The sequence below is a fragment of the Onychomys torridus genome, chromosome 7, assembly GCF_903995425.1.
Source record: "Onychomys torridus chromosome 7, mOncTor1.1, whole genome shotgun sequence".
In the NCBI taxonomy this organism is placed as follows: Eukaryota; Metazoa; Chordata; class Mammalia; order Rodentia; family Cricetidae; genus Onychomys; species Onychomys torridus.
In genome coordinates, this window is record NC_050449.1 from 64,008,960 (window position 1) to 64,297,317 (window position 288,358).

A 288,358-nucleotide genomic window follows, 5' to 3' on the forward strand; every position below is an offset into this window, starting at 1 on the left:
GTCTATCCAGGGACTGTCTGGTAAAAGCAGATGCTCCTATTGGATTGATCTGGGTGCTCGCTGCCACTCACCCATGACCTTACAAAGTTTAAAGACCCTAAAAAGAATGCTTGTCAATGCCTATTCCCAATGTGTAGACCAACATGGATAAAGCTCTATCTGCTGCTTAGACCCACTCAGTATAGACTACACAGATATACACGGGATACCTTAAGAAAATCAATAGCTTTATTTTTTCCTCAATACAATGCACAGTTACAGTAAACCATTCTACATTTCTTCGGTTCAGACTACACAGATATACACGGGATACCTTAAGAAAATCAATAGCTTTATTTTTCTTCAATACACAATTAGAAAATTAGTCTGAGAAGAGGTTTTATGAAGTAAACTAGAGGAGTATGTACAAAATCAGATGTACACGATGGAAGCCCGGCTGCCTAAAGCCTGTCCAGGAGAGGGGAGGCAAGGTCTTTGATGGTTTTGGAGTTCAGCTGAGGGATCGTGCTGATCTTCAGGAGTCTGCTGCTGGCATATTTGTTCTTGATAGCCTGCAGAAGTCAGCTGTGGTTAAGTACCTTTCAGGACCTCCCAGCATACCTAGCCTAACCCACAAATGTGAAGGGCTACGGCTGCCATCTCCAGACAACCTGATGATGCACAATCCCCAGGCCTCTCCCTCAGAACACCCTGCACCAAGCTGTCTGCTCCAACCCTGCTGGTCACATAACAGCAGGGGAGAAGTTTCAAGATCTGAGGAACAGGCCCTCTGAGGTGTTATCTGAGAGGTGAGGGCTCTGTCATTGGTAAGTGCCACAGGGACTGACAGCAGAAACTGGAAAAAGGGGCTGGAGGGATACAGTTAAGAGCACTGGAGGCTCTTCAGGAGGACCCGGGTTCAATTCCCAGTGCCCACACCATCTATAAACTCCACTCCTAGGGGATTAGGCACACTTGGCATGTATGCATCCATACACGTCTTTTTAAAATGGAACTAAATGCTGAGCAGTGGTGTTGCACACCATTAATCCCAGCACGAGGGAGAAGGAGGCAGGTGGATCTCTGAGTTCGAGGCCAGCCTAATCTACAGATCAACCCTGTCTGGAAAACACAAGGGAATAAAGGTATGTGGTAACTAGAGCTTTGCAAATCCCAGCTACCGTCACACCCGAACTACATGTCAGCATGATCATGCGGTAACACTGGCCCCTTAGGGGTCTTCTGGTATTCTGTGTCCTACAGGCACAGCACACCCCACCCCATCCCCATGTTTCACCCTCATAGGCCCCTCTCCCTTCTCTATGTTTGTTTGCTAGGAGCCTTTTCAAAAGGCCTGGATAGAGGTCTGAGTAACAGCGGCTGAATGAGGCCACTAGAGGGCCTCTCTTCCCGGACCATGGCAAACAGCCTGCCTTCCTGGCTTGCCGTGTGCCTCCTGAGGATGCTGATACAAGGGTGGGAAACATGGGCTGGCTGACTAGTCATCAAGCTTGGCTAGCCAAGGTTAACCAGTCAGTATATTCCACTCCTTAGAGACTGACAATAAGACCACCATGCTTGCTAGCAACACACTTCCACGCACGGCCCAGAATGGAATGCTTTCCCAAGTTCAGGACGGCGGCACTTACGATGAACTTGGTGAGGTTTTCATTGACTTTCACCACGTTCTTGGCCATGTGCTGCATGACTTCCAGTACTTCACTCTCCATGTATCCTGTGTAATACTGCTGCTTTAAATTCTGAAACACGAGCAGAAGCCATGGAGGGTCAGCAAATGCTTGCTTCCCTTCAGGAGAACACACGCCACGCCTCCTGTGCAAGAGCTGTAAGGAGCTGGGCTGGTGATGCAGGCCTGTATCCCAGTGACTGTTCGGGGCTGACAGGGCAGCTTAGTGAACCCTGTATCAAAGTGAAAACAGCTGGAGATTCAGCTGTGACAGCATGTATGTATGAGGACTTGGGGTCAATCCCCAAATATGACTAAAATAAATTTAAAATTAAAAAAAGCAGTGGGGAAACTCTTACTGCAAAGCCCAGGCCAGCCTAACCACCTCCCCAGCACCAAGCCATGTAGCCTGGCTCTGTCCCCGAGGCAGGGCTAGCTTAGGGCAGTAAGAGGCGCTCAGCTCTGACGGGCCAAGCGCTCGTGGTATGCTTGAAAGCAGTTGTCCAGGTCGGGAGGGCACTCCAAGGGACAAGCATACTTCCACCCCTTGCTGGGAAAAGGCAGAGTGAGACACACACACAAGAGAGTGGCGGCCCTCTTGCCAGAGCCGCATCTGCCTCACAGCCCGGTCGGCAGGGCTGTTCTAAGCCGGAAGGCCCAGCCATGGCACAGTGAAAAATTCAGACTTGAGCAGTAGGCGCGCCAGTGAAGTACAGGCCTTGCAAACACAGGGCTCCAAATGCAGCCTTCTCTCTTCAACTCACCCATTTCCCCTGGCCCAGCACCTTCTGGGACAGGCAGGAAGCGGCAGCTGCGACCTGGGAGGGGTGGTAATGCACCATGTCGTAGTCGATGAGAGTCAGCTCCATCAGATACTTGGCTAACGTGTGCTGTTCGACATCAACCTAGGAAAGAGCAGCACACGAGCATCTTCCGCTCGGCCCACTTAACTCCCACCCTTCTTCGAGACCACCACGAGGGAAGCACCAGAAGCTCTCGAGAGAAGCTTCCTCTTCGATGTCTTAGGGGGAGACTGAGCACAAGCCAACTTTCCCCCAGAGACAGACAGTGGTACTCACCTCCCCGGCTTTTGAGGCTCGCCTTAAGAAGTGGAGTGGCAAAGGCCGGCCCAACTCGAATTTCAGCTCTTTCAAAATCAGAGTCTCCATTTCTCGGATTTGGGAACTGGTGTAAGCGTTGTCTGTGATATAAACGAAGTCTTCGATATTTGGGGAAAACATCTCCTCATATTTGGAAGCCAAGAGCAGAGCTGTGATCCCAACCAGCTGCAGCTTCTTCCGGCAGACTGGCTGAGCCTAAGGGAAAACAAACACATGCCGAGTCACCATTGACCAGACTTGACTAGGGCTCTGGTGGAGGGTGTGAAGAAAGCAAGCTCAGGCAGGACCCAGGAGACCTGAATGGTGGCAGAAGAGCCTTTATTGAGCACACCACTACTGAGCAGTAACTATTTTGGGCATAGTGATAAGACTCTAACACAGTATCTCATTGGGTCCTCCCAGATGACCCGACAGCAGAGATTTAGGGAATAGACCTGAATGTCTGCACAGCCTTGACCTGGTGTGGTCTGTACAGAGATAAACCACAGGAAAAAAGTGAGACCTCAATGGCGGGCTGAAATACTCCCTACTCTAAGTACACCCGTTAACCACCTTGAAAAACCTCTTGTTAAAACAAACTGCAACACACACACACACACACACACACACACACACACACACACACACACAATCTCTCATCAACACTTCAGAGTTGGGGGGAAAAGCTCAGTGAACTCCAGGGTGGGACTGCTGAGATGGCCAGCAGTAAAGGCTTGGCGACTGTCAAACCTGGACCTGAGCTCGTACTCCAGAACCCACAAGGTGGACGGAGAGCACCAACTCTCTCAGAGCTGTCCTCTCACCTCCACAGGGGCTGCACTAAGTAAGTTTCTTAAAACAAAAGGTGAGGAGGGGCAGCGTGGCAGCGGCACACGCCTTTAATCCCAGCACTCGGGAGGCAGAGGCAGGCGGATCTCTGAGTTCGAGGCCAGCCTGGTCTACAGAGTGAGTTCCAGGACAGCAGGGCTGCACAGAGAAGCCTGTCATTCCTCTCATTCTGAGATGAGGAATTATTGACACTGAAGAGAATCAGACATTGAAAATTGCGTGGGCGGGGCCTGACACCTTTGGCCTACTTCCCTATTTTAGTAACTGAAATTCTCTGGCATTTCAGCGAGGCTGCCAGTCTTTGCCTTCAGAGGAGCCCTGCTCAGCTTTCCATTTCAGAAGCCTCAATGCCATGTGCACGGGGCTACCCTACCAGCACCCCTGCAGCTGCACTCACCTGTAGGAACCGGTCCATGATGGCAATGCACATGTACAGGGTTTCCTGCAGAAGCCTAAACTTGGAATGGACTTGGACCAGCCAGTCCACCAGGATAGCACGCATGCGTCCATTTATATCTCTTCCCTCTAAGAAGTGTGGGTTGATGGACTGCAAAACCTGTTGGTGCAATTCAAAAGCTTAACAAGTTGAAGTCATTTCCTCCCTGCACCCCTGCTGAAGTCCACGTTGCCAGTGCAACCCACACATAAAGGCCCGCCCACCTCGAGCTGCCTGAGGTACTGGTAGATGTCCTTCACGTAGTCACTGCAGAGCTGAGGGTTTCCCCAGTCCTCGTTATCTATGTCCTCGATCTTGCAGAGCAAAGCATCAGAGAAAGCTTGGCACAGGTTCTCTTCCTTCATGGAGACATCCTCAGGGACGGGAGAAGGCTCCTACACCAATAAGTGGAAGACTTGAATTACTGCCTGCTGGAGAGCCTACCCCTGGCGCCCTACACTCTCTCTATACAGAGGTGGCTTCTGTGTTTTTAGCTAGCTTTGTTCACGCGTTAGCTCTCACACAGAAGGTGCTCAGTAACGAATGTGAGTGACCACTGAGTTCAGAGAACACTGGAACTGATGCCCCTGGCTGCAAGCTCGCCTGCAATTGTGTTTTCAATCCTCCACTACTTCTACATTTAGACCCCGGAGAGCAGACGGCCGAAGGGCTTATTCCAGACTGTGAATTAGCAGGAGATGACAAAGGCTTAGCAGGGATGCGGCCTGTATCTTATGTACTTATGCTGACAGGGTGGTGGTTATTTGTAAACACACACAAATTAAAAAGTCATGTGGCACAAACAAATATTCTTTTTCTCTTTCTTTTTTTTTTTTTGGTTTTTCAAGACACAGTTTCTCTGTATAGTCCTGGCTGTCTTGGAATTCACTCTGTAGACCAGGCTGGCCTTGAACTCACAGAGATCCGCCTGCCTCTGCCTCCCGAGTGCTGGGATTAAAGGTGTGTGCGCCGCTCCCCCTTGCTAAAGCTTCTCCACTTCAGTTGAACACTGACAATTCCTGGAACTAAAGCACTCTGGCTCCCAGAGCTAGAGCAACTTGTTTTCCTAGGCCCCTGCTCTCCCCACTGACCCAGCACTCTCCCTAGCTCCAGAGCTACCCTTAGCAATGGCCAACTGCAGACGAAAGCGAAGAATTCTAGTCCCCTTCCTGCCCTCCATCTTGTAAGCTGAAAGGGTTCTGAGTCTTGCAGCCGAGACCCTGCTATAGGTCTGTGCCCGAACACCGCCTGTGCTGTTAGTCTTTCCTTCAGAGCAACCTCACAGTGTGCTGCACACTTCTCCAGAGCTGAGGGGAAAGGCTCTGAACGTCTCAACGGTAAGAATGGTCCAGGAGACAAATGTTTAACCTTCATTTGTCTATTGTGTGTGTGTGTGTATTTCAAAAGGTCACATGCTACTCAGGAACAAATGTCATTTTTATGCATCAGTTAAAAAATTTTTAAAAATCATAAACATGAAAATTAAACATTAGTTAGGGTCAGTAACTCAAAATTGAATTATTAAAAGTTTTGATTTTTTTTTTTAAATGACAGAAGTAGTATGCAAATTAGAGCCTTCAAACTAGACTAATAAATAAGCCTCTTGGTTGTCATGGACAATGGAAAGTCCAGCCACAGAAGCTGAGGATGTGCCAGCTGACTTAACTCAGGAGCCTTTTCTTTGGAAGGATGGAGGGCTCGCTGGGGGCTGTCAGAAGGGGCGAGCGCAGGGAGCCCTCGGGTCTTGAGAGTGGTTCCCATGCTGCCTTGTTCCCTGCTTCTTTTTTCTGACACAGGGTCTTGCTGTGAAGCATCAGGCTGTGCTGGCCCTTACAGTCCTACTGCCTCAACTCAGTGGGGGACTCCAGGCCACAGCACCATGCCAGAGGAGAGCAGCAGGGAGGCCCACGAAGAACAGCTGTCACTGGTCGGAGTGAACAAGCACACTGGGTTCTCAGCAAGGAGGCGGTGGGGGCAGAACCTTAGCGTGACTATCTTTAGAACGCAGCACTTGACACCAGGGGGCAGCAACCCTGAGGCTCAGCTCCATGGACTCTTGACCACCCGTTCCCCTGTTGAGTAGATGTTCTTGTGAACTGGACTCCTTTCACTTAAAAGACTGAGAGACCATGCCTCTCTTCCGTTCACTTGCAAGTTATCTTAGGTTCCTCCTCCTCCTTTCTGAGACACATCTCACGTAGCCCAGGCTGACCTTGAACTCCATGACCTTAAACTGATCTTCTAGCCCTCCCTTCCCAGTGCTGGGCTACATGGCACCACACACTGTTTCTGTGATGCTGTGAATGGAGTGGACTTTCCAACCAGATTCTTGGCTTCCTGCTCTGCCTGGGCCCTATGAAACTTGCTTGCCCAGTGCAGCAAATACCCTTCTTCCTTAAACTATTCAGTGTTTACAGCTCAGAAAAAAACACTGCCTCTCTCCCCCCAAAATGCTGTGAGAGAATGGCTGTAAATGCTTGAATTAAGTCTCAGCCATCTTAGAAGCAGCTACCTCGTCCACACAGCAAGAAGCTCCCCACTCCAGGTTTGCATAGCTAGGATTCTGGGAGCATCTATTTTCATGGACACAGGGATCAACAGCTTTCTAGGGAAGTTACTAGAACCCCTATGCTCCGCTGGTGTTCACACAACTCCAGGAACTGTCTACAAAGTGGCAGTGAACAGGGCAGGTAAGTAACAGCCAGTGCCAGGCAGGAAGAAGGCTCTCCTGCCAAGGTGGGGCTCTTCTACCTGCGCTGTGGACTGGATGGTCCCCTTGCTACTGTGAGGTTGAAATCAGTGTGTCTGAGCAGAAGGAACGAGCTGCTCCTTAATCCCTGGTAACTTCTAAAGTCACAACATCCAGCACATCCCCATACAGTAGTATTTAAAGACAGTTTTGAAGTTTCGTGTATATGTGTGTGTGGCGGGGGAGGGCACTGTTTGAATCCCCTGAAGCAGAAGTTATGTGAGCCACTCAACACAAGTGCTGGGAACCAAGTCCTCCAGTCCTCTGTAAGAGTCACATGTGCTCTTAACCACGAAGTCATCTCTCTAGTCCCTAGAGGTGATTTTACATGGACAGAGCTCTTGGCCTACTTTTTATCTGAAATAGGTGGCCTCAATTGTTAGGAAACAGAGAAAAAGCAGTCAGCCATGGAATAACGGAAGCCAGAAGAAAGGGAGCACTGAAGGTCACAGGAAGAAACAACTTTTTCTTTCTTTTCAATGTGGAGGACTGAACCCTGGGCCTCTTACATGCTAAGCACAGCTCCCACATCTGAACTACTACCATCCTGACTGATATATTTCTTCTTTGCTTCAGTTTTGTGGGAAAGCCTGATTATTTATTTATTTATATATTTAAAGATAAAGCCAAATATCCTGGGCTGGCCTTGAACTCAGTAAGTAGCAAAGGAGGGCCTTGAACTTTGATCCTTCTACTAAGATTACAGATCACCACCACCATGACTAGTTCATGCAGTGTTGGGCATTGAACCTGGGGCTTCATGTATGCTAGGCAAACACTCTACCAACTGAGCTACATCCCCTGCCCCTGAAGCCTGAATATTAAAGTCAATATTCAAAAATAAAACTACCATTAATGTTTTACATAAATGCATGCTTTTAGGAACAAATCTGAGCTGGGTGGTGGTGGTACACATCTTTAATCCCAGCACTTGGGAGCAGAGGTAGGTAAATCTCTGAGTTTAAAGCCAGGTCTACAGAGTGAGTTCCAGGACAGCCAGGGCTACACAGAGAACCCTGTCTTGAAACACCCCACCTCCCCACAAAAGCAAATCTGATTTTATACAGTACATGGTGTTACAATCTGGTTTTGTCACTTAATGTGCCAAATATTTTGACATCTTTAAATGTTGTACTAATTCATATTTATGGCTACATAGTATCTCATTAAATCTATTGAATGGATGGATCTCCCAGTTAAGATCATTTCTGTCACAAAGATATTCATTGGCCTGGCATAGTGGTGACACATGCCTATATTTCCAGCACTTGGGAGGCAGATATTCTTGAGTTTGAGGTCAGCCTGAGCTACAGTGAAAGACCCTGAAAGAGAGGACGCGTGCACACACAATATGCAACATTTTGTTTGTTTGTTTTTTGTTTTGTTTTGTTTTGTTTTTTTCGAGACAGGGTTTCTCTGTGTAGCTTTGCACCTTTTCTGGATCTTGCTCTGTAGCCCAGGCTGGCCTCGAACTCACAGAGATCCACCTGGCTCTGCCTCCCGAGTGCTGGGATTAAAGGTGTGTGCCACCACCACCCGGCTAATATGCAACATTTTTAAAAGGGGGAGGGGGTGCCTAGAGATGTGGCTCCGTTCTTGCCTAGCATGCATGAGGTCCTAGGTTTGATCCTCAGCACCACAAAATGGATATGGTAGTACTCATTGTGATCCCAGGACTTGCCAAGGTAGAGGCAAGAGGATCAGAAGCTGAAGGTTGCCCTAGGATACAAAGAGTTTGAAGCCAGCCTAGGCTACACAACATCATGTATCAAAACAGACACTCAGACAGACAGAAGGAGACACACACACACACACACACACACACACACACAGAGAGAGAGAGAGAGAGAGAGAGAGAGAGAGAGAGAGAGAGAGAAGAGAGAAAATCCAGACTCTAAGGTCTACGAATCCAACTGCAACTTTCTTCTCAACTTTATCTCCTGCTTCCTCAGACAAGCCTCTGACTTAGTGCAGACCTGCATACTCCTTGACCAGAGGGTTATGTATGTATAAGCCTATTGCATCTTTGTGCCATGATGTTGTTGCTGCCCTTTATCACTAAAAAGGCACTGTCTTAGTTACTTCACTATTGCTGTGCCAAGACACCAAGACCAAGGCAACTTATAGAAAAACAAAAACAAAGGTCAGGTGGTGGTGGCGCACGCCATTAATCCCAGCACTCAGGAGGCAGAGGCAGGCCGATCTCTGTGAGTTTGAGGCCAGCCTGGTCTCCAAAGCGAGTTCCAGGAGAGGCGCAAAGCTACACAGAGAAACACTGTCTCGAAAAACCAAAAAAAGGAAGAAAGAAAGAAAGAAAAACAAAACCAAAACACTTAATTTGTATCTCCCAGTTGCAGAGGGTTAGAGTCTATGGCCATCATGTCATAGTCTATAACCATCAAGGAGCATGGCAACAGACAGGCAAGCATGGTGTTAGGGAAGTTTACATCTTGTTCCACAAGCGCAAGGCAGAGAGAGCTAAATGGGAATGGTGGGAACTTCTGCAAACTTAAAGCCAACCCCCGCCCACCAGAGGCACCTCCTTCGACAAGGTCACACCTCCTAATCCTCCCCAAACAGTTCTACCAACTGGGAAGCAAGTATTCAAATCTATGAGCTTATGGGGCAGTTCTCCTTCAACCCCCACAGGCACCTTTGCCTGTCAAGTTTCTTCAGAATCACCACTGAAGCTGGGAAGAAGGCGCAGTTGGTAAAGAGCTTGTCCAAGTTTGACCCCCAGAATCCAAATCAGTATAAAAGCTAACAGTGGTGGCATGTGCTAGGGAGTCTGAGACACATAATTTTTTTTGAGATGGGGTTTCTCTATGTAGCTTTGGAGCCTGTCCTGGAACTCACTCTGTAGACCAGGCTGGCCTCAAACTCATAGAGACCTGCTTCTGCCTCCTGAGTGCTGGGATTAAAGGCGTGTGCCACCAATGCCCAGTTTGAGAGACACAAATCTTAGGGGTCTCACTGCCCAGTCAGTATAGCCTACTGGGTGAGCTCCTAGCTAGAGAGAGACCCTGTAAGGGGGAAAAAAAGTCATGCCTAACACGATGGTACTCGCCTTTAATCCCAGCACTCAAAAGACAGAGGCAGGCAGATAGATCTATGAACTCCAATCCAGCTGGGGCTACATAGAGAGACCCTTTCTCAAAAAAAAAAAAAAAAAAAAAAAAGTCCATGCTGCCACCTGAGGAATAGCATCTAAGACCTGCACATGCGCGCACACGCGCGCACACACACACACACACACACACACACACACACACACCCCTCTGAGGACCAAGTAGCCCTGAACTACTGAATCCCTTAGAACTTCATCCTCCTAGAGGGGTCCTCCACAGACTGAGGCATTCCCCAGCCATCTGACACTGCAGTGCCTGATGCCATTAGTGACATCCTCTAAGACTGCTAACTTTGTTTCAGGGAACATAGGTCCCTCCTAGATATGCCTCCAGAGGCAAGACATCTCTACAACCTTAACACAACTACACAACTGGATGTGTACAGTAAGTACTCAACCTAGGTATTTCACTTTGAAGTTACAATCATACACCACCCACCATCCACCCCACCACACACAGAGAGACAGAGAGAGACAGAGAAAGACAGACACACACACACACACACACACAGAGAGAGAGAGAGAGAGAGAGAGAAGAATTTACTGCTATATCTTGGCACTCAGACAATGTCTATCTCATAGTAATTATATATGAGCATGCATACACTTGAACTTAGGGGAAATGGGTAAACCACCGGGTCCCTTAGCATTCTAAATCCAGCTGAGCGACTCTGTTATAGAGACCACCATTAATCAGTTAACCACATGTCGGCTCACAGCCTTCTGTAACTTCAGTTACAGGGGATCCTATGTCTTCTTTTTGCCTCTCAGAGCACCAGACTCAAAAGTGGTACACAGACCTACATGCAGGCAAAATACCCATACTCGTAACATGAAAATGAAAGACTATGACAGCATGCAGGTTAAGTTCAGGGTCTCCTACCTTCGGAGCCAGAGTCTCCATCTGCACCGGTTTCACAGAAGCGGTAGGTTTGGGCTGTTTGCTGACATTTGTCACTTTGGCAGGCTGAACTGGTACTTTGATGTTCTGAGGTTTCTATAAGGCAAAAGAACAGTGAGCAGGGCAAGACAACCAGCCAGTGCGGCCCCTGCACAGTGGCTCTCTGTACCAGCGCACAGTGGCTCTGCACACCAGTGAGGCCCTGCACAGTGGCTCTGCACACCAGTGCAGCCCCTGCACAGTGGCTCTCTACCCCAGTGAGGCCCTGCACAGCATGGCTCTGCACACCAGTGAGGCCCTGCACAGCATGGCTCTCCACACCAGTGAGGCCCTGCACAGCATGGCTCTGCACACCAGTGAGGCCCTGCACAGCATGGCTCTCCACACCAGTGAGGCCCTGCACAGCATGGCTCTGCACACCAGTGAGGCCCTGCACAGCATGGCTCTCCACACCAGTGAGGCCCTGCACAGCATGGCTCTCCGCACGTATCACCTCTCCCTCATTACCTTTGCCACTTGGGTTGCTCTGGTTCTAACTTTATTTCCAATTTCTTCTAAAACTGCCCGCCGGATAGTCACATGGCTCTTAGCTTTAGGATTAACTCCTGTGTCAATATTCTTCAAATCACTGGACACCTTAAAACAAAACAAAAACAAAAAACCACAACCGACAAATAAGCAAATAAACAAACAAAAAAGGTTAAACACAGAGAAAAAACACCCACCTACCTAATGTCAGATACTCCAATTTAGAACTGCCCTGGAAAATCTATTTATAGAGGGGCCGTGGGGCTGGAGATGGCTGTCAGCAGTTAAGAGCATTGGCTGCTCCTGTAGGGGACAATCCCAGCACCCACATGGTGGTTTACAAGTGCCTGCAACTCCAGTTCCAGGGATCTGACGCCCTCTTCTGGCTCCTGGGAGTACTGCACATACATGGTACACTGTATTCATGCATATAAAATAAAAGCTTCATTTTTTTTTTTTTTTTTTTAAGGAAAAAGGTACATTTTATGAAATCTAAAAAGGCTATTTGAAGTATCACTCTAAAATTAAGCAAATCACCTCCCTGGTTTACCTATAAAACAAAGATCTCCCTACTGATTTTATGAATTGCCGTCTTTAAGAGATGACAGATTCACACCTAAAAGATTATTTCTCATGAACACTTGTGTTTCTTGTTAAGCGATCCTTGTAGGTTAAGTCATTTAGTTAGAAACCCCCTTCACAGAGTATATCCATAATGATGAAGAGCTTTGATACCAATAGTTAATAATAGGTCAGGTGGTTTAAAATTCCATGCCTCAGACCTAGCGTAGCTTACAGTATAATGTCAATCAAACAGGAAATGGTACCAGCAGAGATGGACCTTCAGAGACACAGCTTATTATAGCAGACTCTCAAATTAAGGATATTTAGGGTGAAAACAGGATGTGTAAAATAATTTTACCTCTCAAGTTTTGGGAGAGTTAGAAGTGTATGAAAAAGACAAAAAACAAAACAAAACAAAAAAGTGTCAGTTGACCGTAATTGGCTTTTCCAGAACACAGTTAAAAAACAAGACCTGCAGGCTGGGGATTTAGCTCAGTGGTAGAGCGCTTGCCTAGCAAGCATAAGGCCCTGGGTTCGATCCTCAGCTCAAAAAAACAAAACAAAAAACAAGACTTGCTATTCATACCCCCAAGCTGAGTCTGTTGTCGAAGTAATAAATACTTCATGAGGAAAAACACTTAAGTGTCTGAGAGTTAGGGGTCCCTAATTCTAAAATACCTCCTAACGGGGGAGGGAGGTGTTTAGGCTGACTTTTAGGATAAGCCAAGCAAAACTGTAGCCCATCCCAACAGAGTTTAAGTATTAAGTAACTTTAAAGGATCAACTAGACAAAATTTGTGTGTGCGTGAATGTTTGGTTTTCCAAGATAAGGTTCTCTCTGGTTGACCTGGAACTCAGGCTGTAGCCCAGGCTGGCCTCGAACTCACAGAGATCTGCCTGCCTCTGCCTCCCGAGTGCTGGGATTAAGGGAGTGAGCCTCCAGCACCTGGCCAAAAATTTTACTTGTTAGTGGGAGTTAGATCTACAAGGCTCGAACCCTGACTGTATGTTCATTGTTGTTTAGGATTTTGATTCCCCAAGCCACGATGTTGAATCTTTCTTGCCAGCACCCGATGCTAATTTCAAAATGTGTTTGAAAGTTCAACGTCTTAGGAGTTAAAGCCTCGTGATGAAGACGACTTTTAAATTCACGTGGAAGAGGCATTGGCAGCTTTTAAGTAGCCAGGACAATGGCAGCCAGCTGGGTCAGGGCCTTCTAGTTTTCAACAAAGGGAAAACAGACCCAGGTACAATTCAAGCCCAAAAGCTAGTAGAACTTTCATTCTCAAAAAACGAATTTGGACTTTCCCTCCACCATCTGCAATGCTGGGATCCAAGTTTTGTACTTTGCCTATTACACCTGGGTGGGTTTTTTGTTTTTATTTTGTTATTTTTGTTTTGTTTTGTTTGCTTTTTAAGAGGACAAACACACACTTTAATGAACGTGGCCTGGAAGGCAGTGTGCAGACGCCAATGGGAAGTTCACATAAAGCAAACTGTGAAAAATGTGAAAAGCAGAGAAATGGTACTGGACGGCTTCCCGGTTCCTCCCGGTCCTCATCCCCAGTGCAGCGCAGCCCTGAGCAGTGAGTGACAGCGATGGGGATCCCAGGCCTTTGCCAGGGCCGCACCGGCAGCCTTCCGGGCCACCGGGCCGGGCAGGGCAGCACAGCCCGGGCGCACTCACCGTCGGGCGTCGGAGCAGCGCCATGAGGGCCGCGCTGGGAAGTGCGGACTCAGCGCAGCCACCGGGGTCCGCGGCGCCGTTGGGCGTCTCCGGGTCTCGCTGCTCCCCACTCTCGGCCCGGTCGGCGATTCAAATACCGCGCCGCTCGCGCCCCATTGGGCAGCCGCGCGCACGGCGCGCGCTCCCCCATTGGCTGGAACGGAAGGCCTTTCTGCACATTGATTGGCTGGCTTCTACTCGCTTGTCATAGCAACCAGCGAGGCCGCCGGGCTTTGTTGTTTCCTTGCCTACAGTTTTATTTTTAAACCCTAGTCCCTGAGATAAACAAAACAAGTTTTCCTCCCTCTGGAAAAGCTAATCTGAATATTGGCCCAAGGGGGAAAAAAAAGGCTCACCTACGGACAGATGTCTTTAGACGTTTGTTCCGGGTGGGCATTAGTGGGCTCTAGGGAACATCCTGGAAATGCTACTTCTGACCTTGCTTCCTCTTCCGGAAACCTCTACTTGGTAGTTAGGTTTGGGTTGGTCTGGGGATTAGAGTCATCAGCTCCAGGTCGCTCAGGGCTACAAGATGAGTGAGAATCGAACGTGTGCGCTACATTATGGTCTTCCGAAAACAACGGATCCCCAGCAGATGTACAAATCAAACTAAAAGTGTGTTCCAGCACGCCGATACCAGATGGACTCAGAAGTCAAATGACAGTGTATTGTGTACAAGGTTTCAACAAGAAAAACATGGTGTATCCCAAGTTGTGAACAGAGAAGAGGCCGAAGAACAGAATGTTACCCTGGAGAAAAGAAGGTGGTCAAGACAGAAAAAGAAGGCTGAGGTGGGGAAGTCGTTTCTTAGTGATATGATGCATGTGTAAAAAGCCCTGAAGATTTGTTCCCAGCACAGAGGAGAGAAAACCAAAACACAGAAAATGGTCCAGTGCCCAGGGGCAGCAGAACAAAATGAGGTCAGGCTCCCCATGACTCTGTTGTTTTGGTTCAAGTCTCTTCTGCTTGGAAAATACAAACACTGTGGTTGGAGAACCTTAAATAAGGCTGATCAGGATCTCCTGCTTTGCCCAAATCCCTAGATTGTAACATACTGACATTTCCAATCCTAGTCTAAAGGCAGAAAGAACCAGTGTCCCCCTCCCTCAACCTGGAAAACAGGCTGATGGAATTGTCCCTCACTCTAAATTACACAAGGATTTGGCAAAAATCAAAGGAGCAGAAATTGCTATTTATATTCCATTAATTTCTTTCTCTCAGATCCCTGCTTCAGGAAACGAAGTTTTGTGGCTGCTGACTCTGGCCATCATCCTTGACATCACACATGTCACAAATAGCCTTCTCTTTTGGTTTGGAGAAGAAAATGTGCTCAGCAGTTTGTACTATGGGGCCTTCTCCCCCCCCCCCCCCATAGCTAGCCTTGATCCTCTCTTGACCAACAAGAGGACAGAAAGGATGGCACATCAGCTCCAGGCTTGTGTCTGAGGAGGCCTGGCAGTTTCAGGATTCCTGACCCACTGTGTAAAGAAGTCTAGTTATCCCTTGCTGGAAAGATGACAGTGAAGACACAGTGAATCATCAGCTGTCCTCAACACCCCAATGAAAGCATCAGCTGTCTAAGCTGAGCTGGACCAGACAGTCCATTCCAGTAGCACTACCAAGCTGAATGCAGCCACAGGAAACCACAATGAAAAAGGAGCTAGACTCCATTAGCCCTACCCAAACTGAGCAAATAAGAGTGCCTGAAACCACATTCTGTAGTTGTTTGTCACAAAACACCTAACAGATATACCAAGGGTATTTCTGTGACCTACAATAAGCCTTTTGTTGTTGGCCATCTCTGTTCTTGTCTTCTCATAGAACCACGATTTTGCAAACATACATAGTGGTTGGGACATGGGATCGCTTTAAAATCTGAATTCTCAAATGTTGTCTTAGTATGTTTTGAATGGAAAAACAGTGCATTTGCCATTTCCAGATGTTTTACTATTTGAGTGAGTCTTGAGGATATGTTTGTCCATCTGGATGCAGCTGGGAACCCTCAGAAGTCCTGACACCAGCCAGAGAGAATGTTTACCTACAAAAGACAGTATGTCCAGAAGAGGGTCTTACCAAAAAAAAAACAAAAAAACAAAAAAAAACAAAAACAAAAACAAACAAACAAAAAAAACAAAAACAAAAACAAACAAAAAAAAACAAAAACAAAAAACAAAAAACCCCTACATTTAAAACACTAGATAGAATGGCATGACCCTGGCTAACAGGAAGCAACTGAATGGAGAGCAACCTCTCTATACACTCACACATACCACTGCTAGCACACACAAAATGTAATTTTATGGCAGAGGGCATCAATTCTTACCTTTGGCAATAGCTGAGTACAGCATAGTATTAAGCGGTGCCTCTTCATATTGCTGCTGTGATTATGAGGTTAGAAGCAGAAGGCACATAGCCCAGAATCTTCTGTGACTATAGGATCAAAGGAAGGTAACACCCTCTGAATGCCAAAGAGGACACTAATGCCCGTTTAGTGACTAGTTGCTTGGACATGGTGCAGGAGAAATGTTAGCAGCATCTCATGATACTGCATTAGCTTTGAAAGGCCAAACATTTTGGGATTAAAGCAATAATTTATATTATCTTTTTAAGATTTAATTTTTATTTTTAATCACTGTATATTTGTATCTCTGTGTGTGGTGTAGTGGAAAACTCTAGCATTTGAGAGGCAGAGAGCAGGTAGATCTCTGAGTTTGAGGCCTGCCTGGTCTGCATAATGAGTTCCAGGCCAGGGCTTACATAGTAAGACCCTGTCTCCAAAAACAAAGACACTAACAGCTTAGATGCAAGATTGTAAAACATCGGAAGTGAACTTATGCCCTCCGGGGTTCTCCCATTGTGCTGTAACCCTGTATTTAAGACCTCCTCCCTCCCTCAATAAATGGCACTCAGCATTAAAAAAAAAAAAAAAAGAAATTGAAGACAGCGATGTTCTAAAACAGTAAGTGGTGATAGGCCTATGAGGATGCTGGACTAAAGTCTATCAAACTGTGCAAACAGGGAAATTGTATACTATGTGAATTATCTGTCAAAGATCTTATAAAAAAAAAAAAAACCACACACACAAAAAAGGAAACATAAATGAATCAGTATCAATTATAAAATAAGTCAACAAGTATGTATTTATTTAAATCATATATAATGTATGTGAGAGAGGAATCTAAGCTTTTCTTATGTTCTGAAAAACACTAGAGGACCACATAGCATAGAATCCTCTCCATTTTAACTTTAAAAAAAAAAAAAAAGTGTGTGGCAGGGCAATGGTAGTGCATGTCTTTTAATTCTAGCACTTAGGAGGCAGAGGCAGGCAGATCTGAGTTGGAGGCCAGCCTGGTCTAGAGCGAGTTCCAGAATAGCCAGGGCTGCACAGAAAAACCAAATAAATAAATATGTATGTACATATGTACAGGTGTGTACACATGAGCACAGGTTCCTGCAGAGGTCAAAGGTGTCAGATCCCTCTGGAGCCTGCAAACTACCTGAGTGAGTGCTGGGAACCGAACTGTCCTCTGGAAGAACAGTCTGCGCTCTTAACCGCTGAGTCACCTGTCCACACACACCCCTTCTTTTTACTTCTAGGTTCTCAACTCTTTGCATAGACTCAAGCTCTCTAATGGCAGTCTTATATGCATCTGTCTACTTTTTGGCTTTTCCCCAGTGAGGTAGCAGACCTGGCTCTTTCCTGACCTTCTATAATGTAGACTGGTAACCAAATGTATTTCTTTTGTCCTCTTTTTCAGTGTCAGGGATGGAACTTGGGATGCCTGGAGTTTGGAAATGTTTCCACACCAGGCTTCACTCTGGCTCACAAGTATACTGTTAACTCTATCACCGTCCATGAGCATGCATACTCTGTAGACACAAGCTGATGATGAACTCCAAGATGGCCAGTGTAAACCATTTTATAAACACTAATTATGAAACACAAAGACAATAGAAATATAAGTTATTTATTAATCAATCCACTTACAAAGCAGGTGGCTTAATGCAAGCTTATTGACATCTTCACATATGATCCATGGGAACATGTCTTCCACATACAGACAGTGGTCGTACTGACTGGATGCATTTGCAATCTTGGGCATATTAAGCATATTTAAACAAATAAAATTAGGCTATCCTGTATATGAAAGTATCTTGATAATATGCATCCTGAAGTGGATTAAAACTTCCTCCAAAGGAGAAATGTTAGTATGTTAACTTGTACTCTATATTATGTTGTAAATCTTAACTATAGAAATTACAATTTGAAATCAGTGATCGACTCTTGGTAATGTCTGAAGTGGGCGTCTATAACCATAGCCAACAGTAGCCTGACAATATAATCTGTGCCTCACAGTATCTGCAGATTTATTGTTTTCAAGTTTAGAGAGAAATAAAACAAGAGACATGTAGATTCAGCTGACTTTATTTAAACTATAAAAAAAAAAATCCCTTAAAAGTGAACCTGGGACCCTTAGAAGTTCTACGAATGCATAGATACCTGCCAATGACTGAATCCTAAATCCTGACTGAATGACTTTATAAAATTAATGTAAGCAGATATCTTCATTATTCGTGCTTAGCAGACCTAACAAAATTCTACATGTCTTTTTCAATTTCCCTATCCTTTTTAAAATCTGCAAGTATATACAATCCAGCTAACTCAAATGAATATTTAGTGTTCGTCAACGCTGTTTCACAGCAGCAAAAACTGGATTAGGGAATAAAGTTCCAAATGGCATAGAGAAAGATAAATAGGGTCGAACAGCAGTCTAAACATACGGCATCAATAGCAACTCTATCTTGCACTGTGCTGGAAGAAAGGATACATCAAGAAAATTCCTATTGATCACGCTGGTCATGTGAGTACCACCTGCATCTGATTGACATGGGTTGCATTCTGTTCCCAATATTAAGGGTGGTACTTAACTCAGAACTCCATATTGTAAATATACAGCAGCCATTTTGTCCTAATTTAATTAAGGAATGTCTTAATACACAATATTATCATTTTCTAGAGGATCTTTATACATTAAACTAAAGTACATGATTGATTAAATTAAAGGTTAGTAATGGATAAAAAAATTCATAATTCTCAAGGTACTATGTAAAAAAACAAAAAGACCACAAAATACTACTTACTAAAGCAGCTAATCTTGCCTGCAAGTTTAGGGTCACAAGCCCATATATGTGCAAAGAAATGCAATACAAGGAATCATGCAAAAATACAGTAAAATGATACAGGAAGAAATGTCAAATCTAGAAAAAAAAAAAAAACACAAAAGCTTTTATAAATACATCAAATCAACTGTGTACATAAGTTGTAGGTCTAGCGGTAGCTGTACCATATAGCAGAGTCAGCACTCCAAGTTCAAGGCTTCCAGATCTGCGCAGGTAAGTCATGCCATCTTTGGTTGACTGCAGTACCAGGAAGGATGGGAATGAGGGACAGCAAGAGTTCTGAAACATGGTGTCAACTTTCACTTGGCAGCTGGGCCTCGATGTCCACTCTGCATATGGGGCACTTCTTATTGGTGATCAGCCATTGATCAACACACACTTGGTGGAAAAGGTGCATACATGGAAGGCGCCTATCATTGGGGATGAAAACAAACAGCAAAAATTAATTTCATGACAATTCTATGAGGCATTGATTTGCAAATGAATGATAAAGTATTTTGAAGTAACTAAGCATCTTTATGTTAACCACACAAAGACTGGAGCTGGCAGGATGGCTCAGTGGGCAAAATAATTACTATGCAAGCCTGACAAGCTGAGCTAAGATCCTTGGAACGCACATAAAAAGCAGCATGTGACGGCATGCCACATCTGTAATCCTGGAAATGGGATGCAAACAAATTTCCTAGAAGCTACACAGCCAACTAGCCTGATGCATACAACAGTGAGTGAACTTTAAAACTGGAGACCCTGTTTCAAAGGTTTCTGATTCAAAGGTTTTAAAATTCAAAAATTTTAGCTGGGCAGTGGCGGCACACACCTTTAATCCCAGCACTTGGGAGGCAGAGGCAGGCGGATCTCTGTGAGTTCCAGGCCAGCCTGGGCTATTGAGTGAGATCCAGAACAGGCTCCAAAGCTACACAGAGAAACCCTGTCTCGGAAAACAAAACAAAACAAAACAAAAAGGCATTTTAGACAATATGAGTTAACAAGATAGATAACTGGCACATCTATGGAGGCAACATATATAAAACTCTGAGAACTGTCAAATCAAGAATCACACTGGCAATTACTCTAGTTTTGCCTTTGATATGAGTGTCCAAGGCACTGGAGATGAAAATACCGTTATATGATGCAGCAAACACTTTAACATTGAATCATGATGCTTGTGAAGACTCTTTGAAATGCCTATTCGTTTAACTGTCTCCAAAGCTTTGGGGACTACTACAGCAAGCAGCAGCTCTGCTGTAGGAATAAAGAATGCCGAAGCATGCACCATTACCTCACGTGCCTGAGGTAAGGAATACTGTTTCATAGGATAATCAATCAGCACATCCACTTAGCAAAATGCTACTGCTTTATAGGTGGGCTAAAAGAAGATGTTCACTTCAGAATCACACCAAGTTGCCAAAAGAAACTGGGAAATAAAGGGAAACTCTAAATCTACAGTTAAGAGTAGGGTGAATGGTGCGACCTAAGTAATCTCCTCTTCTACTTACTATTGAGAGCTGCTCCTCATATCCCCATAGTGTCACATTTCCCACAGACAAAGCCCTCAAGTGCGCTTTCCTTCTTGGACACAAAGAGTAACACCAGAGAGACTGACTCAATAGCTACATGCCTTCACTGCAAACAGAATATCCAAAACAAAACAAACAAACAAAAAACCCACAGGGGCTGCAGAAGTAGAGTGCTGGCTGCTCTTCCAGAGGGCCACCATTAGATTCCCAGCACCCAGTTCCAGGGGATCCAATGCCCTCTCCTAGCCTCCTTGAACACCTGCATGTACATACTTATAGGCAGACAAAACACTCATACACATAAGAAAAGCAGTATTACATTTTTTAAGGACTTAAAAACCTTATCACTGTGAATTTGAGGCCAGCCTGGTCTACAGAGTGAGTTTCAAGACAACCAGAGCTGTTACACAGAGAAACCCTGTCTCGAAAAACCAACCAGCCAAACAACAACAAAAACCCCAAAAATGCAGTTTGGGGGAAAAAAAAAACCTTATAACATCATGTACTAGACAATAATGTATTTTTTTCCTCTCTCAGCTACTAGTTAAAGAGGTATGATGAGCCGAGGGGTCTACAGATGGAGTTCCAGGATGGCTAGGGCTATACATAGAAATTCTATCTTGAAGAAAAACAAAAAGGCTTGATGACATTATCCTTAGAAACAGAAAAATTATTACCCACAGCTGTTATGTTTGATATGACACTAAATTATTATTTTAAAAATCAAGATGGTAACAAAACAATTACCTTAGCAATTATACAAAGAAAATGTCTTCAAATAATACTAGGTTAGGATGATAATATTTGCTAAGTCACAAAAGTATGGTTATGCTGGGCATAGAGGCACATGCCTGTAATCCCAGCACTTGGGAAGCAAGGGCAATAGAGATCTGTGAGTCTAAGGCCAGCCAGGGCTATATAGCATGATCCTGTCTCAGACAACCCAACAGGGAATAAAGTCTTGTCAACAGAGTACACACAGATGACCCTGACCCTATGAAATCTAGATTCCAAAGCCCTCTCAAATTAATTCTCATTCCTGAAAGATTTACAGAAGACACATTTTCACTACAGACACTCCTCATACAACCTCTGGTAGAGTTCAGAATGGGAGTGGACTCCCTCCATGACTTTGATTCTTTTACTCTTTTGCTTACAGAGCTGGCAATGAGGTACAGAAGTAATATCTTTATTTGGCTTCCATTTTACTTTTAAATAAATGCCCTTTTGAGATCTAGTGTTCTATTTGTGAATCAATCATTTATTCGTGGAGCTGAGACACAAAGCCACGGCTGTGCAATTAGACTCTGCCACTGAGCCATGCTACAGTCCTTTCTATTTAAGACAGTGGACTTTACGTAAGAAGTATCTAGTTACCTCACATCTTCACCTTCCTCTAAAATAGACAGACAGATAGTACACTTTTCCTCTGTGTCTTCCTCAGTCCCTTCTTCCCCATCTTGTTTGCAGTGCAGTTTCCTCTGTGAGAACCAATCAGTTGTTACCTTATTAGCAGAGATGACATTATTGAACAACTGAGTAAAGTCTGTGTTTATTTAAAACAAAAAACAAGACAAGACCACATATTCATATGTAACTTATTTCCTATAAACACTGTAATGAATTAACAGATGAATTAAGTGACTATCAATTAATTATTGACTCTTAAAAGTCAGCATGAAAAGCAAAGCCAAAATGTAACAGATTCTCTAAGCTGAACTCTATTACTGTTAATTCATGACGATGATATTCTGCATAATTACTCTTTCAACACAGTTAAGTAAATTATGCTTCTAATGACTATTTCAAACATCTTTGTAAGTTAATTGCAATTACAGCATTTAGTTTAAAAGATATAGTTAGTGGTAAATGACTAATTGACAGTCTTAGAAAACATGAAAAATACCAACAGTAACTTCTGTGTTCAATGCTCTCTGTACAGCACTGAGCATTATCTGTTCACCGTGAGCAGCTCATTTTATGTCTAGTTTGGAATTTCCACATATAACACTACAAAAATATGAACTAAACATCGGTGAAAAGAACCACCTAGGTGTTATACTTGTTTTGGTTTTCCAAGACAGGGTTTCTCTGTGCAATAGCCCCAACTGTCCTGGAACTTGCTCTGTAGGCCAGCCTGTCCTGGCAACTAACAAAGATTTGCCAGCCCCTGCTTCCCGAGTGCTGGGATCAAAGGCGTGTGCCATCACTGCCCCACTTTGTTTTGTTTTGTTTTAAATCATTGTTTTTGTTATTGTTTGTTTTATTTTATAGCCTAAGCAGGACTTAAACTCACAGCAATCTCTTTGCCACAGGCTCTCTAGTGCTACTACAGGTGTGGCTACCACTTTAGGTGTACGAGGATAGCTTAAAGAAAACTGTAGTACTGCCAGGCAGTGGTGGCACATGCCTTTAATCTCAGCACTCAGGCGGCAGAGGCAGGCTGATCTTTGTGAGTTCGAGGCCAGACTGATCTAGAGAGTGAGATCCAGGACAGGCACCAAAACTACACAGAGAAACCCTGTCTCAAAAAACAAAAACAAACAAACAAACAAAAAAAAAACCCACCAAAAAATACATATATATAATAAAACTGAGTATTATAAAATGCACTAAAGTATCTTGAAGAACACTTAAGATATCTATGACTTCCCATCTGAACAGGGAAGACCAGAGTATGGGAAAAGATTTCAGAGTATATAGTTGAGATAATTTTCATTATGGGAATCACTTCAATAGTGGTAATATAGTAGTTATACTCTACAGAATCAAGGATCTATAACATTCCATTTTATAATCCCTCACCTTTTTATATTTATGTGGATATGTGCATCTTTCAATTGTTCCCTGGGATGCTCCACGATTGACATTTCCTAATCTTTCTTCCAGATGAATCAGCTCCTTAAAGTGAAGAATAACTAGCATTAAAACCACAATTCCTTTAAGAATATTGTCAATACTACAAATCAACAAATTTAAATATTCATAATCCTGCAATATAAATACTACAAATGCTGGCATTGCAGCACTACCCTGTAAATCAAGACATAACCACTGCTGAGTCTGGATGTGCACACGGGTACAGGAGCTGAACTCCTTCCACTACATCAAGGAAACAGGAGCAGTTCTAAGTCATACCAACCACACACGAGAAAATCTTCAGCTACACACAAATTGCATTTCCTTTCTCCAGACTGTTTTTCTACCAAGGAAGCTCGGTGGGAACAACTACGATTTTCCTCCCATATTCAGATGGCTCTTCATTAGCTGTTTATATGATAATTTGGTAGACTTTTAAAAATGTTTATGTGTATGTGTGTTTTGCCTGTAATATGTTTGTGTACTACATACATGCCTGGTGTCTGAGAAAGCCGGAAGAGGGTATTGAATCCCCTGGAATCAGAGTTACAGACAGTACTGGATGTGGGTACTGGAAACTGAACCTGGGTCCTCTAGAAGAGCAGTCAGTGATCTTAACCATTGAGCCCCCCTTTTATATGTTCTTACAAGACAGGGCCTTACTATGCAGTGCTACCTAGCCTGGAACTCATTAGGTAGACCAGGCTAGCATAAAACTCACAGGGTTATGCTGCTTTTGCCTCTCAAGTGCTTGGATTAACAGTGTGTCCCACCATACCCAGTTAAATAAACTTTATATGTTCTTTTAGGGTAGATATTCACATTCAATTTCTTTAAACAGTTAATTTTTGACTTAAGATACTGTTCTTAAATCTCTGTGTAAGTCCCAGAGGCAATACTAGAAAGTCAGACATTTGGCTGCTTTCTAACTCCCAGCCACAGTAGCTATCCTACTTAACCATGAACACACAATAAATGAACTCTTGCACTAAAAATATATTTTATTGCATACCTCAAAATTGCCCCTGAAAGGACCTCTGAATGATGTTCCATCCAGTCCTGAAGAAATGTAACGGATGTGAGGATAGCCTGCCATGTCAGGAACCTGTTTTTAATACAAGAGATGGATGAAGTCAGTAAGACTGTATTTTACTGCTAACATTGAAGATACTCAACCTCCATTCAACTCATGAAGTCAACTCAAAGACATACATGACTCCAACTACACACTCTACTAAGAGAGACAGTTAGGCTCCCCTTAAAATACAAGCTCTCATCTTGAAAATATGGGCGGAAGAAACAAGGGAAACAACTGTTTCATGAGATAACAAATTTCTTACACAAAGAACTCTGTATATAGTAGGATGTGGTAAGACATAGTGGGCCCTGGCTCCTCAGAAGACTGAGGTAGACTGAGGTGGTTTAAGGCTAGCTCTAGTTTTCAAGGTCAGCCTGGGCAACAGCAAAATACACTCTGCCTAGCCCCCCCCCCCCCCCCAAAAAAGCAAGGTGTGATTGTGCATGCCTTTAATTCCCAGCACTCAGGAAGCAGATCTCTGAGTTTGAGGCCCACTTGGTTTACATAGTGAGTTCCCAGGATGGCCAGGGCTATGTAGAGAAACCTTGTCTCAACAAGTAAATAAATAAATGAATTCATACATACATACATACATACATACAAAAATAAAGTATTATATTTATACTCAAACTTACTAAGCCTGATGGTTTCTTGGTGGCTGCAAACAAACTTAAGAAATTAAAGCTTTCATAAGATCATGTCAATCTTTCAATAATAAAAGCACGGAATATTTTTGATTCTGTCAGTGAAACTAATTTTAACAGGTTTTTAGAAAGAAATTTGTTCAGTATAGTGAACCTTGAATATTTCAGATTCCATTTTCTGTGAGCTGGCCACAGGTTAAATTTATTTGTTACCCTAGGGACACTTGTTCTTTATGGCCATTTATGGCCATGCAGTGTGTTAAGAAACTAGCACTGCAGGGTCTGCCTTCTCTTAGCTTTCCTGCATCTACTTAGTGGCATACTTCTCCCATGATGCTTTCACCATGGGCTTTCTTTCATGTAGAATGTGGCTCCAAGTACAGTTCTCAAGCACCATCTAGGGATGCTATCCAAGGAAGGCTATGTTTCACCTGGGGAGCAAACATCTGTCAGGTAAGCTTTACTCAGATGTGCACTGTAGTGCTAACTACTGCTGCATGCTCACTGTGAACAAATCATCAATATACATCAGACCAGTGATTAAACAGAAACACGAACAAACCAAGGTTCCAGACTAGGGGCTTACAACACTCCATCTCTCTTCAATGGTTGTGTTTCTAGCCACTAGCAAAGTTACTGCAGCAGACATCCAAGGCAACTGACTATATGAAGGAGACAGAGCACCATCCTCTTTATAAATAATCTCCAACAATTAAATTGTTTTTCTTCACTTTCTCCAACGTTATTATTTGTTTTTGTGCTTTGTTTTTCAAGACAGGGTTTCTGTGTAGCCCTGCTTGTCCTGAAACTCAAAAGTTCCGCCTGCCTCTGCCTCCTGAGTACTGGGATTAAAGGCCTGCACCATCACCACCTAGCTTTCCAGCATTATTTTTAATCAGCCTCTGCTGAATCAAAACATACTTCTAGCAGACTCTACCGATAACTCACATGTAAAAAATAATTCAAAATAAAATAACTATCTAAAAGCAGAAACTCTTAACCTTCAATGGCATATTATTACATTATCTGAAGCTTTTCTTATAACCAAGAGCACACAAAGCAACCTAGAAAACAATTTGCCTCCACATATTTTGAATCTGCCTTCTAAAACCCTTTCCCTGTCTCTTTCCTCTACCTTCTATGGATGATTCTTCTCCAACTCAAATTTAGTCTTCTGTCTTCCCCACCCTGGTCCACACTTAATTGACTACTCCTCACTTCTCTCTTTGAACAAGTTGTTTCTATTGGCTTTCTGTCAAGTCAGAACATTTTTTGTTCTCCCAAACCTCAATACTCCTTAATCCTGGAATTTCTACCAATTCTACCCTCCATAGGCAAGCTACAAGTTCTGTATATTTACTGTCTGCACCCCAAGAGCCAGCAGTGTGTCTCAGTGGTAGAGTGCTTACTTAGAGAGCACAGGTCCTAGAGTTCAATTTCACCATCTCAAAAAAGGAAGGGGATGGGAGGAGAGAGGAAGGAGAGAGGAAATGCAACCATCTCCATTTCTCACTGCTAAACGACTGCAAAACTCATTACAATGTCAACACTCTCAAGCTTTACTATTTGCATGACAAGACACTACTGACCATATGCATTTATGAAATACTCTAGCTTTGTTTCTCAGCATGAGCTAGTTCTTGTCATTTGATTGAGGTACACTGCCATTTGCATGCTGTTTCTTCTCTCCACTTACCTTCCTGCCACTTATACATTCTCTCGGAAAATCTACTCTTCCTTGGATTCCTTCGCACTGAAGGAATGATACCTTGTCAGGTAAAAAACGTATCTTTAACCCAGATATCTTTCTTATTAGACACAGCTATCCCAGATTCAGTAGGTCTAAAATCTCTCATCTAACCTCTTCTCAAGCCATCTAATATTGTCCAATACAGTGAAAGGCAGTACACTTTTCACCCACACTAGAAACCTGAGTCAGCCTAAGCATCACTCACTGTCTGGTGCTTTTCCTTCCGCCTGCCAGTGCATTTATCTCAGGAACTTACTAACCTTTATGTCTTCTACCACAACAATAAAGGAGTTTCCTTCTCCCACCTCTAAATCTTCTTTTCCCAAAATGGAGATGTGTCCTTTTCAAGGATCATCAGACTAAATCACTCAAATAGCATAAAGACAACCAAAATATCTCAGCTGGGAGGCAGAGGCAGGCATATCTGAGTTCGAGGCCAGCCTGATCAACATATGAGTTCAAGGCTACAAAAAGAGTCCCTGTCTCAAAACAAAACAGCAGCAACAACAGACTCTCCTTGGGTGGCTGCTAAGTCCTGTTTGCTGTCAGAGCAGCTCTGTGTTCTCGTTCTACCCCTGGTGCTGAGCACAAGCCTTGGAGTGATGGGCAAGCCCCGGGCACACACTGGTGCTGAGCTGCCCAGCGGGTGCACCAGGAGACAACATGAGCTTTGGTGGACTGCTAGTGCTGGTTGCTGTTTGACAGCTCTTGACCAGTATCAACCTCTGCATAATCAGTCCCCCAAACTCCAAAGCTGCCTAGGACAAGGGACATGAGGACTCTGCAGTGCCCCTCTAAGTGTAGCAGAGTACTTACTCTCTTCCCCTCACATCTACAGTTAGTATTACAGTGACCTTTTTGTTTTCATCACTGTAGCAACAACATCAGCAGTATGGTGCATCACAGCAGACCCCATGCACTGAGGGCAAATTCTCCGATGCCTGCATCTCAGTGACCACAGATCATGTGCACCTCGGTGTGCACTTCTCAGCATTTTGAACGTCAAGAGCATATTTTACAATTTAAATTGCAAACTCAGATTTCAATGTATCTAATATCTTTTCATAGTATATACAACATCTAACTAATTAGGGGAATTATTCCTAAATTCCTAAATATGTCCTGTACCAAAATACTTTAATACAACCTTTAGTTTAGAAAAGGAATGTTACTTTTAGAAGGCTAACGTGTCAGAATGTTAAGAATTCTCATTTTACCATTAAAGGAAGTGCTCCTAACTGTAGGTGATGAAGTCGAGGCGGGGCATGGTAATGGGCCAGGTGAGGGTGCAGCGCACCAGGCGTGTAGGTAGCTGCAGTCACTCCGGCTTCAATCCCCAGCTCCCTAGAAAGAGCGAGAATAGTTTAACTTTGTGTCTTCTTCACAGTCTCTGTACTGCCGACAGAAATGGAAGCAATTTCAAAAATTTTGTAATGTTTCTTAACTTATAAAGGTAAGGCAAATGTAACTTAGCCCCCACCCCAAATTTTATTAATAATTAATTCCAAGTGTATTTCAGAAATAAATGTTCAAAAAGCTTCATTTTGTGAGCATAAGCAGAAGAGCATTTCAACTCAGCTTCACTCAGTCAGAAAAGCAAGATAGACAACAAGTGAGTTCTCTTCCAACCAAGGACCTGCTCTCCTCAAGGAGCACACCAAATAGAGCTGACTGCTTTGTTGGTTCATCTGAATGTGACACATGCCCCCACCAGGCCTGTGCTTGCTGGCTTCTCAGTGTCAGTGACAACTAGAAGATCTTCTGCACCTGAATCCTTGAGGGGTGACCCCACACAAAGGACCAAAGTGGCATATAATGAGGCTCCACTCGCTTACTCCACTCTGTGCTCTGCTATAGTGACCACAGCGGATGAAAAAGAAAGTGTAATGCACACCCATTTAATGTCTTCAGAACAAACTAGACTTCTCTTTCCAATGGTGGACACTGTAGGTAGAGCACTGACCACGGAGGTGGATAAAGAAGCCAGGCAAACAGGGTCACATCAGGAGTCTGACCTTAGCGGCAGACACTCATGAAACAGAAAAGTACTCTAGTCCTTGCTGTGGAATAATCCTTCTGTACACTGTGAAGATGTGTTGCTCTCATTATTAGTAACAAGCTGATTGGCTGATGGCTCGGTAGGCTCTTTGGAGCAGAGAGAACACTAGGGAGAAGGATGGAGTCACAGGAGTCTGAGGAGATGCCATGAGACACAAAGCTAACAGGATGGAAAGTACATAGATAAGGTAACAAGCCTTGGGAAGTACACAGATGATAGAAATGAGTTAATTTAAGTTATTAGAGCTAGCTTAAATTAAGCCTAAGCTATTGGCTGAGGACTGATAATTAATATTAAGTCTCTGTGTGGTTATTTGGGAGCAGCTGGAAGGACAGAATTGATTCTGCCTGTAAGTCCTCTCCACTATATATGGAATTTGTCAAAGTCAAACTCAGTTGTAAAGAACTGAAGAGTGTGGCTAGGAAGGAGAGGCACATGGGGAACACAGGCTGTGGTCAACAGATGCAAACACTTCACAGGTCTAAGTACTGGATGGATTTTCACAGCATCTCCTCATGGCTGAGTGGGCAGCAATAGCTATACACTCAAAACTGCTCATAGGGAGATTTTAAATACCATCACAAAAAATAATAAACATTAAGGTATGGATACACTAATTAACCTGAGTTCTCATTCTACAATGTCCCCAGTCCACACAATTATCATCTGACATAAAACTAAAGGCAACTAACAGTTGTCTCCCTGCTTCAAGTGGCTCCTGCCCCAGAACTCAAGATTCTGCTCTTTCTTTCCATCACAGAGACGGCTCTTCCCAGCAGAACTGCTTCTCCACACAGCTGCTCTCTGTGGTATGCATTCCACTACAAGGGATTTCTCCCCAGTTTTCCCAGAAGCTGCTTAGTGCAGTTTGAAATACTTGAGGTACTGACCAGGCAGATCTCTCTGGAGCCTGGCGAGGATGTGAGGACATGGTTTGTGGCACATGAATGTGATGCCCATGGCCATAGTTTGGGTGCATCCTATGTGGATGGGGCGGGGGACGTTCATGTGCCCGCCTGGAAACACAGAACACAAAAAGACCACTGGAAATAATTGAATAATTGGTTACTTCTTAATGGAGAAAGAAATTCTGTTAATATTATGAAAATCTATAAAAATCATGATGAAATTAATTTATACTAAGAAAAGTATTATAAAATTATTAAATAAAACAATACATGAAATTCTCTACACAAACTCACCGCTCATTTATTCTACTATCTCTAGTTTAATATCATTCCAGAATCCAGGCATGGTGGTGAAAACATTTAATCTCAACATTTGGGAGCCAGAGGCAGCTGGGTCTCTGTAAATTCAAGCCTAGCCTAGTCTACAAAGTTCATGGCCAGCCAAAGCTACATAGTGAGATCCTGCCTCAAAAACAAAACAAAACAAAAAAAATTCTACAAAAAAAGGTAATTTTGGCATTCTCTTGAAAATTCTACAGTATATATTTTAAGAGAATAGCAAAATGTTAAAAAGTTAAAAACTTTTAAAAAATGGAATTTTTTATTTTGCTATAGTCATTAAAAAAAATCCAATCATTTTAATCGAGAAAAATATGAGGGCTTTTTTCCCCCTAGAGAAAGGTCAGAAGACAGTTTGTATGAACCTGTTTTCTTTCCTTTTTTAAAATTTATTTTAATTTCATGTGCATTCATGTTTTGCCTACCTGCATGGCTGTGAAAGCATCAGATCTACTGCCACTGGAACTGGAGTTACAGACAGTTATGAGCTGCCATGTAGATGCTGGGAATTGAATCTGAGTCCTCTGGAAAAGCAGCCAGGGTAATGGCTGAGCTATCTCCCCAGCCCCAGGAATCGATTTTCTTATTCCACCATGTATGGGGATCAAACTCAAGTCGTCAGGCTTGACAGCAAGTACCTTTATCCACTGAGCCATCCTGTTAGCTCCATAGACATTTTCTATAAAAGCTAACCATTAAAACATCAAGTCATATGATCTCTGAAAAAATGAACCAGCTAGGTCTTTTGTTATGCCAAAATATGAGATAATATGTGAATGAAAAAGCTAAGCTGTTTTCTAATAAAACTTTATTTACAGAAATTGACAGTGACAACCCGCTGTCTTGATAATTTATAAATCAGATGATTGTGAATTTCAAATCCTGAATTGTCAAAAGAAAAAGTTGTCTTGGTCTTATGAATTGGGGGTGGGGGGGGGCCGCCACACTATACCACTGGAAGGTTAGTAAGGCTTTGAGACCGGATCTCATGTGGCCCAGGCTGGTCTTGAACTGAATTGTGATCCTCCTCTACTTTCCACCTCCCAAGTACAGAACCATGCCTGCTCCTTATGCAATGCAGAGGATGAAATCCAGGATTTCATGCAAGCTAGGCAAGCACCCCACCAACTGAGTTATACCCCAACCCTCCGTGTCAGTTTCTGGAACTGTTTCTTCGTTTGTTTTTGGTTTTTTAAGACAAGGTTTCTCTGTATAGTCCTTGCTGTCCTAGAACTGGCTCTCTATACCAGACTGGCCTCAAACTCAGAGATCTGACTGCCTCTGCTGGAGTCAAGGCCTGTGCCACCACTGCTCGACCAGTTTTACAACTTCAATTACTACTCTTTCCTCTTGTTAATAGCATGATAAATCAAATCAGATCTTAGACATCTTTCAATCTTGTTCTTCAGGATCAATGTTCATATCAATCATAACAGAGAAACAGACTTATTTGCCTGAAGACACTCACACTGTCAACAGCTACAATGAAAGATAGGACATAATAAAGTTATTTTATGGTTGGTAATTCTCCAGCTGGGGATAAAGCTCATCCAGTGGTAGAACACTTCTCTATTAGGTGCAGGGTGCCATGGATTTAATGTCCAGCATCACCAACCAAATTAAATGAATGAATGAATGAATGAATGAATGAGATTTCCTAGTGTGCTGAAGATTTATTACAGTTACACTGTGCTTTATTTTACTGTGTCCATAATCCCTAGTAGGTGTGATGGTGTTCCTCTGCCACCTTACTATTGTGTGGCGAAGGAAAGAGGTTTATGAATTCAAGGCCAGTCTGGTCCCTACAGTGAAACCTAGTTTCAAACCATGAAAGATTTCATACATGAAAGACCAACAGAACATGAAGGAAAGCAAGCACAGCTTCCTTAAAACCACGAGACCTACGTTGGATGCTGCATCATCCTCCTCCTCTGAACTTCCATCCTCTGCATCACTTCATGAGGGTGCAGTCTCTGGGCAGGAGGTGCTGAGGCTGGAATATGGTGTGAAATTGGCTGGTGAGCAGGAGGAAGATGCTGAGGGATGGGTGCAGTTGTACTGCCTAAATGAGTTGGGGGTGGGGGCGCCACAGGGTGAGATGCTGCATGAGAAGATATCTGAGAATGGAAAGCATGTACAGGATGAGGAATAACATAATCCACTTGGGGAGGAGGCTGAGTCTGAGGCGGGGCACTTCCATGAGAGTGAGGGCAACCCGAGGCTTGATGGTGCAGTGGTCTTGTCAAGGAAGCATCTGCAAGAAAAAGTGTTTCCTGTCAATACATATTGATCAACTTCATTCACAGTGTTACAATTTACAACCACCTATTATGAGACTACCAAAATTTCTGGAAAAGTACCCCGATAAAAACTGGTAAATGCTGGGGTGACATCCTTTGTGCTGTTCCCCTACCCCAACATAAGTGCACACATGCACAGACCATTTCTACCATAAAATTTGTATGAGTTTTTGTGTCAGAAAAAAGTACCTTAAATACAGATAGCTGCTGACCAAACACCCTTTCTAAAGGTTACTATAATTAATATACACATCTATAAGACATAGGTATATATTATTAGCCTCGCACAATCAACCAAGCATTTAATAAGAGATTTGATTTTCATTAATTTTACTTATATGATAGTGTGTGTGTGTGTATGTGTCTTTGTGACTGCTACATGTTTAGGTGCCCATGGAGGCCTGAAAAGGGGCATTGGACCTCCTGGAGCTGGAATTACATTACAGGTGATTGTAGGTGCTGTGAACCAAATCTAGGTCCTCTGGAAGAACAGTATACATTTTTTTTTTCCCCAGAGCTGAGGACCGAATCCAGGGCCTTGCGCTTGCTAGGCAAGCGCTTTACCACTGAGCTAAATCCCCAACCCCCAGTATACATTCTTAACCACCATTCCAATCTCCCTAAATTTTTGTTAGTTTTGCAAGACAGAGTTTCTCTGTATGGGCCTGGCCATTGTAGAACTCGCTCTGTAGACCAGGCTGGCTTCTAATTGTGAGATCCGCCTGCCTTTGCCTCCTGAGTGCTGAGATTAAAGGTGTGTACCACTACCACCTGGCCCAAATTTTTTAAATAAATGACTGGCTGCTCTTGCAGAGGTCCTGGGTTCAATTCCCAGCACCCACATGGCAGCTCACAACTTTCTGTAACTCCAGTTCTAGGGGATCCAGCATTCTCACACAGACATTCATGCAGGCAAAACACAAATGCACTTTTTAAAAAAAAAAGGAAATATGAATCTAAGAGATTAATTTATTTTCTAATCACTAGTCTTTTTTTCCCCCTAGAATTGTTGACTTGTATTCTAAGACTGTTTTGTCATTTTCTTATTTAAAGTACTATTTGTCTATGTGGAAATTTTGTAAAAAAAAAGATAAACATTTTTCATGTTTTTGCTTTTCTGTAGTCAGACTGAACACTGGGAACATAGTTTAGTGGTATACTGTCCTGGGTCCAAGCCCAGAAACTGGAGGCGGGTGGAGGGGTAGTGGGAGGAGACGGGACAGGACAACACACATGACTAAATCCCAGAAATGAAAATTTTTTCATCAGTTATAACTTTTTGTTTGTTCTTTTGAGACAGTACCTTGCTACATAATCCAAACTGACTTCAAACTTACAACCTTCCCACCTCAGCCTCCTGTGTGCTGGAATTTCAAGCATACAGCTAGTTCCTAAATGTTTCACTTTCTTAACGATTTCTTGTCAGAAAGCTGTAGAGAGGAAAGGGACTCAGTCCCCTGGACACAGGTTCACACATACTGCTGCCCTTACCTTTCTCTGCCTCATGTCACATTCTGTACTACTACAGACAGAGAAGCATGCACGCCAGGAAAACGCCACAAAGTAAGCCCTTAACAAGATGCTTTCTCTCACATCTTCAATGAAAATCTTTACATTTCCTCACTGTTGAAATACTCATCTCTCTTATTGAGAAACCCGCATCTACTTGACAGTAAAAGTCAGTCAGTCTAGGAATAATGTGCCATCTATAGTCTCAGCTCCTGGAACGGTGAGTCTGAGGGAGGAGAGCTTAAGTTCAAAGCAAACTGAACAATGAAAAAAAAGAGAAAAATAAGAAACCCTGGATTTCATTTCCAAACTTCATTTCACTGGACAGTGTGTGTGTGTGTGTGTGTGTGTGTGTGTGTGTGTGTGTGTGTTTCAATACAGGGATTCTGTGCAGCCCTGGCTGTCCTTAAATTCAGAGATCCCCCTGCCTCTGCCTCCAGAGTACTGGGATTAAAGTTGTGCACCACTGCCATGCCAGAGAACAGAAAAATTCTTTAGCGTGTCTGTCTGCACATGTCTGTGCATGCTAGTGTACATATGGGAGCCAGAGTTTGACATTGAGTGTTGTTCTGACTAACTTCTGTGCTGGCTAGTTTTATGTCAACTTGACACAAACGTGGTAAATAGCTCACCAGAGAAGTCTCTAAGCTAACTTGCCAGAGCTCGGAAATCCACTCAGATCACCATCTCATGTAAAAAACCAGCGCTTTCTCAACCACTCTCCCCCAATACGATTTCAATGAAAAGAGGGTATTAGATCGTGGTGTACATAAAGTATACTAGAAATGTAAAAGGGAAGTGACAAATACACTCCATAGGGAAAGCAGCCTGGAGCAGGGTAATCAGTCAAAATGCCTCTCACATGGGACTACAACTCAAATCCCTACCTTCACTCACAGAGCTCCCCACTGACAAGCAGAAAACTAGTACAACCTCTTCGAGAGAAATTTAACGGTACTGACTTGAAAGTGCATCCTTCACTACAGAAAGACTCGAGCAAGGGCAAACAACTTAAACATTCATCAAGAGAGGGCAGGTTTAATAGGATGGAATGTTCTGAAGGGAGAGGGAGTGGAGAAAACACAAACACCACTGAGCTACAGTTTTTTGGTTTGGGTTTTGTTTTTCAAGATAGGGTTTCTCTGTGTAACCGCTCAATGTCCTGGAACTCGCTTTAGACCAGGCTGGCCTCAAAGTCACAGAGATCTGCCTGCCTCTGCCTCCCAGTGCTGAGACTGAAGTTGTGAACCAGCACTGCCTAGCTCTGAGCTCCAGTTTTATGAGTTAATCATGGTGAGGAAAAAGAGCAAAAACAAAAAAACTCCAATGTATTATTAAATCAAATAAAAATGCAGAACATTGTACAATGAAATGGCTCTTTCTATTATTTATTTTTATTTTATATTAATTATGTTTTACTTACATGTATGTCTGTGTCAAAGTGTCAGAAGCCCTGGAACTGGAGCTACAAAAAGGCGTGAGCTGCCATGTGGGTGCTTAGAATTGAACACAGGTCCTCTGAAAGAGCTGCCAGTGCTCTTACCTGCTAGCCATCTATCCAGCCCCATGGCTCATGTCCTTTGTTTTTAAGTTTTATTTATTTATTATGTATACAGTATTCTGCCTGCATGTATGCCTGCAAGTCAGAAGTGAGCCACTGGTTGCTAGAAATTGAACTCAGGACCTCCAGCCCTTGTTCATATTTTCTAAAGGGCAGATATGCATATTTACAAAGAAAACTTCTGACATTTATTTATTTATCTATCTATTTATTTATGAATGATTTTCGAGACAGGGTTTTGCTGTGTAGCTTTGGAGCCTGTCCTGGGACTCACTCTGTAGACCAGGCTGGCAAACTCAGAGATCCAGCTGCCTCTGCCTCCCAAATGCTGGGATTAAAGGTGTGCGCCACCACCACCCAGCTGAGATTTTTTTAATATATATAATAAACTCTAAAGAATTGCTACCTCTGAGGAACTAAGATTAGTGAGATGTGAGAAAGCTTTTAGTTTCTCATTTTACAATATTCTAGTTTAAACTTTATAGAATGTACATGATACATTTTTAAAAATTTTTATTTTATGTGCATTGGTGTTTTGTCTGCCTTGTATGTCTATATGAGGGAGTTGGGTCCCCAAGAACTGGAGTTACAGACAGTTGTGAGCTGCTATGTGGGTGCTGGGAATTGAACCTGGGTCCACTGGAAGAGTAGTCAGTGCTCTTAACTGCTAAGCCATCTCTCCAGCCCACATGATACATTTTTATGATCAAGATAAAACTATTTAAAGTCTAAAACATCCATCTTTATTGGACATTTTACAAGGAACTGCATTAGCTGTCTCACATATGAAAGGAACAGGAAACCACACACACTAAGGTCTGAGTAGGAAGAGGTGGACTGAGGACTACCATGAAGTGTTACACCTGCCCACCATCAACACCAATGCTCACGCTAACTGGTCCATCTTCACAAAACAAATTCTGGTTCTAAACGTGTTCTAACTCAAACTTTTTATTTCACACTGTAATAGTGAGAATCTAAACAATACATCACTAATTTCATTGTCCATAGTTAAGCCTGATTCCAGCTCTGTCTACAACAAGGGTAAGTTTTACTACTGAAATGAAGAAACTCCAGAGGATAAATAACTGAAATGCAGACAACCAAAACAAACGGCAATTTCCTTACTAACCCGCAGGCTTACTCTTAGCATAAGTTATTAGCAAAGGATCTGCTAAGCTTCCATTTTACAATTAGCTCAGACGCAATCTAGTACTATGTTACATGGCCCTGGAGAGTTATCAATTTCAAGCTATCTAGTGGACTCCAATTTCCTTAGAGCTGCCATGCCAGGTTCTGTTGTTGCCCATACCAAATGAATATTCAACTCTTTTTCCAAATGGCACTCATTCTGTCAAAACACTCTCTTATGCCTTTGTTAACTCAGAGTTTGAATAAAACTTTGAATATTCTTGAATAAAATTTCCTTTACCGTGCCTACAAATCCTAAAAAACTTTCACATTTAAGTTACTCCTAAAAACTAAACCAGCTGCCTTAAAATTTCCTTAAAAATATAGGTGCCACTCAATACATCTCAAATTCACAGACAGTTGTATGGAAAAAGTAAATCCCACTCTTAAGGAAATAAAACTTATAAACTACGATTACTCTAGCTCCATGCCCATTAAATTCATACTTACAAGGAGGTGGTGGCATATAATGCCGACATGATGAGAGAGAAGGCTGTGGAGGGGGCTGGGGCTGGGGCTGCGCAACCATGCTCGAGCCATAGCTATCTATTACTAATGGCTGAGTCGGGGCAGCAGCAGCCTGGTGGCCAAAGACCGCAGCTCGGGAAGAAGAGACAGGGCAGCAGGGGTCGAAGGCAGATGCACCATGGAAACCCCCACTTCCATGAGTCCTGAGAGCACTGCTGCTCAGATCAACTGGCAATGCCTGCTGGGTAAAGAACAATTAGAGTTTACCTTTCTAAACTTTCATGAAAACTTCATTTCTTGTCACACGACAAATTATCCCTAGTGATCTCTAGGAAAACAAGGTCTTCGAATGAATTTGGAAATGGTAATTCTTTATTTCTTGGGGCTGAAGAGATATCTCATTGGTTAAAAACATATGATCCTTTTGTGGAAAACCTAGGTTTGATTCCCAGCACCCACAATAGGTAGCTCCCAATTTCCTGAATCTAGTTGCAGAGCTTCTGATGCCCTTTTCTGGCCTCCCTGAACACCTGCATGAATGTGGTGCACAGAGACAAACAAAATTAAAAATTTATTTCTTCTTACATGATGTACAACTGAGTCTAGAAGAAAAGAGGGCTTGAAAGCAGTCCTGTGTTCCTCTGAAATCTAGACTTCAGGACTCCTCACACAGTATGCTATCACAGCACTGAAAACATTAGAATTCTAGTAACAACCTGTCTATCCAGACTTTCTATATTATTTTATAACATTCAACTAAAACTCAAACAGTACCAAAAAAAAAAAAAAAAAAAAAAAAAGTGGGGCATGGTGGTACACAGCTTCAAGCCCAGCATTGAGGAGGCAGAGGCAGGAAGATCTCTGTGAGTTAGAAATCAGCCTGATCTACATAGTGAGTTAGGAAAAATTAACATTTTCTTCCCTCAAAGCATGTGACTTGAAGAAAAGTCCAAAGTACACAGGAGAGTAACTATTGCCACCAACAATGAGTATGTCAGAATAGCCAGTCTTCATGTTCCCTACATAGAAATGATGACTGTGAAGGACATGAAGGATATTCTGTTGATCGCCATGCATTATATACATGTATCAAATTACTGTATAGAAAAATAGACACAACTATGTGCTAATTACTTAAAACTCTAAGTAAATGTTGGGTAGTGGTGGTGGACACCTTTAATCCCAGCACTCAAGAGGTAAAGGCAGGCAGATCTCTGAGATCAAGGCTAGTCTGGTCCACAGAGTGAGTTCCATGACAGCCAAAGCTACTCAGAGAAACCCTGTTTCAAAAAAACCAACCCTTCCCCACCAAAAAAACCCATATGTAAACCCTTGGATCTTACTCTAAAGCAGATTATAAAGCAAGAACTGCCTCTTTTGGGGGGAAGGGGAATTGTTAAGTAACTGAAACCCACTATCTACCAGTTAGGTTCAGTACACTTGTAGCTTCCAAAGAAAGTAAAAGCCAGGTGTGTCACTCTAGCCCTCAGGTAAGAGGAGCAAAGCCAACCTAGCTTACACACTGAAGATTTCATCTCCAGAGAGTCACATGTGGCTAGGAAGATGGTTCAACATGAGGACATGAGTTTGATTTCTCCAGAAACCACATGACAAGCTATAGTGCACACCTATAACCTCAGCCCTGGGGAGGCAGAGAGGGTGATTCCTGGGGCTTATTCCCATCAGCTCCAGTCTATTATACATAAGACAACTGTGAACTAAGTCAACCTTTCCTTTAAAACAGTGATTTTATCATCTTCCTAATGCTGCAACCCTTTCATACAGTTGTAGTGACCCCAGCCATAAAATTATTTTCATTGCTACTACATAACTATAATTTTGCTGTTAGGAATTGTAATGTAAATGTCTACGTTTTCTGATGGGTCCAACCCCCAACCCCCCCCCCCCCCACGTTAAGAACCATTGCTCTAAGGTAAACAGAATTGACAAAGACAGTCACATACTGACTCCAGCCAAAAGGAAACATTGTTTATATAACTGATCAAACTCCTACACACCTTTCTCTTTTCTTTTTTGAGTCAAGGTCTCATTATTTATTCCTAGCTATCTTGGAACTTGCTATGAGACCAGACTCGCATGGAACTTAATAAAGAGATTCACCTGCCTCTGCCTCTGAGTGCTGGGGTTCTCCCCATCCCCTATTCCCCCACCCCTCCACCTCCTTTTTTGAGACAGGGTTTCTCTATGTAGCCCTGGCTATCCTGGAACTCACTCTGTAGATCAGGCTGTCCTCAAACTCAGGGATCTGGCGGTCTCTGCCTGACTGAGGCTGTATTCTTTACCAACTCAACATGTAAAACTCTGTGACAAATGTATCTGTCAGCAGCTCGCTCTCATGAACAGGGAAGCTGTGGAGCTACCTCATCATTGCCTACAATTCTAGTTACGCCTACTGTTTTCAACTCCCATTGCTAGTAAGAGGAAGCTTTCCTTTATGGCAGGGCCTTCCACACCTCTCCTTCCCAAGAGACACAGTGGCTTCAGACAACCAGTTAATACCCTGAACTGTTACCAGAAGCAAAACAACATCTGAAATTTCGGTCGTATATTAAATAAACTCACTCTTCAAATCCTCTCCTGATGGCAGCAGCTAGCTTTATTTTTTAAACAGAAGACTTCTCCATTATTTTGAAGTGATTAGAACCCAAGAGAGACAGCCAACAAAATTTGAAAGGCAAAACTGAGTGCTTTAGAAGAAAAGGTCAGGAGGCACAGAAAGGTAGCCTCTCTCAACTTCTCTCTGCTTTGTCAGCCACATGACAAGCCAGTCACATGACTCCCCTGAACTAACATCTTTTGGGGTTCTGTTTCTAATTGCATTCAGTGTGTGTGTAAGTGCACAGGCATGTATAAGTCAAAGAACAACTTTAAGGGGTTGCCACTCTCTTTTCACTCCATGGGTTGCAGGGACTGAACTCCAACCTGGACTGGCAACAGGTGCCTTTATCATCACACCACCCCATGATCTCAAAAATGAATTTTACATGTTCACTTTTCCATACCATTGTTCTCCTTGTTTGCAATAATTTAAACCTTCTGGAAACCAAGATTTAATTAAAAAATTCACAGCTCATTAAATAAGGCTTGTTTTGCATTCAAGAATATGGCTTAGTTTATGGACACACTCACTTTGACAGCACCACATACACTAAAACACGTCACTGGGGTTTTCCACTGTTTCTGAAGGCAACACAGTTTGGTTTGTTTTGATTTTTAAAGGGGGAAGGAAAGTGGAAAAGAGGAAGAGGAAATTATCTGTGAAAAGCACACACCTGGTCGTGGTAGCTGGAACTAGAGCTGCTGTTTGCACCACAAGGAGCCTGGACTTGAGGAGGTCTTTCCACAGGACAAGCGGGATCGCTGAAGGAAGGAGAGACTGGGACCGCTGGGTGGGGAGTATGGTGGTGGTGGTGATGATGCTGGAAATGGTGACCATGCTGCTGAAAACAACTTGAGTGTGGATGTGCTAATGCATGGTGACTCTGGGATGTCCCTCCGCACGGTGAGTGCTGGGGACAGCAGGAAGGTAGCCGTGGCATTGCAGGAGGGCCCGTCTCTGGGACAGCACTAGATGTGGTTCTCCTTGAGTCATCTTGAAACAGAAACAAAGGCAAAGAATGATCAAACACCACTCGGCAAACCTAAGTACTGTGTATTAACCTGTAAATAAGAACTGAATGTGCTAGTGGGCTGGGGAGGGTCATCAGAAGTGACAGACTTGCTGCTGGAGACAGACCACCTTAGTTAGAACCCTGGGACCTACACAATGGAAAGAGAGAAATGACTACCTCAGTTGTGATCTGAACTGTGTACACACACACAAATCAATCAATGTAATCTTTAAAACAAATATGAATGTGATGGTGCCATACACTGAACACATACAGTATGCAATGTTCTGCAGTGTCTCCACACTATGACTTTTCTGAAAATACAAGTTCTTCAGGGGGTTCTTATGTGTCATGATGTACAAATCTGACAAGAGATTATCGTTTCTTGGTATTTGTTACTAGTAAAATTTCAGAAATATCAAGTGAATTCTTCCCTTTATGCTATGAAGAAAAAGATCTTCTGAATCCCTCAAGCAGTAATACCAATCACTTTCCCACACTGCAGACTGCTAGGAACATTCAACTGTACTTGCAGCCATAGCATCCACCTCAGTGACTATCAGGCTGGAGTACTATCTGCCAATCCTTTCATTTGCTTCCTTTTTTAAAAAAAAAAAAAAAAAGATTTATTTATTTATTATGTACACAGAAGAGGGTGCCAGATCTCATTACAGATGGTTGTGAGACACCATGTGGGTGCTGGGAATTGAACTCAGGACCTCTGAAAAAGCAGTTGGTGCTCTTAACCTCTGAGCCATCTCTCCAGCCCTGCTTATTTTTTTTTATAATTATTATTATTTATATTACTATTTTTTGTAGCTACAGTTTTTCTGGTCCTGCCTGTCCCATGGTCAGGACAAATCTCTCTCACCTGCCAGTTCCGCAGGCCGCTCAGACCCAACCAATTAAACACACAGAGACTTGTATTGCTTATGGTCGTAGCAGGCTTCTTGTTATCTATTTCTTCTATCTTTTTTTTTTTTTTTTTTTTTTTTGAGCTGAGGCTCGAACCCAGGGCCTTGCGCTTGCTAGGCAAGCACTCTACCACTGAGCTAAATCCCCAACCCAAGTTCTTCTATCTTAAATCAACCCATTTCTATTAGTCTATACTTTGCCACGTGGCTGGTGGCATCTCTCTGCCTCTGCCTTCCACTTCCCAGAATTCTCTTCTCTCCTTGTCCTGCCTATACTTCCTGCCTGGCTACTGGCCAATCAGTGTTTTATTTATTAGCCAATCAGTGCAACACATTTAACATATAGAACATCCCCACAACAATTTTTATCATGTGTTGTATGGCATCATATAAAATGTTAGAATGAAGAGGTATTTATCTCATCCGAGTGGGAGAAAAACACCTGGTAACACAGTATCACCTCATTGACTATTTGCTGAACATATATATATACAGCAGATGGGAAGCACAATTCAAGCATATGCACAGACTACAAAGGTGAGCTGTGCCGAGAATGGCAGGTTTGAAGGTGACTCCCAAATGCTCCAGGGGAGATGTCCAAGGATGGCTGGATATAAAGTTTAAAACACGTGGTGTAAAATCACAGAAGGAAAGTCATCAGCTTCCTGGTGATGGGTGAAAGCAATGTAATTATGAAATGGGAGGGCCAAGGAAAAGCCTGGGAAGAAGACAAGAAGATTGTCACCAGACATATGGTGTGTGTCTAGTCACTCTGAAAGAAGTCAGAAGCACATTAAAGAAGGAATGGGTCCGACAGTAGGTGAAAGCACTTGCCACTGAGTCTGAGGACCTGTGTTTAACTCCTGGACCCCATACTGTGGAGAGAACTGACTTCTCCAAGTTGTCCTATGACCTCAAAAGGAAACAACCCATATTAAGAACACATAGATAACTCAGTAGTACCTCTCCATGTACTAGGAAATGGAACTGGTGAGGATACTGAAGACAAAGAGAACACAAGTTATGGCTAGAAACAGAACATAGACTTGGGATTCTGAATAGACAGTGGATTAGTAGTTCATCAGGCATCTCGAAAGAATTGCAGGCATAAACACACAAAGGCTAACATCAGGTGCTGTAGAAGCACATGCCTGAGAATTTTATTCTTTCATTTCCTTCCCACGAGGGATGAAAACCCTGAGAAAAAGGAGGGAGTTTTAGAAAACCATGGCGGGGAAAGAGAGCCCACAGGACACTGAGGTGAATTACTAGCAAACACCCACTTTGAGGTACTCGCACTTGTGGAGACACGGGCCCTCATGGCACCTGGTCATTACCTGCACCATTTAGGAATTTGGGTATGAGTGTAGTTAACTGACTTAAATGATTCAAAAATGAACTTTGAGAGACGACAGTGAAGTTAACACCTAAGAAATGAAACATTTAGAAGCTACTAAAATAAACAGTCATACGTAATACATGAATGAAAGCTTTGTCCGGTCAGTGCTGACACATGCCTTTAATCCTAGCACTCAGGAGGCAAAGGCAAGTGGCTCTCTGTGAGTTTGAGGCCAGTCTGGTCTACAAAGTGAGTTCTAGGACAGCCAAAGTTGTTATACAGAGAAACCCTGCCTCAAAAATCCAAAATAAATGAATTAAATCTTTATGTGAAAAGGAAATGTAGGTAGGAATGTTACTACTAATGCTACCAGGAGAGAAGTGAAGGAAGACTTGAAATCCTTACCTCAAAGATGCTACTGACGCCAATCAAAATATTTAACTCTGGAGATTTCATATAAGATGGGAAATGCAATGTCAATACCAAGGCACTTTTAAGGAATAAATGATAATATAGAATCACATAAGAGAAAAGAAAAAAAAAAAATCACAGAAGAGGGGCTACAGCAATAGCTCAGAGATTAAGAGCTCTGTCTAGAGCTAGGTGGTGGTGGCTAAATCTTTTAATCCCAGCACTTGGAAGGCAAAGGCAGGTGGAGCTCTGTGAGTTCAGGCCAGCCTGGTCTCCAAAAGTAAATTCCAGAACAGCCAGGATTGTTACACAAAGAATTCCTGTCTAGAGGGGGAGGAAGGGGACTTGTGGGTGGTCTTCCAGAAGACCCAGGTGCGGTTCCCAGAATCCTTATGGTGGCTCACAACTGTCTCTATAACTCCAGTTCCAGGGGATCTAATAGCCTCCATGGGTACCAGGTAAACACATGGTGATAGGTATACATGCAGGCAAACATGCATGTTTCAATTCAAATATGGTTTCAAAAAAATTATATGTATGATACCAAGTAAATTGCCAAGAAAAAGTATGCACTCAATAAACCAAAGTCCATTTTGCTTCTGCCTAAATTTCTTTTTAGAGATCATGGTACTTGAAAGACATCCTTGGGATGCAAAGAAAGTCTCATTGAATCCAGCCATTAAATAATTTTCCACTTTGCTCAATGAAAGTCACAGAGATGTTAAACAAAATGTATTTTAGAACATAAAGTGCTCTCATTAAAAATGGTGACACAGGGGATTGGGGATTTAGCTCAGTGGTAGAGCGCTTACCTAGCAAGCACAAGGTCCTGGGTTCGATCCTCAGCTTAAAAAAAAAAAAAAAAAAAAAAAAAAAGATAACATTTTGGGGTTGGAGACTTAGCTCAGTGGTAGAGCACTTGCCTGGCAAGCACAAGGTTCCAGGTTCGATCCTCAGCTCCAAAAAAAAGAAAGGAAGACAAAAAATGGCGACACAGTCAATTTGGGAGCTCTAGCATCTATTGATATGTCCTTGTTAATAAGTTTCTGTCTACACCACTATCTGTGACAGACATCAAGCTGCCTTAACCTAGCAAGAGAGAGCCAGCAATATAACTGCTAAATGAAACACAAGAAATAATGTGATAAGAGCTGAAAATACAAAACGCTTTAGGCTGGGTATGTCGCTCGGTGACAGAAAAAACACTCAGCATGTATAAGGGCCTGGGCTCAAGCCAAACAGACAGACAGAAGAAATATCTTTCTGACTGGGTTAGGCAATGCTTTTTATCTATGATGCTAGAAGAAGAGGCAGCAAAAGTAGAATAAATGAGACCATCCAAACCTTTAAAACTCTATCCTACCAGCATGTCACCAGCACGCCAATTTCTCTGCCTATGACCAGGTCTGGTGACTCTGCTTCTGTTTGTTCTTTTTAAATTATGGGACACCCAATGTATCTCAACATTGGGTTTTAATCTCATTTCATTAATCAGCAGTGATGTTGAACATGGGATTCATTGTTCACTGGTCTTTGGAAAGTGTCTCTTCAAATCCTTCATTATTTTTAAATTAGGTGGTTGTGTGTTTTTGTTATTTCAGAGTTCTTTATGTATTCTGGGTACTAGAACCCTTATCAGACATGACTTACAAATAATTTTTCTTACATTCTATGGACTGCCTTTCACTTTCTTTACTTTGATACACAAAAGCTTTAACTCTTGACGAAATTCAACTTATCTACCTTCTGCTTTGCTACCCATGAATTCACTATCAGCCACCTGGTTTTCCTCAGTTCTCTTAGCTGAGCTAAAATACTCTGGTCACATACACCACATAAAATCCACATTAGCTAATAGTGTAATTACAATACTTTGTGCTTTGTTCACAGGCAGTAGCTCACAGCAGCACTGTGAAAGAAAGAGCCCCCAACATCTTACGTACCGCCCACAGAAGAACCAGCCGCACTATTGCTTGGAAGAGTAGCTGCAGCAGTGTCAGACACTGTGGAAGGCTGGCTACTGGCCACAGCTGAAGTGGCATCAGAGGCTTGCTCAGAGGTAGATGGATTTGAATTGCTAATGGAAGCGCTAGTAGTTTGTGATTCCATCCTAGCAGAAGTGGTTGGTACTACAGTAGGTTCTACAAAACACAAAACACCAAGTTAGCATCTCACAGCAATTAAAGAATGGGTTTTAATTAGCAACTTATTTTTCCTCTTTGAGATAGTCTCTTGCTATACATAGCTAGGTTGGTCTTAGAATTCCCCTATTATGGCCTGCCAAGTGTTGGTTATAGGCACATTCCCCACACCTGGACAAGTTAATGTCACTATGACAATGACTAGAATAAAGAAACAAGCATTAAGAACAAACTTTCTAGAAAGTATAACACATGGTAAAGAAAGCTTTCATGAAACTTCACTGCAACATCAAACCGAAATGTCACCGAAAGATAAGAACTATATTTAAAAATGCCAACATGTGCTTGTATAATCTAGTTAAACAGTTTTCAAAGTTTCCAGTAGTATGTTAGTGGTAAAGTGTTTGCCTGGCAGATGTGAGGCCCTAGGTTTGATCCCTAGAACCAAGAGAAAAAAGTTTCCAGTACCTACTAAGTTTTCTGGCCTATTTATTGCAAAGAAAAGGGTGAGAGCAAAGTCCAAGTTCTGCTGCTGGGCCACGTGGTCGGACTATCAAACCACAAACAGCACTCTCTGGCACAGCATAATTCCAAGACAGGCTGCCCAGCCAACACTTCTGATTTTACCACAGTATGACTATGCTGTTATTAACCACGCTCCATGTCCTCACCAGGAAAACTAAGAAGGCAACAGGTGTTTCTGCAAAGAACTATTAGAACAAAATACATTTATAATGAACCTCATTATCACCCTTTATACACAGCAACCATTTCATAACATTAGCTATGATTTTTTTGTTTGTTTTTGCTATGATTTTTAATATTTGTTAATGCCTTTATTTTTAGAAAGTTTATGAATGTAAATGAACACAAATATAAAGATTTTAAGAGTAGTAACACTCATCAATACTTTCCAATAAAAATTAAGACTAAGGTAAATTTCAAACATCTGATAATAAAATGGTCATTTAAGATATTTTATCAAATTCTCTTCATAACCCAACAGTTATAACTCCAACTTACCATCTTCATCAACAGTAAGGTCCACAACTTCTGCCGCGTTCTGCCTCAGGGGCTGTATAACAGTAGAGATCCTACTGCGGTTTCGAGGCTCCTGTGGTCGACCTGTATGCAAACTTGAACCTTGGCTCCAATGAGATCTGGAGTGCCCAAGGGTTGAACGAGACCTTAAATAACATCAACATCAAGTTAGTAAATATAAATGAAGGATGGATTTTTTTCAGTCACTCTAAAACTCCACAAGCTTTTCTTATAAAACACTTAAGTTCTTCATGCAAGACTTCTCCCAAGAAATAAGTCACTGAATTAAAAACAGTGACTAATGCAATGTCAGGCACTCAATAAACTGCTGAATGAAGGTACTACAACCAGATAATCAAATCAGACAAGAGATGCTGCTGTCAGATCAAACATTCAAGTATACAAAAAGACAGGAACACTGTTCCTGGTAACCACTGTTCTGAATATTCACTTAGATTATCAGTGAATGTTACCATACATTGTAAGGAATGTCCCAAGTTATTGACTATATATAATAAAGGAACACACACACACACACACACACACACACACACACACACACACACACACACCAAATATCACACAGAGTCTTGTCTGTATAATCATGTCCCAGGCTAGGTTTGCAGAATTTAATGTTGGGAACCCTTTGCCAAGCCAAGCTTCTGGTCCTGCCCTAACGTAATACACAGAAGTAAGGAGAGCAGAAGAGAGTCCTGGGGTTGGCAGAGATGCTGACACTGGCTAGTCTATGAGCTTGTGAGTCATAAAAAGCATTACCTGATCAAACTACTTTAAGCAATGAATCACAACCTTAAGTACCTTGAGTGAATGGCATTGCACTCTTCCCAGTCACTCTCAGGCAGTTAGATGTTTATAGGTTTTAATGATTCAAAATAATGATGAAAGAGTACTTAGGGATAGTGTGATAATATTCTTTTTTTTGGGGGGGGGGGGGTTTCGAGACAGGGTTTCCCTGTGTAGCTTTGTGCCTTTCCTGGAACTCACTCTGTAGCCCAGGCTGGCCTTGAACTCACAGAGATCAACCTGGCTCTGCCTCCCGAGTGCTGGGATGAAAGGGCTGTGATAATATTCTTATCCCACCTAAGGCTTCAGGAAAACAACTAAATCTGTTTTTGAAAAATGAGGAAAATTGCTGGGTATGTGTGGCGCGAGCCTTTAACCTCAGTAGGTGGGAGGCAGATGCAGGTGGGTCTCTGTGAGTTCAAGCCCGTTTGGTCTTCAGAGCGAGATCCAGGACAGCCAGGGCTACACAGGGAAAATATGTCTCAAAAAAAGAAGGGAGGGCAAATAAATCACGAGTTGTTAGGGAGTTTGTGTTGTTTGTGTCTTCCATCAGCTCAGACAAAGTGTAAAACTCCACATATTATACGTTTATCACCAGCATCTGTGACAAATGTGAGCCAGATCCACTAATATGCGAGGTTAAGCAAGGGTGTCAGCAGTAATAAAAAAATAACAGATTCAAAGTGGGCTGAACTATCCTTAACAATGCTGTAGCCCAAGAGTTTAAAAATAAATTCAAAACCTAAAATTCTCAAGAGACAGGGGTACAAAAGGTAATTCCTAAGACAATACTAATCAAAGACAATGCATTTAAGAGAGCATTGCACGTCATGAGCCATCACTGTAAACAAATCTAAGATAAAATGATTTCTTACAAGGGCAAATGATCTCCATTAAAATTTTCTGAGAAAGGGCTAGAGAAATGACTCTGGTTAAAAGTACTTGCTGGGGTTGGGGATTTAGCTCAGTGGTAAGAGTGCTTGCCTAGCAAGCGCTAGGCACTGGGTTTGATCCTCAGCTCAACAAAAAAAAGTACTTGCTGGCCGGGCGGTGGTGGCGCACGCCTTTAATCCCAGCCCTCGGGAGGCAGAGGCAGGCAGATCTCTGGAAGTTAAAGGTCTACTCTGAAAGCCTCATAGGTTGTTCTATTTTCAGACAGACTACTGGACAGAGCATGAGTCCAAACGTAAGGTAACAGTGTCACAGAGGTCTTCAAGGCCACTATGATACTGGCAACTGTCAAATCCTCACATGAAAGACTGAAAGACAGACGTATTCTCTTACACAAGAAGGGCCAGGAAGCAGCCCAACCATGACATAGGTGCACCTCAGACAATAACAGAAAACTACCTAGAGATCATGAGCCTGGGTTCATTTCAAGATCACTGTCTCTTGGAAAAATGTTTCTGTTTGGTGAAAGCACTTCCAATTCCACAAGGAAAACAGGTCTTACTTTCTAACAGTTGAGGGATAACACACAAAAACTGAGTTGATGCACTGCCTTGTGAGCAGTGGCAGGGTAAATGGCAGCCTATGGCACACACTGTAGCATGCAAATTTCCTCAGTCTAGGGAAATCATTTAAAATGGAAAGCAATTGAGGGGATGGGGTTGGAGAGATGGCTCAAGTATTAAGAGGACTGGCTGCTCTTCCAGAGGACCTGATGATGTCTTCTGGCCTTGATAAGCATAGCACATACGTGATACACATATATACATGCAGGCAAAACCCATACAAATAAATAACTCCCACATTTTTTTCAATATTATTCTTTAAAAAAAGAAAGAAAGGGGGCTGGAGAGATGGCTCAGCATTTAAGAGCACTAGTTGCTCTTCCAGAGGACCCAGGTTCAATTCCCAGCACCCACATGACAGCTCACAACTGTCTGTGACTCCTGTTCCAGGGGATGACCCCCTCACACAGACATACATGCAAACAAAACACCAATGTACATAAAATACAAACAAATCTTTAAGAAAAGAAAGAAAAAGAAAAAAAAAGAAAATGAAAACAATTTCCTTGCCATAAGAAGCCACACTCTAATGGTATGCAAATAGAAAAGCATACCAATCCTGTAATGTACTTCTAAAAACATTCTAACACGGACATTAATATTCATCCACAGACTAGTTTGGTGTATCAAATAAACAACTCTTTACCACTAATACCAATAATTATCATCATCTTAAGCACAGGGTAAATAAAATATTAATTTTGGGGGCTGGAGAGATGGCTCAGAGGTTAAGAGTACTGGCTGCTCTTCCAGAGGTCCTGAGTTCAATTCCCAGCAACCACGTGGTGGCTCACAACCATCCATAATGAGATCTGGTGCCCTCATATGACCTGCAAGCATGTATGTAGGCAGAACACTGTATACATAATAAATAAATAAATAAATCTTTTTCATGCATATCAATGAGGACAATCCTGACATAAGAAAATTACAAGGGCTGTATTAGTGAGTAAATTCAGAATTATACCAACTATTTACATATTACTCACAGCTAAACTTCATAGTTCATGAATTCTGGTGTTACAATTAAGTCCCGTTTTTAAAAATACTACGTAAAACTGCTGTCTATTTAGTGCAAATGATAAAAATAATATATCCCCAGCCAGGCAGTGGTGGCACATGCCTTTCATCCCAGCCCTCAGGAGGCAGAGGCAAGCGGAACTCTGTGAGTTCGAGGCCAATCTGGTCTACAGAGCGAGTTCCAGGACAGGCACCAAAGCTACACACAGAAACCCTGTCTCGGAAGAAAAACAAAAACAACAAAACAAAACAAACAAACAAACAAAAAACTATATCCCCTAAGATTCTAATTCTAGCTCTACTGGTGGGATCGAATTTTGCAACAGTGAGCTTTTAAAAGTTTAGTATACAACTAGGAACTGAAGCCTCACCGATAACTTTCTCCAACTGTAACAATCTCCACTTCACTGTCAGTTGAGGTAACATTAATTTCTTCATTGGCAGTGACCTGGGGAGTGAAGGAAGCTTCTATCACCACAACATCTTCATCAATACTTCCTGGAAACAAAAAGCAAACCCATTTAAAAGGCATGTGTAGACTAACCACTAGCAAAAGTTTTATCTTGACCTTGAAGACTATTAAATTAATATGAAATAATAGTTACACAGCATCTATTTTTTGTTGTTGAAGAACCAAAGATGAGCCTAAAGATTCAAAACTGCTACAACTTCAGAAATGTGAAGTGGGGGGCAAAAGGCAGGAGCGGAAATAAAGCAGCTGGTAGTGGAAGGCACTTGGGGTGGGAATGAGTACCAAGTATTGAGTCTGTGTAAAGAGCAAAAGCTTTGGAACTGGAACCACATTCCAAGAGCTCTCACTCTGTGTTTGATTTGCCTTCTATAGTTCTGAAGGTCTCACTTGGGAAGCTGTATCACTAAGGATACTGCACACAGCAGCAAGAGAGAACTCACAAGCAGAAAATGTCCGTTTCTTACTCTCCTGACTGTAAGAGAAACTTTACTACCCACACAGCTTACAGTTTTACCTAACAGCTGTACTGTCAGGTCCTGTTAATTAAGGCAGAGGTTGTTTTCCTTTGAAGGCTGAGAAAGGGAGTGTGGCTTTTTAAGAGCCATGGTTTTTTAAGAGCTTGTCTGCACTGGGTAGGATCTCACTGCTGTGAAACCATCTCCTATTCATCCTGCAATTGAAAGGCATCCTTCCCTTACCCTCAACACCCCAGCTATCACCATTCCACTGTGTATAAGAACCTGTCAGATGACTCGCATTAGAATGGCAAAATATTTTGACTGGTTATGACTGGCTTATTTCACTTTATAAGACACCTAATGGAAACACACACACACACACACACACACACACACACACACACACACACACACAGATTTTGATCCAGTTGTTCATGACAACAGACAACCATGAGAAACAATTCAAATGCCATCAGCTGGGTAAGTCAAATGTGTATGAAGAAACTAATAAAACACGCAGAAACTAACTCAAGGGTCCATGAATGAACCCTGAAACTATACCGAGTCAGACAGCACATAGGAAGGGCCACATATTATGGTTCACTGATAAAAAATGCCCAAACAAGGCAAATCATATTTGGCAAACAGATGAAAGGCTGCATGAGACAAGAAGAGAAGCAGAAACAGACAGTAAAAAAGCAGGTGGCAGGTAACAGGGCTGACAGAAATGTTCTAAAATTACACTGTGCTCACAGTTCAGTTTAAGATTAACAAAACAACAAAAAAAATCTGAATGAACTGACATAAATTATACCCCAATAAAGCTAAAGCTATTAAACGTGAACACAGCTCCACATAAGATATAAAACTAGAAGGCAATCAATGGAGGAAGCTACATTTTGGAATAGAAACCCCCAAACCCCACAGATGTCAACCCCCCGATTTAATCTTTGTATAGTCTAAGGAGAAGCATGACCACGCCTTCTCACTATCATCCCCAGGTAAGCAGACGGGCTATAAAGTACATTTGGAAAATAAGTAAACTATTGAGAAAAATGGTGAAGATTGTATAATCAAAGTATGTTCTTCTGGAGAAACACATGGACAATCAAAACAATACAAATCTCACGCAGGCTGCGGGAGGGCTCAGCAGGTAAAGGCACTTTGCTACCAAGACTGCTGTTCAGAGTTCTACCCCTGGGACCCACACAATGGAAGGAGAGAACCAACTCCACAAGTGTCCTTTGACCCTGACACACACAACCCACCACCCCATGAATACAGTAGATAAATTTAAAATTTAAAAAATCCAATAATAAATCTAAACGGGGAATTTAACATATGACAATCTCAAATCCAAGGGGGAAAATGTCAATGGGTGATTTGGGGGCAGCTGGATAGCTACATGAATTCAGATACTCTGAATCTATGAAAAAAGTTGAGCGTGGCAGTACACGTGGTACTAGGGGGAACTGTGGAGACAAGTAGATCCTTGGTGCTCAATGGCCAGCCAGCCTAGCCAAATAATGAGCTGAAGTTTCAGTGAAAGACCAACTCTGTTTCAATGAATAAATGAATGAATGAATGAATGAATGAAAGTTAAATATAAGATAACAACCAGAAGAGACACCCAACTGCACATGCACACCTGTATACATGTGTATACTTACACCAAGTACATGTAACAAATATATGCAGAAACGCGCACACACACACACACACACACACACACACACACACACACACAGATTGTAAGTTATAAGAAAGTCTCATATCCACAACTAACTGGAAACTCCAAAGTTTTAGTGGTATAAAACAGTAAGTTTAAAAAATAAGTTAAAGAGGGGTTAGACAGATGGCTCAGTGGTTAAGATCACTGGCTGATATTGCAGAGGACCTCTATTCAATTTCCAGCACCAACATGGCAGCCCACAACAGTCTGCAACAACAGTTCTAAGGGATGCACTTTTCTGGCCTCTGCAAGCACTACACACACAGTGCATGACATATATGCAAGCAAAACATACAATAAAAGAACAGAATAAACGAAATGAGATAATTCTTTAAAATAAATTAAAATGAACAAAAATAACAAGTAAATCAGTGGGTCAGGTAAAGCTTACTGAATAATCACAGTAATAAAACATTAAAATGAGCCTAAGTTTATTAGATTATCTTGAAATACCTGAATTTTGCTGGAATTGGTGGTCCACACCTTTAATCCCAGCACCTTGGAGGCAGAAGCAGGGGGAACCTTTGTGAGATTAAGACTAGCCTAGTCTACATAATGAGATCCTTCCTCAAAATAACAAAGCAAACAAACCTGAATTTCTTGAGAAATACTACATGGATCAAAATATAGGTAAACCTCACTGTAAGTTAGGATAACTCAATGTCCAACAAGGTTGCTATTAACCCAACAGACACTTCATTCTGGCTTTTTGTTTATGAGCAGAAATTGTAATAAATTTAGAAGCCAATTAATAAAGATGCATCAAGAGAGAACTATTTCTCAGAATTCCGGTGAGCCTGACACATGAGCTGATGCTTGTAAAACAACATCCACTGGGCGGCGGTGGTGCAAGCCTGTAATCCCAGCACTCGGGAGGCAGAGGCAGGTGGATCTCTGTGAGTTCGAGGCCAGCCTGGTCTACAGAGCAAGATCCAGAACAGGCACCAAAACCAAACAGAGAAACCCTGTCTCGAAAAACCACCACCACCAGCAACAACAACAAAAACCAACATCCAATACGAAGTTCAACTAATTTATTTCAGGTGCACTGGCAAAAGCAGTGAGTGCCAGACAATTGCTGTCTCTCAGAGCTTAAAAGCAGTATAAAATGCTCAAATTTCTATCAGGCACTACAACTAGCCCACAAATGCTAATGCACACTGCTATACCCAAGTACAAAACCACAATGACACAGGCAGATAAAAGTAGTTAAACACTGACACTCCAACCCTATCCTGATTAAAACATACCTGACTTAGTTGCCACGCCTGGACTCTCAATGTCACGTTTTTACCACTCTTGAGGCTTTAGCCAGCCACTAACATGTGAAGCTTTTAATAATGTCAGTATTCATATAGGTCTAGGAAAAAAATTGATCTCCAAAAAATGCAAGAAACTCAATTCTTTGAAAGAGTAGAAATTTTTTAGAAACAGAACTAAGCCCCACCAATATTTTAGCTTCTTCGGAATTTAAGCCATTCTGAAATGATTCTCCCAATGCACCGGCTATAATCAGAAAAGGACAGGGGGACTAACTGAGAGACACACAAACTCACAGAACCACACTGTGGCTGGAGTCACCTACCACCTTCATGGCAGAGCAGCTGGTAACATTTTAGTATATATAAACTATGACATACTTTCAGATGTTATTCAGATATATTTATGCAGGTGTGCAAGTTTATATAGCAAATACTCATCAGAAAGAGTTGAACTATGGAGCACTCAAACATAGGAAATTCACAACTGCTGAATAAGTAATTGTGCACACTGATACAAAAAGACCTTCATTATTTATCTCTGCATATTTTCATATTTTTTGGAAACTATTAACCCTATTACTTCTAGGCAATAAGAATAAAATCTCTAAAGAGGAAATTTACTTTATGATTTTTTAGTGCTTTTATAATTCTGTATCATTTGCATTAAACTGTTATTTTATTTATGAGTATGGGTGTTTTCCTGCATGTATGTGAGCACCATGTGTGTGTAGTGCTTGCAGAGGCCAGAAGAGGGCATCAGATACCATGGGATTAGAGTTACATACAGTAGTGAACCATGTAGGTACTGGAAATTGAACCTAGGTCCTCTATTAAAAGTAATCAATGCTCTTAACCTCTGAACCATCTCTCCCAGCCTTAAGTCATTGTTTCGTTTTTCAAACAAAATAAGCAAACAACAAAAACCCAAAACCTAGTTAAAAATAAAACATTTCTCTAGAAACCAAAAAATGTCAGGGTTCATTAACTTCTAGGACTTATGCTTCCCCAGATAAATGCATACCAGAGCATACACCACATAATTATCTGCAGGGTAGTATATGCATAAGTTTATTCTACTTAAATATAGTTTTTCTATGCATGTGTTTGATAAAAAGGAGGTGAGATCAAACAGGAACACATGGCACATGTGGAAATGATCATGCACTCCACTAAGCACTATCAGGATTAAAGTGAGCCCTATCACTTTAGGTACATGCTTGTTTAGAGCATGTTAAGGACCTGGGTTCAAGCCCTAATATGCAAAAACTAAATAGCAAAACCATTCAAATATTTCAACTTATTTTTGTTTTGTTCTTTGAAGTCAGGCTCTTACTGTGTAGCCCAGACTATCCTGGAACTCACAGAGATTCACTTACCTCTGCCTCCCAAGCACTGGTATTAAAGGTATACACACCTAAGAACCACTAACTTGAACTTATTTTTTAGCAATAAGAAGAATGGTAAATTTAGTATGGTGGCACATTCATGCTTAAAATCCCAGCACTGAGAAGCTATAACACCAAGATCAAGAGTTCAAGAAACCCACAAGAAGAAGACTGTCTCCAAAACAAACAGTGAACAACAGGAACACAGTAAAAGAAAACTAAGATTAAGCAGATTTTTATAGTGATTATAAATGTTCTTAATAGGATTGAACATGGGGGAAATAATAGTTACCTGGAAATAAAAAAAATTACAAAAATGAAATCTATTACAAGAGTACTAACGAGGAAAAGAAATGGGCCATCAATCAACTCATTTAAAAGTTAAACTAGCCAAGTATGGTGGCGCACACTTTTGATCTCAGCACTTGGGAGGCAGAGGCAGACACATCTCTGTGAGTTGGAGGCCAGCCTGGTCTACAAAGCAAGTTTCAGGACAGCCAGGGCTACACAGAGAAACCCTGTCTCAAAAAAACCTAAAAGTTAATCTAATTATGAGAAAGGCATTGTGACCCCACCTATAATCTCAAGCACTCTGGAGGAAGTGGATCTCTGTGAGTTCAAGGCCAGCCTGGTCTACAGAGTGAGTTCCAGGCCAGCCAGGATTACACAGTGAAATCCTGCCTCATAATCATCACCATCATCATCACTGTCATGTAGTTATAAATAAAACAGTTATTTTTAAAAAATTAACAAATAACAACAATGAATTCTGACTTAATTTTTGTCACTGGAAATTCTTTTAGTATCCTGGAGATAGAGTAAATAGCTTAACAGTTGATTATTCATACTACTAAAGAATAAAAGCTATGAGGACTTCTTTGAGAACCTGGTGTAGGCACAGCGGCACAATACCTACCCCTCCAGTCTTCTCACCTGAGGGGGCAGCAGGGTTGCTGGGGTGCTCGCTGGCAGATGCACACAGGTCCTCTTCTCCGTCCGTCGAGGAACTGGAAGAGGAGTCGCCGCTGAGGTCGTTCTCACTAGAGCTACTGGAGCTGGGGAGGAGCGCATACTTCCTCTGGGCCAGCACCTCCCGCTTCTTCCTTTGCACCAGCAGCCTCTCCTTCTGCTTCTGTGTCCTCTGAGAGGAGCTGCTCTTCACTAGTCTCTTTCTGCATGGGAGTCTCCTCAGTGCACTACTGTGAAAACAAGGTCTTTTCATCAACAAGCCTGACACAGACTCTGCCTCAGTCCGAGGCCACTTTTGGGACCGTGCACTGTGACTTCTGCTTTTAGCACTCAAAACAGGCTGGGAATGTCTCACTGAGACTTCTTTGTCCTCATCTGAAGTCACAGTATCAGAGTCCCCAAAATGGAGACTAGAAGAGGGAGAAGACAGACACTCACTGAAGGAAGAGTCGTTATCTTCATCACTTGGTGTCTCTAGATGCGGCCTCAACCCTAGGATTCCCTGATTTTCTTTGACACAATTTTGTACATATGAGGGGCCAGCCTGTTGGCTTTTGCGCTTTTTCCTCACAACACCACCTTTTTCTTGTTCCTGCTGGTTGCCATTCATGTCCTTCTCTTGTTTTGAATCATCACACAGGTGAGAGAATTCATTCCCCACTTTGCTGCTAATCATCTCCACTTCTGCAGGGAAGCTCTTGGCAGCCCCGAGGGGCTGTGGGTGCAGAAGGACCCCCTTCAGACTCTGCTGTGTTGTGGGCGCGTCAGGAGGGGTCCCACTCTTCATAGCCACTTTTAGGGTGTAGAGCCTGGTAAAATCAGGAGTCCATTGAGACATGGGAAACTTTAAGGAAGGCCTAGGAGACACAAGCCAGACATTGAAAGGACTCAGTACATCTGTGCTACACAAGTGACTAAAGCCTGCAGCAGCCACAACATGACTGAGCTGAGCCAGCCACTTGACTGTGACCACTCTTCTAGACTTTCTGCTTCCCACCCCTACTTTCAGAAACACAGTTAACTAGCACACAATACTCGACAACTTACAGTAACCAAATGGACCTTGCAATATTCCAGCTAGCTTTCACAAGAGAGCATATTTGGTCAAACTCAAACACTTCCTTTAAGCTTACTTCATTAAACTAGAGAAGAGAATTAGAATTCAAAAGACTGATATCTGTGCCAGCAATCCTGTCACTGGGTACAGTCAAAAGAAATCAGTCTGCGGAAGTCATACCAGCACATGCCTATGTTCACTGCAGCATAGACCACAATAGCCAAATCATGGATGAAGAAACTGTAGGAGATACACAATGAAATGTCATTCACCCACAAAAAAGAAAGAAATCCTTTCATCTGTAATAACCTGGGCAGGCTGGGTGGTGGTGACGGCGGCGGCACACGCACTCAGGAGGCAGAGCCAGGCAGATCTCTGTGAGTTCGAGGCCAGCCTGGGCTACAGAGTGAGTTCCAGGAAAGGTGCAAAGCTACACAGAGAAACCTGTCTGGGAAAAAAAAAAAAAATCCTAGGCAGAATTACATTACACTGAGTGAAATAGGGCAGGCAGAAAAGCAAGTTCCACATGACCTTACTCACATGTGGGGTTGACAAAACTTAATCTCACAGAAGCAGAGGGCACAATGAAGGTTGCCAGAGGCTGGAGAATGAGGTAAAGAGGTGAGGGAAGGGGTCAACAAGTACTAGTTACAGTTACATCAAACAAGTACTAGTTACAGTTACATACATCAAACAAGTACTAGTTACAGTTATATATGAACAAGTTTTGGTGATAGTGTACTATAAAGTGATTCCAGATGATACTATCCTGTGTGTTTCAAAGAGCTAAAGAAGATTTTGAAAACTATATCCAAGAGAAAGATGTCTGTGGAAGCAGCTATGTTAACCTGACTGAAACATTACACTACCCACGAACTTATCAAAACATTACATAGTACTGAAAAATATGTACAATGTTTAAGTTTTTATGTATCATTTAAGACTAAATTTAGGAAGGCTACATTCTTGTGGATTTATAGGCAATCCACCGTTGCTGGGGAGGCATTTTCTTCTCTGGTCTAGCACTGATAAACTGCCTACATTCCTGAAGATAATCCTTTACTCATGTCCTGCCAGCAACCCTAAAGAAGTTGTAGTTCCCCATCCCCACCAGCAAAGATGTACAGCAGACTTGGGAAGAGGAAAGGGTCAATGGGAACAAGTAGGAAAGACATGAGGGGAACTAGAGGTGAGTATGATCAAAATACAGTGTGTACATGGATAAAAATGTCATAACAACAGCTATCTTGTATACAATTTATATAATGCTAGTGAAAGCTTAAAATTTTAGCCCAGCACTCGGGAGGCAGAGCCAGGTGGATCTCTGTGAGTTCGAAGCCAGCCTGGTCTACGGAGTGAGATCCAGGACAGGCTCCAAAACTACAGAGAAACCCTGTCTCGAAAAACAAAACAAAACAAAAAAACAAAAACAAAAACAAAAAACAAAAAACAAACCCTTAAAATTTTAATGTTACTTAAATTCTAAGAAAAAATAGAATAAAGTCATCAAATCACACTTTGGAGATTGAAGCAGAAATTCTGAAAAGCCTGTCACAACAAGACTCCCTTACTAAGAAAAGAATTCCAAAGACTAGTCACCCTGTGTTGTGGAATTGCTTTGAGGGTATAACATGGTCACTGCTCTCTTAAACTGTCAGGAGCTCTGAGTGCCAGGAGACTGTTCAAGATTGGGCCATTAACTTTCCCTCATCAAAGGAAAAGGGACTCATGAGGCCCACCTCTTCCAAAGAGTTTACAGATAAGCACTGTTAAAGCAGGGTTGTGAGTCACCCCACCCCAGGATTTGCAGGCTATTAACATCTGCTAAGGGGAAGGGGTGCTTCTAAGGCCACATCCTTCCCCAAGAGCTACCAGGAAATAGCTGCTGCTGGGAGACTATCTGCAGTGTAGCCAACTGCTCCCTTAAGAAATCCCAGTTCAACTACAGTTAACCAAGCCACAGCTGAATTGGTATTTCCACTGTTGGTGCCATTTGGGGTAAGTAGACATTTGTTTGTTTATCTTCAGAAAAGTTCGTGTCTTCTCTTTGATATTAACATGTTAAAATTGTTTAATAAGTATTTCCTGTACATTTAGATGGTTTTTACATTAGATTCAATAATTAACTAATAGAAGTACAGCTTCTTTCTCCTATGACTCTTTCCGTCCTTCCTCTAATGAGAACCTACTTCCAACAGAAGCTTGACACACCTAGTACAGATCACCGTTCAATCAGCAGCACAGCAGGAAAAAAAAACAAACTTCCCACAATCAATCCTCTGAAGATAAGCAGCTGAACAAGTGACTTTAATTTACACCATCAACACCAATGCAATCTTTAAAATTTTTATTGATTATTACTTGATGCATGATGTGTGTGGCATTTGTGCCATGATTCGAATATGAAGTCCACAAGACAACTTTGTGGAGTTGGTTCTCTTCAGAGATCAAACTCAGGTGCCCAGGCCTGGGTGTGAAGCACCTTTACCTGCTGAGCCTTCTCATGACTCAGTGTAATTCTGTACATAAAAGAAGGATGACCATGTAGCATTATGAACATCACTCAAGGTCGAACAATCACTAGAAAGGTAGTTAGCCTAACAAGTGAAGTGTGCTAGAGCAGTATGAGAAGCTAAGCAGGCATAAACATAGTTGGTTTGTATGGGTTTTTTTTTGTTGTTGTTGTTGTTGTTTTAAGATTTATTTATTATGTACACAGAAGAGGGCGCCAGATCTCATTACAGATGGTTGTGAGCCACCATGTGGATGCTGGGAATTGAACTCAGGACTTCTGGAAGAGCAGTCAGTGCTCTTAACCTCTGAGCCATCTCTCCAGCCCCTTTTTTTTAAACAGTCTCAGTACCTTGCTCAGACTGTCAAACTGCCAGGATCAAGGGCATCTCCTCCCTCAGCTTCCAAGTAGGGGTGACTATAAGTGTATGCCAGCATCTGGCTTTACATATTATTTTCAGCATCAGTTTTTATTAAGTACAACATGTACATATTCCAATTTGATGAGCTTTCGGGCAACTAGCACACAGAAGAAACATCAGTGTTCATCACTTCTATCCATCAAGAGTTGGGACCACTATCCTAACTTCCAAAATGATGGAACTATTTCTCCCTTAACAGACATTTTTTCCCTTTTGGTTTTTCCAGACAGGGTGTAACAGCCCTGGCTATCCTGGAACTTGCTCTGTAGACTACATGGCCTCAAACTTACAGAGATGCATCTACCTCTGCCTCCCAAGTGCTGGGATTAAAGATGTACATCGACACCGCCACCCCACTTAACAGACATTTTTAAACCACTGCTATTTTGTTTGTTTGAGACAGGGTTTCTCTGTGTAGCCTTGGCTGTCCTGGATCTCCCTCTGTAGACCAGGCTAGCTTCAAACTCAGAGATCAGCCTGTCTGCCTCCAACTTCTAGGATTAAAGGTCTGAGACACTATACCCAATTAAACTACTTCTTAAAACCAAAACAGGTATTTTATGTCAAGAGTTTTCTTCTCTCTCCATAAGCAACAGTTAACAACATGCTTAACTTTATAGGTCTTGTGCTTTATTTCACAGCTCTATTATCAGAACAGACTGCATGAAAGTAAAAACTGCAATGGCCTTTCCCTAAAGGGGATTTAGCTCAGTGGTAGAGTGCTTGCCTAGCAAGCGCAAGGCCCTGGGTTTGATCCTCAGCTCCATTAAAAAGAAAAAAGAAAAAAAAAAAGAATGCCATTTGCTCGCTTTTTATGATTCTTCCATGGACAAGCAATGATGTTTCCATTCTCAGATGTGGAATATATAGCATGATGAATGAGCACAGGGGAAGAGCAAACAACAAATTTACAGAAGGCAGCTAGTCAGACCAAGACCATAACAACAAAAGGCAAGAAAGAACAGCTCAAAATGACAGGCACAGGCAGGTGTCAGCAAAGGGAAGGAGGTATATGGCATCAGTCACAGTAACAGAGACAAATTAGTGTTAGAAAAGATGTAAAGAAACTAGAAACAGCCATGCCTTGAATATCAGCACCCAAAAGCAGAGACAGGCAAATCTCTGTGGTTTTGAGACTAACCTGGTCTACAAAGCAAGTTCCAGGCCAGCTAGGGATATATTGTAAGACCCTATCAAATACATACATACATACATACATACATACATACATACATACATACATACATCTTTTTTAAATGGAAAGACATTGGAAGTATGTGTTGCTGATGGGAATGCAAAATGGTGTGCAGTAGCCACACTGAGAAGCAGCCTAGCACTTCCTCAAAAGATTAAACCCAGTGGAATAATAGCTCAGGCCCAGAGCATATACAAGGCTATGTTCATTCTCCACTATCAAACAAAACCAGCACAAAATTAACTGCTGACCGAACAAACCCATGCAATGGGTTATAACTTACTAATCAAAAGAAATTAAGTACTGCTCCAAGATACACTAATGAACATCATGCGAACCAATCATAAATCACACAAAGTGGCTCATAAGCATCTGTAACTCCAGTTGGCCTCTGTGGGTACCAGACACATGATACATATACACACATGCAAAGTACTCACATGCATACAAAAATTAAACCTAGCTTTTAAAAATTGCAGACTATATACAGGTAAAATTTCTTTTATATGAAATGTCAAATCCCTAGAGGTAAAAATTAGATTAGTGGTTACCTAAGGCTGCAGATGATGTGTTGGGATTCTGCCACCCCTCCAGCTATATGAACACATATGCACAGTTTAGTACCTAAAGGCAAAGGGTCTTACGTCATCTGTGTGCTGCGCGAGTACGCGTGGTCATGCAATCTGCGCATGCGTGGCTTAGCTCCATAAGCCCACATGAGCATATTCAGGGAAATCCTTAAAAAGCCGGAGGACACAGACTCCTCCCTCTCTTCTGCACGTGTCTTCCACCGGCCTGGTCACTGTCTTCTGTCTGTCCCCTATCCCCACCCCACCCCCCAATAAAGCTCTGATACTGGATTTTGTCATGCCTTGTGACCTTTCTCCAATGGTAACAGCGCCACTTATTATTTTAAAACCAACAATAAGAATTAGACTGTGGCCGGGCGGCGGTGGCGCACGCCTATAATCCCGGCACTCGGGAGGCAGAGGCAGGTGGATCTCTGTGAGTTCGAGGCCAGCCTGGTCTCCAAAGCGAGTTCCAGGACAGGCTCCAAAGCTACAGAGAAACCCTCTCGAAAAACAAAAACAAAAAACAAACAAACAAACAAACAAACAAAGAATTAGACTGTGAGAGACAGAGCTTCTTTTCTTTCCCCCCAAGACAGGGTTTGTCTGTGTAGTTTTGGTGCCTGTCCCGGATCTTGCTCTGTAGACCAGACTGGCCTTGAACTCACCGAGATCTACCTGTCCGGCCTCCCCAACGCTAGGATTAAACTAGGATTAAAGGTATTTGCCACCACTGCCCTGCGGCTTCTTTTTCTTGAGAACTGTGTCTGAAATTGACTATGGTATTAGCTGTTCAACTCTGTCATTCTACAGAAACCACCAACACTGGATATCTCAATGAGCTTTTGTTCAACCTCTAATTATGAGGAAACCAGCAACACTGGATCTCAAACAGTAAAAAGTCCAAAGAAAACTACGAAGACCCCTGGGCACCAGATACTTGCAGACCCCATAAATAACAGAAAACTTGAGCTGTATCTTTTAAAATGCCTGAGATTCTTCTAGAAATCTGCACCTCGAAGAAGACAGTCTTTGTCTTTTCCCTTCACTTTATGCCCCAAAGCCAAAACAATGAAGTCTTTATGGTTAAATCTGCTCAGGTTTTAATCAATTTGGTCCCGAAGGCAAGGCACGTGGCCTATGTCTTTAATCTCAGCACCTTTGCAAGACAGAGGCAAGAAGATGTCTGAGAGTTCAAACGAGGCAAACCTCAAATACATGGTGAGTTCCAAGGCAGCTGGAGCTACATGGGAAAGCCCTGTCTCAAACCAAAGAAAACCAAAACACCAAACCAAACCAAAATGTAGTAGATGGAGGAGAGTGCGGAGGGGTGGGGTAGGGTAGGGTGGGGTGTCTGGAATGCTTTGCCTTTACAGCAGTAACTGCTTCCTAAATTGTCATACAAATGTAAAATGTACAATTAACATCTCGTATTAACTCAGAGATTCTTACTACAAATTCATGCTCTATTTTGAACTAAGGAAAAGGACTAAGTCTGTGAGGCAGAAATACCAGCACTACATGCTTTTGTGTGTGTGTGTGTGTGTGTGTATGTGTGTGTGTGTGTTGGGTTGTGTGTGCATTTCTGTATGCATGTGGAGGTTAGAATCCCTCAGGAGCCTCCCACCTAGTTTTTTGAGAAAGTTTTTCTCGATAGGCCCGGGAATTCACAGAGTAGGTTAGGTTGGCTGGCCAGCAAGCCCTCCTATTGATCTCTGCCTACCCAACACTAGAATTACAAATACATGCCACCATGCTCGGCCTTTTTTGTTTGCTTGGTTGGTTTGGTTTGGCTTGGATTTCTGAGTCAGGTTTCTCTGTGTAGCCCTGGCTGTCCTGGAACTAGCTGTGTAGGCCAGGCTGGCATTGAACTCAGAGATCTATCTACTGTCTGCCTCTGGAGTGCGGGAATTAAAGGAGTGAGCTACCACAAGCAACTGACTTTTATTTTATTTTAGAGTCTCAGGTACTTATCCCAGGCTGGCCACAATCTCACTATGTATAAGGACAACCTTGAACTTCTGACCTTGTCTCCACATCCCAAGTCCACTGTGCCACCACACCTGGTTTATGCAGCAGTGCCTAGGGTCAAATCCAGGGTTCTGGGGACAATAGACAGGCACTCTATCAATTGAGCACACCCCAGCCATAAAGATAATTTTACATAGCTATTAAACAAGATTTTTTTTTTAGGCCCAGAGATCTGACTGACATTTTTCTATAAAAATTCCAGAGATAATCAGAAAATAAACTAGATACACTAATGCTTTTAAAAATTGTTTTATACAAGTGAAAATAATTATGTTTCAAGGACATTATTTACTTGGGGTGATATTTGAAATGTTTAATTCTCTTCTGAACTCAGGCAGTTACTTTAGAATTTGGTAGTTTGAGTATATGAAATCAATTGTCTGATAGACCGAACCACTCTTACTGTCCAAGGCCGTCACTACCACTGCTGACACTTGGAGACAGCTGCTCACTTAGCTGTTCCCAGACATCAAAACTGTATTAGCAAGAAACATTTCCCCAAAGGCATCACCCTGAACTCTTAACTATATTTTCAAAGTGCTTAGAATTAAGTTTATAGAGAGATTTCTGATAGAAATCTAAGGATCTAACAATACATTCAGTAATGAAAAGGGTGGTGAGAACCTTGATAAATGTATTAGCAAATAACTATTTTGCAACCCCTAACAGCAAAAAAGAAATGACACTCAGAAAAATGCTATTAAATGCAGCTTGTTTATTTATCTTTTTGGCAAAGTCTTACCATGTAGCTAAAGCTGGCCCTAGACTTGCTATCTTCCTGACTGGGGTTAAAGTGTGAGTGAGCATACCAAGCTGTGTCAAATTATTTTTCTTTTGGTTAGGCTAAAAATGAAAGCATAAAACAGATCAATGATCTTGGCAACCTCCCCTAAAAAGACAATATAGCTATTATCAAAAGATTCATTTGGATCCTTGACCATAGGAATCAAGACGTAATATATAAATCATCACAGGCAACTCAATTACTCTAAGAGTGCTATTTTCTTTTCATTCATTCATTCATTCATTCATTCATTCAATTTACAGAATTTTACACCTATGGATATTTGGACTGTATCTTAGTCAGTGTTCTATTGATGTGAAGGGACAACATGACCACAGCCACTGACTTACAGTTCAGAGGTTTAGTCCATTATCATCATGTTGTTGTGCAGACAGACATGGTGCTGGAGAGGTAGCTGAACGGTCTATATACCTCGATTGGCAAGCAGCAGGAAGTGAGACTCTGGGCTGGCTGGAACATTTGAAACTCGAAAGCCCACCTCCAGTGACACATTTCCTCCAAAAGGCCACACCTACAATCTCCTAATCCCTGTCAAGCATCGCCACTCCCTCATGACCAAGATTTGAATGAGTCTGTGAGCCTATAGGAGCCATTCTTTTGTTGTTGTTGTTTTTGTTTTGTTTTGTTGTTGTCGTTGTCGTTTTTTTGAGACAGGGTTTCTCTGTGTAGCCCTGGCTGTCCTGGATCTTACTCTGTAGCCCAGGCTGGCCTCGAACTCACAGAGATCCGCCTGCCTCTGCCTCCCGAGTGCTGGGATTAAAGGCGTGCACCACTACCGCCTGGCAGGAGCCATTCGTATTCAAACCACCACAGCCCACATGCACACATGTGCACTGCCAAGTCTGACAGATGCCTGCAGGGGTCAAATGAAGGTATCAGATCCCTTGGAACTAGAGTTATGGATGGTTGTGATACACCATGTGGGTGCTGGGAACTGAACCTGAGTCCTTTGCAAGAACAAGTACTCTTAACCACGAAAGCTGTCTCTCTAAGGCCCCAGAGTGTTGTTTTTATAGCACAGAAACAGGGTAGCATCAAAACCCTCTAGGATAAAATTACACAACACAAAAACTGCACTTGTTGAAATCACCCATTCTAGAAAGTCTACTTTGACAAGGTTGAAAGGACTCAGAAGACACTGGTGAGCATAGCCACATTCCATGAGCCAAAATCCACAAGAACTGCCCAGCACTGACACACAAAGAATTAACAGATGGAGTAGAGACAAATACAGGTCACAAGACACAGAGGAGATAATACTGAAAGAACTGTAAGTCAGGGCAGAGATGGATGGACACTGGCAAGTCTTGAAGAAGGAGCCCTATCACTTTAACGGTAAGTAAGAAGAGGAGAAATGCAGGTGGTGACAGGAAGAGGCAAGACATTCTAACCCTTTAAAAGGTTACACTGAAATTCACATCCTTGCATTTACATATCCAATGGCTCATACAGTAGCACAATGTGAAAAAGGGATCAAAAGAGGCCAAAACTGGAGACAGAATAAAAGGTCACTACTTCTACAAAGCAAGGACACACCAAGATAGACAGGAGACACGACAACTGAAACAGTCATTCTAAAATCAGGGTCACCACAGTTCTGGTGACCTCTGCACAGGAAGCACCTCTAGCTGAGTTAGTATAACCTGTCTGGCCCCCTGCCTGCCATACAGGCCTCGTTTTTTCTCATTGCTAACAGTCCTTTCTATCCACTTGCGTGCGTGAACTCTAAGAATACAAATCAGATCACATTCCATTCCCTCACTGGAAACCTTTCAGTGGTTTCTAAATGTTCCAAAAATAAAACCCCAACTCTTGAGTGACCTCATGCTCTGGGTCCAGCTCCTACTAGCTTCTATCAGTCAACATCACAGTCAAACTGCCCTTCTTTCTTTCTTACCCGTGACAAGCCTTTCAATCTTGGGCCTTTGTTCTGCCCTTCATTGAGATCTCGGGTTAAATGCTCTATCTTTGGAGAGCTTTTCCTGAGTGTTCTATGGCAACAAGGAGTGCGTGCATGGCAGCCTTCCAAACAAGGAAAAAGTAACTGATTAAGAGCTGCAAATCTAAAATCTATCCCTGTATCTGCCCAGGCCACACAGGTCACTCACTGACTCCTCCTCACTGAGTGTCCTGCCAAATAACTGAGGGTGGCAAAGATAATAAGTGGGAAATACAAGGTTTCTTACATGGCTACCTTGCTGCAACTGCTTTAAATTTCCCAATCCCTGCCTAGTGTCCTTCACTCAGAACCAGACTTCCACCTCAGTCTGACAGCTCGGTCTTCTCTCCCTCCCCACCCCCAAATTTTCTATACAGGTATTTCCTTTAACAAAACCCACACAAGGCACATCACACATTATCAACAAAGTGAAAATGTAACTCATGCAATAGGCAGGAACTGCTCCAAATCTTATCTGACAAGGGACTAATTGCCAGGACACATAAGAATTACAATACAACAAATTCTGATTGCAAATTGGACAATCATCTTGACAGTCATCTCTCTAAAGCCAGTAAGCACAGGAGAACATGCTCAATGACATGCAAAGGGAATGTCTTTAGGGTAGCAACTCCCCAAACCTAGGATAACGAATGTTAGCAAGGATGTGGAGAAACTGGAACATTTGTTGGTGGGACTGTAGAATGGCAGCCATGGAAAAGGATATGGTGTTTCCTCAAGGATCAACCACAGAACTACCATATAATCTACTAATTTCAGTTCTGGTAGAAACAGCCCAAGCATCTAGCAGATGACCAGATACACAACATGTTGACACAATGGAATAAATAGCACCAAGTCTTAAAAGGGAAATAATGAAACATGCTACAATACGGACGAACAATAAAGACCCAATGCTAAGTCAAATGAGCCCAACACACAAGGACAAATACTTTTGTATTCCACTTACAGGAAGGACTTAGACCAGTCAAATTCACAGAGAGAAAGGAGAATGAGAATGTGACAGGCAGGGGAAGGGAAGAATGGGAGTTTGTGTTTAATGAGCAGTTTCAGCTGGAAAAGATAAAAAGTTTCCAGAGAGGGAAGACAGCTGGACAACAATGAAAATGTATTTATTGTCAAACTGCATACTAGTAGGGTTAAGATGAGCCACTTACAGTGATGAGGTTGAAGGAGGAGTTCTCCTCCATCCCAAGAGTTCAGGGGTTGCCTGGGCAACATGAGACATCCATCTTTTCGGGGAGATGAAGGAATGGAAGGGCAGGGCAGGAAAAAACAAGCTAGGCTAGGTATAGTGGCATACTTTATAATTCTAGCACTCAGACAGAGACAGGGAGATTACAAATTTGAGGCCAGCCTGGGCTACGAGGTGAGACTTTGTCTCAAAAACAGAGGCTGGAGAGATGGCTCAGTGGTTAAGAGTACTGGCTGCTCTTCCAGAGGACCTATGTCCAATTCCTAGTACCCATACGGTAGCTAATGATTTTTAAGTCCAGTCCCAGGAGAGCCAAAATCCTCTTCTGGTCTCCAAAGGCACTGTACACACATGGTGCAGATACACATACAGGCAAAAACACTCATAAACATAAAATAAAAGGTTAAAAATATTTTTCAATGGCAGGCAGTACTTTTACTACTGCTGAGCCAGCAGCCTCTTGCAGTGTACTCAATAAACCTGGAAAGGAAGAAAGACAAAAAGGAGAGAGAGCCAGGCATGGGGCACGCACTTTGAATCTCAGCGCACAAAGTGAGTTCCAGCACAGATAGGGCTGTTACACAAAGAAACCCTGTCTCAAAAGACCAAAAAAGGAGAGAGTTGATTGACACATAGTAGGTATTCAAATGACCTCTTTTTGCATTAATGAAAAAAGGAAAGGTATATAAATAGTAGTTGAATTTCTGACCTGGGTAACTAAGGGAATAGTGATACCAATCACTAAGACAGCAAGAGAGTATCTCCAGGATAAGAAAAGCTGTATTAGCCAAAATTAGGTAGCAATGTCCATGAATCTTAAATATTTACCCATTGTGCTATATTCAATCTTGGGTCTCTGGATCTATGGAATAGATTTATCTTATAGTTGGGGTCCATCATACCACAAAACAGAAAAAGTAAGCATAAAAGAGAACTGTAGGGAACCAAGTGACTTACTCTCCTATCAAAGAATTAAGCAATTAACCCAAACCACACACTACTTTTTTCTTTTCACTGTTTGTTTCTTGAGACATGGTCTTTCTATGTAGCTCTGGCTATCCTGAAACTTTTATGTAGATCAGGCTGCCCTCAAACACAGAGATCAGCTTGCTTCTGCCTCCTGACTGCTGGGATTAAAGGTACATGTCACCACACACAGCCACATGCTACTTTGTAATTAACAGCAAATATGCTAAGGAAAATAACCCATGTCTTTAGAAAGTCTGTACAAAAATCACTTCTATTTCCTTTAAGATCTTAAGCTTCAAGTTTACACAGTAAATCTGAGGACTGGCTAGATCCTGCTCACAAGTCCATTTTTATATGTCCAACATAATTTGAAAGGAAGAAAGGAAGAAAGAATGGAGGAAAGGAGGGGCAAACAGTGATTAATAGTGAAAGGCCTATGATTTCTCATCAAAAGAAATCAGAAAGAGGAAGTGTATTCACTGCTATACAATATTGTTCTGGAAATATCAGTCATATACTTCAAAAAAGCAGAAAATGAAAAGCCAGGCAACTTTATTTGCAGAAAACTGAGGGATGAGAAAAACTAGAAATAGGACAAGTCAGTATGTATGTCTACCACAGTCAAACCCAAATCACTGACTGTCCTCCTTACAAAAACAGCTAGCCAGCAAACATACAATAACAAACCACAGACACAGGTAAAATAACTATCCAACTACCAAAATTAATAAGAGACACATAAAGCAGGGAGGTGGGCGTGAACACCTTTAATCCCAGCACTCAGGAGGCAGAGGCAGGTCAATCTTTGAGTTCAAGGACAGCCTGGTCAAAGAGTGAGTTCCAGGACAAACAGGACTTCACAGAGAAATGATGTCTAAAAAAAAAAAAAAAAAAAGGAAACAAACAAACAAAAAAGAGACACAGAGCCTATATGACCTAAGTCAACTATGTAAACTATGCTACTACACAAAACCTAATGGGGAATTCAATGTGATCCTGGGGTATACAATTGTGTGACAAAACTTTTCCTGGAGAACGAACGAATGAACACACACACACACACACACACACACACACACACACACACACACACCCCTACTCATACCAGATAGGGATTCCTACAAAAGACCAAATTATTGATACCACCAAAGTCCAACTTGGTGAAGCAATGAGTGTTATTGGGGTTTCTTACAGGAATATAGGAGAGGGGTCACTTACAGGAGCAGAAATGACTCAAAGACAGCTGCGTCACCAAGGCCCGCCCCACAAAGCTGGGAATCTGAAGCCCATTGCTCAGCCTACAGGCAGCTGACAGGAGACTCTGGTCTAACCCTCTTCCAGGCAGCTAGTCCTTGCAGCTTTTCTTCTCTAAGAATCTTCTTTGCCACTCAGGCTGTCTGAGGGACTCTTAGCTTCTACTGTTTACCCTGGCAGGGAGGGGCCTAGAGAATCCCCTCCGTTTTAGGGACTGCCTGAAAATATATTGAGTTGCTTACCTTCCTAAGGAGCGTCCCAGCAGGATGGAATGTTTCAATCTCAGAGGAACTGTTGCACAACAATATACAAGCTGTAATCTCAGTATTAGTACTAGTCCACAGCTTTTAAATTAATACTTTTTTTTTCTTTTGAGCTGAGGATCGAACCCAGAGCCTTGCACTTGCTAGGCAAGCACTCTACCACTGAGCTAAATCCCCAACCCTTAAATTAATACTTTTTAAAAGATATGTTAGCCGGGCGGTGGTGGCGCACGCCTTTAATCCCAGCACTCGGGAGGCAGAGGCAGGCGGATCTCTGTAAATTTGAGGCCAGCCTGGTCTACAGAGTGAGTTCCAGGAAAGGCTCAAAGCTACACAGAGAAACCCTGTCTCAAAAAACAAAAAAAGAACTAAAATATAGGCCAGGTAATGATGCATGCCATTAATCCCAGCACTCAGGAGGCAGAGGCAGATCTCTGAGTTCGAGGCCAGCCTCATTTACAGTTCCAGGACAGCTAGGGCTACAGAAAAACCCTATCTCAAAAAAAAAAAAAAAAAAGCAGCCGTAAAACTAAAAAAATGAGGCTTGGCGATTTCACTCCGTGGTAGAGAGCTTACCTAACTTAAGGCCCTGGCTTCAGTTCCCAACACTGAGGGCAAAGAAAGTTCAGAAAACAACATGTGAGGAAAACAATTTCCATACACCACTCAAGTAACTGTCTGCCAGTGTCCAAAGCTTTAAACACAACTACAGAGTTTTCTTTCATTTCACCCTCCAGCTCCTAAAACCAAACTGTTCTTTGGTAACTGGGAGGCAGCAAGAAGAAGGCTACTCTACTTTAAAGTAACAGAAGCAAACGTGAAGTAATTGTTATTTCACATATTACTGTTGTTGTTATTGTTTTTTGAATGCTGGCATTACAGGTATAAGCCACTATGCCCATCTTAATGTTTTTATAATATACAGAAAGATGGCTCACTTCACATGCCTATAACAGTCTACAAGAAGTAAACATAGAATTAAACCACACTGCTAAATAGGATCTTAAGTCAGCTCCTCTGTGTGTGTGGCTGTGTGTGGGGTGTGGGTGTGGGTGTGGATTTGTGTGTAGTGTGGGTGTGTGTACTAGGTATTGAACCCAGGGCTTCAGGGATGCTCAGCAAGCGCTCTATCAATGAGCTAAGGGTCTTAAGTCTTTATAGCTGTACATTTAACATCTTGAATATAAAAAGTTCTTTATTAATAATATAAATGAGTAAGTATTGCCAGTTTTGCTAAATTATGATGAAGATCTCAGAATATAAATAATTATACTTTGTATGGTTTACACACACAATACTTTATGACAGGGTCTCAGTATGTGGCCTCAAACTCCCAATCCTACCCCAGACGACAGATGTGCCACCATGATCATTTACACAGTGCTCTTCAAAGAGAACAAGCCAACTGAAGCAGTGAACGCTTCCTTGTCAGAAGGGAAAACTGCTGTTTGAAATAGGCAGTGTGAAGCAAGATTATAGTAAGGCACAGTAAAAATGAAAATGTTTCTGTGCTCACTCATTTAGAAAATTACAAAGCCACCATGTGCTAGAGATGTGGGTTGGGCAAGATATTGTTTAAAAAAAAAAAAAAAAGCTGGCAGTGGTGGCTCACACCTTTAATCCCATTACTCAAGAGACAGAGGCAGGCAGATCTCTATGAGTTCGATGCCAGCCTGGTCTACAGAGTTGGTTCCAGGACAGCCATAGCTACACAGAGAAACCCCATCTTGAAGAAAAACAGAGAAGGAAGAGAAGAATCCTGTACTCGAAGAAGCTCACAATTTACTATCAAACAGAGTCTGACTTTAATGAGCCAAAATGAGGTAAAATCACACTTTGAAGGAACAGAGGATGCAGAAATAGGGACTCTAGTACCAACTTCATGGAGCCGTGCGTGTCCAAGTGAGACCAAAGGAAGGATGAGAGAACAAGCAGAGGGTAGCTAGCATGTCTAACAATGCAAAGAGGAGGCAGGATCCTGCACTGCGGAGGGTTTTCTGGTTCTGTTTCTTCAGTGAGGGAATCATTATCAAAGAATGAGGGATCACGCTGCCTAACTCACTTAGGGAGACATAACTAATAACTAAAGGAATGAAAGCTAAAAGGAAAGTCAGGACACTATGGGAAAAGCTCACAGACAACAAACAGACAAAGAACAGTTTTAGCTATTTCCCTGGGTTAGCAGGCAAGAATGACTAATAATCTCTCCACCCACTTCCAGTCCAGGCAGCTAGAAAAAAAGGTGGGCTTCTGTATTTCTTAATAGCATGTTCATTTTTATTCTCTATATTTCATTTTGAGAAAAATCAAAAAGCAAATAAAAAAAAATAAGTTTCCAGCTTGGTCAAAGTGGGTACAAATCCTACAACCTAAGACAAACCAGCAAAGACTTAGGTATGGAATTTTAAAATGGCAAAAGAGGAGAAGACACACAAAAAAATCTGTTTTTTAAATTCATTAGCTCTTCCTTTAACTATCATGACAAAGAAAAACTGCTATTCTAACCAAAACCTTTCTTGAAACTATAGTTGCTACTTCAAATCAGGTTTTACATGAGTGAACGACAATAAACCAGTCCACTTACTTATTGAAGGTCTAACAGGAAATAGGCAGAATGTTCAATTCCCATTAAATGGAACTACAGCAACGGAAGAGATCCTGCACCCCTCACCTGCCTTAACCCCTAAGTCACTTCTAAGGAGCTTCCATCATAAAAAGGGAAGGGGTGAGATGGGTGCAATGGTGCACGCCTTTAATCCCAGCACTCAGGAGGCAGAGGCAGGTGGATCTCTGTGAGTTCAAGGACAGCCTGAGCTACAATAGTAAGTAAGACCCTGTCTCTTAAAGATAGACAAATTAGATAGATGGATGGATGGATGGATGGATGGATGGATGGACGGACGGATGGACGGATGGACGGATGAACAGACAGATAGACAGATAATAGCTACAGATAAAGCTAGGCAATGGTGGCATGGGAGGCAGAGACATGCAAATCTATGAGTTCAATGCCAGCCTGGTCAACAGAATGAGTTCCAGGGTGGCAGGGCTACACAGAGAAACTTTGCCTCAAAAAATTGGAAAAAAAAAAAAAAAAAAAAGTGGAGGGAGGTGGGGAGATCCCTAGAGAGATGGCTCAGGGGTTAAGAGCACTAACTGCTCTTCCAGAGGACCCAGGTTCAATTCCTAGGAGCCACATGGCAGCTCACATGTTTGTAACTCCAGTTTCAGGCGGCCTGACACCCATGGCAAAAACATCAATGCACATAAAAAATAACTTTTTTTTTTTTTTTTTTAAAGGAAAGGTTTGGTAAAATGATTCTGTTGTGAGGGTACTTACTTCAACTCTGGCTTCAAGCTTGATCCTCAGAAAATGACTCCAAAGTTGCCCTCTGACCTCTACACATACATCATCGTGCATGTACCCTACACATACAAATCACACACATACACAAATGAACATACACTTCATCATCATTCTCAACATAATTGAAAGAAAGAAGGCTTTCTAGATCCTACAGGAAGCAGTGATGGAGAAACTGAGAGCTGAAAAGAGGAGAGGGGAAGGACACAGGAGTGTGAGCTTCCGTTATTTGATAATGATGATGATACTCTAGAAAATCTGAGCCACTTTATCGCTTGCCCAGGGCAGTTACCCTTGGTACCAAGACAAGTTTAGAGTAAAAACAAAATAGAAAGACTTTAGACTTAACTTTTCCTTACTCACCCATGACACAAATATGCCTTCCTTGTAGTTTTCTGACAATTTTTACTTAAATTTTTATTATCTCTCTCTCCTCTCTCCTCTTCTCTGTCTCTGTCTCTCTCTCTCTGTTCTCTGTCTCTGTCTCTGTCTCTGTCTCTCTCTCTCTCTCTCTCTCTCTCTCTCTCTCTCTGTGTGTGTGTGTGTGTGTGTGTGTGTGTGTGTGTGTGTGTGTGTGTAGGTCAAAGGACAGCTTGCAGGAGTCAGTTCTTGCCTTCCATCATGCTGGATTCACAGGTCCTCAGGCTTGGCAGCAATTGCCTCTTTACCCAGAGACATCTTGCTGACCCTCTAGCTTTGAAAACTAAAAATTTTACAGTGACTTAAAAGCTGCTTCCTAAACTGGAGCTTCTGTGGTGTAGTGGTACAAGTCTTTAACCCCAACACTCAGGAGGCAGAAGCAGACAGATCTGAGTTTAAGCAGACTGTCTCAGAAAAAAAAAAAAAAAGAAAAAAAGAAAAAAAGAAAAGAAAGGAAGGGAAAAAGAAGGGAGGGAGGGGGAAGGAGGGAAGGGGGAAGGAACAAAGGAAAACAAAGAAAAAGTGCCTTCTTGAACTCTGGAAGCTGTAGCAAAAAGAATGAGTTCAAAGCCAGCCTGGGCTACCCAGAAAGACTATGCATGTCACAGAACAAACAAAAAGCTACCTTTTATACCTTAGCAAAAGAGCCAACACACTGATGCTGCCCAGCACTATCATACAATTGCATGATGCTGAAACCCCTCCACTGCTCAGGCAAATAACCAGACTCAAACTTCCTTTCTTCCTTCCTTTCTTTTTTTTTAAGATTTATTTATTTATTATGTATACAGTGTTCTGTCTGCACATATCCTCACAGACCAGAAAGAGGGCACCAGATCTCATTACAGATGGTTGTGAGCCACCATGTGGTTGCTGGGAATTGAACTCAGGACCTTTGGAAGAGCAAGCAGTGCTCTTAACCTCTGAGCCATCTCTCCAGCCCCAGATTCAAACTTTCTAGGCTCAGAACTGAGAAGCCAAATAAAAAGAGCCATTGAGGCCAGTATCCACACTGATTTGTCCCCAACAAAATGTACAGAAATGCCTTAGGACATGACTGAGTAGGTGCTGGAGAGAGTAGGGGCTCTGTGGCTAACTGAAAGCACTTGCTGTTCTTCTAGGGGACTCAAGTTCAGTTCCCAGCACCCATATTGGATATCTCACAACCAGAGGATCTGAAACTCTCTTCTGACCGCTGCAGGTACCCACAAACAAATGTCACTGCTCATATATAAATGTACATTTAAAAAGAAGACAAAAAAATACAAAAAAATTTTTTTTAAAAGACTGATCCTTGGAGCTAGGATCTGACTTAGTTGTTGCATGCTTACTCAGAATGTATGAAGCCCCAGGTTCACACTCCTTTAATCCCTGTACTTGGGAGAGGTAGGAGGGTCAGAAGTTCAAAGTCATCTTTGCCAACGTACTTAAGTTCAAAGCTAGCATGGACTATATGAGATGATTCTTTAAAAAAATTTTTGAGCCCATGTGAAAGAGCTGCCCAGGGCAAAGCTGGAACAATGCGGCAACCAGGCAAGTGATGCAGTGTTGGATTCTAAACCCCCAGTAAAACCAAACACCCGAAAGTCCATATTGATTTAAGCAAATCTTTCTTCCAGAAGGAAGCTAATTATTTCCATTCTCTCCCTTCCAGGAGTTAGACAACAGCCCCTTGCCCACCAGCCTCAAGTGGCCAAGTGAGTAACTGTGGGGAGAAAGCCGGCAAATGCTAGCTCCTTTCTTGTTCAGTCAATACCACTGATGGCCATATGGCTACTATGGAACCGCGCTAAGTGAACAGGGAGTTCCTCAGCTGAGTCATTCTTTTCCCAAACCCATAACCATAACAAAAACATTCCACAAAACAAACTCAAATACAGTCAATTAAACACATGGCAGGTACTTAATACTGCCATAATCTGCAAGGAAAGACCTAGAGAAATTGTGAAACCAGAGACTCTGTTTAAATATCTGAAATGTAACTAGTAGAGATGTGGCAATGTCCTCTCTTTGTAGAACCAAGCATGCAATTGGTGGGAGATTAACAAGAAGTTGGAACTGGGTGTGGGAGATAAGGGAACTCTATACTATCTTTGTAATGAAAATGTAAAGTTATTGCAAAGTCAATTTAAAAATAAAAAAGGAAGGGAGCACGGAGGTATTATTCACAAAGCTAGGCTCTAGAAAAGGTAGGGGACCACTGAGTAACAGCAGTTTTCCCTGCCAATATCTCCATAAGTTTTACAACAGAGGGAAGTAAGACTCTAGAGCTGGGACCACCATGAGAACTTCAAAATTATCTGCCATTCCACTAAAAAATTCTGTATAATCCATGGTACTATTACAGGAAAATGACTGACTTAATGTCACCTCAAATTATTACTGGGGAATTTGCAAATAAGTACTTTCTTGCTAACATTCTACAATAATGCATTAAAAATAGTTACTATACAGTGCACACACACATGCTTAAGTGTGTTTATGTATGTTTTATCTAGCTTTTGTGACATGAAAAAATAAACATTATTTGCAAAATGGCAGTAACCAAGATAACTAAGTCACCAAAATAAAACATGAGAATTAAGTCATTTGCTCTTTTAAGTAGGGGAGAGAAAAAGAGACTGAGATTGAGAGATTTTTGTTTCTCAAATAGTCTCACAGTGTAGGTACAGATGGCCTGGGGCTATGTAGTCCAGGCTAGCCTTGATCTTGCAATCCTTCTACCTTAGTTTCCTGGTACTGGGATCACAGGCTTGGGCCACTTCACCTGGCTCACAGTCATACTCAGTTTGGGCATATGGATGGGTCCTAGTATATATAATCTAATTAAGTGTCCTCTCAAGAGGAAATTCAGAAACACAATGTATATGGGGAGGGGGGTGTGCAGACACATAAACAAAAAAGACCATGTGAAGACAGCAAGAAGGTTGCTAACTGGAAACCAAAGAGAGAGGGTCTCAGCAGAAACAGTCAACTGCTTGATCTTGAACCTCACCTATAGAATCTAAGATAATAAATACAGTTTCAGCCAGACAGTGGTGGTGTACACTTTTATTCCCAACACTCAGAGGGCAGAGCCAGCCTGGTCCACAGAGCAAGATCCAGGACAGGCACCAAACTACACAGAGAATCCCTGTCTCGAAAAATAAAAAAAATAAAAACAATTTTGTTGTTTAGGTCACTTTGGTTTTGTTTGTTTTTGAGACAGGGTTTCTCTGTATAACAGCCCTAGTTGTTGTCCTGGAACCAGCTCTTTAGACCAGGCTGGCCTCAACTCTCAGAGATCCACCTGCCTCTGCCTCCCAAGTGCAGGGATTAAAGGCGTGTACCACCACCTCCCTAGGTCACTTTTTAATAAACACTGTCTGAATACCTTAAATGTGCTAGAATACTCTGTGTTTATTAAAGAAGAACAGCCCTTACTATGTTCTAACCCAGCAGACAGGGAGGCCTATCAGTAAGTAATTCAAAGTTAGCATGCAGGTGTTAAGGCAGACCTACACACTGAAACAAACAGCCCTGGAAATTGGTCTAGTCCTTAAGGTGAGGGTATACAAGGAAAGGCTTCCCGTCAGAAAAAAAGAAAGTCAGCCCGGATGGCACATACTTGTAATCCCAGCACTTAGGAGAGTGCAGACTGAGGATTGCCACAAATTCAAGATCAGCCTGGGCTACAAGATGAGTTCAAAGTAGCAAGACAATGTCTCAAAACTGAGTAAAATGGGCACAGTAAAGAAACCAAAAATACAGCACTCGGGAGGCAGAGACAGGGGGAATCTCTGAGTTCCAGGCCAGCCTGGTCTAGAGTGTGTTCCAGGAAAGGCACCAAAACTACACGGAGAAACCTTGTCTTGAAAAACCAAAGAGAGAGAGAGAGAGAGAGAGAGACAGAGAGAGACAGAGAGAGACAGAGAGAGACAGAGAGAGAGACAGAGAGACAGAGACAGAGAGACAGAGAGAGAGAGAGACAGAGAGAGAGAGAGAGAGAAACCAAAAATAGCTGCTCTGTGGCGAAAGAGAAAAAAGTTTACTCCAAACTGCCAAGGCAGTCTCTTGGGAAAGCAGAGAGAAGCAACGGGGAAAACATCCAGGGTTATAAGGGAACAGGGTACCTGGGAGGAAGGTGCCTGTGCCTAGGATAGGGGCTGAGTAGAAGAGGAGGGAGCTTAGAGACTAGACTAGCTAACAGGCACTACAGTCACGTTAACGAGAGCCACACGTCCCTTTGGCCAAAGACAAGAATTCTTTTTAGCAAGTAGGAATATCTTCAAGCCCCTGAGGGCATGCTGGCTTTGGTCTAAACACGTGACCCTGGGAAAAGGAATTTCTTAGGAGGTTTACCCTTCCAAAAAATAAAATAAAATAAAGGAAGGGGAAGGAGTGAAACAGAAAACCCAAGTGCCTACTTCCTGTGAACTAAAGTCCCCTTAATGGTGAAACACATGCAAAAACCAACAGTTACCTGAAAGAATGAAAAAGACGACATTATCTGACAAACAACCCACACTCTCCAAAGGTGTGATTCAGCTTCCCACAACTACTGGTCTACAGCGATTACTGAGGGGCAGGGAAATGGAGATGACTTCATCGGGGTCTTTCTTTTCAAATGTATTTTTTTATTTCATGGGCACTGGTGTTTTGTCTGCATATGTCTATGTGTGGGTGTCAGATCCCCTGGAACTGGAGTTGTGAGCTGCCATGTGGTACTGGGAATTGAACTGAGGTCCTCCAGAAGAGCAGGACTCCTAACCACTAAACCAGCCAGCTCTCCAGCCCCTCCTAAGGAACTCTGCACCATTTGAAAGACAAGATAAAGACCTAAGACTAGCACTAAGCCCCTTCTCACCCTTCAGCAGGAGGCAGGGCCACAGGTTAAAGACAGAGGCAGACCCAGTCATCTTCTGACACCACAGAAATCTGAAAACATAAAATAAAATTAAAAATAGCCTTTAATCCCTGCACTCGGTAGGCAGAAGCAGGAGGATTTTTGTGAGTTCGAGAAACCCTGCCTCAAAAAACAAACAGAACTTAACCAAATTTAAAGGTCTCTATAAATCACCACCATCTTGTCACTTATAAAAGGATAGGAAAACATGAACATGGCTAGCATTTCCCTCATAGAACATACACAGGATTATTTATGTTACCTCACAGAGAGAAACCCTCCCTAAGTCACAGTGAGAGGCAGATGCTAGCACAAGGTCCAGTCAGACACATTATTCCTAATGTTCCTTCTACCTCACTTTGGCAGCTCTTGTACCAAAGGGCCTCCAAAGTGACAGGCTGGCCTCTACCAGGGTACACCCGGTCTTCTTTATTTTTATTTTTCATTTTCACACAGTATCTCCTAAGTTGCATCCTCAAACTTATGATCCTCATGCTCCAACCTCCAGAGTAGCAGAAATTACTTACATTATTATACATGAAGTAACCGTCCATTATTCTTTGTAGGCAGACAGACTGTGATAAAGTTAAAATGGTATAAAATAAACCAAATGGAAAATAAGACAAATAAAATTAAAATCAATCATCAATGGAGTTAAAATCCATTGTAACCAATGGAAAGCAGCAGGAGAAAGGGGATGAACCCCGTGCCAAACAGTGGGGACAAACAGGAAGTAAGCAGCTGACAGGCACTCTCAACAGCTTACACAGGCAAGGGTGCCAGGTAACTTGACCTGTGCTTCAGTGGCTGTCTAGCATGCCCAAAGCCCTGGCTCCATCCCCAGCAAAGAGAAACAGCAGAGAACCTAGAAGTACTTATCAATACCATCATGATTCCATCAAGAATGACAAGATAACAGGAAAGAATAATTTTTCCAACAAACAGTGGTAAAACAACTAGAGAACAATATGGGAAAAAATGAGTCTCACTATCTGCATCCCACCAAACACAAAATTTATCCTAACAGCTGCACCATAAAAACATGCATGAAAAACTCTTAACACTTCATGGTAACTAAAAAATGGGTAAAAAACCCTAAACAGATGATTCTCAAAAATAAATAAATAAATAAAAGGCTGGTAAATACTTGAAAAATGCTCAGTATCACTAAATTACCAGAAAAATATAAATTAAAACTACAGTGGGGGCTGGAGAGATGGCTCAGCAGCTAAGAGTACTGACTGCTCTTCCAAAGGTCCTGAGTTCAATACCCAGCAACCACATGGTGACTCACAACCATCTGTAATGAGATCTGGTGCCCTCTTCTAGCCTGCAGCCATATATGCAGGCAGAACATTGTATACATAATAAATAAATAAATCTTTTTTAAAAAATACAGTAAGCTCCCTCTATACAATCATAGGCTAAAAGTAAAAAGAGCCAACCACCAAGAAGCAGTATAATCAAATGTCACACTCTGAAGAAGCTCCTAATAGTTATACAGGCATCTAATATGCCATCCAGTAACTCCATGCCAAGGTCTAAAAACATGTACAAAAAGGTTTGCATATGGATGTTCACAGTTTTTTGTTTGTTTGTTTGTTTTGGCTTTTTTGAGACAGGGTTTCTCTGTAGCTTTGGAGCCTGTCCTGGACTAGCTCTGTAGCCCAGGCTGGTCTCAAACTCACAGAGATCCACCTGCCTCTGCCCCCCGAGTGCTGGGATTACAGGCGTGCGCCACCACCGCCCGGCAAATGTTCAGTTTTATTCATGGTCAATTTTAGACAGAGCATAGATACAATGAGATGCTGATGTACAACAACACAGGTTCTGAACCTCAGCACCTCCACTGAGAGGAAGGAGACATACAGTATCTGTGTGACTCCATCTAAAGAGAATGCATGAGCTCAACCTAAGCACTTGAAACTACAGTTCTGGCCACTTGGGGCTAGGGTGTTTGAGTAATTCAGACTGGGGCAAACCCCTCGTGAAACCTCTCCTTTATTCACACTGCATATTCCAGGCAGACTGAGCTAAATACCAGGGAGATTTGTGAAGAAACACTCCTTTGTTTCACTTTTTGGAGTAACAGGCACTCTGTGATCTACTATCACTTACTGGACAGTATAGTGACGTAAGAGACAATTCTTAAAAAAGATGAATTTCCCTGCAAGTAAAGTTTAAAGGCAAATAAATGTAAACAGATATTCAACTGTGGTTAATGAAATGAACTTGTGTTCTTTTTGTGTGGTGGGTTGTTTGTTTATTTCAAAGTTCTGCTCTGCAGCCCAGGCTAGCCACAAACTTGTATTTTTCAGGCTTCAATTTTCCAATCCTAGTATCACAAGTATGTACACCACCCCCAGCTAGAAACTGTAATATGGGAAATAAAATGCACAGATGCCTGTAATTTGTTTTCTTTCTGTTCACTGTAGTACTGGGGATTAAACTCAGGGCCTTGTATATGCTAAGCAGGAGCTCTATCTAGATTGACCTCAAGCCCAAGGCCTGTCAACTTAACTTTAATCAAATGTTAGCTGGACATAGCAATACATGCCTGTAATCCCAACACTCAAGGAGGTGGAAGCAGAAGGATTCCAAGTTCAAGGACTTGTTTCTAAATAATTAAATAAGAAGTTACTAAAAGGGACTAGAGAGACAGGTCAGTGGTTAAGAGCACTTGTTGCTTTTACAGAGGACCTGGGTTCAATTCCTAGCACCAACACTGGCTGCTCACACTGATTCCAGTTCTGGGGGACCCAAGGTCAGAAGCACACACATGGTGCACATACATACATACAGGGAAGACAAACGTAAAATGAATAAAGCTAATACTTTTTTTAGAAAAAAAAAGGTGATTAAAAGGTTTGACTGACGGTTAGAGGAACAGATGACTAGAAATTTGAAGAAAAAAACCTAGCAAATTAATTATAGACTCTGGGTGTTCACTATTCGAACAACCAACTTATTTTCTATAGCATTTGCAATTGTCTGGGGATGGAGACTGTCTAGAGATGGAGGCTGTCTAGAGATGGAGGCTGTCTAGAGATGGAGGCTGTCTGGGGATGGAGGCTGTCTGGGGATGGAGGCTGTCTGGGGATGGAGATGACTGAGAAAAAGGGAATACAAAGGAACTTTCCAGGGTGGTGGGCTATTTTACCCAACTGTCAGCTCATTATATGGATGTATACATTTGCCAAACCTCACTGACCTGTAAGGTGTGTAACTGGTATTGTTATCAGTTCAGCTGATTTTTAAAGCCCATTGTAAAGAAGCTAGCACATATAGAAAAGTACACAAAAATTAAGTTCCTCCTAGTTACCACCCAAAGAGTCATCGAACCCTTGCTGGAGAAAGGCCATGCCCATGAGAAATAAAAACACACCTGATTCCTTAGAAAGCAATATGAAAACAATGAATTCCCAAAAGTGAGGTTTCTGACTTGGTGACTCAAGTGCTACTGACTTAAACCCTGGAGACCACCACTATGACACATCTTGCCAAGTTCTCTATCTAAAGTTCTTCATCTGAAAATAAAAATATTTACCTCAAAAGACAGATGTAAATATTAAAATAATATATGTACAGGAGAGCTAAAGCACTGCTGTTTTTAAAGTCCAAATCACTTTAGAAATCATCGAAGCATCGGTCCACACCCTTCTTTCCTCCAGCTCTTCCTCTTTTTCAGTTCTCTAGGTACACCTACCTGTGGTGATCTATCGTGTACCCCAACAAAGCTTGCCTTGAGGATCAGAGGACAGAGCCAGCCACTCAATTGACAAGCAGGCCAGACAGTGGTGGCAAACACCCTTAATCCTATCATTTGAGAAGGAGAGTTCAAAGACAGATCTCTGTGAGTTCAAAGCCACACTGGAAACATATCCAGGCAGTGGTGCACACATCTTTAATCCCAGGAAGTGACGGCAGGGTGGAGAAAGGTATACAAGGCAGAGGAAACAGGAACTCACTCTTTAGACTGAGAAATTCATACCGCTAAGAACTTGTGGTTGAGCTGGGTGGTGGCAGTGGCGCACGCCTTTAATCCCAGCACTTGAAGGCAGAGCCAGGCGGATCTTTGTGAGTTCGAGGCCAGCCTGGTCTACAGAGCGAGATCCAAGAAAGGTGCAAAGCTACACAGAGAAACCATGTCTTGAAAAACCAAAAAAAAAAAAGGGACTTGTGGCTGGCTTGTTTTACTTCTCCGATCTTTCAGCTTTCACCCCAATATTTGGCTCCGGGTTTTTTGTTGTAAGACCTTTTAAGATTCGTGTTATACCTACCTCAAGCTAGTCTACCTTACTCAAGTGGTGAAACTCAAAACCCTGCTTAAGAAAAGGCAAAAACCAGCAGGGCCTGGTGGTACACACCTTTAGTTCTAGTGTTTGGGAGGCAAAGGCAGGCATATCTCTGAGCTTGAGGCTAGCCTGGTCTACAGAGTGAGTTCCAGGAGAGCTGGGACTACAACAGGAAAACCATATCCCTCCCCCCAAAACAAATAAATAGAAAATTTGCCATTAAAAAAAAAAAAAAAACTGGCATGGTGGCACACCCCTTTAATCCCAGCACTCATGAGACAGAGGCAGGAGGATCTCTGTTCCAGGCCAGCCAGGGCTGTTATACAGAAAAACCTGGGGGGGGGGGGGTCTTTGGGGTGGTAAAGCCCCAAACAAGGTTGGAATAAATAAAAGCCAGAAAACTAATTAAAAAGCATGGTCATGGTCTTGAGAATGCAGGATCCACACAGGGAATGGTGGTACAGCCCCCTTTAAGCCCAGTACTTGGGAGACAGAGGCAGGCAAATCAACTGTGAGTTCAAGGCTAATCTGGTCTATGTAGTTCTAGCAAGTTAGGGCTACATAGTGAGACCCTATCTCAAAAGACAAACAACTCCCTTCCCCTCAATAATGTAGTATATAATTTGGGGAGAAAAACTACTCCTTAAGTTCTGTTTATATAAAATTTGTTTGTGTTTTACATATATGGTTTAGGTCAGTCAAAGTATGTAATTGAAATTAGAGAATATGTTCTAAAGAATGAAAAATTCTAACAAAGAACTGGGGCTCGCTCTGACAGAATACTGAAAACTGGACTGGAGAGAATACTACTGGACATACATTACACACAAAAAGGAGAATTTAACTATGTGAATAAAACAGTAATTTGAACCACGTAGATTATACTTGCCATTCTGCTCAGTCACGCCCATAATGGCAGTTCTGCTCTGTAGCTTGTCTTCCTTCTCATGTGTCTCTGAGGAGATGAGCATCTTGCTGCACTGTCAGATCCTGTTTCAAGCCATTAATTTTCCTACATACAATGGATCATACTCTATCTTGCATTTTATGATAAAACCGTGGTTTGTTCCAATAATGAAGGAAAGCAGAGCTTTCCTGTATGACAGCCCAGGGTGAAGGTGCTCACTGAAAGCCAATGGACTGAGTTCTGTCCCTGGATCACACGGTGGAAGACTCAGTTCTCCAAAGTTATCCTTTTTACATGTGCTCTGTGATATGCTCACAGGAATCATATACACACACACAGTAATAAAAGAAATTTTAGCCAGGCAGTGGTGGCACATGCCTTTAATCCCAGCACTCAGGAGGCAGAGCCAGGCAGATCTCTGTGAGTTCGAGGCCAGCCTGGGCTACCAAGTGAGTCCCAGGAAAGGTACAAAGCTACACAGAGAAACCCTGTCTCAAAAAAAAAAAAAAGAAAGAAAGAAACTTTAAAAGTAAATGTAACTTCATAGAAAATGTCATCAAATACATGATAATAAGCATGTTTTACATTCTCTAATTAAATATTTTATACGTTTTTTTCATTAAATAAACACTATTCTGTATTAAAGAATTTAGCGGGCTGGAGAGATGGCTCAGAGGTTAAAGCAGAGGTCCTGAGTTCAATTCCCAGCAACCACATGGTGGCTCACAACCATCTGTAATGAAATCTGGTGCCCTCTTCTGTATACTAAATAAATCTTAAAAAAAAAAAAAAAAAAAGGAATTTAGCTATTACTTTTTGTAAAATCAATCTACTCTCTAAATGTAAAAAGTGTATTTGCTTACATATTTAAACATTATTTTACCACTAAGATTGGCAAAGAAAGCCAAGAATCATGTAATCTAACTTAATCACATTTATCAAAAGTTCATTTTGAGCTGCAATGGTGGCACATACCTTTAATCCCAGCACTCAAAAAAAAAAAAAAAAGAGTTCCTTCTGTTTAAACAAAGTAAATGATTCACATTTCTTCATTTCAAATACTCTTAACATTTCACAACGAAAAGCAAGAGATGGCAAAATAAGTCATCCAACTGACAGAAACTCTTAGAGAGAGAACGTGGCTAAGGACTCTGTCCCCAGGCTCCCACTCCACCCGGACCAAAGGGTTCCAGGAGGAACTGACTACTCCCTACTCCAGCATCCAGGCACGGGAACTCTCATTCCCTCACCCCCTCCCTTTATGTCTGTGCTCAGCTGCTCCCTTATCCAAGAGACCTGCGCTATCCACTTCGAATTCTCAAGAGTTTTCATAATTTTAACCAGATAAAATCACAAAACTAACTTCAAATTCTCTCTCTAGATAATTTCCATAATCATCTATAGATTTTATTTTCCACCCCAAAGCTTAGAAAGAACAGAGTTGGCATTCAAACGGTATTTGCTGAGTTCTACTGTAAATAACTGAAATTGCAATGAAAGTGGTATAGTTTGGTGGTGTTACACCTGCCTAGCATGTTGGAAAGAGGCCCAGGGGTTCCAAGCCCTGCCCCACCCACCCACATATGAACTATACTAAGAAAAAAATAGATGAAGAAAGCATACCTTCATTTACCATAAAAAACCAAAAGACATAGCCAGGCGGTGGTGACGCATGCCTTTAATCCCAGTACTCATCTCTGTGAGTTTGAGGCCAGCTTGGTCTACAGAGTGAGATCCAGGAAAGGCTCCAAAGCTACAGAGAAACCCTGTCTCCAAAAAACAAAAACAAAACAAAAAGAGCCCACAGGACAGCTCAGCAGGTAGAGGTGCTTGCTGCTGACCCTGATGACCTAAGTTCAATCCTCAGGACCTACACAGGAGAACTGATACCATGGTTCTTCCTCCACACATATGCCATGTTGCATGTGTATGCACTGGTACACACACAAATAAATAAGTGTAGCAAAATGTTTGTTTGTGGGTAGAGCACTTGCGCAAGGCCCTGTGTTTGGTCCTCAGCTCCGACCCAAAACAAAACAAAACAAAACAAAACAAAACAAAACAAAACAAAACAACCCAATAACAAACAAACCAAAAAAAAGTTTGTTTTTTTTTCTTTCTTTCTTTTTTTTTTTTTTTGGTTTTTTTTCGAGACAGGGTTTCCCTGTGTAGCTTTGCGCCTTTCCTGGAACTCACTTGGTAACCCAGGCTGGCCTCGAACTCAAAGAGATCCTCCTGGCTCTGCTTCCCAGAGTGCTAGGATTACAGGCGTGCGCCACCACTGCCCAGCTTGTTTGTTTTTTCAAGATAGGGTTTCTCTGAGTAACAGCCCTAGCTGTCCTGGAACTTGCTTTGTAGACCAGACTGACCTGGAACTCACGGAGATCCACCTGCCTCTGCCTCCCAAGTGCTGGGATCAAAGAAGCGCCATCACTGTCTGGCCTAATAAAGAGATTTTTAAAGATGTTTACAACCGGTTAAATTCTCTGGAACAGCAGCAGTTCTCAGCTTTTTGGCTTCTTAAGTTCTTCATACCCTAAGAACCCCAATTTTGATATATAGCTTTTATCTACTAATTACACACTTGAAAGTAAAACTGAGTACATTTGTAAAAGTAATAGTATTATACACTAAAAAACTAACACTTATGTTTCCAAAATAATGAGAAAGAAATGCCATACATTTTTATGAATCTCTTAATGTCTAGCTTCACAGCAGAAAGCCAGCTCCTATATCTGCTTTAGTCTTGATAGGTTGTGCTGGTTAAATTATAAGAAAATCCGGGGGCTGGAGAGATGGCTCAGTGGTTAAGAGCACTGACTGCTCTTCCAGAGGTCCTGAGTTCAATTCCTAGCAACTACATGGTGGCTCACAACCATTTATAATGAGATCTGGCGCCCTCTCCTGGCATGCAGGTATATATGCAGACAGAATGTTGTATACATAAAAATAAATAAAGGAAGGAAGGAAAGAAAAAGAGAGAAAATCCAGTTCCATGTTAAGTATTTACTATAAAAAGGAAGCCGTGTTTTTAATAACTTTTCTCAGGTAAGTGTAGGGACAGGGTAGTTTAACAGAGGACAGCTGCAATGTGGACTCTGAAACTGCAGCAGTAAAACTTTTTATATAATCACACTTGAAAGTCTGTTGCTTGCCCAATGCTATGGCTTATGTTGGTAATACCAAGACCTGGAAGTCTAAGGAGAAGGATCAGACTTAGCTACATAACAAGCTCTAGGCCAGCCTGGGCTATAGAGAACATAGTTGAGACCCTGTCTCAAAAACAAAACTCTCCTCCGTCTTGAACTTCATACAACTCTTTCACCTATCAATGATTTTCTAATGTGATACATTGGCCATTTAAAACAATACTGAATAATGGTACCCCTTGCAGAAGTGAATAGATTTTATTATATTTAATAGCACACAGGCAGGCACAGGAACACCCACTTGTAATCCCAGCTCTTTAGGAGCCTAAGGAAGGTAGGCAACCTGAAGCCAGCCTGGTGACTGAAAGAAAAAGGCCAAGAACGTACTCTGTGATAAGCTCATCCACCCACTCACTGGGCCTGGTTCAGACATCAGCACTGCCCAGCCCTCTTGTGACTATCATGACCTCTCAGCAAAATCCTGAGAAACTGCCAAGCTCATAAGGAAGGCTAAGTTTTATAAGGTTAAAAGCTGAGTGAGCTGTTCAGTTGTTCCTGAAATGACATGTTCATTTTATTTATTAATCATACATGTTCTTTTCCTCCAGACAAGTGCCACATTTCAGTATGCAGAAGTGTGACCCAACCTAACATCCTTCCTATTTCATCACATGAAGTCTTACGGAACTTTTTTTTTTTTTTTTTTTTTTTGCTGTTGTTTTTTGTTTTTCTTTTTTAAGACAAGAGTTTCATGTACACCACAATGACCTCAAACTTGATATGTAGTGATAACCTTGAACTTCTGTTCTTATTACCTTTACTTCCCAAGAGGTTATGTTTCACCATGACAACCGGGTGCTGGAATTGAACCCCAGGTTATCAGGCATCCTAGGCAATCAATCACTCTATTAACTGAGCTTTATCCCCAGACTACTTTTTTTGAGATAGTTTTTCATTACAGCCCAGATCTGACTAGAATCCCCTGTAGTCCAGGCTGGCCTTAACTCATAAGCACACTGTCTCAGTCTCTTGAAAATTGGCATTCCATAAGTATACACCACCATGCTCAGCCTCATCACATAGGATATTACACAATGGATATATTCAAAGTAAATTTAACAATTACTAATTCTGACTACTCACAAAGAATATAGATGGGGGCAGGGTTTTCAAAACAACTGGGTCTCACTATGCAGCTCTGGCTGTCCTGGAACTCATCTGTTGACCAAGCTGACCTTGAACTGGCAGAGATCCACCTGCCTCAGCCTCCCATGTACTGAGATTAAAAGTGTGCACTACTACACCTACACCGGGTAGAATATTAAGGTGCCAGAGAGAAGACTCAGTGGTTAAAAACACTTTCTGCTCTTCTAAGGGACCTGATTCAATTCCTACTACCCTCATAGCTGCTCACAACCTGATGCCCTCTTCTGTGGGTACCAGGCAAACACATACTACACAACCACACGCGCAGGCAAAGCACTCATACACATAAAATAAAAAAGTTATCTTTAAAAATTTTTTTTTAATATTTTTAGCTGGGTGGTAGTGGCGCACACCTTTAATTCTAGCACTCGAGGAGGCAGAGGCAGGCGGATCTTTGTGAGTTCAAGGCCAGCCTGGGCTACAGAGTGAGTTCCAGGGAAGGCGCAAAGCTACACAGAGAAACCCTGTCTCAAAAAACCAATGAATAAATAAATGTGCTTTTAAGTGCAATAGCATTTTTACTGTGTATGAACAGTCATTATGAGTACAATGATAGCTATGGTGTTGTCCAATGCTGTCACTGTGAGTACAGTGATGGCTAGTGCAGTTGCCCACTATCCTCATGGTAAATTCAGTGGCGGCTAGAGCAGCTGCCCACCGTTATGACTTATGCAGGTGCTCTTTTGTACAATCACTGCAAATGTCAACTACTGATGACATTATTAATACAACAAATAAAAACTTATTACCACTGTAAAATAGCTTCAACCTGGCAGACATTTTGAAGTACACTCAACTCCTCACACACTTTGAGCTACTTTCTAGACACATAGACAACTGTAAGCGCAGGGCCAGGTATGATGGTGCAAGTCTTTAATCCCAATACTTAAGAGACAGAGGCAGGTGGATCTCTATAAATTCAAGGACAACCTAGTTTACATAGTTAGTTCCAAGCTAGCCAGGGCTATAGAGAGAGACCCCGTCTCTGTCTCTCTCTATCTCTGTCTCTCTCCATATATATATTCTTCTATTTCTTCCCCTGCAGAGCTAAGATTTAAACCTAGAAAAATACTTATTGATTCTATTGATGGGGGTGTATGATGTATATAGAGTACACATATGCCTTAGCACCTGCATGAAGGTCAAAAAACAACTTTCAGGAACTGGTTCTCTCCTCCAATGGGTCCAAGGATGGGTTCAGGTGGTGGAGCTTGTACAGCATGTACTTGTACCCATGGAGCCATCTCACCAGTCCCAGAAAAGTTCACTGATGAGACAGAAAGGGTTTTTTAAGCAGTGGAACTAAGATATTGGTGAGTGACTTGGGACACTCTTTTTTATAAAACTTTTAGGCTTTTGAAATTGATTTTTTAAAACCATGTTCAGACAGTAGTTGGTTGGTTCAAAAATAAATTCAAAATATTGCTTGGAAAAAACAGGTAAATCTTAAAAAACAAGGCTGGGCCTGGTGCCACAACCTTTAATCCCAGCACTGGGAGGCAGTAGTTCTCTCTAAGTTCAAGGCCAGCCTGATCTACATAGTGAGTGACAGGCCACCCAAGTCTACATAGTAAGACCTTATCTCAAAACAAAACAAAAAAATTAAGATAAATAATAATAAAAAAAAAAATAACCATGGACAGTTGGTAGAACAGCTGTGAAATATACCAAGAGGTTACAGGAACTGCCTATAATGTGGACACTCCCTAGTAAGACTGTGCTGGGGAGAGAAGACAGGTGTGTCCCTGAAGCTCTTGTAACAGCCAGTCTAACCTACTGAATGATAAGCCAATGACAGACCCTGTTCCCTACCTCTACCTCCACCCGAACCCTAGAAAAACCAAGGTGGACAGCAAATGTTACAGCTATTCTTGGTTGTCAATTTCACTATATCTGCAAAACCCATGCATCTGGGTACACCTGTGAGAGATTGTCCTTAAATCAAATCATTTGAAGTGGGAAGGCCTACATTTAATCCAGATCTTTTGAATTGGGAAGATCCACTTTTAATCTGGTCCACACCTTCTGGTGGCAGCCTATATAAGGTCATGGAAAAAGGAAGCTTTTGTTCTTTGCCTGCTTGACCTCATTCTTGCTGGCAAGTTTATTCCTTCACTGGCATAAGAGCCTACTTCTAAAATGAGAGCCTACTTCTGGATTCCAGCATATACTGAAGACATCCAGTATAATGATGTCTTCGTACATCAGTATGGTCTGAGACATCCAGCCTCATGGACTGAACAAACTGATTCTTGGACTTTCCATTGGTAGACATCCATTGTTAGACTAGCTGGACCACAGCTTGTAAGCAACTCTAACACATCCCCTTTCTATATTAAATAGATCCTTCAATAAGTTCTGTTCCTCTTGAGAACCCTGAGTAATACAGTATGGTGATATTTTATTTGTGCTGAAATGTGATTTTATTTGTATATTAATAAATAAAAGTGCCTGGGGGTCAGAGCTAACAGCAAGCCATTTAGCAGAAGTCTGGCAGTGGTAGTACACAACCTTAATCCCAATCACATGACAGGCAGATCTCTGTGTGTTCAAGGATACAGCCAGCATGGAGACACAGGCCTTTAATCTCAATACCAACCATAGAGACCTGGAGGTTTGTATAGACAGGCAGTGATGAGGAGGTCATGTGGTTGTGTTTACCTTCTCAAGGCAGAAGAAAAAGTCAATAAAAAGACACACACAGGAAGTTGGTCTCTTTCTCAGGGGAAGGATGACAGCGAGGGATAAGAAGGTGGTCTTAGCTCTTGGCAGCTGCTCTGACCTCTTTCTTGGGCTTTTAACTCTACATTTGGCTCTGTGTTTCTTATTTAATAAAACTATTTAGAATTACATCTACAATACAGTATCTGAGGACCAACACTCAAGGTTGTCCTCTGGCCTCCATATACACATGAACATGTAATACACATGTACAGATACAAGACAGATGAGAATTCTACTACTGAACTACCCATGTCAGCCCCCTTTTTCTCAGTGCGACTCAGGGCCTTGAAAAGTTTAGGCAAACACTGGACCCCTAAGCTAAATCTCCATCCCTTTTCTCATTTATTCTTCAGTCTCTACCTCTACAATCTATAGACATGTTCCTACATAAGTAAACATAATAATGTCTTTATCTCACCTGAGATTTTCTCTAAAAAGTGGTTTCGCCACCTTTTGACTCATACAAGAACCCCAATGCCACTCATAGTCTACTACATGGTCTTATTTTCTTCAAGGCATTCACCACTACCTATCCTCGTTATGAGTGCCACTCAACAGAATGTCTGACTTCACAAAGGCACTGCCTTCATCCTTGCAGACCAATCAGTGACAGTGCTACAGCATGGGACAATCAATACACACTTGTTGAGAAAATCGTAATGTACAGCCTCTGTGTAAAATACCAGCTCTGCTATGAGTTTCTATCATTGGTAACTTGCTTTTCATCTGATGACAATTTCTGAGTACCTGTAGAAACCTGGGCAGCCACCTGGGAGATACAAGAAAGAGAGAGAATAAAGTACAAGACAGTCAAATAGAATTCAGAACTTTGCTGAACAATAATCACACATTTCTGAAAGAAAAATAAGTTACCTGGGACTTTTGTTTGTTTTTATTAAAAGCATGTGCCACCACCCAGCTTGTTTTTTGTTTTGTTTTGTCTCCTCTCCCCCACTTTTTTAAGAGAAGGTCTCTCTAGATAATCCCAGCTGCCCTAGAATCCACTATGAAGACCACATTGGCCTCAGACTCACCTGCCTATGCCTCCTGAGTGCTGGGATTGAAGGCATGCACCACCATGCCAAGTTCTCAGGACTGTTTTTAAAATGACATTAAGCCAGGTGTGATGGCATATGCCTTTAATCTCAGCACTCTCCAGGCAGAGGCAGGTGAATCTCTAATGAATTCAAAGTCTGGTACCCTAGCAAGTTCCAGGCTAGCCAAGGCTACATAGTAAGAACCTGTCTCAAAAAAACAAAAATAACCAAAAAGAAAAAGATGTTATCAGAAGTAATTTAAAGTCCCATTTTTATAAACAATGGAGTAGCTCCTAATATCCAACACCTAGAAGGTAGAAGCAAGAGAATCAGAAATTAAGTGACTAGCTGGGTGATGGAGGTGCCCATCTTTTATCCCAGCATTAAGGAAGCAGAGGCAGGCAGATCAAGGATAGCCTGATCTACAGGGTGAGTTCCAGGACAGCCAGGGCTACACAGAGAAACCCTGTCTTGAAAAACAAAAAAGACAGAGAGAAAGAGATTCAAGATACTCTTTGGCTTTACAATGAGTTCAAGGTCAGCCTGAGATACCTGAGAGCCTGGTCTCCAAAAAAAAAAAAAAAGAGGGAGCATTCATATTAGAACTTCCTGAAAATTGTAAAAGATTGGTAAAGCTGAACATAGCAGCTCATACTTGTAATCTCCAACATTTTGGAGACTGAAGCAGGAGTTCACCATAACTCAAGAATATATGAGAACCAGGTTATAGTAGGCCCCCAATCTTCGGAAAACACAAAACAAACAACAAAACACTTGAGTAATTTCTCCAATGAACAGCACTATCTACTTACTATCTGGAACAAATATAGCTTCATCATGGGTTAATACATATATATGTGTTTCATTTGCATACATGCATCATGACAGCATTATACTCTCCATAGAGCATTTCTTTTTTAATATCTGTGGAATCCAACAGTGTATAACAAAAGAACTAAAAATAGAAGCCATTAAATGTGGCAGGCACACACACAACAACAACAACAAAAAAAAAAAAAAAAAAAAACAGAGGCCAGAAATGAACAACATTTATCACTGTTAGAATCATTTTACTAACTCAGCAAGCTATAAGCCCAGAAAAGGTTAATAATACACTTACAGATCCAATGTACAACCACCACGCTACACCTAAAACTCGTATCTACTGTCTCTAGACCTTGATTTTTTTTAAAGATACTGTGATTCCCAGAATGCTCTAACAAATCTTAATTAGTATTTTTTTTGTACTGTCAGTCATATTTCACCTATTGAAGTCCCAGCCCACCAGGTCAGGGTCAAAGAAGAAGTACATACAACTAAGCCATCACTAAAGCATAATACCAAAGCCTCCTTACCATGGCATAAAACAAACACTGAACACTCTAAATGTTTTGATGCAATGAGTTTTTATTCCATATTTTCAACTTGAAAGAAAAAAATGCATAAACAGGTGTACCTGCTGACTAACTTACTGTTCCTTTGCTTCATACAAAGTAAACTGCTGATCTCTTCAAAAACCAGAAGCGTGTCTCAATTTCTCACAAACATGGAGCTCCAAAGCGAAACTTGCTGAACATAATCTCAACTAGCATACATTCCTCATTAAAAGAAACTATTTTTAGCCAGGCAGTGGTGGCACACACCTTTTATCCCAGCACTCGGGAAGCAGAGCCAGGCGGATCTCTGTGAGTTCAAGGCCAGCCTGGGCTACAGAGTGAGATCCAGGACAGGCACTAAAACTACACAGAGAAACTTTTGTCTCTTAAAACCAAAATAATAATAATAATAATTTATCATAGCTTTCGTTAAACACAAATTCTAGACCCAAGTCTAGAAACCTGCAGTCCCAGCTCCTCCAGAGGCCGAAGCAGGAAGGTCCCTGAGTCTAGGAGCTGAGGGCCAACTAGTTCTAGTGAAACATCTGAGATACAAGTGACCAACAGAGACCAATGGGGAGAAACAACAAAAGGAACCGCACACATATGATGCCCAGCCCTGACTATCAAGAAAAGACTATTCTTGCTAATATTCCCCAATTCACAAATATCCTAAGTTTTTCAAATACTACTGAGAATCTTAGGTGACAAGCAAGCAGGACACAATGAACTATTTTGTCCATGGTTAAACTCTAAGAGAGTAGCAAAAGTAGGGGTTGGAGAATTAGCTCAGTGGTAGAGCGCTTGCCTAGCAAGCACAAGGCCCTGGGTTCGATCCTCAGCTCCAAAAAAGAAAGAGAGGAAAAGAAAAAAGAGAGAGAGAGTAGCAAAAGTAGTACATATATTTGGAGCAAGTGTTTAAGTAAAGACCTTTCTACACCTAGAACTCACTATGTAGACCCGGCCAGCCTTGAACTCACAGAGACACCACACACACACACACACACACACACACACACACACACACACACACACACACGGCTTGGCCCGGCCAGCCTTGAACTCAAAGACACACACACACACACACACACACACACACACACACACACACACACACACACACACACACACGCGGCTAACACACACGGCTTGGCCCATCATGCCAAGCACTCCTGCTACAAAAGTAAAGCTAAATAACTTGTTTCTCTTTAGAGTAAAAGAGCTTCCTTATAACCTGTGTCACAATGTAACAAAATACTACAGTTACTAGTTTCTTCATAAACTAAAAGAAAAAGCAAAAACAAAACCGCATAGTAACAAACTATCAAATTACAGATGCGGAGCTGAAAGAAGCGGTTTGGAGTCAAGAGCACTTACTATTCTACTATTCTTGCAGAGGACCCAACTTGGGGGTCCCAGCACCTACACAGGGCAGTGAAAAACCTCCTTTAACTCCAGCTCCAGAATACTAGATCCTCTTCTGGCCTCCACAGGCACCTGCACTCACCTGCAGACCCACACACTGACTTACACCCATACGAATGATTTTTTTTTTTTAAATGTAGATCCCTATTCTAATAAAGCTAAGTAAAATCTGAATTATGAAAAGAACGTCTACGTAAACTCAAAATCACATAATAGCTTTTCCAAACACAAACAGGCAAGATGGTACTTCGGTTCATTTTAACCCCCCATTCTGTTCTTTTTGATTAAAGAGGTGCCAAAAACAAGAAAATTAGATTAAACTACCAAATGGAACGAAGTTTGGTTCAAGATAGGTTCAAGAGCTATCAGAACTCTTACAATGAAGTCTCTGTCAGTTGGCTCGCCACTACTCAGGAGTTCCAAACTCACTCTGTACATAAATCAAGGAACAGGAAAGCTCTCAATACAATGGAGTCACCCCACACTACAGACAAGAGCAAATTAAATGAAGACGCTCTAACTTCCTGGGTTTTTTGTTTTTGTTTTGTTTTGGGGTTTTTTTTTTTTTTTTAATGCTAAAACTCACACTTAAAGCTTTAAGACACTATCTATAAAGCCCTATAATCTAGAAGTGTGGTGACAAACCTCTATTTCTCAGTACAAAAACCGATGCATCCACCGCACCGCTGCTGACTCCGATCAATTATCTAGGCAGGATAAAGAAAACATCTTTTTTTTTTTTTTTTAAATGACTAACCAGCCAACTCCACACAATATCAGACGCGTCTGTCTTCTGCTCCACGGACTGCGCGTGCTCGCCCGCACCGGGCGGCTCCCGGCTTCGGCCCGGGGTTACACCTTCTTCACTCCATTGTCACCCCCACGCCTCGGCCTTCAGCCCCCGTCCTGCCGGCGAGCAGCGGCGACAGGGCGCGATCCCCTCACCCACTCCCTCGCAGGAGGCTGTGGGTGTGTCCGCGGACGGACTCTCGCCCGGACACAATGAGCCGCTCCGCGCCGCCCGGGACCCGCGGTCATCCCCCTGCCGCCGACCCCGGCCGCCGGCCGCGGCCCTTCCTCTTTCTCCCCACAGCTCGGCCCCTCCCCCGCAGCGCGCAAGCGCCGCCGCGCCGCTCCCTTCCCCCGCACCCCCCTTCCGCCGGCGCCCTCACCCGAGTCCGCAGTCCCCGTGCGGCCAGGTCCGGGGCTCGCTGGCGCGGGCCGGCAAATAGCACCCGGCCAGGCGAGGCGAGGCTGAGGCGGGCCGGGTGGCTCTCCTCAGGAGGGCGTCTGTCAACGCCGCGGCCGAGCGTGCGCACGCTGAGCCCGGCTCGACCCAACCCGGCTCGGAACGCCCGATCGCGGCCCACGCGCGCTTGCGACCCTGAACGGCCGGCGTGTCTACGCCGCGCAGTCCCGGCACCCCGCCACCATCGCCGCCGCCGCCGCAGCCTGGCCCGGCCCTCCCCGACTGCGCGAGCGCGACACCGGGGGCCTTTTACGACAGTTCGGAAAGCAAGCGCGCCGGACCTTCACGCCCTCTCACGTCGGTGTGTCTGCGCCTGCGCGGACCTGCGGCTACCGGGTCCGCCCACCCTGCGTCCCCAGCCTTTCCCCTTTGCGCTGGCTCTCACCGACTGTTGGCCCTGTGGAGCGACGTTAAAAACAAGCTTGTTGGGTTCATTCCCTTCGGTGATTTCGGACTCAATTCTGCCTACATCCTGGTTACTTTTTCTCTCCTAAAAATTACAACGACGGCTTACTGACTGCACTTGCAGTGTGCTCTTGAAGCGAAAACGTGGGGGGTCTTTCCCAGCAAATGACACCCAAACCAGAGATCACATCTCGCTGTTCAAGGGAATTGTTTCCAGAATCAGTTCAAGCGTGGTATTTAGATAGCCTGGGAGCTCTGGCTATACAATCTCAGAAGCCTTCTTAATGACCTCACAAAACAAGAAGGTTGAAATGTTTCATTGTGTGCCCTAGGAGGTCAAGATGTAAAGACAGTGTGGGTCTGCAGTCAATCAGACAGACTTCCTGTCAGAAAGCTGATTTATTAACACCTTTTAAATCTCAGTTTCTGCCGGGCGGTGGTGGAGCACGCCTTTAATCCCAGCATTCAGGAAGCAGAGACTGGCGGGTCCCTGTGAGTTCGAGGCCAGCCTGGTCTATAGAGCAAGATCTAGGACAGGCACCAAAACTACACAGAAAAACCCTGTCTCGAGAAACACCAAGAAAAAAAAACCAAAAAACTCAGTTTCCTTTTTCATAAACCAGGATAACCTTATATACTTTAAAAACGATCTTGTGAGGTCAAATATGACAATTTATATAAAGTTCCATATATAACCAATTAAGTGTTCAGCATTAATTCCTTCCTTATACACTGGCTCGCCAATTATTTTATTCACTCATGTTTCCATATTCAGTGAAGATATTTTTAAATTATAAACGAGGAAAAATGAAAGAGCATTGAATCTGGATTTCCTTAGTCCCCCTAATTGCTTCTCTCTAAAAGTAGAGTATTTCCATCCCCTCCTTTTTTATTTCCTAAAGCTTTTGACCTGTATTCTTTAATAGGGTAGAGACACTTGCCACAGCTCTTGAACACTTAAAATAAAGCACTTTGAGTTTGTATTAGCTACATCAACTTTCAGTACTACAGTTCAAAAATGTGAAAAGCCCAGTACTTTTTACTAGTGATTGTATGTTAAAGTTTTTACTTCGTTGGGCTAAAATAAGGAATACCGAGATGGTCTGTGGTGTTTTTCACAACAAATGATTCTCAAATCATACAAGATATTGAATAAAAATCAGAACTGCTCAGTACTCAGGTGAATTGATTCTGAAATCAAGTCCAACACACTATTAAATAGCCAGGGAATTCTGGCTATACATCACAGAAATACACACTTGCCAAGATACAGATGGGATGATTCCTTCCCACTTGCCAACAACATCTGGAGATACTTGCATCCTAACACAAAGAGGGTGGCCATCCATTAAACATAAAGGAGGGGCACAGCCAATACTACCTATCTGCACAGGACAGCCTTCAACAATTCTCTGTACCAAAACTGTTGCTTCGTTTGTTTGCTTGTTTTCTTTTTGTGATGCTTGGGATCAAACGGAGGGCCTCATGTATGCTACCACTGAACCACATCCCCATCCTGGGCCTAATGTATTATCACAATGGAGAAACTCTGTGTGTGGTGGTTTGAAAGAAAATGCTCCCCCCAGAGGGAGTGGCACTAATGGGAGGTGTGGCCTTGTTGGACCAGGTGTGATCTTGTTGGAGGAAGTGTGTCACTGTAGAGGCGGGCTTTGAAGTCTCGTATATGCTCAAACTATGCCTAGTAAGACAGACCACTTCCTGTTGCCTTCAAGTCAAAGTTATGGGACTTTCAGCTACTTCTCTAGCATCATGTCTACTTGAACACTACCATGTCACACCATGATGATAATGGACTAAACCTCTGAAAATGTAGACCACCCAAATTAAATGTTTTTCCTTTATAAGAGTTGTTGTGGTCATGGTGTCTCTTCACAACAAAAGAAACCCTAAGATACTGGGTTAAAGAAAATACACTATTAGTCAGGTGGTGGTGATGCACACCTTTAATTCCAGGACTTGGAGGCACAGGCAGGTGGATCTCTGATTTTGAGGCCAGCCTGGTCTATAGAGTGAGTTCTACTACACTGAGAAACCCTGTCTTTGGAAAAAATGAAAGAAAGAAAATAAAATACACTATTAAATTTTATTCACTTGCTTTAAAAAACAAACAGACCTCTTTACTATCACTTCCAGTAACTCAAAAGGTAAATTTTGTCTCACAATTACATTTTTTGGACACAGGCATCTCATAGACATCATATCCCAAATGAGCAAATATACATATTTATTGTATCTGCTCTCCAACTATCTCATCCTCTCCTGTCTGTCAACAGCACCAAATAGAAACCTGAAGTTCATTTTTGGCTGCTAACTGTCTTCCTTACTTCCTACCTCTAATTGAGTGAGCAACAAATCCTTCCAATTCTGCCTCTGACACATTTCCAACCCACCCTTGCCCTCTGCATCTTTCTCACATGTCTAAACTTCTATTATCTCTGACGTTTGTTTAATGGACATGGACCCAGCACTTGCTGTACGCCAGGTACTGCAAGTACTAAATACATCACCACTCCCCTACTTGCAGTGTTTTTGTGGGATCCAGGATGGAAGTCCTTGATCGATACTTAAAGTGAGAGGAAGTGCTCAGAGAGCACTACCGTGGTGTGAGAACAGGAAGAGAGAACATGACAGAGAAACCTGGAGGAAGTAAGGGTTAAACCAAGTTTGACAACATGAGAAAGGTGGCTAAATGAAGTGAATAGAGAGCTCTGGGCAGAGAGTGCACTAAGACTGAGAATTCTGTGCCTGGAACAGCACCAAGGCAACTTACTCCCAGGATCTGCTGACTTACTGGGGAGTAACCAAAAGGTGAGGGGGAAGAATGAAGAGAAGTGGATTGAGGACATTTGAAATTTTTTTCCAATGTGTTTAAAATAGTTTTTTCTTAAAATGATGGAAAGCCGGGTGGTGGTGGCGCACCCCTGTAATCCCAGCACTCGGGAGGCAGAGATATGGGCATCTCTGTTGAGTTCGAGGCCAGCCTTGGCTATAGAGTGAGTTCCAGGACAGCCTCCAAAGCTACAGAGAAACCCTGTCTCAAGGGGAAAAAAATGATGGAAAGCCATTAAGGAAAATTTATAATCTGAGCACTGCTAATCAGGATTGAGTACTAGAGAGAACATTCCACGCACTGAGCGGAGGGTGGGCTGGGAAGAGGACAAGAGCAGTGCTAAGGATGAGGATGGTAGAAGTGAGGATGAGGATCCCCCCCCCCCTATCCCTGCCCACACCTCCAGGTCTTTGACTGGAGGCCAGGCCGGATCTAGGGACCTGTGATCATTGTTGCCTAGCCCAATTGTCATCAGAGAGATCAGAGAGGCTTCTTCACCCAGCAACTGATGGAAACAGATGCAGAGACGCACAGCCAAACATAGGCAGACCTCAGGAAACTCTGTGGAACTGGGAGAAGAAGGATTATGGGACCTAGAGGAACCAAGGACACCATGGGAAAACACACAGAGTCAACTGACCTGGGCTCACAGGGGCTTACAGAGACTGAACCACCAACCAGAGAACTTGCATGGGACTGACCTGGGCCCTTTGCACACGTGTGGCAGTTGTGTGTCTTGGTCTTCTTGTAGGATTCCTGGCAGAGGGAGCAGGGGCTGTCTCTGACTCTGTTGCCTGCTCTTGGGACCCTTTCTTCCTACTGGGTTGCCTAGTTCAGTCTTAATAGGAGAGGAGGTGCCTAGTCTTGCTGCAATGTGATATTCTGTGGCTGACTCATATACATGTGAGGCCTGCACTTTTCTGAAGGGAAGGGAAAAGGAGTGGATGGGGTAGGGGAATGGACTGGATGAAGATAACAGAGGAAGGGGAAACAGTGACCAGGCTGGGGGAAAAATTAATTAATTGAGTAATCATATAAAAATCCAAGTCTGCAGCCTTAGAGTGTTTTAATTGCATAATTCACACTATTTTACAAAAGGTGAATTCTCTGACAAAAGTTTGGATTTTTATGAATAGATATAAACAGGATCTGCAACCAAATAAATAAATAAATAAATAAATAAGAATGAGAAGAAAGGGCTGGAGAGATGGCTCAGAGGTGAAGAGCACTGACTGCTCTTCCAGAGGTCCTGAGTTCAATTCCCAGCACCCACATGGTGGCTCACAACCATCTGTAATGAGATCTGGCACCCTCTTCTGTACACATAATAAATAAATAAATCTTTAAAAAAAATGAGAAGAAAGATGGTGGCCAATGGTATGTAGGAATAAAGAAGTCTCTCATTCTTCTGGGTTTACAGTGATGGGTACATGGTTGAATGCTCATGCCATGCAAGAAAGATATGTTTACAAAACTCAGCTTCTTGGGTTGAGGACTTTAAGTTAGAGGCAGGACTTGTCTGTTCTGGTCCAGTAGGGTTTGGAAGTGTCTAACATCTACCCAAAGGGTTGATTCCATTTGGTCGATGGGTGTATAGGTCTGAAATTCAGGAGACCGCTGAGCTAATGATGGAGCTTTGGATTCATTAGCATTTGTATCTGACAATTGAAGCAATAATTTTGGTGAGGTTAACCAGAGTAGAAGTTAGAGGAAACAAACACCTGGAATGCTGGAATGTCTGTTATTTAAAGAGCTAAGGAATGAAAAGAAATTCCAGAAAGAGACGACTGTGTTGGGGGTGGGAACTCAAGGTATACAGGCAGTAAAGTCAAAAGGAATTTGAACAATCAAGTGTGTGATCTAGGATTCATGAAATGCCTGTTGGTTCGACAATAAAGAGTTATGTAAACATGACCACTTTCATAAATTATCTTGATTTTGGGATATAGCTTGATCAAAGTGGTTTTGACACTTAGGTATTATTTGATGAAATTGGGTGATCGTTTTGGTTGTCACAACTGGGGAAGAGCTACTGATATCTAGTAAGAGGTGCTAAGCACCGAACAGTGGGCAGGGTACTACCCACAGCAAAGAATCATCTGGACTAAGATGTCGGCATCTCAGCTGAGAATTCCTAGTGCACAAAGGATTGAACACTAGTTATACCAGAATTGGTACTGCTTCATTAAATTAACAGTGAATGAAAAAGGGACAAATTTAGCAGGGTAGAGAGTCAAAAGAAAGTAAGAATTTAAATCCTTTTGGTATGTTGAAGGAGAAAAGCAGAAAAAAAAAAGGTAAGTGAAAGTGGACCCAATAATCCCTGGAGAATAGTGGGTGCTCAGGTGCATAACATTAGTCATTCTACTGAAATACAAGAGAAGAAGTGATAGGGTAAATGAAATTGTTTGTTTGCTTATGGGGGTCAATAAAGCCTGCCCATTGAATGACCTTGATTTCTCTATGAAACACAAGGTAGTGCCATTTACCAAGGCAGAAAGTTTGGAAGTGACTGGGTAGAGAGTGATTAGAACACGGAGATTAAAAACATCAGAATAAACCGGGCGGTGTTGCACACCCCTTCAATCCCAGCACTCAGAGACAGAGGCAGGTGTATGTCTGTGACAGCCATGGCTGTTATATAGATAAACACTGTCTCAAAAAACAAACAAAACTCCATCAGAATAGCCAGAGGATGTTGCCTCATGCCTTTAATCCTAGCACCTCAGAGGCAGAGACAGGCAGATCTTTGATTTCCAGACCAGCTAGTTCCAGGACATCAAGGCTACACAGAGAAACACTGTTCCAAAAAACAAAACAGGATTGGGGATTTAGCTCAGTGGTAGAGCGTTTGCCTAGCTAGCAAGCACAAGGCCCTGGGTTCAATCCTCAGCTAAAAAAAAAAAAACAAAAACAAACAAACAAAAAAAAAAAACCCACACATCAGAATAGCCTCTGAAGTAGTGGCCAGTGGCAGGGATGATGTTGGCAAACCACAGCAGGAGGTCCAGATCAGAAAAGGGTTGAGGCTGGGAGGTCAGGTGATGCAGCTTGTATCTGCAGCAGTAACGGTGATGATAAGGTAGGCAAGAGCTCACACCTGAACTACAATAGCTGCCCTCTGGTTTTCTGGGTTTTCCTCTAACTCCCATCCCACCATCCGTTCTGCACTAAATAACTGTCCGGGTATAGCAAAAGCTGAAACAATAAACTGACTAAAATCCTTTCATAACCCCTCATCACCTCCAGGTCTTGTCTAGATTCACCAGTGTCTTTTCATGTCCGGTCTTGCCATCCTGCCTCCATCCCCGTTCAGATTTCAGCGCTCTTCTTAAACTTCTTGTAACTTTTTCAAGACAAAACAAGCAAACAAAATCTACATGGTAGCATTCCAGTACCAGCCTTGGGTTTGCTCCCTGAAATTAACAACCTTCTGTTTGTACAGTCACGTGAGCTTGCCTGTTGGAGTGGAAGGAGCATCCCTTCTCCTACCCAAGGCTAATTCATGTGACCATTAACCATTTGTCTCCATAGAAACTCTTCCCCAGGAGGTTTTGCCTTTTTCAACTGGGTTTTTCCTTCAACAAACCAAGAGAACTCAAGCTGTGCCCTTCCCTGACTCCAGACCTGCTGGATATGCACTGTTATGTCCTATCAACCTATCTTTGCACCCACCATCCTTTGGTCTGGAAGTACCCTCCCCTCTCCTCCATACTCCCACCATGAATCATCTGCCTCTGTCATCTTCCAAGCCCTCCTCCCTGAAGTGTACCCTCACCTCTCTGAATACCCAGCAGCAACCATTCCTTCTGTTGTAGTCCATACTGTACTCATTATACTTTTTATATACACTCGCGTACCTTCCAAAACACTAAAATACAAAGAAAATGTCTTTCTTTGACAGAAAGACAGCCCTCAGTATTTACTGACCTCTAGTGAGAAATGAGCTTTGGATTATAGTGTCAATTTTACTTCTAAGATACTGTAAATCAGTAATTTTCACCAAATCATTTGAAATCTCGAACAATTACTTGAAGTTATCACCTGTGGAAGGGTGAGGACTATCTATATACACTCTGGGCCAAATCCAATTGCTTTCTGCTTTCTTTCTTTCTTTCTTTCTTTCTCTTTCTTTTCTTTCTTTCTTTCTTTAGACGTGCATGGGTGTTTGGCCTGCTTGTATATCTATGCAGCATGTGTGTGCGGTGTCTGCAGAGTCCAGATCCCCAGGAATTGGAGTTATAGGCAGTTGTGACCTGCCATGTGGGTGCTAGAAATTGAACCAGGGTCCTCTGGAAGAGCAGCCAGTGCTCTTAACCACAGAGCCATCTCTCCAGCCCCCTTAATCTGCATTCTTGAAACTGCAGCAAAATAAAGCTTAACACATTAGCCTGAGTTCATGGGTCCTAAGTATCTAATTCTGTGTCTAATTTCAGGCAGTAGTTTTAGGATCTTTGTCTAAACATAGAGCACTGGGGCAGGTGAGATGGCTCAATGTGTGTGTGGGTCCAGGATTTGCCACTGAGCCTGGTAATGGGAGTTTCATCTCTGGAGCCCACATGGAGGGGGGCTGCTGCTCTCTGAGGGTTGTTCTCTGACCTCCACATGTGAATGCCTTCCCAGAATAACTGTAAAAATCACAATTAAAAATTATTAATAAAGCCAGGCAGTGGTGGTGCATGCCTTTAATCCCAGCACTCGGGAGGCAGAGCCAGGCAGATCAAGGCCAGCCTGGTCTATAGAGCAAGATCCAGGACCCACACCAAAACTACACAGAGAAACCCTGTCTCGAAAAAACAAAACAAAACAAAAAAATTATTAATAAAAATATGGAGCTAAGCCTGGTGGTGGTGGTGCACACCTTTAATCCCAGCACCCAGGAAGCAGAGGCAGGCGGATCTCTGTGAGTTTGAGGCCAGCCTGGTCTACAGAGCAAGTTCCAGGACAGCTAGGGCTGTTACAAAAAGAAACCCTGTCCTGAAAAACCAAATTAAAAAAAAAAAAAAAAAAAGAAGAAAGAAAGGAAGGAGGGAGAGAGGGAGGGAGGGAAGAAGGAGGGAGGGAGAAAGGAAGGAAGGGAGGGAGGAAGGAAGAAAAAACAAAACACATGGAGCTAGAGTGATGGCTCATTGTTTAAGAGTACTTGCTGTTCTTCCAGGGGACCTGGGTTCAATTCCCAGCACCAATATGGTAGCTCATAACCATCTGTAACTCCAGTTCCATAGGATCTGATGCTCTCTTCTGGCCTCTGTGGGCAGCAGGCACACACATGGTACACAGACATACATGCAGGTCAAACACCCATACACATACAAATAATTACCAAATTTTATTGTAAAAACAAAAATAAACATGGAAATACTGAGTCACTTGAAATAAAGGAAAGAAGTTTCTACAAATGAACAAAAACCACATATATATACACACACAAACACACATATATATGTGTGTGTCTATATACATAAGTGTGTACATATAGAGAGAGAGGGGGGAGGGTACACACTGTCCACTGCATACTTCACAACTTAAAAAACTTTACAACTGAGATGAAGCAAAGACATGGTCAGATTTGTAATGAAGACAGTGAAGGAAAACTTAAGTGACTCAAGGCAATGACCTGGAAGACCTTGGGAGATTGCCAAGAGTATTTACAGAGCTACTCTCCATGTGAAATCTGTGGACAGGATGGGAAGGATCTCAAAAGGGCTTCTGAGAACACTCAGTGATTCACAACAAACTCCTTATGGGTGAACTGGAAATCGAGGCTGAGAGAGAGAGAAATTATAGACCCCATAACTGCAAGTTGAGCTAATGTGGTCCAGTTCCTCTGTGTACAGATGCGTGTGGATGCATATGCAATGTGTGCGGGTGGGTATATGTGCAGGTAGGTGCTCATGGAGGCCAGAGCTCAACCTTGGAGTAGCCATCCCTGTTTTTATGAATCAGGTCTCTCATTGATCCTGGTCTTCCCTATACTGTAATCACAGGCAAAGCCACCATACCTGGCTTTTGACACGGATGCTGGGGGATTGAACTCAGGACCTCATATTTGCATGGCAAGCAGTTTACTGACTGAGCTCTCTACCTGGGCCCTAAAAGTTTGTTTATATAGAAATGAGATTTTCTTTAGGTTACTTAATTGCAGAGACCATGTAACTCATGTAGAACTACATGGTCTTTATTGTAAATATAAAGGGACAGAGGTAGTCATTAGACACAGCTTTCATTTTCTACTAGTAAACTGTATTAAGAAGCTACTTGATGTAATGATAACCTCAAAAGAGAAGTTTTGTTTTGCTTTTCGAGACAGGGTCTATTGGCTCTGGCTGTCCCAGGATTCACTCTGTAGACCAGTCTGGCCTCTAATGCTCAGAGATTCACCTGCTTCTGCCTCCCAAGTACAGGGGTTAAAGGCGTGCGCCACCACACTCAGTTGAAAACAGAATTTTTAAGGATATTTACTATAGTTTAAGTTTCTCTAATTTCATTGACTATGGCCTTCAAGATATTTTGAATCATTAGTAACTAATACTGTGTGACTTGGCATCTGAAAAACTAACATCACAAACTGTGCTCTAATGAACTGATACAGAATGCCTAGAATTTTAGTTGCACGTGGTGACACACATTTGTGACCCCAGCAGTCAAGACATAGGAGCAGGAAGATCCTGATCAAGGCCAGCCTGGACTGCACAGAGAGACCCTGTCTCACCCACCCATCCCACCCATCCTTCAGACAAAAAAGCTTAGCTGGAACTTTGAAGACAAGCACTTGAAAGTTCATGCAGCCTCAGACATTTCTGGATTTTAGGACAAGTTCTATGCACAAATGAGGCCAGCTGGTTCCAGGAAAGTATTTTTGTTTTTCGAGACAGGGTTTCTCTGTGTAGCTTTGCACCTTTCCTGGATCTTGCTCTGTAGACCAGGCTGGCCTCAAACTCACAGAGATCCACCTGGCTCTGCCTCCTGAGTGCTGGGATTAAAGGCGTGCGCCACCACCGCCTGGCTCCAGGAAAGTATTTTTAAAGAAAGCTGTCGAACGATAAAAGAGATAGCCAGCACCCCATGGTTGATAACTGCTAGAATTAGGACTGAAGAGTCTTAGCTGACTGAAAACCATTTTCAGAGGTGGTTTAGTCTGTTCATCACTGTGGCTTTTCCTACAGTCAGTCAAAGGAAACACAGGCTTCCCTCTGGCTTTTTTTTTTTTTTGAGCTGAGGATCGAACCCAGGGCCTTGCACTTGCTAGGTGAGCACTCTGCCACTGAGCTAAATCCCCAACCCTCTGACTTTTGACTTTAGGTTGCTTTATGTGCTTTTCCATGCTCTGCAATGCTGTTTCAGAAATGTTCACCTCTGCTCGCTAGAAGAAAGTTTCTGATTACTGAAAAATAAGGCCCTCAGAGTTATAACATTTCATGTTTACTAGTCAGATTTATATGTTCCCTGTGATGATTATAATTTCACAGGTGATTTACATACTGGTTAAATTTTTAATTCAGAACAAGAAGTAAAGATGCCTCTGTGCATTTTCTTGTTATTATTCAAAGATAAGGTAAAGTTTTCCAAAAATATTAGAAGTTACAGCCTTAGTATTGATTAATTATATAAAATACATCTTGACTGACTTGGGGCAATAGGACAAAGGAGAAAGAAGAGTGAAATGTAATGTCCATGTATTAAAGGGGGATTTTTTTTTTAAAGGATTTGTGTGTGTGCAGTGCTCACTGGGACCAGAGGCATCAGATACCCCTGGAGCTGGAATAACAGATGATTATGAACCACCTCACATAGGTGCTGGAAACTGAATTCAGATTCACTGCAAGACTAGCATACACTATTAAACCATTGAGTCAGCTTCCCCAGACCCCTCAAAAGGGATTTAAGAATGACTTAACAGCTGGGCAGTGGTGATGCATGCCTTTAATCCCAGCACTCAGGAGGCAGAGACAGGCAGATCTCTGTGAGTTCGAGGCCAGCCTGGTCTACAGAATGAGTTCCAGGACAGCCAGGGCTGTTGTTACACAGAGGATCCCTGTTTTGAAAACAACAACAACAACAAATAACCCAAAAAAACCCAACCAACCAACCAAACAAAAAAACCTATTTAACCGCTTGGATCGGAATGTCTCTAGCACTGAGTGCTGTTGGTAATATGTTTTTAGGGGCTGGGGATCCAACACAGGCCCCCAGGATCTTAATGCAGGCTTGGGAAGTGTTCTGTCAGTGAACAGCCAGCCCACAGAGCACCATTATGCTAATGCTTCAGAAACTCCATAACGACTTAGAGATCTTAATTGATTTGAGATTTAGTCAATTGATTAATGTTGATAATGTCAAACTCTGAAACCTGTTCATTTCAATTATACAGGTTAGTACAGCTCATGTTCTCCAATGTGGGATAGTGTTGAACTGGGAAATGGTGCCATCTACTGAAGCAAAGTTCCTGAAGCATCTTAACAACCAGTTCACTTTGAAGAATGTGAGGTATTTATTTTCTCAAAAATGTGCACCTAAGGGCCTGGGAGATGAATCAGCAGGTAAAAGTGTTCAACTCCCAAACTGATGAACTGAGTTCAAGCCCCTGAACCCACATGATGGAAGGCAAGAACCAATTCCTAAAAGTTGTCCTCTGACTTCCTCCACATGCATGGCATGGTTTCCCCTGTGAACATTTAAAAAATGTACATCTTCATGCAGCAAATATTCTTTGATTTAACTTAATCTTTCCTTTCAAAGATAGAAGACTGTCCACATGTGTTTATCATACCCAACGCCACCCTGATGAAGGAATTAAAAAGGTACCAAACTAACACAAGAAAATGGGACGGGGCCATTAGCCAGCCAGTTCTCTCAAATGTCTGGAAGGGCAGTCAGAGAACTGGTGTGTCCTGTGGCACAGTGGAGAACAGCAGTACAGATTCCTGCCAGAGAGGGCTGGGAGCTTGGTGCCTTGCGGATAGGGACTCGGGCCAAGAGCAAGCCCAACGCACAAGACAGGAATGGTAGCTGAAGAGAGCAACTGTGAGTCTTTCTGTGGCAAGGCCAGACCTCTCCACTTGTCTCTTCACCGCACCAGAAAGAATATGGTACCTGTGCCTTTAAATGAAGGGCAGGGAGTTGAGCAGAGAAACCAATTCAACTAGTTGAGGAGAACCAGAGCAGCTGGTATGACAAGCTGTGATAAATACTTCACATTCTAATGTTCAGGGGCCCCACCTGCCTAGCAGTAGGTGGCATCCATTTGTGCAGACTTCAGGTGTGGTTTTTAAACTACAACATTTGTAAATATTTATTGACCGCTAAGAAATGCCAGTTTTTGTTTGTTTGTTTGTTTTTTGTTTTTTGTTTTTTCGAGACAGGGTTTCTCTGTGTAGTTTTGGTGCCTGTCCTGGATCTTGCTCTGTAGACCAGGCTGGCCTCCAACTCACAGAGATCTGCCTAGCTCTGCTTCCCAAGTGCTGGGAACTAAAGGCATCACCGCCGCCTGGTGAAATGCCAGTTTTATGAGAAGGTTGTAACATGAAAGAGAAACAGGTAAATATTTTTGAATGACTAAGAGGGTGGAGGTATGTCAACAAATATTAGGAAAATATTTTAAATTCTCTAATATACTTATTTAAAATACAGCAATCTTTAAAAATTTTTGAAGCTTTAAAAAATTGTATGCGCATTAGTATTTGTATGCAATGTCCACAGAGGCCAGAAAAGGGGCGTTGGATCCTCTGGAACTGGAGTTACAGCCAGTTGTGAGCCATTGTGTCGGGGCTGGGAATTGAACCTGGGTCCTCCAGAAGAGCAGTCAGAGCTCTTAGCAGCTGAGTCATCTCTTGGCCCAACACTGCAGTCTTAGAAAAGGAACAAAAAGTCATGAAGAAATCAAGATAAAGCACTTAAGAATTGAAATTATGATTTCAGAGATTAAAATTCAGTACAAGGACTGAAAGATAAATACAAGAAACTCAAGATATTAAGAAATAGAAAGAAAGGAAATCAATAGGAAAGAAAAGAAAGAAAGGGAGGAAATGATGAGAAAAATACTTAAAGTCCCAAACTACAGAAGAGTTCAAAATTTTAAAATACTCAGTTACCTGCTGAGAGATCTTTTGTCCACGGCAAACAGTGTTCCTGTAAGCATTTCTGGACAGGTTTGTTTGAATCCTTGCTCCTGATCCTTCAGGGTATACACCCAGGAGGGGGATTTGCTGGGTCAAATGGTCACGCTGTGATTAGCTTTGTGAAGAAATGTCAAACTGTGTTTCATGGCAGCCACACAATTTTACATTCCCAAGCAGCAATATTAAGAGTGCTACAGTATCTTTCACAGCAACACTTGGTACTGTTTTGGTCTGCTTTTAGAGACAGGCTCTCTGTTTTCCAATCTGGCCTTGAGCATGTGGGCTCACATGGTCCTGTGTCAGCCTCCCACCTACCTGGGTTCACGGCTCATCTGTTTGATAACAGTTATAAGTGGAGAGGTGAAGTGTTATATATCATGGTCACACTGATTTTTTTTTTTTTGGGTGGGGGGAGTTTTCGGTTTTTAGTGAGTACCTTAGAAATGATCATAATTCTTACAAAAAAAAAATATCAAAACCTGGGCTGGAAAGATGGCTCAGAGGTTAAGAGCGCTGATTGCTCTTCCAGAGGTCCTGAGTTCAATTACCAGCAACTACATGGTGGCTCACAACCATCTGTAATGAGATCTGGTGCCCTCTTCTGGCCTGTAGACATACATGCAGGCAGAACATTGTATACATAATAAATAAATACATCTTTAAAAAAAAAATCAAGCTGGGCGGTGGTGACGCACACCTTTAATCCCAGCACTCGGGAGGCAGAGGTAGGCGGATCTCTGTGAGTTCGAGGCCACCCTGGACTACCAAGTGAGTTCCAGGAAAGGCGCAAAGCTACACAGAGAAACCCTGTCTCGAAAAACAAAACAAAACAAAACCAAAACAAAAAACCCCAAAACAAACAACAACAAAAATCAATCATCTATTATTTAGATCTGTTCTTATTAAGTACTCCTCTCCATCCCCTGCTTCTTAAGACTCTTTAAATTAGCCAAGCTAGCTTCAACCTTGCTCTATAGCCTAGGCAAGCTTTGAATTTACCATCCTCCTGCCTCAGCTTCCTGAGTGGATGAGATGGTAAGACTGGGCCACCAGGCTCAGCTGTAAATATTTCTTTGATCTTCATTGCCTTCTACACCTAATTTTTCCTTTGTTTAGTTTCTATCTTTATTCTAAAAAATGTTTATGGTCAGGTGTGGTGGTACCTGCCTTTAATATCAATACTAGGGTGGCAGAGGCAGGCAGATCAGCACGAGTTTGAGGCCAGCCTGGTCTACATAGTGAGTTCTGGGTCATTTAGAACTGTATAGTGAGACCCTATCTAAATAAGTAAATAAACAAAGGAATGAACAGATAAAACCTTTTTTGTTGTTGTTTGGGTTTTTTGTTTGTTTGTTTTTTAAGACAGGGTTTCTTTGTGTAAGAGCCCCACTATCCTGAAACTCTCTATGTAGACCAGGCTGGCCTTGAACTCACAGAGATCTGCCTGCCTCTGCCTCCTGAGTGCTGGGATTAAGGTGTGTGCCACCATACTCCACAAATAAAATTGTGTATTGTTTATGTGCATAATGGGAGGCTGGTGCATGTGCCACATTTGGCATGTGGACCAAAGGACAACTTGGTGGCTGTCAGTTCTCTCCTTCAGTGGTTTCCAGGGATTAAACGTAGGTCTCCAGGCTTGCACAGCAAGGACCTTACTCTCTAAGCCACCTCACTGGCTCACCTCATTTTTTTTTTTCATGCAAGATTATTTTCTTCTCTGCATGGTGAACACCCTACAGGGCATCCTTTAAGTAGTTATCTGTTGGCAATATAGATCTTTTATTTTTCTTGAAGCTTGTTATCTTCTGTCCTTGAAGTCAGTGGGGAGCTCAATAGTAGTGTGTTAAATCGTTTTTCTTTTCTTTCTTTCTTTTTTTTTTTTTGGTGGCTTCATTGAGCCCGTCTTGGTTCACTGACGTTCCATTCTTTTTTTATTTTTTATTTTATGTATATAGGTGTTTTGCCTGTATGTATGTCTGTATGAGGGTCTCGGATTCCCTGGAACTGGAGTTACAGATGGTTGTGAGCCACCATGTGGGTGCTGGGAATTGAACTCAGGACCTCTGGAAGAGCAGCCGGTGCTCTTAACCGCTGAGCCATCTCTCCAGCCCTGAAGTTCCATTCTAATATGGACGTGAGTATTTATTTTTGTTGATTCTTTTTTGGCTCTGTAGAGTTTCCTGAGTCAGTGGGCTACTAAACATCATCTCTCTAAGACCAATCCTTCTTCTCTTTCTTCCCCTAGAACCTCAATGAAACTTACTGTGCCTTATTGTGTCTAATATATATATCTCACTCCCTGGTGTCTACACTCATTATTTTCATTTTTAAATTACTCATTGCTTCATTCTGGAATTCATTTCATTCTCTTTGGTTGGGGATTAATCAGCTAATGCCACTGAAAAGTTGGTATTGGGCTGGAGAGATGGCTCAGAGGTTAAGAGCACTGACTGCTCTTCCAGAGGTCCTGAGTTCAATTACCAGCACCCACAGCTCACAGCCATCTGTAATGAGATCTGGTACCCTCTTCTGTATACATAATAAATAAATAAATATTTTTTAAAAATTGGTAATTTTTTTTTTCTGAGACAGGGTTTCCCTGTGTAGTCCTGGGTATCCTGGCACTCACTCTGTAGGCCAGGCTGGCCTTGAACTCAGAGATCCACCTGCCTCTGCCACCCGAGTGCTGGGACTAAAAGTATACACCAACACTACCTGGTGGTATTAGAATTCTTGATTTCTAGAATTTTTGTGTGGCAAATATGCTGTGTCATTGTTTTAAAAGCATATTTCATGGCTTCCTGCTAAAATTTTCAGCTTTTTTTGATCCTTAAACACAGTAATCATCATTGTTTTTCCAAGTCTGTGTCTGGGAATTCCAGGTTCTGGAGTCCCCTGTGACTTTTTTTTCCTGATGGTTTGGACTCATGACTTCTCTCTCTGTGTGTCTCTTTTCCCGAGTCCAAGCTGTTGAGCTTGAAGTGATTTTTACAGACATCACCTGATGCTAACTTCCTCCTCAAAGGATTCTGGTTGTGTCTGCCAAGTGCTCAGAGTAGTAAGCAGTGCAGGACAGAGGTGTTTGGTTCCCACCACCGCCTGGCCTGAAGGATTGTGGTCCCCACCCTCCCTCCCTCTCAGAATCCAGCTCTTTATATCCTTATACAAAATCTGGTGTGGATCACCATCCTTGGAGGGCTGCTTGTATTCTAGCCTTCTTCATTCCTGCAGCCCAGGAAGGCTTCTATAAGCAATTTAGTGACTCATTTATCTCTACAGGGTCTGCACAGAATACAGGAAAAACCTGCTTCCAAATGGCTCACTCTGGGCCCCAGTGCTAACTCATGACTTGCTTCTAATTCCTACAAAATTACAAGATGCTTCATGATTTTTAAATCTCTTTAGTAATCTGCAGTGGAATGGCAGGTGCCAATTATACAGCCCAGGTGTTCTGCCTGTACGGACTTTTCCTAAGGAATTAGGTGTGCAGCTTTACACGTGTGCTGATATCTCAGTTTTATATCTTTGTCTTCATCTTTCTTTGAATACCAGATGTGTCTGTTCAACTACCTATTCTATATCTCCACCCTGTTATTTCACGGGAGCTCCAATCCTAAAGAGACAAACAATCAGATCTATATCTATGTGCCATTCAATTCTTAAGCCCAAAGTTTCAGCGTATGCTTTAACTTTTAGATTTGTTTGTTTACCTTTGTGTGTGTGAGTATTTGCCTACATTTGTGTCTGTGCCCCATGTGTACCTGGTGCCCACGGAGAGCAAAAGAGGGTCTTAGGTCCTGTGGACCTAGAATGACCGATGGTTGTGATCCGCCATGTGGTGCTAGGAAACAAACCTGGGACCACCGGAAGAGCCGCTAGTGCTCTAACTGTGGAGCGGTTTCTCCAGGTTTTATGACTGTTGTTATCATTACTTTAGGCAGGATCTCACCTGGTAGCCTTGGCTAGCCTGAAACGCTCTATATAGACCAGGCTGGCCTTGAATTCACAGATGGGCCTGCCTCTGCCTCCCAAATGCTGGTTAAAGGCATATGCCCCCATACCTAGCAAAACAACAAAATTTAAATTAGAAAGACACAAATATACCATTAGTGATTTCAGCTCTGCTACCAGTAATTGACAAAATAATTTAACCCATACAGTTGTGCTCGCTTTGCAGCACTTCTATTAAAATTGGAACTATGCAGAGAAGATTACCATGGCTCTATGAAAGGATGACTCAAAAGTTCAGGAAGCATTTCATATTTAACAACAAAAAACAGGCCAGGTAGTGGTGGTGCACGCCTTTAATCTCAGCACTTGGAAGGCAGAGGAATGCAGATCTCTGTGAGTTCCAAGCCAGCCTGGTCTACAAATCGAGTTCCTGGACAGTCAGGACTAAAAAGAGAAACCCTGTTTTGAAGAACAACAACAATCCACAACAGGAACAAATAAACAAAACAAAATAGGAAAAGCTGACAATACTAATCGACCTGACTTATACCCAGTAACAACACATTTTTACCAAGGCAGCATTGTACATTTACCAGATTATATAATACTCTGACCCATAAAGCAAATGCTTATAAATCTAAGAACGAATGAATTCATGAAAAAAAAGGATTAAATTAGATAACAGAAAATTATTTGAAAACTCCCCTACAAATAACTGGAAGCTAATACAAACAACACTTTTAAATACTGGGCCAAGGAAGATCAGGAAAAAATATTTTTAACTGAATAAAGATAAAACCACAACTATTAAAATTTTGGAATGCCATTAAAGCAGTGTTCTCAGAGAAAATTATAGCATTAAATATTTAATATTGGAAGAAAAAAGGAGGCTTTAAAGTAAGTGACCTGTGCTTCCATTAAACAGAAAGCAAGCAGGGGGGAAACCAGAGAACCTAAGTGGCTGCTGGGCAGTAGGCTCCTGGGCAGCGGGCTCCTGGGCAGTGGGCTCCTGGGCAGCGGGCTCCTGGGCAGCGGGCTCCTGGGCAGCGGGCTGCTGGGCAGTGGGCTGCTGGGCAGTGGGCTCCTGGGCAGTGGGCTGCTGGGCAGTGGGCTGCTGGGCAGTGGGCTCCTGGGCAGTGGGCTCCTGGGCAGTGGGCTGCTGGGCAGCCAGTGGGCTCCTGACAGGGTGTGCACTCCAGTGGAGCCGAATTAGGGATGCCCTGGTGAAACATGAACTTGTTCAGAGGTTTTAGGCAATGGATCAGTCAGTAAAATGCTTGCCATACAAACATGAGGACCTGAATTTGGGTCCCCAGTGCCCCATGAGAAGCTGGCCAGTGCACATCTGTATTCTCAGAACTGGTAGGATCCCTGTGGCTCCCTGGCTAGCCAGTCTGGCCAATCAGTGAGCTCCAACTTCAGTGAGAAAGCCTGTCAGAAAAAGAAGGTGGAGAGAGACTGGAGAAGACACCTGAGCATTGATCTTTGGCCTGTAATTGAGCACACACACACACACACACACACACACACACACACACACACACACACCTGCCACCCCCACCCCCACATATACATAGAAAAAGAAAAAAGAATTTATTCCAGAAAATTATTTGTCCCATCAATGACACTTAGGGTTCCTATTGCTGTGATGAAACGCCATGACCAAAGCAACTTGGGGAGGAAAGTGTTGATTTGGCTTACGCTTCCAAAGCACTGTTCATCAGCAAAGGAGTTCTGGACAGGAACTCAAAGAAGGCAGGAACCTGGAAGCAGGAGTTGATGCAGAAGCTGTGGAGTGGTGCTGTTTATTGACTTGTTCCCCTTGGCTTGTTCAGCCTGCTTTCTTATAGAACCCAGGACCACCAGCCCAGAGGTGGCCCCACCTGCAATGGGCTGGGCTCTTGCCCACCAGTCACTGATTAAGAAAAATGCCTTACTGGCTTGCCTACGGCTCAGGGTGATAGAGGCATTTTCTCAACTGAGGTCTCCTCCTCTCCGATCATAAAAGTATCCACGGCAGACACAGTATTCAGTTGTGATGTGTCTTTAGGTTCATCTAGGCTGTACTCAAACTTTCCTTCCTTCTAATGATCTTGATAGTTTTAAAAAAAGGATTTGTTATTGTGTATATGATGTGTGCTTGTGTCCAGTGTGCATGTGGGGTTCAGAGAGCAGCCTTTGGGAGTCAGCTCTTTCCCTCTGCTGTGGGTTCTGGGGACCGAATTCAGGTCTTCAAGCTTGCATGGCAAGCTCTTTTTGTTTGTTTGTTTTTGTTTTTGTTGAGATAGGGTTTCTTTGTGTAGTTTTGGTGCCTGTCGTGGATCTCACTCTGTAGACCAGGCTGGCCTCAAACTCACAGAGGTCTGCCTGCCTCTGCCTCCAGAGTGCTGGGATTAAAGGCATGCGCCACCACAACCTGGCTTCATGGCAAGCTCTTTTACCCACTGAACCATAGGCCAGTCATTGACAGTTTAAAAGAATCCCAGTAAGAAAACAAAACAAAACAACAACAACAACAACAACAACAAAACAAAAACCTTTGGGTGTGAAGGTCTTTCCTTGGGATCTTGATATATTTAGGTACTGGGATTTGGACCACAGCCTTGTGTATGTTGGACAAGCTCTCTGCCTTTGAGCTATATCATAAGCCCCTAAGTTGGAATGTCAAGTGAAAATTTTCCGAGGAGACGGAGGAAGACCACTTATTGCAGAACTCCGAGGTCTTCTCTGTGGAGTCCTGACAGCTTGCCGTATGCCTCTGGAGTGAGCCAGGAAAGCTATGACCCACTGGTATAACTCTCCAAGGCCTCTCTGACTTCAATCCCCTGCGTGTTTAGTGAGGACACAGAGGGCATTTTACAACAGAGCTGTCTTAGAGTAAAGGCACAGAATGCCTTTCTGTTCCCCATGGTTCTGGGGACCAATCCCAGCACCTCCTACATGCTAGTCAAGCACTCTACCATTGGGCTCTATTCTCAGCCCAAGACATTTTTTATCTAAGTTTTTTGTTACAGCTACTGATTTACTGGGGGCAAAAGGTGTGGCACAGTGAGATTGCAGAGGTCAGGGGACAATTGGCAGCAGTTGTTCATCTCCTGCCAATGAGGGTCTGTGGGATCGAACCCAGACTGTCCGGTTTGGTGGCAGTAACCTTTACCTGCTGAGCCATCTCACAGGCCTTTTAAATTTTTTTATTTTGGGGCAGGGTCTTACTATGTAGCCATTGCCTGACCTTGAATTCACAATGTAGACCAGAGCAGCCTCAAACTCACAGAATCCACCTGCCTCTCTCTACCTCACAAGTACTGGGATTATTTATTTATATTTTTATTTATTTATTTATTTATTTATTTATTTGAAACTGCATCTCCTGTCTCCCAGGCTAGCCTCACACCAGCTATGTACCCAAAGAAGACCTTGAATTTCTGATCTTCCTGCCTCTGTTTCTGGAGTGCTGGGATTACTGGTATGAACTACCATGTTAGTGTTGGGGATAGAACCTAGGGCTTCATGCATACTAGGCAAGCAGTCTAGTAACTGAACTATCCCCCGTACTCAACCCAGCCAAAGGCATCTTTTCATGTTTCAGTAGATCCTGAGAAATAGGCCACTAATTGCTACAACAAACAAAGTCAGTTCTAGCTGAAATAGTAAGGTAAGATTACTGCCAGTTATTAATGGCAGACAGCCCCCCCCCCCCCCCCCCCCCCCGTAGAAAGACTTTATTATGTATAGTGTGGCTCTGGAAAGCCAAAGTCTCCAGACATCCATTGCCACATCGAAGTCTGTCTGTATCAGTTAGTCTCGAGACACTGAAGAAGCAAACAATAGAATACTAAAACCAGAAAGAATTTGGAAGTTTGAGCCCAGCGTGGCCCAAAGCATGGCAGGAACCTTTCTCTGAGTTAATGCAGCATGAAGAAGTGAAAGAAGAAAGCACAGCCCATGGGGGCAGCAACACTTCTAGGATTAGCCTTCAGGCGGAGCGACTGGCCAGGATCCGGTTAATGGTCATGCGTGTTTTAGGATGTGAATATGAAAGAGCAGAGAAGGGGAACTGGAGACGGCAGATAGCAACAGGGCTAACTTCTGACCAAAGTTAAGGAGTAAGGCAGTTAGCAAGGCATCTTTTCTGGTCTCATAAACTCTTTGTGGGGGGTAAACTGAGGCAGAGCCACAGCTCTCTTTGGAATCTGTACTGTGTGTGTTTGTGTACCGAGAGTACTACTTATACATAACATGAGATCTTCTTGGAAAACAAAAATAAAATTTTAATATTTTAGGTAGAGAATAAATAAGAGTAGAAGTCAGTGGAATGGCAAAGAAAAACAGTAAAAAAACACCGAGAACCAGACCTGATTCTGCCAGATCAACTGAAGAGCTGGACACTGGCTGTGCTGTTTAAAAACTTAAAAGAAGAAGACACAGGGGGCTGGAGAGATGGCTCAGAGGTTAAGAGCACTGACTGTTCTTCCAGAGGTCCTGAGTTCAATTCCCAGCAACCACATGGTGGCTCCAACCATCTGCAACCATCTGGTGCCTTCTAGCCTGCAGGCATACATGCAGACAGAACACTGCGTATATAATAAATAAATAAATCTTTAGAAAAAAAAGAAGACACAAATCTCTGGTGTCAGGAAGAAGACCCAGGACACCAGTGCATATCATTCCATGTTTGTTTGTTTTAAATGTTAGGTCCAAAAAGCTTTGCCAATAAAATTTTATAAATCATAAATGTTTTACACTGATTCTACATAAACTCTTTCTAGGAAATAGATGAGCAACTGCCTCAACTTGTATGTCCTGCAGCCTCCTAAAACCAAAACCAAACACATGAAAAGAAAATTGTAGAGCAGCACTCCTCATGGAGATATAAAAATCCTTAAGATTTTCAGTGGTAGCACTGGAGAGAGCCCACGGTCTGGAGTACACACTTCCTCGAAGAGCTTAGGAATCTGGCCAGTTGTCTATTGCCACATCAAAGTCTGTATCAGTCACTCACAAGGCACCAAACAAGCGATACTAAACACAGAGAAAGAATTTGGAGGTTTGAGCCCGGGGTGGATCAAAGTTCAGTTCCTATCATCATTGTCAGATGGTCCACAACAATCTATAATTCCAACTCCAGGGAATCCAATATCTACTTTTTTACTTCACAGGCACCTAAACTCAACATGTACAAACCTTCACACAGATACACATAAACACATAATTTTAAAACAAAGTTTAAAAAAGGTTTTAACAAATGAAAACCAGTGATATATAAATAGATCATGTATCATTACCAAATGTGCTTATCACAGAGTACATGCTTCATTAAAAATGGTCCATTTAAGCCACTATATTCTCATGTTGAAAAGTTTTATAATTTTTAATAGCTTACAAATATCATTTGACAAAAATTCATCAGTCATGATAACTCACAGCAAAATGAGGGACTAGAGAGATGTCCCAGTGATGAAAGATATTTGCTGCTCTTGCAGAGAACCTGAGTTCAGATCCCAGCACCCACATGGTGGCTCACAACCATCTATAACTCCAGTTCCTGGGGATCTGATGACCTCTCTGGCTTCCAAAGGTACCAGGCACACACAAGGTGCACAGACATACACTGGGCAAAACAACTACATACATATGATCTTAATTATTTTTTTAAGATTAAAAATATCCTCGTGATGATTTGTGAACTGCTGATTTCTGAACATGACATGGATGTTGCACTCACAGACCCACAACATCTGTGGTTCCCTGCATAAGACCCACACAAGATCAAGACAGTGAAAATTCCAACATGGATGGGGGAGGGGTTCACAAGTCCCCACTTGCAGCGGAGGAATTATTGGCAGTTAATTGCTGCTGAGAAAGGGAGAATCATTTTCTTTGTGGGGTGTGGCCACTTGCTCCAATGTTTGGCCCCACACTTGAGAAGGAATTTGGACTCTGTATGTTGCCTTGAAAGAGGAGGAGAAGGAGACACTGAGTTGGGAAAGATCCAAGCAGAGTGGAGGACTGGATAGAATCAAAATATATTGGACACAAGTATGAAATCCTCAAAGAATAAATAAGATATTCTAAAAGGTCTTCAGAGTCTGGAGAAATGGTGCAGCAGTTTATTTAAGAACACTTCTGCTTTTCCAGAGGATCCAGGTTCAGTTCCCAGCACCCATGTGGTGGCTCACAACCATTGGTAATTCCAGTCTCAAGTGATCTGGTGCCTTCTTCTGACCTTAGCCAGCACCAGGCATGTGTGTGATACAGACACACACAGACAAAGAAAACATCCATACACACAAAAATTAATATGTTTAAGTATAGAGATCTTCAATTAAGAAAAGGTGTCAGGCTGGAGAGATAGCTCAGAGGTTAAGAAGACTGGCTGCTCTCCACAGATCCAGAGTTCAATTCCCAGCAACCACATGGTGGCTCACAGCCATCTGTAATGAGATCTGGTGCCCTTTTCTGGCCTGCAGGCATACATGCAGACAGAACACTGTATACATAATAAATAAATAAATCTAAAAAGAAAAGAAAAGGTGTCTACAAATAATATCCATTACACTTTCCAGTGAAAGTCTGGAGCTTTTCCCTCTAAGACTCGAAACAGAGAGAGCAACCATAGCTCCTGCTGTTAGACCCGTTTCTGGTAGACAGATTTTTCTTAGGGCTGCCAGTTCTCTCTCTCTCTCTCTCTCTCTCTCTCTCTCTCTCTCTCTCTCTCTCACACACACACACACACACACACACACACACACACACACAGACACAGAGACTTATTGTTAATTATGAAAGCCTGGCCTACAGCTTAAGTTGGTTTCTAACTAGCTCTTACTACTTAAATGAACCCATTTCTGTTCATCTGCCACGTGGCTCGTGGCTGTGACCTCTCCTTCTGCATGTCTTGCTCCCTCTCTGTGTTCAGCTGGTGACCCCACCTTTCTTCCTCTCTGAATCCTTTCTGTCCCTAGAAGTCCTGCCTAACATCTTCCTGCCTAGATATTGACCATTCAGCTCTTTATTGAACCAATCACAGTGACACATCTTCACACAGTGTAAAGGGATATTCCTTAATAGTTTCTCTCCTTAGCTTCAGTCAAATGATGTTACTCTATGACAGCATGTACCACATTTTATCCCATCAGTCCACTTTACCCCCCCCCTTTTTGGTTTTTGTTTTTCAAGACAGGGTTTCTCTGTGTAGCTTTGGAGCCCGTCCTGGAACTCGCTCTGTAGACCAAGCTAGCCTCGCCTGGCTCTACCTCCCAAGTGCTGGGATTAAAGGTGTGCACCACCACTAGGCCACTTTACACTTCTATCTCCTACCCCATCCTGACCTTCTTAAGGATGAGTCTGTATTTGTATTTACTACTTCTTGCATGAGTATTGGTTGATAACTCATTAAGAGATTATGAATTAATCAACAGGGATGTAAGTAGTTACTGAGCCATCTTTCCAGTCCATCTGCACTGTTCTTGTTCAGTACATGGCTTGAAGTCTTAGTGAAGCAGCAAGTCAAGGGAAAGAAATAAAAGTGATACAAACAGGAAAGGAAGAAGACATGAGAAAACTCTGAATTAGGTGTGATAAACACATCCAGAAAACTGCAGAATATAAAATCAAAATATAGAAATTAGTAGCCTTTCTTGCTACCAATAACAGTTATTGAGCAAGAAATCAAGAAAAAAATTCCCATTTATAATAACTTAAAAAACACGGGGCTGGAGAGATGGCTCAGAGGTTAAGAGCACTGACTGCTCTTCCAGAGGTCCTGAGTTCAATTCCCAGCAACCATATGGTGACTCACAACCATCTGTAATGAGAGTATACATAATGAATAAATAAATCTTTAAAGAAAACAAAGACAAAACAAATAAACAAACAAACAAAACCACCCCTCAGATTAACCTAACAAAGGAAGTGAAAGACCTCCTCTATAAAGCTTTAGACATTGCTCTGAGCATGGTAGCACATAGTTGCAGTACCAACACATAGCTGGGCTGATGAGGCTGGATGAAGAAATCCAAGTTTGTCCTTGGCTATAGAGTGAGCTAAAGGCTAGCCTTGATTACATGAGTGTCTGTCTCTAATGAAATATGAAGAAGAAAGAAACTGAAGAAGATACTAGAAGACGAACATGGTTGATAGAATTAAAATTATGAAGTGGTTATAATATCCAAAACCATCAAAAGTTTCCAAACACTTGTACAATTCCAGTAACTGTCTTCACAGAATTTGAAAAAAATCTTAAATTTCATGTGGAAACCCAGCAAAATGCTAAACATATACCTATCCTGTGCTTAGCAATTCTACCAATAGATGCGTAGCTTCCAAAACTGAGGGCATACATCTACAAAAGACATATGCAAGCCTTTCTCATTCTCAGGCCATGTTGGCCGTTGCCCTAGGTTGGGAGTCATCTTGCACTTAAAGCAGAAAGCTGGTGACCACAAAGATGATGAAAAAGTCTTGGGCTTTGATCATCTATAACTATGACCTTTTATGAAAAGCTGACAGTATGTGCCAGTGTGCAAGCTGACTCTGAAGATGATCAGATAGGGCAAAGTGCAACTGGTTATTCTTGCCAATAGCCTTGCTTAGAGAAAATCTGAAATAGAATACTACGTCACATTGGCCAGAACGGGTGTCCTTCAGTACAGGGGCAATATCACTGAGCTGGGCATAGCATGTGGAAAATCCTACACAGTGTGCACACTGGCTGTCACTGATCCATTCATTCTGACAGCGTTTGGAGCATGCCAGAACAGACTGAAGAAAAGTGAGCCAGGGAAGCATTTCCTTAACGAAGCTTATCCACAAAACAAAACAACAACAACAAAGACAGATACAAGAATCTTCATAGCCTTATTCTTCAGCTTTTCTTACAACAGCCACAAACCATGAATGACCTAAATGTCTACTGAGAGGAAAGTGAATCTTTAACTGGTAAATTCAGGCAATGTAACATCACACAGCAGATTACAAGAATGGGTTATTGGCACATATACTAACATCATTTTACACACAGTGGTATGGAAGAAAGACCCCCAAAAGAGTAAATAGTATCTAAATCCATCATAAATGTTAAACATTACATACAGACTACGACATAACTCAGAAGAGTGGTTATCTGGAGGAGGTAGATACTGATTGGAAAGTTATGTAATGGGTTCTTCCTGGCTGCTAAAAATGTTCTCTGTCTTGAGTTGGATATATTTGAAGACACATAAAGCAATGTTGTGTACAACAGTTGTTTCATAAGATTTGATCATCTAGGGCTGGAGAGATGGCTCAGCAGCTAATAATGGCTGTTCTTATAGAGGACCCAGTTTTGGTTCCCAGCACCCACATGGCAGCTCACAACAATGTGTAACTCCAGTTCCAAGGGATCCAATGGCCTCCAAGGACACTATACACACACAGTGCACAGACATACATGAAGGCAAATTGTCATACTCATAAAAATAAATACTGTAAAAAAAATTCTATCACCTAGTGACTTTATAGCCATATTAGTTTTTGTATAGTCTCTGATGTTTACATGTTGGAAAATTACCAGCACATTTCTCCAAATATGTCCCTATCAACGAGCAACAGATGAAAACGTGCATATATACATATTTGTTGTTGTTTGTAATCCAGAAGGATGTATCATGAACATCTCCTTTGTTTGGGAATGTTTTCTATCCTAATTTTTTCTACAATCACCCAGATTTTCCCATAGGCAACTGATCTTATCTGTTTCTGTTCCTACTGTGAACTGTGTATTCGTTTATGGCAAATCTGCTACAGCTACAAACCCCCAACATTTCACCAAGTTAGTGCTGCAAAAATTTAATTCTCAGCCTCGCATTGGTGGCGCACACCTTTTGGCCCAGAGGCAGGAGGATCACTATGAGTTTGAGGCCAGCCTGGTCTACAGAGCTAGTTCCAGGACAGCCAGGACTACACAAAGAAACTCTGTCTTGAAAACAAACAAACAAACGAAATTATTTCTCAATGCAGGACCAGCTCTTGTTGAGGTGAATCTCTGACAGCTTGCAACTATACTACCTGGGTTATGAAGTCTCCTAGGCCATAGTAAAAATGAGGCTGGAGGATCGCCCATGCACCTTTTAAGGACCAGACATGAAAATCGCTTACATCAGTTCCACCCACATCCCATTAGCCAAACTGCTAGGGAGGTTTCAGCCTAACTGCCTCAGCACCAGGAGAAGAACACATATAGCTCCACTTTTCCTGCAGCTCTCCATAGGCTGTGATGGTATAGCTCAGGATGTGTGGCAGAAGTAAGGCCCTGGGCTCGGTCTCCAGCATCACAAAAAAGGTGAAAAGCAAATGAGTGTAAAGGTAGTGATGGACAACAGAGAAGCATCCCTTTAAATATATGGCAGCTACAGGAAAAAAGAAAACGTGGATGGAAGGAGAGGCCTCCTCAAATTCCCACACAGAGATAATTCATAATCTCCAGACACCTATCCAGAGAAGAAACATTATCCCCCTCCTCTGCTTTAACGTAGTAATATGTATGTATTGTTCCTTTCTAAACTAGGCTGACACCCATAGCAGGGTGCTTACAGTGGGACAGCTGCTAACCAGTGTGACTGACTGCTGCCTGTGTGAGTACCATGAATCAGATGGATTTATTATGAACCTGTTTTTCCAGTTGTAAATGTTACTCTAATTATGTGGTTTAATTATCTATTACTCAAGTCTAAGAAATATAAGTTCCAAAATTCAAAGAAAAGTCTTCACCCCTTTGAAGAGCCACAGCAAGGCCTGCTTCACGGAAACTTCAGGCAGGCTCACTGAAGCCTTGGCAACGGAACAGCTGTGGAAGCGTGGCTGTGGAAGGGCCTGCTCCCACTGCAGCTGTGCTTGCCTCACCTTGCCCCACTCCAGCTTTGAAGTAAAATCAAAGGCAACTGCTGGCCTGCCATTCTGGTGCTCCTGGCCTGGAGAGTATTCATTTCCTTGGACAACTTGGATTCCTGACCACCATGAAGAATAAAGGTAGGCCTTGAGGGACCGTAGTTACTCCTACACACACACACACACACACACACACACACACACACACACACACACACGGTGGGAGGGGAGAGAGAGAGAGAGAGAGAGAGAGAGAGAGAGAGAGAGAGAGAGAGTGCTTTACAACTTCTTATAGGTTTAATAACAGTGGATTGCTTGTGTGGTCACTCAGTGTTTGAACCTTGACAGGCCTTTTGGTCAAGACTGGTTCACTATACATTAAAAGATTAGTCAACATCTTTACGTTTGAAATGTTTGAAATGTAAATGTTCAAAGATGTGTCATCAGTGAAAGAGAGTCAAAGTGGAGGTAGTCACCACCCCTTCCCACAAAAGGGGGATAAAAATCTTAGCTGAAATGTGTTGATGTGCAGCTTCCCACACAGGTGGCAGTCATTAAGAAAGGCCAGAGGGTCCTGATGTCCGGCAGAATCTTCTACAGATCTCATACTCCAATAGGAATCTTCAGCAGTAATTATTGCCCAGTTATATTTTCCTTTACTTTTTTTTTTTTTTTTTTTTTTTTTGAGTTGAGGATTGAACCCAGGGCCTTGGGCTTGCTAGGTAAGCGCTCTACCACTGAGCTAAATCTCCAACCCCCAGTCATATTTTCCAAACCAGACACTTCTGCCTTCATGAGACAATGAATCTCTACCTCCATTGCTAGAGGAGTGAGTTTACATGGAAAGGTTTAGAACAAATGTAGAGATAAGTAAACATCAGACAGAGAAGGCCAATTTCACATTTTGTCTAGAAACAACTCCTGTCCATTTTTTCCTTAAAGTGTTTGTCATACTTTAAAAAATCTTAATTATTTCAAGTGGGAAGTCGTAAGAAAATGTGCGTTTTAAATTGCTTGGAGATAGGAGTCTAAGCGGAGGCTCTAGAAGGCAGGAAGACACATGGATCCTAAACTGAGAGGGTGGAGATGTGGGATCTCTTTTACTTTTCCCCCCTTGAGACAGGGTTTCTCTGTGTAGCCCTGCCTGTCCTGGAACTTGCTCTGTAGACCAGGCTGGCCTCGAACTCACAGAGATCCACATGTATCTGCTCTTGAGTGCTGGGAGTAAAGGCTTGCAGCACAACTGCCTGGCCCTACATGTGGGTTTTCTAACTCTACATAGATAGTGATTGGTGATTACAGTCCAGATGTGGTTAAGATCCCCTCTACCATAATGAAAAGGTGGGGGGTGTATCTAAGAGTACAAACTTTAATTTGACTAAGAACAAGCACATACTTTATTTAGTTATGCAGTAAGAACACTGGATGTAAGCAGTGCACTGTGGGCATGGATGAATGAAGCCAGCAAGCAAGCACTACCTTTCTCCTACACCATCTTTGTGTCACCCTCAGTCTTGAAAGATCACAAGTACCCTTCCAATTCTGTATGTATGCTCTAGTAATAAAAGGGCAGAATGATGACATTCAAGTCTCCCCTTTGCCAGATGCCTTTTTTCTTCTTCTTCTGCAATGCTGAGTATTGAGCCCAGGCCATTTACATGCTGGGCAAGCACTCTACCACCGAGCCACATTCCCAGCCCTGTCAGGGACTCTTAATGGGAAAAGAAAACTCCTGAAGTTTCTGTCTACAGATGGTCCTAAGCTGTGGCACATGGCTCTCCCTAACGTCAGAGAAAAGAATTGGGTGTTTGATCTTTCCATATAGAAGAAAACTGGAGAAAGAGGGGTTAAATGGGCATGTATTGAGTTGGCCTCTAGTACCTCCTCCAGTATAACCCTGAGTACTAGAATGTTTGAAAGAAGGTAGTGGGAAGGTGTTAGCTTAGAAGAGAGTCTACAGATGAAGCAGGATGTTACAGTGCTGAGTAGAAAACTGGAGGATGGCAATACTGCTGAATTTGAGGAGAAGGAGTTTTAAACAGGAATTATCATCAAACACAGAGTGGGTGGTTGGCACTTTAAATACTTAAAAGCTTAGGTTATATTTTAGTGCGCAGCAGGTGACAGGAAAATTTAGAAAGAGCAAACGCAATGCAGTAGTAGGGGCAGAAGCCGTGTCAACAGGAGTTCAGAGGAAATGGAAACGCGAGAAAGGAACAGCGGATGCAGACAGCTCTTTTGGAATGCTCACTGTAAAAGGAAAGATAGGAACAACAAAAAATCCGATTTAAAAACATCACTACATAGACAAGGATGACCTTTAATTTCTGATCCTAAGTGCTGGGGTTACAGGCACGCCCCTCCATGCCCAGTTTTACAAAGAACTTGAGATGCAACCCAGGCCTTCATTTATGCTCGACAAGCATTCTACCAACCGAGCTACATCCTCAGCCAAAAATAAAATACAGTTTGAATTTTCCTCCTTCTCACTCTCTGTCCTCGTCCTCCTCTTTTTCCTCCTCCTGCTCTTCCTCCTCTTCCTTCCAGTGCTGGGGGGTAGAACCCAGCTGTACCAGCCGGGCGGTGGTGGCGCACGCCTTTGATCCCAGCACTGGGGAGGCAGAGGCAGGCGGATCTCTGTGAGTTCGAAGCCATCCTGGTCTACAGAGTGAGTTCCAGGACACCAGAGCTATACAGAGAAACCCTTTCTCAGAAAACAAAACAACAACAACAAAAGAATTTCTGTCCTTCTCCTACTCTGAGCTGGTTCTTCTGTTCCTCTTTCCTCTCCTCTTTCTCCCTCTCCTTCGGCCCGTGGGTGGAATCCAGACCTCTTTCCTACTAAGCGAGGCCTCTGTTCTTATCATTTTCTGGATCCTTGTGGCTCCTAACTTGAAACTCAACTCTGATACCATTTTTTAAAAACTGAATTTCCTTTACCTGACTTTAGCATCTCAGTTAATGGGATGATCCCCCATCGACCTAATGACTAAGGCCTGTGGACTGAGATCCATCCCTTCGTACTCCACCTCACTCCTTACATACTAAGGGCTCCCTAACTGGTCTGGCGGCCTCCTTTCTCAATTCCGTATGCATGAGAATCCCCCTGCCGCCTCTCCAGACATGTCTCATCATCTCTCCCTTGCAACACACATGCAGTTTCCTGACTGCGAGACTTTTCAAGTCTCCTGTTTCTCTACACGCTGATTCTGCAGCTTCCCCTCATCACCACGTCTTTTTACAACTCAGCTTTAGAGCTGTAGCATGCTCCTGAGACTGTTTAAAAACAATGTCTGAAACTGTTGGATGTCCAGAAGCTCCTGCTTTTGATGGGTAGTTATGAGAAACCTTCCGTTAAGGCCACATCAAACTCATAGTTACAGATGTTGGCAAGTTGGAATTGTCTGGGTGAATGAGATAGCCCTGGCTGACCTGGACCTCAATATGTAGAGCATCTAGGCCTAGAACTCACAGAAATCAGCCTGTTTCAGCCTCCCCACTACAGGGATTAAAGGCCTGCTCCTCTACACCTTTCTTGGGTTTTGTTATTGTTGTTTGTACAGGGTTTCTCTGTGTAGTCCTGGCTGTCATGGAACTTACTCCTTAGACCAAACTGGCTTCGAACTCAGAGATCTGCCTGCTGGGATTAAAGGTGTACACCACCATGACTGGTTTATTTGTCATTTTCAAATAGAATTAGTTGCTTTTAAAAAATCACCAATAAGCCGGGCGGTGGTGGCATACACCTGTAATCCCAGCACTCGGGAGGCAGAGGCAGGTGGATCTCTGTGAGTTCAAGGCCAGCCTGGTCTACAAAGTGAGTTCCAGGGCAGGCTCCAAAGCTACAGAGAAAACCCTGTCTCGAAGAACAAACAAACAAACAAACAAAATCACCAATATGATATTCTTTTAGCCTTCTGAGTAGGAAGCCATAGATCCTCTATGACTGGGATGATCTAAGGGTTAGGTGTGTTTGCATTACATAATTTACCAACTAAGTATCAGTCAAAAGAAACAGCTTAGTCTTTAGAACCAGGCTCTCAAAGCTGTTACTGTGTTGCTACTGTTTGTTACAAAGACTCTTTGCCTGTACTAAAAGGGATAACAGTAAGTACTTTTTGTTGTTGATATCAAATGTTTACAAAGTTGGCAGTTAATAGCAACATTTGTCAAATACTCTTTCTAAAATTATGCTTGTGGATTTTTTTTTTAATCTAAAAGGGGGGTAGTTGGAGGGTTAGAGAGACGTCTCAGCAGTTAAGATTCCCAGGATTCACAGGGAAACTATAATTGCTTCATACTGAGTACTACTAGAGAATATTATTGCATGACCGTACCACAATCTGTTTATCCACTTTCCTGTTAATTGACATTTGGGTGGCTTCTGAGGTGTGGCTTGCAAATATTGCTGCTGTGTGCTGTTTGTAACCTCAGTTTCAGGAGATCCAACACTTTTCTTCTGGCCTCTGTACGCACTAAACACGCACATAGTACACAGACATGCAGGCAGGCAAAACATCCATTTACATAAAATAAAAAAATAGATAAAAAAGAAACCTTACCCTAGATTCTACCTTTTATTAGGAATGTTATTTTAGAACCCTTCATTCCCCCCCCCAACCTCCCCTACCCCCGCCTCTTTCTCTCTCTCGGGCTCATGTAAACCAGACTAACCTCAAACATGCTATGTAGCTGAGGATGAACTTGAATTTCTGATCCTGCACTCTACCAAATGAATGTCTCCAGCTCCCCACAGCTCTGTCTACCTCTGTCACAGTTCAGTATTTATATTTTGTCAAGTTACTTTACTTTTTCTTTTATTTCTGAGTGTGAGTCCAAAGATTTCCATACCCTAGGCGCGTGCTCTACCAGTGAACTACATCCTTCATGTGGTAATCATATTTCTGCTGTCCTTTATAGATTTATCTCTGAAGGTTATCTCAAAAATACACTTTAGTTTGTCCTTTTTCCACTCATCTAAATGAAATGTCATAATCTATTATCTTTTCTATTTGTTTTTTTAAGATTAAAATAAAACATTCATTTACCATTTATTTGCACATGTATATGCTTATGTGGTGTGTGTCTATGCACATTCACCTGTGTGTGGGCACACGAGAAAACAACAGGTTAAAGTTAGGTATCTTTTTATATTCCAGGCCAACTCCCCAGTCCCTGTACTTGGTGTCTTCCAACATCATTTTGGTTAGATGTAACCATATTGCTGTAGGAAACTATAATTGCTTCATACTGAGTACTACTAGAGAATATTATTGCATGACTGTACCACAATCTGTTTATCCACTTTCCTGTTAATTGACATTTGGGTGGCTTCTGAGGTGCGGCTTGCAAATATTGCTGCTGTGTGCACAGTCATGTGTTGCCTAACAACAGAGATATCATCTGAGAACATGAGTGATTTTGTCATTATGTGACCATCAAAGAGAGTACCCATACAAACCAGATGGCTATGGTGTCACTGGGTAATACAACCGTTTTTTGTTTTTTGTTTTTATAACAGCTTAAAAAAAAGATTTTATGCCTGGCAGTGGTGGCGCACGCCTTTGATCCCAGCACTCGGGAGGCAGAGGCAGGCAGATCTCTGTGAGTTTGAGGCCAGCCTGGGCTACCAAGTGAGGTCCAGGAAAGGCACAAAGCTACACAGGGAAACCCTGTCTCAAAAAAAATCTTAAAAAAAAAAAAAAGATTTTACTTTTTAAATCACGTGCATGCTTATGTGTCCATGTGTGTGCAAACAAGTGCGGGTGCTCATGGGGGTCAAAAGAGGGTGTCAGATCCTTGGGAACTAGCGTTACAAGCAGTTGTGGGCAGCCTAAGGTAAGTGCAGGGAACTGAACTAGGTTCTCTGCCACCAAAGACTAAAATAGTATGTGACACATGTCTGTATTTGTTCTTCAACAGCGCATGTATTTAGAAGTAAATCTCTGGGTCAAAGAAACATGCAGTTCTGTCATTTTCTTCAATAATCCTAGGCGCTTGCTAGGATTCACCTATATTTTCTCTCAGCAGTAATGAGTTCCGTCCACACCATTATTTACCCTCTCTGCTGTAGACAGTACACTGGGACCTAAAGAAAATGCATCGCTTTGAATATGTCAACTATGATTTTCATGTACATTTTAATTATATGTACACTTAAATTATATTTAAATATATTTGTTATATTATACTTATGTATGTCAATATGAACTTTGAATTTTCATTTTGATAAAGTGCTTTTTAAAGTCTTGACCATTTTTTACTGAAATTTAAAAGAAATTATCATTATTAATTATTATCATTATTGAGACCAGTGTCTTATCATGTTAGCCCAGGCTGGCCTCAAAAGAATATGTAGTTTCAAATGATCTTGAATTTTTGATCCTTTTCCCTCTGCTGAGCCTTCTGTCTCTGCTTTCTGGGTGCTGGGGCTACTGGTGTGCAACACCATACCCAGTTTTATCCAGTCCTGGGGATGGAACTCAGGCTTAGAGCACACTAGACAAGCCTCCTGCCAATTGAGTTGCCTCCCCTAAGGGCAGACATTGTTTTTGTTTGTTTGTTTGTTTTGTTTTCAAGACAGTGTTTCTCTGTGCAACAGTCCAGGCTGTCCTGGAACTCACAGAGATCACCTGCCTCTGCCTCCCGAGTGCTGGGATCAAAGGCGTGCGCCACCACCGCCCCCCATGGGCAGCCGTTCTTAATCACTCTGTAAGTCTGTCCCTTTGTTGTTGGTGCTTTGGTGGGTATTTATAGTCTTTTCCTACCATAAAATCCTGACCACACCCTCCCAAATGGCTTTGAGGAGAAACATCTGTGAACTAATAATGTACTCCTCCCGCTGGCAACTCAGTTCAATGGAAAAGGATCTTTTGAAAAAAATTTCCATTTTTCTCTTTCTGCTCTCTTCCCTCCGTGTGGTCTCTGTTTCTCTGGCCCTCTCTCTCCCTCCCTCTCTCCCCTTCTCTCTCTCTCTCTCTCTCTCTCTGTCTCTCTGTCTGTCTCTCTCTCTGTCTCTGTCTGTCTCTCTGTCTGTCTCTCTTTCTCTCTCTCTCTCTCTCTCTCTCTCTCTCTTTCTCTCTGTGTCTCTCTCTCTCTCCCCTCTCCCAATAAAGCTCTAGAAAGGTCAGACATACATGTGGCTACAGAAAAGCCTGATCATTAGCCTAGAATAATATATAGAACATAATAATGTCCCATTGTTATGGAATATTTGTTTAACAATGCGAAGATATATTGCCACCAGTGCCCAGCTAAGCCTCCATGTCCTTATTTGGGTTGGTGGCTCAAAGAAATTCCCATTACATCCCAACTCCAGGTTACCTGTCATAGATCACTCTCATGACACTTTGCGGGTCTTTTCACTCACATTTCTCTAGTATATCTGCACACTGAAACTGGTAGTATGTGTGTCCCTATATTCTTTGCATGATAATCTTTATTTATTATTATTATTATTATTATTATTATTATTATTATTATTGAAACAGGGTCTCACTATGTAGCCCTGACTAGCCTGGAACTCTTTATGGTGACCAGGCTGGCCTTTAGTGTGTGCCACTATACCTGGCTTTAAAAAAAAAAATCATTATTTTGAGCCAGGCGTTGGTGGCGCACACCTTTAATCCCAGCACTGGGGAGGCAGAGCCAGGAGGATCTCTGTGAGTTCGAGGCCAGCCTGGTCTACAGAGCAAGATCCAGGACAGGCACCAAAACTACACAGAGAAACCCTGTTTGGGAAAAAAAATTATTTTGGTTCATATTTAAATCTATGATCTACATGAAATTGAGTTATGTTTTGTGTATGGTGGAAATCACAATGGAATTTTGTTTTGTGTTTTGAGACATGTCACACTGAGGCCACCGTAGCTTGGAATTCACTTTGTGGCCCAGATGAGCCTTGATTCATGGTAACTATTTTGTCTCCATGTAATTCATTAAAAAGAAAAATATCTATCTTTCTACCAATGCTTTATGGCATTAATTTGGAAAAAAACAAACAAACAAGTTGATGGCACTGGCGAGATGGCTTGGGGTTGAGAGCACTGGTTGCTCTTGCACAGGACCTGGGTTTGGTCCCCAGAACCCACAATGGGGCTCACAACCTTCTGTAACTCCAGTTACAGGTGGATCTGCCACACTTTTTTTGGCCTCTAAGAAAAGTGCTTGCATGTGCTTATATACAAACAAGCCAAAAGTCATATGCATAAAATAAAAATAAGTCTTTAAAAAAACATCAAGTTCATGGACCTGTTTTGGTTTTCTCTATTTTGTCCCATTGGTCCATTTTCAGTATCTGTTAATATCACACTCTACAATAATACTGATATACCAATATTTATATGTATAATTCAGCTATTATTTGGCTTAGAAGGGCTTATTTGGAAATGTTATAATTTTCCTATTTTCTACAGAGAAAATATTTTCCAGTTTAAAATAACCCTGGACTTTTGAATTATAACCTGTTTTTATGCTAAAAAAAAATACTGATACACATCAATCAAACACTGATTGTCATTTTCTTCCTTTAAACAGTTTTGGTAGCATGAGTGAGGCCTGAATTTGATCAAGAGCAAGAGAGAGCAACAGCAAGACTGAGAGATTGATTATTCTTAGAATTTGCGTCCCATATAAAATCCAAATGAATTCCTCTAATCATACTACAAATAAAGAGGTTAGTGTTTTGATTGTAATTATATTGAGTAAGTTCAGAATGAACTGATACCTTTACAATATTGAATGTTCTACACCTATGAACTGGATGTCTCTCCCTTTATTTAAGTCTTTAATTCTCCTGATACTGTTTCACAGTTTCCCTTGTAGTGACTCCCACAGGTTAGTCTGTTACAAGACACTTGGCATTCTTTATGATATTGTGAATGAAGTGTGTGTGTGTGTGTGTGTGTGTGTGTGTGTGTGTTTAGAGACCTGGAACCAGATTTTGTGAGTGACTATTGGTAATTTTAAATAGTAAGTTTGGGTTTTGTTTTGTCTTGCTATGTGGCCCAAGCTGGCCTGAAACTCACTATCAAGCCTCCTTGGCTTTCTGAGTTTCGGAGTGCAGGAATGCACTGCTACACCTAGTGTTACTGTTGTTTTTGTTTCTCCCCAATTTTTATTTTGTTCAAAGATGATGCAATGAAATGCAATTGGTTATTCTATACTGATACTGTGTCCAGAAACTTGACAAATCATTCCCAAATCCCAACAACCTTTACTGATAACATCTAGATAGAGGCTTGTAAATCTGTTGTTATGGCCCCATCCTTGCCCCACCCTGTCCAGTGGCTGCTTCCATATGAAGTCACCATAGTAGTATGTCTCACCTGGAGGAACAGGCCTGTCAGCCCTCTCTGAATATCTCTCCTTCTTTTGCTTTTTATAAGGCTTTATTTTTATTCCTTTCTTTCTAATTAATTGGTTAACTAATTTTGGTTTTTCAAGACAGTGTTTCTGTACATACACTGGCTGTCCTAGAACTTGCTCTGTAGACCAGGCTGGCTGCGGACTCAAAAAGATCCACCTGCCTCTTCTGGGATTAAAGGTGGGCACTACTGTGCCCAGCTTCCTTCATGGTATCTTAATGATCATTCCTTCTCTGCCTGTCAGGCAAGATTTTAACCCAGATGAACTACCATATGTAATTTCATATATCCCACCCTCATTGCAAAAAATTCCTTTATTAAGCCTTTCTTAAGTTATTTAAGTTTGCAATCCCTGTCCTGCAGGAATACTGATTGATACTCCTCTATCCTTTCCACCCTTTCCTCTACATCGTCCCCACCAGTGTGCTTTTGCTCTTGGTTGATTTGTACACGCAGGATCAAACCATGGGCCTCTCATATGCTAGGCAAACACTACCACTGAGATACACCTCATCCCTTCTGTGGTCTGTTCTTGCCACCCACCCAGGAATGGAGATTGAGCCTAGGGCCTCATGTATGATAAACAGGTGCCTTACTACTGAGCCTTTTTTTTTTTTTCATTTTGAGAAGAGGTCTCACTGAGTTATCCAGCCTGGCCTTGAACTCTCAAGCTGGTAGGATTAAAGGTCTGGGCCAGTTCACTATTAATTCTTGTTAATTTATTCTTACTCACAATTCAGATCCCAGATAACCAGACCTCTTCATTTGTATTTTTCTACTATAAAACATGCTCACCAATTTCCTATTTTTATTTATATCATTGTCTGGTTCTATAATTTCTTATTATGTAGATCAAGCTGTCCTTAAACTCCCAGAGATCTGCTGGGGATGGATTAAAGGCATGGACCACCACATCCAGCCTTTCTGTGGCTTTTTTTTTCCTTTAATTTTTGCTTTTTCGAGACAGGGTTTCTTTGTGTAGTTTTGGTGCCTGTCCTGGATATCACTCTGTAGCCCAGGCTGGCCTCAAACTCACAGAGCTCCACCTGGCTCTGTCTCCTGAGTGCTGGGATTAAAGGCGTGCACCATCACTGCCTGGCTTTCTGTGGCTTTTTAAGTTTTGGTTACCTGCATCTTCTCTATCTGGTCCTTTTATGTGCAGAGCCAATGGTCTCCTCTGATGTTGTCACTTAATCTACTTTCTAGTCATTGGATCTTGCCTCCTGTGATCATGACTAGACCCTAGGCCTTATAGGTTTTAGTATTTGTAGAAATGTTTGTGAACAAAGGAAAAGTTTTATTTCTAAATATAAAGATAATTTATATTTTCTCTGCCCAAGTAGTGGTGGCACTAATACTACAAATGACATGGGTACTGGGGGCTGTTTTCAACATGATATGATGCACAGATGCAGTCTGTCACCATGTGAAGAGTCACCATGACCACGGCAACTCTTATAAAGGAAAGCTTTTAACTGGGGCTTGCTTACAGTTTCAGAGATTCAGTCCATTATCATCGTGGTAGGGAGCATGGCAGCATGCAGGCAGACATGGTACTGGAGAGGTAGCTGAGAGTCCTACATCTTGCAGGCAACAGGAAGTTGACTGAGACACTGGGTGTTATCCTGAGCATAGGAAACCTCAAAGCCTGCTCGCACAGTGACATACTTCCTTCAGCAAGGCCATACTCATAACCAACAAAGCCACACCTGCTAATAGTACCATGAGATTATGGGGACCAATTACATTCGAACTACCACACAGTCCTTGCAAGATTTCTTGGGCTCAAGTTCATCTTTGGTTCCAGAATGCAGCACATCAGCATCTCAAAACAAAACTTGGGGTGACCTCTTTCTCAGGACAGCCTTTACAGTCTTTTCCCTTCACTTTGCATCCTTAAAAACCACTTAAGAATGATGTTCAGTATCTTAACAGCTTTTCGGCATTAACAAATACTTCTTTTTTTTTTTCCACCTCAAATGGTGGGTTTATCTCCTTAGATTTTATCTCAGTCTCTGTGTGTTCTCCCCACTTCTCTCTCTGGTGCAGGGCATCAAGTACTAGGCCACAGCTCATGCTAGGTAAGTCCACTACCTGCCACTCAGCCACCTCTCTGGGCCCCTAAACATAACTGAGTAAGCACTGTGTGTATCATCTGCCTCCTCTGTCATTACCGGAAGTTCCACACTTTTCATTCGGACACCGATACAATAATGCATTTCCTGCCAACAGGAAATAGCCAGGACAAGTAAAGACATTTCAATACAAGCAAGATTTGCAAGCCTATCTTTGGGTAGGTGTCAGGAGCAATGATGTACAGGAAGGTGAGAAGTCTCAGACTTGAACAATATAAATTGGAACTTAGAATTTTTTTTTTTTTTTGAGCTGAGGATCGAACCCAGGGCCTTGTGCTTGCTAGGCAAGCGCTCTACCACTGAGCTAAATCTCCAACCCTAGAACTTAGAATTTTTAAAAGGCAATGGATTTGGAATCATTCAGGATCTTCAATTTAGTCTATGCTCTTGAACTAGTTATTGACTTTCTTCTTTTCTGAGACGAGATCTCCCTAATGTAGGCTGACCCTGAACTTTCAACCATCTACAGGTGTGCACTATTATGCTTGACTTACTGGCATTAAATAATCATTCAACCCATTTCTAAGGGTTATTTTTTAAAAATATTATAGGCTTTCAGGGTACTATGTTCTACTTCATTTCAAGGGCTACAGTTGTAATTGTACATGCCTTTTTCTGACCTCTTGATATTTTGGTTTGATATAAGAATGTAAGTTTCATGTGGGCAGACCAGTTGCTGTTTAAGCCTTCAGTATTCATGAGATTACATGTTTAGAGCTCATACCATATAAGCAAGGCAGATATGGTAACATTGTCTTCTTGGAGCCAGGTTTGCCATTAAGATACCAAATACTTCTGAACATAGATTTGTTGACTGATGAGCTTTTATGAAAATATAAGTGTTAAAAGCTTAATAAACAAGTGGCTTTATATAAAAATACATTGTCAAATCATTTTCCTATTATTTTATTATTATTATTGTGCGTGTGTATGATGTGTGAATGTGGGCATTTTGTGCTATGGTAAATGCCTGGAGGCCAGTGGATAGCGGTGGAGTTGATTCTTTCCTGCCAACTTGACATGGGTTCTGGGGATGGAACTCATCAGAGTTCTGGAGATGGAGGTATCAGAGTTCGTGGCTTAAGCACTGTTACTTGGCAAGACATTTTGCTAGTCCTAGATTGTCATTTCTTTTCTCTCTCTCTCTCTCTCTTTTTTTTTTTTTTTAAAAGACAGGGTCTCACTGTGTGTGGCCCTGGCTCATCTGGAACTCTTTATGTAGACCAGGCTGGCTTGCACTCACAGAAATCCACCTGCATCTACCTCCTGAGTGCTGGGGTTAAAGGTGTGTGCCATCATGCCTGGCTGATTCATTCCTTTTTGAATAGTATTCTTCCTTCCTTCCTTCCTTCCCGTCCTCTTTCTTTGTCTCTTTTTGGGAGGAGGGTGTTTTGAGACAGAGTTTCTCTGTGTAGCCCTGGCTGTCCTGGAACTTGCTCTATAGACCAGGCTGGCCTCAAACTCAGAGATCTGCCTGCTTCTGCCTCCCAAATGCTGGGATGAAATGCATGTGCCACATAGATTGAATAGTATTCTTTAAAAAAAATGTACTTAGGGCCTGGCATGGTGGTACACACCTTTAACCTCAGCTCGCAGGAGGCAGAAGCAGGCATATTTCTATGAGTTCTAAGTCTACTTGGTCTACATAGAGAGTTCCAGGCCAGCTAGGGCTACATACATAGTGAGTTGCTATGTAAACAAATTGTATTTATTATTATTGTGTGTCTTGAGTGCATGGGGGTGCCTGAGCCATGGAGCACTTGTGGAGGTCAGAGAACAAGTTTTTGGAGTCTCTTCTTTACCTCCACCTTTACAAGAGTTTTCAGGTCACCAGGTTACTTAGCAAGTGCCATCTTGTTGGCCCTCAAACTTATTATTTTTTGTTTGTTTGTTTGTTTTGAGACAGGGTTTCTCTGTGTAACTTTGGAGCCTGTCCTGGAACTTGCTCTGTAGACCAGATTGGCCTGGAACTCACAGATCCACCTGCCTCTGCCTCCTGAGTGCTAGGACTAAAGGCGTGCACCACCTGGCCCTCAAACTTATTTTTAAAAAACTTGAACAGTGTATAATGAATAACTTTACACACTTGGCTTCACTGGGGGATCAAGCCTGGGGCTTCAGGTATGTTTGGCAAGCACTCTACCAGTGAGCATCATCTCCAGTCATCACAGTCCTTTGCTTTTCATCTGACTAAATAACACTTTACCAAACTTGTTTCCCCTAACTGTTGACATCTTACTACATTTATTTTTGTGATTGCTAACTGTAGATGTAACCCAGCTGCTGCCATGACAAGAAAGATGTAAGGTACTGGTAAGACACGAACCACGTGGCAAAGTATAGATTAATAGAAATGGGCTAAATATAAGAGTAAGAGCTAGACAATGATAGGCCTAAGCTAATGGCCAAGCAGTTTAAATAACATAAATGTCTGTATGTTTATTTTATAAATGGGCTACCGCACTACTGGGGCTTAGTGGGACCTGGAGAAAGGCTCTCCAACTACAGCTAACATAATGTCAATTTTTCTTTCTCCAATTACTTGCAAATAAATTGCAGGCACTATGACATTATCTACTTCCACTAGGGCTCTCTACAAAATCCTAGTCTATTCTACACATTTAACATTGATGGGATGACCAAATCTAATCAGTTGGTTCCTTTCTTTGAACCACGACACAAATAACAAACATACATTATGTTTATTGTGTCTCTGGTCATTTTTAGCTCATTGCTTTTATTTTCACCATAGTGTTCTTTCGATTAGGGAAGAGCAGATAACTTACTGAGAACTAAAGATAATCTGTTATTTACTCCTTACCAGATCCATGGTAAACACTCTCTGTATTTTGGAAAGTGAAATCTTTCTCAAGGGTATCAGATGAGAATACACAGATTTCCAAGATTACTCCATTATTAGAGGTCTTTTTTCCCCTTAGAAGGAAACAGATGAATAAAAATCCATTCCCTCTGAATATATCATTAATGTGGAGTTAGTAACTAGATCCCTGGTTAAAAGTATCCACAGAAGATGATCCAAGCCAGGCGGTGTCGGCCCACTACTTTAACCCCAGCACTCGGGAGGCAGAGGCAGGTGGATCTTTGTGAGTTGGAGGCCAGCCTGGTCTACAGAGCGAGATCCAGGAAAGGCACAAAGCTACACAGAGAAACCCTGTCTCGAAAAAACAAAACAAAACAACCCCCCCCCCAGCAACCCAAAAAAACAAAAAGATGATCTGGAAGAGGGAGAACAATGATAGAATAAAACCTAAGGTTTACCACAAACATGGACAATAGGTGTTGGCCCTTAAGCAAAACTCAACATCTTAATTTATTGTGAAGGGATGGAGTGAGGTGCAATTTGTCTGGAAGATTAAGAACCTTTGAATTCTAAAATTCTGTGAGTGTGAACCCATTTGTAGTATAAGACAGTTGAACCCAGGATCAGGAGGTTTGGATACTAGCACAGCTCTGTCACATACAAGCCATGTGAACTTTCGTAAGTTATTTCATCTCTTCAAGCATCTGGGAGATTTACCTTACAGAGTTGGGAAGAACTATGGGGGTGTTATATCTGAGAGTTCCTTAAAAGCCATAAAGAAAGAAGTGCAGTGGGGGTGCACGCTTTTAATCCCAGGAGGCAGGAGGCAGGAGGCAGGGGGATCTCTGTTGAGTTCCAGGCCAACCAGGGCTTACACAGTGAGTTCCAGGACAGCCAGGGCTTCACAGAGAAACCATGAACCAATAAATAAATAAATAAATAGATAGATAGATAAATAAATAAATAAATAAATAAAATAAATTAAAAAAAAAAAGAAAGAAAAAGAAAGCCACAAAGAAATACCGAACTGTCAGGTATGATTTTATAACGTTCGGTTTTCCTCCATTTGAGCTAATTGCACCAGAAAAGGCAACCCAAAGTGAGTCACACCTCATCAATTTAAGTTTTAAAATTGGAGAAAGGGGTAAAAATAAGGACGCAAACAAACAAAACGCACCACCAGTAAGAGTTAGTCCAGTTCTTGTGTATCCTATTTAACTTCATCGAACTTTCAGTTTATTCCATAAATGCTTATGTTGTGATGATTCATAATACTGACTAAAATTACGAAGAGATACTCACTAGTACAGGCTGGTTCTCCATAAAGAGGCCCCCGTCCTTGACATCCTAAATGCTGAGGGCGCAAGACAGTACACACGGCATAGGATCAGGGAAACAAGTACTTAAAAACTAATCTTTTTGTGAACAATTTCATTGAACCGTCACGTCCACCAGGGTGGATGGGCAAACAGGCCAACAAGGAGAGGACGTTTTCTGGTGGTTTTCAGGGGCAGCCCTAGAACGAACTAAGCTTCAGGATGTCGCAGCGTGACACTGTCCCTTGGGAGAGCCAGTGGGCAGTGTCCTACAGGTCCCTGGGGCTCACGGCCTCAGGAGGTTTCGCTGGGCGTTCGGGGGCGGAACCCGCCGACCCAGGTTCACTGGTGTACCCCGACCACCTTTCTGCGATGATTCCGGGCTTCTTCCGGGGAGGCTTGGCGTACGCACACGCCCCCTTCGCTTCGGTGGAAAGACGCGCCTACTCTCTGTACTATGGGGTGCCTCTCACGTGGCGGTGGCTCCAGATGCGGGACGCGAAGAGAAGATGGTTAATGGAGAGGCGGGGACCGCGGTGCAAAGGACAGCCGTGCGGTCGGACGGGAGGGACGATCCGGGGCCACGCCAAGGGCAGCGCAGCTAGTCGTTCAGAGCTCCGCCCCCCGCCATGCTTGCTCAGTGCGCACGCGCACCCGTCATCCGGGTGCTGCTGCTGCTGCTGCTGCTGCTGCTGCAGGTTGAGCTGGGGCTGTGGGCCGGGGGGGGCGTGGTCCCCGCGGGGGGCGTGGTCAGCGGCTCATTGTGCGCAGCGTAGCGCGGCGCCGCTGGCCGCCCGGCCCCGGGTTGGAAGTTGGTGCTGCCGCGGCCACCGCCTCCACCGTCGCTGCCTCCTCCTCCGCCGCCGCCGCCCTGCAGCCCACTCGCTGCCTCGGCAGCGCGCTGCTTTCCCAAAATGGCTGCCGCTGCCGCTGCCGGGGCCGTGGCAGCCTCGGCCGCCTCAGGGCAGGCGGAAGGGAAGAAGATCACCGAGCTGCGGGTCATCGACCTCAGGTCCGAGCTGAAGCGCCGCAACTTGGACATCAACGGGGTCAAGACGGTGCTGGTCTCCCGGCTCAAGCAGGTGAGGCCCGGGCGCTGCGCTCAGGGCAGCGTAGGCCGCGCCGCTTGGTTGCTGCGCTTCCGCGGTCGCGGCGGACCGGGCGGCGCCTGTGCGTGCCGGGTGCGCGAGGCCGGAGCCTTCGCGACAAGCCTGGCCTTCCAGCGGCCTCGCGAGCCGCCGCTGGTCGCGCCCCCGTCTCCCCCGGGACGTCCTCTCGGTCGGCGCCGCGGCCTGCCGAGGGCGGTGCTGCAGACCCGGGGCGGCGCTGGGTAGCCCGGCCTGCGGTCGGTGCGCAGCGCGTGCATCGCTCGGGCTCCGAGGCGATGGTTAGTTTGCTGACTTGGCCGAAGTTACCGTTTAATTGTGCCCAACCGTTTCTTCACCCCTGTTCGGAGAAATCGGTAGTGGGAGTTGATGGGTGGATGAGAAGGAAGGTTTGTCTTCTTCCCCTGGGCTTTTAGTTGATTTATTTTTTAATTTTTGGTTTCTGATTGCATCAGCACAATCATCTTAACGTTCTCAACCCTGCTAAGCTTTCAGGTTTATTCACGTGAAGCCTTGGGATCGGAGAGGGGAACAAGTGTACGCAATACACGTTAGGAAAACTCTTCGTTATTTAAGTAGCTACAAACTTTTCTGTAATAGAACATACTAGATTCTTGTTCAGTATATGTGACATATAACTATCGACTGGTTGGAATTTCAAGTTCCATGACATTTTGACACTTAATGACCTCCCACCCCCACCCCCCACCCCGTGTAGCGTAATGACTCGTTTGTGAAGTCGGTTTGTAAAATAACTGGCAATTCTAATGTCTTGAGACTTGAGGTTTGCTAATATATTTTCATTAAATTTTTATAAAATAAGTTTAGATAGTTTGTGTAGCATATTAACTTTTCTTTCTAATGTAGGCTATTGAAGAGGAAGGAGGCGATCCAGATAATATTGAATTAACTGTTTCAACTGATACTCCAAACAAGAAACCAACCAAAGGCAAAGGTTGTTACGAGTTCTGAACATATTTTAAAATATATTTTTGGTTATATAACTTGGCTCTGCTCTTGTCCCACCTGCCCTGTTTATGTAGTGCTACTCTTTGCTGTTTCCCTCTGGCACTCTGCCTTCTTGGGTCAAGGAAGAAAAGTTTGCTGTTACCAGGCTCCGAGTAACTTGTAGCCTTTCAGATTCGGCTGAAGTTGACTAGAAAGTGAGAAAGCTCTTCATTGATTCTGGAGAAAAGCACAAAGTTATGTTGCATACCGATCCTTCATAATAAGACGCACTAAAGAATAAAATAATAGTTTGATCTGTGTCTACCTTGCCCCACAATTGGCAGAGTTTTGATGACATCCCTACCACACCTTTCCTTGGCTCTTTGCTGTTCTTTCTAGTGTATTAAAAGTTCTGTAACCTTTATGTTTAGTATTTTATTTGACATACTGGTTATTTTGCATTTATTCCATTATGCAGTCTAATAATTTTCAGTGAAATTCAAAAGACATCATCAGTCCTACTAATAAAGGCAAAAATGCAACAAATAATTAGCTCTTTTTTTTTTTTTCTTCCCGAGACAGGGTTTTTCTGTGTAGTTTTGGTGCCTGTCCTGGATCTGCTCTGTAGACCAGGCTGGTCTTGAACTCACAGAGATCCACCTGGCTCTGCCTCCCGAGTGCTGGGATTAAAGGCATGCACCATCACCACCCGGTAATAATTAGCTCTTCAAGAAGTTTTAAGCTTCTTTCATATGGGGATACTAAAGGTTTTTAATGACATAACTTTTAAATTGGGTGTAGGTGTATTTCCAAGGGAAGAATGATTGCTGTGAATAGCTAAAAGTAATTTTCAAATGCACATCTTGATAATAAATGGGAATTAGGTACTTTTGAAAACATCCAACTAGTGTAATCTTATTTGAATAATTGCAAATTCCCCCAACCCCTCCCTGCTTACGAAGGACTATGGCAGAGGGTAGTCAACTAGCTGTCTGATGCCCGGTCTCTGTAGTTTCTAGACGGAATAAGTTATGGACTTCGGTGGCATTTTGTTATTGTAACAAAACTTTGCTGCTGTACCTGGTCTATACAGGATTGTAATGGGAGTAAGATGATTGAATAGGCCAGGCAGTGGCAGCAGTACACACCTTTAATACTAGCACTGAGGAGGTAGAATCGGGTGGATCTCTGGGTTCAAGGCCAGCCTGGTCTACAGAGTGAGTTCCAGGACAGCCAGAGCTACACAGAGAAACCCTGTCTGGAAAAACCAACCAACTAACCAACCCACCAAAGATGATTGACTAGATTAATCTAAATAGAAGGGAACCTTCAATTTTGACCTTAAGCACTGTGTCTTAGGACCTGGCCAGCTTACTATTTGAGATTTCTTGGCTCAGGAGTTCCCTGGGTGTGCTGATAGAAATTAAAAAAGGAGAATCATTTCCTGGGTCAGTAGCAACATGGAGATAGAATTTTAGAAGATTAACAACATTATCTTAAAAATGTGGCTTTTAAACTTGAGATACATTCGTATCACCTTGGAAACTGCCAGTGAAGCAGTTGTTTCATAATGGGAAAGAAATATGACAGGAATGAACATGTTTTGTATAGGCTTCTGATTTACATCATTTATTTGGAGCTGACAAGCCATGTATTAATCATAGTCTCAAGTTAACTTAATGATTTTAGCATTGATATGCCATCTGTTTATTCAGTTAACACATGCTTTTCTTGTTGGATTTTGACATTTTTTTCTTTGTGTTTGTAGTTCTGGACACACACATACACATCCATCCATCCATCCATCTTAAAAGGATGTATTTTCAGTCTGGAGGGAAAGCCCGTGGGTTCAATCCCTGTCACTCTCCTCTCCCCACCTAAAGTTAATTATTTGATTATGCTCAGACAGGGAAGAGGAAAAGGAGTCTATAATCCTATATAATTTTTAAAAAGCATAGTTACAAGGACAAAAGGCTGTGGTATTGATCATGTTGTAGTGGGTTCTGATATTTGTAATAGCATGTAGTTAATATCAAACAGTTTGTATCCTGGATTAGTTCTCAGTTTCTTTACAGTCTCTTTCCTGGGAACTTTTTAATAAGTAACCTAGATGAGCTTCTCCCATTGAGAGTTACTATCATATTACTTGGGTGTGTGTTAAGAAAGCTGTTAAACAGGTAGAGCTAATGCCTCCCTGCCTCGTTTCAGAGATACTGTATCTCATTTCTTCTAGATTTTCAACATTCAAAATCACCTCTAAACTTAAGCAAATTATGCATTAGCAAATCAATGCAGCATTTAGAATTAAATATCATTAATTGGTGTTGAAACTAATTTTCAGTGCATATAGGCTAAAAAAAAAACAGATGTAGGATTTCCACCTATAGGATTAAGTATAATTTGTAATTTGGTTTGGTCAAACATCTGATATCTAACATTTTTGTGAGAAAATAACACAGATTCTGTTATGTGTTTATTTTGTAAAACTTTTAAAAAAATTATCAGGCGTAACCAGTCGGTGGTGGTGCATGCCTTTAATCCCAGCACTTGGGAGGCAGAGGCAGGCGGATCTCTGTGAGTTCGAGGTCAGCCTGGTCTACAGAGTGAGATCCAGGACAGCCAGAGCTACACAGAGAAACTCTGTCTCAACAAAACAAAACAGAATATATATATTCAACTAAGAATATATATGTAATTAGTAGTAGTTCAGTCCCAGTGAAGGGTGTCCTGCCCTGCCACCTGCTTTAAATTTTAGTATGTTGACTGTCAGTCACTAACAAAACCTAGTGAAAGGTGGACTTGGTGCACAGGATTGTCACAGGTGTCTCTGTGTGCCTGCTGGACTGAAAGATCCAGAGTGTAAGGACCAGTGAAGTCCCAGGATGTTGTCTTACACCTCTAACAACCTGGGGCAAGTGCCGTGTGCTGAGGTGTTTGCTGAGTAAATTCTGAAGGCTGTTGGGGAAGTCTTACTTTCTAGAGTACTTCCTGCTGCCTGTTTCACTTGGATGTTTGCGGGAAGCGTTTGCATCAGGCATTTTCTCTCAGGAGCACAGTGCTTCCTCCTGATGCACTCACTATGGCCAGTGCACAGTGCTTCCTCCTGATGCACTCACTATGGCAAGTGCACAGTGCTTCCTCCTGATGCACTCACTATGGGAAGTGCACAGTGCTTCCTCCTGATGCACTCACTATGGCCAGTGCACAGTGCTTCCTCCTGATGCACTCACTATGGCCAGTGCACAGTGCTTCCTCCTGATGCACTCACTATGGCAAGTGCACAGTGCTTTCTCCTGATGCACTCACTATGGGAAGTGCACAGTGCTTTCTCCTGATGCACTCACTATGGCAAGTGCACAGTGCTTTCTCCTGATGCACTCACTATGGGAAGTGCACAGTGCTTTCTCCTGATGCACTCACTATGGGAAGTGCACAGTGCTTTCTCCTGATATACTCACTCTGGGAAGTGTACTTTAAGAATGCACAGCTCACTGCATTTTTCTTGTATTTGTTACCACGCTGTAGCTGCATTGGAAAGCCTCCCCACCCTTGCTGGAATAGCATCTAGTGTCAGGGATCGTATGTTGTTTTTATCTCAGAGCCAGCTCATTTGTCTCAGCCGTTAAAACAGTGTTGTTTGTTACTAAGGTACTTACTCTCCTTGCACGTTGTTTTCAGCCATGATATCAAGTATGGTATATAGCTAGTCTATGCCAGTATAGTACTTTCCTGCCAAGGCAGTCATCTTAGGTGTTCAGAGGCCAAAGAACTCTCTATATAAACTAAACTGTGCATGAAGTACAGAAAAAAAATCACTATTAGTGTTGATGGCATGAGATGTTAATGAAAAGATTGAACGGCGGTTTAGAGCGCATGTGGATTATTGATTTATTTAATCAGTTATTCTTCTGGCAGAATGAAAGGACCTCAGTGTTTTACAGCTTCCGGAGTTAACTGTGCAAATCCTGAGCTGCATAACATGAGTTGCCTGTGTGTCAGCCCTTCTCTGGAGTAATAGTTTAGTGTTTTCCTGGTCATAAAGGTGGAGTGTTTTTCTTGTTTAAATTAGATAATCCAGAATAATACAAAAAACAAAAAACAAAAATAGCTCTTAACCCTACCACCTTGAATTTGTCATTGTGTTTAAGATTTTTACTTTTTCTTAAAATTTTTTTCTTTAGATTTTTAAAATTTTAATTAATTTTATCAGCCAGTCTGTAGTGGCACACACCTTTAATCCCAGCACCTGGAGGCAGGCGGATCTCTGAGTTTGACACTAGCCTTGTCTATAGAGTCAGTTCCAGGCAAGAGCTACATAGGGAACACTATTTTATCTATAGGAGTTCTTGCTTGCATGTCTTTATGTACATCACATGCATACTTGAGGAAGTCAGAAGAAGATGTTGGATCTCTCGGAGCTCAGAATCTGGAGTTAGAGATGGTTGTGAACCCTGTGTGGGTGCTGGGAACCCAGCTCAGGTCCTCTAGAAGAGCAGCAAGTGCTCCCAGTGGCTGAGCTATCACTCCAGGCCTATTTCCCCTTTGCAACACTTTAGGTCCACATCATATCCTTGGTGCTTTGTTAAAGGTAGGTAGAAACCCCTTTGCTCAGTGTGGAGAATCTGGACACAGTCAATTTCCTCCCTCTCATATTTTTCTCTCTGGCCTCTTTAGTCACACCCATCATTTAAATGGTATTCTATACTCTGCATTAAAATCATTGGAAGTTTCAAAATCAGATCCAGTTTCCCACTTCTTTATGGCTCAGTTTCCATGCTCTGTCAGGGCACCAGTCTTCTCTGGAAGCTTCCAGATGGTTCTCATGTGCAGCTGGGGCTAGTCTGCCTTTTCTGGGTGACTCTGCTCATCAATTTTATAGTTCCAAAAGCCTTTCACATTGCTTTTGTTTGGTTCTCCTAGATGTGCCGAGATGTAAGCAGGACTTTAAAAATATATATGCATGTATATATATATGTATGTATATATGTATATGTATTTATGTATTATATATGTATATATATGTATTAATAGTTTTAACATTTTTTAGATTTATTCATTTTATGTGTGTTTTGCCTCTATGTATGTCTGTGTACTACCTGTATGCCTGGTGCCCTCGGAGGCCAGAAGAGGCATCAGATCCCCTGGAACTGGAGTTATAGATAGGTGTGAGTCACTCCTGGGCCCTCTACAAAGGTAGCCAGTGCTCTTAATCACTGGAACCATCTCTCCAGCCCTAGAACTATGTTTAGTTGATAGGTATAAACAGCCTGACAGGAACTCAATTAAGTTTTAATACTTTTCATTTTTACATACTTGTTTTATTATTATTTTCTCAGTGCTAGGGTGTCAGCCCAGATCTGGGGCCTCACACATGCTAGGCAGGTTTTCAGCTATTAAACTATGTATACCCCGGCCCTTTCACTATCTTAAAAATCTCACATGTTTATTCTAATTATCTTTAGATGACAGATTTAAGGGAATTTAAAGATATATACTTTGGGTATTGATTCATTATGATGAATATGAATTGCATCACCTCCCCCCCTACCTCCCAAAACAGAGTTTCTCTGTGTAGCCTTGTAGCCTTGGCTGTCCTGGAACTCACTCTGTAGACCAGGCTGGCTTTGAACTCCTGCCTCTGCCTCCCAAGTGCTGGGATTAAAGACGTTCGTCACCACTGCCTGGCTGAATCGCCTTTTACACACACACACAGATCTATATACATAAATATCTACGTGTATATATTTCTTCTTCCTTGCTTTCCCCTGCAGTCATTTTCAGTGACTGCTCTATTTAAGATAGGGTGCAAGGACTTTCAGAAATTTTGTTCTGTTAGTAAAATGTTAGTTAATAGAAGCTAAATACAGCTGGGTGTGATGGTATACACCTGTAATCCTAGCACTTGGGAGAGGGACAGAGTTTTAATTTTGAAGCTAGCCTGAGCTATATAGGGAAACTTTATCTCAAGAATAAAGTAAAATAAAGCAACAGCAGCTAAAATACATGCCAGCAGTTACCACAGGAATGATTTTTGGTTAAAATATTCTAGGCTGGGGCTGGCGAGATGGCTTAGTGGTAAAAGGTGCCTGCCACTGTACAGCTTGAGTTCCATCCCTGAGGACCCCAGTGGTGGAAGGAGAAAACTGACCCCTGCAGGCTGTCCTCTACATGCACCAATGAGTGTGCCGGTACCAGACACACGAACAAATAATGAAGAGAGTATTCTAGGCTGTTGCGTTTGGAAGGAGGTTTTGGCTGGAAATGGCAGTGGTCAGTTGGAAATCCTATCCTTTTCCAACAGACATTTTATAACTAAGCTTCCTTTCCTCCCTGAGACTGAGGACTAGACCTAGGACTTCGTGTCTGCTAGGTAGGAGCTCTACCACTGTGCTTTACAGCTTAGCTCTTACCTGTATTTCATAAGTGATGTCTTGTGTTTAAGGTTAAAGTTACTTGGAAAAATTACTTCAAAATCTACTTATTAAGTGCATTGCAAATCTTTTTGTTTGTTTGTTTTTGTCTTTTCAAGACAGGGTTTCTTTGTGTAGCTTTGGAACCTGTCCTGGATCTCACTCTGTAAATCAGGCTGGCCTCGAACTCACAGTAATCCACCTGGCTCTGCCTCCCGATTGCTGGGATTAAAGGCGTGCACCACTACCGCCCGGTGAAGATTGCAAATCTTTATAAAGACCAATTTACCTTTGGAGAAGAAAAATCAATTTGTAAACTAAAACCTTTTATGTATATTTCTGAAATGTGTAAGTTCTGAAAGCTTAAAAAAAAGTTTTGTGCTAAAAATGAGCTATTCTTGTTTGATGTAACCATTCATATATTTCAGTAAATAAATATTTCCTTCTTTCTTTCTTTCTTTTTTTTTTTTCTGGAGCTGAGGACTGAACCCAGGGCCTTGAGCTTGCTAGGCAAGCGCTCTACCACTGAGCTAAATCCCCAAACCTTTGTTTTTGTTTTTTGAGACAGTTTCTCTGCTAGCCTTGAACCTGGGTGTCTGCCTGTCTCTGCCTCCTGAGTGCTGGGATTAAAGATGTGCGCCACCATATCCTGTAGGTAAAAAATATTTCTAATGATTGTGAAGGAGTTTACCTTAATAAGTGGAACATAAGAGTGCCCATTCTTGCTAAGCCTGGAAGTTTGCAGTACTTAGACGTGACTGGCCTCAAGGATTCATTAAGAATTTGTTGACCTACACACTGTCATTCACAAACATGATTCTAATTTTGTCAACTTTGGTTTAAGTGATTTTTGCTTAAATAGTGAATTTTATACATTTCAAAATAGTTAACCTCTTCTACTGTAGCTTAAGATGCAATATGTTAATTTTGCTTTCATTTTCTATTCTTTTTTTCAGACAGTGTTTACTGGCCAACTTATTTTCTAGTTTTGTTTCACAAAGCATTAAAATAATGTGCAAAATTCATTAATTTGAGTTAGCTTTCATCCTGGTCATGCTACTCTCCTTTGGGCCAGTTTACTTTTCTGTGGTACATGTGAGATTCCCTGAAGGACAAAGGAGGGAAGTTGTCTGTAGGACCTTTGTCTAGCACGGGGTTAAGAGGAACAGACAGAAATGGCTACCAGCTGAATGAAGAGCGCTAAACGTAGTGTTATTGGAAGTTGGTCCCTGAAGTCCTTGAACATCTGTGGCTGCACAAAAAGCTGGAGACCTGCAGATACAACTTCCAGCATCAGTTAAAGGGACCCCAGCCTTGTTGACAGGACGAGGTTGCTTATGACTCTTCGAGGTGTTACCTCTTACCTTTGTCCCAGTTGGGCTTAACAGAAGTCTAGACCTTGGGCCTACTTAGTGTCTACCAATCTTAGTCTATTATGACCAGCCGGGAGGTTCAGGACAGTGAACACCTGCTGGCTCTAATGCTAGACTGGGTTCTCTGCTGTATGGGCCACATGGTGGCTTATGCAGGTTAGTTATATTTGTAGGGAGAGGTAATAATTGTTTTCATAGAGGAAGCATTTGCAATATAGTTTCAAATTAAGCATTAGTTAAATAAACCAGAGGTTCAGATCATTAAAATCTGATGACTAGATCAAAAGCTAGTGTGAGTTTTCAGTTTTCTCAAATGCTGTGTACTACAGTCTTATCTCTGTGTTGCCCAATCTTATCCTGGTGGTTTTAAAGTTCATAAGGAGATAGTAACTGTGTAGTGCTTTCGTGTAACATGGCATCTGGAAACAGTGCAGAGCAACAGTAAGACTTTTCTGTGTACCCTCTTCTGCCTTTGTCTGTCTGTCCTGGGGCAGATTTCTTAACTGTTGTGAATTCCACAGTTTACAATTTGGGGGATGGGAGTGGTTTTGAGACAGGGTTTCTCTGTGTAGCCATGGCTGTTCTGGAACTCATTGTGTATACCAGGCTGGTCTCCAACTCAGAGGTCTTCCTGCCTCAGCCTCCCAAGTGCTGAGATTAAAGGTGTGTGCCACCACAGTTTACATTTTTAAAGATGGGGCCTTAGAGCCTTTTTTTACAGCAGGGGAAATAGTAGTTGAGCACCTGCCCATTTTCACTCCTCAAAGATCTGGCTTCCAGGTGTGGAATTGGGCTTGATGTAATTATTACTGTCTTCGTAAACTTTTCAGCCTCAGTTTCTAGTTTGTGGAATGAGTGCTTCCGAGTAGCTGGAGGGTGAAATGCACAGGTATGTGACTGTAGAAAGCGTCCCTGTGGACAGCAGGAGAGTGAGCAGCAGCAACAGCAGTGGCTGCTGGTAGTTTTTGTTGAAGTGTAATTTGAGCTTCCTCTCAGTAAATTAAAGCAAGTGGGCTTCCCCTTGGAGTGTGCCTGGTGTGTGGCTTGTCACCATGCTGTGAGTGTCTGTAAATTGTGTGCTTTAACCACTTCCTAGAAAGAGGCCTTGTTAGTTAGAAAAGTCTCCCCCTAGAATTGAGAGGTGAGCAAATGACTTTGCTGGTTTTTTGCTAGTTTGGGGCATGCTACTTGGCCTCTGAGCTCCTTACATCTTTGTAAAATTGTGGAAACCTGTCCTGTGTACCCAAGCATGACTGTAAAAATAAGTTGTATTTATAAAAAGTGCTTTGCAAATTGTAAGATAGATTTTAATTACAAAGACAAACGTATCATTTTTGAAGCAACCAAGGGAGTTCACCCTAAGCTTTGCCTTCTAGGCAACTTGGTTATGTATTTGTAGAGGGAAGGACGTAAGGCACTATTTATTTATTTATTTATTTATTTATTTATTTATTTATTTATTTATTTATCTATCTATCTATCTATCCATCCATCCATCCATCCATCCATCCATCCATTCATTTATTTTGTTTTTTAAGGCAGGGTTTCTTTGTGTAGCTTTGCGCCTTTCCTGGATCTTGCTCTGTAGACCAGGCTGGCCTCGAACTCACAAAGATCCGCCTGCCTCTGCCTCCGCCTCCCAAGTGCTGGGATTAAAGGCGTGCGCCGCCGCCACCACCAGCCGGCGACTTAAGGTTCTTAAAACCCTTTTCACCAAAATGTAGCATCCTTAAATTTAAAAAAAAAAATGTTTATTATTTTATGTGTCTGAGTGTTTGCCTGCACATATATAAGTGGACCAGTGTCTGTTACCGGTGCAGATCAAAAGAGGGCATCAGATCTTTTGGAACTGGAGTTACAGATGGTTGTGAGCTGCTACATGGGTGCTGAGAATAGAACCTGGGTCCTATGCAGGAGTTGTAAGTGCTAGTAACTCCTGTGCCATCTCTCTAGCCCTTAAATATTTTTGTTATGAGACGTACTTCTATAATGGAATAGACTAAGTTAATGAGGTCATGTATGTTCCGTTTTCAGAAAAGCAACACCTTTGTTGTTATTTTTCTTCAACACACTGATAGGTTCTAATGAACAAGGGCTATGAAGTGGCTGCCCTTGAAGTCATTTCTTTTATTTATTTATTTATCTATTTATTTATCTATTTATTTATCTATTTATTTATTTATTGGTTTTTTGAGACAGGGTTTCTCTGTAGCTGTCCTGGAACAAGCTTTGTAGACCAGGCTGGCCTCGAACTCACAGAGATCCACCTGCCTCTGCCTCCCAAGTGCTGGGATTACAGGTGTGCGCCACCACCACCTGGCTCTTTTTTTTTTTTTTTTAAAGATTTATTTATTTATTATGCATACAGAAGAGGATGCCAGATCTCATTACAGATGGTTGTGAGCCACCATGTGGTTGCTGGGAATTGAACTCAGGACCTTTGGAAGAGCAGTCAGTGCTCTTAACCTCTGAGCCATCTCTCCAACCCCTTGAAGTCATTTCTATATTTAGACTTCCTTTAGGCTTTTTTTTATTGTTGTGCAAAACAGGATTTATAAGAAAAAGAATGATAATAATTGTAAATTCTTTTTAAAAAATAACTTTATTTAACTTTATTTTATGTGCACTGGTGTGAAGGTGTCAGATCTCCTGGAACTGGAGTTACAGACAGTTGTGAGCTGCCATGTGGGTGCTGGGACTTGAACCCAGGTCCTCTGGAAGAGTAGCCAGTGCTCTTAACTGCTGAGCCATCTCTCCAGCCCTGTAAATTCTTAAGTACATTATACATTTATGTTTTCCTTAAAATGTCAGCACCAGTATTCTGATTAGGAAGTTCGAGCCAGCAGTGGCAGTAGATGCATTGTAATCCAGTACTGGAAGGCACTGCAGTGCAGGGCCAGCCTGAGCTACATAGTGAGTTCCGGGCTATCTGGGGCTAGGGAGCGAGACCTGTCTCAACTCCTTCTTCCCCTTTGAAAGCAAGTTTTTAGAGACTATACATATTCTCAAGGCATGCCCTGCTCCTTGAGTAAATGGGAAGCATAGTCTCGCAGGCTTGTTTCTTACATTGCAGAACCAGTGTTTGGTCTCCTGTTCTCTCTCTCTCTCTCTCTCTCTCTCTCTCTCTCACTCTCTCTCACTCACTCTCACTCATTCACTCACAGAGAGGGTTTTGAATTGAGAACATGTGCAGGATAGGGGTGACTGGATAGTGATAGGGGAAAAACTTGCTTTTTTAACATTTTTCTTAGTAGCTAGACTCTGGAGTCACTGAATCTTCAGCCTTGGCAGCAGCATGGTCAGTACCTGTTCCAGGCAAAAGGAAAAGTCAGTTTAGTTTGCCTCAGAAGGAAATAGCTATTTACATTTCAAAAGAAATGAAAAAAAAAAGGTTAAAATATAAACACTAAAGTTTCAGTGGCTGTGATATTTCTAAAGACAACATTTACGGTGCATTATAGATTTTTAGGTAGTTTTTTTTTTTTTTGTGGTGGCGGGGGTTGGGGGGGTGGGGGGGGGGGGGGGGGGGTGGTGTTGGCACTATATTGAAGACACAAGAAACTTTTAGCATTGGCTGTGTGGAATTTATCCCCCGCCTCCCAGATCTGTAGTAGCACTCTTTAAATTCTACCAGATAACATAGTTTTGAAAATGAGGGCTGAGCAGAGAACTCTTGTAGTCTTCCAGGAAGCTGGGGATAGTCTGCATCTGGAAGTCAGTTCTCCTGCCTTGCATCTGCTAAGTGTCCTGTTGTTGAGTGAGCAGCGTCTGGCCCTCACGCTAAAGTGGTCAGGACTGCTATACTGAGGCTTTGGGGGGAAGAGAGCATCCAGCCAGTCACTGCACCAAAGGACTGTTTTCCCTTCATGGGGAGGTGAGAGGTTCTGGAAACAGAACTAGACAGTTTGTATCAACTGGTATGCTGTGCAGGTGATGGGAGAGACTTTCATGTAGCCTAGGTTAGCTGGAAGTAGCTTGAGCTTGATCTCCTCCTGCATTTCACCTTCCAAATTGGTGGGATTACAGGTGTAGACTATCATGGCTGGCCAAGTGTGAGAGTTTCATTTCAGATAAAGCTGTTTAAGAGGAGGATTGAGGATTTGTATGGGTATTGAGTCCTGATCTTGGCTATAGGTATCTGGTTATATATATAGATTGTAAAGTACTGTTGAAATGTGCTGCCACTGACAGGCTGAAGACAGAATGTATGCGTGTGAAGGAAATGTCCCATTGGCATTAGGTGAGTCGAGATGATGGGTCCTGACAGCACACATGTCAGGGAGATGGCTGGTAAAGTTTTTTTTTTTTTTTTTTTTTTTTTTTGAGCTGAGGATCGAACCCAGGGCCTACCACTGAGCTAAATCCACAACCCTAGGTTTTTTTTTTTTTTTTTTTTTTGTTTGGGATAGCTGTGACAAGGTGGTTTTTAAGTAGTTCCCATTAGCGTTGTAGATAGTTTTAGGAGTGGAGAGTAAGTGTAGAATGTTCTTTTTCTTCTTCAAGTAATAAAATACTGGTTGTTAGTCCATTTTCCTTCTTTCGCAGGTAAAAAACAAGAAGCAGATGAGTTGAGTGGAGATGCTTCTGTGGAAGATGATGCTTTTGTCAAGGTAAAGTGTTCATCTCTAGGTTAAGATGTTTACTTTGTGTGATAAATTCATGGATTTTGACTTGAACAATAGACACTGAAGAACATAGGTTAAAGAGACTTAAATATTGGCAGCCCCACGAGCTCTTATAATTGGGGCATACAAGAAATAACTTTATAGCTAACAGAGACATGAAGAAAATCTAAGCTGGGTGTGGTGGTGCATACCTTTAGTCCTAGCAGAGGCAGGCAGATCTCTGAGGCCAGCCTAGGCTACACAGACCTTTGGCTTAAAAAACAAAACAAAACTAAAACTGATGGGTATGTTTGGGCATTCAAGTGGGAATCTGAGGCCTGGGGACCTGGAGAACACCCAGGATAATGACTGGTATGGTAGATGGACAACGTTGCGTTTGTGAAGGATACTGGTATTTTTTTTAGTCTGGTTGTTGCATTAACTTTTATACACTATATGTAGGACTCAATCATGAATACTTTAAAACCAGAGAGGGAAAATTGCTGATGTGTTATTACCTAGTAAAGATCATATTAAGAAATTTGTTACACCCTTTAAAGATAAATACACCACACCTTTTTGAATCAAAAAGGAATGTACCTCGAAAACAGAAAATTAAGTAATTTTGATTGGGGCAGTGATAGTTCTGTGTATCTATAAGTGTAGAACAAGTTATTTTTAGTTGTAGTTGGTATTTTATTTCCTTGAATGAAAGTAGTGTGCTGTTCATTGGGTCTTAAGCACTGTGGCATTTGCAGATATTAATGATCACAGTGCTTTTTAAATTACATGCATTTTTATTCCCATCTATTCTGTGTTTTTATGTTAGTTGTTAGTTAGTTCACATTGTCACAATTGTCTCGGGGGTTTGTATGTTGACTGTGAGGTCAACTCATGTCCATTTTCCCACCTGTAACTCCTGCAGCCTAGCTCTGTGCCCTCTCTGCTCCACACCCATCACACCACACAGACATAGAAGCATTTCAATGAAAACCTTGAAAGCAGATAGTTTTAGTAACTATTTGCTTGTGGGGGGAGCTACTAAACATAGTGACTGCATTCCTATAACCAGCTTTTGTTTGAGCCTTTAAGAACTCTTTAGTTTTCATATCTATTATTCCTGTGGTTTGTCTTTCATTGGGTCTATTTCTTTGTTATTAGTTTCTGTACTTCTTTACTAGTGTGTGATTAAGCAAAAATTATAAACTAGAAAACATTGCAACTTGTAAAAAGAGGTTTAGTTTCCTACTGTTTTTAAATTGTATCAGTCATTTGGAATGTTAGAGGAGAAACATGCTTTTTGAGTGGAGTAGTGAGGTGGCCCATCTGCTGGGAGGGTACTTTTGTGTCAGCCTTAAAATAATCTAGTGAGGTCTAGAAGAGCAAAAGAGATTTTTAGAAAACTGCGTGAATATACCTTTAGTTCTTAATATTTCTTTCTTCACTTTAAAAGTATATGTGATGTAGTTGATAAAATAAGTGAATTTCTTTTCTTGCTTCTGTAATTGTTAATTTCAGAATTTTTAGAGTAGTGGTGGGTAAATGGCAGGCAGTCCAGTAGTTGTTTCTGTGGGTAAGTGATGTTCAGGTTTGCTTCAGGATGGTTCTTTCGGGGACTCCCTCCGTCTTTGTGCCATCCTAAATGACCTGCACTGTTAGCCCCTCCCATGCTCCCTAGTCACACTGTGTGGTGGTAGTCACACCAGAGCCCACTCTGCAGTCACTCTGTCTGCACTGTAGGGCAGCCATGGTTTTGCTGCCCTCCTTCCTCACTAGACAGTTTTCCTTTTCTGAGTTCAGCTACAAATGGTGAATAGACTGCTTTGTCCTTGTTAGCCCAGAAACAACTTCTTAAATCTTGATTTGCTGCAGAATAAGGAAGGTGCATCTGCCACTGTCAGCCCTTCCTCCCACCAAAATACCATATCTCTGTGTATTTTAAAGGACACAGACCTGGTACAGAGCAAACCCCAACCCATGTCCCCTTCCTATGTAAATTGGCAGTGAGAGATTTAAAGCAATACTTTTAAATGAACAATATGCATACTTTTCAAGAATAGACTGATGCAGCAATGGGAGCTCTCTATTATTAATTAGAAGTAAACTTCATGTTTAAATAATGCATGTGATGTCCAGGGTCTCTGCTGTTAAATCAGACCGGCACATGGAGAGTGGAGAATCAGTTCATTTCCTAGAATCTATGCCTTCTGGACAGCTCTTACACTGAGGCTTGGAAACTTTTTTTGTTGTTGTTGTTTTTGTTTTTGTTTTTCGAGACAGGGTTTCTCTGTGTAGCTTTGCGCCTTTCCTGGAACTCACTTGGTAGCCCAGGCTGGCCTTGAACTCACAGAGATCCGCCTGGCTCTGCCTCCCGAGTGCTGGGATTACAGGCGTGCGCCACCACTGCCCATCTTTTTTTTTTTTTTAGCTGAGGAACCCTGGGCCTTGCTAGGCAAGTGCTCTACCATTGAGCTAAATCCCCACCCCCGGAAACTCTTAAATAATTGAACTTTAAGTATCTCTCTGGCAATTCAGCTTATATTTTGGTGTGAAATTTGAGATTTAGTTATGGCTCATTGGTTTGGGTATTGACTACATGCTTAAAAGACAGTTCATGTTGAGCAAAGTGTCCCCACATAAGCCTGGACTTGCCTGTACTGAATCTACCAGGTTGAGCTGAATCCCCAAGGGGTCTTTGCCCTGGAGGAGATGGGAATAGGGGGAAGGCAGGAGTGGGGGTGGGAGGTGGGAGGACAGGGGAACCCATGGCTGATAATGTAAAATTGAAACACAAATATCCGTATTTAAAAAAAAAAATAAAATTTGAAATAAAAAAAAAAGTTTATGTGACGGGTAAAAATGCTTGGACGTTCACTCTGGGAATATCATAAAATACAGTCAAATATACATGTAGAGTTGTAAATTTTCAAAAGTGTTAGGTGGATAACCCACACCACTTGGCCTCTAGTTGTACCAAATTTTCTTACCATTAAAAGGACTGTGAATTGGAGAATCAAGAGACACATGACCAAGATGGAAATGATGAGCTAAAGGACTTGGAAGAATTTGGTGAAAGTGAAGAAGACATTGTGCATTCCCAGGAGTTGCTTTCTGCAGAAGACAACAAGAAGACGGAAGAGTTAATAGAGGCAGAAGCAATAGAAGAAGATAGAGAGAAGGAGGACATCGAGAGTCAGGTCTTTAGCCAGTTTTCTTAAAACATGACCCAGAAAAATTGAGATTTACTAATAGAAAGTTTTTTTGTTTTTGTTTTTTTTAGTTTGATATGGAGGTCTCAGAATTTAAAAAGAAGTATATTTTATAAAATTACCCAGAATCTCATCATCTAAGGCTTTTAAAATTTTTGCTTATTTTGCATATATATTTACTTAGTTATTGCCATGCTTTTGAGTCTATATTTTGTTTTATACAACATGCCACAATGACTTGGTAATTAGACTACTTTTTGTGTGTCTGATAGCTGCTTTACAACCTGGAACATTTAAGGTTGGGGGTTTTCTATGTCACTAGGAATGAGTGTGCCTATTTCACTCAGACCTTGCCAGTATTACTTGGTGATAGGTCCTTCCACCCCCATTTGCTTCAGTAGGATAAAAAGTTATATTTCTTCATTTATTATCAAGGGTAAGAAAATTAAAGTTGAATTGTAAAGTGATTTTCAGATCTTTCCTTTAAAATAGACCATTGTCCTGCTTTGGAGTATGTTAGATCTTAGGAAAACCATTGGATTATAGGGAATGAGGACCGTCAATATTCATAAAGCACTTGCCTCTTGTCTAGGCTGGTAATTGAGGGGCTCAAGACTTTTCTAATTACGTAGTAGCACAACTGATGCTTTTATGTTGTCATAAAGAGTGTAGCCTGAATTCCTGGTTTGGTGCCCACAGTTATCAGAGCATGAGGCAATGATCACCAGGTGTGAGCATCAAAGTGTTCCTATTGTGCCTGGATGTTTTGTAAAGCAAAGCTGTTGTATACCTTTTACTTAGGACACTGAAGCCCAAGAAGGTGAAGATGACACTTTTCTAACAGCCCAAGTAAGTTTGCACTTAGTCCTGTGAGTATAACACTGGGGGGAAGGGCTTGGAAAAGCAATCATAGTTTACCTCGTGATTCTTTACTTCATGAAACTGCTGTTAAGTTGAACTGTGAGCTTTGAATGTGACGTGTACCAACTGTTGGCAGCTGAAGGTTCTGGTGCCGCAAAAGTGATTAGGAGCTGAGGTTCCTGTTATTTTTAGAGTTAGAAAGTTCAACTTTTGTGTAAAATAGTAGAGACTTTTCAAAAGACAGACTTTTAGGAAGTCTAGAATCTTGTTTTTTTTTCCATTTGGTATAAAATAATTTAAAGTATGATAATATCCTTTTCAATGCTTTAATTTTTTTATTAGTCTAGCATTGCTAGGATGAACTTTGATGCAGTGGAAAAATCTCTTGTTGACATCGTTGTGGAAGTGGCTGCATGTGAGTGTGGTGAGACTTGCTTTGGCCCCTGTTATGCACAGTGTGTACATTTGAAAGCATCGAGTGCTGGGAACAACGTTTATGACTTAGTTTCATCAATTCACAAGGACCTGTTGTATATTAATTCTTGAAGTGCCATGCTTACTACTCACCACTGACTAGATTGCGGGGTTTAGGAAAATGGCGATGGAGTCTGTGATTCAGTAGTGTCCACTGGAAGAGGGGTGACGGGCACATCATGTTCAGACTGCAGAGCTGGGGTAAAGAGATGGCTCCCTGTTCAAGAGCATTTGCTGTTTGCACAGGAGCAGGGTTTGGGTCCCAGTACCCACATGCTGGCTCACAGCCATCTGTCACTCCAGTCCTGGGGGTTTGACACCCTCCTCTAACCTGTACTTGGCAACAGGCAATGCACATGGTACACAAACATACATGCAGGCAGAAACACTCACACTCATAAAATAAATCTTTAGGGGAAAAAAAAAGACTGTGTAGCCAGCTGTTCCCAGCTGTGTGCCTTTTCAGTGGCTGCCTGCCTTGCTGTGGTTGTCCTCAAGAGGAGTGAGGTGAGCTGTGGCTCCCTGTTTTACCTCAGTGGAAGAGAACTGACATTTCTGGAAGCAGTGTTTCTGGCACTTGTAATACTTAGAAAGGGGCCATTTGGACAGTGAGAGGCAGCAGGCCTGTCCTTCTGTCTGTACACTCATTTCTGCATGATAGAAGAGAGGGGGTACTTTTCTAGACACTGATTTTCAGAAAACTGGAATTGAGCTCTGTGTATTTTTGGCAACTTTTTGAGTTCCACTGCTGGGGTGCTTCGAGCTTACACAGCTAGTGAGCTCCGTAGCAGTGTTGTGTCTAGGAACCCTGTTTACACCACAGGCTACTTTATTACAGCTGTTTACTTCCACCTGTTGAAAGTAAAGTATCTCATGGAACAGTGACCTTTTTCACGTTTAAGCCATTTTTTTTTTTCTTCAAGACAGGGTTTCTCTGTGTAACTTTGTGCCTTTTCTGGATCTCACTCTGTAGCCCAGGCTGTCCTCAAACTCACAGAGATCTGCCTGGCTCTGCCTCCTGAGTGCTGGGATTAAAGGCGTGTGCCACCATTGCATGGCTAAACCAATTTTTTGGGATAGAATAAGTGAAACCATTCCAGCCTGATAGTGAAGGAAAGTTATTTCAGAGACCAAGATATGAAATTGTATCAAAAAATGAGACTACATATTCAGAGACCTTTTAAATAAAATCTTAACAGCTGAGAGTTACGGTACAGCCTCTAACTTGGAACTTAGAGGGCAAAACAGATGCATCACAGACAGCAGGGTTGCAGGTTCGAGGCCAGGCTAAGCTACATGATTAGACCCTGTCTACAAATCCATCAGAAGAAAATACAGCCGGGCGGTGGTGGCGTACACCTTTAGTCTCAGCACTCAGAAGGCAGAGGCAGGAGGATCTGTTGAGTTCTAGGCCAGCCTGGTCTACAGAATGAGTTCCAGAACAGCCAGGACTACACAGAGAAACCCTGTCTTGAGCGAACAAACAAACAAATGAAAAGTAAGAAAGAAAATTATAATGTCCTTTATTTTTCTTTTTGTAAATAATGTATATGAAAACACCTGGAGATAAACAAATTTATAGATTCACCTGTAATTGGATACTTCTAAACATGTGTCCTGAATATTATATGCGTTATGGTAAGCGGTTCTAACTGTTAGCCAACTTGAACTCTCCAGCTCCTCCAGTCTTCCTTCCTACACCTCCATTTACATTGTCCAGTGCAGTGTTTAAAACCAAATCCATTTTCCATGACCAAGTTCAATATGTAGCTCTAAAAGAAGTTCCTAATATAAAAATGATAATGTCATTAAGTAGTGAAGTTACTATTCAATATTCATTCAGCTATGGATATTTTTTCCTTACAGGTCTTGTTTGAATCCAGACCTATCCATTGTGATTGATTGACATGTCTGTTAAGGCCCTTTTAATCTGTAGGCTTGCTCTGTGACTTAGTTTCTCCTTGTTTTATTTGTTGAAAACTTAGTTGATTATCTCATAGAGCAAGGGTCAGATAGGAAATATTTATCTTTTGTGGGCCGTGTAGTCGGTGTTACAGCTGCTCACCTGTGCCGTAGTAGTATGAAAGCAATTAGAGACAGTGTGGAAATGGATTAAAAAAAGAACAGGTTCCCAAGCCCTGCATTAGAGCCTCTCAAGTCTAGGTTGTTTTTCCTTTTTGTCTAGACAGGATTTCTCTGTGTAGCCCTGGCTGTTCTGGAACTCATTCTGTAGACCAGGCTGGCCTGGAACTCACAGAGATCCACCTGCCTCTGCCTCCTGAGAGCTGGGATTAAAGGCCTGTGCCACCACCGCCCGGCCAAAATGTAGATTTTGCCGGTTACATTCCATTGTATCTTTGAACATATTCCTGCGTACTGTAGTTACTTGAAATTGGTAAGTTGGCGATAGACTGCTGCACTTACTGTCAGCTTCAAGTAGAGCATGAGAGACTGAGTGCTTCATAGGTGGGTTGCTACCCTTGTGCTGCTGCGTCTTTTTGTATGGCACCTAAGTCATTGGTGATGAGTTTCAAAGTAGTCATAGTGTTGACTGGAATATTTCTAGAAACACTAACCCTTTATATACTATTTGGTTATCAAGTAGTATCATTTTTAAGGAAAACAAGGGTATGTATTTGATTCTTCCCCCTTTTATTCACCAGTTTCCAGAATGATGAGCTAGTTTACCAGCACCTTCAATAAATAGTACCAATGGGGTTTTGATAATTTCTTTGCTTCCTGTCCTTTTATTTCAGGCTCATGTGTTTAATGTATGTCAGTCTGTTGTTATCCTTGAAGTTGAGAGTGTTCTCACCTTCTTTCTGTTAGTGACAGTTTTAGCTCTCTTTATTGTTGGTGTATATAAAGATGTTCTAGTTTCTTTCTGCTAGACCTACATGTAGCCATCACTTCATGTTAGTGGTAAGTGCTGTGTCAGGACAGCAGTCAGGGTGATGGCTGTTCACTGCTCCTGAGTTGTTCATTGATTCTGGGTCTTTTCTGTAAATAGTTCATAGGGATACTTCAGAGTTACTTATTTCCTTTAGCTCACATTCTTAGGTACAGTAGCCTTAAAGGAATACAGCACCACCTCCAAGGCCATTCCTGAAAGTAACTTAAGAATCCCCCAGTTATTTATAGCATAGCCTCCCTAAGGATAAACAAGTTACTGTATTGCAGATTTGTTCTGCCCCTGGAATAGAGTACCAACTGATACACGCTTCGATTGATTTGTTTCATCTATTTTTAATTATTGATTTAAAGAACTTAATCTGTAACTTTTTGGGATTCTACAGTTATTTTTATCTAATTCTATACATACTTAAAATATATTCTTGATTTTACATCAAAGCTATAAAATGAGATATTAAAAGAAGCGTCTGTGTAGTTCCCTGCCATTTCCTTATTAATAACTTTTAAAAATTCTTGACATGGGCTGGAGAGATATCTCAGCAGTTGTTACATATCACTGGCCCTGGGTTCAAGTCCCAGCACTCACGTGGCGCTCTCAGTTTTCTATAACTGCAGTCTAAACAGGCCTGTGGAGTCTGACGCCCTCTTCTGGTGTGCAGACAGACAGACAGATAAAACACCTGGAGACATAAAATACATTACAAAATCCTTGACATCGTCTGTTTCTTTATAAAATGCAAACAAGCATGAGGTTTGTGTGAGGACAATAACTTAACCCAGTGTTAAGTGTGTAAACCCAGTCCTCAGCTTTTGACCTGAAGTTTAAGTCTCTGCATGGACGTTGCTTCCTGTTCAGCTCTACCTAACTATAGTACCGGGGCTTTGAGCAGATCTTCTTAGGGGTAGTTTGAACATTAAAAATCATGGCTAGAGATGTAGATCAGTTGGTAGTGATTGTCTACTATGTCCAAAGTGTTGGATTTGATCCCAGCATCATACTTTAAAACAAACCCTTCCTTGCTGGATTGGAGAATTATTTTAGTTCCTAGCATGAACATGTGCAATTAGTGTTTCTTTGTAGTGTTGTTTGACTATTTGAATTTACTTGAGTTTCTGAACATTTTTTTTCTAGAATGTTCTTGTTAGGGTTTTAAATCTTAAGCATTTCCTCTGGTCTCAAGAAGCTCTTTAGTGACTGGATGTGATGGTACACAGCTTTAAATCCAGCACTTGGGATGCAGACACAAGAGGATCTCGGTGAGTGTGAGACCGACCTGGTCTATATAGCAAGTGCCAGATGAGCCAGAGCTACATAGTGAGATACTGTCTCAAAAACAAAAGAGGGACTAGAGAGATGGCTTAGCACCGAAGAGCACTGGTTGCTTTTGCAGAGGACCTACATTTGGTTCCCAGCAACCATATGGCAGCTTACAACCATTTGTAACTCCAGTTCCGGGGGATCCAATACCCTCTTCTGACCTCTGCAGGCACCAGGCATACATGCAGTGCACTTACATACATGTCGGCAAAACAACCAAAAGAAAACAACAAAAAAGAGTCGCTGTAGTGTCTTAAGATTATGCCATGTCTGTTCTTTTATCTGTTTACCTATGTGCACAACACTTCTCTAATCTGAGGGACTTTCCCTTTTTGGGGGGCTTGGGGGAGACATAGATCTGTGTACTTCTCAAAGTATCTGTTCTCTTCATAAAGTTAATGTCTCTCCAATCTAGCGCTTGCTTGCTGTACATAGGGTTCTTTTTATATCTACTACTTTATTTTATTTTATTTTTTGGTTTTTCGAGACAGGATTTTGGTGCCTGTCTTGGATCTCGCTCTGTAGATCAGGCTGACCTTGAACTCACAGAGATCCACCTGGCTCTGCCTCCTGAGTGCTGGGATTAAAGGCATGTACCACCACCACCCAGCTTATATCTACTATTTTATTTATCCTTGATACATTTTAAATCACATGTGAGTCTATGGAATAAAGTCTAGATGAATCTTTAAAAATACATCATGTTAAAAATTAATTATGTTTATTTTGTGTGTGTGTATGTGTGCGTGCCTATGTATGTAGATTACAGGACAACTTGTGAGAGTGATTTCTCTCCTTCCACCATGTGAGTCCTTGGGATCGAACTCAGGTCATTAGATTTGGCAGCAAGTACCTTACCTGCTAAGTCATAGTCATCTCAGTGGCTCATTTATTTGTTTATATTACATCATACTCTTTTCAGTAAGCAACCCCACACTGGTAAGAGTAGTTGAAGTTCTGTTGAACTCAGAAGTACTTTAGAAAGAGTAGCGTCTTACAGCATATTTATATTCAGTGATTTATTTCAGCAGATACTTAGTGCTTTACGGGCTTCAAGTATGTAACATACGCTAGCCCATTGCTGTTGTCCATGAAGCTCAGATTGTCCCCATTTCTAGCTGGGCCAGTTTGTTTTGCCCACACCGTTTAGCGCACTGTCAGCTAGATGTCAGGTCCTCTCATTTACCACACACCGACTAGGCTAAAGGATGGCAGTAGAATGTGGTTGACTGAAGAATGTGTGTGAGGCTTGATGTGACTTTTGCTGTCCCTAGGGTCCATGGAAAGAGGAGCTTTGTGTTAACTTTTGCAGCATTTGACTAGGGGTTGTAGGTCCCACTACAGGATAACTACTTGACTACTTGCTTTCTAGAAAATGGGATTCGTTTCCATGCATGAAATGCTGTTATTCAAGATAGTTCCCAAAGTGACTAATTTAAAGATTGTTTTCAGCGGGGAGAGTGTTTTTAAACACATTGCATGTTTGTACACAGGTATCATGGGTATGGACATTGTCCTGTCGCTTTTTGTGCCTCTTGACTTGTCTTTTGATTATAAGGAGTTTGGAGCGTATGTAGACCACGGTTAACCCTAATAGGGCTATTCAAATGAGTGTGCACTTACACATGTGGTCATTCACTGTCAGCTCTGCTCTCAACCAGCATTGGTTCCTAAGAATTAGGTCAGACCCCTCTGTCCTGTGGGCAGAAACACAGTAACCACTATGTACGGGAGACACTGGGCTTATGAGATCCTTCAGTAGACATGTTGAATTAAGAAAATGTCTAGGGAGCTGGAGAGAAGGCCCAGTGGTAGTCTGGCTGTCCTGGAAGCCACTCAGTTGACCAGACAGGTCTCAAACCCAGAGATCCGTCTGCTTCTGCCTTGCCGCCACCACCTGGCCTAACTGGACATCTTTTCCTCCAGCCTGTCATGTTGCATCTTTAGTAGAATAACTTGACAGTAGTGTGGTGTTGGTGCTGCAAGCAAATCATTCATTAAGATGGTTCCTTGTATTTATCCTTTCAAGGTGAATTAGTAAACCATACCTGAGTCTGAAAGGAAAAGTGTATCTAGAATTAAAGAATAGCTTAATATTGTCCCCTTGCTGCTACCATCAGCCATTGTTCTTTGTAAGTGTTGCACATAGTTGTGCAATTAAAAGCTCAGAGGTAGTGATTTATTTCTTTAATTTTAATGTGTGTACGCGCGTGTGGTAGCACATCTGTGGAGGTCAGAAGACAACTTGCGTTGTTAGTTTTTTCCTTCCACATATGTCCTAGGTATTGAACTCAGATTGTCAGTCTTGGTAGCAAGTGCCTTTATCCACTGAACTATCTATCTTGCCAACTCCATGTGGAAGTTTATTAAATTCTTGGGAAGCGGGCGGTGGTGGCACACACCTTTAATCCCAGCACTCGGGAGGCAGAGCCAGTTGGGTCTCTGTGAGTTCAAAGCCAGCCTGGTCTACAGAGTGAGATCCAGGACAGGCACCAAAACTACACGAAGAAACTCTGTCTCGAAAAAAAAAAAAAAAATCTTGGGAACTAGATAGGTAGTTCAGTGGTTAAGAGTACACACTGTTCTTGCAAAGGACTGGAGTCTGGTTTCTAGCATCCATGCTGGGGAGCTCATAACTTCCTAGAACTCCAGCTCTGAGGGATGTGATAACTTCTGGACTTCAAGGACGACTGAAGTACACACACACACACACACACACACACACACACACACACACGTATTCTCTCTCTTTCTCACTCAAAAAAAATTTAAACTTTAAAATTGAAAAGAATCATAGTATACAATACTGGTACACAGACCAATAGGATTTCTATTTCTGATGATTTATATTACAAGTGTGAGTTCCTGAGTTCAGACCCCCAGCACCCATGTGAAAGCCTTTTGTGATGCATGCCTATAACTCTGGAGTGGCGGGGTAGGGATGACAGGATGGGACAGGCAGATTCCTGGAGCTCTCTGGCCAGCCAGTCTAGCAAATTGGTGAGCTCCAGGTTCAGTGAGAGACCTCGCCTCACCTAAACAAACAAACAAACAAACAAACAAAGATTGGGGGCTATAGAGGAAAGACACCTGTCATTGACCAGGCCTCTGTGCACGTGTACCAACACACTCTTGTTCATACACATAGACACAATGTTATGGTTGTTATCCATGGTAAAATTTTAATCTTGACTTGAATTGAAAGTTTTGCTTGAAATCTTCTTTCACTGCTAGGCAGGAGGAGTTGGTCAGGTCCTTCCTGGACCTGCAGCATCAAAATCACCTGGAAACATGTTAAGTGCTGCACACCCTTCAGCCCTGTTTCAGACCTGCAGATCAGAAGCTGTGGGACTGCTGCCGGCAGCCTGTTTGAACAAGCCCTTCCAGGCTTCTGTTGTACATTGGTGTTTGAGAAGCAGTGCTTTCGGGCTTTCCATGGGAACTTGCCCAGCTTACCTAGAGCCATCTGTATCTGCACAGCTTGTATTTTAAGAGTCCTGTGACCAAGATGTTCCTGGAAACTTCTTTTGAGACTGTTGCACTTATTGACTTTTCTGTGGCTTATGTTGGGAGAGTTTATCTTGGAGGAGCTACCTCAGTAATCTTTGCAGTGTTTTCTTAATAAAGATTTTTCTCCTGGCTGCAGGAAGTAATCTAGTTTCTGCCAAGCCCACTGCCCTTTCAATATGTTATTTTTTTCTTAAAAAGACAAAATTCCTCCTCCAAGAAAAACATTGGCTTATTGGGATATTTCTGTTTTAAAGTCAGCATATAGTTAATTTTGGGAAATATCAAATATTTTAAGTTAAAAATCACTTCTTTTAAATGGCTGTGCTCTTTGCTTTGATTACCTATAGCACAAATGCCATTTTTGAATTGGCCATTTGCTAGTATATTTGTGATGGCTTTGAACTCATTTAACAGATATTTTTAAATCGGGTCATTTGGAGCTGACTCATGATAATCACCCCCTTCCCATGTTGAAGTGTGTAGAAAGGGAAGCTGGGTTTTGTTTTCTTTATTTCTTTATCATGCATTCAATCCATTACAGATTATACTCTTGACTCCTTTGAGTAATGATTTGTTAGAAGTATCTCTGATAGGCCAGTAAGATGGCTCAGATGGGTGAAGGTGCTTGCTGCCAAGCCTAACTGCCTGAGCTGGATCCCCAGAACTCACGGTGGAAGAAGGAAAGTAAGATTGACTCCTCATGTGGGTCCTTCATCACTCTCCCCACTAAATTAATAGAAAAAGTATGAACTGAGCGACAGAAAACAGTTATGTCAGCCTCTTTAGTGACAGCTCTGTGCTACAAGTATGGTTTGGATTAGATTAACTAGTTTTGGTTAATGAAATGATACACTTCATGAAAGATTTGCCTCCTGTTTTGTAGACTCATTTATAGCAGAAAGGTATTTTGTAGTTCTAAATGGGTCTGAGTTCCGATTGGAATATATTTGCGTGTGATGTGTATCAATATTTTAAAATTACCCAGCAGTTTAATTTGACTGATTTTGTGATATTATTGAAATGTTGTTCTCCATGAGTTTATTTTACATTTGATTATTCTTTGAATTTCAGGATGGTGAGGAAGAAGAAAATGAGAAAGGTATGTTTGATGCCAAGTAGAGCTTCAAATTTATGGACATTTAGAAAAGCAAAGTATATGAAAATAAACATTCCTCATTTGAAATCTTATTTTAAAATAGTTTCTTTTCAAATTATCAATTTAGTGAATTAAGTTAGCATCTTAATTTTTCAATTGGTTTTGATTTTCTTTTGAACACAGATATGTTCTGACTTAACAGTACATATCAGTTACTGTAGTGAATGATACTGTTTTTCACTGTAGATTTAGTTTTCTTTTAACAATAACTTGTAACATAAGGTAAGTAGATTCCGTCTTTAGAACCTGACACTGCAGTAACTCATACGTGCTTATTCGAGTCTTAGTTTATGACTCAATAAATTATGCACCAATGCAAAGAATGGTGAATGACCAGGAAACTGGCTTTTGTTTGCTACTTTAGAGCAACTTTCCTATGATTTTCTGACATGTGTAGTGGCTTGGGAGAACTATCTTACCCAATACAATCACAGGGACAACCATAGCAATACTTGTGGTCACTATGAGGTTGAATTCTCGGACAGAAGTCACATTATCCTACTTGGACTAGAAAGGACATGGAGCAGGCTCCTCAGCCAGGCAGAATAAAAAGCCCAGAAGCTATGATGGAATAAAGCTACTGACTGAAACATCTCACATACCTGAGGCCTTTCTCCCTGTGGGAATGCAAGATATCTTTGCAAACAGTCACTGCAGACCACCTGGACAGGATAGCAGATAGCAAGCAGCCGCTTTGCTAGATGGCCAGGAGGAGCATCTTTGGAGTCTTCTGCAGCGGTGTTGCATTCGGTTCTGGACTGCCCAGGGACTGAAGAGTGAAAAAGACCGGGCTTGGAGATACTCTGAAGACCAGACTGTGACCTTCCAAGAAGTCACCAAGGAGCTCCCAAGGTCATAAGGATTAGATCCCAAGATGAGCCGAACATTGAATAAGAACAAACCTGCACATCTGCCACTCTACCATGGAGGAAAACAATTCAGATACCAATAACTTAAAAGCAGAAATGAAGAGACGCATCTTAAGGATGGATCCATTTTCTCACTGTTGTTGTTTTGATGTTTGTATGTAGAGATCATTTTTTTCCCCTGAAGAATAAGTGATCTTAGGTAAAGGATTGTGTATGTTAGTTGATCCCTTGTGTTCCCCCTAACCCTCCATCAGTGCTAATGACTGGCTTTATATTTTCTAGGTCCTATTCTAGCTTATGAATGTGAAATTGTTTAAACTTCTTGTTTTGCCATATTTATTCCTGTTAAATCCTCTTAGATATAGCAGGTTCTGGTGATGGCACACAAGAAGTATCTAAACCTCTTCCTTCAGAAGGGAGCCTAGCTGAGGCTGATCACACAGCTCAGGAAGAGATGATGGAAGCTAATGCGACTGGGAAAGAAGCTGAGGATGACAACATCTCGGTCACAATCCAGGCTGAAGATGCCATCACTCTGGATTTTGATGGTGATGACCTCCTAGAAACAGGTAAAAATGTGAAAATTACAGATTCTGAAGCAAGTAAGCCAAAAGATGGGCAGGACGCCATTGCACAGAGCCCGGAGAAGGAAAGCAAGGATTATGAGATGAATCCCAACCATAAGGATGGTAAGAAGGAAGACTCCGTGAAGGGTGATCCTGTCGAGAAGGAAGCCAGAGAAAGTTCTAAGAAAGCAGAATCTGGAGACAAAGAAAAGGATACTTTGAAGAAAGGGCCCTCGTCTACTGGGGCCTCTGGTCAAGCAAAGAGGTTTGTTTTTCTATGTCAGTTCTTTACGATACTGAAATTCCAGCATTCAATAAGATCACGCTACATTAAGGGGGTGGCTTCAAGACCATGTACAATAATTAGTGTCTTATGATCCTGCCTAGAATATTTTTGACCGTCATAAGTTACTTTAAAAAAATTGAAGATCTTCATGATATGCAGTGTGTCCTACTGAGTGCATTGTCGAATTGTCAGCATATATTTGTTTTTTTTTTATTTTTTTGGTTATTTTTTGTTTTTGTTTTCTTTTTGTTTTGATCAAATTGACAATTTTTGTGTTTTATTTTTTAAAACCCTTGTGATGGTGGTTAATGAGCAACTCTCAGTTCTAAGAACACAAAATGAAGTCAAGTCCCAGTCCTGAAATCTGGAGAAGATGGCCATATATCCACTGAATAGAATTGTCAGAAAATCTAGATCTTCAGGCATCTTGGGCAAAATCAGTGCAAGAATCCTAAGAGAGCCATTTGTTCAAGTAGCCTAACATAGGCCTTTGGAGTTATCCATGTTTATGAGTAGAACCCGTGTTTGCTATGCTGTCAATATCAAGCTGTTTGGTTTTTGTTTTGTTTTTTGTTTTCAATTTTCTTCTGGTGATTTGCCTCTTTAGCTCTTCAAAGGAATCTAAAGACAGCAAGACATCATCTAAAGATGACAAAGGTAATGGATACTTTTTCTACTTATTCCATGATAACATCACATACTTGCCACCAAAAGTGTTAGTTGTCTGTGTTCCCTTTGACATTTAGTCTTTAGAACTCTGTTGAGACGTTTTGATAATCTTTAACTGGTGGCATTAAAGAGTTACAGCAAACCCTGCCATTAAAACATTATCCTTTAGTTACTTTGTAAACTCATATGAGCATGAGAGATTGGAGAATTAATTTTAGTTGCAGTGAGTTTGAAACTTCAGACCTGACCACATCCATTTCCCTATTCTGTCTAGGATGAAACTTGTATCATGAATATATTGTGTATATTTGTGGAATCTACTATTTAGAAGAAAAGCAGCCTAACATATGGTAGTACTTCATTCTTTAAATTAGGATATACTTACGTTAACATAGCAAGTGTATAGTATTTAAATGTTTCAAAGTTCACTTTCAATTGACATATTTTGTGCTGATAGTTGTCTTAGGTAGGGAAATAATTTTATGTTCAATTCCTATAAGATCTAAGGAACGATAAAAAATTTTCATTGTATATTTATCACATAGTTGTACATGGTTGTATGTTACATAAGAATCCTACAAGTGTATGTAGTTCCTTGAGCATATCCCCACCCCCATATCCCCCTAGGGAGCTTATTTTATTGTTTCTTGATGCTTGGGGCTAGCTGGTTGTCTTGTGCCCATGGGCAATCTGGCTTCTTCCTGTGCCTCCACTGTGATGGCTGAAGAGCCTTTGTTTCTGAGAGAATGTCCTAAAGGAGCATGTACTGCACTTGGGTACTAACAAATCCCACAGCTCTCCAGAGTATCAAAGGATTTCGTGCATTGCTGTGGCTTTAGTGTGTTCTTGTGGTTTTTTGAGACAGGGTTTCTCTGTAACAGCCCTGGCTGTTCTGGAACTTGCTTTGTAGACCAGACTGGTCTTGAACTCACAGAGATCTGCCTGCCTCTGCTTCCCAAGTGCTGGGATTAAAGGTGTGCACCACCACTGCCTGGCACATTGCTTTGATTTGTGTTTCATTGGTATGTTTAATAGTTTGAAGTAATTATTGACCCGATTCAGTAATTCTACTTGTAAAACCCCTGTCTTTTACTGTTTGGGTTAATGGGTAAGAAAAGGTTTATCCTTTAAATTGAGAAACTTGGTAATTTTGGTTAAGTGGTGCCTTCTGTCCTGTTATTCAAAACTTTTTCCTATAATTAGATAAGTACGTAGGCCCAACTATCGCTAGTTACATGTAGATACACAATTTCTAAGTTGCATGTCATAAAGTAAAACATTTTGATGACTGCCCTCAAAACTAGGAAAAGCATTAATTGTTGGTATTATAGTTTGAGTCATTTGTATTGTTAAAAGCCTGAACTGGACAGCTTTCCAGAGGTTGGCATTTATCTCCTGTGACTTGAAAGCACTTCAGAAATGTTTACTTTTTCTGCTTCTTGTAAATGTGATACAGTTTGGCATTTTAGGAAGGGTTTTCTGCATCACAGCACTAGAGGAAGAAAGCGTTGCGGACACTGACTAGCTTGTGTGCTTCCTGTACTTGGGTGTGCTCATATCTGTGTGGAAGCAGTTCAGAAACAAGCCGTGAGCATTTCCCTAGTCTAAGATAGTTTAAGGTCCCTAATCTTCCTCTAGCAATTGTTTTAGAAGGTGGTTTTCTTATTTAGGTTTCAAGTTACCCAACCTCATGTAATTCCCATTTTCTCCTAATCTTTCTCTAGTAGAAAATGAAGGTGGCTGTGTGTGGTGGCGCACGCCTTTAATCCCAGCACTCGGGTGGCAAAGGCAGGCAGATCTCTGAGTTCGAGGCCAGCCTGGTCTACATAGTGAGTTCTAGGTCAGCCAGGGCTACACAGAGAAACCCCTACTCAAAAAAGGAAGAAAAGAAAATGAAAATGAATTATTAAAATGTTTGTTCCAACTCTGGATCTGTCCTGTTTGCATTCCTGCTTCTGAGATCCTTCAGGGTCCTGACAGATATCCAACACTGGAGTAGCCTCTTGTTGCTACAGAACTGCTTCCAGGCATCTAGTTCAGTGTAATGGTGTGACGACAGCTTATTAACATTTGCTAGAAAATGTCCAAAATGTAGTGGAATTTTCACCCATTTTGTTTTAAAACTCAAGTACCAGGAAGTTTATGAACATTCAGATTTATTCTCTCTTTGCTCTGATTGACTTTTATAATGGTAAATTTGTAAGATTTTTAGGTAATGTAATGTTAGGCTATTAACACTGAAGTGAGAAGGGATTTCAGAATGGACACCTGTGAGCCTTGTAAGTCACTGCAGGCCCTTCAGCTTCTGGTGTTGGATCCGTCACTCTAGGGAGCACAGGCAGTGCTGGGGGCAGCAGTGGAGGCTCCACCAGGAATATCTGGGTCAGTGGACTGTCGTCTAACACCAAAGCTGCTGATTTAAAGAACCTCTTCGGCAAATACGGAAAGGTACGTTCTTTCAGTCTCCTTAGTAGTCAAATAATTACATAAATATATTCTATAGGTCATACTTTGTAAGTTTTTAGATTTACTTATTTATATTTACTTTACTAATTATTTACTTAAAATTTAGATTTATTTCATGTGTATGAGTGTTTTGCTTTCGTGATGTGTGTGCACCAGGTGTGTGCCTGGTGCCTCTGGAGGTCAGAGGAGGTCCTTGAAAAGTGGAGTTGGGAAAGTTGTGAGCTGTCATGTGGATGCTGTGAATTGAACCTGGGTCCTCTGCAAGAATAGCAAGTGCTGCCAACAGCCGAGCCATCTCTCTAGCCCTGTAGTCTCTGTCTTTGTATCTCTGAGCTTTGGGTTATAATGAGTTCCAAGTCCTATATTCATTTAAGCCAAGTTGTATTCATCATGATACAAAGGATCTAGAAGACGCTGAGACTGTTTGGTCATCCAGAAAATATAAGTAGCTGGAATTAGGTAGTAGAATATGTAAACTGCAGAGGAAACAGATATCCTCTTGTGGAGGTTCTCATCCACTAACGAAAGAAATGTAAAAGTAGCTGTGTTATTGCTGATCATGGGACCACCATTCTCAGTGTTTGCTGACACCTGCAAGAACCTACTTTGCTGAAACGACTTTCTATTTTAAGAAGTAAAAGCCTCTAAAGTTATTAAAACAGGTTTCTGTAGCATTAATGCTGCATGTGTGTGTGTGTGTGTGTGTGTGTGTGTGTGTGTGTGTGTGTGTGTGTTTGAAAGGGTATTGATCCATTAGGAAAAGTGTGTGCCACTAGTAGGCTCCCTAACAATAGAGAGCGGTTATAGAACACTCGGCCAGTAGCTAGTGCTGTGTGCTGCTGTTGGCCTGCATCTAATGCAGTCACTTTTTTCAAGTTTAAAAGTGTCTACTTAAATTTTCATTTCCAAATATACACTTTTTTAACTCGCTCTGCTGTTATCCTACTTTGTGTGCACATGGTAGGTTTTAAATGCTTATTAAATTAATAACCAGTATTGGGTATCAGAATGATAGTCCCATAGTCAACTGTAGCATATGTGGTGTTCTGTTTCAGTAACGTGCTTTTAGAGACGCAAAACAGTGCTTTAATGTTGGCACTTGTCAGAATATACACTGCATGAGAATAGGTGTACATGATGAGGAGACTGTGGGCTCCAGTTTCTGTACGGCAAAGCAGCTTTTCTTAAAGCTTACATGAAGCCTTACAGCTTCCAACAGCCTTCACTAAACACTGTCAAGTTCCCTTCCTGCCTCCTGCCATCATGTCTTTGTTCCCTTTACAGCCCTGGACTAGCCTTGCTGTTCCTCTCATTCTTAGTCATTCTCCAGAATTGAATGGTCAGTTAGATACTGATTACCTTACAGCTTTTGTGGCCTAGGCACCTTTTTTTCTTCTCTTTCTCTCTGTGTTTTGTTTTTCCAAGACCGGGTTTCTCTGTGTAGCCCCTGGCTGTCCTGGAACTCACTGTGTAGACCAGGCTGGCCTCAAATTTACAAAGATCTGCCTGCCTCTGTCTCCCAAGTGCTGGGATTAAAGACATCTTAATCCTGGCCTATTCTTTTCTCTTTACTCATTTTTAAAATTTAAAGTGACTCAAAGGAAAGCGTTTAAGACTTCTGTAAACTATTTACAGACATGTCCATAGTTTTCTCTTAAGAGATTCAGGTATGCCTACCATGAGAAAACTGGTCCAAATCCAATTTCTCTCTGTGTGTTAATTTTGTACTATTTGTTTTATTGATGAAGCTTGTTTGGGCTGTGTATTTGGGTAGAGGATTAGATAAATAATTCCCTTTAATGTTTTAAGTACATAAAAACATGAGAGGATGGGATTACACCCAGAACGCATCTCCACCCCCCTTTAATATGAGCCTTCTCAGTGCTGAGTCTGATCTATTTAGGAATGTGTCCAGCTGTACTATTCTGAAGTGTTATCTAATTTTATAGGTTTTAAGTGCAAAGGTAGTTACAAATGCTCGAAGTCCTGGGGCAAAATGCTATGGCATTGTAACTATGTCTTCAAGCACAGAAGTGTCCAGATGTATTGCACATCTCCATCGCACAGAGCTGCATGGACAACTGATTTCTGTGGAGAAAGTAAGTGTGACTAACTGTTTATAAAGAGGGAGATTAACAAGAGGGCTGATCTGAAAATCTAAAATCTCAAACTTTTTGAGTGTCATCAGTGGTCAAAAATTTTGATTTTGGTGCATTTCAGAGTTTTTAGTTAAAATGTTCATCAGGGAAAGTGGATGCAGATATCTGAAGCCTAAAATGTGAAACAGTCTTAGCCCAAGTATCTCAGATAAGAATAGTCAACCTCTAGTCTCAGTCTAAAAATGTCTCTGTTGTGAATGGTGGTGCATGGCTATAATCCCAGAATTTGGGAGGCAAAGGCGGAAAAATCAAGACCACTATGGGCTACGTCGTGAGTTCCAAACCTGCCGTGGCTGTCCCCAAACTTACAATCATTCTGTATCTGCCTCACAAGTGCTAGGATTACATGCATGTGTGGCTATGCCCAGCTCAACACCATTTAGATAATGCAACTTTAAAGCTTATGAATGTTAAAACCATCTATCGCTGGGCAGTGGTGGCTCACGCCTGTAATCCCAGCACTCGGGAGGCAGAGGCAGGTGGATCTCTGTGAGTTCAAGGCCAGCCTGGGCTACAGAGTGAGTTCCAGGAAAGGCACAAAGCTACACAGAGAAACCCTGTCTCAAAAAACAAACAAACAAAAACAAACAACAGAACACCCGTGTATTTTTGTTTAAACTTTTCAGGTCAGAGGCGACCCTTCCAAGAAGGAGATGAAGAAAGAGAGCGATGAGAAGAGCAGCGGGAGGGGCGCTGGCGATAAAAGGACCGCCAGTGACCGCAGTGCCAAGTAAGGGCCAGCCTCGCCCGCTTTCTGTAGACAGGCCGCCTGCGCCGGGGCCGGAGTAGTTAGTTACTCTGTTCTCTTGTCTTGGATGGTATGGTCAGGACACAAGCCTCTGTCAAAAAAGAGGAGAAAAGGTCGTCTGAGAAATCGGAAAGAAAGGACGGCAGAGACACTAAGAAAACGGAGAAAGAGGAGAGGACCGACAGCGGTTCCAGTGGGCAGCCGCCAGAGCCGCCGAAAAAAAGTGAGGAGAAGCGGCGGATAAGTACGTCCTGTGCGCCGGCCCTCCGCGGTGCGCACTGCTTGCTCTGTAGTCAGAAGGGACTGCTTTTCAGATGTTGATAGAGCCAGGAGTGCAAAGGGGTTTAAACCACCTGTCTTCTTTCCTACTACAAGGTCATGTTCTTCTAGGCAAGCTCCCTGATTATATCCTTAAATCCTAACTGACTTGGGTTTGGAATGTAGCAAAAACGAAACAAAACAACAAAAAATTTGAGCAGTGGCCACTGACTTTCAGTATCTTATTGAATTAGGATCTCTTGGCATCATTGAAAGTATTTTGTTAACAGATTAAATAATTTTGATTTTTTTTTTTGCATTTATGTAGAATATTTTTTATTTGCATCAGGCAAAAAATCAATTTTATTTATTTATGGTCCTTTTCAATAATATTTTGTTCATCTAAAGTATTTCTTTTTTTAGGTTCAAAGAGTCCAGGACATATGGTGATACTAAACCAAACCAAGGGAGATCATTGTAGGCCATCAAGAAGGGGCAGATATGAGAAAGTAAGTCTCTTTTCAAAAGATAAGAAAGCTCTTATCTCAAAACCACTTTGAAAGACATAGTTCAAGTTAAGTTTTTAAAAGGAAATATTACTAGTTATTTGGACTTTAGAAAACATTTTGGTTGTTGTTGTTTTAAATCGATGTGTATATGTTTGAACCCACGTGAGCTTATGTGTACCTCATGCATGCAGGACACCCCCACATACACACACAGAAGATTGGGTCCCATGGAAGTGCAGTAACGCTCTTACCCACGGAGACCTCTGAGCCACCTCTCAGCCCTCATTTGGACTTTTTAAGTGACCATCGAAAGCCAAAAACAAATGACCTCAGATTATTTTAACTTCTAATCCTGTTACGGTTTTTCTTCTGTAGGTTCATGGAAGAAGCAAAGAAAAGGAGAGGGCTAGCCTAGATAAAAAAAGAGACAAAGACTACAGAAGGAAAGAGATCTTGCCTTTTGAAAAGATGAAGGAACAGAGACTGAGGGAACATTTAGTTCGTTTTGAAAGACTGAGACGAGCAGTGGAACTCAGAAGGTAGGAGGGCAGTTTGACCCCTGTCTGTAGTGTGCGTCTTTAGCTCTAATCCAGCCTGCTAGAGGTTGTATCCCCAGAAGACTCAGTGGTCATTCTCAGGAAGTGAAGGTATGGCCTAGTGATTTCTTAAGTTTGCATAGCACTCCACGGTTTGCACAATCCTTTTTCATCTGTTATCTCCAACTCAATTCTGTAAAGCTGATTAAGCCCACTATTTAATACTAAAATATAGGCCTGGAGAGGCTAAATGACTCTTCCAATGCCATGTGTCTAATGAGTGGCAGAGTCGGGACTCAGATCCAAGTCTGACTCCAAGTCCAGTGCTCTTTCCTCTATTCCAAAGATGCTGCCATAAAAATCATGTCTTAAGGGAGAAGATGATTCCAGATAGTGTCCGAGGAAGCTAGTGTTGAAGTACTGTCACGGGAAACCTGCAAGGTTCCCACGTGGAGGCTCAGTTGCTTTCTGAGTTTTAATGCAGTCCCTGCTCCTCATTAAAACAGATCATTTTTAGTGTCAATATAAACAAACCAGCATGAAATATTTCATATCTACACACCCATTTTTGGGTGCCACATGAAATATTTCTTAGTGTGTTTTTAATCTGTTAGACCTGTCCAGCACAGAGGTCACTATTGGAATTTCATCTACTCAGTCTCAGGTTTTAGGAACTTCAAAAGCTGCAGCTTAGGAATACAGCCATTGCCTGTGTGTGGCTAAAGGAGATAATTCTTGCAAAACTCACCCCCTAAACACTAGCTCCTAGCCTCTGCTCGTCAGTACCAGGTTTGGGAAGAGTAAAAGTGGGGAGCTACTAGGGCAGACTCTCAGACCTGTCAAACCAATGCCTATTTGATTTTGAAAATCTCCCTGTGTTGCTCAGGCTTACCATTTACTCCTGAGCTCAAGGGATCCTTTTGCCTCAGTCTCCTGCTGAACTCTAACCACAGGCACGCACCACTGCACCCAGCCCAGTGATACTTTAAAATAAACTGGTGAGGTGTGCCTTCTTCACACTCCTGGAGAAAGAAAGGTGTATAGTCTATCTGCCTATAATGTCCAGAAAAGTCCAACATGATGATTTAGCAGTAATATTAAAATGAAACGAAGTGATTTGTAACAAATATATACATATATATATTCCAGATATAAATGTGTAGAAGAGACATTGAATTAGTCAGATGTTTGTATCCTATTAGACTCACTGAGAGTGTGAAAGCTTCAGACATAGACCGATTTTGTGTGTCACAGTGGTGAGTCATGTAACAGGAGAAGTGTGGGCATTTGGACGTGATTTCTGAAACACTGGTAACAACTCTAGGTAAAGCCCTCAGCAAAAGTATAACACCGCCCCCTTAGAAAAGGTAAATTTTGAGTTGTGTCATTGAAGAATTTAATACATAACCCTGTGCTAAAGCAAATAAACAAGCTTAGCACTTCGTAAGAACAGTTAAATTCTAGGCTACCTTTTAAAGGTTTTTGTTGTTTCTCAAGGCATGGCTGTCTCTGTGGCATAGGAAGGGCTTCAACAGTATTAGCTGTTCTTTGCTCTGTAAAATTGCTGACAGTTCATGCATCATTAAGTGTTGTAGAATTCTTGGTCTCCACCCACTGAATGGTAGTAACAGACTGCTGTGTTCATGTAAAATGCCACATCAGTTTCTATGGGAATAGTCCTGACCCATTGAGAACATTGACTTGCTACAGGCAAATACGCAAGTGAGCAGAAATATAAAAGTGGACTTCCTGAGTGTCAGGAAGTGAAGAAGCACTATGCAAGGTCTAGCATGTATTTGTCCTGAATTAACTCTAACTCAAAAGCATGTTACCTGGAACTATCTGTTAGAAACCAGTGTACAGCCACAGTGGCCCTTAAGGGCACCATTCTGTTACATAATACTTGCTATAATTGTGTTTGTGAGTATAATTCCAAGCCATCAGAATGAAGTATATACATTATTTAAGAAGATAAGGACATATGGTAGATACTAGAAAATTTCTATCAAAAATAATTGATAAAAGTTGTAGTTTTGAGCTGATTATGATGGCTCACACCTATAATCTCAGTACTTGGAGGCAGAAGCAAGAGGTTTGCCACAAGTTTAAGGCTAGCCTGGTCTACATAGTGAGTTTAAGGCCAGTCAGGGCTACATAGTGAGACCCTATCACAAAAAGTCAAAAGAAAAATTGTAGTTTTATAAGTTTATATACATTTTAAAATGTCAATTATTGTTTTTTTATTATGGTGGGATTTTCATTTAACCAAATCATCTAGAAGGCAAATAGTGTGTAAAATTTAGCTGCTTAGTTGACACTCATAAATAAGTGATAAGACTGGAATATGTTTAAAGTTTTATTTTGCGTTCTTTCCAATTACATTAAAATTACTAAGATTAATGTGGAATTTAAAATTGCCAATCACAAGGAAAAATTCAAATTCAAAGCTATTATTTTTTACACAATACTAGCATAATTTAAGTATTTCTAAATACTGATTTTTGTTAGACGAAGAGAGATTGCAGAGAGAGAGCGTCGAGAGCGTGAACGCATTAGAATAATTCGTGAACGGGAAGAACGGGAACGCTTACAGAGAGAGAGAGAGCGCCTAGAAATTGAAAGGCAAAAACTAGAGAGAGAGAGAATGGAACGCGAACGCTTGGAAAGGGAACGCATTCGTATTGAACAGGTGCAGTCAGAAAATCTTTTCATCTTGAACAACTCACCTTTGCAAACCCTGTGATTTTTGCCCTCCAGTTTGCTTTACTTACTGTAAAGCTCCTGTAGATGAGAATGAGCACTGAAGTGTCCCTGACAGATGACGAATTAGGCACCAGTTAAAAGTACGTTGAATAGTGACTTCCTTATCAATTGCAAGTAACCTGTAGCTCTGCAATATAATGGCAGCCTAATAATATGAGCATAGGACTGAGTCCAGAGTAGTTGTGATCCAGGCTCTGTCACCACCCCAGACTTAGAAAATAACAAGTACTTCCTTACTTATCATGGGAGTCATTCCCAAGGCTGGCAGGAAGAATGCCTCTCTGCATAGTTGCCACCCAGGCTTACGGCACTTAGTTCTCTCCAGACATATTAAGAACCCAGTTTTCCCATTCCTTTTAGGTGCTTCTGTTTAAGTCACTTTATCAAACTAAGTCTGACCTCCCCCAAAATGCTCACCAGTTCGTACCACTCGGCCCTGCCTGTTATTTTACTGTCTCCCATCGTAGCTGTAGTCTAGGTGATTGAAATCTAATGTATTTGTCCCAGTTGTGAGCTCTGCCTGGTGCTTCTCTAGGATGCTTTCTTAACCCAGAGGCGCTTGCCTTCCGTCCGTCTTCACTGTGTATCTGCTTCGTTCCTATGTATGTGAAGGAGCGGCGTAAGGAAGCTGAGCGGATTGCTCGAGAGAGAGAGGAACTCAGAAGGCAACAGCAGCAGCTGCGCTATGAACAAGAGAAAAGGAACTCCTTGAAACGCCCGCGTGACGTCGACCATAGGTAGTGCTTTCTTCCTTCCTCAGTGACTTCGCTTGCTGTCTTGTTCTCAGTGAGCTAGGGTGAGAGAATTAGAACGCACATGCTTGCGGCTCTGAAGAGAAGGTCGTGGCTAACATGGAAGGCAGAGGACCCAGTGTGGTGCTCAGGTCTCACCTCTGCTGTCTTTAGAGGGTCACAGGAGCTGAGGGCTGAGGATGTAGCTCACATGGGGTGCTGGCTTCCCTTGCATGAGCCAGGCCCTGGCTCATCCCCAGCACTTGAAGGGAAAAAGAAGGGAACTGGAAATGGATGGTGAGAATCCATTATGACATGCTGTTTGGTGTTGACTTTTCCATTGGAAGATGTAAGGATGGGCAGTTTAAACTGGAGAGGACTAGCTGAGGGGCATGGTCGCTGAGCAAGCACGATATCTGCGTTTATCTACCTGGCACCCGTGTAATCTTAGCACTGAAGAGCACAGACAGGCCTGAGCTCTCTGGCCAACTAATTGAAATTAGTTCAATCAGTGAGCGTCAGGTTCAGTGAGAAATCCTGTCTCCAAAAATAAGATGGAGAGGGACAGAGGAAGTCAGTCACATTGACCTCTTTTCTCCACACACAGGTATGCACCCAAACACCTCAGCATCCACACACACAAAAGCAGGCAGCTGTTTTTTAACTAGTTTTCTCTTTTCATAGTTATGACAACAGGATAGAACTGTTAATCCTGTCATAGCTCACTGTTCTATCTTGAGTTTAGTAGCCTTTTTTGTCCATAGTTCCCTATGGTATCTATGATTCCAAGTGAATGCTGTTTGATTATCATAAAATAATAATTTGTATAAATGAGCAAACCTTTCTCTTCAAGGCGAGATGATCCTTACTGGAGTGAGAACAAAAAGCTGTCCCTAGATACAGATGCACGATTTGGCCATGGATCTGACTATCGTCAACAGAGCAGGTTCCTGGACTTCAGTCACCGAGAGCGGAGCAGGTTTCCGGACACTGCTTCCGTGCAGTCCTCGGCCTTTGAAAGGTAAGTGGACTCACTGAGATGCTGACGTCTGAGACAGGAGCCTTGCTGTTCCTAACTGGTTCTCTATAAGATACTAAAGAAGTGCTGAGTCAAAATAGAATGTTTAGAACAAATTGTATGTTTGCTTTGGTTCTCACTGATGAGGTAGTGGTAGTCTCTTCTTATCTTCAATTGGATGGGGTCCTTGGGAGGTATGGGCTGAAGAGTTGAAATCAACCAGGGCTACACAGCAGTTTGACATTCTGCCTCATAAAAACCAATTAAAAAGTTAATTAAAAACAAGTGTGAGTGGGGAATGCTGATTTTGGATGTGCTGTGGCTGTCAGGAACAGTGAAACATATAGGCTGGTAGGAACTTGACTGGTATCATTTCTCTTGGAAAAGAAACCAACCTTTGTGCTAGACATAGCTCAATTTGCAAAGAAAACTGTTATAGTTATTAGTGGAGCTTTTCTAATGGTCTAAAAGAAAATTTCATGATTCTGGGTTATGCAAATGAAGTTTTGCATGTAAACGCTTCTAAGGATCTGCATTTGTTCTTTCCTCAGTAGACGGGAGCGCTTTGTTGGTCAGAGTGAAGGAAAAAAACCAAGACCAGCAGCCCGAAGAGAAGAGCCAAGCTTTGAAAGGTACCCCAAAAACTTCAGTGATTCCAGAAGAAACGAGCCTCCACCACCAAGGAATGAACTTAGAGAAGCAGACAGACGAGAGGTGCGAGGGGAGAGAGACGAGAGAAGAGCAGTAATCCTTCATGACAGGCCTGAGGTCGCTCACCCTAGACACCCTCGAGAAGCCGGGCCCAATCCTTCTAGACCAGCCTCCTGGAAAAGCGAAGGGAGCATGTCCACAGACAAACGGGAGTCAAGGTAGCTCCGTGCTCCTTCCTCACGGCGTGCTGTGCATTGTTTGTAAGAAATTGAAGTGAGGTTTTGATCATCCTTGTTCTGTGTTAGCAGAGTTGAAAGGCCAGAGCGATCTGGGAGAGAAGTCTCAGGACACAGTGTGAGGGGTGCACCCCCTGCGAATCGCAGTAGTGCCTCGGGCTATGGAAGCCGAGAGGGAGACAGAGGAGTCATCTCTGACAGAGGAAGCGGAGCTCAGGTAAAAGTTGGTGGGAGCTTCCTGTTCAGTCTTTAGAAGACTCTGAAGCACTGGAGATAGACGCTATTGTTTTTTAATTTAATGTTTATTATTTTTTATGTGTATGGGTGTTTTGCCTGCCTGTGTATACATCTGAGTACCACTTTTATGTCTGATGCCTGTGGAGTCTAGAAGAGGACTTCAGATCTCCTAGGACTAGAGTTACAGTTATTAGCCACCATGTGGGTTCTGGGAATTGAACTGGTCCTTTGGAAGAGCAGATGGTGCTCTTAACTGCTGAGCCATCTCTCCAGCCTATAGGAGATGCTCCTGACAGGTGTCCATATGGAGAACCCTTCTGTTGTGGCCACGACTGGGTAATTAGAGTGACTGAGAGACTAGCTTCCTGCACCAGATCTTTCTCTAGTTTGTTCTTTATAGGTGAATATCAGTTGTCTAAAGAAGTAGATACTAGCCTTAGAAACTTCTTTTTTCCCCTTCAAGACAGGGTTTCTCAACTTGTAGACCAGGCTGGCCTGGAACTCACAGAGATCCAACTACCTCTGTCTCCCCAGTGCTGGGATTAAAGGTGTGTGTCACCATGCCCAATAAAATATTTTTTATGCATGTATATGGGAGAGAGGAATGTGGGAAGGGAAAGAGGGACCCTGTACATGCCATGGTATGTGTGGAAGTCAGAGAAGTACATTTTGGGAATTAGTTCTCTCCCACCTTGTTGAGAGGCAGAATCTGTTTCAAACTGGCTGGTCTATAACCTTGCAGATGAGTCTCCTGTGTTGGCCTCCCATCCTGGGAGTGCTGGGATTACAAATGTGGACCACATCTGACTTTATGAAGCTCCAGAGGTCCAGCGCAGACAAGGCTTGTATGGCTAGTGCTTTTACCTGCCGAGCTATCTTACTGGCCCTCAGACTTTGCTTTTATTGAAATTCTTGTTCTGCTTGGACAGTTGTTATAGTTGTAAACTGAGTCTTCCTAATGATAATTTGACATCATGACTTGATCTGCATCCTATAGCAGGGAACATGCTAATCTCTGTTGTTTCGATTTTAGTATATATATTGCTGAAGCTAGCACATTACATATAGAACTGAAGTAAAAGTCACATGCTCTTTCTCTGTTTTCCAAAAGTAGACAAGTAGAATCATTTTAAATTGCTTTCTGTTCTTTAATATTTTTCTAGTTTTAAAAATCTCTATGTTTTATGTTAAGCTGTATGTGGTGGTGCACACTCTTCATCTCAGCACTCCTGAAGCAAGAGACAGGTGGATCTCTGAGTTTGAAGCCAGCTTACTATACAAAATAAGGTTCAGGACAGCCAGGACTACATAGAGAAACCCTGTCTGGAAAAACAAAGATAAATTAATTAATTAAAAAAATAAAATTTAATGTATGGGAGTGTTTTGCCTGCATGTATTCTGTGCATGCTGTACCCGCAGAGGCCAAAAGAGGGCATGAGATCCCTGGGACTGGAGTTACAGGCAGCTGGGAGCCACCACATGGGTGCTGGGAACTGATCCTAGGTCCTCGGCAAGAGCAGCCAGTGCTCTTAACCACTGAACTATCTATCTCTTGAGTCCTAACTTTTATTCTTTCGAATATATATTGGTTTTTTTCAAGACAGGGTTTCTCTGTAGCTTTGGAGCCTGTCCTGGATCTTGCTCTGTAGCCCAGGCTGGCCTTGAACTCACAGAGATCCACCTGGCTCTGCCTCCCGAGTGCTGGGATTACAGGCGTGCGCCACCACCGCCCGGCTTGTTTTGATATTTTGTTGACTTGAATATTCTTTTAAGTTACTGAGCTATCTGTCAATGACACAAGTATACAAAAGCTGTGCTCAGCTTAAAGCACCCTCTTACTGATAAAGTGCTGACATGTCAGGTGATGGCTGCCCCAATAGAAAGGATGTGCTTTTCTTCTGAAGAAAGGGTCTCACACATTCCAGGTTGGCAGTTAATGTGCTGTATAGCTGAGGATTAAGCTAAGGATGGCCTTGAACTTCTGATCCTCTTGCCTCCACCTTCGGAGTGCTGGGATTACAGGCACATACTGGTTTCCTGGAATCCAACCCAATGTTTCATGCCTGCTGGCCAGTCCGTCTACCAACTGAGTTACATCCCTAGTCTGAAGGAATACACTTTATAAGTTCTGTGCCAGATGGAATGTGTTTGTGTTACACACTTGAATACACACCAGGTTTCATAATAGCATCTTTTGGCACATATATTGGCATGGGTATGCAGGCATGTTTGGTGTCCTTGGTTGCTTCCCACTTCATTTAGTGAGTCAGGGTCTATTGCTGAGCCTGAAGCTCACCATCTCTGGCTAGTCAAGGTGGCTAGTCTCCTGCAGGACCTCTGTTTCTACCTCTCCCTGTGGTAGCTGCTGCTCTTACCATGTCCGTCCGTCCTCCCTCCCTCCTTCCCTCCTTCCTTTCTTCCTTCCTTCCTTCCTTTCTTCCCTTCCTTGTTTTTTGAGACAAGGTTTCTCTGTAGCCCAAACTCAGGAGATCCACCTCTGACTCCCAAGTGTGGTGATTAAAGGTGTGTGCCAACATGCCCAGCTTTTATGTAGGTTCTGGGGATCTGAACTCCAGTTACACTTGGGACAGAAAATACTTTATGTACTAAATTTCTTCAGCCCTCAATGATAGCAGAAAGTGTTTTACTGCCTTGACATGTACAATATCACTGTACATCATTTCACCCAGCACATTTATGCAGTAGCTTTTTGGCTCAGTGGTTATGAGGTATTAATTTCTCAATAAGGAGAAATGTTTGCACAAGTTCTTTAAGCTGTTTATCCTGAACCAACCTCAAATTGAGCATATGATGCAGATACTCTGTTTTATTTAGGGCAGAATGTGAGAGATTATTGTAGACCAGCATCCTCCATTCAGAATCCCTTTAAAAAGGGTCTTCTGAGGAGGAGAGCCTGGACTCCCTGTCAGGAGTTTACAATGTTAGTCCATTCGTTGTTTGGCCAGGATTGTCTCTAAGCCTGTGTGGATGCTGACAGCTTTGCCTAGGCTAGGTGTCAGCTAGCTTTGACTCCTCTTGTCCTTAGTTCTCCAGATACTTCTGTTCTATGGCCCCACTGCTTATAGCCATACTGGAGTAGTGTTGTGTCAAATCGGACAGCTTTTCCTGTATACTGTTCCAAGTTCCGATGGGTTGACCACAAAGCCAGCCTTAACTGCCCTTTGACTTTTGACCTCTTGTGTACTAGAAAGAAAGCTCTTTAGATCTCTCCAGACATTGGGCATTCCTGTGTCCAAATAGTGCTGGAGGAGTACTGGGTGTGGACATAGGCACTGAGGTCCTGCCAGAACAGTGCTTGCTTCTTGCATCTGTTACATTCTCAGACAAGAAAGCAGAGCAGTGTTGAGTCAGTGCATGGGACAAAGGGGCCAGCACTCACTTTTTCCTATGCTGTCCCCAGCACTACCCTGAAGAACGACATGTAGTGGAACGTCATGGACGGGACGCAAGTGGACCAAGGAAAGAGTGGCATGGCCCACCCTCTCAGGGGCCTGGTTACCATGACACAAGGCGAATAGCGGATGGCCGGTCAGGTGCAGGCCTGATAACCCAACATTCAAGGTGAATAGCTCATCTGTTAGGACCTTTTCTGTGGTTCTGTAACCAACCGAGTAGTCCTTTCCTTAAAGATGGTTAGTTTCTGAGATTACATTGCAGTCAGTAAACACACTGTGTGGCCTCAGCAGCATCTTTTGAGCCCCACCAGCTGTCTGTCCTCTGCCCCACACCCTTTCTTGTTTGGGAGGAGCTCCTGCTTTGCACCTGCATAGCAATGCCACCCGCCTCTGTGGTGCTGAGAGTGCCAGTGATTGCCCCTGTCAGCCCCTTGGGTCTGGGCTCCTCACTGAATGCTCTTTCACCCTGTCCCTCGCCTCATTTGGAGGAAGCAGTCTTTTGGTTGCTTGGTTCGAGGTGGGTCTTAGACTGCACGCCGGGCTGCCTTTAGACTCTGCCTTCCAGGTGTGGTGCCTGCAGGCATGCCGCACCATGCCCGCTCAGCCCTCTTTTTGTTTGCTGGCTTTTCAAGACAGGGTTTCTCTGTGTAACAGCCCTGGCTTTCCTGGAACTCCATTTGTAGCTCAGGCTATCCTCTTTTGAACTCACAGAGCTCCACCTGCCTCTGCTTCCTGAGCACTGGGATTGAAAGCGCGCCACTGCCACCCGGCTTTTGGCCCTTTGATTTCTCCTTCCTTTCTTGACTTTTTTTCCGGCTCCTCCAAGCAGATGAGTTTCAGATGTCACTCTTCACTGCTATCTCCGTTTTATAATAATAATATATATAATAACTTATTATTTTGCCTCAATCTTCTGTTGTTTGTCAGTGCTGCCATCCTCAAAGCCCTGACTGGGGAAACATGGGCCAGTCTTGCTCTTTCTTTGTTCCTAGAATAAATTCAAAATGGTGCTTCTGATGCTGCCTTTGCTGCATTCGGCCTGTGCCTGGTCAGAGAACTTCTCCCTCATAGATATTCACACCACCTCTGAATGACTATGGGACCACAAATTTTGTTTATCATTTACTTGCTTCAGCACCACAGTGGCTTCTGAAGGTCACAAATTTAACCCAGAGTGCTTGGCCAGTTTTTGTTGTTGTTGTTTTTGTTTTGTTTTGGTTTTCTGTTTTTTGGTGGGGGGGTTAGTTTTTGAGACAGGGTTTCTCTGTGTAGCTCTGGCTGTCTTAGAACTCACTCTGTAGACTATGCTGGTCTCTGCTTCCCTAGTGCTGGGATTAAAGGCATGTGCCACCACTGCCCAGCCTCAGCCAGTTTTATTTGAAGCATTTCACTGTCAACTTGTACTTCTCCATTATGATAGAGGGTTGAAGTATCTTTTTCTTGTCATTTACTGGCATCAGTAATGCTGCTCTATGCATACTAGAAGTATTGTTGAGTGACCTCTTGGCATCAGTTTCTGAACTCTCTCGTGTGTCTCACCATCTCCTTCAGTGCTAATTAAAGCAGCCTAGAGTCCCACCTGGGCGATCTGAGTAGGTTAGAGTGGTCTGTACCATAGTACTAGCAGTGGGGCGGAAGCAGAGTCTGGAGTTCAGCTTTCCTCATCTCCATAATTGCATCCTGTTTACCAAGAGATGCTGAGGCAGCAGGCATCCTGAAGAGAACTGTTGTCGCTCCTGCTGCTGCTGTGGCTGAGTCCAGGGTGGCGACATGGAGAGGCCTGTAGTCCTGCCCCATGCACAGCATCTGGCTGCTGAAGAAGTGGGCATCTCAATAAGAGTGCCAGGGTCACGCTGTTGCTTCCCACCATCTCTTAGCTCTGTGCCTTGGACAAGGTAGACTTTCCGGTCTCAGTCTCTTCCTTGGTAAAGAGGGGTTAGTAATGGTATCCACCTTACAGGATTAGAGTCTGGATGTAGGGCAGGACTAGAGTGGCCTATGAGTGGGCAGTGTGGAGGTATTTCTTGTGATCCTTTCTTCTGACCCTTGTTCTCTTCTAACCCTCTTTCAGCACTGCATCCCCAGTTAATAGGATTGTACAGTTGAGTAGCAACGCCATGCCAAGAGGAAGCAGCTCCGGGTTTAAGCCATTTAAGAGTGGACCTCCACGGCGGTTTTGAACACAAGCTTCCTGCTGTGGCTTCAAGATAATTTATTGAGATCTCCTGTAAACTTTACTTGACTACTTACGAGGAGGACCTCTGACTGCTTGAGAGCTCTATCTGACTGTTGTTTTCTTTTTTAAAAAATTTAACATGATTGCTTTTCTCAATTTTAGAGAAGATGTTTAAATAGTTCTGTTGAATCTTTACATAGTTTTGTGTATCATTCAGCTTTTTCTTGCAGCACTGCGATCCATTTGAAAGGATTGGCCCCAAGGCCGTTCTGTTCAGCTCTGTGTGAACAGGAGGGACTTGCAGCCGAGTGGTAGTGGTTTCATTTGCAGCCTAGCTCTGTGGTGTTACCAGTGTTTGCTGCCTCCATTTTGAAGGCCATTTGAGCTTCAGACGCCTGCTGTCTAATTTTTAGAGAATAAGATTGTTCCTTGCATTTCGGAGTATTATGTAACCTATTTTTGCAGAAGGTACTGTTACATTAAGTGCATCTGTGTATCCTGGTTAAAAAAATGTAATCTTTTTTGAAATAAACCTTCATATTCTGTATAGTTGCTAAAGTGTTGAGGACCTTTTTAACTGTAAACTAAAGGTAGATTTTTATATAGGGAGCCACACACTTGTCCAGGTTTGTGTGGGATAAGGCTCCATAGATGATGGAAACCATGTCCATGTGCCTTGTATCACAAGGGTGTGCCATACTCAGTTGAGCAATGAAGTTGCACTTGTTGGGGGGGTCTTCATGGTTTGATGGATGAATCCCACCTCTCAGAATTGTGTAATAACACTATGTGACATCCATCTCCCCAGATAATGCTGAGAAGTAGAAGAACCCTAGGTTCTAGATGGGTGAGTCAGTCAGGGTTGGTAAATGCTAGTCTGTGGCAAGATTCTCTTTGTGAGAATAAAAATCCACACTTAGAAGTATGTCTGTCTTTATGCAGCCTCAGGGGTTAGTCCTCCAGCCTTCCTGCTCATGCGTCCCAAGCAGCAGACTTGGTAAGAATGGAAATGGCAGCGTTTGCTCTCTGTCCTGGGACATGCGGCAAGCTTTGCTCTGCTCAAGAGTTGATAGCACAACGTGGATGTGTTAGAAATTCTCTAACCCTTTGTTAGAAACTAGCCACCATAACCCAGACCATCTAGGATGTTGGTCATAACAGTGGCCTGTTTGTACTTAGTGAAGGATGAGGGGAGTGATACTCTGGTGTGGTGTCTTTAGAGAAGTCTTGTCAGTGTCTGGGCCTGAGATGTTTCAGACTCGAGTGGCTGCAAGCAGCCAGAAGACTCTGGAGTCTGTCTGGTTCTCTGTGGACGCCCCCGCTTTGGTTTTTGTTGTTTTTGAGACAGGGTTTCTCTGTGTAGAGTTGGCTGTCCTGGAGCTTGCTCTGGGGATCTGCTGGCCTCTGCCTCCTGAGTGCTAGGATTAAAGGTGTAGGCCATCAAGCCAGGCTCAAGGGCAGCTCACTTTCAAATCCAGCGGATTCTCATAATCTATCATTCCTACCCTACACCTGTGAGTGTCCATGTCCATCTGACTCCTGTTTCCTGCTTCCTGACACTCGGTGTTCACTGACTAGGGCTTATAGACTGGGTCCTGCTCCTGTTGGTGGCTAGGGTCAGTGTGACATTGCTATGCCTTATGTCTAAGCAGGGACCCTTGCACATAAGCAACCAAGGTCACAGTCCGTGCCTTGCACAGACCTCACTTGGACATCTCAGAAGCACTTGGCTTGTTAATGTTGCCTTGATTAGTTTTTTGTTTGTTTTTTAACTGGTCTCCTGTCTGTTAGGCATGGAGTTACATTCTCAGCCTACTGAACTGCTATTAAAAAATTAGCTTTTGAAGAACTGGGAAGATGGCTCCATGGGTAAGAGTGGTTGCTTTATAAGCACAAGGACCAAGGTTCAAATCCCCAGCACCCACATAAAAAGATGGACCATGATTGTGTGTGCCTCTGGCCTTAGTGTTTGCTGCTCCGTCAGCTTAAGGGAAGCAGATTCAGTGAGAACCCTGTTAGGCTCAAGGCAAAAAGGCAGACCAATAGCTGACAGCTGAAGTCTTGTCTGGCCTTGGCATAGGCACGCACTTACAGCATATGCAGCTCTAGATGCAGTTGCTCAGGTTTCTAATCCCAGCACTCTGGAGGACTGAGGCAAGAAAAGCCTCATGACTTCAAAGCCAGCCAAGGTTTCCTGATGAAATCCTGTCTCAAAAAAACAGGTGGAAGGTGATTAAGGAAGATACTGGATGTCAATCTTGAGTCAATCTAGACACAGTCATGCACACACATTAGCATACACACATATGTATACCTACGTGAACATGCAAATATTTTTGTTGTTGTTTTTGTTTTGTTTTTTGTTTTTTCTTTATGACAGGGTTTTTCTGTGTGGCCTGGCTGTCCTGGATCTGGCTCTGTAGACCAGGCTGACCTTGAACTCAGAGATCCACCTACCTCTGCCTCCCAGTGCTGGGATTAAAGATGTCCACCACTGTACTCTGGCGATTTGTGAAAATCTTAAGTTCTTCCTATTATTGCTGACCTTAATATATTTTTAAATTTAATGTGGGTGGGGCAGGGCAATTTGAAGGAGTTGATTCTCTCTTTCCACTGCATGAGTTCTAGGGACTGAACCATCAGGCTTGGAGGCTGGTGCCTGTACCCAGTGAGCCATCTTGCTGGCCCTCTTTCACCTTGAGACTTAGCCGTTCTATGTCTTTCTTGCCCTATCATGAGTAGCTCCTTAGTTTCTGTTTTGAGGCAGGGTAGCCCCAGGCTGGCCTCAAACTTCAAAGTCTCTTGTCCTGGTCTCCCTCATACTATGATTGCAGGTAAATGTCACCACATCTGCTTATTCTTGAGTTTAAGACAAAAGAGGACCTGATTGTAAGGGGCTCTGGTGGAGTAGAGAACTGGCTTATGGGAACACCATGTGTGTTTTCTCCCTCAAAGCTTCCCCAAGAATTCACATTGGCAGCCAGAATTGGGAATCACAATAGATAAATACCTTAGAGTTGTGGTCAGACCAAATAAATGGTTTTTGCTTTTTAGCTTAAAAATGATTATGTGTAGATGTATGTATCTGCAGGTGGGTATGTACATATAAGTGCAGGTGCCCACAGAGAGAAAATGAAGTTGCAGGTGGGTTACAAGCTGCCTGATGAGGCTGCTGGGAATTGAATTTGGGGTCTTTGCAAGAGCAAACCGTGCTTATTTTAACTTCTGAACCATTCTCCAGTCCCTTTTCTTTCTTTAAAGATTTTTAAATTTAATGTGTATGAGTATTTGCCTGTGTGGTAGTTTGAATGTGGTTGACCCCATAAGCTCATAGGAAGTGGCATTATTAGGTGTGGGGCTTTGTTGGAGAAGATATGGCCTTGTGGAGGTGGGCTTTGAGGTCTCCTTTGCCCAAGCTTCACTCACTGTGACACTGGGACCATCTTCTGTTGCCTGCAAGATGTAGAACTCTCAGCTACTTCTTCAGCACCATGTCTGCCTGCATGCTGCCACGTTCTCTACCATGATGATAATGGACTGAACCTCTGAAACTGTAAAGCAAGCCACCCAAATTAAATGTTTTCCTTTATTCGAGTTGCTGAGCTGGGCGGTGGTAGCGCACACCTTTAATCCCAGCACTTGGGAGGCAGAGACAGGCAGATCTCTGTGAGTTCAAGGCCAGCCTGGTCTACAAAGCGAGTTCCAGGACAGGCGCAAAGCTACACAGAGTAAAGCTACCCTGTCTCAAAAAAAAAAAGCCAAAAACCAAAACAAAACAAACAAAAAAAGAGTTGCCGTGGTCATAGTGTCTTCTTCACAGCAGTAGAAACCCTAAGCCTTCATGAATGTATGTGCACCATGTACATGCAGTGCCTATGTATAAGATAATCAGGATTTTAGGCTGACTATGTGTCATGTATGATGATCATTCTTGATTGTCAGTCCGAACCAGAATGTCTTAAGAGTCTTACCCCTGCGCAGTGTATGAAGAAGGCGTTTCCAGAAAGAGTTGACTGAGGAAGAAGACCCTCCTCACAGTGTGACACCTCACAGGTAGCCTGCTACTGAGAAACAGCATTCTGAGGACATGGCTGTTTCTTGCCTGCTTGCTTTGGTTTCTTTCTGGTGCTCTGGCCATCCTTCCCTAACTCCAGACTCCAGCTTCTCTAGCCTTCCAATGTGGACTAAAGACTAGCAAAACTCAAGGAATCCTCCAGGACTTGGGGACTGAACAGCCATGAGGTGCTCAGCTTCTCCATTGTATACATGGCTATTGTTGGACTGCCCAGCCCACTGATGTAATCCATTCTATTAAATGTTCTCTCACACTGGGTGGTGGTGGCACATACCTTTAATCCCAGCACAGGCAGAGGCAGGTGGATCTCTGTGAGTTTGAGGCCAGCCTGGTCTACAAAGCAAGTTCTAGGACAGCCAGGGCTGTTACACAGAGAAACCCTGTCTTGAAAAGCCAAAAATAAAAGCTCTTTATACACACACACACACACACACACACACACACACACACACACACACACATGTTGCATGAGTCTTAACAGGTCTTATTAATAAGAACAAACCTGAGGCCAGTTATTGGGGTGAATGCTGGAAGATCAGAGAAGCAGAACAAGCCAGTTTCCTCACCTTGCCAGTTCCTCAGACTGGAAACCTCTATGAGTCCTCATCCAGAATGAATCTCAGCTGAACTGTGTTGCTCCAAAGCCTGAATGCTTCTCCAGCCAAATGCTTAACTAACCAAATGCTTAACTAACTACATGCTTTACTCCTCTAGTTCCTGGTCCTCACGGTTTATATACCTTCCTCTTTCTGCCCCCACTCCTTGGGATTAAAGGTTGGGTTTCTGGGATTAAAGTTTAGCTGTTTCTAAAGTGGCCTTGACCTCAGAGATCTGACTAACTCTGCCTCCCAAGTGCTGGGATTAAAGGCGTGCACCACCACTGCCCAACTTCTGTTATGACTTACTCTTCCCATTTTCTAGCCACCATTTTTGGCTTTGTTCTAGTGGGTGTCTGTTCTCTGACCCCAGATATGTTTATTTTGGGGAACACACAATATTTCAGGGAACACAATACCCAACACACACACACACACACACACACACACACACACACACACACACAAAATTGTTCCCCTAGAAAACCCTGCCTAATGCAGCATGTTCAATATTTCCACATAGGATTAAATATTTATGTAATGCCTGCCATGTACTAGGCTAGCTTTTCCATTTTTGTGTGTCTGTGTTGTGTGTGTGTACATTCTGTGTGTGTGCACATGTGGAGACCTGAGGTTGGTGTTAGGTGTCATCCTTGGTTACTCTTCCACCTTATTCTCTGAGTGAGCCAAGGTCTCTCTTTCATTAATATGGCTAGTCTTACTTGACTAGCTCTAAGGATACTGTGTCTCTGCTGTCCAAGACTGAAATTACAGGTGGGCAGCCATGCCCACTTGGCATTTATGTGGGCTCTGGGCATCTGAACTCTGGTCCTCAAACTTGTATGGCAAGTGATTTGACTACTGAGCAATCTCCCAGAGCATCTAGGCAGTTTGCATGCAGTAATTTAATTCCCACAAGATTTAGGTGTGGGCATCAGCATGGAAGGAAACAGGAATCATCTCAAGATCACAGAGTGATAGAAGATTCAAACCCAGACATACATACATGTGCTCAGAGCTGGAGACCATTTCATCCTCAAGAAGCAGAAATGCAGTGGTGGCTAGGCCCTGTGTTCGATAGTGAAGTAGTCAGTCCCTTACACGCCTGTTTGACAGAATATCCTCACAGTGGTTTTTTTTTTTTTTTTTTTTCTATATCCATTACTTGCTTTTTTTTTTTTTTTTTTTTTAGGAAGATGTGGTGTGGTGAGCTCAGGGAGCAGGGTCCAATTGGAGCAGTGACATCATTTAGTTCTGAACATTTCACATGGAGTTGGCTTAGCAATGGGCTCACAGGAAACAGATCTTTTATATATATATAAATAAATTTTATGTATACAGTATTCACCCTACATATGTTCCTTCAGGCCAGAAGAGGGCACCAGATCTCATTACAGATGGTTGTGAGCCACCATGTGGTTGCTGGGAATTGAACTCAGGACCTCTGGAAGAGCAGTGGGTGTTCTTAACCACTGAGCCATCTCTCTAGCCCCCCAATTATTTGCTTTTAAAATAAATAACTCAGAAGCTTCTGTTTCAAGATCATTGTTGAAATTCAGTAATTCTTTAAAAAAAAACAACACATTTATTGAGGCCAGGCGGTGGTGGCACATGCCTTTAATCCCAGCACTCAGGAGGCAGAGCCAGGTGTATCTCTGTGTGTTCGAGGCCAGCCTGGGCTACCAAGTGAGTCCCAGGAAAGGCACCAAAACTACACAGAGAAACCCTGTCAAAAACAAAAAACAAAAACAAAAACCATTTCTTGAAAACAAAATTTTTATTTACCCTTTATATGTACAAATAAATATTTTGTCTGAATATGTCTGTGTACCACATACAATGCCCTTAGAGGCCAGAAGGGGGCGTCAGATCTCCTGAGACTGGAGTTACAGACAGTTGTGAGCAATTGTGTGGGTGCTGGGAATCAAGCCCAGGTTCTTTGCAAGAGCAGCAAGTGCTCTTGACTGCTGAGCCATCTCTCCAACCCAAGCCTTTGTGTGTGGGGGGGGAGGGGGGGCAGATGACAGAGACAGGGAAAAGAAGAGGTAGAGAGGTGTGAGTGGACAGGAGCCACAGTGAGTGTGGCGGTCAGAGGACGGTGGGTGTTCAATTCCATGGAGTTAATTCTCTCCGTCTGACTTTACATGGAATCAGAATTAAATTCAGGACTTCAGGCTTCTATGGCAAGCACCTTTATCCACTAAGCCACTTTGCTGGCCTAAATAATGCATTATTTTAAAAACATTTAAGGGGGGCTGGAGAGGTGACTTAGAGGTTAAGAGCACTGACTGCTCTTGTACCCGTTTCTTGAACCCCCCAGAGACCACCAAGGAGCCAGTTTCTGATACAAGCACATAAGGGTCCTTTTATTCAGGTTCAGTCTGGGCCACTACATGACAGATGGAAGGAAATGTGGTGGCCACGAGCCCAGGTGTAGAGTTTTTATAGGGAAAAAACCACAAGTCGGGAATTACATGCTTGAGATTGGGTAGAGGGATATGGGGCAAGGTGCTTTTTTGAAACTACTGGTCTAGACTTTTGGCAGGAAACCACACTTGAAACCATTGGGTTAGACTTTTGGCGGGGAACCACAACCTGCTGAACAGGATTATCTGGACTGCTCAGCAGGATTATCTAGTTATCTTCAGTGGCCATAAACTACAGACAATGTCTACAGGAGCATACTGCCCTGTATCTGTTCGAGTTGTCATGGCATGTTCCTGAGGTCCTTCCTGGAACTGAGTACAGCAGGTGGTCTAAGATGGTGACCCTACCCTTAGATGGGGTCTGTATTGCCTTCACAGTCTTTCAGAGGATGGGGTTCAATTCTCCAACACCACATGGCAGCTCACAACTGTTCAGTTTCTAGAGATCTGATGCCCTCTTCTGGCTTAGGTAGGCACAGACATACATTCGTTCAAAATACTTACCCATAAAATAGTGCAAACATTTAAAAAATATTAAAGATATAAATCCCTCCCCTCTCTCTCTCTCTCTCTCTCTCTCTCTCTCTGTGTGTGTGTGTGTGTGTGTGTGTGTGTGTGTGTGTGTACATTAGGCCAGAGAGCATCAGATCCACAAGAACTGTAGTTATAAGTAGCTGTGAACTGCCTGCTGTGGGTGGGTACTGGCACCACATTCAGGCCCTCTGTAATATGTACATGCCCTTCATTGCTAAGCTATCTCTCCAGCGCCACACCCTCCCCATAACTGAAAGTTTCACAGGCAAAAACCTACGATTTCTTGAATTCTATGGTAAGCCTTTCTCAAATGTAAATCTAGGGGGCGCCGAGTTTTTAAAACTAGTGCTTCCTTCTCGCCAACCCGCTGTTTCCACTGGGTCAAAATATGAATGAGATGTAAACACACACAGATCCAGTGGTCATGAAATGACAAAGGAAAAGTAACTCAAGTTCAGGGGCTTGCACTAAAATGTCTCAGTTTTCTGATGTTATGTCAGATGCAATTGAGAAGTCAGTCTCAGGCATCTTTCCTCAGGAGCAATACACCTTGTTTTTTGAGATGGAGTCTCTTCGTTGGCTTGCAGCTCACTAATTAGACTAGGCTGGCTGGTCAGCAAGGCCCAGGGATTTGAGTGTGCTCTCTTCTCCAGCATTGGTGTTATATGCATACCTCCATGCCCTGTGTCTTAGTGACTTCTCTATTTCTGTGATAAAACACCGTGACCAAGGCAACCTATAGAAGAAGTGTGTAATTGGACTATGGTTTCACAGAGAAGTAAAGGCACGGAGGGAGAGAGCTCACAACTTAATTTGCAAGGAAGAGGCAGAGAGACGCACTGGAATGGTACAAGTCTTTTGAAGCCTACCCCCAGTGATACAGCTTCTCCTAAAAGGATACCTCCATGTCCTTCCCAGCAGTTACACCAACTGGGGACCAAGTCTTGACACACATGTGACTTTGGGGGTCGATCTCATTCAAAACCACCATAAACCACTTTTTAGAAACATGGACTCCGAGGGAGCTCAGGTCCTAAAACTATCTTCCCAACTCTCAACTAGAATTTTTTAAATCGCAGTTTTGTTTGTGGCTAATGTATGAAAGCATTTGAAATTATTTTAAAGTGGGATTTTCAGATGGCCAGACACAGTATCAACAAATTTAAGTGGCTATTTTATCACTGAAAAAATCTTCATGTCCTTCCCTTTTTAAAAAATATGTATTTTTAGTTATGTGCATTCATGTGTATCTGTATGTAGTTGTGTGTATGTGAGTGCAGGTCCCCCTGGAGCTGGAGTTACAGGTGGTTGTAAGCCACCTGACGTGGCTGCTGGGAATCAAACTCTGGTCCTCTGCAAGAGCAGTACAAGCTCTTACCAGCTGAGTCATCTCTCCAGCCCTCATGTCCTTTCCTGATCATCCCAAACACTTCTCCAGCCTAGACAGCTCCTGTTGACTTTATTTTTCTTTTAGGTTTCATATACCTAGAATCAGACAAAAACATTGTTGGATTCAATAGAGTTTCATTGGGGCCGTGTTGCCACGTGTCAGCAGATTTTTGTTGCTGTGTGGGTTTCCACTGTACATATGCACCACACTCTCCTGTGCCTTCACTAATTGAGGGGAATCTAGCTTGCTTACACTTTGATGAATAAACGTTTTGAATATTTGTGTATAAAAGTCTCTGTGGCCATGTTTTAACTTCTCGGGTAAGTTGGCGTGTCATTGGCAGGCGTTAGACACAGCAATGTGTATTTAACATTGCAGGAAATGGCTGGAGAATTCTGAAGTGTGTGCCATCTCTGCATCTCAGTGTAAAAGGTCTGAACAACTACACGAAAAGATATGTACCACCATGCCTGTCTCACTGTCTTCATTTTTGCTTTGTTTTGAAACAAGATCTTATCTCTCTGAGTTCCAGGATAGCCAGGAATACACAGAGAAAAGCCAAAAAAAAAAGAAAAGAAAAAGAAAATGAAACAAGGTCTTGTGTAGCCCAAGCTGGTCTAGAATTCCTGATTTTTCATGTCTCAGTCTCCAGAGTGTTGGAATCCCACACTTGCACCTCCAAAGTTGAAATGGCTGTGATGGTGAGCTTCAGTATGACGCTTGAGTATATGAAAGTTGGCCTCTTGGTTACAGTCCTGATGAGGGAAAGCCTGTGCCAGCATCCACCAGGGCACTGCACCCAGCTACAGAGCTGGGGACCATAATTAATGGCAAGTGTGGTGAGGTTTGCCATTGTTCAGGGCTCTCCTCTGGACTAATTTGAACAATTTCATCGCGGGCATGACTGTCTCTAGTCATCTGGCTTCTGTTCTATCCCTGATGTCTTTAAGTATGGGAGCAGTAGCCTGGCATTTAAGACCCTAATGAGGCGCATGCTTGAGGTTTGAACTGGTCAACTCAATAAGAGAAACTTGGCCTTGGTTGGAGCATTTTGTTTGAAACTTGAAGCAATGTCTCACTTCATCATAGCCTAGGCTGGCCTTTAGGTCACAGTGATCCTCCTGCTTCAGCCACCTGAGTGCTGGGATTACAAATGTGAACCACCATGAGTGTCCATGGTAGTTTTTAAAAGCCATGTTATAGTTGACCATTCATATTTGATATTAATTTTGAGCTGGAGCCAAATAGCTCAGAATCACTTAGAAATCAAACTGAGATGGCTTGGTGGGTGGAGGGACTTGGGGTGGTAGCCTGGCAGCCCGACCCACTGTGGAAGGAGGAAACAGTCCCTTTGCATCTTTTCCTGAGCTGACTCCTCTGACTGGAGAGCTGTGTAAGATGGTGACCCTTCTCACCAGAATCAAGGTTTCCACTTTGCAGTTGATTATTGTCTCTTGTGTCCAACACTGATCTGAGTGAGTCTCAGGTAAATGTGACCAACCACACAGACAGCAGCTTAGTGTGAAGAGCTGACACACGGAGAATGTTCAGTCTAAATATCAAAGTTTATTGAAATAAAATATAATCTATAATAAAAAATACTACGATGTTATTCACTGGTTACAGGTTTAAGTATATTAACAAAAACATCCAACATTTTAATCCAACAACACTACACTTGTGGTACAACAATGAATTTGATATTAAACACTGAATAATACTGAATCATTGTGTCAGAACATTTTATACTTTCCCACCTGTAGTCAATGTCTTTTCAGGAGTAGTTTCCAAAAGTGAAACTAGAAATTTAAGACATAATTTTTAGAGGTGTTCTTAGCATACATAATTAGCATTTAAAACAGTAAGTCTATTTCACAGAAATCAGTTCGGCCCCATGATGGGTAGGTGCGTGTTAGGTGTCTTTTTTCAAGAACATACCCCAGTGCTGCTTCTGTCGTATTCTGCACTTGCATTTACAGCAGAAAACTGCCTTATTAGAAGCAGGAAAGACGCCGGGACAGACAGGGATGGTGAGCAGAGGTACCCCGTCCTCGCAGTCGGCCCTGATAGCCCGTTTCAGCTAGCACACAGCTCCATGTGTCAGCAGCAAATTAGCCTCACTGATGGGGGACAAAACCTATTTCTTTTCCTTACTGCTGTTCAAAATGACAGTTCCAGTCAGCATTCCATTGAACTGTTGCTCTCCCAATCCATGTTTCAACCTACTTCTGCAGCCCATATTACCGGAAGAGTCACGTGCAGGCATTAGGAAATGACTTTCCTGGCAAATTATCCCCTCTGTCATTTGGCAGTCACACACCACGCTTCTGTTATCTGGTCCTCTGTGACCTGTGACAGTGGTTGTCATTTCATTGAGGAAAATAAGTCTTAACAAAAGCTACTGGAGCAAAGCTTCACTAAAAACAAAACTGGGAAGTGAAGAGACGCTGCATCCATTCACAGTGGTTATGTCATACAAATAATGGGTGGGAAAGAACAGCAACAAACACTCCGACATAACAGACGGCATTTTCAAAGATTAAACACCAATCTCTTATCTTCAAACTCATTCTGAGGGTCAGAGCTGCTTCATAGGGCATGTCTGTTAGGATGTCGCCAGCAGTCTGTGGTGTCACGGGCACTTGGGCCCTGACTCTCCACATAAAGCTGTAAAGTAGCTGCTGTAGCCACAGGAGCTAGACCTGCCTACCAAAGGCCTCTGCACTGTGCATCTATCTCGTTCCAGGGCCGCCTGGCTCTCCAGACATGACAGTGCAGGACTGAACATTTAGAAGGTGACCAATGACAAATTCCTATGTGAGCTGAGTAAGTCCTTACAATTCATGCTAGATAAAGTGGGCGCTTTCTGAGATGAGGGGCTTTTGTTCTTTAACTTTACCCTGGGGCAAAGCTTGGGTTTCCTATCTCTGCCATGGTATTTCAAATAGTTAATGGGAGTGCGTCATGCCCTAAAAGATACCAGCTTATTAGACAAGTCTAACTAACCTTTGTCAGGACAAAGGAAGATTGAGTTTGAGGCAAGAGTTGAAGATTTATACCCTGTTTGTTGAGTTCAGTTTTCTTGAGTTCAGAAGATAGAAACTGGAATCCTACATGTAAAAAAATATATGCATATATCAATTTGTTAAGCTCTATTTCCTAAAGCAGAAATACCAGGATTAAGTAAAGACATGCATGAATTAAATTTTAGATACATTTTCAAAGTAAGCTTTCCAGCATTCTGCAAGGTACCCTCCTGTTTTATCTGCTCTGTAGTTTATTCCCTTCAGGGAGCTTTTAAGCTTAAAAGTTATTTTCAACTGTTACTGAGAAAAGTAACTCAATTCTTCATAACTTTTCCTCTTAACAGTTTAAAAAATGTTGGGCATCAGTAACAAAAGATGCTAAATTATCAGAGAACCAAGGACTCAAAGTTTCAAACGTTCTTTTACCATTTCTCACTCACTGTCTAAAGCAGCTGCCTTGCACACTGTCAGAGTCCACTTTCACACTGAACCACAAATAAGCAGTCTTCATTGACAGCAGGGGAGAGGGCAGCCAGCTCCTGGTGCTGCTCTACTCTGGAGGGAGGACCAAGGGGCTCAAAGGACTCAGATCTCCAGAAGATACTGGGAGAACAGGTCTTTTAGTAAAGTGCATTTCTACACCAAATCCTCCTGGTCTTCAGACTAGTCTTCCAAATACAAAAGCAACTGCAAAATATATTTTTGAAAGCCATGACGCCACATTTGAAATAATTCTACAAATTCTAACAGCATTAAAAGAAACTGATTTAGGTCATTATAAAAAGTCTGCACATTCAAGAAGAGAGGCTGTGCAATGTCTGATGACCTCAGTAATTCTCGGTGCTCAGAGCATGGCATGTGCTCGGGAGAAGCGAGCACTGGGGCGGTGGAAGAGGAGCACCCCCACACAGGGTAAACTGAGGCGCACAGGGATTGCCAAACAAGACAGAGGCAGGTTTGTTTTTGGAGACAGGGTCTTACTACTTGCCCAGGTTGGCCTGGCACTCAGGATCCTCCTGCTTCAGCCTCCTCAAAGGTTGGTGACAGGTGTGTATAACTATGCCCAGACAAAGTTTTCAAACATCGAATGATCCAGAATTTCACATGTCTAATTCCGTAAAATATGAGTGACTATCTTTAATGTCTTTGCCTTATTTTGTCAAACATTAATTTTAAATTATATGCCTAAGACAGTGATAGGTGTAAACCTGTAAGCTTTCTGTCATTAAAACAAAACAAAACAAAAAAACTGGTACAATGAATAAGAAAGCTAAGTAAAATGCAATGTTTGCTGTTTGCTTTTCAAAAGAAAGTTTAAATGAGCTGGGTGTGGTGACATATGCCTATAATCACAGCAGTGAAAAGCTGAGGTAGGAGGATTCCGGGTTTGAAGGTAGCCAGGTCAGCAGGCTACACAGCAAGACCATGTCTAAAAGTGTAAGCAAGACTGGGGGCAGTTCTAGAAATTCTGCCCTGATTTGCTGGGATTTTACAAACAATGAATGCCTGCATGCTAACACAGACAGTGATCATGAGGCACACCTTTCCCTCCCATCTGCCTTCTGGTCCTCAGGCTCAGCACTGAGTTTATGATTCACAGAAAACAAGATGAAGCTATCATGTGAGTACAGAATGGCTAACATGAGTTTAGTCAACTTATATCTGATATTAACTTGGTTAGGTAAACCAAGATCAAGGAGCATGAGGACGAATTCAAAACATAATAGGGGATAAATTGTCAAACTGAAAGAAAAGTGAGGCAATAAAAACAAGATAGGTATAAACCTAATCCCAAACTTAAGCCTCTGTCTTGCTTAAATCCTATCCTGACCTTAAAACATGGAAGAAGTTATTCTACCCATGAATACTGGCTGGGCATAAAGCCGATGCCATGATTAACTGCTTTACACCATACTCAGTGTGTATACGCATAGGCATACTCTAGGGATTGAACCCAGGGCCTTGAGCATTCCAGGCAAATGCTCTATCACTGGGTGACATGCCTAGACCTGGTGTGTGTGTGTGTGCATATTTTTAAAATGACAACTTTTAAATTTGATAGGAAGTTTTGCTTTGAGACTCAAACAGAAGTCATGGAAACCTGCTTCAGAAACACACACACATGCTTCTAGGTATTGATAAACTAGTACAAGTCATAGCACTGTTAATACAATGGGGTTAGTCATGAGAAGTGCACCTTAATAAAGACTGGCCAATAACCTTGAGAATGTGCTTTGAAAGCAAGAGAAAAACCAGGGACCATATCTGCTCCTCCACCTGCCTCTGCAGCTCTCATGCTGAGGGGGCACATGAGTCAAATGTGCCTGAAATTGAGTCTAGAAACTCAATATTTAAATTTTAACATCTGTTAGCAAGATATGTATAACAATTTCAAGTATTATAAAGTATTGTGAGGGGAAAAAAATCCCTCAAAATACCATTTCAATGTCCTGTGTATCCAAATAAGGAACAATATGCCTGAATATCACTTGCTACCTTGAGCAGAACATAAGAAATAAGCACACAGCAGTTTAGATCCTTGACAACCTTTGAGGACAGAAAAGCATCTCAGAAATTTGTTTTAATAGAGTTAAACATTTAATTTCCCCCACAGTAATCAAAACAAGTATCTTATTATGACTCTTGTCATATCAAACCATTCCAGGAATGTAGCCAAGCCCGACTTGGAAATCTGACATAAGAAAAGACTGGATTAACAAACACAATGCATTGCTTGTCATAAGTGCACGTTGATGTCTACTTATCTGATAGCAGAGATGCTGGTTTTGAGTGAGTTGTGTTTTCTTTTTTTCTTCTAGAGGGAATGCAGTATGGCAGTATTATCTTTGGAACAAATTAAGATAGTAAAAAATAACAATAATTTCTATATATAGATTCTTCAAGGGCAATAAATAGATATTGTATATAATTATGGAAAAATATTCCTCAAGTATACTTTTTAAAATTACTCAAGGTTTATTATTTTTTTTTTAATTAAAATAATAGACTGTTCTGGGAAAAGCAAACCCTGAGGTTTGAGCTTTCTCCTTTAGTCATCAGAGTGCTGTCTATCATGGGTGTCTATGCTGAGGCCAGCCCACCCAAAGGGGTCTGATTGCTGTCAATTCGTACTCACCCTAGGTGGAAATCAAGAGACTTACCAAGTATTTTATACACAAATTTTATACCCTGGCAGGTTCTCTGATTAGTCCCCATGCTAGCATAGGAAATCTGAAGAAATAACAAAGAACATGAATAGACATGTAATATAGAAGAATATAAGGATACAGTATGGCCCTGAAGTTTTTCCCTTAGAATAATACTTCTCATAAATAAAACTCTACTTTTTACATACAGATTCACCCACAGCTGGTTTGGGATCATGGAGAATGTTAATGACAATAGTCTTAAGAAACTCTAGACTACTTTTTTTTGGTAGTCTTTCGTTGCCTCCAGATCACAAGAAATATTCTCTAACTGGACGTTCAATTTGTGATGCTCCTGAATAAGCAAGTTTACTGAGGCTTAGGGCAAATCACATGGCTATCTGCACCAGCAATAATCTTTAAAAATGACTGAAACAAACTTTAAATACAAAGTATATAAAAGGATTGTTAAGGATAGTTTTCCAAACTGGATCTAGAAATACAATATGTGCTGCCTCATCACAAAGCTGAGTAAATATTCTTCCAGAATCCTATAAATGATATAAGATGTCTTAGGTTTATTTGGTTCTCATAAGTTAAAAAATCGGATTGCTTTTACATAAATTCCTTCAGATTCCTGCTATGTTCAGAATTTTATTAATATCTTTTCACTAGAGTCAAGAGATTAACTCCCCTGCAGAAATGTGCTTTTTATTGGTTTAAATAACTATACTTAATTTTCTAGCAATAAACATGATTTAAAATTTAAGGTTCAAGGTAATTCTAGAAAAAGGTAGACAGTGAACTCTGCTCTTCTCTGCCATCATATTTACAAGGCTGAACATGAGTGTGGTTTTCTTCTAACTCACTAACTACATCCTTAACAAACAAAAAAACCACCATTCAGATTATCTAAAGGTGTTAAAATTCCTCAAAATCTCACAACACTACAAAGTCAGTATCTGATTTGGATAGGTTATACGTATTAGTGTCATGTAATTTTTTTTTTTTTTTTGCTATTGGAAAATAAAAAATATTTTTTCTATCTAAATTGGATCCAAGCTCCATTATCAGTTCTCAAGATAATAGCTCAAATGTACATTACTAAAGAAAGGTAAAGCTGATCAAGGGCTGAACCAGTTCAATGTACAATGAAGGGTCATTTATTCCTGCTTTTTTTCTCTCCATATATTAAACTCCTCACTTTTTATGGATTAGAACATAATTTAACATAAATGTTTCAGAAATAGTTGTGCTAATAATTACATCTTTAGAAGGACTGGACTCACTCAGGTGACCTCCATCCATTGTCAGACAGAACACAGTAGCTTACTAACTGATTAGAGTTGCTAACATGTCACTAAACACGAAGTAGGAGTGAATATACTTATTTGGCTACAAGTGACAACACACAACAGTTCCAACTTGTAACATGAAACTCCAGCTCATAAAGAGGGTATTGTGTAACTTAAAAAGTTGATTGTAACAAAGGAACAACCTTCCCCTGGAAAACAAGAGCAAAATCCCTTGGGAGATCAGGCACAGACGGTAGGTACTGGGTCTTCCTTTCCGTCATCTGCATAGGTGGTTTCCAGATGCCAACACTTCCTACAAAATCACACAGCTGTTTTTTTCCTTTTCTTTCTCTTTGTCTTTTTCCCGGGGTTCCTTGCGTTTCCGTTCACTATTTCCAGGCTGTTTTATACTTGATGGAGAGGCTTGTGCCGGCTGGCCCTGCTGTATGAGAAACACACACAGGAAGAGATGACTAGCTTTCTTGGGTACTGAATCAGAGCAGCTGGCTAGAACCACAAGGCACCCTCACAGAAACAGATGCTTGGGGGCATGGCTTCTGTTGACAGGTGTTAGGGCTCCAGGGGAGATGCCCCTGGTCCACAGCTGGCCTGTTGCTGTGGGAAGTTTGGGTAGCATAGGGAAAAGGGCCTAGCAGTCCATGTAAGGGTGGGTATGAGGGAAGTGGCAGGGCATGCTTTCCTGCCTGGAAATGCTGTGCCACCAACTCCTACCTTCACCAACTGAGCACCGTCCAACTATGCCTTCCCTCCCCATTATGGTGAACTGTACCCTTTACTGTAAATCTCAACCAACCTTTTTCTCTAAGTTGCTTCTGTCAGGTGTGAAAAAAGTAATTAACATACAGGATATCTGACACAAATAATTAATGTGAAATTAATTACATACTCATTATTCCAAATACAAAATTATCTATAACTATTTAAGCTTCTAGTTTAAGAAATATTTATGTTGCCAGGCAGTGGTGGTGCAGGCCTTTAATCCCAGCACTTGGAAGGCAGAGGCAGGTGGATCTCTGTGAGTTCGAGGTCAGCCTGATCTACAAAGTGAGTTCCAGGGCAGCCAGAGCTAAACAGTGAAACCCTGTCTCAAACAAAGAAACCAAAAAAATTTTTATGTTAAACTGTCAATTTTGGTAAACTACAATATTTAATCAGGACTTCATTAAATGCCATAATAAACAGATCTTAAAAGCAAAAAACAAGAATCCTGAGAACTGAGAGTATAAAATAAGTATGTGCTATGAGATCAGAGAACTGGAATGAAATGGAAAGCTGATTCTAACATGGTAGGACTCACCTACTAAGCTTGAATAGTTAGTGCTTGATCAAGAAAAAGGCAAGTTTTACATGTATTTTAATGAAAGAGAAGAAAGAGATGGAGAGAGAATGGGTGTGTGTGTGTGTGTGTGTGTGTGTGTGTGTGTGTGTGTGTGATGAGATGAGAGGTGTACCTCTGTGTCCTCTGTCACTCAGCCTTCTTTCCTTGAGAGATGTTCTCTCACAGAACCTGGAGCTAGTTAGGTGGCCTGCAAGCCCATGAGACCCTCCGATGTGCCACCACAGCTCGGGGTTACCGGTGTCCGGTCATGTCTGGCCTCTGATGTGAGGACTAGGGATTTGAACTCAGGTCTTCCCGTTGTACACCAAGCACTCTCCCCTGCTGAGCCACTGCCCTAGCCCCTCAACGGTGAGTCCTGCACTTGGTCTCAGGAGATCCTAAAAGACACCGTGTTTTCTTGTGGACCCAAGCCAAAGGGAAGGCTTCTGGCATGGTGTGGTCAGCTTCAAATAAAGGGGTACTTGTCAATTCACAAAATGAGGTTTAGCATGCAGAAACCTGTGTGACAGTCATACTTTGCTGCTTAAAACACAAATCAACAAAAAATGCCAAGGAGAGGGATGCTAACTTGTGCTGAATATGTGTTAGAAATTGAGCTAAATGGCAGCACTGTTGTTTCTAAAGAAACCTCAAGATGGAGTTTTACTGACAGGGAAAGGGGCCATGAGAAGAGAGGGCTGTAACCAAGTGTTCGCAATAGGAAGGAAGAGCCAGCAGTAACTATAAGCCCATGTCTCTGTGGCTCCAAAAATTGTACTCTTTGTAGCAAAACCTCAGACTGTCTCTAGCTGAAAGGAAGTACTTTGTTCAAGTTTATAGTTTGTAGCTTTAAAGGTCTTAAAAGAAAAAGGCTAAATAATCTTATCAGAACCTCTGAGAAAATGTCTTCATGAAATCAGAAATACGTTAGGAGAGTAAAAAACTTAGACCAGGGTTGGGGATTTAGCTCAGTGGTAGAGTGCTTGCTAGGCACTGGGTTTGATCCTCAGCTCAAAAACCAAACCAAACAAACAAACAAAAAACAAAAACAAAAACCAAAACTTAGACCAATATGAAAAACTTCCACAGAAAGAGCTGGAGAAATGGCTCAGCAGTTAAGAGCACTTGTTCTTGCAGAGGACCTGGGTTTGATTCCCAGCACCACATGGTGGCTCACCACTGCCTCTAACTCCAGTTCCAGGGGATCTGATGCCCTCTTCTGACTTCTGCAGGCACCTGGCACACACATGGTGCACAGATAGACATGCAAGCCAAACACTCATACACATAAAATTAATCTAAAAACAAACCAAAGCAAACCAACAACCTGAAAGCCTTGAGTGCTGCTGCCATGCTAACACAGCTGAAAAGCTAGAGCTGACTTACACTGCTTCTGCCAAACAGAAACTCTTTGCTGCTAAAGTGACTACTGTCATGTTTGAGAGTCACAGAGCTGCAGCTTTACCTGGACCTGTGTGGAGGTGGTGGCAGCAGCCACGGCCACCTGCGCCTGCTCCTGCTCCTGGTAGTACTGAGAGGCCCGTCTGTCCTCCTCCTCCTGGAGTTTCTTCGCCAACTCCAGGTCACTGATTCCTTCTGGAATTTGCTCCCAGTTGATATCTTGGCTCTGCTGTTCTTGTTGCAGTGACAGTGCCATAAGGTAGTCCTAAGGAGTTCAATCACAACTGAGATGTGACCCAGGGCCCAGCCAGCGTGAAGACAGACACCCACAACGAGCTCACAGCAGAGGGTTTTTCAGCTCTATTAAGCACTTTTTTTTGAAGTGCTACAGATCTAGTTAATTACTATCATTGTTCTACAGAGTTTTAGAATTTGTTGGAAATCTTTTCTACAAGCAATAAATGAGGCATTCAAGAAAGCTACTGAAAAAGTTCTCAGCTGGGCGGTGGTGGCACACGCCTTTAATCCCAGCAATCGGGAGGCAGAGGCAGGTGGATCTCTGTGAGTTCGAGGCCAGCCTGGGCCACAGAGTGAGTGCCAGGAAACGTGCAAAGCTACACAGAGAAACCCTGTCTCGAAAAACCAAAACAAACAAACAAACAAAAAAAAGCTCAGAATCAAAAAGTTCTCTTTGTTTACAAAAGAAACATGTGAGTATGGAAAATGCAGACAAGACAGAAAACCAGAAATAGGAAAGCTGAAATCATTGTTAACAGATGTAACTGTTGAGTATTTATAGCCATCTAGTATTTTCTACATTCACACAGAAATTCAAACATATCTCCCACCCTCTAACACTATTTAAAATTTTTATTTTTCATTTAACATTTGTTTTTAAAATAGTCTAAGAACTTCATAAGATTATTTACTCAGTTCTCTCCCCTCCCCTCAAAATTGTTTTGTTCTGCTCTGAAGCAGGGTCTTACTAAGTCTCTTGAGCTGGTCTCAGTTTCAAATTTTTGTGCTTGGGCTTCCTGAGGACTGGGATTACAGCTATATATTACCATATCCAGCTCAAAGAATGGTAGTTTCTCTCTCTCTCTCTCTCTCTCTCTCTCTCTCTCTCTCTCTCTCTGCATGGATGCCTGTGTGAAGGTGCCAGATCCCCAGAACTGGAGTTACAGACAGTTGTTAGCTGCCATGTGGGTGCTGGGAATTGAACTGGGGACCTCTGGAAGAGCAGCCAGTGCTCTTAACTGCTGAGCCATCTCTCCAGTCCCTTAGTTACTCAGTTTTGAGGCAGGCTCTTGCTATATAGACCTGGCTGGCCTCAAAGTTGCCTTGGAGTGGAAAGCAGAGGACAACCTCGAGTGTCATTCATGCTTTTCCCTCCCTTTCTGTGTGTGTGGGGGGAGTAAGTCATGTGCATGTGTGCATACCTTTGGTGGCTGGAGCAGGACATTGGGTATCTTTCCGCACTACAGTCTTGAGACAGTCCATGTTACTCTCTATATACTCTTGAGACAGGGTATCTCAGTGAATTAGAAGTTCCTCTTTTGAACTAAGTTAAGCCAGGTAGTCAACCAGCTCTCAGGAGACATTTGTCTCCATCCCTAATGCTGGGGTTACAGGAATGCATTGTCATGCCCAACTTATTACATAGATGTTGGGAATTTGAATGCAGGTTTTCATGACTGGTCAGTGAATCCCAGGGATCATCTTGTCTCTGCCTCCTCAGCACTGAGATTATAAGTGCATACAACCCTTCCCAGCTTTTTACATAGGTGCTGGGGATTGAATTTAGGTCCTCATGTGTGGGCAGCAGGCACTTTTACAAATTGAATTATTTCCCTGGCCCCAAAAGATGAGTTTTAAAGCCAATGTAGCTATAGTCCAATTCAATTACCAGGTAAGTACATCTTCTAGCTACATACCTAGATTATCTCCTATGAGAAAAAGTTCATTTTGGTCAAAGTTATAATTTATTATTTTTAACTTATTTATTCTGTTTGTCTGCCTGTCTGTCTGTCTCTCACTGGGTGGTGGTAGCGCACACCTTTAGTCCTAGCACTTGGAGGCAGAGGCAGATGGATCTCTGAGTTTGAGACCAGTCTGGTCTCCAGATTGAGTTCCTGTACAGCCAGGGCTACATGGAGAAACCCTGTCTCTCTCTCTCTCTCTCTCTCTCTCTCTCTCTCTCTCTCTCTCTCAATATATATATTGAGAGAGAGAGAAAGAGACAAAGATCCCCCTCACCGTGTGTGTGTGTGTGTGTGTGTGTGTGTGTGTGTGTGTGTGTGTGTGTATGTGTGTGTGTGTGCCAAGCCTACTGCCAAGCCTGATGACCAGAGTTTAATCCCTTGTACCCACATGGTTGATAGGAAAGGACAGACCTGCACACTATTCTCTGACTTACAGGTGCACTGTGGTTCACATATTCACCCACACACAAACTAAGTAAATAAATACAATAAGATGGATTACTGGTTTCTGCTTATGCCTCTCTCTTTCCTATGTATTCTCCACATAGCAGTCTTTTAAAAACATGACCTAGTTCATGCAGTTTCACATTAACACTCATCATAATTGCTCTACTGTAATTAGAATGAATTTCAAAGTCCCCACTGTGACCCTCAACACACTCAACCTTCTGAATCACAGTGTGTAACTGGTGTTCATGTAGGGTCTAGAGAATGATCACTTACTTGCCTACTTAGGAAATGTGACAACTCACACATTCAACCTTCTGAATCACAGTGTGTAACTGGTGTTCGTGTAGAGTCTAGAGAATGATCACTTCCTACTTAGGAAATGTGACAACAAACAGGTGAATTAATGGATGACGAGCCGGGCCGTGGTAGCGCACACCTTAATCCCAGCCCTTGGGAGGCAGAGGCAGGCGGATCTCTGTTAGTTTGAGGCCAGCCTGGTCTACAGAGTGAGTGCCAGGACAGCCAGAGCTACACAGAGAAACCCTGTCTCAAAAGACTAATAAATAAATAGATAGATAGATACATAGATAAATAAATAAATAAATAAAATTAATGGATGAATCAACACTTTTAGATTAAAAAAAAACACTGATACTTGAAAAGAATTTGTTTTTCCTTGCTATGTTGCCCAGGCTGCTTCCAACTTGTGAGCTCAGTGACATCCCCCAGCCTCCCAAGCAGCTGGGTACATCACCATGCCTTAATTAAGAGTATGCATTTTAAGCCGGGTGTCGTGGCGCACGCCGTTAGTCCCAGCACTTAGGAGGCACAGCCTCCTGTGAGTTTGAGGCCAGCCTGGTCTACAGAGCAAGATCCAGGACAGGCACTTTAGCCAGGCGTGGTGGCACAAGTTTTTAGTCCCAGAATTTGGGAAGCAGAGGTAGGCAGATCTCTGAGTTCAAGGGAGCCTGGTTTACATAGGGAACTTCAGACAAGTCAAGGCTGTATAGTGTGACCCTGCCTCAAAAAAAGGAACAAAAGAAGAAAAGAAGGAAAAGAAGAAAGAGAATATGCACTTTAGACAATGCGGTGGGTGGTGGGGAAAAACCTTTTTACCTGATCTATTTGGTCTTGTTGACCTTTGTACACAGTCTCAGGATCTGAAGGAGGTCGAAGATGGAATTCTGAGTCACAGAAATTTCCATCACCATCTACATTGTGTAGGCTTTCCCAGACAACTTTTTCTTCGGTAAGAAATCCCTGGTCTGTTACCAACAAATACAGTTGACCCTTAATAAAAAATAACAAATGAAAAAAGAGTGTTAAATTCTCCCAAACTAGCCAACATTTAAATTTAAGGAACATTTTAAAGCTGTATGTTTGAAGTACAGTAATTATTTTAACTGGATCTGTGTAACCAAATAAAAAGACCAAGCAGATATCTGCTCAAATTCACCTGGTTTTGCCTGGAGCTGGTTGGTCGACAGGATAGCACAGTGTAGCAGGAGATAATGAGCTTCTGACATGTTAACTGACAAACAGTTATAGTTTGTTTATAATTTCATTTTACAAAATAGAAAGATATAACCAGAAAGCATATGCAAAAAACATATTACATTGTCTGATTTTATTTACTTAAAAAAATTAAGCTGATAAGACCAATCTAACCCAAACCAGCCTTTCCTAAACAACAACAACAAAAAGCCCCAAACTATGCGTCTATGTGTGGGTTGGTGCCCAGGTGCAGTGCCCCACAGGGCCAGAAGTGTGTCAGAGCCTCTGAAGCAGGAGTCACAGGCTGAGGTGGGTGCTAAGGACTGAAGTGAGCTCTGCAATAGCAGTGCATGTTCTTAAGCTGAGACACCTCTCAGCACCGTTGGTATTTGAAAGGACTGAGCTACACATGTTTGTCCTGTTACTGTTTAATCACAACACACTGTCCCTTCTGCCCCTGCTTAGGGAAAGGACAAACTTCCGCCTGTGGAGCCCCTCCCTACTCCTACATCCACATTTCTTCCCTTCCTCATCTTTAAAACAAGTTTCTCATTTATCAGTCACCTTTAAAGCAACTACATGGATTTTCACTTAAATGTGGCAATCTGTGGAGAAGAGGCTATCACTTTTAGACAAAGTGTAAAAAGAATTAACAAGTTATTATTGTTGGTTTTTATTTATCTAGCAGTGCTGGTGAATGAATGCCGGGCCTTGTAGAACCTGTTAAGCAAGTTTCTTGGCCACTCTGCTACTCCTGGAAGTAGATCATTTTTGTTTCTCACCAGAGTTAGTGTCACCCAGAACTCTACTTTTCACTTCTAGTCTCTAACAGGAACAAGGCAAGCAAAAGCAAACCTCACAGCCTGCTCTCTCCCTCATTACAATGCACAGATAGATAGATCTCTTTCAAAGTCCCAGGTTGGTCAGGTGTAGTGGTGCACACCTTTAATCCCAGCACTCAGGAGGCAGAGAGAGGTGGATCTCTGTGAGTTTGAGGCCAGCCTGGTCTACAGAGTGAGTTTCAAGACACCCAGAGCTACATAGTGAGACCCTGTTTCAAAACAAATAAAAATAAAATCACATGTTGATGTTCTTCATCTGTGGAAAGATACCTATGCTTCATTTCACCTTCTTATGCTTTGCTTCTAACATCTTTGGAATCTTCACTTTTTTTTTCTCTCCATGAGCCTGTCAATGTTTTTAAAATGATCAATTACTAAAATAAAAATGGGGTGGGGTGGGGTTGGGGTTGGGAGGTGGTGGAATGGTTTCAGGGGTGAAAGACAACCTGCATTTGATTCCTGGGACCCATATGGTAGAAAGAGAGAACTGAAGTGTCTGTGTCTGAGCTATCACATAGACTTTGAACACTCCTAGAAAATAATGAATAACAAACAAGCAAACAAACCAAACAACCCAAGAGCCAGATGCAGGTGCAGTGGTATATGACTGTGGTACTAGTTCAAGGGGACCTGAGGTGGGAACATCATTTGGGTCCTGGATTTTGAGGTGAGCTAGCAATATATAAAAAGTTTGAGACTGAGCATGGTAGTAGAATACTTTTCATCCTGGAATTTAGGAGACAGGTAAATCTCCATGAGTTCAAGGCCAGCTTGCTCTACACATTGAGATTCAGGCCAGCCAAAGCTACACAGTAAAATCGCCTCATAAAACAAAACATAACAAACAAAAACATGAAAATCACCAACCTTAGGCTCCATACCTACACCTCTAAAGCCCTTACGAGGAGGAACCACCACCCTTATGTCCAACATCTCCTTTTTGGCAAACCATTATATATTAAAAAAAAAAAAAGTTTCTTTTTATGTTTATTTCCTTTACGAGTGTGTGTGTGTGTGTGTGTGAGTGTGTGTGTGTGTGTGCAAACTCAGGTCCTCTGGAAGAACAGCCAGTGCTCTTGACTGCAGCATCTCTCCAGCCCCAGCAAACCTTGCTAGAGTCGCCTCTACCGCCTTCTCCATTCCAGCTACTCTTACATAACTCACATTCTTTTGCTGCCACTCTTGTCCCCTCCTCCCATGTCTACCCTCAGGGTTCTTATCTCTTCTCCCCCAGCTTCCTAGATGCCACACTCCTTTTCGTTTGAGACAGTGCTCTGTGTAGTTTTGGAGCCTGTCCTGGATCTCACTCTGTAGCCCAGGCTGGCCTCGAACTCACAGAGATCCGCCTGGCTCTGCTTCCTGAGTGCTGGGATTAAAGGCGTGCACCACCACTGCCCAGCTGATGCTACACTCTTAATTTCTCTCTTGTCCTCTTCTTTCTCAGCTGTCTTTACTAATGTTTCTTCCTTGAGTTGATTCTTTAAAAGTTGACATTCTTTAAATCTCTATCCTAGGTTTTCTCTTCTGGTTCCTTTTTTTTTTTTTAACTCTCCTGCAAATTTCTGTATTTTCTTGTAAATCCTAAAATTCTATCAGTAATTCCAAAGCATTCCCTCAGTATTTCCACACTGAAGTTCGTCTCAGAAGTACTTCTTACATCCCAGACCCTGAACATGGTATCTTTTTTTCCTTATATCTGTTTCTTTTGTTTGTTTTGAGACAGCCTCCTGTAACTCTGGCTGGCCTGGATCTTGCTATGTAGACCAGGCTAGTCTTGAACTCACAAAGGTTCACCTAATTTAGCTTCCCAAATGCTAAGATTAAAGGTGTGAACCACCATGCATGGCCAGTCATGTATGACTCAATAAGGAGCATCACCATCCACAGAGGACCCAGAAATCATTTATTTTTCAAATCTAATGGAGATATCTGGCTGATCTATCTCCTGACCCACTCTGGAATCTTTTTACATTGCATGGCCATTAGCAGCCCTTGTCCAAATCACTATAATCTCCTTCCTTTATCTTTTGGGGTATCTCCTAACTACATTCCATGTCCACTCTCAAAGTCTAAAGCAAATTAATGTCACACAAGGAGCATAAGAGCTCATGACACCAGTGCAGCATTGTTAAGCTACAGAATCAATTTATTTTTATTTTATTTTATTTTTTTGTATGTGGAGCTGAGGATCGAACCCAGGGCCTTGCACTTGCTAGACAAGTGCTCTACCACTGAGCTAAATCCCCAACCCCAGAATCAATTTAATGGGAAATCCTAGAGTCTGAGCTCCCATGACCTTATAGATAGGCCTGACTGGTCCAGACACAGGCACATCCTCTTCAACCACACAAAATTGGGGATACCTAACTGGCTAGTAAAGGCTTCCTGGCTGGGGACAAGGCTTTACTAGAACAGAGAACATCAGAGGCAAGGAAGTGAGAGGTGAGAGGGGAGGGGGAAGGAGAGAGAGAGGGAAAGCTCCCAGCCACCAATGACAGCCAGAGACCTTGTTTTCCCAAAGGACTATTTCATTCCTACTCACTCTTGGGCCCAAAGAAGAAGAAAAGAAACACCAGTGCCAGTAAGAAAACAAGGTTCAGCCAAGCGGTGGTGCACGCCTTTAATCCAGCATTCAGGAGGCAGACAGGTGGATCTGTGAGTTCGAGGCCAGCCTGGTCCACAGAGCAAGTTCCAGGACTGCCAGGGCTACACAGAGAAACCCTGTTTCCAAAAGCAAAACAAAAGCCAGAAGACAAAAATCTTACTTCTAAGTTTCCACTCACAACTCTCTTTTAATGTGACTACCTCAAGACCTTTGCATACTTGCTGCTAGTTATTTCTGCTTAGTTATTTCTTTCTGTTGTTAACCAATTAAACTCAGATAATTCATTCTCAGATTTCAGAAGTTTTCTTCCTTTTCTTTATTTTTTTGTGAATGCTGAGCAAGTGCTCTACCACTGAGCTGTACACCCCAGGTCCTTAGGCTTGTTTGTATGTGACCTTCTCAGGGAAGTTTTTCCAAATACAATCCTGATAAGAGCTCTCAGAGTTCGAGGTATGTGCCCTTGACAGAACACCTCTGTATCAAACAAAGAAGTCCTTAAATGGCAGGAACCACGGCTGCTGTGTCTACGGCTGCGGTTGTCAGGGTTAGCTTGGCTTTGTTTATCGGCAGACCCAAGGTCTGAAGAGGACAAGTAAAGCAAGATGATGGAGCAGCCGTTCAGATCTGACATACTCGGGCTTCTGATTCCTGAGAAAGGCAAATGGCTTTCATCTTACATCTTGCACACTCCTGACTATGAAACTGAAGTAATAAAATAGACTCTTCTTAACATATGGCAGTAACAGAAGAGCCATGGCTTCGGGGTTTTCTTTCACTGGCAAACAAATCACTTTATACTACCCCATGTCAGCCATTGATTTAAAAGCATAGACAGAAACATGAAGATGTGATTTATGACTTCAATAAGCTACCTTCATTTAGAAAATAAACAGACATTTACATGGGAGGCAAACTGGTACCCAGACACAAAACAGTAAAAGCTCAATAAGGACAATGTGGCCACTAACAGGTAGAGAATGATTACAGCAGTGGTCCTCAGTCTTAGATTCACATTAAAATCAACTGGGGAGCATCTGAAGCCACCGATGCAGGACAGACCGTGTAGCCTAACAGATGAGTGCTTGCCTAGCATGTGTAAAAGCACTGGGTCTAATCCTTTAGATTGCAAAAAACAAACAAAAAAACTAAACAAAACAGACAACAACAACAACAACAACAACAACTAGTGTTTAGGTCCCACCTCCTTTAGAGATTCTAATTTAATCCATTAGTGGTAAGTTCTGGGCACTGGTATTTTTTTTTTTTAAGCCATCCAGATAGGTCTAGGATACAATCAGGGCTGAGAACCACTGGTTTAAGTAGAAAAGGGGTACCTTTCAGTAAGAGTATTTGAAACACTTCTTTGAGGATGGGTAATTTCAGGATAGGCAAACAGAAGTGAGGAAAGCGTCCCAAATAGCATGAAGAAGTAAGAATGGCAGTAACACGTAGAGGATGGGAGCTGGGGCAGAGGGACCCCACATTTATCCTCTAGGCATAGGTGCTAACTGAACATCTGGGCTGTATTATCACACGGTAAGAACGGCATTCTGCCATAGGGGTCTAGGTTGATGATAAACTCCTGAACTAGATGTTACCTGTAAAATCAAGAGACAGATCTAAGAGATGAATAAAAGGGATGGATTCATAAGAGTGTGTGTATGTGTGTAAAACCATAAACACATTGATAATTTTAATAAAAGCCAACACTATAATAAAGATAATTTGTGTGTGTCTAGGGGTAGGAACTTGAACTTGCAATCTTTCTGCTCAGCCTCTTCAGTAGCTTTGATCACATGCAAGCACCAACACATTCCAGTTTAGGGTAAATCTTAATTCTAACTTCTAGTATCTTTTAATGCTTAAATATAAACATCCTTCATTGATAACTACCCTGGTTATAGCTCTAGGTATTTTGTTTCCTCTAAGTAAGAAATAACCTAGCTAGGCATGAGAGCACATGCCTCTAATCCCAGAGTTCCAAAGGCTGAGACAGGAAGATCTCAAATTCAAGGCCAGTGTGAGTTACCCAGTGAAGTCCTCTCTCCAAGAAAGTAGAAAAGTAAACACTTGAATGCAATAATCTGTGATAAAGAAATTGAGACTTCATTTAAAATAAAAGCTGATCAAGGTAACAATTCAATTGCTAATCCATTCCATTTTAACACAGTATTTAATAATAATTACCTTCACAACTTGATGGCTAAGGAATATTATGCTCAATCTTATTCTGTAGCAGATCAAAACACGTCTCTAAATCAAGCTCCTTTGATTGAGAGTAAAAAATATCTGTTTCTATAGCCTACCTTGTGTTTTGTCATGGTGCTAAAATGATTATTCCGAAAGAACACACAGAGTTCTCCTTCCTGAACCGTTGAAGTCAGTTCACATAATCCATGGTACGTCAGTTGAGTGGCTGTATTGTTTAGAAACTGCTCAGCTACAAAGCCTATGGAACCAATGTGTACTATGAGAAGGAAGAATCATTTCAAAGTCAGAAAGTTATTTTTCCTATTTACATTGTTCCAACTGAATACAAAGGCCAATGTTCCTGTTGCATGGTGGCCCCAGATTGGAGCTACATCTTTCTACTGTTCTTATGGGAGCAGCGTCCCTGGTCACTCCTGTCTTGAAGAAACATTGATGAAAAACAGCTTTCATCCACAGGTGCAGTTTCTTAACTTACGAAAACGCTTTCAGGTGATTTACAAGAGACACAGACACAATAAAACAACAACAGGGAAGTCAGTCACTCTACAACATTTTATAAGAGAGCTAAGGCCAGGCATGGTAGCGTATGCCTTCAGTCTCTGAAGTTCAAGGCCTGCCTAGTCTAAAAAGTGAGTTCCAGACCATACAGGGCTACACAGTGAGACCTTGTTTCAAAAAACTAGAGATAGAGAGAGAGATAGAGGCAGAGAGGCAGAGAGCACACCAAGAGGTGCAGGGAGTCAAGTTGAGTTTGTCTTAAGAGATACTTCAATAAGAGGCTGAAAATAACTTGGTGGGAATCATGCAAGCCCAGTGTAGCTGAGCAAGGCAGGTTAGGGCACTCCTTTTCTATTACGTTTTTGTCAGGGGAGGGCACTTGGAGTTCAAAGGAGTTAGAAAGTTACAATGCAGCACAACAACCAGGACTTGGTTATGGAGGGCAGAGTTTGAGGGTTACAGCACACACTTGCGTCTATGCACTGGGAAATATGAGTTTCCCTTCATGTTATCGCCATCACCTGGTCACCAGGATGTAGTCAAGCTATTACTATTGTGTACTACACTAAAGGATGCACCATTTGCTCAAAAGTACTCCTGGCTTCAGTATCTATGCTCATAAATGCTTCCTTGAGAAAATACAAAAAAGTTCTCTGGAGGCAGAACACACTACCATTATGTTGGTGTGAAATTAAAAAATGAACAATAGACACATCTTTTTCAGTCTTCTTTTTATAGACTAGGAAATAGGCTCACAGGAAATAGATGATTTGCCCAAAGTAGTTATGGCAAAATGAAAACTGGACTCAAAAGAATTATTATTGGTATTAAAATGTTGCCAATTTAGTGCAGAGATGATTATAAATTCCACCTGAATTACATATCACCCCAAATCATAAGGCATAAACTTATTAAGAGTTTAAAAATATAATGTTTCCTAATTCTTTTGTTGTCTCTTAAATGGTAATTTTAATCCCATATGGGTAAGGCTACACTAGGTTCAACTTTGAATAACTAATTAGATTTTTTTTTTACAGAATAATAGCTAATGAGTAAAAAAGGAATAATAAAAACACAATAACCACCATAACCATAATTGATTCAGTTAAAAATCAATGGTTACCAATCTATTGAGTATACAATTCTTAGAGAGAAGGCTACTCACACAGTTTCAAAGCCTTATGACACATTATTAATTATATATTATTACTTATTAATTACAAAGTGTAAAGGGTGATTTTACAATAAAGATATTTGGCCTATTCTACCTCACTGAAGTTTAAATATAACCAACACTGAATAATCTGACTCATGCACCCAATTTGATGCAGTAAGAAGAATACTATGGAGGATGTCATCTGTGTGGCATTCCAATCAAAATTATATCACCTGTCTACTCAGAAGAGAACAATCAGGTAAGTCAGAGTTGGGGCTGGTCTATGAAATTCTGGTCTTCACTATTGAAAAATGTTGGTAGAGAAGAGTGGGGGTAGATGAGGGTGGGCTGAGCAGAGAAGGGCTGTGGAGCAGTGCCACAAGTGCAGGAGAGTTTTAAAGGGGGCTGGAAAGATGGAACAGTGGCTACAAGCACATATGGACAGACAGTGGTGCACGCCTTTAATCCCAGCACTCGGGAGGCAGGGCCAGGCAGATCTCTGTGAGTTCAAGGCCAGCCTGGTGTACAGAGCGAGATCCAGGTTAGGTCCAAAACTACATGGAGAAACCCTGTCTCAAAAACAAACAAACAAACAAACAAACAACCCCCCCCCAAAAAAAAAGCACATACTGATCTTGCAAAGGACCCAAGGTCTGGTTTCTAGCACCCACATCTGATGGTTCACAACTGCCTGTAACTCCAACTCCTGGGGATCTAATGTCCCTTTTTGGCCTCAATGGCCACCCTCATATATGGGGTGTACACACACAAATAAAAAATAACAAGTTTTTAAAAAGTTTTAAAGAATAGCTTCTTGGCTAGCAGTAGAACTTGTGTCAATGCTCTCTCCTTTGTAGGAGGTTGGGTTGGAGGTGTTATCTGATTGAGCTTGTCTTACGCATGCTGTCACAGTCTCTAGGAGTTCATATGTGCATCTGCCCTGCTGTTCCTGGACAGTGCTGCTTCCTTAAAATCATCCTCTACCTCTGGCTTCGACTCTTCCACTCCCTCTCTCATGTAGATCCCCGAACTTTGACAGGGAGGGGCTATGATAAGACATTTCTTTCAGGGCTGAACACTCCAAAGTCTCTCTCTTTCTGCATGTTGCCCAGTTGTGGAGCTTTATGTTAATTACCATATGCTATAAGAAGTTTTTCTGGCCAGGCGGTGGTGGTGCAGGCCTGTAATCCCAGCACTTGGGAGGCAGAGGCAGGTGGATCTCTCTGAGTTCGAGGCCAGCCTGGACTACAGAGCTAGTCCAGGACAGGCTCCAAAGCTACAGAGAAACCTTGTCTCGAAAAAAAAAACAAAAAAAAGAAAAAAAGTTTTTCTGATGTGGGTTGAACAAGACATTGATCCATGAGTATAGCAATGTGTCATTAGGAGTTGTTTTATTGCTTTGTTCATTAGCAGAATAGTAGTAGTAGGTTTTCCCTTGGGCCCATGACCTATCTAATGTCAGGTTCCTGGTCTCATGAACAGTATCAGATATGGGTTCCATCTCATGGAGTGGACCTTACAATCCCACCAAAAAGTGGTTGGTTACTCCTATACCATTCAAGCCACTATTTGTACCAGTGGGGATATCTTGCTGGCAGGTTGTTATTACAGATCACAGGGTTTATAGCTCGGTGATACTGACAATTACTTTACTTATCCAGTAGTGTATATAGCACCTTCTACCACAATGAATGCTAGCCAGTAGACGTGAAACTTGCAGTGAGTACCAGCTAGATTTCTCTAGGGAGAGGGAAAAAAAAATCAATTTTCTTCAATGGAATGACACTAGGTATATCCCCCACACTCCAGGGCAGGCCCCATGCTTGGGAGTGCTTGACCAGCACACAACAGATCCCCCCCTTTTTTTTGGTGGCTTTTAAAAAAATATTATACACACACACACACACATACACACACACACACACACACATTTATGGCCAAATAGGACATCAGATCCCACTATAGAGAAAGAACATGAAGTTGGGTGGATAGGGAGAGGAAAGGATCTGGAAGGAGTTGGGGATCAGGAAAGAATACAATTGTATGAAATTCTCAAAGAACAAAACAAAGGTTTAAAATAAAGCAGGAAAGAAAAGAAAGGAAAATGAAAATAGGGACCTATTCTAAATGGCAGCTGTTACAACTGCTGACTGGTCCTTGGCTGGAGTGTACATTGGAAGAGATGGAGAGCTAGAGGCATGGCTAAGAAAACCAGGGAAAGAAGCATACGAACAACATACTATGTAACACAGCAGTGACACTGCCTTGCCTGAGGTCACTGTGATCACAATGGGAAAGTTACACAGAATCCTTTCTTTCCAAGAGACAATGATGACACACTCATGAGTGAAGGGATGTGACACTTGCAACTAGCTCTAATATGATGTCAGAAGGAACAATGTGTTGTGTAGGAATACAGAAAAAAGGCAGGTATTCAATATGTGAAGAAGTGGTGAATTAAGAGCAAGTGAATGTTCACCAAGAGAATCTTTTTATGTTTGAGATGTATCAAAATAAAAGTTGGGCAAAGAAAAATGATGGATATTACTTAATAAATTAATAATTCTTGCCACTACTTAATAAAGACAATATGAATGCAATCAGGCAAAAAAAAGTTTGAATAAATGAGTAAATATCCTAGAGTTAGTTTCATAAGTTTGTGTTTATCCTAGGAATAGTTGTTAAGAAGTTACTTCTAAAAGATGTGAAACTAAATGACTGGCTTTGGGGAAGTCTGGCAGCTGGTACTGTGTGGGGTTTTCGTATTGATTCTTATTTTCCTGTCACAAGCAATCATTAGAAGAATCAGATTCAAGAAGGTATGGCCATTCAAAAGAGGAAGCAGACATGAACCTCTGTTCACTATAACAACGCTGAGCTGTGTTCACAAGGTGTCAGCACCCAAGAGAAAAGCTGCTTCTGCCAACACCAGCTATATAACATTCTTCCCCACCAAAAAGAATGCTGGTAAAGTATTTCTTATATTCTGAGGCTTCAATGGCATATGTTTGGATTAAAAATAAAACAAAAGTAGTTGTCATTTAAGACTAAAGCTTCTAAGACTAGAAATAAGCCAGTTTGGATATTTTATTGATTCAAAAGGAAAATACAGTCGAAGGCTACATAAAAAGGAACCAGGTTACTTCTTGAACATGAATCAAGATGGTATGACCACAAGCCATGTAGGAAGAAATTGCTGGAATGTGAGTAAAAACAGCCAGTGTGGCTCTTCCTTGTTTGTGTGAACTTTGGGGCCTTATACAAGTCATAACTGGTATTATTTCAAATGCACTACATATTGCTATTTCTTATCATCAGAAAACTATCCCAGCTTCCAAACTGTGTTAAACTTCACACATGATTACTTCTTAGTATAAAAAAAATCATATAGACTTTCACTGCTATCATACTGGCTATCAAGGACTTTATAATAAACATGCATGGTATATGCACCCGAAAATTCGATGCACTGCAGGGTAGGTGATCCCTTCTTGCTTTTGCCAAGATTTTCTTCCCAATTATCCACACTATGTACCTACACCTAACCATTATCCTGGGGAGTCAGTGTCAGAGAAACAATGACTTACACTATCAGGTTAGGGAGAAAAAGAGAAGTGATGGAAGAATATTTAATTAGTGTGTTACCAACTCTTATCCCTGTAGAATTGCAGCCTGGCATGCGAAGGTTGCTGTCAGGCTGTTTCCAGTGGCTTCTTACCCATAACATGCACACCCAAACTCCTTTTCATGATATCATTCTATTTCTTACCACTTTCTGAATCTTACTGTTCTTTTAATTACCACAGAAGAGTAGAATTATATTTTTAAAGATCATTGTTATTATTATTATAGAGTGTGTATGTGTTTTGTGCGTATAAGTTACTGGATGCATGTAAAAGCTAGAGGCCAACTTTCAGGATTGGTTCTCTCCTTCTGCCATGGGTTCTGAGGATCAAACTAAGGTCATCAGGTTTGTTGTAGGAAGTGCCTTTACCTCTGGGCCATCTCACCAATCCTAGAATAGTATAGTCATAATAGTACATTGGGTGTTGTTGATAAAGTAGATTTCATAGACAGAAATTTCCTTTATAGTCTTCTTTTCAGGAATGTATCTGACACCAGGAATGTAGAAAGAAAGGAGTATGGAGAGAAAAAAGATTTTCTTGTTTGTTTGGAGATGATCTCACACTGTAGCCCATATTGGCCTGGACTCACTATGTAGCTACACTGTTCAGGCTGGACTCAAACTCAGACTCTAAAGCCGGGGGATTAGAGGAGGCATGAGACACTACATCTGGCAGAAAACATTTTTATGATAGCTTTATTGCTCATTTCCTTCCTAAAATTTAAACATTTTTGCCTTAAATTGTAATAAAACAGATGTCACTCAAAGCAATGATCAATATTCCTATATGCTTATGTTACCTTTTCAAGTAAAAGACAGGGATAACTTTTTATTACTTCTATTTTTGCATAAATATATTAAGCTCCTGGATAATTAATATGATTAGTAGAATCTGTCAAGGTAAGATTTGTGCACACATCTTTCTCTATGCTCTTACATAATCTTTTGTTTTGTGGTGTGTGGTAGTCATGTGGAGGACCAGAGGTTGGTATAGAGTACCTGTCTCAGTTGCTATCCACTGTGTCTGAGACAGGGTCCTCAGCAATTTAGCTAGACTGGCTGACCAGCTGGCCCCAGGATGCTCCTGTCTTTGAAGGCTTTAGTTTTTATGTGGGATGTAGGAAATCCAACACAGGTCTTACACAAGAATTTTACCAACTGAGTCATCTCCCTAGCATAGCACATTCTTTTGTTTGTTTGCTTTTGAGATGGGGTCTCTGTGTAGTCCTGGCTGTCCTGAAACTTGCTATGTAGACCAGGCTGGCCTCAAACTCACAGAGATCCTCTTCCCTCTGCCTCCTGAGTGCTGATATTAAAGGTATGTGCCATCTTGCCCAGTCCCTAGCCTATTATATATCCTTATAGTCACTAGCTTTAATTTCTAAAAGTATGTTGACTGTAATCAATTTTTATTATGCTGCATGTTGAAAAACTATGTCTGAGTGAGAGTGGCAGACTCATCCTCTTGCCTCTCATCTTTTGATTTTTCTTTCTTTCTCTCTCTCTCTCTCCCTTCCTTCCTCCCTCCTCCTCCTCCTTCTCCTACTTCTCTCTCTCTTCTTTCCTTTCCTTTCCTTTTTTTTCTTTTTCATTCTAAGGAAGGTGAACTTACTTCAGCCTCACTATGTTCTTGTAGGAAGCAGTGGAGGGAATGGTGGTGAAAGTTTATCCAACTGGCTTCCAGCCCTAGAGCATTCTGGCTTCAAATCGCTTTACTCACTATTAACTGGAGCACATCTGAAAAATGTTATATATTTTTTAAGCAGAGTAAATGTAGATTTATTGAGGAAAAGTGGCAAAGAACTCGAGAATGGGAGGGGCTCCAAAGGAGGAAAACCCTGAAAAAATGATGACCTGTCTCTGTGACAGTGAATTTAATAATTTTAGTCAGTTACTTGTGCTCCAGAATGAGAATTTCATACTGAACTGCACTGAGACATGGTGGAAAATACATACACCCTCTTCAGGTAGAGGTTCAGGGTCAGTAAGCCCAGTAATAATCACTGGACGTGTGATCGTGCCAAAGCTGCAAGTGGTCCAAAGCCTTCTGTAGCACCCTGCCCTGACTTTACAGCCAGCGGAAGAGGGCTCTAGAAGAATCCTTCCCTGCATGTCTACAGATGCTTCTCTTTAATTCCTAAAAGAGCCACCACTTACAGTTTTTTTTTTTTTTAAAGATTTATTTATTTATTATGTATACAGTGCTGTGTCTGCATGGCCAGAAGAGGGCACCAGATCTCATTACAGATGGTTGTGAGCCACCATGTGGTTGCTGGGAATTGAACTCAGGACCTCTGGAAGAGCAGCCAGTGCTCTTAACCGCTGAGCCATCTCTCCTGCCCGAAACCACTTACAGTTTTAGAAATCCTATCCAAGAAATTTACAACTATGAAATAAATTTCAAGGCAAATTGTTTGACCAGGTATCAGCAGCACTCACCCACCTTCGCTAACCAACTGGCTGTTGTCTGACTGCTTACAGGAGATGATTTTCTCCACCAGTTGGTTGTAACTGCAGTTGCCAACAGCTTTTACAATGTCATCAATCTGGAAAACAAATGACTGTCTTACTAGCCCTGGCAAGATTAGAAACAGTGACAAAAACAATCCCATCACTTTGTAAGCCTCTGTCGTAACACAACACTAAATAGAAAGGCTTATGAGAATGTCAGTACAGAAGGCAGAACCCAGCAGTTTCTGTTTAACAGCTCAAGTCTAACACATGAAAACTACAGCACAGTTATATTTGAATTATGCAAAATGATAGTTCTTACATGCAACTATAAAGACTACAAAAATGCATAAAAAAGCAACTACAATACATGAGGTATTAAGGAGGAAAAATAAGAAAATCCAGGGGGTAGAGGAGAGATGATTTAGCAGTTAAAAGCACTGGCTGCTTTTCCAGAGGACCTGAGTTTCCTTTCCAGCACCTAGGTAGGTGCTCACAAATGTCCAGTTCCAGAAACCAACACCCTCTTCTGGTCTCCACAGGCATTACACACATGCAATACACAGACATATAGGCAGATAAAACATCCATGCACATCAAACAAAAATAGAAAAACCCAGTGTTCAGATAAAACACAGATGTTTTCAAACCGTGTGGTGGCACATGCTAAACCACCCTTCCACCTGTGACACTTTCACACTTATTTTACTTTTTTTTTTGAGATTGGGGGAGTCTTATAAATCTCAGGCTGGCCTCAAACTCAGAATGCCCATGCCATCTGCCCGTCACTTTTCTTTAATAATTTTGAGGCATTTCTTTTTCCTTAATATATATATATATCTCATCAACAGCAAAACACAAATCAGTTTTAATCTAGCCCACAGTCATTGTCTTTTTAAGTATTTTCGGAGGCCAGCATTAGTAACAAAGCAAGGCTTACCACAGAATTAGAAACAGAGATTGTTAATTATTTTCTTCTTTAACAATTAGCTCTAGATCCTTGGAAACCTTAATTTCATTAATTCTTCTAACTTCTGTTATTATTTCTGCAGAGTTTAGAAGATTTGAGTACCCAAAAGATCATGCTATTTGGTGATCATCAGTCACTTAGATTTATCTATGTTACATATAATATATCCAGTTTTTCTTTATATATAGTGATTTTGCTTCATGTCCAAATGCTTATTTATATTTATACTAATAAAGGTCTAGTGAGAGCAAATTACTAAAATACAATTTGAAAAAAAAAAAACTGCTTCATTTTTGAAAAGTGACTTTATAAGGACAGAATTATGGACTAGAGTTTGTTTTCTTCAGTTCATTGATGCCTTCCTATTATCATCTAGCCTGCACCTTTGCTTTCAAGAGGCCAGTTACAGGGGTGTGGTGGCGTGTATGTGAGACCTTAGCACTTGGGAGGTGGAGGCAGGTGGATTAGGAGTCCAAGGTGATTCCTCTGTTACAACGTAGTGAGTTTGAGGCCAGAATAGGATGTTTGAGACTCTGTCTCAAAACAAACAAACAAAAATTGGTTACCAATTAATCATTTGGCAATATCTTCTCAGTGTCTGAATTCTAGTGTCCATTATTCAGGTGACTATAGGTATTTATCTGCAAGATACTTTGCTCTTTTGAGACAAGGTCTCTCTATGTAGCCCTAACTGTCCTGGTACTCTCTATGTAAACGATGCTAGCCTCAAATCCAGAGAGATCTGTCTGCCTCTGTCTCCCAAATGCTGATATCAAAGGTGTGCATTACTACACCCAAGCAAGATAGCTATTTACAGACCACAGAATTAGAATTCAAAGAAGCATCCAGTTCTGAAGTTGTTTTTTTGTTTTTTTGTTTTTTTTTTCTGAGACAGGGTTCCTCTTGTGTAGCCCTGGCCATCCTGGAACTCATTCTGTAGACCAGGCTGACCTTGAACTCAGAGATCCCCCTGCCACTGCCTCCTCTGCACTGGGATTAAGGGCGTGCTCCACCACTGCCTGGCCTGGAAGGTTTGTTAAGCTTTTGTCTTTTCTTGTTCTCTTCAGATCAACAGGATTTGTTGGAAAGAAAGGGAGTGAAACAGACCTAGAGTACTGAGACTTCTCTTAGGAACCTCTGCCTAGACCAGAAGTACCCAATAAGCCTTCTCTGTACTACACTGAAGTTTGTTTTTTTCTGTAAGTATATTCTTCAACTGTATACTGGACAACTTACAGCTACACATACAAACAAATGATATGAATTTTGTTTTTAAGAACTCAGTCTACTGTTCCTCAGGCTGTCATGTGACTTACAAGAAGTGAAACTACCTGGTATTGATACCTGCCAGGATACATCCAGAATGTGTAAAATGCTGGGCATGGTTGACTTTTAGTGATATCCTCAGTGATAGAGTGCCAATCAAAACACAGATGTGGCTGGGCAGTGGTGGCACACGCCTGTAATCCCAGCACTCAGGAGGCAGAGGCAGGTGGATCTCTGTGAGTTCAAGGCCAGCCTGGTCTACAGAGCTAGTCCAGGACAAAACACAGATGTCCTTGTTAAAGTGAACTACCCCTTTATTGCCTTGAATACCAGTTGATTTTAGAAACGACAGGGATGGAGGGTATGGACAACCTCTGCCATGATGCCTCTCTTTCTCTATAGCTAAAGCAGGCACAATGCACTTTATCAGTTAATATTTATTAAGCACCTACTGTGTGATACACACTATTCTAAACATTGAGACATTAGATCCCCTAAAATAAGCATTTATTGGAAAATGGCAGTCAGTCAGGTAAATGAATAGGTAATAATTATAGTTATTAATAAATGATAAAAACATAGTAAAGGGAGATAAAATGGCTGAGAAGAGGGAGAGTAATAATTTTAGGTAGGGTATCTTTTACAAAATAATATTTGACAAGAACTTTTGAAATATAAAGAACCAAAAATGTGAAGACCTGGGAGAACAAGGTACTGGGAGAATAGCAGTCCCCAGGGAATAATCCAGTCAGTACAAAACTGAGCTGGCCTGAGAGTGGAGACTTGCTTGGCATGCACAGGGCTCTGGGTTCCATGCCAAGACCTGCAGCAACATCGGCAGCTCTGAGAGGAATGAACTGACCTGCTTAGCTAACAGAAAAACATCAAGTGTCACTGGGGTAGAGTAAGAATGTTGGAGAAAGGCAGGAAGTGGTATTAGGCAAAGTCTATAGCATAAAAGCCTGGATTAAATTGAGACAGGATTGCTGTGGATTCAAGGTCAGCCTGGTCTACATAGTGAATTCCAGGTCAAACTGGGCTATTATATAAGACTCTGTCAAAAAAAAAAAAAAAAGCCAACAAATACCCATCATGATTTCACCTTACTGTAATTATACTGGAGATTTAAGAAAATAAAATATTCATGTGCTTCCATTCGTTTGGCTATTTGTCTCTGTGCTTTTCCAATCTTGGTATCAACAATTCTTGCTCTTACAGTTCCTCCTATTTCTCGACAATTGGACTCCTGGAGCTCCACCTAGGGCCTGGCTGAGGATCTCTGCATCCACTTCCATCAGTTATTGGATGATAGTTCCAGCACAACTGTTAGGGTGTTTGGCCATCTGATCACCAGACTAGGTCAGATCAAGCTTTCTCTCGACCATTGCCAGTAGTCTTCAGTGGTTGTATCATTGTGGATTTCTGGGGACCTCTTCAGCACTCTGCCTATTCCTGTTCTCATGTGGTCTTCATTTATCATGGTCTGTTATTCCTTGTTCTCCCTTTCTGTTCTTGATCCAGCTGGGATCTCCTGCTCCCCTAAGTTTTCTTTCCCCTCGAACCTTGCCCTTCATTACTCCCACTGTCATCCAGGTTGTTCATGTAGATCTCATCCATTTCTCTGTCATTGGGCGATCCCTGTGTCTTTCCTAGGGTCCTGTTTTTAGGTAGCCTACCTGCAAACCTCATGGTGTCATTGTTTTTCTCTGCTGAGTAGTACTCCATTGTGTATATGTACCATATTTTCTTTATCCATTCTTCAGTTGAAGGGCATCTAGGTTGTTTCCAGGTTCTGGCTATTACAAACAATGCTGACATGAACATAGCTGAGCAAATGCCCTTGTGGTATGATTGAGCATTCCTTAGGTATATGCCCAAGAGTGCTACAGCTGGGTCTTGGGGGAGATGGATTCCCAATTTTCTAAGGAAGCGCCATATTAATTTCCAAAGTGGCTGTACAAGCTTGCATTCCCACCAGCAGGGGAGGAGAGTTCCCCTTGCTCCACATCAAATAGCCAAACGAATGGAAGCACATGAATTATTATGAACCAAAGGCTGTAGAGCCCCCAGCTGGAGCAGGCCCTCTGGATAAGTGAGACAATTGAATAGCTCGAACTGTTTGGGAGGCATCCAGGCTGTGGGACCTGGACCTATCCTTAGTGCATGAGCTGGCTGTTTGGAACCTTGGGCTTACACAGGGACACTTTGCTCAGCCTGAAAGGAGGGGACTTGACCTGCCTGTACTGAATCCACCAGGTTTAAATGAATCCCCAGGGGAGTCTTGGCCCTGGAGGAGATGGGAATGGAGGGGAGGCACTGGGGGGAAGGTGGGGGCAGGGGCAGGAAGGGGGAGGAACCCATGGCTGATATGTAAAATTAAAACACAAATATAATAAATAAAAAAGGAGAAAAAATATACATGTTTAAAAAAATTAATTAAATAAAATAAACAAAAAAGAAAATAAAAAAAGAGGTTACTTTACAAGTGAGTATCAAGACAATTCAGTAGGTCTTGAAGGATCTTTTCAGCAACTAACAGGGCAATGGGATACTGACAGGCAAAAGAATACGGTTAGGTCCTTTCCAGATACAGAAAAACTAATTCAAAATGCATCATATTCCTAAATGTAAACACTAAAACATATGTGAATTCACATTTGTGACTTGTGGTTAGGCGACCACACAAAAGACAAAATTAAAATAGATAAATTGGGTCTCATCAAAATTATACATCCTATCACTCAGGAGGATGCAAGGTAGATCTCTGTGAGCACAAAAGTTTACATGCATAGGCACATAAATAAAGAAGTAAGAAAGATCACATATTACATGTTTTCATTTACATGAAGTGCCCAGGATAGCTAAATCTTTACAGGCAAATCAGACTGGGAAAGTTACAAAGACTAGAGGCTGATGGCTAACAGATATAGAGTTTCTTTTCCTTTCTTTTCTTTTCTTTTCTTTTCTTTTCTTTTCTTTTCTTTTCTTTTCTTTTCTTTTCTTTTCTTTTCTTCTTCCTCTTCTCTTCTCTTCTCTCTTCTTCTTCTTCTTCTTCTTCTTCTTCTTCTTCTTCTTCTTCTTCTTCTTCTTCTTGTCTCTCTCTCTCTCTCTCTCTCTCTCTCTCTCTCTCTCTCTCTCTCTCAAAGATTTATTTATTTATTTATTTATTTTGGTTTTTCAAAGACAGGGTTTTTCTGGCTGTCTTGGAACTAGCTCTGTAGCCCAGGCTGGCCTCAAACTCAGAGATCCTCCTGCCTCTGCCCCTCAAGTGCTGGGATTCAAGGCGTGCGCCACCACCGCCCAGCTGAGTTTCTTTTCAAGATGATAAAACTATTCAAAAAATTGATTAAGGTGACAACTACACGTGAAATGTGCCAGAGCAAGGGAATATTCACATCCAACAACTCAAGTCCTCAAAATTAACTCAAAATGGGTCATAGACTTAAGTACAATAAATAAAACTATAGTATATTTGGCAAGGAAAACCACAGCAAGAAACAGTCAAGATTTAGAGCTAGAAAGAGTTGTTGGACTTATAGAGAAAAAAAATCAATGAACTAGGTTTCAATAAATCACTGAGTGATGGCTCAATAGTTAAGGACCTGAGTTTGATTCCCAGCACCTACATCATGTGACTAACAACCAAGCTCCAGGGAGCCCATACCCTCTTCTGGCTTCTGCAAGTATCTGCACATATGTGATACATGTATGCACACCCATACACAGAGACACATAAAAATTAAAGTAAAAACTCCTTGAAGCCAGGTATGTTAGCACACACCTGCAACCTGGTACTCAGAAGGCAGAGGCAAGAAAATTGCAAATTCTATATCAGCTCTGGTTATATATAGAGACCCTGTTTCAAAAAACTAAAAACACCAATATAATTAGAAAATTGGAGGGGAAAAAGGGAGGGAAAAAAGAGATTTTATAAGAGGATATACTAACAGCAAATAAGATTGGGAAAATATGTTCAACATCATTAATGGTTAAAAATGCAGGCATGGGGCTAGGAGATGACTCAGTACTACCATCCGAGGATGAGGGCCTGAGTTTAATCTTCAACCCTCATAGAAAAAGTTAAGCACAGTGGTATATGCCTGAAATCCTAGCACCTGGAAGGCAGGCAGGTGGAGCTCTGTGAGTTCCAAGCTAACCTGATTTATATAGTTAGACCCTATCTCAGGAAAAAAAAGAAAAGAAATAAAGAAACCAACCAAATAAAACAACTTTACACATAAGAAAGAAGCTGTTTCTTCCTTTGGTTCTTCCAAGACCGTCTCTGCACTCTATTCTAAAGCTGCCTCTTTACTTTCACTCAGCTTGACTAATGCATGGTAGTAAAGGACACTAGAGAGTGGGGGCAGCAGGCTAGGTCTTCCTGTCTATCTTGCTGCTATCCACACTTGGTAGTGACTGTATTCCCTTCTGGACTGTCCTCTCATGCTTCAGCAAGTGGTGTTGCTGGGATTTAACCACTGTCTTTTCAGAGTTCAGAGGAAATGGTTCCTGGCTGCAGATAGCTCTAAGATGCTTCACTATTCCTTGGTTGTTTCCCTTACCTTTGCCCACATCTTTCTAACTGAACTATTCTTAAAACTTTGTTTGGTTATGCTGGAGTGTGTCCTGCACTTCAAGTCAGGACCCTGGTATACTCAGCAAGAGACAGAATATAGATTATTAAATACTAGCAGTCACTGGACATACAGAAAGGTGCAGAATCCTTTCACACATTAGAATGATGAGGATATGGCAGTGGCCTTTAAAATAAAAGTCAGGGAAATTAGAAAATCTCTCTTTAATTTTATGCTCTTGACCAAGGAGAGGTCTGGCCTTTCCAGACTCCTGGGGTGGTAACCTCTATGCTCTTGGATTTCTCTAGTAACAAAACCAATGGTGCTATACATGGGAAAGCCTTCATGCTACACCTGCAGCTCACACTAGAGCCAGTGACTCATGGAGGCCCCCTTGAACAATGCGGCATCAAGTCTTGCTTCCTGGGATCAATCACACTGGCAATCAATCATAAAAAACTTGAACTCTGGAGGCTGAGTTCTAGGATTAGCAACGTTCTATGATACTGCCATACACCAATTCCAGGAGGGCAACATGCTTAGAGGACAGGAGCTTCCCAGGTAAAACCTTCCTAGATTCTGTCCTATGCATCTTCCCTTGGTTAATATGAACCTGTATCTGATTTCTCTTGTGTGCATCATTATAGTAATAAGCTGAATTATTTGCATGCAATGGTACACCTATAGCATGTATCTTAAATGGTCTTAATAAAATCAAACCCAGGGCCAGGTATTAGGGTGAATGCTGGAAGATCAGAGAAGCAGAATAAGCCACAGCCACCTCACCTCACCAGTTCCTCAGCTGATCCTGTTTCCTCAGACTGGAAGCCTCTGTGTTCTCATCCAAATGGATCTCAGCTGAACTGTGCTGCTAAAAGCCTAAAAGCTTAACAGGACTCTAGTTCCTGATCCTCACCTTTCTGCTTTCTGCCATCACTTCCTGGGATTAAAGGCGTGAGTCACCATGCCTGGCTGTTTCCACTGTGGCCTTAAACTCACAGAAATCCAGATGGATCTCTGCCTCCCAAGTGACAGGATTAAAGGTGTGTGTGTGCCACCATTTTCTAGCCTCTGTATCTAGTTTATTAGGGTGCACAATATTTTGGGGAACACATTATCACCACATACACCCAAGAAGGTTGTCTTAGTTAGGGTTTCTATTGCTGTGAAAAGACACCATGACCACAGCAACTTTTTTTTTTTTTTTAAGTTTTATTTATTATGTATACAGTGTTCTGCCTGCATGCCAGAAGAGGGCATCATATCTCATTACAGATGGTTGTGAGCCACCATGTGGTTGCTGGGAATTGAAGTCAGGACCTCTGAATGAGCAGCCAGTGCTCTTAACCTCTGAGCCATCTCTCCAGCCTCACAGCAACTCTTATAAAGGAAAACATTTAATTGGCAGCTCACAGTTTCAGCGGTTCAGTCCATCATCATCATGATGGGAACATGGTGGCACACAGGCAGTCATGGTGCTGGAGGAGTAGCTGAGAGTCCTACATCTTGCAGGCAATGACTGTGACACTGAGCAAAGCTTAAGCAAGAGACCTTAAAGCCTGCCTCCACTGTGACACACTTCCTCCAACAAGGCCACACCTACTCCAACAAAGCCACACCTCCCAATATTGCCATTTCCTTTGGAGGCCATTTTCTTTCAAACTACCATAAGGGTTCTAACAAACTATTCAATCTTAGGATATTTTGGAAAACTCTCTAAACTGCCAATTGATGTGAAAAGTGAGGGATTCTTTACTTGACTCTGCAGTCAAAGTCTTAAGCAGGTTGGGAGCCCTGGAAGACAGTGTCTATCTTGGTTTTGCTAATTCCAGGTCAAAGAGCAAGTATATTCATATTAAAATATATAAATTTAGATGAACTTTCCTGCATTTGTGTTTATGTGACTTTTTTTTTGGGGGGGGGCGGTTTTCAAGACAGGGTTTCTCTGTGTAGCTTTGCGCCTTTCCTGGAACTCGCTTGGTAGCCCAGGCTGGCCTTGAACTCACAGAGATCCACATGCCTCTGCCTCCCGAGTGCTAGGATTAAAGGCATGCACCACCACCGCCTGGCTGTGACTGTTGTTTTTATGTGTACAAGTGTTTTGCCTGCATGTATGTCTGTGTTCCAGTGGCGTGCCTGGCAGCTGTATGTGTCAAAAGAAAGCATTAGATTCCCTGGAACTGGAGTTACAGACAACTGTGACCTGTCTGCAAGAGTAGTCAGTGCTCTTAACCACTGAGCCATCTCTCAAGCCCCCTGTATTTACACAACTGAAACACTACTTACCTGAGGGTCTACTAACCACCCGTGATACAAAGGAATATCTAGAAGGTCGAAGACTATGCACTCTGGTGTGTACTCGAACACTCGCACCCCAGTGAACTTGACATTCACATCCAGGCCTGTCTGTAGTTTGTGCAAGATCGCCATCGCATCACTCATATTCTAAAAATACAAAGGGGAGAAGCAGAATTCAGTTGAGTAAGAACTACAATAAAAAAAAAAGTTGTATGTGCTGACAGGTGACATGAGCCTGTAGTTCCAGCAGGCTTCTCATTTGAGCCCAAGATTTCCAACCTAAGTAACACACCAAGATCCTGTTTCTTTTTTCTGTTTTCTTTCTTCTTCTTCTTCTCCTCCTCCTCCTCCTCCTCCTCCTCCTCCTCCTCCTCCTCCTCCTCCTTCTTCTTCTTCTCTCTCTCTCTCTCTCTCTCTCTCTCTCTCTCTCTCTCTCTCTGTCTCTCTCCCTTCCTCTCTCCCCTTCCTCTCTTCTTTTCTTTCTCTTTCTTTTTTCCAGACAGGGTTTCTCCATGTAGTTTTGGTGCCTGTCCTGGATCTCTCTCCGAAGACCAGGCTGGCCTCAAACTCACAGAGATCTGCCTCCTGAGTACTGGGATTAAAGGTGTGTGCCACCACTGCCCAGCTTAAAACCCTATTTCTTTAAAAAAAAAAAAAAGGAAAAAGAAAAGAAAGAAAAAAGTGAAAACTTACACTTTATCCATTATTCCCTGCTTCAACACTTTTATTTTCATTTTCTGATTTTATTTTATTCTTTTTTATTCTCTTATAGTCCTGCAGCACTAGGGATCAAATCCAGGGCTTTGTGCATGCTAGACAAGCCACATCTTCAGCCCCTTAACAGACTTTCATTAAGTACATACTGTGTTCCAGGCACTAATCTGAGTTCCAGTGATACAATAGTGAATATAACAGGTTTTCTCCTGTCAGGTAGTTAGCATGGTGCTACAAGAGAAAGCCATGTAAATGTACAACATGATACCAAGCATTAACAAGTAAAACTGAGCAGTAGGAGGTTGGGCAGAGTGGCAGGAAGTAAGGATCTATTTTCAGACTGGGAAATCTCTAGGAAAAGTCTGAAGTTTAAGGACTGCCACTTCAAGACCCAGGCTCAGCTCAACAACAGTTAAGAAGCAGTAGTGCAAATGTCTATGACATTATTATCAATGGTACAAGAAGGAACTCCTGTCACATGCTACGGCACAAATGAACCTTCAAGGATGTAATAAGCTCCCCAAAGAGCAGATGCTTTATGACTCTGTTCTATATTATTGTAAAGCAACCACAATGACTAGAACAGAAAGTAGAACGGAGGTCAGTACGAGTGAAAGTATGAAGTTATTGCTTGGGGGGTATAGAATTCAGCCTCATATGATGAAACAGTTCTAGAGCTCTCTCATATCTCAGTGTGAATGTAGTTAACACCACTAAATTGTACAATTGAAAACGATGGCTGATGAATGAAATCTTACGTGGTTTTACTACAATTTAAAAACTAGAAATGAGCTCTTGGGCTCTAAAAGGATACAGAAGAACTAACTACACATCACTAAATAACAGAAGCAGATCTGAAAAGACGGTGATTCCACACGTGGAATCTGGCACTGGTAACAGCTGACCTTGTGGAGACTCTAATCAGGGAGGGAGGAGCACCTAGCAGCACACAGTGAGACATTCTGGTAACTGGTGCTGTGTCACACCGGAGGGTACATTCCATCACACACTTGTCAAAAGTCACAGAAAGTGTGACACCAGAGGTGAAACCTAATGCAACCTATGGACTTTGGGTGACAATCCTGTGTCGATGTAGGGTTGTTAGTCTGAGAACTGAAGTTCCTAGAAGAAACCCACCACATGTTATAGATTCTTCAATGTTGACTGATTAGAACATGTAAACAGTTGGAATGTTGCACATCCGAAGCCCAAATTACCTTCAATCCCCTTAGTAGGCCATCAACCTTGTGACTATTAGGAAAAACCTTTAGAAGTTTGCCACTCTTCTAACCCTGCTGCCCTGGATGAGGCCTTCCTTGTGTGTGGCCAACACACTGCTTTGGTGTGGAAAGGTCATAATGAAGAGGCTGTATGCGCAGGCTGAAGGGGAACAGGAGGCACATGGGAACTGACGCTTTTCTTAGACTTGATTGTATGCTGAGTATACTGAACATGGGGGAAGGAAAAGGCCAGAAGGGAAAGAGGGGAGACGAGGAGAAAGAAAGGCCTCTTTGAAAACTAAGTTCTGGCCAGGCCATGGTAGCACACACCTTTAATTCCACACTTGGGAGGCAGAGACAGGTGGGTTTCTGAGCTCCAGGCCAGCCTGGTCTACAGAGCGAGTTCCAGGACAGCCAGGACTACACTGAGAAACTCTGTCTGGAAAAACAAACAAAAACCCCAAACCACACTAACAACAACAATAAAAACAATCCTAACGAAAGAACTGATACAAACAGGGCAGTGGTTGCGCATGCCTTTAATCCCAGCACTCGGGAGGCAGAGGCAGGTGGATCTCTGTGAGTTCGAGGCCAGCCTGGTCTACAGAGCTAGTCCAGGATAGGCTCCAAAGCTACAGAGAAACCCTGTCTCTAAAAACAAACAAACAAAAACAAAACAAAACAAAACAAAACAAACAAACAAACAAAGAACTGAGCATATTACAATATTTGCAGAATCCAGTAAGGGTAGATCTGAATAAATGGAAGAAGTTGTAGGTGAAGCCTGAGAGAGGCAGAAAACAGATCGCACAGTCTAACGCCCAGGTCAGAGTGGTAATGGTGCTTGCAGCACAAGTCTAACCACCAACTTCGTTGATGGAGCCCACATCTGAAAGAGTGAACTGCTTCCTGCAAAGTCAGCCTCTTGGCTTTCACATGCAAACTGTGCCACGTGTACATGGATGAATGTATTAATTAATGAATTAAAAATAAAAGTCACAAATCATTTTAGTGAAGATTATTTAAAAACCTGTTTTTCTGATAAAAGTCACAAATCATTTAGTGAAGATTATTTAAAAACCTGTTTTTCTGATTATTTTAACATTCAAGCCCGGCAGCGGTGGTGGTATACACCTTTAATCCCAGCACTCGAGAGGCAGAGGCAGGTGGATCTCTGTGAGTTCGAGGCCAGCCTGGTGTACAGAGTGAGATCCAGGACAGTCACCAAAACTACACAGAGAAACCCTGTCTCAAAAAAACAAAAACAAAAACAAAAAAACATTTAATATGAGAATAAACAGGCTACTTCTCATAGAACAAATAAAAACCAGTGCATGCTGTAATTCAAGCATTAGAGAGGTGGGAGCAGGAGGGTAGGAAATTCAAGGCCAGGATGGGCTCCATAGTAGACCAAGTCTTAAAAAACAGTAAACAATTTCCTACCAGTCAATACCATCAAGATTAGTAAAACTGATAATACAGAGAGACATTTATAAACAAAGATTAAAGAGACAATAGTTGGACAACTTCTTCCTAATTCCAAATTGATAATTATGGTATAAAATAAGAGTGAGGGACAGACGGCTGCTGATACCCTAAGAAGAGGTTACTATTGGATCCTTAAAGGTACTAGTAAAACTGTTTTAGATCTCCTCTCACAAGTACTTCTAGCATAAGGAAGTATTTTAAATTTAAATACAAAACAGACTTTTATTTATTTCAGATAGTCTTGCTATGTAGGCCAGGCCTTGAATTTTCAGTCCTCCACCTCTGCCTCCTGATCACTCAGATTACAATGGTGTGCTGTCACAGCCAACTTAAACCTAAGTATGTTTTACAAACACATTTGTGATCATTTAAAAATTTGTCAGGCTGAAGGTGCAGCCTGGTGATAGAGCCCTGACCTACCTGTGTAAGGCTCTCATTTAATACCCTACAACTGCAAAAATAAATGAGCGAAATAAAAAGAAAACCTGTTGTCATGCACACCGTGTTTTCTTAGCCTTGTCTATCTGACAAGGCTAGGAAGTGTGCGGTGTCAGCATGGTGGCTTTGGCAGAAGTTCACGTGAACATCCCAGGTCTGTGTTGGTCTTTCCAAATGTAGGTCTGATCATTTCAGCTCATATAAAGTCTCATTAAGAACAGGTGCCTGACCAAAAAACAGAACAAAACAAAACAAAAACAACAGGTGCCTGACACCTGTGAGCTTAAACCAGGTGCTCAGACCCAGCATGTAGCTTGCTACACACCATTCTTAAAGTAAATGGTAGCATGAACTAACTTCACCAATACTTTTTGTACTTATTTTAAGAACAGGGCAGTCTGAAAATTGTTTACTGTGGTTGGGGGAGGAGTGTATGGGTGCCACAACATGCATGTGGAGGTCAGAGGACAGCCTGAGGGAACCTGCTGTTTCCTTTCACCAAGTGGGCTCCAGGAATTAGGTTCCTTTACACACTGAATCATCTCAGTGGGATCAGGTATGTTTGCCTTAAGTCCTTATATATCCTCTGTCACTTGCAAACACTTGTCAATGGATCCTTAAGACCGTCAACAGAAGTAATACGATACTAGAATGACCAACCACTATTCTGAATTTGAGTTTTGATGTTATCCAAAAATGCCTCATTGAGTTCAGTAAGAAGTTATATAAACTTTATAAATGATATAAATCAAACCTTACCATGTCATACTTATAAAATATTATTTACTGGTTTTATGTGGACATCAGTCATGAAATGAGAAAGAGGACTCTGAAAGGGGAAGATGAAATCTAAAGGTGAGGGGAAAGAAAGAGAAAAAAAGACAGAATGGAACTGATGTGAAGTGAAAGTAGGAAGGGCTACTGGGGAGAAATGGGGCCAGAGGAGATGAAAGGCAGGAGAGGGTAACATAAGAACAAAGCATGCATGGAAAGTCTACAGTGAGACACATTATTTTATCTGCTAGCTTAAAAACCAATTAAAAACATAATTTAATGATTTTTATATTCTAGAAACTGATGTTAAGATTTCAGAGGAGGTTTCTACTTTTCTACTGCTAAGAACTGTTTGAAAATCACTGTTCTAAACTACAAACTCTCCTAGTAATTTTTGGGAGAGTTACTGATTTGTAAACCTAGGTCCTTGTGAGCTATGCTTCAATCTTCTCTAATACAATTTCAATCAGCACACAAAGTTGACTTCAGTTACAGATTGCCTATAATGCAAGATAGTGGTTTTTCAGTTGTGTAAGGACAAGATTATATGAACATTCAAATTCAAGAAACTTTGTAATTAGTCCCAGCACTTGGAGGCGGAGGAAGGAGGTTCTCTGTGAATTCGAGGCTAACCTGTTCTACATTGTGAGCTCCAGGCCAGCCAAGTCTACACAGTGAGATCCTGCCTAAATAAATAAATACAAAGATAAACTCTAAAAAAACCAGAAATGAATTTTGTTTTCTGTTGTGAATTTGCTCCTGATGACTGTTTTGTGAGAGAGGGTCTCATTGTGTAGTCCTGGTTGGCGTGGAAATCTATGCAGATCAGGCTTCACCATGCTCAGCTGGTCCCATATTTTAAAAGTTGCTTGTACAGTGAGAATGAATCCCCAGTGATATTCATTTCCTCCCCAGGTGACCCATCCTTTCACAAAAAGAAGCTAATTTCTTTTTCCTTCCTTGTATTGACAAATACAAAGAAAACTGAAGACGATAAAGCTTGCTTCGGCAACTTTGAACCTACCGTGCCTTCATTACAGAGCAGGATCTCTAAAGAACATACCAAAAATGAGGCTGTGTTGAAAGTAAACAACTGCAGAATGTGTCCTGACACCTCAGCCAGCATTTACTCAACCTTATCTTAAACATAACTTGAGGACTGGTTGAATGTTTATCTGGGATGTACAAGGTACTGAATTCAATTCTCAGCACTGGAAAAAAATGATAATAATTTAAATGAAACAAGAAAAGATAAATCAATGACAAATTCACTTGAGAATAAATTTTCAAGAAAACTGCCAAGTTATTCTGTACAGATTTATAAGATGATATAGATACATTATTAGCATATAAATTCATAAAAACAGGAATCTAAAAATTACAGCTTCTGAACCAAATATGGCTCTGAGCTAAGATTTTTTTTTTTTTTTACATTTTTAAAGGGTAGTTAAAAAAAAAAGAAAGAATAGCAATAGATTTGAACGTATGTGACTGGCAAAACCTAAAACATTTACTCTCCAGTCCTGTATAGAAAAAACTTCAAACCACAGACAATGTATATTTGTAACACAAAATTACATATTTTAATATAAAATCATGTTTATTACCTGTTCATAATTTACACGTTGAATTTCTGAAATTTCTTTTGGCTTTGCCTCAAGCATGTAATCCCCTGTAAAAAGAAATTATAAATTGCCTTTTAAAAAATATTCTTTCTGCTTATAAAATATTTTAACTATAAAATTTTAAACATTGTGGCAACAGGTTGCTCATGAAGTTGACCCCTCAGTTCTACCCAGAGAACATCAAAATTAACTATTCACCTTACATAGCTTTCAATGTACACATACAATGCTCATGAATGCTTATGAATTTCCCTTCCCTCTCTTCCTTTCTTCCTTTTTGTGGCACTGTGGATTGAACCCAGGGCCTTATTCATGCCAAGCAAGCACTCTACTCATTCTCCAGCCCCTTTTAAACTAGTGTGTGTGTGTGTGTGTGTGTGTGTGTGTGTGTGTGTGTGTGTGTGTGTGTGTTTCCTGCATGCATATCTGTGTATGATAAGTGTGCCTGGAGCCAGGAGGGTATTGGTTGGTGTTCCTGGAACTGTAGTTACAGAGGGTTGTAAGCTGCCATGTGGGTGCTAGGAATCAGACCCACATCCTCTGTAAGAGCAGAAAGTGCTCTTTACCACTGAGCCATCTCTCTAGACCTTCTTTTTGTCTTTGAGATAAAGTCTAACTAAGTTGCCCAGGTTGGCTGGACCTTGTTCTGTAGCTCAGGCTGGCCTTGACTAGAGATCCTCCTGCCTCAGCCTCTTGAATAGATTTACTGGCCTATGCCACCAGGCCTGACTTGAATCTTTTTTATTTTCCATTTTACAATATATATTGAGCATCTTTCTATGACCTATAGCGATCCCAAAGAATGCACCAACTTCAATTGCTATAAATAAGTTGGCTACTTCTCCAATGATTTCATAAACCACAGATGCTACCAATCTGCCACTGAAGCACCCTAGTCACTGCTATCATTTTTTAATGAATGTATAACTTTTCAATATATGTGGCACCTTAAAAAGGTAGGGCACAGGTTGGGGATTTAGCTCATTGCCTAGCAATCGCAAGGCCCTGGGTTCGATCCTCAGTTTAAAAAAAAAAAAAGGTAGGGCACAATTTTAGTATATATCTGTCTTTCTCTCTGAATGTACGCGCACACGCGTGTACACACACACACACACACACACACACACACACACACACACACGTCTCTTAAAATTTTATTTATGTGTATGGGTGTTTTGCCTGCATGCATCTGTGCATCATGTATGTGCCTCAGAGGCCAGTAGAGGGTGTCAGATCCCCTGGGACTGGAACTACAGACAGCTGTGAGCTGTCTCCAGGCGGGCACAATTGAATTGGGTCCCCTGGAAGCACAGCTATTGCTCTTGGTTTTTTGTTTCTTTTAGACTATGGCCAGGAACTCACAGAGATCTACCACTTCCGTCTCCCAAGAGCTAGAATAAAGACATGCCATGCCATACATGACTTACATTTTATTTTTATGTAAAGATTGTGGAGTTCTTGTGTATTGAACCTAGGGCCTTGAACATACACTAAGTATGTGCTCTACCACAGAACTACAGCCCCAGTCTACATATTACCTGTGAAATTACTAACTGAATATGCCTTTTTCTTTAAATTATCAGTGTAGTTATCATCACTTTATTGAGTTGTAAAAGATTTTTTACATTTTTACCACATTTCTATGTATTTAGTGTGTGTGCACATGTGGAAGTCAGAGAACAAGGTGAGGGATTCAGACCCCTCCTCCCACCATGGAGGTCTTGGGGACTGAACTTAGGTGGTTAGGCTTGATGGCAGGTGCTTCACTCACAAAGCATCTCACTGACCCTAAAAGCTCTTTCAGAATGAGAAGAATCAGCACAATCTCTGTGATATATTTAGTAAGGACTTTTTCCTATAGTTTTTCTTTTTTCTTTTTTTTCTTTTAACACTTCATGACAGTTTGTTGTTTGTTTGTTCTATTTTTCCTGAATGGAAATAGCTATGTAGATTCTGGATTGGATGCTATGTTCAGAAAGATCTCTACCTCTTTAGAGCTTACAGATATTCAAATATGCTTTCTTTAACCTTTGTGTGCTCCCTTTTAAATGTTTAAATCTTTCATTTTAAATGGAATTTATTTTGATAGAAACAGTAAGATATGGAACTAGCTTCTTACTCAAGTAGCTAACAAGTTAACAAAATTATTTTGCTGTAACCTCTGCTTCCTACTTTGAATAAACTTATAAAGACTACACCGAATATTCTCTTAAGCTTTGCAACTCTGAAAGCAAAAGAATTCCTATAGATATCAATCTTTATTTTAAGACAGTTACACCTGCAATGACTTAATTTACTTATACAGAAGAACTTCAAAAGTACTAAAATAATTGCTTTATGGAATAGCATATGCAATTTTAAAATTATATAGATTGTTTTGTCTGTACTGGGGAATGGATTCTGGGTCTTATGTATTTAACAGTTTCATCTTTGAAATGCTTCTATTTAGTCCAGGCTGCCTCAAAATTATGATATTCTGAATGCTGGGATTACATATATGTACCATGAAATCTGGCTAGGTTGAGATTTTGATGTAAAATTTAGCTGAAAGCAAATTTAACTGTGAGCAAATGATATATGTATTTATTTATATATATAAATTATATATGTATATATTTTTAAATATACATATTTATTTGGGTAATGGGGAATGTGAGTGGTCTGCTTGAACCCTGTATTTCATTTGTGTTCCATGTTTATTTTGATCATGTTTATTTTGTACGTGCTTTCCTAGCTACCATGTTACGTGTTAGTTGTTCTGGGATGTGGAACATCATATGAGACAGTTTTACATGATGTGCTTACAGACACAAAAGCTTGGGCACTAAAGACAAGATTCTCTTGATATTTATAACTTTTTTATATATCCTTCCATATCTAATGTATTTACTGACTCATTTTCTTGTTTGTTTTTTCTGTGTTCTTGAAACAGGGTCATATTTGTAGGCCAGGCTAGCCTTGAAATCATGATTCTCCTGCCTCGGTCTCTCCAATGCTGGGATTATAGGTGGGCTCCACCACACCTGGCTGATTTATCTCAATGAAGAAAATATGACAGAGTAATGAGATGTCCCTTCTATAATTAGAATAAAAACACTACAGCTTTTATCATTGTGCTCGCTACTGCTCCCTCTAAGGACAGCCAGCCTCCATGTTGTAAAGCTCCTCATGCAGAGGTTCCTATGGCCAGCAGTCATCAGGTAACTAAGGGCTTTAGTACCACAACTCAAGAGAAACTGAGACCTGCCAACAACTATATGTGTCAATAGCCACCAATTCTCCACAGCTGCACATTCACCTCAAGTGGCAGTGCTGGTGGGCACCATGCTTTCAGCCTCCTAAGACCTTGAGTAAGGCTGTCACCCAGATTCCTGACCCAACAATACTGTAAAATAACAAATGATTATTGTTTGGGATGATTTATTACATAGCATAAGATAACTAGTGTAATAGGCACACAATGCTGGAACCATGCAGTTTAGGGAGAATTTGTAATATAAGAATCTGATTGGTCTTGTGTGTGGATACAATGGAGATCAAAACCGGAGCTTTGTTGAGTGCTAAGGTATGCTCTACCACTGAACTAAACCTAAGCCCTTATAATCAAATCTTTTTAAAAAGAAGAAATTATCAAGTGGTGGTGGCGCACACCTTTTTTTTTTTAAAGATTTTTTTTAAAAATTATATTTGGGTTTTAATTTTACGTATCAGCCATGGGTTTCCCTGTCCTCCCCTCCTGCCCCCACCCCTACCTTTCCTCCAGCCCCTCCCCTCCATTCCCATCTCCTCCAAGGCCAAGACTCCCCTGGGGATTCAGCTCAAACTGGTAGATTCAGTACAGGGAGGTCCAGTCCCCTCCTTCCAGGATATTAGATGTAAAACAAAGATGATTAGCCTGCTACTCACAACTCCAGGGAGGCTACCTAGAAAACAGGACCCTAAGAAAGGTGCACGCCTTTAATCCCAGCACTCGGGAGTCAGAGCCAGGCAGATCTCTGTGAGTTCGAGGCCAGCCTGGGCTACAGAGTGAGTTCCAGGAAAGGCGCAAAGCTACACAGAGATACCCTGTCTCGAAAAACAAGCAAACAAACAAAAAACAAATAAGAAAAAGAAATTGAACTTCTGAAAAAGCACCTTTCAGTTTTAGATACAGAAATAAATTATCTCTTAAGATTACACTTTTATTTAGATTATCACACTCTAGTGTTTGTACTTACTTTAAAAACATCATTTACATAAAAGGTGCTTCTTTTCCACAGCTCTGGAGCTGACAGAGACATGACTGCCAGCTCCAGGACAGCCTGGACCACATAGCAAGACCTCGTTTCATAAAACAGAAGTATTTCTTTTCTTCTTCTTCTTCTTTTTTTTTTTTTTTTTTTTTTTTGTTGTTTTTTGTTTTTGTTTTTGTCTTTCGAGACAGGGTTTCTCTGTGTAGCTTTGGAGACTGTCCTAGAACTCGCTTTGTAGACCAGGCTGGCTTCGAACTCACAGAGATCCGCTTGGCTCTGTCTCCCGAGTGCTAGATATTTTTGCCTTTTTTAAAGTTTTATTCCATTTTTAAAATTATGTGTGATATGGCTAGAAAGATAGCTAAGCAGTTAAGAATGTATATTAGTCTTGCAGCAGAGCTGAGCTTGGTTCCTGCACTCATGTCAGGCAGCTCACAACTGCCTGTAACTCTAGCCACAGGGGATCCAATGCTGTCTCCTGGCCTCCATGGGCACTGTACTCATGAGCACATGTGTATGTGTGTGACAGTGCACAAGTATACACACACATACTTAAAATTTAAAAATGTTATGTGAAGATACATGCATGTGAGCATGGGTGCCTGCAGAGGCCAGAAGAGGGTGTCAGGTATGGAGTTACAGATAGCTGTAAGCCACTTGACATGGATGCTGGGACCTGAACTCAGGTCCTTTGGAAAAGCAGTATATGATCTTAATCTTAACCATTGAGCGATCTCTCCAGCCTCTTATTTTTTTATTTTTTATTTATTTATTTATTTTTTTGCTTATTTTGAGAGAGGTGCTCATTATGTAACCCAGGCTGGTCTTGAACTTGGGATTCTCTTGCCTACCTCTTCTGCAATACAGGGACTACATTATGCACCACTCTGTCCAGTGTATTTCTTTTGTGTGTGAAAACATGAATGTGTGGAGGCCAGAGGTCAGTCACTACTGTTGATACTTGTGAAGCCTCTACCTTGAGTTTTGAGACAGGGTTCCTCACTGGGGTCTAACATGTACCCATCAGGCCATGATAGTTGGCCAGGGAGCTCCAGGGAGCTGCATGTTTCAGTCTCTCCAGCACTGGAATGACAAGTGGTATTACCATTCCTAGCTTTTTCACATGCATTCTTGAGGCTCAAACTGGTGTCCTCATGCCTGTATTGTAGGCACTTTACTGAGCATGTCCCCAGAACTCTCAGCATATTTGTTGGAAATCAAATCCATTTTTGTCGTGATTTAAAATAAATATTAGGACAAAGATGCATTACTCTTTAAAAACTAATAATTTGGTTGTACAAAAACTGTATTTCGGGGTTGGGAATTTATCTCAGTGGTAGAGTGCTTGCCTAGCAAGTGCAAGGCCCTGGGTTCGGTCCTCAGCTCTGAAAAAAAATCTATATCTATCTATCTATCTATCTAATCTCTCTCTCTCTCTCTCTCTCTCTCTCTCTCTATATATATATATATATATATATATATATATATATATATATATATATATGTATGTATTTCTTATTCTTAAAAATAGAGAAATCTCTTTTTCCATAGAGACTAAATCAAGAATAAAGTATAACAAAGAGTAGAATGAAATAAATGCTTGAATCTCAAGTGGTTTGGGAAACAGATAAAGAAGCTAGTCAAGCTTCTAAACAGCCTTTGGAAGGAGCTGTCTAAAGTAGGTTCAGAACTTGGCAAGGCAGATCTCTCTCTTCATATGCAAAAGCAATGAGCCTTTATTGCAAGCTCGAGCTTAGGCTCTCTATCCATTCCGACAGAGCGACTGGATCAGGGAGCACCTTGAGCTCAGTTGAGGCAGGGTTTTTAAGGAGTAAAGGATGAGAGGGTAGAGGAACTCCAGATTCAGATGGGGGTTGAACTCCTGATTGGGCAGGAGTGGGGCAACAGAAGTCTTGTCAAACAGGGACTGGTACTGGCGTTGCTGCAAGAAAATTGGCAACCTATATACAAGTAATGTAAGTTATCCTTAATGTTGTAGCGCATTTAGCATTGTTTGTCTCAATTTTGATTGGTCCACCACAGAGTACAGTTTTTGGCTTTTCCTGGTTATTGTAAGGATGAAGCCTAGTCTCAGTATTGCCTGCACACTGCCATGTCCCATCACAGTGATAATGGACTATACTTCTGAAACTGTAAGCTAGCCCCAATTAAATGTTTTCCTTTATAAGAGTTGCCATGGTCATGGTGTCTCTTCACAACAACAAAAAACCTAAGACAATAACAGAACTGAAGAAATCTTTGTGAGCTTCATAGGCAGATCAAACAAGTATAGCACGACTAGACCTAGATTGGATGTGCAGCTCAAAGACCTAGGAAAATGGCAGCATGGTGTATTCCTGAGGAGGCCTAATTTAACATTAGTGCAGCCATGACATGCTGCAGACTAACAATAGTGAAACTAGGCTTTCTCTCTCTCTCTCTCTCTCTCTCTCTCTCTCTCTCTCTCTCTCTCACACACACACACACACACACACACACACACACACACACACACACTTAAAATAAAATTTAAAATGTTTCATGTGTATAAGTACATGTGAACATAGGTGCCTGCAGAAGCCAGAAGAGGGTGTAGGTCTGGAGTTCCAGGCAGCCGTAAGCCAGTTAAAATGGATGCTGGGACCTGAACTGATAGGTGAGCAAGCGCTCTGAAGGGAAAGAGGGTTGGCACTGCAGCTGGGCAATAGAACACTTTTCAAGCATATGCAAGGCCCCTGTGAAATAGCTGAGTCAATGAGTGGGTTTTTTAATTGGGTTATTTTAAAAGATGAATATTTGTTCTAGAAGAAAATATGTCTGGTAACTAGCAAGATTATAAAAAATATCCCACCGGGCAGTGGTGGCGCACACCTGTAATCCCAGCACTCAGGAGGCAGAGGCAGGTGATCTCTGTGAGTTTGAGGCCAGCCTGGTCTACAAAGCAAGTTCCAGGACAGCCTCCAAAGTTACAGAGAAACCCTGTCTCGAAAAACCACACACACACACACACACACACACACACACACACACACACACTATTCCAAGTTATATAATGTGTGGTTTCCTATAAAAGACTGTAGAGATGTATATATGCACACATATCTATGTGTGTGTTTATTTACTTTTTCTAGTATGAAGGGTAAGATCTAGTACCTCATACTTGCTAGACAATGGCTTACCACTGAGTTATATCCCAGCCCCTTGAGATTTTAAGTAGGATGGAGGATGAAATTGATGCTTTCAGAAGAGTATACCAGTATAAGTTAACCTAGAGGGCAGAAGAATGACAAGAATTCACAGCCTCTGAAATATCAGTGCACAGAGAAAGTATTTCAAAGAAAGCCCCCAATTAGAATTTGCTACTAAGAAGCTATTCCAGGCAACTGAAAATCAAGAAACAAAACCCAATATTTACATTAGGCCAACAATGGAATCTGGCAAGTAGTTAGTTTAGCCCAGATGATCTTGGAAAAGAAGCCATAGTTAACTGCAGTCAAAATTAAAATGTTTTAATACAGGTATATTTTTATAGTTTATTTGTATTAAAAGGGTAATTTTTTAAAAGCACAACAATACCATCATACCAACTATTTTTCTTTACTATACCTTACTATACTTGTGTCATCATCTTACTACTAGGGATAGTTGTAGTCACAACATTCATCCCAGCTGTGTAAGATCTTAAAAACAAACATTTATTTATCTGGGAGGTGATATATGGAGGTAGAGGACAATTCACAGGAGTCAGTTATTTCTCCCACCACTCAAATTCAGATCATCAGGCTTGGTAGCAAGTGCCTTAATTTGCTGAATCTGTATTTTCTACCTCACTTCTTTGTTTTTTTTGAGGCCAGGTCTCTCACACAGCCCAGGCATGTACCACCTTGTGGATGTATTGTGTCCCCCAATATACTGTGTCTCCCAATAAAATTTACCTGAGGATCAGAGGGAAAAACCAGCCACTATCTTAACATAGAAGTCAAGCAATGGTAGCACATGCCTTTAATCCTATCACTTGGGAGGCAGGGATCTGTCTGGATCTCTGTGAGTTCAAGGCCACACTGGAAACAGAGCCAGGTATGATGGCACATGCCTTAAATTCCAACACTAGTTAATCATGGAGGTCTGGAGGTCCTGGAGACAGACAGGAAGTGACAGAGCTAGGCAGGAAGAGGAAGTGATGTAGCTGGGCTGAGAGAGCAAATGAGAGAACAGAACAGAAAGAAAGGCCTATTAGTGTGGGTAGACAGGAAGTAGCTTGCTTGGGAAGCTGTGGAGTTGGTGAGGTGAGGTCAGCATGTGGTTGTTCCTATTCCTCTGATCTTTCTCAGGCTTTAACCCCAATTTCTAGCTCTGGGCCGTTTAGCAATTCGTCTACACCACCTCATTCAGCTAGTTCCCACCCTATTTTATTAGATTTCTCAACACTGCCTAGGCATCTACATGCTATGTTCCTTTCTCTATGTCAAATACTTGAACAAGCTACAGCTGTGTTTGGCCCCTTCTTACCTAGGAGCAGCAATTTACAAAAGGAAAGTCATTTGCTTTTCCTTCAACCTTTGCCAGGCAAAATTCCCATTTTTGTTGGCTGTGATAGTACCTGCCTGTAATCCCAGCATTTGCAGCCTGAGGCAGGGGGAATTGTGAATTAGAGGGCATCTTAGTTTACACAGCAAGATCTTATCTCAAAATCAATTCAGTAAATAAAGAAATAAAAATTCCAAAAGCTGAGTGTGCATGCTTGTCATCTCAGCACTGGAGAGGCAGGAATGGGGATTCTTGGGGCTTACTGGCCAGCCTATCCTACTTGGCACACTTCAGGCCAGTGAAAGATGCAGTATCAAAACAAACAAACAAACAAACAAACAAACAAACAAGACATATCTGAGGAATGACATCTGAGTTTGTCCTCTGGCATAGACTCACGTGTACCTGCACATGTGTATATTTACACATAACAAATACACACAAAATTCCCATCCTTTGGGGCATCTCACCTAGATGTTAGGAAAACAACTAATGGTTTCTCTTATAATCCTTCTACTTCTGTTTGCACCTTAACTCAAGTATTATAACATCCCATGCTGGCAAGATGGCTCAGCAGGTAAAAACACTTAGCCCTACAAGCCTGATGACTTAAGTTTGATCCATGGAACCCCTCCCTGACCTCCACATTGGCAGTGAAGCTAGTGCGCGCACGCGCGTGTACACACACACACACACACACACACACACACACACACACCATTTAAAGGACAAAAACTCTAGCTCCTCCACAGATCTGGACTAATCTCAAGAGGAGACAATCCAACTATTAGGACAGGAAGCCACAGTCTGACAGGACTGACCCTAAGTGGATGATTTTCCATGGACTCTGCCCACTTCCCATTCCTTCTTCCTTTCCTCTGGATCACTGTTGTGCTGTTCTTAGCAGCTAAGTCCTTGCACCCATGACCCCCAAACCTCTGCTACCCTGGATGTAGATTTTTCTTTTCTCTCATCTCATAATCTGTGTGTGCACATACATGCCATAGGACACATGTGAAAGTCAGAGGACAACCTTCAGAAATGGAGTCTCTTCTTTATTGTGCGTTCTAGGGAACTGAATTCAGACCATCAGGCTTAGACATCAAGAGCATATTACCCGCTGAGCAGTCTTGCCAGCCCTAGCTACTTCATCATTTTTTTCTCCCTATTAAAATTCTCTGTGATGTATCTGACTTCTTGACGGCTTTACTAGCTAAGAGATAAGTTAACATACCAAGATGTGCTAATTATTTACTTTTTCTATCTGAGATTTTCTTCTGATATTTATGCAGTGAAAATGACTTATGCAGCCACATTGAAGACCATTGATGACACTTCCAAACACCTCCATGGGGTATTTTCCTGCTCGGTAAATACATTTGCTAATAAAGAAAAAGACAAGTAAGAGTAATCTCAAACACTGTCATGCGGGGGCTGTGCTGATGCCTCTCTTGCCAGCATGTGGCTGGCCAAGGCAAGAAAATCTCGGAGTCCAGGAGTTTAGGAGTATGGCCAAAGATCTAAGACCTCTGAGATGTGATGGAGAAAACAAGTCCAAGAACCCATGAGGTGGAAGAAAGAGCTGGAGAGAGCCAATGGAAGATCCGTTCTAGCCCTCACTGGGTTTAACAGGAGTTAAAACTGGTGTGAGTTCTTTAGATAGAAAAGCTTTTCATCTTTATCTTGGACTAACTAGTGGTAAAAGAGCCAAGTACATTAGGCTTATGACAGAATTGGTGAGGTTGGATGGATCCCCTACCCTGCCCAAGTTCCTGTGATAAAATGTCACATTTTGTAACCTGTTGTACTCTGGATGTGAAGCATTTTTGCATAGCATTGTGGTACTGTATGTTTTGTCCTGGTTTATAGTAATGCCTCCTCCCATCATCCAGAGTTGGCTGCAGAACCCATATAGCTGTGAAGACTTGCCTTTGCTCTGGTAAGCTGCTTTTCAGTTATGTATGAACATCTCAAGAGGTCACTTCTTCCTTTAAGGCTTTTTCTTTTCTTTCTCTCTTTTTTTCTTTCTTTCTTTCTTTTTTTCTTCTTTTTTTTAATGTAGAGCTGAGGATCGAACCCAGGGCCTTGCACTTGCTAGGCAAGCGCTCTACCACTGAGCTAAATCCCCAACCCCTCTCTCTTTTTTTTTTTTTAAGACAGGGTTTCTCTGTGTAGCCCCAGGCTGTCCTGGAATTTGCTCTGTAGACCAGGTTGGCCTCAAACTCAGAGATTTGCCTGCCTCTGTCTCCAGAGTGCTGGGATTAAAGGCATGTGCATGTGAGTACAGATGTCTGCAGAGGCCAGAGGTGTTAGATCCCCTGAGCTGGAGTTACAGACAGTTGTGGGGCACTTGCTATAGGTGCTGGGAACTGAACTCTAGGTCCTTTGCAACAGCAGCAAAGTGTCATTAACCACTATGCCATCTTTCCAGTCCTTCACCTTATTTTTTGATCTCTTATATTAAGATCCCTCACTGAATCTGGAGCTCACCAATTGGCTAAATTGGTTGACCAAGAAGCATCAAGGATTCTCTTGCTTCTACCTTCCATGTAGTACAAGCACATACTGCTACACTCAGCTTTTACATGAGTACTGGGATCCAATGTCCAGGTCCTCATGCATGTGCAGTAAGCATTTTATCAACTAAGCCATCTTCACAGCCCTTGACTGACTAACTAGCTATATATATAAGTTTTTGTTTGTTTGTTTGTTTAATTTTTTTTTTTGAGACAGGGTTTCTCTGTGCACCTTTGTGCTTTTCCTGGAACTCACTCTGTAGCCCAGGCTGGCCTCAAACTCCCAGAGATCTGCCTGCCTCTGCCTCCCAAGTGCTGGGATTAAAGGTGTGTGCCACCACTGCCCAGTGACTAACAATATTTTTAAATAAAAATAGTCTAAAAGTACTAGAAAGATTTGGGGAAGATATCTTATTTGGCAATAATATAAATATGTAAGTTGTCTGCCAAATGGCAAAAGGCATAGTACAATGTATAATCATCTTCTCTCTAAACAAGTTCAATTTAATATAGCCAGCCTACAAGCTGAATTACTAGTCTTCTTTTGTTTTTTTTCAGAGCTGAGGACCGAACCCAGGGCCTTGTGCTTGCTAGGCAAGCACTCTACCACTGAGCTAAATCCCCAACCCCCTAGTCTTTTTTTTTTTTTTTTTTTTTTTTTTAAAAAAAGGTTTATATTTTTTTTATATGTGTATGAGTGCTTGTCTACATGTATGTATGTGCACAATGTATATGCCTGATGCCTGAAGCCAGAAGGTGAAGTAGGGTCCCCTAAAACTGGAGTTGTCATATACTATGGGTACTAGAAATTGAATACAAGTCTTCTGCAAGAGCAGCCAGTGTTCTTCACTACTGAGCAATCTCTCCAGCCCCTACTAGTCTGTTTTGAGACAAGAAGCCTAGGAAAGAATGTAATTCAACACATTGCTTCCTTCAACAAGAAAGACATTTCAGATAAAATAAGACTATAAACTAACATAGGTCCACAAATTATACTTTGGGTAGCAGTATCTCATACCATTTCATCAGCTTTTTTTTGTTTTGGTGTATGTGTGTGTATATGTGTGTGTGTGTGTGTGTGTGTGTGTGTGTGTGTGTGTGTGTATGGCTTGTTATGTTTGTTGTGTATATGTGTGTGTGTGTGTGTGTGTGTGTGTGTGTGTGTATGGCTTGTTATGTTTGTTTTTTTTCAGCTCTATTGATTAAATCCAGGACCTCACACATGCTAGCCAAATGCTCCACCACTGAGCTACATCCCAACCCAATTCCTTCAACTTTAATCCAAGTCGACACAATTTTAAAAAGGTATTTTTCTCATGCCAAAGTTTCTGTATTTATAATTCAGAATTCTAATGATGGTTAGAAGAATGCTGTACAGCCAAGAATAGTAACATATTGGTAAAATTTTTAATTAGCAGATTCAGAACTATAATTTTAAAATAGATTATATAATAGCACCAGTAAAATAACAGCTTTGAAAACTTCATTTAATTTTGTAAAAGATACAAAATCACCTAGTCTTCAGCACTGACCTAAATATTCCATCAGCTGCTCCGCAGTTATGATTTCCATCATTGGTGGAAGTTTCACCTGAAAAAACAAAGTATTATTTCTATAAAAAATGTTTTTGATGACTGAATATTTCCTGTAAGTCAAAAACAAGCACACATGTGCATGCAGATACATGTAAACACTTACCATATAAATACATTAACTTTCATGCTTATATAACAAAGTCATCCAGGCATGTGGCTCATGCCTATACTCCCAGTACTCAGTAGAAGAATGGCCATGAGCTTTCAGACAGCTATAGAGTGTGACTCTTTCTCAAAAAATGCAAATAAGGGAGAAAAAAAGAGTTCAGCAGGCAAAAGTCTTGATAAGTGAGTTGATGACCTGAGTTTGACCCTAGGAACTCAGGATGAGAGGAGAGAATGGGCTCCTATAGTTGTCCTCTGACTTTCATACGCATTGTGATACATATGCACACCAAGACACACATGAATCTTTACTCACATCTCATGCACAAATAATATTTTTATAAAACGTTAAAAGGCAAATAAAATAACAAAAAATAAAGTATAGCTGGGTGGTGGTGGCGCACGCCTTTAATTCCAGCACTAGGAAGGCATAGCCAGAAGGATCTCTGTGAGTTCAAGGCTAGCCTGGTCTACAGAGCAAGATCCAGGACAGGCACAAAAACTACACAGGGAAACCCTGTCTCGAAACACTCCCCCCCCCCCAAAAAAAAGTATAACGAAGTCAGTCCTGTCACTGTAACAATTATAAGGTGATAGAGGAGTATAAAGAGATATTGAGAGATCTGAAAAGCCATGTCCTTTTACCATCTAACATGATTGATAAGAGACCCCTGTCACAGAATCCAGAATGGTAGAAAACTCAGTTAAAGAGCAGGAAGAGGCACCAAGCATGTAACAAGTCATCAATGGAATAATTTTCTGGAAGGCAGGATGGAACAAAGCTTTAAATCCATTATTTCAATCTACCTTGGGTATGTTTTGAATGGTTCAAATAAATACAGTATTAAAGTACTAACTAAACACTAAAGAATTCATCTGTATGACCTTATTTAAATATAAATTTTGCCAGGTTGTGGTGGTACATTCCTTAAATCTCAGCACTCAGGAGGCAGAGGCAGGCAGATCTCTGAGTTCGGGACCAGCCTAGTCTACAGAGTGAGTTCCAGGATAGGCTCCAAAGCTACACAGAGAAACCCTGTCTTGAAAAACCAAAAAGACTGACTATATCTATATCTATCTATCTATCTATCTATCTATCTATCTATCTATCTATCTATCTATCTATGTAGGTGACAAAACTATATTTAAGAAAAGGTAAGGAAATATAAACCTGTAATTCCAACACTCAGAAGGCTGACATCTTGGACTATGTAGGGAGACTTTGTCAAAACAAATTAACAATAAATAGCCAGGCATAGTAGTGCACACCTGTAATCCCAGCACTTGGGAGATGGGGGCAAGAGGATCAAGAGTTCAAGGCCATCTTTGAGGACAACCTATGCTACATTAACCATAAGACCTCATTTCAGAAAATGAAAAAACAAAACCTAACAACAAAAACCAAGATTATGGTTACTCCTAGAGGTTAAGAAAGAGTTCCAGTAGAGAGACATAAGAGCTTCTGGGGAATTGTAAACTCAGGTTGCTATGATTGTATACCAAGTGCTTTTATCTACTGACCTAACTCGTCTTAAAATAAATTTTCAAACAAGTTGTCAGATGAGTTACATATATCATGCTAATGACTAAATATTTTAACTGACATCCACAACCATACTCTGTAATATTCACAGAATAGAAGAAAAATAACTATTCAGGGGACTGGAGAGATGCCTCAGCAATTAGGAGCACTAGCACATACATGGTGGCTCACAGTTGTTTGGAACTCCAATTCCAGGAGATTAGACACCTCCTTTTGGACTCTGAAGGCACCAGGCACACACAGAGTGCACATATGCACATGCAGGCAAATACTCACACACATACAATTCTTTTGAAAATCTTAAAAATATTCAGGATGGAAATTCCAAATAATTACCATATCAATGAAAGGAGAACATAATTAAAAATTAAAAAAAAATTAGTCATTATTTTCTGTTCAACCAAGGAAACTGTTTAAATCATCAATTTCTCTAATAGCTCCCTAATTGTTAAAGAAGGTATTCTAAGTTTATTCTATCAAACGTGTTAATGACATATTAAAATGTTTTTATTATTTTATTATTTTTTAAAGATTTATTATATATATACAGATGTATTCTGCATGCCAGAAGAAGGTACCAGACCTCATATAGATGGTTGTGAGCCACCATGTGGTTGTTGGGAATTGAACTCAGGACCTCTGGAAGAGCAGCCAGTGCTTTTAACCTCTGAGCCATCTTTCCAGCCCTTAAAATGTTTTCAATCAATGATAAAACAAGTTACAAAATGATTGATGCAAAACATAGCAGTGTTAGTTTCTCTGAGAGCACCTATGACAGCTGATGCTTAGGGTCCAGTTGTCTTCTGGATTTATCACTCAATGAAAACCAAGATATGCCATAGAGGCTTGCTCATCATTATTCTCTGTAACAACATATTCTAAGAATAATTTTGGCTGCAGGCAGCATTCTAGTTACTGTCTAGTCCAATGCCCTACTGCAGTTACTCAATAAACCATTCTTCCAAAAAAGTGTGGGTTTAAAAAAAAAGATTTTTTTTTTTTTTTACTTATATGTATGTATCTATATGAGAATGTGCCGGGGCTGGGGATTTAGCTCAGTGGTAGAGTGCTTGCCTAGCAAGCGCAAGGCCCTGGGTTCAGTCGGTCCTCAGCTCTGGAAAAAAAAAAAAAAAAAGAGAGAGAGAATGTGCCGTGTGTGTACACATACCCAGAGGCCAGAAAAGGGTGCTAGATCCCATGGAACTGAGCTTGTAGACAGCTGTGAGCCCCAACTTGGGTGTGGAAAATCAAACTTGGGTCCTCTACCAGAGCTGTATGTGTTCTGAACTGCTGAGCCAGCTCTGCAGCCCACTTCCTACATATAATTTTAAAATGGAAGATCACTTGCAAATTATAGTTTGCTCTCTGTTTTTCTAAGAAAAAGTTGGGTTTCTTACTCACATTGTTTATGTATTCTTTGGCTACATTTCAATATATTCTACATTTTTTTTTACTACAGTAGCAAAGTTTAATTTCTCTAACAGAGACTCATGAAACACAAAGCCTAAAATGATTACCAACCAGTTTTAAATTTTGTATATTTTTATTTTATATTTATGGGTGTTTTGCCTGCGTGTATGTCTGTGCACCATTTGTATGCCTGGTGCCCACAGAAGCCAGATGAGGCCAGAAGAGGGCATCAGATTCTCTGGAGCTGGAGTTACAGATGGTGGTTGTGAGCGGCCAGGCGAGTACTGGGAATTGAACCAGGTCCTCTGGGAGAACAGCCAGTGCTCTTAACCCCTGAGCTATCTCTCCAGTTCCACTAAGTAATTCTTTACAGGACAATTTACTATTTTTTGCTTTAGACTATTCTAGCTATTGTTATGCAGTATTTATCAAGGTTTTTCAGTATCATTTTTGATGTGCTGATATCTAGCTATTCTTATATTCTAAAGATGGAACTTTCAATTTCACAGCAATCTGAAAGGGCTATTCATACACATCAATGTTTTAAAAATTATTACTATTTTCTTATTGGAGACAGGGCCTCACTATATATATAGCCTTAGCTGGCCTGGAGCCCAATATATAGACCAGGCTGGCCTCAGACTCACAGAGATCCACCTGCCTCTGCTTCTTGCATGCTAAGATTAAAGGTGTATGCCACCATCCTTGTCATTTTTATTGTTTCTACATTTTCTTCACATTTATTTATTTTGTGTTTGTACCTGCGTGGGCACAGACACATGTGCCTGGGCATACATGTGGAGGTTATAAGACAACATGCCAGAGTCCATTTTCTACTCTCACCATTTGGGTCCTAGGAATCAAACTCAGATTGTCAGGCTTGGTGGCAAGCACCTTTACCTGTTGAGTCTTCTTGCCAACTTAAATGATGTTTTCTTTTAAAAGAATTATGTGTTCTCTTATTTAAGACAGATTCAATGTGACAAATTCACCAGATTTCCTGACCAAATAATGTATCCTTGCCAGGCAGTGGTGGCACACACCTTTAATCCCAGCACTTGGGAGGCAGTGCCAGGTGGATCTCTGTGAATTTGAGGACAGCCTGTCTACAGAGCGACATCCAGGACAGGCACCAAAATAACACAGAGAAACCTTGTCTAGAAAAACAAACAAACAAACAAACAAACAAACAAACAAAATTTATCCTTTCCCAAGGGGCATGCAAGATGGTCCAGCAGGTAAAGGAACTTTCCACTAAGCCCAATGACCTGACAATTTGAGTTCCATCCTCTGAATCCACATAATGGAGGGAGAAACAGATTGTCCTCTGACCTCTACACATAGACTGTGGTGTATCCTCTCAATACATAAATAAATGTAAAAAAGAAGATAAATAAATGTAAAAAGAAGAAAAAATAAACCATTCTTTTAGTTTCAGCAACGTTGTAAAATTAAAAAGCCAAGCCAGGAGGTGGTGTCGCACACCTGCAATCCCAGCACTCGGGAGGCAGAGGCAGGTGGATCTCTGTGAGTTCAAGGCCAGCCTGGTCTACAAAGCAAGTTCCAGGACAGCCTCCAAAGCTACAGAGAAACCCTGTCTCGAAAAACAAACAAACAAACAAACAAACAAATTAAAAAGCCAAAGAAATGGGCTGTAGCTCAATGGTGGAGTTGCCTTCACCATGCACAAGGTCCCAGGTTTAGCCACCAAGACCAGAGGATAAGAACAAGATGAAGACAATGAAGAGTGTGAATTTGGCATATACATTCTATAATCCTAGGCATCTACATAATTTCAGAACATAGTCTGGAACTTTTCAAGAGGAGACTGCCTACCATGTCTTGTTCTAAGCATATAAAATGAGAAGAATCACCTCTATATTGATACGAGAAGTAGCATCAAGAGAGGCCAAAAACGCTGGGCGGTGGTGGCACACGCCTGTAATCCCAGCACTCGGGAGGCAGAGGCAGGTGGATTTCTGTGAGTTTGAGGCCAGCCTGGGCTACAGAGTGAGTTCCAGGAAAGGCACAAAGCTACACAGAGAAACCCTGCCTCGAAAAAGAGAGAGAGAAGAGAGAGAGAGAGAGAGAGAGAGAGAGAGAGAGAGAGAGAGAGAGAGAGAGAGGCCAAAAATAAAAACAAAAAATCTTGTGTTTAAAATATTAGTGAAATTTTAAACAGGAATGTAAAATGTGCTAAAAGTGATAGGCTAAGATTTTAAGGGGATGGGGAAGTAGTAAATACAGAGGACTCCACATTACTAAGGAATAAGGAGCAGCTTATCTAGAAGATACTAATATAAGCCTTTAATCCTCAAACTCAGGAGGCAGAAGCGGAAAGATCACTGGGAGTTTAAGGCACATTGATTCATACAGTGAGTTCCAGATTGGCAAGAGTTATATAGTTAGACCTTGACCTTGTCTCAAAAAACAAACAACAGCATTACCAGAAAAAAAAAAAAAGAAAGAAAAAGGTTTTTAATTAGTTATTGTAGATAATTGTTAAATTCTTAATACAATATCTATAAGTATTGAAGAAACATACAATCAAGTCCTAACAACTCTCCTAATGTGTGTGTCCATGTCCATCCTCACATGAACAGAATCCAGAGGAGGGCACCAGGTGTCCTCCTCTCTGTCACTTTTCTCTTTATTCCTCTGAGGAAGGGTTGTTCCCTGAATCTAGAGCATGTATATTTTCTAGTTGGCTAGCATCAGTAAGCCCCGGTGATCTTGTCCCTGTCCCTCCACAGTGCAGAGATTACAGGTGTTTTCAAGACCACACCTGGTTTGTTAGAGGATGCTGGGATCTGAATTCAGATCCTCATGGTAAACAACACAGCACTCCTGGTAGCCCTTATGCCTCAGCTTCTCAAGTGTTGGGATGCCTAGCTCCAACGGCTTTTTAAAGAAGAGACACTAGAAGAGATAAAATTGAGTTTGTCCAGTCTGTTTATTAAATTATCTACTAACTGCCATTCAACTTACTGGTCACCTTAAGTGATGACTGTTAAACAAGTTACAATACATAATTAATTCAAAGACTAAATTAAGGGTTGGGGATTTAGCTCAGTGGTAGAGCGCTTGCCTAGCAAGCGCAAGGCCCTGAGTTTGGTCCTCAGCTCAGGGAAAAAAAAAAAAAAAGTTGTACCTATATTAAATATTCTACAAAGTCTGATTAAGTGACAGAATTTCAGTGATTGTGGAAAGACTGGAACATTGTAAGTCCAGAGTCTAATTATGATTTATCTTGGACTATCTTTAGTCCTCTTAATACCTCACCTCTGTGTCTGACCTAACATCTTTGGGATGTATTAATGGAGCAGACCACTGGCTTCCACTAACCTAAAACCTAAGAAAGTCAGCAGATGGCATCTGAGACCCATAGCTGAGGTGCTTCTGATCTCCCTCACCTCCTTCTGCTGTAACTCACCTATCTGATGTTTCCATCAATGTATTTGAAATAGTCTTTGTTCTGTTACTCTAACATTTTCATGAAACTGTTACCACATCAGAACATGGGATTTGGGGTAACCTAAATTTGTGTTCCCGGACAGTGCCACTCATTTTTGGCTCCCAAACAGTTGAGCACCACTTGTTTGTTTCGTCACATCTGATCTTTTCAGACAGGCTCTCTCAACAAAGCACGAGCTGCCATCAAACTTACCAGAAGATAAGAAATGGGTTTTTGTTTTATGTCATCAGATCCCCAACACAACATAAGCAAAACATTCAAAATAAGCAGTGCATAGTGGTCCAGATCTGTAGTCCCAACTCCCAGGAGAAGGACAGAGAATAGTGAATTTGAGACCTGTCACAAAACTGAACTAAAGACAAAGCAACTTAATTAATTAAAAGAGGAGAATAAGAGACTGGAAAGATAGTTCAGTGGCTCCAGATCACTGGCTGTCCCTTCGGAGTGCCCAAGGTTGATTTCCAGCACCCACATGGCAGTTTACAACTGCCTATAACTCTATTCCCAGTGGATCTGATGTCTCCTAGCCTCCTCTGGCCTTCAAAGGCACAGGCACACATATGGTACACAGACATACATACAGACAAAACAATGATACAAATAAAATAAAAATAATTTAAAAAGTAAAAGTAGAGAATAAGTGGCCAAAGAGGTGCTTCAAAGGTTAAGAGCACTTACCAGAGTTCCATTCCCAGCACTCACATCTCGGCTCACAATCATATGTAACTCCAGTTCCAAAGACTCTGTTACCTCTTCTGGCCTCCATCAGCACCAGGCATACATGTGATACACATGCATACATGCATGAAAAACAGCCCCTCTCCCCCAAAAAGATACATGGAAGTATCTTACTTTTAAAAAAGTGGAGAATAATGGGGGAACGGTATCAAAGTTCACCTTAGGCCAGTAATGTTGCTGCACACCTGTAATTCTAGCTCTCAAGAGGCTGAGCCCAGAGCATTGGGAGTTCAAAAGCAGGGACTGAATAGCAACACCCTGATTCAAAACAAGCAAGCAAACAAACCAACCAAAGTAGAAACAAAAAGTTACTCTAGTCAAACTAGTTTGCTGGTACCACATGTATTAAAAAATCCAATATCCTTTACCTGGACCTCCGTAAGCATGATTGGAAAAGGAAAAGGGAGCCTTTTCCACTGAAGGAATACTACCAGAACCAGGTGTCCACCCATGTGGGATCACACTGTTCTCATCTACTTTACTTACAAGTCCAGAGACACACATTACTTCTAATTCTTGGGAGAAATTGGGGAAGGAGGCCCCAGAACTGCTCCTCAAATCTTTTATGTAGATAAGATTCCACTACTGTGTAAAGGTTTTAATTTCTCCTTACAAGATCTATATTTAAAACAGAGTAGGCAGAGGCTAAGATAAAACCTTTGGCTTACCATCTGTTTTTCCTTTTTTATAAGCAATAAACACACTTGGAAAACCTCAAAAGAGTTTTGTGCTTACTTTAGGAAAAGATAGCATGAAAAAAATTAGTGTGACTGCAATTCTTCTACAGGCTTGGGGTAGGATAGCGCAGAATAAGTCAGAAAGTAACATGAAGGATTTGGGGAAAGTACACAGAAGAGATGAGATGTCATCGAAAAGTAGGGAGCACCACAGCAAACAGTCACTGCTGGAAAGATGCTCATACGCAGAGAACTTTCCTTCAAGGTGATAAAACAGGGAATGGCCATTCAAACTTTAAGTTTCTTTCCCTCCCCCCACCTTCTTCTTTTTTTTGAGACAGGGTTTCTCTGTGTAGTTCTGGCTGTCCTGGATCTCACTCTGTAGCCCAGGCTGGCCTCAGACTCAGAGAGTCACCTGCCTCTGCCTCCTGAGTGCTGGGATTAAAGGTGTGCGCCACCACCACTTGGTGCAGGATTTTACTATTGATTTTTTTTCTTGCTTATTTATAAGTGCTCTTTATAAACTAAGAAACTTATTCTCAGGTCTAGAGAGAGATGGCTCAGTGGTTAAGAGCACTGGTTCTTCTTTCAGAGGACCTGGGTACCAGACATACATGTAGTACAGATACACATGCAGGCAAAACACCCATACACACTAAAGAAGAAACTAGCCCCTGGAGTCAGGTGAAGATGATCAGAGCACACTACAAACATGTTTAAAAATGCTATAATGAGGGCTGGAGATGTAGCTCAGTTGACAGGCGCCTGCCTAACATACATAAAGCCCTGGTTAACCCCAGAACCACATAAACTGGGAGTGGTGCCACATGCTTGTAATTCCAGTACTTGGGAGGTTGAGGCAGGAGAACCAGAAGTTCAAAAATCATCTTTAGGCTACACAGCAAGCTGGAGCCCAACCTGTGATATATAAGACTCTATCTCAAAAACAAACAACAAAAAAACCCAAATATTATAATGAAATCCATTACTTTCTATATAATTAGCATCATGTAATAAGGTGAAAATGATCAAAGTATAGTATACATATGTATGAAAATGTCATAGTGAAACATTATTTTGTATAATATAATGCTAATTGCGAAAAGAAACTTGAAAACATAAAGAAACTTGAAGCTGGGGCAATGGCTCAGTGGAAAGAAACAGTGCACCTGAGTTTACTCCCCGTGTCAAAACTGGGCTGCAGTGCCAGCCATACTTCTCGGCACTGAAGGGCGGTGAAGTAGAGCAGGCGCACCCAGGGCTCACTGGTCAGGCGGTCTGACTGAACAGACAAGTGCAGCTGAGACCTGTCTCCAAAGAACCCCCCCCCCACACACACATTCTTAGACATTATAACCTGGACAAATACTTATGTCTGTGTGTTGTGTATAGTGGATACCCCTTTGTTCTCTTTTTTAACCTCAATCTTCATCCATCCAGCAGAGTCTAGAAATCTCTGCTGACTTCCAAAAGGCAAATAACATTTTTGTATTATTAGGAACCAGTTCTGACCTCTAGACACCCTGGCTCACCTTGCGAATACTACTTGACATTGTTTTCTCTCACCCATCTTTCTATCAATCATTAATAATGACTGGTTTCTGTGGGCATAAATAGCCTACAGGCTGAGAACCACAGATTTTCAAAAAATCTTCAAATTCACTAGCACACATGCTCATTCACAGACTAACCAAACCCATCAAAGTTACTGCTTGCTTACGACCCTTTCTTTCCCCTTCTCCACTCCATTTCAACCAAACTTGGAGGTGACCAAAATAAACTCTCTCTGATCTTTCTTCAAATGTACGCTTTTGTCCAGAAGCCTTATCTCACTCAGTCTTCTGACCTGAATCAGTGTGTCTCATCTCTGAAGCCTTCCCCTGAGATCCCATTCCCAGTTACCCACTCCCACCTTTTGGGGGGTACTTCCTTAGCACATTAGGACTGCAATTACTCTTTATGTCTGCCTTCTTATCATATGTTGAGGTACTAGAAGGCTGATGTACTCTGTACAGTCTTTGCATTTACAGCGTCTTCCACAAAACCGGAACCCAAATGTGGTTACACATTTGAATCTGTCTTTCAGAGCCAATTCAAGGCTCATATATCCACAAAGTAATCCAGGCCATGGTAACTGCTCCTCCCACTCTGGATGTGGGTTTGGACTACATAAAAAGGAGAAATCCAATTGAGCAGTCATCTGCTCTGCTTCTTGACTATGAATGCAATGTGACTAGCTACTTCAGGCTCCAGCTCCCATGTCCTCCCTGAATTAATGGACTGTACCCTCACACTGTGAGCAGAAATAAACCCACCTTCAGCTGCTTTTCTCGGGTGTTTTGTTACAGCAGCAAGAGAAGGAACTATGCCCGAAAACTGGTACTCAGGCACGGAGCCCTTGCTATGACTAACCTGACTATGTAGCTCTTAGACCGTTTGAACAGGTTTGTAGAAAGAATGTGGAAGTTTGGAACTCTGGGATAGAAAAGCCCTAGAATGCTGTAGGCATAGGTTAATCAAAATACTCTTCAAATTCATTAGCATGCACACTCCTTCCCAGACTAGCCCCAGATGATTGGAACCCAGATGTTTCATCCCATCAAGAGCCCCAGATATCTGACATGGAACTGCAACAGTGGGTGTTTGGGGCTCCTCTCTCACTACCCATCTCACTTCTTCGTAACTGGTTAGCAAAACTCAAGCTATTCTTCTAGGGATCATTTTGACTACAGATGGAATTATCAATTTGAAACAGGTGCCAAGATGCACCCTCTTAGCACCCACAATCTGCAAGCTTAAATAGGACACTTTACTCTGAGGCCTTAATACACCTGCTGTTCCCCTTTTGTGCTCAAGCATCTTAGATTTATCATTTTTTTTATTTTAGTTGTTAATAGTTTTAGTGTCCTCCACACATTCTAATGTATAGTTACTGGTAAAAATGCCAAACCTTTGAAGTAGAGCCCAAGAAACAAGGCAAGTAAAAAAAATCATACACAAGATGAAAATACAGTCTTTGAAAACAAGTAGTTTATGATAAGTAGACTCAGACCAATGTTTTTCCCTAAATGGAATTTATCTAAAAGGGCTGGCTGTATCTTCACTATCTCCATTCCTTCATGTATCCACACCCAACGGTGGCAGGCAGCATTCTCTAGAAAACAGTGTATATATAGTCATTAAAACTTACTCCATGATATCAGGTTGCTAGTACCTCTGAAGATAACTTTTTCCAATCTCCACTGTTTTGTATATGTGATAATGTCAGTAAGAAGGAGTAATATATGGGCGAAAATAGCTAAAAACATTCAGAAGGCGTAGGTGTAGGGTCTAGTTCTATCTGTTTAGAAGTACACCATCAGTTACAACCTTGAATTTTTAATACAAAAGGGACCTACCTGAAGTTAGGGGCAGTTCTTCCTGACACATACATACATACATACATACATACATACATACATACATGAATAATCGTTCAATAAAGAAATCCTGGAATTAATTTCATGTAAGAAGGGGCTGTTAGACGTGATGGTGCATGCCTGTAAACCTAGCACTCCAGAGGCCGAAGCATGAAGATCATGAGTTCAAGGACCGCCTAAGCTACACAGAGAAACCTTATCTCAAAAAAGGAGGTCTGATGAATGAAGAAACAAGGAAGCCATCAGCTGACAAACAGCAGTTTCCTCACCCCATTTTGCCCCTCCCCATAAGCTGTAGGAAGTGGAAAGCAGCACACTGTACCTTCCAGGCCAGAAGCAAAACATTGAGGATGGCCAGCAAAGGGCAGGGCCCATTCTCGTTCTGCGTGATGATGGGCGTGTTCTCCTCTTTCCACTGGATCCATTTGATGTGATACACCGACTGCCCGGGAAAGCGTTCTTTGGAGGCCGCTAGCACCTGAGCCGGGTCCTCCTCCTCCTCCTCCTCCTCTTCTTTGCACAGAGGTGCAGCCCTGGGCGGCCCCGCCGCGCCCTCCTCCACGTCTTCGGGGACCCTGGTCTCCGCTCCCTCCTCACTATTGAACTCAGAGCTACTGGGGAAAGAATGCAGGTTGGAGAAAGACTCCAGGGAGTCGAGGCTGGGCGAGTCCCCGGGGGGGCTCGGCTCGCTGCAGCTGCTGCTCAGGGCGCCGGCGCTGCTGGGCTCCTCGGCCGCCTGCTCCACCCTGCAGGTGCCCGCGTCTGCCACCGGCCCCGACCCCCGGCTAGCCGCGGCCTCGGCCAGCTCCGGGGAGGCGGTCACCTTGTGCTGCCCTCTCGGGGGCGCCTCCGAGGCGGCGGGGCTCGGCGACGCGCTGTCCTTCAAGTCGGAGCCCGCGCCGCAGCCGAGCTGGGAGGGGGACGTCGGGTCCCCGGGGCTGCTCCGCGCGGCCGCCGCCCCCTGCCCGCCGCTCTCCTCCGCGCGTCCTGCGAGACCATCCTCAGCCTCGCGCCCGCCGTGCAGTCGCCCTTCCGGCGGCGACTCTCCGCCCGCCGCCACCCCAAGTTCCAGAGGCTGCGGGCTGTCAGGGCCGCTCTCCATCCCCGGCCGCCCGCCCCTGGTCCTATAGACACCGCGGCCGGCTGTCCTCAGCCAGCGCCTCCGACGCCATGACAGCCGCTCAGTGGCAGCTCCAGCGCCCTAGCGCGGCCTCGGCCAGGCACGTCACCGGAGAGGGCGGCGGGAGCGCGCGCGCGCGCCCGCCCGGTCGGAGCGTGCCTCCGCGTGACCGCGCTCGGTGAGGCGCCCGGACCTACACGGAGAGCGCTTCTTCCCCGAGGCCACGCCCCTCCCGGGCGTTCAAGCCTAGGAAAAAGCAGAGAGAGGTTGGGGGCGTGGCTAGGGGCGTGGCCAAAGGCCCTGCTCCTGCAGCGGCGACGCCGGTCGGAAAATAGCGTCTGTGTGGGCCGGAAGTTGAACACCCGGGCATCCCTGCTGCGCGCGGTTACTTTAAAGGCTGTCGCCAAGACCGTAGCGAGTGTGGTCCAGCTTTGGGCTTGTGCCTGGTGAACCCCGAAAGTGGCAGTAGCACTTGGAAGGGAGCCATTCCCTGAAGGGCTCTGGAGAGCTGTTTCTTTAGCTTTTAAAGTTGAAAATTGGAAGCATTTCTTAGGAAAAGCAGATTTTAAAGACGGAGTGGAGGCTTTTGGAAGGCTGCGCTCTACGGGGGCAGCTCTCCCTGGGTTTTGGCTGAGAATTGCAGTGCTCCCCACCAGCTACTGGTATGCCTTGCGGAGGCTTCAGTGCCGTTGTGGACATTGGCCTACGCCCCAGGAGAGAGGGTAAATTTGGGCCAATAATAATAAATTAGTTTGCGTTTGAAGTAAGCCAAGTCTTTGCGGTTCTGTTCACTTGGCTCCTCTTTGCACGGAGTGGGAAGCGCCTGCTCCAGAAAAAGTGACTTTTTCTAATTAGAATTGACTTACCATGAAGCTTTGACGTCTGCAAAGAGGTCAGAGTTGCCTGCAAAAAATTTTTTTTGGCAAAAGTGGATACAGATCTTCTGACCTGTTTTGGAAAAGGGTTTCTTTCTGGACCCTCTCCTTTCAAAGTAGTCTAGGCTCAGAGGATGTAAAAACCGAGCAAGATAGGTCTTCCTTCAGGGTCACACATACAAATACCTGGTACATGTGTCTCTGCTGGCTAGAAAGGTAGACAAAATAAATGCATTGTTTTGCTCATTGACATTTTAGTACCAAGTATGTTGTTGAGTACTGTGTTTCACACTAAAGATGGCATTGTTATCTTCTCAGAAATTATGGTCTTTTCTCTCCTGGTTCTTTTTTCCTCTTCTCTCTCCTCTTCCCCTTTCAACCCTCTCCTCCGTCCCTTCCTTTCTTCCCTACTTCTCCTTTCTTTTTTCAGTGCTGGGAATCAATTCATGTGAGCACTCTACCGAGCTACACTCCTCACCACTTTTTTTTTCTTTCTTTTTTTTTTTTTTTTAAAGATTTGCAACTTTTGGCCGGGTGGCAGCGGCGGCGCACGCCTTTAATCCCAGCACTCCGGAGGCAGAGGCAGGCAGATCATTGTGAGTTCGAGGCCAGCCTGGTCTACAGAGCGAGATCCAGGAAAGGCACAAAGCTACACAGAGAAACCCTGTCTCGAAAAACAAAAGAAAACAAAACAACAACAACAAAAGATTTGCAGCTTTTGCCCAGTGGTAGCACACACCTTTAATCCCAGATATTAAAGGCAGGCAGCTCTCTGTGAGTTGGAAGCCAGCCTGGTCTACAGAGAGAGTTTCAGAACAACCAGGGCTATACAGAGAGACCCTGTTTCACAACAACAAATTGGCAACTTTTTTTTTTTTTTTAAATTGAAGCAGTCTGACTACATAGCCCAGGCTAGCCTGAAAGTTGTTATGTAGACATAACATTGCAGACATTAAACAATTAAGAATATGCTGTTGGATCTGATCATTTTACAGTATTGAAATCCATGAAGTACAGCTGAAAATATCACTAACTTCAGAGAATTCAGATTTTTTTTATGGTGCCTTAAATCTAAAAGGAGAATTGCAAAGGTGTGCTATATGACTAAACTGGGTGAATAAGTGAATTATTTGTAGGCCAGTGTAGCATAGCCAAAAATAATGGAACGTATTTCTCAAAAGGATGGCTTTTCATCAGTTTTGAAAATTCTGTGTGGGTAAACCTATACTTTGGTAGTTTTTATTGGTATGTGTTTCAAATTGAGGCTGGTCAGGTGGCTGGGCGAATACAGAGCTTGCTGTTCTCGAAGAAGACCCAAGTTCATTTTCACTGTAAGCACTGTCTGAAAAAGGTAGAGCTTTATTTTGTGTTTGTAATGTGTTGTTTGGCTGGGTATAACGGTCATGGTTGGGGATATGTTTTCTTCATTTGAACTTAGTGACTGTTTTCTGGCTTCCAGCTGATTACTAAGCAACCTGCTACTATTACGACTGCAGAAACTTCTGCATGTAACCTGTTCTCTCTGAAGTTTATCTTACTCTTCATCTGTTTCCCTTCCTCCTTCCTTCCCTCCCTTCCTTCCTTCCTTTCTCTTTCTTTCTCCTTCTTTGGAGAAAGGGGCTGTGTAGCCCAGACTAAACTTGAATTCACAATCCTCTTACCACAGCCTCCCGTCAAGTTCCTTCTTATTTTTGATGTTCTGGCATTGCACTAGTTAAGATTTCTTTATGTGTACCTTCCTTTATTCATTGTGCTGACTACTTGGTAACCACAGTCAGTACAGAAATGTATGTTCTTCAGTTATGGGAAATTGATTATTTCTTTAATAATTCTGACCTTTCCCCTGATTTTAGTCTTTATCTTTAATTTTCAAATATTCCATCTAGTTCCTTTTTATTGTTAATGGTATACATTCTTTTATTTTAGAATATTGATTATAATTTTTATATTACCCTTTTGATGTTTTATATATATATATATATATATATATATATATATATATATATATTAAAGATTCATTTCTTTTTATTGTATGTGAATGAGGATTTTGCTTACATTTTGTATGTGCACTAGGTGTGTACCTGGTGCCTGCAGAGGTCAGAAGGCATTGGATTCCAAGAACTGGAGTTACAGACAGTTGTGAGCCATCTTGTGGGTGCTGGGAACTGAATCTGGGTCATCTGCAAGAGCAGCAAGTGCTCTTAACAGCTGAGACATCTCTCCAGCTCTACCTTAGTATTTTCCAAAGGGTATTGAAACATACCCATCAGTAATGTGTACTTAGTAGTGTTAGGGATTGAGATGGAGGGAATGAAATATAAATAAGAAGTCTCACTTTGGGAAATAAGATATTGATAAGGGCTGGGGAGATGGCTCAGTAGATAGTGCTTGCTTCACAAGCATGAAGACTGGGTTTGAATCCCCAGCACCCAGATAAAAGCCAGGTGCAGTGGAGGGACAGACAGACAGACAGACAGACAGATCCTAACGGTTCCCTGACTAGCCTGTCTAGCTGAAATAGTGAACTTCAGGTTCAATGAAGGACCCTGTCTCAAGGAACAAAGAGGGCAGAGTATGGTGGTGCACGCCTTTAGTCCCAGCACACAGGAGGTAAAGGCAGGTAGATCTCTGTAGTCTGAGTCCAGCCTGGCCTACATAGTAAGTTCTAGGCTAGCCAGGGCCTAGACAGTGAGACCCTGGTCTCCAACAAAAAGACAAATAAACCCATGACAAAGCAAGAACAACAGCAACAACAAAAACCAAAAACCACAAAAACCAAACAAGTTGGCGAGTGATTGAGGAAGGAATGATTGACCTCTGGCCTCTCCACAACCCTCGAAGGTGAGTACACCAATACACACATGCACAAACACATACTACACCCATGAGCTAAGGCATAGTGACATGGAATTATTGTTGAGAGTATGTCACAATATAAATAACTAGTAATAAACAATAAATATTGTAAAAATTCAGAGGAAAGAAACCTATGTGAGATAATAATTAAAACTATAGGCTGAGTATTGCCTTAGACTTAGGATGTAGAAAATATATTTCTTAGCTGGGCAGTGGTGGCTCATGCCTTTAATCCCAGCACTTAGGAGGCAGAGGCAGGTGGATCTCTGTGAGTTTGAGGTGAGTCTGGTCTACAGAGTGAGTTCCAGAACAGCCAGGGCTACACAGAGAAACCCTATTTCGAAACCCCCCCCCAAAAAAAGGCAAAAAAAAAGCCGAAATAAAATAAAATATATATCTCTTAACTATCAAAATTATTATTATTATTATTATTATTATTATTATTATTATTATGTTAGTGTTTTGGATTGTCTTTGAACAAGGTCTTTCTATTTGGCTCTAACAAGCCTGGCACAGTACTAAATCCATAGTTTAGACTGGGCTCAAGCTTGGTGCAACCCTCCTGTCTCCACCTTACAACTGTTGGAATTACAGATGTGAATCACCACATCTGGCTAAAATTATACTTACTTATTTTGGGTTACCAGGAATTGAACCCAGGGCACCCTGTTTGCTAAACCTGGGCTATACAACTAAGCTTTATCCTGGCCTTGATTATTTTGTTCTGTTTTGTTCTAGGGTAGCCCAAGTTAGCCTTATACTCTTGCTCAGTCTCCCAGGTGCTGGGATTACAGACATTCGCCATCATTCTTGGCTCTAGCCTATTAAAACCATGTTCATTTTGAAGCTACATCGCAGGTTGGGGATTTAGTTCAGTGGTAGAGCGCTTTGCCAAGCAATCGCAAGACCCTGGGTTCGATCCTCAGCTTAAAAAAAAAAAAATGTGTTGAAGCTACATCGCAGTTTTTCTAGCTATTACATCAGAAGGCTTGGCATCTTCTTTGACTTTCTCCCTAGGCCCTCATCATTATTCTCGCTGTCAAGGGTGATATTATGCACCCTTTATTTTGTCCCTTTTCTTTGTGGCCACCCTAGTCTCATCCCCTTACAAGTAGTGTATAGCACTATTCTAGTTACTTTCTGGTCTTTTCTTCCTCACAGCCTACACATGCCTATAAAAACTATAATTCAAAAGTCTTTGCTTTTTTTTTTTTTTTTTTTTGAGCTGAGGATCGAACCCAGGGCCTTGTGCTTGCTAGGTAAGCAATCTACCACTGAGCTAAATCCCCAACCCAAGTCTTTGGTTTTATGAAGTTGACATACTACAAATTATAAATCGGTGGTTCTTGTATTACTCAGGGTTCTCTAGATGAGCAGAACTGATAGAATATATGCCTATTAAAAAGGGAACAACTAGAGTTAAATATGACAGAGAGGGAGTGAGTGGTCCAATACTGTCTGTCTGCAGGCCAGAGAGGCTGAGAACCTGGTGGCTGCTCAGTCAGTGAAACTGTATTCCTCAGCAGCCCCAGTTTGGTGCTGAGGAGCTGCAGAGTTCCTGGAGAGTCCCTGGTCTTCAGACCACACTGGAGCCTGAGAAACCTGGAGCCTGATGTCAACAAACAATAGCAAAAGCAATAGAGAAAAACACAATCATCAGCCAGAAGTGCCGGCAGGAAGCCAGTGCACCTTCTGCCTTAGACCTCCTTAGATCTGGGCCACCCCCTGTGTAGCCACCAGGGGAGGAGGGCCTTCGAAGTTAATTCTTTCAGGAAATGCTCTCACATGCTTCCACGTCTCTTAGTTTATTCCAGACCCAATCAAGTTGACCATCAAGATTAACCATCACAGATATCAGAATTAGCTGCATCAAGTGAGCCCAGAGCAGAAAGTGCGATGTACACAGGGCATATGTACCTTAGCTCCACCTTATTTAGTTTTCAGTTCAACATATGTGAGTTAAAACCCAGGCTTTTCATGTAGCTCAGTGGCCCTGGCTTTGGCCCTCAGCTGCTTGCAGACACTCCAGCTTCCTGCAAAGTACATCCCCAACTCAATTATTTCCTTTCGCCCCCATGAGGAGCCCTGCACCTGTTCAGAAACAAATCCAATGCTGTGATAATGGACCAGGTGCTGCCTCTGCTCCATGCTGCTTTAGCAGATGCTCCTCTGTCCTGGTGATGTGAAAGGATAGAGAGAAACGACCTTTTTTTCCTTTTTATTGGAGCCCTCATATGCTATAATATTAGTGAAATGGTTCTCTCATTTAATTTTTTCAAAAAATGAAACCTAGATGTGTACTTGGATACTATAGATTGTACTAGGAGTGAGTCCGAGGAGCATATTCCATCACTTTCAAATACTCCCTAGTATTTGAATTGCTCCCCTAGTTTTAGGCCAGTTTATTCTTGGATCAAGTTTAATCATGCCTGCTTCCTTCTTTCCACAGTACTTCTCTCAAAAAAAAAAAAAAATTCCTGCTAAGGGTTGGAAATATATAGCATATTGGTAAAGTGTGTCTTTAGCATGCATGAGGCTCACGGTTTAATTCCAGAATGAAAACAAACAACAAAATTCTATCTTGCCAACCTACTATCTCACCAGATAACTCTCAACTCTGGTACAGTTATTCTCAAAGCATGTATTTTTGGATTAGCAATGCCAACATCACCTGGAAACTTATCACAAATAAAAATTCTTAGGAATGAGAATGATTGTGTTGATCAGTGGTGGAGCGCTTGTCTAGCGTAGGCAAAGTTCCAAGTGTGTGTGTGTGTGTGTGTGTGTGTGTGTGTGTGTGTGTGTGTGTGTGTGTTGTGGGAGAGGAGGGCCATTCTTATTTAAGAATGTGGTGTTTAAGAAATCCTCCGGGGCTGGAGAAATGGCTCAGAGGATACGAGCACTATCTGCCCTTCCAGAGGATCTAGGTTCATTTCCCAGCACCCACATAGCAGCTCACAGCTGTCTGTAACTCCAGCACCAGGGGATTTGACTCCCGCACACAGACATTTATATACAGGCAAAACATCAATGCACATAAAATAAAAATAAATAAATAATTTAAAAAAAAAAAGAAATCCTCCAAGTGATTCGAATACACTGTAAAGTTTGAGCATTGGACTTGAGGATGTAGCTCAGAGAGTGTGCTTTCGCTGTGCTCATAAAGGCCTGTGTTCCATTCCCAGCAAAGTATAAACTGGGTGTGGTGGTCTGTAGGTCATCCTCGGTTTCATAGTAAGTTGTTGGCCTGCTTAGGTTATGTGAGATCCTGTCTCAAAACAACCAAAAATGGTGATCACCACTACACTAGGAATAAGGCCAGCCAGGGATATGTGAGACACTGTCTTTTTTTTTTAAGATTTTATTATTTATTTATGTATATGAGTGCTTTATCTGCATGTACAACTTTATGCCAGAAGATAGCATCAGATCCCACTACAGATGGTTGTGAGCCACCATGTGGTTGCTGGGAATTGAACTCAGGACCTCTGGAAGAGCAGGCAGTTCTCTTAACCACTGAGCCATCTCTCCAGCCCGAGACCCTGTCTTAAAGAACAAAAACAAATATAGGACATGGTAGAGTATGCCTGTAATCCTAGCACCTGGGAAGTATCTTTAGGTTCCATCTCTGTTTCAAAAACTAAACAGACCAAATCAAATAAAAACAAATAGACAAAAACAGATATGAAACAACTTGGTCTTTTCGTTTTTTTAGTAATCCTTCATTATGTTTGCTTAGAAGAGTAGTTAGCTATCAAACTTTAGTACTATTAATTCTCAAGAGTCAAATGAATCCAAATCCAGTTCAGATATGTTTCTGGACTCCACTTGTGGAATTCTGATCCAGTGGAATTGGAGAAAAGCCCAGGAACTTGCAGCTCTGACAAGCATGTGGAGTGATTCTCCTGCAGGAAGTGTCCTGGCCTATGCATTGAGAAACACTGGTCTAGAGCGCTATCAGATAGGGAACACCTTCATTGCTGAGTAGTACAGTATGTGTTGTGAGGATTCGTGTAGTAGGCATTGGAGAGATGGCTCAGTGGTGAAGAGCATGTACTGCTCTCTCAGAGGACTTAAGTCCAGTTAACAGCACCCATGTGGCAGTTTAAAACCATCCGTAATTCCAGTTCCAGGGGATCCTCAGGCACTAGGCATGCATGTGGTACACATACATACATGCAGACAAAACACTCATACACATAAAATTAAAACAAAGTTAGCTTTTTAAAAAAAGATGCATATAATTGGTTCATAATTACAATGAGACATCTCCTTAATTAATTAATTAAAATATAGTTATTTGGGGCACAGAAGAAAATGTTAAGCACGGAAGCAGGCTAATGTAGCAGAAAGTACGGTGAACGGAGCCCAGGGCTGGGATTAGAATCTGCTCCATCTGTCTGTTCACTCATTTTCTAAGTTTGAGCATGTTCAATTAACTTAACTTTAATTGCTACTCTTTGTAAAAGGAAACGAGAGAGAGAGAGAGAGAGAGAGAGAGAGAGAGAGAGAGAGAGAGAGGGAGGGAGGGAGGGAGGGAGGGAGGGAGAGAGAGAGAGAGAGAGAGAGAGAGAGAGAGAGAGAGAGGGAAGGAAGGATGAAAGAACAGAAGGAAGGAGGAAAGATGAAGGAAGACAGAAAGGGAGAAGGAAAGAAAGACGGGTTAGGCACTGAGGATGTAACTCAGTTGGAAGAGAGCTTGTCTAGCAGACAGCCTGGATTTGAACCCAAGTGTAGTGGTGCACGCCTATAATCTCAGTATTTGGAAAGCAGAGGCCAGAAAATTAGAAATTTAAGGTTATTCTCTGCTACTTAGTTTGAGGCCAGCCTAGACTAGACATAAGACCCTGTCAAAAAACCAAAAAGCAAAAAGCCAAGGGACCACATTAGCTTCAGTGATTTTTATTATATTTTTTGTTGGATTTTTCTTGTATTTATCTGTGTCCGTGGGGCTTTCACATGTGTGCATGCCTGCTGAAGCCAGAAGACGGCATCAGATCCCCTGGAACTGGAGTTACAGCTAGTTGTGAGCTACAGGACTGGGTGCTGTGAGCCAAATTCAGGTCTTCTGGAAGAGCAGCAGTGCTCTCAAGCACGGAGGCATCTCTCCAGCCCATGTTATATTATTTTGTAAATTAAATGGGAACTTAGGGCAATTTATAAATTATGCATAGATTCTCAATTGTGACTGCTGTTATGGTGATCATGGGGATCAAACTCAGGATCTTGCACATGCTAGGCAGGTGCTTTTCCACTGAGCTATACCTTGGCTCAAATACATTATTATTATCATCAGAGTTATCAAACTACTAACAACCTAGTTAGAAAGATACAGCATAAGTATATAAAATGAAATGAAAACATGACACTTGTAGGCAGTGAAAAATGGGCTAGGAAGTGATAGGAATTAAGTCACCAATGATAATGAAATATCTAAACTAAAGCTAGGCATGATAGAAAATGTCTATAATCTCAGTAACTTGGAGATGGAGGAGGAGGATCACAAATTCAAGGTCATCCTTAGCTTCATAGCAGTTTATAGGCCTTCTTGGGATATGTGAGACCCTGGCTCAAATCCTCTCCCATCCCCAAAATTAAAAATCCACATAAATATAAAAAGAATTAGCTTAGCTATTTGTAATACATCCCCAAGAGATTAGATTTTTTAAAAAAATATTTAAAAGTAAGGGTTAGGAGTGAAGGTCAGAGGTAGAATCCTTTCAGCATATGTGAGGTCCAAGGACAATTCTCAACCCAGAAATAAATACATAATAATAAATAAACAGGGCTGGCAAGATAGCCCAGTCATTAAAGTGCTTGCCACAGAAGCATGGGGATCTGAGTTCAGTCTCTCAGAACTGCTGTAAAATAGCTGGGTACAGTAGCTTTGGGAAGGCAGAGACAGAAGGATCCCTAGAATCCATCTAGCCGAATCAGCAAGCTCCAGGTTCAGTGAGAGGCCCTATCTCAATAAATAAGGTGGAGGGTTGGAGAGATGGCCCAGAGATTAAGAGTGTTTGCTGCTCTTCCAGAGGATCTAAGTTTGGTTTTCAGAACCTATATTAGGTGAGTGCCTTGATGTCTACCTGTGGGATCCCCAGGTAACCTCTACTTCGGCGTGGTAAGTTGGATAGCTGGGTAGTTGAATAGTAAAATCACTTACTGCATTTCTTTGGCACAAGTGACATTCACTAAGCCACTTCCAATTATGATTCAGCTTCTCAAGTGTTGATACTAAAGATGATTTCATTGGCTTGGTAACATGAAAATCTACCCGAAGATGCTTTTAATAGTTTATTTGAGACAGAGTCTCAATACGTAGCTCTGGCTGACTGAGAACTGGTGGTGATCCTCCTGACTCTGCTTCCTCAGTGCTGGGATAACAGGTACACAATGTGACGTGCCTGAAACATTTAAAGACACTTCTCTTAAGAGTTTAGCTCTCATTTGTTCATCCTTGTTAGTTGGTAAATTCAGTCAGCACTGAGAAATGGGGATGGCAAGATAGATTAGTGAGTAAAGGCATTTGGCACCGAGCCTGATGAGCTGAGGTCAGTCTCCAGAGTCAGGGTGGAAAGGAGGAACTTAAGAGCTGTCCCTTGATTGCCATTCATTTGCTGTGGCACATCTTTGCTTACACACATACACATAAAATAAATAAATAAAAAAATTTGTTTAAAGTCAAGTTTGTGGACCACCAGAGCTAAAAAGTGGGGCTGAGGGTATGACTCAGTAGTATGGAACATGTGTTTGTCATGCATGAGGCTTTGGTTATAATTCCTCAGCCTAAAACAACAAGCAGAAAACAAACAAGCAAGCAAGCAAGCAAACAAACAAACAAAACCCCGAAGCAGTAGGTTTTGGACCATAGCAATGACAATACATCTTTATTTACCACGTAATTCTGGAGACTAGTCTACAAGATTCCGAGTTCAGGTTGGCTTACCTAGGGTAACTGGGTGATGAGAAAGGACAGGGTACAGGTGAAGCACACATGAGTCATGGAAGAGGATAGAAAGCTAAATGTTTTTCCAGTTTTAACTGTGTCACAGATTCTCTTTTCTTCCTTTTTGTGGTGGCTAAGTGCATACAAATGTAACTGATAGTGAAAGTGTGAAATCCAAAGCCAAGCTCCCCGGTTTCAGACTGTCTAGTGGTATAGAAGTTCATTAAGATGTGTAGGCTTCTGGGTAAGTGCTTGAGTGCCTACGTTAATCTAGTTGTAAGAATTTTTTTTTTTTTTTTTTTTTTTTTTTTTTTTTTTTTTTTAGTTTGCAAGTTCTACACACATACATTAAGGTTAGAAGCCCCATGTATTCATTACTCTCTTTTCTCATTGCTGTGACCAATTCTTGATGAGGAGAAGTAAGTTAGGGAAACAAAGGTTTATTTTTGTTCCTGGTGTGAGAGGTACAGTCCACCACAGCAAGGAAGGCTCAGCAGCAGGAACAGGTGACTGGTTGTGTCCTCCATTGGGAAGCAGAGGGATGTAGCACGAATCTTAAAAGGTCTTATTGATCAAACAAACCTGGAGCCAGGTATTGGGGTGAATGCTGGAAGATCAGAGGAGCTGAACAAGCCACAGCTCCCTCACCTCGCCAATTCCTCAGCTGATCCTGTTTCCTCAGACTGGAAGCCTCTGAGTCCTCATCCAAATGGATCTCAGCTGAACTGCTGCTAAAAGCCTAAAAGCTTAACAGGACTCTAATTCCTGATCCTCACCTTTCTGCTTTCTGCCATCACTTCCTGGGATTAAAGGCGTGAGTCACCATGCCTGGCTGTTTCCAGTGTGGCTTTGAACTCACAGAGATCCAGATGGATCTCTGCCTTCAGCATGCTAGGATTAAAGGTGTGTGTGCCACCATTTTCTGGCCTCTATGTCTATCTAGCAGCTGTTCTGTTCTCTGACCTTAGATAAGTTTATTAAGATGCACAATATACTGGGGAACACAATATCACCACAGAGGGAGATAGATGAGTGCTCATGCTCATGGGCCTTCCTCCTTCCCCACTTTTTATCAGTCTGGACCCCAGCCTGTGGGATGGTGCTGTCCACATTTGGAGTAGATCCTCCTTCCTCAGTTAAACCTTTCTGGGAACATTCTCACAGACGCACCAAGACATGTATCTCCTAGGTGATTCCAAATCAAGTCAGGTCGACCATGAAAATTAACTACCACACCTGGTGGTCTCAGTTTCCCCATTTGCAAAATGGATTACAGTATATCTATGTCACAGCATTGTTACAAAGAATAAACAAGATTGTGTGTATAAAAGTGTCCATTAACATATCACGACTATTATTTGATAATCTGGGAATACTCATAGTAGGAACAGAATAAACATTCATTGGACTTCAGAACAACAGTGATCATTACCACTTTGTAAGGTTTCCTGGTCCTTTGCTTCTGCCTTAGTGCCTCTGGATGTCAGCTGTCAAGGTAATAAAAGGAGAGTTTCCAGGAAGTAACACATGTTAATTGTGGAAGAAGGCTAAAAATAAAAGGTGTTTTGGACTAAAATGTGATTGAGATTACTGGAGCCAGAGAAGAGCAAGTAAAATCAAGGACTATTCAGAAGTTAGTCTAGTTTCTAAAACAAAGGTTGCATAGAAAATTTACTAGTGGGAATAAAGAGCTCTGGAATGACCTAAGACAAGCCCAGTCCAAAGAGGGCAGTCTCTACTCAGTTCCTGACAAGGAACGTGGACGAATCTAGGTCTGCAGAGAATCATGGCTGTACCTTGAAAGCTCCTAATAGTTGGATTCAAATGAATAATGAAGATTCAAAACTTCACTTTAAATCAAACTAAACATGTCTCTGAGTGAGACGGGCTTTCTGAGCAATCAGACTGTGCCCGGTACTGAAGAGGCTAGGTTAAAGCTGTACAAGGTGAAAGGAAATGGGGCAGAGCGGGTTGGCAGAAAATTCTGAAGAGGTTTTTCAAGTTACCAAGACTAGACCAGTTTAACTGAATGGGGAGGAATAAGAGAAAAGAGAGAGGTCCACGGACAGATGAAATATGTCTGTGGAGGCTTTTTTTTTTTTTAATTTTTTTTTGAGACAGGGTTTCTCTGTGTAGCTTTGCGCCTTTCCTGGAACTCACTCGGTAGCCCAGGCTGGCCTCAAACTCACAGAGATCCGCCTGGCTCTGCCTCTCGAGTGCTGGGATTACAGGCGTGCGCCACCACCGCCCGGCTGTCTGTGGAGGCTTTTAAGTTTTGAGTAAGATACTAGAATTTTAAGGAAGAAAGATGTTATTTCTAATTTTTGAATAAAGTACTCAAATTTAGCCCATACTAGTATTGAAATTTAATATGTTTGCACATATCTTTACTACACTGTATGGCTCTTTCTAAAACTCCTATAATATGTGAATCACACTTGTCATTGAGAATTAGGAAGAGTGTGGTTTTAACTCAGTATTATAAATGCTTGGCTAGATGTGGGTTAATCCACAGAGAAAGGAGTGTGTGTGTGTGTGTGTGTGTGTGTGTGTGTGTGTATAAGAGAGAGAGAGAGAGAGAGAGAGAGAGAGAGAGAGAGAGAGAGAGAAATTGAGAACGTTTGATTAGTCTCGGGATCAAACCCAGAGCATTGCATATACCAGGTTAGTATAGTACCACTTAACCCAGGATAAGTATTTTAAATAAGCAAATACATTACAATTTGATAAGTCTACATTAGAGGTATGTAGATGACAGATACTAAATTCTTTATAGTAGAGAAGTTAACAAGGATCTTAGAAAGGGGGAGAAGCCTTAGCCATATGTCTTAGGCTTTCTACTGCTGTGAAAAAACACCATGACCACAAGCAACTTAGGGAGGAAAGGGTCTATTTCACCTCCTCTTCCACATCACTGTCTGTCATTGACTGAATTCAGGGTGAGAATCTGGAAGCAGGAGCTGACGCGGAGGAGGAACACTGCTCACCGGGTCGATTTTCTCATGACTTTCTTAGTCCATCCTCTTAAAAACAAAACAAAAAACCCAGGAACACCAAGCCCAGAGGTGTATGGCCACAGTTAGCTGGACCCTCCCACATCAATCATTAATCAAGAAATGTACCACAGGCTTGCCCATAGACCAATCCAGTGGGGACATTTTTCTCAATTGAGGTTCCCTCTTCCAAAATGACTCTAGCTTGTGTCAAGTTGACATAGAAACCAGCCAGGACACCATATTTCAATTCTATCCCTGTTCATTTGAAAGGAAATGGATGCTTGACCCCAACCACACCCCAAGCAATGGGAATTCAACCTCAGATCTCATGCATGCTAGACAAGCACTACCAACCCTGCCGTTCAGCTATATTCCCAGCCCAGACATTGATACTTTTAAATGTCAGTAATTGTATCACCATATTTTATTATTTTCTAGAAGTGTATTTTAATGCGTTTCTTTTTGAATCGTTCTTTTACATGAAAACTAAAATCCTAACGTTCCCCCCCCCCAAGTGTATTAAGAAGTGCATCACTGAGGGGACCTTCTGAGCCTCATTCTGTAGAATATATGGACTGAGTGGAAGTAGACTCCTGGAGGCTAGAACATATGCAAAGGTGTTGAAGTGGGAAGTGGTGTGTTTGGGAAACTAACTGCTGTTGAATGGTGGCACCTTGTACTGATTAAAGCGAGCATGTTCTCCAGACCAGTCTAACTTCGTTGGTTGGCCCGGCTGCTCATGAGCTTCTGACTTCGGATGGATTATTTAAGTGATGTAAACTTCCATTTCCTTACTAATGTCAGCTCCCGTTACTCTGATTTTGCCCTTGTTACTTGTATTTTATTAACCCCCTCCACCCTTGCTGCTAAATTAGACTTGGGATCTTGTGCATGCCAGACAAATCTTCCCCACTGAGCTGCATTTCCAGGGAAGAAAAGGAATGGGTTGGGATTGCAGCTTAGTGATAGAACTGTACACACCAGGCCCTGGGTTCAATTCCCAGGTTTGGGGGAAAAAAATTGATGATGTGGCTGTATAACACCAGGAAAAATCTAGTGAGCAAACATTACACTTGTAATTATAACAGAATCATCTAGAATTTTATAATGCTTACTATGTGCTATGTATTTGTCTTGGTGCTTTACACCTATTAACTTATTGAACTCTGGTGGCAATCTTGCGTGGTAAGCAGTACTATTCTCCCCACTGTGAAGATTAGGAAACTGAGACCCAGATGCCTTCAAAAAGATTTCATTCTTTTATTATTTTATGTGTCTGGGTGTATTTTTACTTGCATGCAGGTCCATGTACATGCATTCCTGATGCCCTCAGAGGCCAGAAGATGGGGCTGGATCCCCTGTTATTAGAGTTACAGACTGTTTTAAGCCACCACGTGGGTGCTGGGAATCGAATTCAGATCCTCTGAAAGAACAGCCAGTGCTCTCAACTGCTGAGCCATTGCTCCAGCCTCCCTGATTCCTTTTACCTTAGCCAAGAGCACATGCTTAGGAAAATGGTGCAACTAAGCTATAGATAGGGCTGGGGCTTGGGACGGAGGTCCAGGAGAACAGGCTGACTACATGCTAAGAACCGGAGTAGAATTCAGAAGAAGGCAGACCCAGGCTTTGTTTGTATGGAGTTTGCAGCCTAGCCCCAGTCACACGAGGGTCCTAAGAAGTAATCAAGGGAGTGAGTGATTAGAAAAGAAAACCAAAAGGTCAAGTCGGGAGGAGCAATGTTATTGAAGGGGTAGAGCGGAGAGAGGCCTGGGGAAGACAAAGGTGGAAGCACAGCTCAAAGCCGGGAGGGAACAACGTCTTCTGGAACATTGTAAGAGGGAGCTTTCCTTTAAAGTGTCAGATAGCTAAGAGGTCTGATAAGATAAGGAATGAAGATGTCTGCTGCCATCAACAACAGACCGATGCTTGATGGCTCTAGGAATGATGAGGTGGCGTCAGATTGCTAGGAATTAAAGCGAGGTGTGAGAGCAGGGGGAACTGGAGAAGGAAGATGAGCTGTCCTGTACCTGGCCCAGCCAGAGAAAGTAATTGTCTCAAGCAGGGTCAGAGCAGAGAGGGGAAGTGCAAGAAAGATTCTAAGATGATCCCCCTCTTTTTTGTTGTTGTTGTCATTGTGAAAACATTTATTTTTGTTTTAGGTGTATGAGAGTCTTGCCTGCATGTCTGTACACCATGTGTCTGCCTGGTGCCCATGTAGACCAGAAGAGGGCGTCTGATGCCCTGGAACTGGAATTACAGACAGTTGTGAGCAGTCCCGTGGATGCTGGGAATGAAGCTCTGGTTCTCTGGAAGAGACAAGGAGACATCAGCAGGTGGTTTAGTAGGAGCTGAAAATTTAAAAGGAAATTGCTGGGCTGGGGATGTAGCTCAGGTATGGAGTGCTGGCTTAGTATGCATAAAGCCCTAGACTTGGTCCCTGGCTGCATGTGCATGTCGTTCTAGCTCTCAGGAGTTAGGGGCAAGGGAATCAGAAATGCAAGGCTATCCTCTGCTACATAGCCAATATTGGTCTTAAGTCTGTGCAGCAAGCATTTTTCTTTAATATCATTTGCCTGATATATCATATATGACCATTTGTTTACTAAGGAAATGTCTCATTGCTATAACGTAAGGATGGTTTTTATGGGCCAGACCTTAACAAAAAACAAAACAAACAAACATAAAACCTGTTACTGTTAGCATCAAAATTGTCTATTATTGATTAAGGAACAATGCTGCTACAATAATTCTTGGAGCAGGTTAGCTGCACAAACCTGATGGTCTGAGTCACTTGGAACCCAAATAAAGATGGAAGGAGAGAGCTGACTCCATAAAGTTGTTCTCTGACCTCCACATACTTATTCTGGGCCATGTCCCACCCAATCTCTCCCCACTCTGTCTCTTCCCCCATACCCCTGGTTAAAAATAAAGGAATCACTGCTTTCCACTAGATATTTGTTTGAGAAAGGAAAGTAGTATTTATGTATTTTATCTAACATATAACAATTATTATCTGCTAGGTACTTATAATTGCTTTACAATGTTAACTAATCTGAATTTAATCCATCGAAAATAGTTACAAAAGGCAATTTTCATTTTACAAGGGAAATGTTGAGGTTACAAAGGGTTTTGAATAAATTGGCCAAAGTCAATGAGCTTATAAATGACAGGGGTGGGAGAGTCAAACTCAAGTAGGTCTGAGATGGATGGTATAGATGCAGACCTTATCCCATTACATTTTTCACTGTCCTCTTCACTTGCAAAATGTCAGTAATGGAATTAAGACGTCAAGCAAAGTAATGGTCCAAAACTGTAACATGAAATTGTCATTATTATGACATGGGAGTGTAGTGGTATCAGGTTTTACAAAGAAAAGAAACAGCATCTTAGATGTAATGTTCGGTGATTATTTTGAATTTAAAAAGAAAATGCTCTTTGCCTATGATTACTGGAATTGATTATAAACAGTATTGTCTAACACCAAATTTGTCACAAAGATGGATTAATAACTTGGAAACTCAAACTTGTGACAGCTTTTCTGTAATGGAGAAGTAGCAAGTACATGTGGTAAGCAACATGTCTCAAGGTAACTTTCCTAAGAGCAGATCCTTTAAGAAAGGAAAAAGAAATAATAGCATTCAATCATTCTGTGTTAATTTCATATACCTCAGTAGAAATGAACGGGTGGGATGATCATGATGATGTGGGAATTTAGTAATGTGAAACAAAACAATAATTCATTTCTCAAAACAACTAAAGAAAATACGAATACTCTTTAAAGATGGTGAGATGGTGTCTGTCTATAATCCCAGCGATGGAAGATGGGAGGCAGGAGGATCAGAAGGTCAAGTTTATCCTTGTCTGAATAATGTGTCAGGAGATTGCCTGGGATAGATAGATGGGGATGGGAGATGGGGGATGGATAAGTATATTTGCCTTTGCTTTTGTTTTATTTAGAGGACCACATTGGACTTAATGATGTAGGTTGTAGGAAATATATAGGGCAGAAGTAAAAGAATTTCCATTTACTCTTATTACCGATAATATAAACTCTTACATTCTAAGCAGAATACCGAATAGATGAAGAATAATTAGTGTCATCAAGAAGTTGTAGTTCTTGAAACATGAGTGTAAGAATCAAGGTGAGTTACTGAGAAACCAAATACCAGCTTTGTAGAAGTTGGCTTGAAGGCGGTATGACGGGACAGACTAACAAAGGGGCATTTTCTGAGCTGGAGATTAATGATCGCAGGCTTTTTATCTATCTATCTATGTATCTATCTATTTTTTTTTTTTTTTTTACCATGGCTAAGGCCTAGTAGGTGACATAATTTTGTTAGGGGTTCAGGAAAAACTACCCCTTAGGGCATCTCTTCTTTCCGTTGGGTCTTTCCTAGTTAAGTCCCCAACACTGCTATCTATCGCGGCTAAAATCGGAGCTTGCTGGGACTGCTTTTGTTTACTTGGCAGCTGCAGAACTTCAAGAGAGGGCGATAAAGGAGCAAGGAAAACCTCTCGTTTTCTGGAGGCGAAGAGGCGGAAAGTCGTTCCTCTAGAGAGCTCCTGGCTAGGGTGGGAGCCCCAGGGACAGTTCAGAACAGCTGGAAGAACCGGGCAGCACTTTCACAAGGAAAAGAGCGCTCCCGCCCGGGGCGGTGGGCGGGGCCAGGGGGACGCCCCGCCCTACAAGGCCAATCCCAGCTCTCCGTCAGCGGACAGGAAGTAGCGGCGGGGCCTAGCGGCCGGGGCGCCCGTCTCGGCACGCATGCGCACCATCCCGGGGCGCCTGGGGGAGCAGGGCGGGGCGGGAGGCAGGGGCGCGGCCTCGCGAGCGCATTGGGTGCCGGCGCGTCACGTGGCGAGGAAGGAGGCGGAGGGCCGCGGCTCAGGGAAGGGGCCGAGACCAGGCGGAGAGCGAGGGCAGGGGAGCGGGGAAGGGAGGAAGGAAGAGGCCGAGGGGGAGGGAGGGCCCTGTTTTGGCGGAGCGGGGCGCGCGGCTGGGCCCCTGAAGTGGAGCGAGAGGGAGGTGCTTCGCCGGTGCAGCTGCCGGGGAAGGCTCGTCGGGACCCAGCGCCGGTCGCGGCTCCCTCAGGATCGATGCGCCGCGGTTAACCCGTTGAGGAGGCGGCGGCCGCGGAAGATGGTGTTGCCGACAGTGTTAATTCTTCTCCTCTCCTGGGCGGCGGGGCTGGGAGGTGAGACACGACCCCGGGCGGCGGCGGAGCGGCGGCCCGGTCGAGCGCAGCGTCGCGGAGCCGGGCCGCGCGTTGTCAGGTCTCCTCAGCCTCTGTCAGCTCTCTCAGCTCGCCTCAGCCGACCCCGAGCCGCGGTCCCCGTGCGCTATTGTCCCCCGCGCGCCCCGACCGCGCTCCCGCCGCCGGCGGCCCGGGCAGGCTGCGGAGAGCCCCGGGCCAGGCCTTCCCCGCCCCCACAGCCCGGCGGCCCTAGCAGCCCCGCTGGTCGCGCCGCTTTCCCGGGAGCCGCGGAGCCCAGGCCGGCCGCCCTCGCGCACTGCTCAGCCACCTCAGCCCTGCCCGGGTCCGAGCCCTCGGACCGCGCAGACTCGCAGCAACTTGCGAGGTTGGCAGCGCGGCGCGTGCATTGTTCTGCGAGCGAGCGAGCGCGGCGATCCGGAGCCGATCCCGGCCGGGTGTCGGGCGTCGGTGTGCGTGTCCCCCTCGGGCGCCTTCCCTTCCCCATTGCGCTCGGTTCGGAGTGTTTGCAGTCAGCGCGCCGGAGTGTGTGTGTGTGTGTGTGCGCGCGTGTGTGTCTCCTCTGTCGCCCTGGGGAAAGGCTTTAGTTGACTTAAGAGGACGTTGTAGGATGCTCTTCGATCCATCCCTCTGAGTTGAGTCCCTTAGAGAAGCAAGACCTACCCTTCCCGGGCGACCCAACTTGCAGAGTTTGCTTAAAACTCAGGTGGAGCAGACGTACCGCGGAGTCAGAGGATTGTCAAAACTGTGCTCCCTCCCCCAGCAAATTAGAGCTCACAGTTGCTTAACGTCGGCAGTCAGTCTCTTGGTGCTTCGAGTTTGAGGGACTTCTCATTCCCAGTGTTTCCTAGGACAGGCATTCTTACCTTGTTCTCATGAGAAAGTGCTGTACTTTAGGTAAGCTGACTTGCCGCCCAAGGATCCTGATCGAGCTTTGCTTGAAAGTGTTGAATTGAAAACAAAACAAAAACCAAAACACGCAGGAGTGCTTTGGCTGGCTGGCTGCAGGCTAGTTTGATAATTTAGGGAATCTCCTAGTGTTTTCTGTGGTGTATGGTTCGTGTTCTTCCCTTTGTCCCACTGACTCACAACCGCAGGGCCTGCTTCTGTCCTTTCTGCTCACTCTGAAGTTGGTTTTGTGTGCTCAGACTTCTGTTGTCGTTTGTACTATTCATTTATTAGGTACACATTTTACATGACAGCCACTGGTAGATGCTTTTTTTCTTTCTCTTCTCCTCTTCTCCTTTTTCTTTTCTTCCTCTTTTTTTTCTTTTCTTTTTTTTTTTTTTAAAGAACCAAGTTACAGGCTGTCTGTAAAGAACCTCTTTAACATTTGTATTTCTTGTTGAAACATCGTTTGCAACCCTGGCTGGTATTTTCACTTTTTGTGATTATGGTCAGGAATTAGACACTGTTCTCTATGAGGTAATAAGAAGTAACACAAACACCAGACACTTTGATAAGTAGTATATAAAATGCCTTTTATTAAGGAAAACTAAAACCAATGTAGTCTGATGTTTGGGGGGGGGTAAATAAACAGCATGATCATTGTGGGTGAAGACTTTTATTCAGAACTCTGGAGTGTCTTACTGCACTAAGTAATGGTTCAAAGGCCAATTTTCATTGTGCTTCTGCTATAAACTTAAAAAATAAAAGCACCAAAGCTTCACTGAAGTATTGATATCAAGATTGTAATGTGGGTAGCAAGGCTTTGGGTTCAGACCTCCCACTTTAAGGCAAAAACAAAACAAAACAAAACAAAACCCTCCTCCTGTATTTATTTGTAATTTATTGTACTCTATGTTGTTTTTGTCTAATCTGAGCCAAGTATTGCTATGTTTGTGTGTTTTTGTGATGCTTAGTAGGCTGGTGTGCATTCAGGCCGAGTAGATGTTGGCTTTAGTGCAGGGGAAGTTGAATGTTTGTAAGGTTAGGGTAGGCTGTAGACGTACAGAGAGCGTTAATGTGTGAACGTTTAAGTGCAACTGAACTCTGTTGGTTGCCTTCATCTTGCCTGTTGTTAGTCACTGCAGTGTGTGAAGTTTTTCACAGGGATGGAAAGCTGGAAGGAGGCAATAAAATGTTTAAAACATAAACTTTTCTAGTTTCCCTTCTGTATTAGCTGTTGTCCTGCCCTAAGTTTTATTTGTAGAAAGATACCGTGGCACTTTAGTTTATGAAATGTCTGTATGGAAGTACTAAAACATACATACAAAAATGCTTCTAAAAGTTATTTGTGTCCTAGCAAAATGATTCAGTAGGTGAGAGCCCTTGCTTTGAAAGCCTGACTACCTGAGTTCTAGCCCCTCTGCTTTGGTTGAAGGAGAGAACCAACTCCCTGAAGATTGCCCTCTGACCTCCACATGCATGCCATGCTTCCTCATGCCCACACTCACACATGTACACCACACACAACAATAATAAGTAAAATATTAATGTCATTTGGAGATAGGTTAGGAATTCACTGGCACTATTCTGATTAACCAAAGAATTTTTCTGTATTTGTAATTTTTTTTTTAAAGATGCAGACAGATTATGTTGCTGCACTGTAACTCCTAGGCCCAAGTGATACTCCTGCCTTCGTAGTAGCTAGGACTACAGGTGCAAGCCTTTATACACAGCTGATTGTTACTTGTAAGCATACAAATATGGAAAAGTTAAGGTCTTTACCTTCTTTTGAAAAATTATTTTGTGGGTAATGATGATGCACACCTTTAATCCCAGTACTTGGGAGGCAGAGGCAGGCAGATCTATCCTTCACTCCCCCTAAAAATAATACCTTCGAATTTCACAATGAAACCTAACCAAAAGGTTATATGACCAGAACTATATATAATACTAAAAAGCATAATCAATTACAATAACTTCACATGAATAATGAACATGAACATGCCATTTCAATAGTTTCTGGAAAAAAAATAGTTTCTGAATTCAAGGCTATCCTGGTCTACAGAGTGAGTTCCAGGACAGCCAGGGTTACATAGAGAATCAAACAAAAAAAAATTATTTTGTGTACTTGAGAACTCAGAAGGTATTAGTTATAGCAACAAATTAATCCTGTCATGTTTGGCTTGATGAAGTCATCCATGTAATAAACTTTGGGGTGTGTGTGTGTGTGTGTGTGTGTGTGTGTGTGTGTATGTGTGTGTGTGTTAATTTAAAAATGTGGTGTAAATGCTTTGCTTTGTATGATACATGCTCTACAGAAACAAACTTTCTGGACGCTTAGTCCAAAGAATTTAAAGTATCAATGCTTAAGCTTGAACTGTTTTTTTCCAACTTCTGCGAGCAAGTAGGAGTATAGAAAGATAGGGTCTTTTTGTCTTTGCCTCTAAGGAACTTTGACTTTTTATCTTTTTAACTAGAGTTTGAGAGTCCAGCACACTCTGTCACCTACACAAGGCCAATTTCTAGTCATTCCCGACATTAGCAGTGTCTCTTGTGTCTGTGTGCAGGACCTCTGTTGGCAGAGTTGAAGGGAATGGGCATGGTAGGCATTCCTTTGTTTCTGGTGTGCTTTTAATAACTTGCTCCAGACCTGTGTATTGTTGGATCTCTTTTCCTAAGGACTTTAACCTAAAGGGTTGGATTGGGGAGAGCAAAGGACATTTCTCTGATGTTCATCATGCACCTAATGCTGTTTAGGAGTTCTCCTTTAAACATTTATGAAAGCTAAACAAATGTAGGCTTAATTTTTTAGTGTCTGCTAAGTGGTGAAATATTCAAACACAACTTAGAGGGCTTTTGTTTTAGGTACTGGGAATTGGATCTAGGGCCTCCCAAATGCTGGGCAACTGAATTACATACTCAGTCTCCCCTAACTCCCCTGC

General features: G+C 42.2%; 5 protein-coding genes and 1 non-coding gene across 19 annotated transcripts in view; 3 read left to right on the forward strand and 3 right to left on the reverse strand.

Annotated features, from left to right (window-relative positions):
- Window positions 1-211: 211 nt before the first annotated feature.
- On the reverse strand, window positions 212-14,051 carry Ccnb2 (cyclin B2). The gene is made up of 9 exons (XM_036193542.1): window positions 13,608-14,051; window positions 11,336-11,464; window positions 10,811-10,924; window positions 4,276-4,446; window positions 4,013-4,171; window positions 2,746-2,982; window positions 2,431-2,571; window positions 1,629-1,739; window positions 212-551 (listed from the first exon to the last, which is right to left on the reverse strand). Exons 1-9 carry the CDS (start codon window positions 13,629-13,631, stop codon window positions 441-443), a joined length of 1,197 nt encoding a protein of 398 aa, XP_036049435.1. The 5' UTR covers window positions 13,632-14,051; the 3' UTR covers window positions 212-440.
- A 3,542-nt stretch (window positions 14,052-17,593) lies between these two features.
- Rnf111 (ring finger protein 111) lies at window positions 17,594-96,605 on the reverse strand. Of its 6 annotated transcripts, XM_036192745.1 has the most exons (15): window positions 96,296-96,605; window positions 78,966-79,036; window positions 56,069-56,961; window positions 50,198-50,324; window positions 46,471-46,634; window positions 45,250-45,447; window positions 40,304-40,623; window positions 36,993-37,251; window positions 31,887-32,235; window positions 29,625-29,750; window positions 27,893-28,019; window positions 24,216-24,308; window positions 23,150-23,245; window positions 21,722-21,849; window positions 17,594-19,237 (listed from the first exon to the last, which is right to left on the reverse strand). In XM_036192745.1, the coding sequence occupies exons 3-15, from the start codon at window positions 56,940-56,942 to the stop codon at window positions 19,120-19,122; spliced, it is 2,979 nt and encodes a 992-aa protein (XP_036048638.1). In that variant the 5' UTR covers window positions 56,943-56,961; window positions 78,966-79,036; window positions 96,296-96,605; the 3' UTR covers window positions 17,594-19,119. The 6 variants fall into 6 exon arrangements, with proteins under 6 accessions (XP_036048638.1, XP_036048640.1, XP_036048637.1 ...); XM_036192747.1 differs by lacking the exon at window positions 78,966-79,036 and having other exon boundaries at window positions 36,993-37,248; XM_036192744.1 differs by lacking the exon at window positions 78,966-79,036.
- Window positions 96,606-113,908: 17,303 nt separating this feature from the next.
- Window positions 113,909-114,013, forward strand: LOC118588101. Its single transcript, XR_004945506.1, has one exon. It is a non-coding gene; the product is annotated as a U6 spliceosomal RNA (small nuclear RNA).
- A 26,914-nt stretch (window positions 114,014-140,927) lies between these two features.
- Sltm (SAFB like transcription modulator) lies at window positions 140,928-188,925 on the forward strand. 7 transcript variants are annotated; one of them, XM_036191888.1, is made up of 21 exons: window positions 140,928-141,282; window positions 142,174-142,261; window positions 154,583-154,647; window positions 157,638-157,838; window positions 158,652-158,699; window positions 167,998-168,025; window positions 169,311-169,782; window positions 170,411-170,460; window positions 172,802-172,920; window positions 174,888-175,037; window positions 175,724-175,827; window positions 175,926-176,089; window positions 176,527-176,612; window positions 176,988-177,151; window positions 179,657-179,837; window positions 180,524-180,648; window positions 181,496-181,663; window positions 182,215-182,529; window positions 182,620-182,764; window positions 186,206-186,366; window positions 188,272-188,925. In XM_036191888.1, exons 1-21 carry the CDS (start codon window positions 141,115-141,117, stop codon window positions 188,378-188,380), a joined length of 3,111 nt encoding a protein of 1,036 aa, XP_036047781.1. In that variant the 5' UTR covers window positions 140,928-141,114; the 3' UTR covers window positions 188,381-188,925. The 7 variants fall into 7 exon arrangements, with proteins under 7 accessions (XP_036047781.1, XP_036047784.1, XP_036047780.1 ...); XM_036191891.1 differs by having other exon boundaries at window positions 169,365-169,782; XM_036191887.1 differs by having other exon boundaries at window positions 140,995-141,282; window positions 182,617-182,764.
- A 15,643-nt stretch (window positions 188,926-204,568) lies between these two features.
- On the reverse strand, window positions 204,569-265,852 carry Mindy2 (MINDY lysine 48 deubiquitinase 2). Of its 3 annotated transcripts, none has more exons than XM_036192253.1 (9): window positions 264,845-265,851; window positions 253,093-253,150; window positions 240,268-240,332; window positions 234,015-234,173; window positions 224,911-225,013; window positions 217,284-217,426; window positions 211,153-211,326; window positions 207,669-207,869; window positions 204,569-205,303 (listed from the first exon to the last, which is right to left on the reverse strand). In XM_036192253.1, the coding sequence occupies exons 1-9, from the start codon at window positions 265,622-265,624 to the stop codon at window positions 205,178-205,180; spliced, it is 1,809 nt and encodes a 602-aa protein (XP_036048146.1). In that variant the 5' UTR covers window positions 265,625-265,851; the 3' UTR covers window positions 204,569-205,177. The 3 variants fall into 3 exon arrangements, with proteins under 3 accessions (XP_036048146.1, XP_036048145.1, XP_036048147.1); XM_036192252.1 differs by having other exon boundaries at window positions 204,569-205,306; XM_036192254.1 differs by lacking the exons at window positions 217,284-217,426; window positions 224,911-225,013 and having other exon boundaries at window positions 204,569-205,306; window positions 264,845-265,852.
- Window positions 265,853-284,237: 18,385 nt separating this feature from the next.
- Adam10 (ADAM metallopeptidase domain 10) overlaps window positions 284,238-288,358 on the forward strand; it is a 109,215-nt gene continuing 105,094 nt past the window's right edge. The window contains exon 1 of the mRNA XM_036192563.1: window positions 284,238-284,510. Within this exon, the coding sequence (XP_036048456.1) occupies window positions 284,456-284,510 (55 nt within the window). The 5' untranslated portion in view covers window positions 284,238-284,455. The remainder of the gene's footprint in view (window positions 284,511-288,358) is intronic.

Bases quoted from the DNA above. Each gene is read 5' to 3' on its own strand.
- Ccnb2 (XM_036193542.1), bottom strand. From the start codon at position 13,631: ATGGCGCTGCTCCGACGCCCGACG. The intron at 4,172-4,275 runs GTGGGCGGGCCT...TTGCACCAACAG, and splicing joins AGTACCTCAGGCAGCTCGAG to GTTTTGCAGTCCATCAACCC. The intron at 2,572-2,745 runs GTGAGTACCACT...GCTCTTTCCTAG, and splicing joins GAGCCTCAAAAGCCGGGGAG to GTTGATGTCGAACAGCACAC.
- Rnf111 (XM_036192744.1), bottom strand. From the start codon at position 56,942: ATGTCTCAATGGACTCCTGATTTTACCAGGCTCTACACCCTAAAAGTG. The intron at 32,236-36,992 runs GTAAGTATGAAT...TTTTTCTTGCAG, and splicing joins TTATATGCCACCACCTCCTT to ATGCTTCCTTGACAAGACCA. The intron at 21,850-23,149 runs GTGAGGGATTAT...TCTGCTAATAAG, and splicing joins ATCCACATAAATATAAAAAG to GTAACAACTGATTGGTTCTC.
- Sltm (XM_036191885.1), top strand. From the start codon at position 141,115: ATGGCTGCCGCTGCCGCTGCCGGGGCCGTGGCAGCCTCGGCCGCCTCA. The intron at 172,921-174,887 runs GTACGTTCTTTC...CTAATTTTATAG, and splicing joins TCTTCGGCAAATACGGAAAG to GTTTTAAGTGCAAAGGTAGT. The intron at 179,838-180,523 runs GTGCAGTCAGAA...ATGTATGTGAAG, and splicing joins AACGCATTCGTATTGAACAG to GAGCGGCGTAAGGAAGCTGA.
- Mindy2 (XM_036192252.1), bottom strand. From the start codon at position 265,624: ATGGAGAGCGGCCCTGACAGCCCGCAGCCTCTGGAACTTGGGGTGGCG. The intron at 217,427-224,910 runs GTGGGTGAGTGC...TTGGTTCCATAG, and splicing joins CAGCCAGTTGGTTAGCGAAG to GCTTTGTAGCTGAGCAGTTT. The intron at 211,327-217,283 runs GTAGGCTATAGA...TTTTTTATTAAG, and splicing joins GCACCATGACAAAACACAAG to GGTCAACTGTATTTGTTGGT.